General features: G+C 40.5%; 1 protein-coding gene across 1 annotated transcript; it reads right to left on the bottom strand.

The window, feature by feature from the left end:
- Positions 1-61,893: 61,893 nt before the first annotated feature.
- On the bottom strand, positions 61,894-202,677 carry GALNT9 (polypeptide N-acetylgalactosaminyltransferase 9). The gene is made up of 11 exons (XM_068412768.1): positions 202,437-202,677; positions 173,044-173,224; positions 150,139-150,305; positions 147,854-148,028; positions 138,865-139,062; positions 128,639-128,756; positions 76,403-76,588; positions 72,821-72,958; positions 70,045-70,140; positions 62,786-62,953; positions 61,894-62,040 (listed from the first exon to the last, which is right to left on the bottom strand). Exons 1-11 carry the CDS (start codon positions 202,675-202,677, stop codon positions 61,894-61,896), a joined length of 1,815 nt encoding a protein of 604 aa, XP_068268869.1.
- Positions 202,678-288,358: the final 85,681 nt, after the last annotated feature.

Here is a 288,358-nt window from a genome sequence, read left to right as displayed (position 1 = left end):
CTACAAGTGTCCTATGCTGTCACAGCTCCTCCATGAGATGCTGTCACATTGCTAAGGCACAAGAAGTTGGAACCATCTGCTTGCTTCAATTAATTACAGCTTGCTCCTGAGATTTCTGCTGGGACTCTCCCTTTTCAGGCATGCTGAAAGTGAGACACGCAAGCATTAGGGGAATTGACCACATCTTCCCACCTTTTAAACAAGAATAAAGAGGTGTCCTTCCTAAATAAGAAAAATAGTATTATTTCAGCTCCCTCAGAAGTGACTGGTGATGTTTTTCTCTGCAAATGACTGTTTACCACATACACAAATATGGCTAGGAGAGGTTGAAGTGTCAAGAACGGTTGAGTTTTCAGCTACTTGCTCTTTAATAAATAATGACAGGCTGCACTTGGAGCTCAGCAAAGAAAATTTATTGTCTTTCTCCTGCCAGGACATCTTTATGCATTACAGGATTGGACACAGAGTTTCCTGACACAGCAAGGTTAGAGCAGTCACGCACTTGAAAAGACGACCCAGTGATATTCAGGGTCGACAACTGATAAGTAATAAACCATTCAGGTGTTATGCTCTTGCTTTGTGAGCTCCTCCATTTGCTGGTTTACTAGAGACATGTCTTACGGGGAGATGGGCAATGAACACATCGACTTCTAGGTCTCATTGCAAAAGAGGACTATTGATAACTCTGATAGCGAGATTTTTTTTTTTTTTAAGTACCTAAAGTGAACACATAGTAACATAATTTGCCAATTAGAAACAGAACTGTGGGTTCACAACCTAAGAAATACGACGTTATATCTGATTTACCCTCTCCTCCCACCAAATATGCATGACTAACATCATTCCAGAACTGACATAGTATTTTGGACCACAATGAAGGTCATGAAGCAAAAAGCCCCCTCACCTTTATGTGAATGCTCATGTAAGCACATGACGTTACAGTTTTCCACAAGAATATCGAGTCATCTGCCTAATTACTTCCAAATCATTGAAGTAAGATTTCCATCATCTTCTAGTTGCTCCATAGTTCATCTGAGCTAGTTCTGTGATTAGATCCTGGAGTATCATTAACTTGCCACCAGCCTTATGACCTACTCCAAGCACAGGTTGACATTGCAGCATAACAAACCAACCTGAATTTTGCTGGATTACTCCCAAATTCACTAAAACCTCCTTCTCATCAGCTGCAATGTGATGCTAAACAGTAAAGAGTAGGCCAAATCTAACTTTCAGTGTTGCTTAGAGTCAGCCAGCAAACTGCTCCTTGGGGTTCCCGACAAAGAGATACACCCTTCCCTCCCAGGAGAATTCAATGCACTTGTTTATCTTATGCTAGCACCTGCTAGCTTGTCCCAGCTACAAAGAGAAATACAAAGGAAAGTTAAGTTTGTAAAATGCTCCACATTTGTGTCTGACTGGTTTCCAGTCCCTGCCACAGATGCAATTACTATGCCCTGCACTCACAGCGAGCACTAGGGTTGCAAGGTGAAATGAGAACAAGCTAGCAGCTCTCTCATTAGTAGCTCTACTGCTGGCAGGAAGAGCATCAGTGTACCTCTTAGTTTGGCCTGCATGGGATAAGAAACCAGAAGGCAAATCATTGTAACCTGCTCCTTTCACACTGCCTTCAGAAGAGCCACAGCATCCTCCACCAACAAAACCTTGGAGCTATTACTCTGAAGTGCAAACAAACTTAGAGTTAGGAAGCTTGGAAACTTCCAAGGAGGACTTACAGAGTTTATTAATTTCCACCTTTTGTTCAAAATACACATAGATGTCTAAAGTCTGAGGTTCATAAAACTCACTGAACAAGTGCCACTTTAAGAGATCAACTGCAAATCAAAGGAACATATATCCAGGTGTTAAAGTGATGCAAGCCCATAAATGCCAAGAAATAGTGACTGTTTATAAGAGCTGTACATCTGCTACTTCTCTCTTTCCTTCCTGTTCTTTCTGATGCCCTTCAGACGGTTCCTTATTGTAAAAAAAGGAAGGGGCGGGGAGATGTGAATGAAGAGCTTTAAATCAGAAATACAGGTTCTAAACTCCTTTTTGATAGAGAACTTGGAGTCTGACCGTTGACAAGCCTGAAACCTGACTTCCCTCTCCCACTCCCAGCAGAAGATGACGGAGACGATAGGTTGCAGCGTTAGCACATTAAAGTCTCTTAATCCATTCTTGCCAAGAAGCTGATTTTGAGTGAACTCGCTAACAGCTCTGTAAACCTTTCTACATTAATCTCAGCTAGTGAATGACATTTGCGAGGGTTAGATGGCTCAGATTACAACCTTGGACTGGAACTCCTTTAAAGATTCTCAAATTTAATAACCTATCACAGACAATTCAATTAGAGAATTATCACCAGTCAGTTTAACTAGAAAGTTCTTCACACCAAATTCTTAAATTCCGTTTTCTTCAATAAATTAAGGCATTTATTCTCCCTGCCACCCATCATCTACTTGTTATTTGCCTGGCTTAAATATTTTAGCAAGTGCTTTAAAAAGTGTTTGCTGTTTAAAAATTTAGGTGGTGAATAAATATGCCAGTTTCCTATTTCTTAAGCCCCACTGATGCCAGGGACCAGCTATTAATGTGAACACTTTTCTGCTGAGCTCTCGCCACAAGAATTACACATTCACATTGTTGTCAGAGGGCTTAGCAGTGGATTGATTCAGTTCAGTGCTCTTAGCACACTGTTCCTTTACACATCTGTAAATGAATAAAGCATATTGGATGAAAATCCGTCACGCACTAATCACCTGCATTAGCTGATTTTTAAATTTTCATGAGAATTATGTTAGACTTTAATAATAATAAAAAACCCAACCTTGCCTGCATGGAACATATGCCAAGAGTAAGGGGACTTTTTTTTCCACACAGATTAAGGAGTTTTAAATGTGTGAACTATACAGCAGAGTTTACATCAGAAAAAAACATACATGGTCTACAAACTATTCACAGGATACAAAGAACATGAGGATCAAGGAAGGAGAATTAATAGAAAGCTTGTACAGGGAAATACACCAGATTTATTCAGATTGGAAAGAAGGGAAGAAATAATTCAAAGTCACATGAAAATCCCATATAGAAATTTAAGAATTACTTTTCAGGAAAAAGCAACTCCATTTGTGGCCAAGGGATTATCCTGGCCTTAGAATCCTGCCTGTTGTATTCTTTCCCCAGTCTCTCTGGATTTGTTCCCTGATAATTTTAGGTCCCTGAAAAATATCCCTCATTAGTCAGTAACAGCAGAATGATCCTGGTTCTGGGAAAAAAAATGAAACCAAAACATCTACAGATTTAATCAAGAGCATAAGGTGAATTTTAGTGATTTCTTCCCTCCTTACCCCATCACAAAATCATCCATGGACCCAAGCAATGGGTCAAAACAGAACCTCAAACATCTTTGAAGTCTGTTAAACAGTAGGCTGGTTTTCATGTTCTCCTTTCCACTGAGATCAGTCAGAAAGACAAACAGCAGCCCACTATTACCAGACAACAATCCTTTGACAGAGCTACACAGCCTGCGAGAGCTTTGCACAGCACATGCCTTTGCATAGTATGTGTTGGCCACCTTCTGAATTCATGCTTCCACATATGCAAAACTGTACTGAAAGGTTTGCTTCATTACAGAGCAGACAATGAACAGTAATTTAAGAACCTATCTGGTTAAACAAGACCTGCTAGAAATGAAAAATGACATTCCTGATACAAGGCAATTACTGTAGTTCCAGCCATCCGGTCAGGAGCAAGGTATAAGGGAATGCTTCCTGCATTTAATTTCCTACAAATTCACAGGTATTAATTAACTTCACTTTTCAAAAAGGTGCTGCCTTTGACATTTGAACACATGCAGCTTTACAGAGGTTTGTAACCATCTGGTTTTTTGAAAACTTATTCTGGTCTCTGTGACCTGACTGAATAGCCATGCACTGCAGCATCTAACTGCTGAGAGAGTAATTTTCTTCTTCCTTCATCCAAGATATTTAACAGCTGTAGTAAGGGAACAAACCCTGGTTCAGATAAGTCTGCTGATTTTTTCAACAGCAGTAACAATTTCTGTGGACATTAGCCAGGGGAAGTAAATAAGGAACAGATTAAGAGCTTGCAACCATGCTGATTTTCTGATTAGAAAGTAGAGGAGGTGGGTTAGATTATTAGATTTAGGTGGATCTTTGCTTGAATAATGAAGCACTGGGAAAATTATGATGCATTGCAAGACTGGGAAGATTGAGATTCCCCCCCCCCACACAAAACTTAACACCTTTTCCAAAAGGGAAGCCTTTCCTAGAACGACAGTGAGGCTAGTAGGACTGGCTGAGGGTTCTGCTCTTCCAAGTATTTGGAAGAAAATGTATTTCTAGTAGCCTAAAGTTTCTTCTGGTGAAAAAATAAAGCATCCAATTTCTGTTCACTTTATATCCCAAGCCAAGTTTTCATCTACTTATTGTTGCACAAAAGCAGCTGGATCATTCTCCTAAAGTCAAAGTAATAAGCCTACTGCATCTCTGTAGACAATACATTTGCCCCTGCAACCCATCTCTGAATGTGAGCACAATTCTGCACATATACTGGCACATACAACCTCATCAGCTGCTGCATGTCTGCTTAGATCTTTTTCTTTTCTGTAAGTAGGAAAATGCCTTCATCAGTCTTGCCCTGAGCATCCTTGGATAAGGCAAATTTAAAGTTTGTGCTGTGGCAGCCTCCTTGATATATCACAGGCATGAGGCCCATAGATGCACCGGGAGCTGATACAGTGCTGTGGCTGCTGCCAGATGTTAGTATCAGCAGCCAGGTACCCGGACACTGAAAGTCCTTGCTGCACATAACTGAATATCCCCCTGTCTCTCATTAGTGTTCCTCACAATTCTCATTTATGATCTTTCCACCATATTTACAAGTGTTTAGCTGTTAATAAGCACTGTCACTCCAGTTATGTTTCAGATAAATACGTTGCAGTAATTAATAGAGAGTAACAATTTGATTTAAAAGATACAGCTTGCCCCAGTATGAAAAATTACTTGACTCTCACTGCAAGCTCAGCCAGTCCTCCATTAGATTATACTTGCAGTTCACATGGGGAATCATACAGAAACCCCTCATCAGTAAAATTATATTCATTAGCCCTCAGTTTAGAAACGAAGCCGGTAAACCAACTTTATCTGCTGTCTGTGGGGTGAAGAGACTTTGGATAACAGCTTTTTAATTAGATGAGGCTCCTCAGCATCAGCATGCAGATAAGTGAAACTGCATGAATTACATATACTTTGCAGAAATAGATCCTGTGTTTTGGAATGCAACAATAAGATTTTAACATCAAAAGTACTGGGGACAGGTATGCTTATGAATAATAGCATCTATAAAAATTATAGCAGAAACAGCTGCAGCAGAGATGAATGCCTGTAAAAATGAGCCTACTAGAAGTCTGTTCACATCAAAATCCAGAGAAATCCAGTGCCAAGTGACTAGTAAAACTTCCAGCCAGTTCCCACTCAGATGGATAAGAGCTGTCTCACACTCACTTTTGCTTATGGGACCTTGATTATAGAACATTTATCACATTTTCATCCCTTGTTAAATGATTTCTTTCAGGGGAGTTTTTTATTGGCAAGCATATCTAGTGCTTCCATATGCCAAGCAAGCAGGAAAAACTGCAGGAGAATGGAAAGACTGAATATTTCATACAGTCCCTGGTTACATGGTTGCGTGCTTCTGGGGCACTCTGCAAAAGATACGAGGTTTAAATAAAGCTATTTCCAACAAAACGCCTTCTAAGTTTCCCCTTTTGAACCTGCTAGTCACATAACTTCTCCAGTGGGAAGTAATCAAGAACCTGAACTCAGCTCTTCCCACGGGAGCATTGAAACTGGACTTCTGAGAAAACCTGGCTTCCTCACATCAAGTCTTATTCACACACCAGACTCGAGGCTTTCACAGCCTTCGCAGATGCGACACATTCTTTCTTTGCTGCTCTTTCCATAGAGAGAGGAGAAGCAAGCTATGGGCCAACAAGATGACTGCAAAAGGATCCATGGGAATAAGACAGGATCCAACTCTTTGCCTCCGAGTTTTGATGGAAGACTGCTTTTAATGCTGGCTTTTAACCTCCTGTTTGCTAACACATGGAACATGGCAGAGTCTGGGCAGCCACTAAGAGAACCAGGAAATGATGCATTTGTGTGTGCCTTTGAAGATTTTGATAAGCATGTACTTACATTGAACCATGCATCTGACATATATTTTCCTTCAGCAGTTACTGTGTGCACCCCAAGCTTCCCTCTAAACCTCTCATCATCTCCATGCTGTATGTACAGAGATAACGTGCTTCTGGTACTCAAGATCAGAGCTCACATTTCCATATTTAATGATCAAGGGCAGCACTTCCAGGTCACTCATTTGTCACTACTGTTGCCTCTGTCAGACTCTCCTAGCTGGAGGTAACCTTAACTATGTATTTACCTACCAGCACTGGTATTCTGAAAACAAAATACAATGCTCCCACTGCAAAACTCAGAAACCGTAACCTGGCACAAACCCTGTGCCAACAGGGATTGAAATTTTCCTGGGTCAACCTTCCCAAGGCCCAACTCCAAGGTCTTTTAGAGGGACAGAGCTTGCACAATAGAAACATAACAGCAAAAGCTAAGCCACAGGCCCTATTCTCTTCCTATCCACGTACTGAATGGCTTGCACCTTACAGCCTAGCCTGGAAAGCCATCCCCAGGGTCCTAGACCTGACAATTGCACTGATTTCTCATCAGTTCTGTGTAAGAGAAAGATTAATGTGGTCTGAGGAAAATGCAGAGCCAGGTGGTTTCTAGAGGCTCCAGGAACTGCAGGATTTCTAAGGCCCGGGTGAGGATATGACTGGTTCTCAACCCTGAACGTCCTTAACATGAGTTCAGAAGAAAAAGCATCCTCCTGAGCTAGCCCTTGTGTGTGCTGTGCTGTCCTGTGATCGGGTGACTCATTTTTCGTGCTAGGATGCTGGATAGGAAAATACCAGAGCTGTCTACAAGTTGTCTCTGCTCCCATGAAGGGAGCTGATAAGCAGGATACCTCAGGTCTGGTCCTCCACATGCTGTTCTAGAGTTACACCATGGAGACCTGCTACAGGAAAAAAAAATCAAGCGTGCCCAGTTCCCAGGAGCTCTTTGCCTTCTCGCAGCAGGCACACAGGGACAGGGACCCAGCACCTGCCAGCGCCCCAGTACAATGCTGCCTGGCTTTGGCAGTGCTCTCCTCCTGCTGAGGTTCAGTTAACAGACTTCATTAACACGCTTCTTCCATATGATACCTCTCACTGAGCACAGCTTTAACTTTCCTCTCGAGGCAGGTAAAGCCGGCTGCCACGTAGCTCTTCATGGAGGCTGTTCGTGTTGTTACCAAGTTCCTTTGAAAATTCTGTAATACTTCCCCCGTCTGCTCAACACTGAATTTTATGGGAAAAGATCTTGCCTGGGTTTGAAATAATGCAGGGACAGAGGAAGCAACCAGAGGAGCACACACCATTCTGAACAAAGAGTTATTTTACATACCACACAGCATCATTGTAATTTAAATGATGTCAAGTGTACCTCTTAGGATCTCTCTGCTCTAAGCAATAAACTTCCAGACAGTTTTAATACCATTCAGTTGTCAAATGAAGTAGTAATTTACATAATAGTGTACTACTATGCCTGTGAAACTCCCAACTCTTTCATTAGGCTCCTTGGCATAACGCTTCTGCCTCTAGGAATATTTACATTATTTTATTAAGTACAATGCAGCTCTGTGGGTCCCAATGGACTGAGCTGTCCCTAATGCATTATCCTTGAAACTATGGAAGTCTTTTGTGTTTCTTTGACAGAAGAAATTTCACTACCTAGTCTCAAAAGACTTGCAGAAGCTCTCTACTGGCTTCAGCATGTGACATAGTTCTTGCCCACCGGCTTAGTCATGGAAACGGTTTGCATGTATTCTCCTGCTTCTCAGGAAGTGAGAGATAATGAGCAGAAGAGGGACTAACTCAATCCTGAATTTGATTCCTATTCTGCACACTAATGCTACTTTGTAATCCACGTCCCCTTGTACCTCCAAATGCACTGGGGTTAGAGGGGCTTTTCTTCAAGCCGTCAATAGGGAGGTTTGACAGCACTGACCACATCTGATCCACACTGGTAGAGGGCACAGCAGGGCAACCACACCCCAGACAGCTGGCTTTTATTACAATATCAAGTAATCTGATTAACAACTGCATTCCAAACATTCATAAACTCTGCTCAGGCTTTTTTCTCCTCCAGCACAATCTGAAGACAATTTAAAAAAAAAAAAAAGTGTGCCTTCAAAAGAGCCGAATTCTCTGCAGTGTCAGGAAACAGGGTTGACACTCACTCCGTTATTGCTATTTCCAGGTTTGAGGGCAGCGTGGGCCCAGATGCCATGCACACACACTGTGCAAGAACCTTTGTTGCACTGAATGAACAAGTGTGACTGGGAAAGGTGTGTAACAGATGATGTAAAATCTGAGGAATTCAAGGGCAAGAGAAGATTATATGACCTGTTGTGACTTTCTGAAGGTCACACACTGTGTTTGCACAAATCTCAAGAGCCTTGTCGTCCCATCCCGTTTTAAAACCCCAAAGAATTCTGTTCTTTACTCAAAACGATAGTATCTTGCTTTGTGTGAAATTGTGCACTGTGATATTGCGCATCAGAACTTGCTTATCCCACACAGAAGCAACTAAGTTCCTGTGAGCAAAACCTGCTTTGTGAGATGCCTAACTTGGTTGCCTGGAATTTTACAAAAGCATCATCTGTTTTGGTAGCTATATGACCTACAAACTGCCCTGGACAGTGCAATTTCCAGGAACCCCAACTAAAGCCGAGTTTGAAGGACAGGCTTCTGCATTTGCCACTTTTGCACATTATATCAGGAAGAATACAGTGACCCTAAACACAGTTCTCTTTCACATATGGCAGAACAAGGAGGATAGAAAACAAGATACTTTCCCATGCAGAACTGCTTTTGAATGTACATACTAAATGTACCATGTATCTAAGCATCTAGTTTGCAAAACTCAGTTGGCTGAAAAGAAAGATTTACATAGCTCTGTAATAGAAAAATGAGGAGGGGATCAGGTTTCTGGAAAATATTTTCTCCAAACCAGGAATGTGTAGCACATCCAGAAGTTACCTGTAATTACTCAGAATTAAGAGGAGGATGTGAACTGGTTGAATGAAGGCAGGGTTAGGAATGAAGAAATCTCTGAAAGTGTATCCTATCATGACAGAGAAAACAGATCCATAAGCCCCCCAAAAAAACAAAGTCGGGTTTGAAACCAAACTTATTCAAAATTAAAAATACCTGGATGCTTAAGTCCCACCCTAGGACCTTCTCTGATGAATAACAACTAGCTAGCAGTGCCTGGCTCCAAAGACCCAATTAATACTCTTCTCCAGCTATGTGTGGCTATCAGTTTGACTTCTGCTGTTACTGATGAGTACAGGCAGATGCCTTTTATTGTGCATCAGACACCAAAGAAAATTTGTAGCCATGTTTTTTTAATTCATGCCTCCTTCTGAAACAATTTATAAAGGGGCTTTAAAAATGTGGCAAACACAAAGAATAAAACTTGCTTGAAGCTTTCCTGATTTTGCTGGATGCTTCAAAAAAAAAAACCAAACCCACAAACAGCCAACCTGCAAAATATTAAAGGCAGCCACTATATAGCCTTTTCATGCATTTAGTGGACGATTTAAGCCATCACACTCCCATTATCTTTTAGCAGCTGTTAGTGACTACAGCAGGTGGAAAATGCTTTTTCTGTCTGCAAAACTTGTGCTATGTAATTTTGCTGCCCTAAAACGAGAAAGTGTGCACATGCACGTGGAAACAAAATGCAAAGTTCTTAGCTTATTCATCTTTCTTCTTGTCTGACTAACTGATGCTGAAAGTGACTGTTTGCGTTTTTGTCAACATGCAACGCATTGGCATTGAGCCGTTTTACTTAAGAGCCAGGCAGGTATTAGAGCAACCCAGGGCCCTGTCTGATAGCACCATCTTTGCTTGGCTCTTCTGTCGCAAGTGTTGCTGGTTGAAAAGAAAAGGCAGCCGTGTGTAGCAGATGGCCCGATGTGCTTCAATACACTCGCGTCACATGCGATGCTGTGCATCGGCACCAAGCCTGCAGCTCCAACCTCAGACCTCGCAAGCCCAGCACCATTTCCTAAATTATTTATTTCTCAGATCAGGCTTAATAATGATGTGGGGAAGAATTTGGTTTTGTGATGAAGAGTGATTTAACAGAGCTAACAGTATCCCTACAAGTTTGCTGGAGCTATTCAGCTGAGTGGTGAACACTCTGCTGCTCTGTTAACAGTTATGGGTAGGTAGTCATCAGGCATTAACCAGCTGTCATGAATAAAATCTCTGCAGCCTACCAATTTCTAGACATGTAGCAAAGTAGCCCGTGCTATGGACAAAAATACTACCTTCTGGACTAGGTGACAGGAGCACAAGATGTTACGGTTTACTTCGGTTTTGTTTTGCTGAGAAACTGGCATTCTTGTTGTTTGGATCAACCCTAATGAAACACCTGCTCAGCTTTAATTAAAATAAAATGGAATGCAGTTGCATGAACAGGTGGAAGGAGAAGATGATGTACCACACAGCTCAAATCCCTCCATGTGTTCAGAGACTTTGCAAAGTCCCAGCTATCACATCCATAAGACAGCGATGGAGTGTGTCAAGAACATTTTGATTGTGCACACGAGTCTGGTTAAAAAGGCATCTACTTAGTCAGGGAACAGCAGAAAGATAATATTCAAGCAGCCTTACATTACATCCAGGTAACAACTGGTGTAATGGTTTCTCACTTCTGTTGTACTACATGGTGATATTTTCCAGTTGTGAGACACTGGACTATTTGAATCATTCACAATAAAATGTTAGACATCAAAACAACAGCCAGACATCAAAATACATGAAGCATATAATGAGTATGATAAAAAAAAAATCCCAATTACAATTCCTATCCTATCCTGAGCTTTCTCCCCATCCTTTCTTGCAAAGAGCCGTCCCCAAGAGGCACGAGGCTGTGCACCTCTAGCCAACGGCCAAACAGAGCAGGGCATGATTAGCCGCTTCATTTTGTATTTTGCTTAGGCATAGAAGAGAGGTAGTGCTCTTCAACAGACCTCTGCCTCTTGAACTCGGCACAAGGTTAGTTACCATCTGTATGTAGCAAGAAAATGGAAGGTAATGAAGAGTCAGAGTCATACTCCACACAACCCTGGCCCTGACATAAGAGAGAAAGTAGGTAATTGTGAAACATGCCTGGTGAGCAGCTACTGTAAGAGCCAGTTACAGTGCTATCATTTATGGACTATTTAATTTTTGAATGACATAAGTGAACTTAGTGGGCTAGAAAATCTGGCCCTTTGCCAAAGAACTCTTAATACTGATTGCTTTAAATTAGGTCTGTCCTTTAAGCATTGGCTTTTTATGTGCTTACTGTCAGTGAGCCTATAAGCACCCATCCGTTATTACTTTGGTGGGCACTTTCTTCTAAAACTGTAGTTCTAGAACACACACAAAATATTGCCATATGAAATCTCAAAGTGCTTCTCATTTCCCTAAGGAGAAACTCATGCCATGAACTTTTGCAGTTGCAAATAAACTACTGCAGAAGCCCTTAACTTCTGTCTGATTAACACAATACGCACCACCTAGTGCATGGGTTATTTATCTTTAATAAGCTTTTCAGTCTATCAGGTTGAAGCATTTCAGTGTTCTAAAATCCTTACACGAGAGGCTTTCTGTACATAAACATCCATTATTTTCTGAGATATAATGCACAATGCCTTTCTGATTTTTGCTTTCAAGACAATAAAAGTCCCCTTAAGGACTAATGATTTGTAAAATTTCAGTTCAATATCAAAGAATAGGGGAAAGCACATAGCATGCTGCATTCAAAGGAGCTTTTCATTTTAAGTAACTCCGAGGACTGTAATTGTGTACAGTAAAAGGTAACAGAGCTGGAAGTTTGATGTGCTAGCTATCTGCTAGTTCTCTTTGCTGTATACTTTGTACAGTGGGTTGACTACTGGTGATCTCCTGTAAAACAAAGTTTTCTGACATGCTCAACTCCATAATTTGGAATAAGTCTGCAGTTTGTGCTTTCATTTAGAAAATGAAACAGCAATGGTATTACAAAAGAGAACCTGTAAAAGAATGTGTAGAACTTGGGGAAGGTTTAGCTTTCCAAGGGATGCAATCCAGGGCACTGCTCCCAGGCAACAGGTCCTGAAGCCTAATGAGGCAACAAGCCTGACAGAAGCCCGTAATTGAAACAATTTCAGAACTGTAAAAATGGTTTGCAGACAGCAGAGTGTTAGGAAGGAAGGACGACCTTAGTAGGAGCCAGATCCTTACCTAAGCCAAACATGTGCTGTCCTATCCAATGGCAAGGAAGTCGCTGGATCTAATTACTTATAACAGATAATTCAGCACGTTTAAAAGCACTTTTCTGCATGACTTCAGGCCATGAGATAGTCCAGAAAACAAAGCACTTTGGAGGGTGGCTTGGTTCTGACCTCCCATATTGAGGTCTATTTCCATAACTTTTCTCATAACAACTTCACCTCCCACATGAAGTTTTGGCTGATTTTTGGATACATCTTCCACGACAAAGCAGGCTGCACTAGCAAAATACGTCTTTGCATGGTTCAAAGCCATGTTTTCTTTCACTCTCACTCTGCAGTCTGTATTTGTAAATCAAATCTTCCCTGGCAGCTAGAGCAATTGATTTTCTACTGGTTCAGATGCAAAGAGTGATGTTTAATTGGGAAAATCCATTTAACAAGTTTTGTATCGGTTTATGCTGCCACAAAATGTGAGTAATACGCATTGTTACATGGCATACTTTATTTTTGAATGTGAACCACCTCCCACATTAAACAAGAGAAATTTCTCTCTCAAGAAAGCTTAAAAACAATGATGAAGTATGAAGTTGCACACCCTGATAGAAGTTAAGTTCCTAGATAAGTATCTTTAAAGATCTGGGCCTGTGTTATCCAGGTTCTTTAATGTCCTGACCTGCCTGCATTTGCTATACTCATGCATGCTTTGCATAACCACTATGTTAAAACTTTGCAGCACTCTTCACTGGTGTCATAGTTATTTACAACACATAGAGAAAAAGCAGCAAGAATTTTGTTCCTTTGTGGCCACTGGCTGTGGCAATTTGTGAAGCCAAGTGTTCAAGAACAGAAAGAATCAAGTAAAATAATAGCCATGGGGCAAGAGAAAAAGGACAAAGTCCAGCAGATAATTGCACTTTTTGTGATGTGTTATACCTGACTCTAACTCTGAATTTCCAGAAAGGTGAAAGGTTATGAAGCAACAAAAGCAAACACACCTCACATTACACAGAAACAGACACAGATCTTGTTCATATTAGACAAGAAGGTGGCCAAGCTATACAAAAATATGTGGGCAGAGGTAGGAGCAAAGAGAGAAAAAAATGAATATTGGGTCTGAACTCACTTTTATGGCAATTACACTACCAGAGTTCTTGCAGTAACACCTATAAAACAGAATGAAGTTCTGAGGCTTTGCAAAGCAGCCTGAATTTGGATTTTACTATGTACCATTAAAGTGCATAAACCATTTAATCACAAAGGCACCCACTGTTCTGATACAAGGAAAAAAAAAAGAAAAGCAATTGCCATCTCTTATTACACAAACATTCAAGCTAATCCTGTATGGGGTCTCAATCAACAACCACAAACAGAAGATTCAAAGACAGAAAAACTCCACAGAAGACAATTATACAATAGTCTAGTGTAGACAGAAGTACTTTCTAACACAATTAATGCTTCATTTTTTTGCCTAGGAGCAATCTGTATTGCACCAAACTAGATTTCTATGTAACTGAAGAAGGATTTGGCATTTAAATGACAGTGAAAACATAAAACAAGTTGTGTCATCAACACCACAGATAAAAGGGTTGTGCATTTGCACAGGTTGCATCTCTCCAAGATCTGGAATGGATTAGGTTGATAGCTAATCCAGTTCCCCCTGCTCTCAGTATAAGAAAAGACTCATCTGGAAGACTACCGAGACAATCTATTGGCTCTTCAATGTTGAAAAAAATCCCCACTTTTGGACTCTACTGGAATACTTACTGTTTCTTTGTAGGCCAGTTCTTGGATTTCTGGGAAGCATGAAGGGCTGCAAATGTTTCAGAGTAAGACTGAAATGGTTTAGGATACTTTGCCAGTGAAGATTCTATTCCCTTCTCAACTGCTTTAATAACAACAGTGAAACAAGCTCCACGTGCCTTGTCACTGACCTATCAGGCAAGTTTAATAGGCTTTCCTCTTAAATATTGTATTGCATAGGGCCTTGAGACATCTTTTCCTATTTATAACCTGTCTCAGTCTGGGCCAACCCTTTCATACTTCGCCCATGTTCCTCTTTCAGTCCCATTCCTCTCTTCCCAGAGATACAAACTTGGAAGTTGGAACTCAGGAACACAGGTAGCTCTTGCATTCCCTAGTGAGCTCAGCATGAGCTTTACTTACACCACTGCTTCCCAACTGCATTAAAAAAAAAAAAAAAATCTCTTAAACACTTGCAATTCTCAAACCTAACACTTCATTTTACTATATCAGAACAGATTGCCCTACTTTTTCCATCCTAGTAATTGTCCAATAATAAATCCTACTCCTGCTCAGCCTTATCCTTCAGTTATCCAGCAGCATCGCTGGCACCAGCAAGATTCAATTCAAAATTGTTCCCAGGAGGGCTATAAGAAGTAAGCAAGCTTTTGCCCTTGGCAGGCATCAGTGATAATAGTAAGTGGTAAGGTGCTGACCTACATCCATCGCACAAACAGACAAGATAAAGAAAGTCTTGAATGCCAGCACTTCAATCTGCCTTTCAGCCCCAGTCTGTTCACATGTATCAAAGTATCGTGTTTTTTGGAATTAGAGCTAGCAGGTTTTTTTTCTAGTGCCATTCTGTTTGAGACCTAGAGAAACTGGGCTGCATAAGTAAAAAAGCCAGCAGTTTCCAAGCTAACCAGTCACCGACCATACTTGGCTGTAGAGAGGAGCAAGGCAAAGGAAGATCACACATCTGAGGAACATTACAAATCCGTGCTAGGAATGAAGGGAGGTGTGGAGGGTGAAAGGGGCCTGGTGCTGGAGACACACACATGCATCCTCCAGCAGCATCTGAGTGTGTTTATAGTACAGTGGAAGATGGTCCCCTGGACAGTGGCTCCCTGGAGCTCTGGAACTGTTCAAGAGCTAAGGGAATTCGGGTGGACGTGGTTTTCAACAGTTTTTCTATAGCTGCCTTTATTGTAGTACATACGCATCCTACCTGTTAACCTGTAGCCTTACTATCTGCTTACCTAATTCTCTTCATGCTTATCAGTCAAAAGTGCTGAAGGTGCAGTGGCCTCCAGTAAGAACTGCTTCAACATTAATTAGGTTTTGTTCCCTTTGTACCAAACACAAGAGGGGTCATGCTTTGAGGCCTACATTTTAACTTTTGCCTAAACTAAACTATTCTTTGTCCTGCAGAACTTACAACTGAAACAGAAAAGAAACTTCACATTAAACCATAGCTTGAAACCATTCACAAGCCCTCTCGTGGTGCTCACTGTCACCAACACTTCAGAAGCATCAAGTCACTGCAAAGATGCGGAATGCAAGCTCTGCCTATGGAACAGATGCTCAGGGAAAGACAGCACTTCGTTTGACATAACCCAGCACCTCTCTCATCTCTATTGTGTAGAGAGCAAAAGATACAGAAGTGGCAGATTCTTTGCAACCCCTCTCCCCATTCTAAATGAGAGTACCCTGCTCTCCAAAGCACAAGCTTTTCCTTTTTTAAGAGTTGTTTATCAGCCACTAAAAGCTTGCTTTGTTTATAACCCTCTTCTCCTTCGTCCTCCCTTGGGCAAATGATCCCCTTGCCTTCATTTGGTTTCAGCAGTTTTCAAAGGAAAAATCTTTAAAGAGGTACCAAGACCTCCACATTTGTGCTGGCTTCTTCAAATCTATGTAGACAAACTGATGCCAGGTTATGTTAGGACAAACCAATTTTAGTTAAAAACAACTTCATTTGGGACCATATTTCTCTAAAAGACTCAGGATACTGATTTAAACCAAAACATTTTTCCCTGAAGTGGTAAATAACTTGTATGAAAATGGTTAAATACTGCGTGTTCACAAAGCCAAAGCCTCTATTTCATTCTCAGTGTCTCACTAGACTTTTTATCTAAATTGTTGAGAGTCCATAACAAAAGTTACAAATTGAGGTCTGACTGGGAAAGTTGAGCTCTTTTTTCAAAGCTGAGAGATTATAATAAAGAGACAATACTTGCTTCAGGGAAGAAGTGTTGGAGCAAGTGTCACCCATTTAATCAGCATGCTGTCTACTTTGTCCACCTCTCCTCCTTTAAAAGGCTAATGGAAATAATTTCTTTAGAGACTGCACACAATGATAAGTGCAACAGAGTTGTAGACCTCTAGTGAACGTGCTTATCAGCCACTTCCAAGGGGCATGGAAGTGAACTAACTCCTGACTTCATCAGTAGTTTGGGAACAGTTCAAACACTTTGACCCTGCAAGCATTAGATTTGTACATCCATGGCAAAAGGAAAAGTTACAGCAACATGTATTTATATTTCCTTTCATAAAGTCTCAACAACAACTACAACAACTGCAACTTGTTTTTTATCTGCTTTGCAGCATCTCACAGAGAGGGTTTCTGAAAAAAATATTGAAAATTCAACTCCTTGAGCAAACTCATTTCTCCACCTGACTGGTGCTAAATTAGCACTTTCTATTTCAAGTAATGATATTTAAGGGAAAATGACAGAAATAACCTATGAAGAGGAATTTATCAAAGGTTCCTAAGAATAGGATCACATTTGCTACAGAAATGCCTTATCCCAGGATAAAACAGGTGGGCAGAACTATCTCATAAACTGAACTTGGCAGGTATTGCCACCACCGGAGTTGAGTGTATGGCTGTAGGCTCCCATGAGCTAGCGCTACCCTAGCTACTCCGAGACATGCAGTGCAGCAACATTTAGGTTAGACTCTTAATTTAATTCACCCCACCTCCAAACAGATTTTACAGCTCCTACATACATCGGTGAATGCACCCAGCAAAAGCAGCTCACTCTTGGCTGTTGGCAAGATGTCTGCCCTTCTTGGCTAATACTCTTTTTCTCTGGCCCACTGCTGCTTTTTGTTCACAACCACTTAGTCAATTCTATCACTTATTTCTCCAAAGGACTATGTTAAGATGATTGTGTGCATCCAGTGGCATTCCAGACAAGCTGACTGTGATTATCTGGCTAATTTAATTTTTTCCAGACATTTTCTATGATTTTACCCCAGAGCATTTACAGTCATTCTGTCTCGTGTTTGTGTCCAGAGAAGAGATAAAGAACTCATGAAAAATTTAAGTGTCTGATGCTCCCAAAGATGATGTTAAATTGTGAAACTTTCCCAGAGAAACTACTATATTTGCTACAGCACTGAAGCTCACAAGACATTTCCCCTAGAAAGTATTACACCATATTCATTTAAACTAAAGGTCATGCTGAACTAAGTAAGAAAAACGAGTAAAGATGATCAGTGGGAAAGTGGCACAGACACCAGTTTTCTGTCCACCATACACAGGACTCTTCTGCTTGACTGCTGTATTTATGTACTGCTTTTCTCTCCAGTGAATGTTACCATTCCTAAGCAGAGCAGTTTAGTGGCAAGCTCCAAGCATCGATTTCCATTTAATTGTTGGAAGAAGGAAGAAGAGACCAGAAAAAACCCCAGAAAATAGAAGTAGGAAGAGAGATTGTTTTTCAAAAATCTACGAGGTACAACAGCATGATCAAACCACACAAACACAGTCATGCTGCTGTCAGCCCCACAGTTGCTCCTTTTGGTACCTCATGCTCTCAATCATTCCATCACGTGTTCTCCAAAAGACGTACCTCTGCTTACCATTTATGTTTACTTTTCAAGTTCTATTTGCCTTAAACAAGTCCTGGCAAGATGATCTTGGGCTCAAAGAATAATTAGGATAGGACTTGTAAAATAGGTTTATGATTTATTAACCACTGATTGTGCCTCCTCAGCTTCACTGACAACATGTCACTAGTCCAAGAATTTGGCTTTTGTTCTGTGGTGTCAATCAGGACACTCCTGAAGGGCTCTGTGAAGAAGAATGATGTTTTGCATTTCAAAGCGTTAAAGAAGAACAAGTAGAAATGACGGACACAGCTATTAGACACAGTCTTTCTTTGTCATTCATTAGATCAATGTTCTGGCAGGAGGCTTCTCAGTGTGTTTTATCCCATGGAAATGCTTACAATGCTGTGGTCTTCCCCCAGGCCGCAGTGAAACTAGAAAATCCAGCAAGCAGAAGCCATAGCCACACATCCCAGCTGCAAAATCAAACTTCCCTCCATGTAAATTCAGTCCTAGCCAGTAAACTCAGCCCCATTTTAGGTCCTAAAACATGACTGTAAGTGCTTAACCTGAAGTTGCCTGCACTTTTCAGGTTCTCACTGCCTCTTTGTATAAAACTGTCAGTCTTCTACCTCTCAGTTAATCGAAATGGGGTAGGCTACGCAGAAAGTGTTCTGTTGAGGCAGAGTCAGCCCTGCTCTAACCACTGCAGGGAGTTCTGCAAGTCTGGGAAATAATGTTTTATTGGTCAGTGCTAACTGATCAACACAGACCTTGCTGAGTTCCACAGCTGCTTGCAATATTACTGTAATGCAGCAACCTTGCAATAGCCATGTTACTGGTTTCAGCACCAGCTCACATACTCTGACACAGGACTTATTTTACTGAAAAATAAAACTGTCCACCAAGACAATGTGCCATCACATTCTCACTTTGGGAAGCTACAGAGCTTTGGATTTTTTTTTAAACTATCAGAAAAACATAGTGCATCAACAGAACAGAATTCCTGCACGCAATGGCTCTGAATGGAAACAATGCTGCTTTACAGACATGGTTGTATAAATATTTCACAGATTAACTCTTTCTTAATCTTTGCTAGCTAGTTCTCCACAAGTGAGTTAACACCTGCTCCTGAAGTACTGTGTTTCAGAAGTGCTGCTTTATTATAGGGGCCTGATTAGGGCTTACTGAAACTAATGGAAAAGTTTCCACTGACAGCTTCTTTTTGCTGGGTCAGTTTCAAGTGTTTTAGCAATAAACCTGCCCATTTATATAGCCTACTGTCTAACTGTGGAAGACTTCATTTGAGACAAGCGATAATCAGCCAACCTCAATATTTCACAATATCCAGTGAGTAAACCTTGTAGTTAAATGCCTTTACAAAAAGCCCTTTGTGCCATTTAGTTCTTACAGTGGGAAAATTGGTTCTTCCCTGGCAATGAAAAACAGAAGAGAAAAAGATCTTATATAAGCCTATAATCAAAAATACAAAATACATCCTTGGAGGAGAGTTGCAAAGGAGACAGTTTTTCAGGCAATGAATATAAGCACCAGTTCAGAACACAAGCAGCTACAGAAAAATCAATGCAAGGGTTGAACACTTCTTTTGACACTTTTCCTTTTCTGAATGGTGCTCGTAAATTAGTTTTTTAGCTTCTTTTTTGCTTCACAAAAGATTGAGAAGTGTCAGGATCCAACATTCCAGTCACTCCCCAGAAGATAATGTGCTTGCTCATCCCAAGAACAGTTATGAAGAAAGCAAATTAAACAAATGCAAGATCATATCAAATCAAGGAGAGTCAGTCTCAAATATTAATGCATCATGTCATAAAGGTACAAAATGAAATAAACACTCCCTACTGGCAACAGAAAAAGCAGCAACTTGGCAAGCAATCAAGAAAACTGCAGCCCTGGTTTATAGGTCTCCTTGAGCTGGCTCAGCAGAGGAATGAGGCTCCTATTCATGCCATGGAGTACATAAACGCATGCATAAATCCCATGGATTCTAACTGGATGCAGCCCTTCCTTACATGTTTCATGTCACAAGAGTGCCAGGAAGGTGAATAAGAGTCTTTGGCTAGGGGTTCCAACTTCACAGATCAGTAACCTGGATTAGACCAAAAGCTCAATGTTTATACCAAATTCATTAGTTGGTAGCCTTGGAAATGTCACATTATCAGTTTTACTTGTACCAAGTTCTGTTCCTCTGTTAACAACTCCTAGGTCACAGAACTAGATATGTCAAAGCTGATGTAGGAACTTCCCTTCTCAGATCATGAATTAACGAGGGAATCGTACTGTTTCTGGGAAAGCGATGCTGCTGCACCACCACTTATACTTGACAATTTATGAGGACAAGTACACCCACAGAAGGCACATCTACTAGTCCTCCCGCAATTCTACATGGGCAGAGTGACAAAATTCCAATAAAAATTTGTCAGCTTCCCTGAAAAATGACATGATGGAAATAGAATTTAATTCCAGAAAGTGTTATTTTGTCCAATAGCTAGTAGAACACAGGCACAGAATTTTATTGTTACCCCTTTTAGTGGCCAAATGACTTGTGTTCACTTAAAACTAAACCAGAACCGTCCAGACAGGCTGCAGTGTCTCAAAGGTTTGAAGAGAGAGAAAGAAGTCATCTGTTACTCAGCAACTTCTTCTAATTGGTAATTATGCTCATCTTTTAAAATAAAAGTATATATACCTTATTTTTAATTTATTTGGATTTCTTCTTCAGCTCTTGGACCTTTCAAGTTCACTTGAACTGAGGGAAACTCATCCAAAAGCTAGGATAAGTTTTAAGTTTTTAGTATCCACTCTTGGGAGATCATAATAGTGGGACACTCCTGGGAAGTGAAAGTGGTCTTGTTCACTTTTTTATAGTCACTAGCAGTTTGTAAAACTCCGTGACCACAAATGACACAGTTGCTTAGTAAGGCTCCTAAAGTACCTTTGCCATGCTGGAGCCCTTCCAGGGCCAGTGTCAGTACAAGTCTGCTTGTCAGTGCCACACCACCACTGACTTCAAACTAAACTTGCTTCTTTCCACATCAGTCGATAGCACTGGATGAGCACTCATCACAGCAAGGGATTCTGGCTCTCATTAACGCAAATTAGGAACTTCATTTTACCCAGGGCTGAGCTGCAGTCCCTGCTCCCCCATTCTCCTGTTTGTACTTTATCAGAGCTGAAGTTTTTTTGTCTTGCCATGAATGAGTCTCTTCTGCTTTTACAAGAATCTCTCATTAAAAAAAGGCTGTGGTTTTTCTCCTCTCCTTCAGGCATCTTCATTACTGGGCAGTTTAAAAAAAACCCACAACAACAAAACCATAGTGCAGTGTGCCAGTCAATAGTGAAATTATGAGAAGTGTAATCTACTCTCCCCACCCTAATGAGCTGATGAGTAAATAACTGTCAGGCCATTGCACTGAGATATCGACTGGGGCTTCCCACAGAGTTGATATGCTGCATAGCTACCTGCTGCTAAACAGAAGGGATCAATATTGGGAACTTCTGAAAACAATAAAGGTTTCAGGTTTTTTAGATGCTTTCTCTCATGTGCTGAAGCAGCACATCTTCACTGCTAGCTCACACCTCCCACCCTGCTTCCTGCCTTTCACCTTGAAAAGGTTAAACGGTCTCTAAACACGCAGTCCCCTGGGACAGAAAAGGCTGATTAGCAAGAAGTATAGTTTATAGGAGATATTAAAGCAGCTAGCTGAGACAACTTCACCTGCAATGAGTGCTCCAGAGATAATTTCCTCAAATATTTAAGCCTTGTCTTCTTGTTCATACACATCACAGCCATCACACATATTGGCTTCCTATTCCACTGAGAGCCAAAGCTTGAAATTGCTTTCCTCACAAAAGCTTTGGAGGGGTTTCTCCACCAAGTGTCATGCTGTGTCACCCCTCCATTTTCCACATTATCATCCTTCATTTAGTAGCAAACTTTCAGGGCAAGACTCTTATCTTCTGCTGCATGCTTTATTTTTACCTTTCTTTTCAAGTCTCAGTGGAAAAGTTCTCTCCCCTTCTACACCTCAAAGTATTAAATTTTCTGTCCTCTGATCCTATTATTTACTTGGATGGTCCAATTTTCTCAAGACTTCTCATAGCTTTTGTCCTCACCTCTTCTTCTTGAAGCTAGGTACAAACACAGATGTCAGCCTTGAATGTCAATTTTGAAGTTTCCAGCACAGAACCTTTTTATCTTTTTATAAAATTACTTTTCATTTGAACTCTTATAATTTTTTTAAAGCCCACTTACAATCATTGAAGTGAGATTGAAGCATTTGCTTTTTTAATGAAAAAATGTTTCAATAGACATAGCTCCTCTTTTAAAAGATTCCAGAGTATGAACAATTGCAAAGATCTCATTTCATTTGGTGATCCAAAAGAGTTCAATTTCAGGGAAGTTCTTAGGAAACATTAAATCCTGTGGCACTGTAGAAATAAAAAGACTCAAATGTCATGTGATTATCATTTGACAAGCTCACAAGCAGCTATATCTGAAACTTCAAGCACATATCTCCATATAAATAGATATTGACTTGAGTCCCTGTTAGATACAGAGTCCAAATCAACAACATATAGAAGCATGCTGTTCTCCTTCCTACAGAGTTGAGATTCTGTAAACACAAACCATAAGTTTTGTCTTATATTTGTGTATTATCTCTCACTGAGAGGAATCCTGAAATAAAAACACTATCATGTTTCTATGGACTAGTATTACCAATCTGTTAAAATACTAATTTGACCACAAATAAGTTTTCCTATCTAGCCTGTAGTATTTTTTTTAAGGAACAAAAAATTTGGATAGAATTTTTCAAATGTGACAATTCACAAAAATGTGTCTTGTCAAACAAAATATGGTAGCTTTGAAACACAGAAAACTTTTGCTTCCCTAGAGAGCCCTGACAAACAACACATTTTCAAAGACCTGGTTACAAAGTTTTCAAAATCAGCCCAAGTTTCCATCTTGACAGCTTGATCTGTGATAGACAAAAAGTTTCAGAACATCAGAGGTTTCTGCAGAACCGAAGTTGTATTTGGTGATTTGCTGTAACAATTCTGTAAGGCACATGCCTAGCTTCACTGCTGCTGTCCTGTTTTTTCAGAATTTATTGTACACTGTGGGTATTTGGCTTCATCACATACCCCAGAAGGCTGTCATTGCAACAGTTATTTTAAGTAATACCAACCTTTTCTTGCTCAAACTCAATAATTAAATATAGAAGAGGGAAATTGATTAGACAAGACATTCTATCCCTTCCTTTTACACTGCCCCAAATCATTTTGTCACAGGGAAGATATTTTCAGCAGATAGGTACTTGTCTCCATTAAAATGCAGCAGAGGAAATTTTAAAAATGATCAAGGGGACACACTGAGGTCTTCATGTTAAACAAACAAGAGAACTTGATGTACAATTCAGAAAACAGGGAATAAAAAGAAAGCTTAGACAAGATAAAGGGGATAAGAGCATACAGAGGATAAGTTATCAAACAGAAGACCTTGAAGCAAAGCATATTTTGTTCATTTCAATAAAGAACATGAGATCCCACATAAGAAGAGGGAAGAAGATCATTATTTTCTCCTCTGACAGATTTATGTTTGTAGCTTTTTATAATTTATTTTTATATAGCTGTTCTACAATCAATTCCCTCCTTCAGTCTCCACTCCCAACCTATAGATCTCAAGCCCCAGAAGCTAGTGTGCAGTTGAAGTTACTCAGTTAGGAGATACTGTCAGCTATGAAATTAAAAAAGAAAAAAAAAGAAAGAAACCTGGTAACTGCAACGTATCTTTAAAAATGAACAATGGACAACAGAGCAGAATGCACCAAAAGCTGCTTCACAGAGCCAGTCTCTAGACTGTTAATATAAATAACTGGGTTGCAAAAGGAAAAAAGTATTCTTAAGAAACAATTTATTGCAATCTAGACTTCCAACCAACCATTCAAGCCATGGGTCAAAAAGTAGAAAATACTTTACTTTTTAAATCCTAGTAACATTGAGCACTTGTTGTAAGGGCTCATTTTTAAGATTTTAGTGCATGGATTAAGCGGATAGATCTAATAATGCAGTGCGTGATCTCAACATCTACTAATTGATGAGAAACACACCCATGTTTTCTCAGTTAACACAAAAATTGTGCATGATCACGGAGAATGGGAGGGACCATGAAAAGTGCAAACCTCTCCTTTGATTTATCAATAAGTAAAAACAAAAAAGGAAAAAGCAGCTGGTGATCAACCAGGACCTTGCTCAGCATTAGAATCTCACCAGGTTTTTCTTCACATTTCTTTGCAAGGGTCACCTTCCACACAAGGCAAATACAGAGAGCACCTGTGAAAATTATAATCAATGACACTAGAAGGAAAGATGAAAGAACTGATATAATTCTCTTTCCACCACCTTGAGACACTGTGCTAATAGACAAGGAAGAGCTATGATAAGTCTACAATCACAAAAGGATAATCCCCCTGTCGAACAGAATGCCAGCAGACATCAGAATATTAATCAAGGAAAAGCTTTTCTAGTGCTCCTGGATGTGATTTGTATTACACCATTGATGTCTAGGGAACAAAGGTTTTACTGCCATAAATCTGATGGTGCTCTGTGTTTTCCTGCAGTTAGGATCCAAGACAGGTTGGCTTCTGCCTGATAGCCCATGGATAGTATCATCATAGCCATATTTCCAAAAATTGGATACACGGGGGGAGAACGAAAGAGACTCCTCTGTATTTGAGACTTCAGTGGGTGTACATCAATCCTATAGCTAGTGGTGCTAGCCAACATTAATCAGAGCTGCAAGATGGCAGATCCAAAAAAATTTAAAACACCTACATGCAGGCACTTTGTCAGCACGTAATTAGGCTGAGACATTCATTGGCCACTGGATGCTCATTAAGGCTGAAACCATCAATCAAAGTTGAAGAGGGAGTGGACATCAGACAGTTATGTAATAGTGCAGATGACCCTAATGCTTCAAAGGACCACTAAATCTCAACTTTCTGGTCTTCAGCCAATTTTTTTTGTGACTAGACATTAGGACAAAAGCTTTAAAAGGCAGGGAAGAGGCAGCACAGGTTATTCCTCCTCCTAGTATGTCAAGGAATTTTCTTCTGGAGTACTTTGTTACAGGTCAGGATACTAGCAGGATGTACTAACTAGATGGAGACACAAACTGGCAATTGCCATGTCCACAAAGAATTCCCACAGATTCTTGTTAATGCACTATGACATTTTTCCTGGTAGGTACTAGCTGCTGCTGAAATAGGCAAAGAAACAGCCCATATTCTGCATTCCCTTGTGTGGTAGGCAGGTATATAAGTACAGGTGCTGCCTTACCACATGCAAGTACAAAAGCCCCCAAAGTCTTTTGCAGCCTTCCACAACCCTGCTCAGGGAGCGCAAATTCTGACGGCTTGTGCTAAAGTGAAGCTGTGAATTGTGGTGAGGTCTCTTCCCTCCTTTTCCCCAGGCATTCTTGTCGACTCCTTTCCAACTGGAAAGATCACAGAAGAGGAAAGGTTGGTAGGATTCCTGCAGGACTGGCCACAATCCAGACCCAAGCATCTGTTAGAGAGCTCACTATTGCTCTTTTCATAAGAGATTTGGCTGGTAAACCTGGTAACAGCTGCATGAGCTATGCTTGTGATCCCTACAATTAATTTGCAACTGGGAAACCTGTCATTGTTCATCACTAGATGACAGCAATGCACTTCTGTGCATGCCTTGAACTGTTACTAAGGGCATGACTCCAGGCAGCCTTGTGCAGCTCTGTGGCCTGTTTCCCTGCCATAATCACAGCTACATCAGAAAATGATGGGAAGAGGATGCACTTGGGGAGACAACTGTGCCACAGTCTCAAAGGGAAAGAAGATATCAGTTCAGTAAAATACAAAGTAAAAATAGTGGTGGGGCTCAGGATTTACTCCAAAGCAAAGACTGAAATATTGGCTCCCTTCCTCTCATTACCACAGGGAATACAGAGGAACTTACAGCAACTGCACTACACCGTGTCATACGTATGGCTTTCCTGCATCCATGGCACAAGGGCTGATGCTGTTGCAATAAGGCAGAGACATGAAAAGTAAGAGCAACTTCTAATCCTTTGATGCCATGTACCTCTCATGACCAGGAATAAACATGCTGTACTACAGGAAAGGGGTACCACAGGAGGAATTAAGCCTGTGGCAGCAGCTCCTGCCTCAGGATTCCTGCCTTCCCCTCCTGCTGCTGGAGGCAGCACTCACTATCAGTTGTGCCAGCAAGACCACTTGAGTGACCGCACCGAGAACAAGGCGGTCTGGACACATCATGTCCTATAGCAAACAACCTGGCCAACTTGTATTTTCTCAAGAGGTTACAATTCAAATAAAGGGTGGATACAAGTGAGCTCGGAGATGGAGAGTGGAAGAGGAAGGGAAACAACCCCAAGCAAAGCAAACAGACTGGATGCATGACTGATTCACAGCCAAATACCACATCAACCAAAGCAACTATCATTTAATCCTCCAATTTCCACAGGAATGCAGTCTTTAAATCTAGCTGCATGCATACATATGTATATCAACATTCACATAAATCCTTGTATGAGAACAAGGAACGTGAATATCTGCAGCTTCAGTGATTCCTCACGCTGCTGGCAAGAAAAGAATAATTTCTTCTTATTTATATCTATGACAAGCCATTTATTTACACAGTTTTTTCACACTGCCCTTTTTTCCTCTCTCACCTGATATTTTGCCTTTGTTCTATAGTTCTTCGTTTATGATAATTATTTTAGTTCTGAAGTTAGCTTTGGGGTAGGCAATCTTACAGAATATAAATCAAGCCGTTGACTACTTGAGGTCATTAGAGACTCCATGGCAAGAAAGTTATTGTGAACAAGAAAACTTCATTTTCTCTACCTACAAGGAATGGCTGTGTCGCTGATAAGATAAAACAAAACAGCTATAGGAGCATGGAGAAAGATTCAGCCGAGAAACAGAAAAGATTTGTGTTTTTTACTTCTGAAATATCAAGTTCTCTGGGCTATCCGCCTGCAGACGTCAAGGAACCATGCATTGTTTCTCCCTCGCTTTAGTGTAATCATCTGTGGTTATTTCTTTCTGGAATGGGATCATCCACTAATGAGCTAGTCAATTTGTTCTAGTGGAAACCATCAGCCAGAAGTGCTCATCCCACATAAAATACCTTTATTGATTCCTCATCCTTACAGGAACCAAATCTTCTAAAAAGACCTTATAGAAGAAGCTACCATATTCACCTTCATGGCAATTACTCTTATAAAAGTCACTTGTTTCAGAAATGAAAACGGTGAAAGTAATAAACACACAAGTTTAATGTGGCAGCCATACTATAGACACTTGGGCTAGCAATATTAATTTCCTTCTCAGTCAGACTCAAGTTTATAGCAACTTCTCAGATAACCCCACAGTTCCTTGGAAGGTCTACCAGGGCCCAGTCTGACTTTCCACTAGGCAAAATCTGGATGTACATGTGTAGGAAGGCACAATGGAAAACAATGTTTGGCTGCTCAAGGAGCTAAACTTCCTATAAATTTTATCTGGGCTACTCTCTACAACAGAAGTAGAACAGGTTACAAAGAGTTGAATCCTTGATTTTATTTGCAAAACAATAAGAGTTGTTTTAGACCTTGTTCTACACAAAATGAGCATCATCCTGGGATAGCCTCAACCCTTTTCAAAATAAACTTAATCAGTTCTTCACTAAGTGAACCCAGATAGCTCTGACAAACTCCGTTCCTACCCTGAATGTCTGTCTTCCAGTTTTATAATTGTGCACAACTTGTGTTGTTCTATTGATCACTGAAGTGCAGCTCATGATCCAGAAGACCTAAAATTGTAGAGCTCCTTCCTGCTGCTTCTACATTTCCATTCTCCCTCCCACTGCAAACTTCCCTGCTCTGTGTTCACTCCCCTCCCCACCTACATCTACACTTGCCCCTTACCCCAGCTTCTGGTCAGCAGGAAGACTCTTTTCCAGCACGAGTGGCACTCATTCCCACAGCCCATTCAGTATCTGGTATCTTGAAAAATGAAGTTTCTTAAGAAAACATGAGACAATGTCATTGTGCTTAAAGGATGCTAATGACTGGTAGGGGACTGACTACTCCCTATAATGAAAGGGAACACAGAACAGACTTCAGTGTTTGCAGCTCATTGGGGAAGTGTTGTTGTTTACCCTCTTTAAATAAATTTTGAAAAGACGACAGGTGAACTCTAACTGCAACTCCCTCTGTAAGCAATAAAGCATCTGATGGAATCGCTGCACATCTGTGAGTGAAGTGATATGGATTAATCAACATCCAACATCATCTATATGGAAAGTATTAAAGCCTCCCTTGGATTGCTTTGCATGAACATCCTCTTGACATTCATATCTCAGACTTTATTTGTTCCTTGTCTTTGGGTGATGGATGAAAGTTAGAAAAACAAATCTCAGTGAAGAATTTCCTTTGGAAAATACTTGCCCTAAACTTGCACACTGTACATAAGTCTTGATAAAAGCAGGTTAATTTTCTCCATTGGTTTTCATTCATGTGACAGTAGGGAGAACTGGCTGGCAATTTCTTGATGTTTTCTGTCTCCACACTCCCAAATGGAAAATGTGGAAAACGGACATTTTTCAGAGAAAAGGTTTGCTTTACCATAAAAGTCTCCAGTTAGAGTTTTGTAATTATTAGGAAGCCCATTTTAACATACACTGGAAATTTGGAAATACATGATTTCACATTAGTTTTGACAATATGAAAGTGCAAAACTGAGATACTTTGAAGTGCTTGAAATTAATAAAATAGTGTGCTTTTTTTTGGAGTGGGAAGGAAGATCAGCAAATATCAGGTTTTGATTTATAAGTTTAGAGATATAATTTTTGTCCAATAGAATACACTTAAATGAAATCATATTAAAGATCTCAGAATTATAGAGGAAGTAATGTTTGTCTCAACACAAACTTTTTATTAAATTATAGGATATAGTAGGACATATCAGTGTTGATGTCATGAGTACTCTCAACTGATTTTCTTTAAAATTTTGGTTTTAACAATACCTTCTGATGAGTTTTGAGACAGTCTTGCAAGTTTTGAAGGACTTCTTTGAAAGAACAGCAGCCTGTTCTTTGGTGTGTCACGTGAGCTGTCTTGTGACAAACAGGACTGACCTCAGCCATCTTTCTCTAAAATTCAGTTTTGTCAAAAAGCCTCCTAAACAAACATTCAACTTAAACCATGGTATAACAGTAGGTCTTCAAATTCCAATCTAAATTTATCCAGCGTCAGTTTATACATGATTTAGTTTTGTGCCAACGTTGTTCTCTAGCTCAGAAAGGTATTTCTCTCTTACATTTGTAGTTCCTCCTTCTAGATGAATCTTCTGCACCTTAAAACTACTTTTCAGCCTACCTGGCTCAACAAATAGGCCTATTCATCAACTTATCCTCTGAAATGTTCCTAATTCTGAATGTGGTCAAATGCCAGATCAAATCTTTCTAGATAAACCTACTCATAAATCTTTGTAGGTAAACATCTGTCATGCACCTAAGCAAACTGAAGGGAAAAAGAGATTCATTGCCAGTCAGTTACTTGCTTTACTCAATTTCTCTTTGCTGGTTCATCTCTCTGGTTGCCTACAGCTTGGCAGAGACAGAAAGCACATTTGTAGCAGCTGGCTCTGACTGCGTTTGGAAAGGTTTGCTAACATGACCTTTGTGTGCCCACATGAGGGCACAGAACAAAGCCAAAAGGGAGATGTTTGTGAGCCAGAGACAAGTACTTCATCAATATCACTAGTAGCAGAACATGTTCAATAATAAGGATATGCCAGTGAGAAGGATGCCCGAGTCCAAATCTAGCAGTGATTAGAGCAATTAAAAGAACTGGTAAAGATGTTTAATCCTGTTACAGACCTGCAGCCAACCCCTAACAGAGCTCAGAGAGGAGTTTAATTTCTGCAGTCACTGCACTGCTGCAAGGGCTGCAGGTACCAAAACAGCTGGTACTACCAGTGCTGGAGAGAAACCACTGGACACAGTGAACCGATTCAGTTTTTACATATCTTTCTCAGCTAATTCTCACATGTACTTTTCTGGTTAGATCAATGGGATAATTAGGAATGACTTGCTTGTGGCAGGACTGCAGGAGTTTATTAATATCACACAACAGAAAAGAAGAAATAAAGGGGCACTAGGGAATCTTACAGGCCACCAGAAACATGCCGCTCTGTCTTAGGGGCTTGCTTCCATTATACTGACAAATTATGTCTCTATTTCTTGTCAGCTACAGGATAAAACAGGGCATCTTTATTAGCAACAATGGAATTTTAAAAGAAATTACTTGCCTAAGAGCTCACTCAACACTATTAAGAATATGCATTACTTTGTGTTATAGAATGGAAGGGAGTGTTTTAGTAATAACAGCCTATTTTGAGTAAATTTATCTCTGTATCCTGACAGTGTAATGTTGATTTAGCACTATGCCTGTCAGTTAGCTTAGAACGGTAATTCTGTCTTCCAGCTGGGGAATAAAGCTTTAATAACAACATTTATGGAACATATGATTTTTCTTAATGATGCCCAAGTTGGGCATACTCAACTTACAGCAAAATGCCACCCAATACAATTACAATCAATTCTTTTCAATCTATCAGCAGTTAAACTTGAAACATTAACAAGTGACAAACTGGCAACACTTACAGCAAAGTCACCGAAATTAAACCAGCCTAAGTAAAGAGATGTACAATTCAGAAATCTGAAAGGACTATGCTGCAACTTCTTGGACTACGCATCCTTAATACCTTACGCTGCTTTGGTCATCTCTTCTTGACGCAAATGCTCAAAAAGTCACTGCCTGACAGTTCTGAGAAAGTGACATTTAAAAGTGCAGTCAGGGGGAAAAGTAAAAACAACAGACAAGATTCAGCACAGAGACCATTCATCTTTCACAAACAAGCAGGGGGAGAAACCGGTGCAGAATTACAAAAAACAGACAAAGGAAGAACCAATTGAGCAAATAAAGAACATATGGTCCAGAAACACCATTGCACCATCTGCCATTTGCAACGGAAATGTCAGAGTTGGGAGTAAATCTATCTTTTGAGCAGTGGCTGGACAGCTCCTCATCCCACAGGGAATACTGCTCTCCAAAACAAGGCATTCTAGGAATTACTATCCTTGTTCACTTAAAAAAAGCTTATGTTCCAGCTTTTGGCTGCTCTCTTCTAAAGCCTTGCTATCTTGCTTCCCTCCAAATGGCACAACTCACAGAATATAACTGGCAGTCCTAAATCAGGAATAACTTGCTGTGACAACTAAAGTAACCTTTGCAGTTGGGTGACAGTCAACAGATATGGCTATAAAATTCACAGAAGTGTCAACTAAAAAAAAAAAAAAAAATCAGTTTCATCAGCAGTAACACATTTACAACTTAAATGAAGGTTTATATTTATCCAGGAAACAGCAAAGAAAATGAATGAAAGGATGAAGTGAATGCTGTTCCCCCAGGGCTGAGGCTATTTTAGAGGTAGATTATCTCTAGCTTTCTCCACAGGAAAAACTAAAGATGATAGCCAAGCCTGATTCCATAATCCTATTTTGTGAAGTGTAAATACTCATCAAAATTTTTTGGAAAACAACAGCATTTTCTTGACAGCTAATCAACCAAGGACTATTGTTTATCTCTAGGAATGACCAATCCATTGTTGCAGTGTCAGCTTTTATTTGAGGAATACACCACAGTACATCAATGCACATGTGCAGGCATGCAAACTACTCTATCTGACAACTGTCATCTTCAATATTCTTTTCTTACATACCTCAGTCTTCTTGTCTTAACCTGTTACAACGAATTACAAAGCAGCTTGAAAGAGAGAAAGGAGTATAAAACACATATGCACAAGTGCAGCCCAGAGACCTGTTTACGTGCATTTGTAAGCTGTATTGCTATAAGTTAAAAATTATACCTAAAATTACTTTTGTTTTTTTCCCCAGCTTTTGTCTCCAGCAAGCAACTTCAGCATAACCTCACCCAGGGATATTACGAGAAGTGTAGAAGTGGTTGCACAGGTATTTTTCCTTCCTCTAAAACCATATGAAGACTAAGCACTGATGCAACAAAAGCACACCTGGACTAGAAGCAGAGACCAGGTAGCTACTATAGCACTGAGTTGAGCTCATCTCAGAAATTCCTGTGAAAAACCCACCGAGAGTTGAAATAACATTAATCCATTTTCAACCACTTGGAAATCGATCAATAGATTTGTACTATTGGCAGGGAAGATTCAGTCCACCTGTCTTCTGACAGAGCTGCTGATTTGGAGAACATCAGTTTTTGTCTTTTCAGGAGAAAATTTTGTTTGAACCCAAGTCTGAGGAATTCTCTTTGAGAAAATAGATCAGCCTGATATTCAGCTAAATATCTGCCATTAAAAGAAAAGCGCACACCTCCTCTATATAGAAGTCACTGCTATTCCTAGTGGCTTTGAAGGGTCTCCATAGCAAGGTAGTTGAGGTTTTAGTTCTGCCAGGTGACGCAATTCACATGCATCTTGTATTGCAACCTGAACCACACAGATTCTGAGGATGCAGAGCGCTTGTGTTGGAACACTGTTAAGTATTCTCAGAGTTATTACAGGTATGATCTAGAAAGCTTGCTGCATAAACATCCTCCAGTGCCAGCGGGAGAACTATGATATACTAAACTGTCTTGAATCCCAGAACACAGGAAATTACAATCTTTTAAGCAGCGCTTAATTCTCTTCCCTTCACACCAGAACTACTGTTTAAGAACTGATTATTACTTTCCCAGTTTCTTCACATTCAATCTTCATTATAATCTGATCAATACATGACCCTTGTCCCCTTGCAATCAACTTTGTCAATAGTTCCAGTTGCATGATCAATGCCTGTATTTAAGCCTTTAACACTCTGCTCTTAGTTACACAGTTTAGCACACCAGATCAGCTGCTCATGCAAACTTCACGCACACCCATCCCTAGAGGACCTTATTTTTCCCTTTATAACTGAAATTCTTGAAAATACTTTCTGATCTTCACACCTATAAAAGCAAGTAGATTCCATAAAAGAACTGCTCCATATGATTTTATTTCAGAATTAAATCAGTTGGTAAATATGAAGGGATTTTTACCAGATACCTAAGGTGTGCAGAAACTAAGTTTTCATGAACAAACCAAGTGAGGGAGGGAAGTGTTTCTCCTAAAGATTAAAAAGCAAATAAAATTATTTTGACATTCTAACTGTTTCTGTACTCTGGCTTGATTTGAATATTAAACTTAATTAGATGACTGTGGTAAGTATAAGAGTCTAGAATGGAATTCTGCAAAGACTCTCAACCAGCTATTATTATTCTTATTTATGCTTCTTTACCCCTTTCCCTAACTGCACTGGTAACAGAAGAAATAAGTACTGCTATTGTCTTCCTATCTCTGTTCTGCTTTCAGAACAATTTTATTTTTCCCTCCTTCCCCTAAGATACAACCTCATTTCTAATTACTGTTTTCTGTTCCATTTCATTGCCATTAGTTTTTTTAAGAATAGGAAAAAGTTGAACCCTATGCTGTTTTGACTCTGCATGATCATCCTTAATCACGTGAAGCTCCCAGCTATTTTCAGCATATCCACATTTCTCAGGACCCACTGATATACTTTATTTCCTTTGCAGGGCCTTCTGAATTTCTTCATTAACATGCATTTTAAACAGTATAGTTCGCGTTAAACAATGAGGTTGTCAGACAATTAAAAAAGTCAGCTTTTTGTGTATGTACAGCTACGTGACAAAACACGGCCGTCCCTGTGGCAGGGAAGTAACACATCTGCATTAACACAACGTTACACCTAGACCTGATAACTGCACTACAGGATGCCTCAGTACTGGCAGAGTAGTGCATTAACACAGCTATGCTGCTTTTCAGGTCCAAAACCAATGCTCACGTCCCTCTGAGTATCACAGCACTGTGTCAGGTAGAACAACAGTACAGAAAAAAAGCAGATTTTCAGTTGTGCTTTCTAGAGAGATAATAATAGCTCAAGCACCCAATTAAGCAAATCAGCAATTGTTTTAAACCTGAACAACATCAGCAGAGAGATTTTGAGACTGTACGCTAATTAAAGAGATGAAAAGCTCTTAAAGACTAATTCTTATTTTCTACATTTTCATACCTTGCCATGGTTACCAGAAAGTTGTAGTTACTCTGCTTTGAGTGGCACCCTTCAGCATTCACTTCTACACACATACTGTCCACCACTTCTCGCACTTAAATTTACAGGAGCAAGTATTCTCTGCCTCTATTGACTGCCTTTTTCGGACTAGGAAAACCCAACCATAAATTGACCTATTCCATCTTAGTTAAGGCAATTCTGCTTTACAGTTACCACAGGCAGCAACATTTAATCACCTACTTGAATTTATTCATTTTCATTTAGGCACCCTGCACCTCCATCATGCTGTAACTGATGTGGTCCACAAAGTCATTTGCTCTACACAGGGGTAAGCATTCATGGCATTTGTAAGGCAGTTATCGCCATTGGGTTCTTTCATTGAAATCACAGGGCAAACTGCTCATTACAACTGCAATTCATATCAGGCTTCATTTCTAACATGATGTAAATTGAATGTATCGTGTTGGGCCGTAGAACAATACATTTACCTGCCTGGTTTCAAGGTTCTTCTTCATTAGAACTTGTATTCCACAGTTAGCTACAATAAATCAGCTCTACCAAAAAAAGGTTCCAGTAGCAGCAGGTTTCCAGTCTTTGTTTCAACTCATCTCTACCTGTAATTAAAGCTTCATCATTGTCCTTGAGGGATAACATCTGTTTTCACAAATCATCCTAATGCTTGGTTAAATACAACTGTCTTTACTGTTCCCAAAAACATATTTGGCAGATACTAAACATACTCTACTGGATTTTTCAGGAGGTTTTTACAACTGTTTTCCTTGACTCTTTACCATTCCCTTTACAGATCCCAAGCAACTTTTAATTTTTTTTCATTAAGTGACAAGAAATTACCGTCCTACTTCCACTGCCTAGACAGAGCTGCAATATGAGACCATTATCATTATTATGTTATCATTATTCTCAATTACACTAAGCTACAGTCACAAATAGTGCACGATATCACCATTAGCATCACACCTGTTACTACTGAGGAAAGTAAAGTGTGAAGATAATTAGCAAAAGGATACCAAGACTTGCAACAAGCATGCATTTCTCAGTGTAAGAGTTTCAAACCTCTTCTGTCCTTGAATACAGATTTTTGCCTACAGAAACAACACAGAAAGGGCAATCAACTGACCTCAGTTTGCTTACTAGCCACTTCGCTTCCAAACTGCGCTGAAATCCAGCAGCTTGTCTTTTGCTCTGGGGAGCAGTGTCTCACAAAATGCCAGTGGTGCCAGAAGTATGCCTCGTCCAGATAGTGCCAACTATGCCAATTTGCAGAGATGGCAACACCATGGAAATGAAAAGAAACACCACTGATTAGCTTTGGAGACCAAAACTAACCTAGCTGAGCACAAAGGGAAACAGCCAAATAGCTCTCCCACAACCTATAATCTTCAGCTGAAAGACAATAACAAAGAGTGAGAGACAGCAGCTTCCTAAATCATTCTGGCTTGATCAGCATGAAGTTGTGTTTTGATTTTGTGGGTTTTTTTGTTTGTTTTTGGTTTTGTTTTTTTAAAATCTGCCCACAGTCCAGACTATGTAAATGACAAAACAATACTTCAGGGACATTGGTGTTAAGGTCACAGTGAAACACTCACTGCAGAACAGGCTGTGGTACTTGAGATATTAAGGCCCTCCACTCCAAAACAGCTTCATTTTTTTACGTTGACAAGGATGAAAAGGATGGTGGTTTATCAGCCTAGCTCAACTGCAGAGACAAAACCCATGGTCAATGACCACATGTGATAAGAGACTCAAGTAATTTCTTTCTTTTTGTAGTTGCTTTTCTTTCCTTACTATACAATAGTGATACTTTCCCTGATGTCTACCACTTAACCATAAAAGAATGGAAGACATGTGAAACCAAGAGACACACCATGGTCTAACAGGGCAATCCCATGCAACACCAGGAAAAAACACAGACTATCTTCCCACTCCTGCACCAGAAAACAGCAGCTGTGACACTCCAAGTTTATGGCACCTGGCTAAGCTCTCATGAACCTGAGGGTGGAGCACAAATGGCAGGTCAGGCTCTAATTTACCCTCTTCAGTAACAGCTGTCTGGGCTTCATTGACTCGCTTCACCTTTCTGCCTGCCCCACACTGTAGGTAGAATGGGGCTAAACAATACAGATGTAACAGCTGTAGAGGGAGCCTCCTGAATCAAGCCTAAGCCTATGCTATGGTTGCAAACACATCATGAAAATCTCATTCATTAGCACAGTTTACAAGTACTTAGATTGTTTACCCCACTGTAAGTATTATAAGGCTGGTTCAGAACCCGATTCCTTTAATGGTTAAAAAGATACCCCTCTGCTCTATCTTACTAACAGAGGTACTGGGAATTTTCCACCACATTGATCTTTACTACATTACAGATGTGCTTAAACAACAGAAGAAAATATTTAACAACCAATATCCCACATTTCTGGGAGATGCTTAACACCCACTTCCCATCATCCCACTCTACAAATTGCTGGTACTTTCAATTAAGGTCACAGCACTAGCACTGTCAGAAAATTCCCAGCTTAGACAGATCATAGGAATATATTGAGAGAAGTTTCATTCTCATATAGGATAAAAAAGCACATACACTCAAAAGAAAGTTTGGTTGGGGCATTCTGGGTTAAGCCAACACATATCCATTGTCAAGACAAAAATTATATTTTAACTGCAAAGTGAAAGCAACTGAGAAGAGGTTAATTCTAATGAACTGAGATTGCAAAGGTGACAGTCTTAGAATCAAATAATTATAATAATAAAATTATAATAAAAATAAATTACAATAAAAATATTTCCAGCAGAACCATTTTAAAGAAAGTATAGCTCATAGTAGAGTTTGATAAATAGCACCTCATTAGCAGAAACTCAAGGAGTCAGAGGTTAGTGAGAGTTAGAGTCCAGCCAGATTTGTAACAACGTTTTCAAATTAAGCCCTTCATTCAGAATACCCAGACAAAGTAGAAGCTGAGTTTTACAGCTCCTGTACATTTGTTACCCTAATCAGGTATCAGCCATCATTTTCTCTCCAGTACACACAAAAAGAAAGACTGCCCCTCTCTCCCTTTTATATGCATACAATTGCCTGGTGTTTTCAGGTAAAAGCCTTAATTGTTAGTACGTGGCAAGCATAACAATGGGAGGATTTGCACATCTGATGTTTCTTAAACAGGAATAAGTCCTGCAATCCAATTAGCTGTCTTTGATGGTAACCTTAATTTCTAACCTTGGGTAAAACTCTTTCAAGTAAGCCACTTTGTGCTCTGAGCTCCCACTGTGCCTGGTATTTATTTGTGTCTGTCAAAAAGTGCCAGAAACGAATATATTTTAACTCTGAAAATTAAAAAGTAAAGGTATTATAAATGCAGCTAATAACTGCAGAAGCATTCATAATCCCATTCCAAGCTCCTGTTGGATTAGTCATTGCAGACTTAGTACAGACAAGTATAATTGAGCAATCATATGACAGGGATTTTTGTTAGGGAAGAGTCTGGTATCAATTCAGACGCCCAAGAAAGAGAAGGAACAAGCTAAGAAGATTCTGAGTCATCCCAGCAAGGGAGCAAAAAAAGCACCATGTGATCCCACATCAGTGGTCCACCTCCAGCAGTCAGTCAGGCAGCTGACAGACTGACAAGCTCGTGCTCTAGAGCCTCAAATTGTTTTGTCCAAGCCATTCAGCAAGACGCTACAACATGTAACTATAAGAGTATAAAGGAAGGAAGATGTTAAGCTATAGTCTCCTTCTAACAAGGAAATTCAACTATTATTTCAGAAATAGTGAAAGCAATTTCTGCTTAATTCCTTTAGAAATTCAGAGCTGACTCCTCCGAGTTACACCAGCCTGCAGGCAAGCTTTTCTGAAGCCTGTAAGGTAGTGAAAACAAGAGACTACACAGACAACAGGCACTGGGATCTACGAAGCTTCTTAGTGTTCAGACATACGTTTGAAAGCACACTACAGCACACAAATACCACATACCTCTCATCCCTGTATCTTAACTTTGACTTGAGACTTTGAATTCACATCAGAAACCACCTATTACTTTGATTCAAACAAAGCAGTAAGAGCATCTGTACTTTGCTATCATCACATAAAATAATCCTTAGCTTTCTAATTAGATTTGTTTTATTATAAGACTTAGAGATCCTTAGAGAATGAATCAGCTCCCTGCCCCGCCCCCCGCATGCATCTATAGATAGATGCCCCACAACCAAACACATCAGATTAATATTTGGTGTCAAATTAGGTCCTAACAACATGAATTGCAAAAGCAAACCAATAAAAAGCAAAATAAATAAAGCAAAAGACTAGGTAAAACAATTATAAGAGAAAATAAAATGGTTACAGCCCTTATGAACTCCTTTATCAGTACAACTTTCCCTATATTAGAACCATAATTCACCCCTCTGAGTAGCTAACAAAGTTGCCTGAAGAGCAGTCATCAACCTTCAATTTTTTCATTCTAAGAAGTACTTCATACTACATTATTTTACTTCTGTGAGACAAAGTCAAGAGAGCTCTTACATACAACAAGAGCTGAACAAAAATAAATTACCTTTCTCTGTAGTTTCAGAAGGCTTCCAGGCTCTTAACAGCCACAAACACCACACAGCAGTAAAAGCCCCGACTCTCCACCACCTCTTTTTGTATGGCTAAGTGCACCTGTTTACCAAATGCTAATTGCAGTTAATTATCCATCAATGATAAGAAGCTGCGTTTTCACCTGTTTCAGATCAAAATCCCTGGTACTTGTAGCTTGTCCAATTACCTTGTTCTAACTAGCAAAGAAGTTGTCCTTCTGTTTGAATTTAATCTTGCCTTACTGACTGTTTAGATTCATGACAGTGTTTGCTATGTGTAGTTGTTGACTCATCTACTGCAGTTACAGACTTGTCTGTGTACAGTGTCTCTAGTAAATTCTTCCTGGTTAGTATTTGAGAAGTGAAATAAACACATTTTTGAAGCAGCACACAAGTTTGCTAAAATGTTCTGTCAAACCATAAGCAGTTTTTCTAATTAAAACACTGTCTTATTAAGGACAATTCCTCTTTGTAGGCAAGTCCTTCTATTATTTTTAACCATTAGAAAGGAGTTCTTAACAGATTGCATGCTTTGCTAAGGACTCTTATTTTCCTTCTCAGATGTTTACAATGTTCTTGTTGTCTACAGTTCATTTGTTTGCACTTTATTAAAACTGCAGTGGAAGCTGGCCTGCTGCTATGATCTGTATCCTTCCTGGATTCTCTTTATTCTTGTCTTTTTTTAATTAAAAAAAGAAAAGAAAAAAAAGTAGAGAGTTTATTTTTGTGAAGACATCCAAGTTTTTAATGTTTAACCTTCACAAATAAAAAGACATTCAGTTCTGGAATAAATAAAAATTAGCTCAATTATTATGAAGATAAATTAACTGCAAGTGAATAACGTTGATATCATGGGTACCTGATTTGCAATAATTTACTTATTGAAGAACTATAAGCTAGTCAATTTGCATTAGAATGGTTAAGTACTTTAATTCAATTATGGAATTACTATTGGGTGATTAAAGGCTGAGAACAAATAACAAGTCTGAGTTCATTTTATTTATCTACTAGCTACTAACTACATGACTTAGCAAGATTGTCAGTTTAATTAAATTTGTCCCTATGGGGATTTATCTGGTATTGCTAAAAGCAAACCTGTACACGAAGTCACTAAGTCACTTTGCCTTTCGAGGAATTTTTTGGGATTGGGAAGGGAGACCTTGTACAAGCTCTTTTTTTTCAAAATTATTGAGACAAAAATCTTTCATGAAGTCAGGTTATAAAACCAAGAAGAAATACCCCCACACTCTCCCTTGGGACTTTTGTAAATAAATTCATACAAAACTGTATGAAACATAGAACAAAATAAAAATTGGACCATAAATCTGTGGCTGGCTTCTTACTCAATGTGTAATTAGAGATGAGGAACTGGTGCCTTGTTTGTGTGCAAGGTTTTAGATCAAAGTGAAAAGTCTTCAGGTAACTACTTCATGCTATCTGTTGTGAACCTGCCTTAGTCAAATAGGTATTTAGTGATACACGATTACAGGTATCTCTTCTGACACAAGAGGATTTCCTTGCAGTTAGACACTCAGCATCGTGCGTAAGAAACTCATGCTCCTTCGGGCTGCTCCCAGGCCCCAGACATTACTTGACTGTGCTCACTCTACAAGAAATGGAAGTTGGAAGTTACTATATTCTACATTCAGAAGGCTGAATTGTAAAAATCTCTTTATTTAATGCACTCATCCTGCCATTTGTGCCTTTTAGCACTCCAAGGTGATTGTAACTGAAAACCACAGTTCTGCAAAGCATTATTAAATCTGGTTAACAGACAATGTGCATTGACTGTGTGTGTATGGTAGGTGCATTCGTAAAAATTCTCCAACAGCACTAAGTTATTGTTCAAATCTTGGCTTACAGTTGTTCTTTTTGGCACACTGAAGACCACTTGGCAATGGTTAGGAACTGGAGAGTTTTGATCACTAATTATAGCTCTGCCATAATTGCATTATTAGGCTATTGACTTCTCCCTCACCCCATCTCTTTAACTGACTCTGTGATTACATCCCTTATAGATTTTAACAGCTTTTTGGGGAAGCTGCCTTTCTATAAATGCTCTGTACAGCACAAGCTATGCTGGCCCAAACCTTCTAGGTACACAACCAACGAAACAATAAAAAAAACAGGATTATTAATAACAGTAATCATTAGCACGAAGTTGTGTCCCAAGGATGAAACATGGGACAGTGTATATGTCCATTCAAACCTGGCATTCACAGCATTTTCCATTAAAAGACATTGGCAATTTAAATATTTCTGGTCATTTGCTCTTATTGTAGCGATCACATTTCTAATTTCTCCCAGGCTCTTCCAAGAAAATGATTTAACATGCAGTGCAGACCTTCCATGTAAAAAGGACGAGCATTTTTAATTATAGTCATTTCACAGGATCTAATAGCAATAAAGTTCCCATGAATGTTCAGAATCTAACAAGCTTCAAAGCATTTTGCAAAGAGTAGCCATCATTCAGCAGAAATGTTAGAATGCCCTTTATCCCCTTTCTCTATTTCCCAGCAAGCATCCCAGGAGAATCATGAGATTTAAATTTGCTCAGGCATGAAGGGATTGTGTGCCCCTTGAGCCTTTGTATTATGATAATGCACACATAAAGGTAAGTTTTATTAATTGGAGCTCTATCCACAGGGGTTACTACAACGGAGGCGGCAGGGGAAAGGGAACTGAATGGAAGAAGGAGTGACCCTACTGAGTAGTGATTCCAAGATGCAAAATTCAATCCTGATATACTCCCCCTTGAACCTGCCCCTCTTTACCTGTGCACTGATTTAATGTGAACTGTTCCAGGCAGCACTAATTTTTAACAACTCGCTCCAATTTATTGTCTTTTTAAAAAAAACAATACTCCAAACTCCTTTGTACTTATCTTAAAAATTGCTCTCAGGCAAGACTGGAATTCATTACTGGAGCCTTTGCATAAAAGTACTTTGAGTTCACGCTCCGAGCCTTCCTAACAGCTCGCTCTGCCTTCCTAACACCATGAGCACAAATGTGATAGATTTCTCAGCGTTTTCCTCACTGCTGTCAAGTTACACTATATTTCACTCCTTCTTATTTGCATCTTTTTATATCTGTGACTCCTATCATTATTGCTTTCTTCTTATATTTTCCCCATTTTAATAGCTGAGGAATATACAAGGATGTTTTGATGGTGCCAGATCCCTTCTTCCAATCTTGCTACAAGCATATGACTAAACTGTTGCAGAGACTTTCCCCCATCCCTACCTCCCCAAAGGTTTTGAGTGGTTGTAGTGGTGAGCTGCTTCACTTTGGGAAACAAAAGCCTGCATGACAAATGCTCTTTCACTTTCTTATCAGCTAACCAGGCTTTTGAGGGAAGGAAGAAAATAAAATGTGGTGGCAGGCTACTCTCCTGCTTCATCACTCATCACTCTCCTGCTTCATCACTTCAGCAAACACATACTTTGAAGACAATTTGTAAACTCTGATTTGTCAGAGGGAATATCATCACGAGAATGCTCCATATTCACATCAGTAACAGGCACCTGCACTGAGCAGACTGAGCTAATGATGCTTTCACACATTTCTAGTGGTTTCAAGTGAGACATCCAGAGAGCCCCTCAGGACAGAGGCCAGTCAGAGACAATAAATACTGGAAAGAACCGTCATGTATCGTGTATCAGCATATGTGAAGAGGGGAGAAGAAAATATCTGGCATAGGTTGGCTACATACAAACCAGCCTTCAGACATACGTTATGATAGCAACTCAATACAAACGTGAAGAATTCAGAAGTGTATTTTTAGGCTCTTCCCTTCCTCCTTCAATTCTCCCAAATACAACAGGATTTTTTCCCTAACTTAAATTCACTGAATAAAAAAAAAAAATCACAAAATGAAGTGTTTAAAGGTTAAAGTCATTCATTAGGTAGCAGGAAAAAATTGCACTTCAAGGAAAAATAAGTAGGCTTTGTAATTTTTAATAGGTAAGTTCAGAGTCATGTGAAGAAATCACAACAATAACAAAATTCCTTCTAAACCAAGACTACTTGTCTCCAACTTCATTTTGGTATGAAAAACTGAAATGTGACATTCAGGCAAATCTGAAAGAAAATTTGTTGCCAGTTTCAGTCGCCAAACATAAAAAAAAAAATATTTGCATGGATCTTCTGTAGTACTAGAGAAAACAAGATATCAAATATTTTACAAAGATCACTTTATACCTTCTTTCATATTAATTCAATGGAATAGCAAAGAGCAGGACCAATAAAAAATGAATGCTTTAAACTTTCTGCAGCTTCTTGGGTTGTTGCTTCCATCTCTGATGCTCAAGCAGAGCCTTTCCACAGTTAAAAATGAAAACACTTAAAGAGGCTTTTTCCTCCTTTTTCTGGTGGAGACTCATTCTCTTTTGAGCTAAAGGGCACAAGCAGAGTGTAGCTAAAATAAACTTAGGATCTGATGGCTGACAGCTGTAGTTTTTAAGACGTGGTTTGACAGGGATGGGGAAAAGCATACAGTGACTTTAGGAAATTCAAGCAAAATCAAAGAAGGCATGAAATGGGCCTCTCTTCCATCCTGCTGTGTGGCTGGCCCAGATGTTCTGGGTAGCCGCAAAACTGGCTCTGAGCAGAGAATGCTCCGAGCGGCCAACAATTTTTGTGCATCATGCTACAGAAAAGGGAACTGGGTACTTTTCAGAGCCCTGTGTTTTGCAAGAGTTGACCAGGCTTGGTCTCTTCCCTCCATTATGTTCTTAGAGCACTATGTGTCTTGGAAACAGACTCCATGTTGTACAGCATATGAGGGCTGGTAAATAAATCTGACAGCACCAAAGCAGAGCTTGAATCAGTGATGTCTGTCTCATTCCACTAACAGTTCCGGCAAAGATACTCTTTTTCATATCATGCTCACCCATATCCAGCTCAACAGCGTCTGAGCATCCTAGTCTTTTGTACATTCACCTAGTCACAAAGCAAAGTCTTTGTATTTAACCGTATGTCCCCATTTAGCAAACACCCTACCAATCCAGTTGGAATGCAAGTATTTACAAGTTATCATTGAGCCTTCCCACACCTGCCACATATCAGAAAAAGAATAATTTATTAACAAAAAGGCTTGCAGAGTTGTATCTCCTCAGGTAGTTCCAATCCCGCTGGCCCTCCTAGCTACCAATAAACAATATTCTATTTCCTAATCTGACAAGTAAGGGCAAATTGACTTAAAAAGTTTAATTATTTTTAAAAAAAATACTAATGCCGTTGGTTGTCATGGCAATACATTCTCATTAGATGGAACAGAATTGGCAGTATTGGAGAAACAGTCTGTCTTTGTAACTGCTAGTCTTACAATAAAAATCAATTATTAACCATAAATGCTTCTTGCTGTTTAGAACTGCAAATGCAACAGCCAATACAATAGTCAAGGATTGCTTTTGATGCACTGCTACAGAAATTTGTGTGCTTATGATCCCACTGCTGCTGTGGGTGAAAGGATACAGCCCAAACGCTACTATTTGCATAGCATATGACAATGACATGTGGGTTTGGAGTACTGGGAACAGGTCTCCATTGTAACATGTGTGCAAAGTTTGATTACTCAGAGAAATATTCATACATATGTCCTGGTCTTAGTCTTTCCTAAACACTTGCTTAAAACAATTTAAACAAACAAACCAGTGACTGCAAATGCTTTATTGATGGAAGTAGTAAATAAAGCTAATCAACCACTGAACAGGCAGTTTGGAGCCCAACCACTTATTGCCAAAAGTGAAGGCAACAGAAACAGTGTGCTGCTATCACGCTCTTCCCCAGCTCTGTTGTGGTTGTTCACCTGAGCTAACCAGCAAGAGGAGAAGTGCTAGAACACAGTGACATACGGACCACGTCTGACATTTATTTCCTATAAATCAATATGGATGGTATTAAGAACGTAACCAGAATGGCATAATATCATACAGTGCAACTCAGGAGACGGAAGAAGAAAAGGAAAATACATGGGGGTCCCAGCTGGGTATCAGAGATGGGCCACTCAGATGTCAAAGAAGTCCCGTGCCCAAAGGAGCCCACTAGTGACAATTCACACAAGCAGAGTTCAAATACAACATAGTAAGCATCGAAATCGTGAGATGGGGGGTTTCAACAAAAACCTGTCAGTGCCCTATTTATCTTCAGCTGTTTGAGCTTCAAGGTGAAGAAATAATTGAGAAATTTTACGGCATATTGTTTAAGTAAAAAATCTGGATTGTTCATACTGATTTGTAGAATCACACAGGTGGGTTGTGGAAGAAAGAAATATTTGGTTTAAGATTAAGCAGCTGACCTATATTCTGCAGAAAAAAAACCAAACGCTAACTTTAATTGTACTGATTTTGCTCATTGATATCATCAAGATCCTTTAGATTTTTCTAAAGGAAAAAAGCTACTTGCAGCTTAGAACTGGGGTTTGCAAGGATGAGTTTTGCTTTTGTTCTGTCAATATATTTCTGAAAAGCCCTAAGAGAGCATGCCTGCAGGTAAGGATTTTGCAGCTTTGCTTGCAAATGTGCAAGCAGACAAAATACACATTTCCAAGTGTTCATAGCTTACATTTTTCACTGAGCTGACCTGGTGATACTAATGGTGAGAACACATCCAAGGTATAAAATTATGCCCTACATTAAAGGTTTCGCAATGTTCTCCACTACAAAATTAAAAAGAAAATCATAAGAGTATATAACAGCCAAACACAGATTTCCTGTGGAAGGCATTACTTTCTTGTTTGTTATCCAGCATTCAGAAGAAACCTCTCTGGATTTTGCTTTTTATGAAGACTAGGAAAGAGCGTGTCATACTGACACACAGTGTAGAAAACCAAAATGGATATTGGATTGTTCCTTTAATTCAAACAATGAGCAGATAGTCGTGCAATATTTATCACTGAAGGGCAGAGGAAGCAATCAATACAGTTTCCCCACGTAGGCCATTTTTCTCATTACTCTATAGGACAAATCCAGGTATCCAAATACATGGAGCATGGGTAAAATTCACCCCTGCACACAAGGCCAGTGTTAAGACCCATCTGCTTCTACTGCCCTGCTTTGGAGGTCGGAACTCTTGCAGTAATTCCTCTGCACAGGAGTGAGTTTCCTCCAACTGATATTTTTTACCCCTAAGCAAGAGCAGAGTACAGGCTTCTAAATTTCACCACTAAGACTACTTATGTAGGAAAAGATAATAATGTTCAATAGCTAGTGTTAAAAAAGAAAAAAACAAACCCAAACAACAAAAAAACTCCCACCTAAACCATGATTTGCAAGTTAGGAATAGTCAGTCTTTCTTAAATACATTAATCTGCTTACCTTCTATTTCTCATTCTTTCCTTAATCTGCTTACATTCTATTTCTCATTCTTTCCCTACTTCCCTTCTTCCTCAAATCCAGACAGATTTATTCCTGGTGCTAACAAAATTCACCAGCTTCAGCTAATTATTCCAAATTAAAAACAGGGGGAAGGAAGATCTGGGGAAGGAAGATCTGGGAAAGGAGATGAAAACACCTAAACAGTGGCTATAAGAGGTAAATATCCTTCATATTTAATTAATAACACCTGGGAGCCTTAAAGAACTCTAATTGATTTGTATGGGTTTCATAGCATGCTCTGTACTTTTCAAAAGAAATAAAACACAAAAGCTATGTCAGATTTTGAATTAAAGTCTTAATGATCACTCATTAATAAAAATGCCATCCAGGAGCAGCTCATTATTTGACAGCTGCAGAAAAGGAGCTGCATCCAGTCCATTTTTAATGGATATTTAATTATGTCCAAGCTGCATGCAGTTCAACAAACAAACACTCTCTCTCACCCTCAAAATCTGTATCAAACCAAACCCCTGGGTTTCAGAGTTTAGCAAAGCCTCTAGGTTTCCTCTACTCATGAAAAATAACTTTTGACAAAATGTCATAACTTTGCTTTATGCTGCTGTTTTGAGGATTGCAACAATATAGGCATTTTCTTCAAATTCCCTTATTGCCAACAGCCCTTCTACTTGAGCAAAACAAACACAGAACTCCTAGAATGAAAAAACTGATACTTTTTCTACTTTTAAAAAGAAGCAAGAAAACAACCTTTTTTTTCCCCCTCCCAAACCATATGTTGCATTTTTTCCATGAGCTTCACATATTTAGCTTCAACATCCTCTTTTTCTTTTTTTTTTTTAAGTTAAAAGCTTGTAGGTTTTTCAATTTTAAAAATCTTTGATCCAAATCTATTTTTAATGACATGCTAAACACTTAGATCAATTCTTATAAATGCAAACAACAACAAAAAAAACAACCCTCAGCATCTACTCAAATATGTAACATAGCTACCTATATCCACCCCCTTCTCAAATTATTTATAAACAAGTCTCCATTTAAACCTAAAGACACAATGAGAGACTAAATTCACCCGAGACATCTCAATTATTTAATTAAAATAATCTTTGGACATACTAATCCTGACTTAGGTTGAGTTTTCAGTCTCAGAGGAAGAAAGCGATTACTAACACAAGCAAATCAATATTCTGCAGCAATACAGCACCTCAAGTGTATTTATAAACAGGAAGGTATTATTAAAAAATAAAGAGCTCCCAAGCTCAGACTGAATATGCAATTAGAGTTGATTATGAAACTGCCATCACCATAAACTCAAGAGAGATTGCTGAACCAGTACCAAGAACTGTTCTGGTCCTCAGGAACAAGGGGATAACACTGCTGTTCCCTTCCCAAGGCCTCCAAGGACAAGGCTTACTGCTCAGCCTGCAAAGGGTCAGCATTAATTTCACGTGGGCTCATACATCTATTCTGGGATTTAACCTTTGTCTTTGACTGGTGGAAGGTGATAGCTAATGAGATCGGCTTCATGGTTAGACAAGGGAACATGGAAGGGTAGCGCAGTTTATTAATGCAACAGGAATAACTAGGCAAAGAACCCAGGCTGTGTTCCTTCCGCTTCACTGTGCAAGCGTGGCAGCCACTTCTCAGATGACTTCACTGCTTTCTAGCCACCGAGCACTGACTTTATTTGATGAAGGAGAATTGCGATTAAAAATGGTATTTTTACAACTTCTTAAAAAACTTTTTGAAACCATTTTTACCACCTTTACCACTGAAAATGGTATTTTTATGGAAAATGCAATTACTATTAAAAATTTTAATAGCCATACCAATGAGGGCCAGCTAACCTCAACAAGGGAGGAGTCTCATTTCTTCTTGGTATTTTTGCAAAGTATAACTAAAGCTATGAGAGATGCTAGGTAATAAAAACTGAGCATACTTGAAGGATACAGGGTCAAACCCTCGTCTCTGAAAAGAAAGGCCTTTGGAGCCAAAATGTCTGGATTTAGTTTTTTTACAGTCTGTTGCTCTAAGGTGGTCTGAGGGATAAATCAATACTTTTTAAAACATTTTCTGGCATCATTTTTCACTCACATGCATTAGCATAATCTGGTTTGATCACAGCTCCAGAAATTTACAGCTCTGAACAATACTTCTAACACCCTGACTCGAAAAGCATCTTCTTGTCAGCATTTTCCTTTGTTTGCAAGGACAAGGTGAGGATAAAGCCCGTTTCCCTGAAACTGTTCTCCTGTCCTGTGATTAAATGCAATGTTACACAGCAAGACAGTGGAGTAGAAAAGAGCAGATATCTGGCCACACGTCATCATACAGCGCTTTCGGGAGGTAGGCACTGACCAAGAGCCACCCGTTCCGAGCTGACCGTCTCGAGCTTCGACTCCGCGGGACCCAAAGCCCACCCAGTCGCTCCTTCTGAACAAACCCTCTGCTAATTACTGCACCCCCAACACATTGAGAAAAACCCGCAGCCTGCAAACTTATTACAACTGGAATTATCTTTAGCACAGTAAGCTGAACTCATTAGTTATTTATTCTCTGGCAGCGTAGGTGGATAATTAGTGCATAATTTGAGGTTTTCTAGGCATGACAGTCTGCATTGATAGCTGCCCCTAGCCCTGATGAAATCCCTGCCTCAGACCTCACAGCAGCATCTCAGGTGAGAAAATTCCAGGCTCTGCCAGTACCACGTTGCTGTCTTGCAGTTTGAAACCATCGCGAATGTAGGGGGTGTTTTTTTTTTTTGAGGAAGAAATTTTTTTTTTGGTCCTTTTTCCCGAAGCTTTGACTAAACGTTGCTTTGCATCCAAAGCACCTGTGAGAACGTGGATGCAACTGCAGGGGAACGAAAGGGATATTACAGCAGGCATAAAATAGCATTACGAACAGAGACACGTACGGGCGGCAGCAGGACTTTTCCTTCCCGCCTCTCAGGAAAGCATCGTTCTTTCCCTTCCCCCTGAGGGTGGCCCGGAGCCTTCCCCGGCCCTCCCCGCCCTTCTAGACGCTTCCCCGGCCGGGCCCGCCCCGTGCCTCCACCTCCCTCGGGCGGCAGCACCGCGGGGAGCGCGGCGGCAGCTGCCTCGTGCCAGGCCGGGGTCACGGTGACCAGGCAGCGGGCTCTACCCCCCAGCCAGCAAATACCTGCTCTGGGGACAGGAGAGGGGCTGGAGGGGCCGCACAGCACCCTGCTGCCCGCACGGAGGGCCCCTCCGTCGTGAGGAGAAAGCCCTCAGCAGCCTCTTGCTGGAGGCCTGGTTTCTGAGCGCTTGTGCTCCCCTGAGCGGGGTTCAAGCTATGCCCCCCCTTCCTCGAGGTACACCCCTGGTTTTCAGCCCACAGTTGCAGGGCAGGCAGGCGGCAGCAGCGGGGTTTGATGAGGTATTGATTTTGCAGATGGCGGCAGCGGTGGGGTTGCTGGTTTCTGCCTGCGGTGCCCAGATTTGGTCACTTGTTGTAAGTGAGAATGGCAGATTTTATACGTCATGCTTGGAAAGGTCACAGCTCTCTGAAGTCTGCAAGCTGTATTGTCATCCTCCTCATCCCTCGATTCACTAAATGCCAGTTAGCTGAGTGGCCTCTGGCAACAAATTAAAACCAGAGGGATAAAATGGACCATAATCTCTGATTCACAGAGTAGGGATTCTGTATAGATATTTACTTAAGAAGATTTTTCTGTTCCCATAAAATACCCAAGTCCTTATTGATTCTCTCTCCACGCTCTTTCTCCTCTCTTGTTCCCATTTTCTTACTGTTTCCACTGCCTGAGAGCACAGGAATAAACAATGGCAAAGCCCAGCCCAGGGGCCACCTGAGACCCCACATTTCTGCGGCTCATCGGGTGTCAGAGCTCCAGTCCCACAGGCTCTCCTGGAGTGCCAGGGCCAGCACAGTGAGCACTCAAGGGAGGGCACAACAGGAGGGAGGATCTGACCCTGTTTCATGGTTGAAACAAGAAAGAAAGGAGGTGTCCAGCTGCTGCTCATTTTGTTAGGCTCCTGGAGGGATTTTTTTTTTTTTTTTTTTTTTTTAAATTCATGATCCCTTCAGGGTATTTTCTGGACATGTCCAGAAGTCATAGCAGAAGGTAGCTTCGTTATTTATCTGAAAACTGCTAGGACTCGCACACAGGCCTTCCCTTTTCCAGCCTCACCTGAGCGGTTCAGCTGGCAGGCGTCCTCACAGCACAGGAGATGCAGGAGAGCTGTTCTCACCTCTGTGTCCCAGCCTTGCTCATACACGGACTGAAGAGCCTATCTTGGGTACCACCAAGGGACAGAGGGGCTTCTGGCAATTACATTACGTAAATCTCTCTGTGGGTATAGATTTGATAAAGGCATCCATGACAGAGCATGGCTTTCGGAGTCCAGTCCAACACCTCAATCCATAGCTATTCCACTGATGTTGAATAGACGTCACCCCAAACTCCCATCACAAAATATTACCTCTCAGCGCCTTAATAAATACACTTTTCTTTCCTTGGACTAATCCCTTATTACATTTCAGGGGCCAGCTTGCAGAGGACAGGTTCATTTGCTAATACATGAATCATTATTGCTTTGAGCCTCTGAGCAAGCATTTTTATGAGCACGTTTCAAAATGTATTTGATTGCTGTTAGAAATCATTTTGGTTCACACTTGACAACCAGGCCAACCTAAGCCAATATGCTCTGCCTGGCACTGTGAAAGGATGTTGTGAGAATTTAATTACTAACTGCAAGTTACTGTGCATATGGTGAATTTTAAATGTACTATTTCTTTTATTTTTTTGCCTCCAAGATAAAAACACCCAGTTGTTTAACTCCAGCTTATTAAGATTTCTATCTAGCAGTTCTGATAAAATTGTTTCGGATTGTACACCCTACAGAGAACAGCGTGCTGCCTTTTCCTATCCACGAGCTGCTTGCAGACCATAAATGCCATCCAAGCCGAAGTGAGTCCTCTTTGCCCTTCTGTAAGCCTGGGCTACACATTAGAGATTAGAGTTACTTCATTGCCTTCATGTAAGAAAGCTTTTGGAAAAACATTTGTTTTATGTGATAAGGTACAACAAAACATTACTAGAACAGAACTTCTTAGTTCTGGCAGCAAGAGTCACCTTGGGGAAGGGAGGGAGGGATGGTGCAGGTGTAGACTATAAAAATATATTTAAAATAGTTTAAAATCCACTCACTCTTTACTTCTCTTCTCCTTTTCCACTATTATGATGGTGGTGATCCTCTTTACTGTTTGGCTCCTATACACTTTAGTGACATGAAAGCTCCATGATATTCTTCTGGAGCGAAGCGATGACAAGACATGCTTCCTCCTAATTAGGAGCCTTGTTTTTCTACTTGTTTGGGATTAATCCTCTGCTGGTGCACAAAAGAACAATTCTGTGAGACATGATGAAGCTGTGCACATTTACCTCAGACTAAATTTTTGGTCGCCTTTATCAATGCATTTCAAAGGGAAAAGAAAAAAAAAAAGTCCGTTGTTTTGCCTTGTGCTCAGGCAAAGAAGTTAAGCAAGTGCTTCAAAAACCTTAGAATTTTAAGGTTTTAAATGGGTCTAATAATTACACAGAGTCCCCTTCTACTAAACCCAGAGAAGCACTGGCATAAAGAAGAACAACAGCTTTATGTCACTCTGGCCTGACGGACAGCAAAAAGCATCTCTATAACTGTTTCAGACTTAAGAAAGGAGCTTTGGCTCCAGGATCAAAACATAAAGTGGGCTCCTAAGAGATGAAAAGCATCCTGGCTTTTTTTCTGATAAGGCTGAACACAACATAAATCCCTCACTGCCCCTCAGGAGCCCACTGAAGCTTTGAACTTCATTTCTGTTCAGAAAAAGGAGGTGGCACAATGCAGTATATCCTGGACCTCAGTATTGTGATAGCTTGAGACTGTGAGGGAACCACATGGCTCGGACATCCGAGGACGTATTGCAAATATTTTAAACAAAAACTCCAACAGAATCATTCAAAATGTACCTTTCCAAAGAACAAGGAAAAGGATTTTCAAAATACCCGTGTCACTTAATGAGCCTGCACTCTGCTCTCAAGAGTGACTCAAAAATGACCTATATCATGTAAAAAGAGAAAAACTGGATCCAAAGTTATTTAAGTTCAGACTCACAAAAATATTTAACTACTTGCCTTTAGTGAGTTGGACCTCAGCTGATCTGCTTGAGTTGCATTTTGATGCAGATTCTCTTCTCATAACTCTCTGCCCTTTGGTCAGCAAGACGACAACATCCAGTGCTTGTCTAGCCTAGACCTCTTCTCTCAGCATGAGTGTGACCAGCCAGGTCAGCACCTCATTTACCCAGAATCATCCTGAACAGGCTGAACATCTTGCTAATTGCTTTTTAATACAAAACCATCAGCCTTGCAATGAAAATAGCAGTTTCTTCAGTTTAAACAAATTATTTTGCTGTTTAATTTCTTCCTTCTTGCTGATAGGTGGCACCATTTTCTGCACGGAATGCCAGCGCTTGAAGTACACTGAGAATTTCAATAGCTTTTGGCAAATGTTTCACTGCTAGCTAACACACCACGGCACCAACCCGTGTGTGTTCTGGAGCTCTGTCAACAAATTAGACAGATTTCACTGTAATAAACTGCAAAAGCAGAAAAGTCGTTCCTGAATCCTGATTAAAATCTCTTTATTAAAGCTCAGTTATTCATGTAAAGAACCCAGGGCCTGATCACTCAGTGAATTGCTGTATGTCGGTTCATGCTTTCCAGATTGGACAGTGCAGCTCAGTCTCTCATGTTTAACTCCCACTTTTCCAGTTCAAAGAAATCCCGATACGCCTTGCCCTTCCCTTATCATCCCATTTCCAGGACTCCAAGTTACAACACTGAAACACAATTTTTTCTTTAAGAACTTTTTGTGCCAGCTGGGCCCACCCAAGGGGGGTGGTATCTTGCTCTGTTGTCAGCAAGATAAGGGCTGTTAGGAAGCTCTGCTTGCTTTTCTAAAACAAATAATAGACTCTTAATAATTGTACACCTGGTCCAATGAATCTCACAGCACTTTGGTGGTCGCACATTTACCCCTAAGTTCTGTAAATGGCAGAATTATTTTTGTTAATTAGAAAGGCTCCTTCTTCCAATGCAAGTCATCTATATTAGTAACACATCTGAAAAAAATAACTTATACAATTACATTAGGGAAATAAGATGATAGAAGAAGGTGGGAACAGCCTAAAGGAAAAGTCAGAGAACATGGTTAAGCAGTAAAGGTGAGCTTACGATAAAAAGAACACGGTCCAGAAAAATGTTGTGCTAAATTTGCATGAAAAGGGCCGAGTTTTGTTTGTTGGTGCTTAGGCTTATACTTGGTTTTAGGCACTGAAATAAGTTCTTGGATTTGTTCACAGGTTAGGAATGTTGCATAAATTCTGGCATAAAGAGGTTTTGTTTGTTCATTTGTTTGCTTTTACCTCAACATTACAGGCAGGAAAATACCTCAGTCCTTATTTTCTTGTTTTAAATTCTAGATTCAGGACTCAAAAGGAAGTCTAACTAATACAGGTGCTCAGCTGCATTACAGTAACCACAGATAGCTGAAACAAAACAAAAAAAAACCACCAAGCAATGTATAGACTGAAGAATCATTATCACTGCTAGTTAGTGCTCGGTTACAGGCACATGTAAGTGATTTACAGTTGATTCACGAAGATTTATTGAACAAAAAAAAAAAAGAAGAGAGGTGGCTACATTCGTGATATACATTCTTTCACACTGAAAAATCTGAGACTTAGGATAACTTCTGTAGTACAAATGTTGTCAGATGCAGAACTGCTGACAAAATATTTACATGAACCTAATTTTGTTGGATACTATTCACAGAACATTCATTTTAGCAAGCATATGGTACCTCCTTCCAAGAAATGCTGGCTTGATTATAATAGGAAATTAAGTCCACAGAATACCTTGGCTAGCAACAGAGCAGTGTTTCTACACAGAGTCCTCAGTGTGGATTTACAAAGAAATGCCTCACCTAAAAAAGACTGATCCTGGAGATAGAGCTAAATTTGCCAAGGCTGTGTCAGGCCATTCCTTCTGAGGCTGATTATATTGTTGCCCACGTGAAGAGTACAGCCAACTCTACCTCCTCAGGATAAACCAGGGAATCACTTAACAGCTGCTCTTCGACTGTGTAGTCACTGTCCTTGTAGAAATCAGGAAGGAGAAAGCTTGTGCACTCAGGTCTCACACAGTTAATTCAACTGAAGCAGAGGTGTGCAAGAGAGTCAGGAGCATGGAAACATGTCCCAGCTTGGTCACACAACTGTAATCCATGGGTGAGCCCTACGGCCTCCTCCGAGCAGGAGGAGCAGGGCAGGGAGTTCTTTCTAGCAGAATGAAAGGTGTCAAATCCTTTCTCAGATGCTCTGTGCTCTTTGATCACAAATTGCAAACTTTGTGCATACACGGTAACAGAGGAGAAGCAGTCTGGCTGAGATCCAAAATCAATGTTAAAACCAGTAATGTATGTTTTATGCTGCTGAGCAGTTCAAGAACCCGATCAGTTCTCACCGTGCTATCACCCAATCCAATATATGACACAGAGCATCTGCTTGTGCTTTTATGAAGTTGTTTGCTAGCGACACCAAAAAAGCGTGACACTCAACCAATTCTGAAATATATTTTAAAAGAGGATGACAGAGGTCAAACTAAGAAGGGTGTTAAAAAAGAGTTGGCAGCAGTTATTCTCAGTTTTTCACCATAAGAGAACTACAGGGCATCCTATGGAATGAAAAGCAGAGGGATTGACTCACAGCAATTGTGCTATTTATTACAATAGGACGTTGTGACATCCAGAGGTATAAGTGGATTAGATACACACAGGCCCACAGTAGTTATTAAATCTAATGGCTGGGTGGGTGTGTACAGCCTCTGGCTTGGGAAGTCCTTACCTTTTGAAATTACGGGGAGATACATGATGAAAGGATCATTCTACCATTTCCCTGTCTCCTATTTTATTCTTCTAAACATCAATTATTGACTGTTTTCAATGACGAGGTGCTAGGCTGTGGAGACTTTTGGTAGAAGTATGACAGTATAGAAGGGAGTTCATAAGCACTTCATATCCCCTTTCTATTGCCTTTGGGCAGATAAAAGTGACTTTGGAAGCAGAAAAAAAATCCAAGTCAATAGCAATATCATCAGTTACAACAGACCAGGTCTACGGATGGTGTAAATTACTATAGTTCCCACAACTTCCTTGGCTGCAGCAGAGCAATGACATTTTATATCATCTGCAAGTCTGGCCTCTCTGTTGATACAGGTCAGGGTGTGGGATATTCTTCAGTCCTCTCTATTAACTAGGCAATTTGGGAAGTATAAGTTGTTCTGTTTCTTTGATTGTGTTCTTTAGAACAGTAACACGTCAATAACAGATCAATTGTGCTCTTACACATTTGAATTGCTAAAACATAGCTCCAACACAGAACTCCTAGAAAGAGAACACTTTCATCATCACCTTCCTGGCTGTGGTTTGACAATGTATTTTTCACCATGGTTCCATGATTCCAGGAATGGCGATTGCAAGGTCAGAATTTTTTTATGGGGACTTTTTAAATCTATGTTTGAATGCTTCTTGTGGAGCACTTACTAGTCCCACAGGGCCATACAAGAACAGAACTTGTATTGCTGTGTGGATTGGTACCTGCAAGCATTACGCAAGTATGTCTTTGCACTGGGATGGCAAGGCAAGCCTCCCCTCAGGTCTGACAGTCACAATGCAATCGTAGTCTGTACTGGTGTCAGTCTAATTTCAGATGTGCATGCTCAGAAGCCAAGTCTCTAATGAGTGTGTGGTGATGCATCTCCTGTGACGTGCACAGAACTCGTCTGCTTTAGAACAGCTTGCAATCTGCTGCAGAGTGTGCTCTGCTCATCTCAAAAATGGGCTGACTACCTTTCAGAACAGATTACATGCAATTTAAATTTTAAAATGCATGGATACTTTGCTTTTCTAGTTTTCCTTTGTGTGACAACTTTGAATTTTAGTACAAGGTGTCCAAATATACAATGATAAAAAATGCAGCTCATGTCAGCAGTAAAATGCATAGTAATTTATTAACTTTTCAAGTGTAAATACAAATTGATTTGATGATGTGCCACATAATGAAAAATTATTTGCAGTCACGACTTGCATTCTAGTTGCTGCATTATTTTTTTAAATTAAACTTGTTACAAAGAGTTTGAAAACTGCACAATACTTGCTGATGGCCAATAGAAAACTGTAATCCTATGAAAAGTAATGTGTGTCTATACATCTTTGAAGAATGCTCTTGATTCAGAAATTCTGTTCTTCAAAATCAGGTTGCCATATATTGCTTCACTGGAGTATATATAAGTAAGTATTCTTGGCCAAAGACAACACTGTTTTTACTTAGGGCAACCCATGAACTCAATACCTTTAGTTACATATCATTAATGCTTTTGTAATATAAGTCAATGTATTTTGTGAAACCATTCTAAAATCCATTACAATGCCCTACAGAGGTCACTGTATATCTCTTTTTCTAATGCCATTGATGCCTGGGGCATTGTAAAGACACAAAGTCTTCACATGGCATAAGCATCCCAGATCTTTATAGGGATAAGGTAATAGGGAGATTGTAAAGAGAGAACCTGAAGCTAATTAATTACATTTTTTAGATGATGTAAATATTGATGCACTTTGTGCCAAATTCACTGAGAATTACTAACTATATAATTTCAGTATTTACTCATTGAGCTCCCTTAGTTCACTAGGTAAGCACACTCCATCTCTAGCAGAATGCACTCAGTGCATTAATATTTCAAGAGTATCCTTGTGACCACACAGGAAGCTATAAATACATGATGCACATACTTCAATAGACCGTGGTGCCAATTAATGTATCTTCTGTGCATTTGGTAATTACAGCTCTCGCCTTAAGTCCACTAATGTCACACACACACACACAAAAATCAAATTATATCTGCAAAATAAGATTCAGAGGTACACACTACAGTGGTCTCTTGAATAGGTATTCCTGATGAAGCAATATAAAAATGTGTTAAGTTTGGGATTCTTTTCAGAGAGAACATAATATTAAGTTTACTTTGGTGGCATCCAGATCTACAGTCATGTGAAGACCTGATCATTCCTTGGTTTCTATCCAGCTTGTTAGCTAGTTCTTCTAATTTGCAATACCATCTTTTATCTGTGGCATGACCTCACGATCGACTTTGATTAGCAGGAAGAGGCAGGCATTCAAAATAGCAGCAGTCAAAAATGGAACGTCATTGCTAGAAACATTTTCAATCAAGCAAATTCTGACAGTTCTTCTTCCTCCCAAAGCCTTTCGTGAAAAAAACAAAGGTATTTGTGTCCTAACTGAATAATAATATGCCAGACTCCCTCTGAACTCCAAGTTCTATTAAAGTTCTTCTTACAACCCAACTCCTTGGGTATGGCCCGAAATAGGCCATAATGTGCTTTAGTATGGCTGTTAATGAACCATTTCAAATGGATCCTGGACACTGAAGGAATTACATGCTGTGTAATTGATCTAAGAACAGATTAGGACTGGTGCTATTTCATTAAATCTTATTAGCTCTGGCTTAAGTACTTAAAATTGCAGCTGTCCTGTGTCAGACAGATTACACCCCTTGTCACACGGCAAGTGAGGTTTTCATCTACTAGACCACAGTTTTTAGAAAGGAGCAGGCTGATGAAAAGAAATATAAACAAAGGACTGCGAAGGCCTGATCTTCAGATACACCAAGCCCCAAATTATTCATTGAAATGAGAGAGAGAGTTCAACACTCTCAGAATATGTATGAAGACCTGTTGTTTGTTTCCATATTTTTGTCTTAGATCACTTCTATGGAACCAGAGTTTAGATTTTTGGATGTGGAACAGTCCTGGAGAGTTCTCAGCCCTCATGGATGAGCCCAATATACATCTTTATGTAAATTGTGTCCTTCAAAAACACCTATTTTAGCTTTTCTTTCTCTTAGTTGCTTCCCACTGGAGGTTAGCATGCCTCAGGAACCACTGAGCCCATAAAGCTAGAAGACAGTTGTGGTGGAAGAACAAATGGCTTTAATCAAGGCAAGAATAAATTCAGCTTGGAAAATAGTTTATAGCTCTCAAAGGAAAAAGGGCTTTTTTTTCCCCACAGGAATCAAACTAATTTTTAGGGATCTTGACATGCTTACAGAAATGTATTTTTTACTGGTTTGCCTTTGACAGCAGTGTACCAGACATGACGTTCTTTCTCACCTTCTATTCTTCTCTCCTAGGACCTAATATTTAACTCCATAATCTCCTAAATCAAACAAAATAGCAATTGAAGATTTTGATCTGAATTTCTCTACAAGGCATATTACACTATATCAAATATTTTTCATAATATCTGGACTGCTGTACTGTAGGAAACAAGACTGGAAATTTGAAACAACGTTAAGCAGGACTTCAGATTATACTAAGGGGTGAAACACTGACAAGAGACCCATAGACTTTGGTTAAAACAGATAATACTCAAACCTTTTTTTTATTATTATTCCTTTTATGAGAGAATATTTAAGACCCTCTCACATGCAGAGTCACCATGTTAATACCACAGCCAAAGCAGTGGTTCACACAGATAAAGACTAAAGTAAAAATAATCCAACAGATGTTTTTCAAATATAATAGTTTCAGTAAATCTTAAAAAAATGACAATCACAGAAAATACCAACTCCACCTTTAAGAGTTATTTGAATTCTTTCCTATTATTCTGTAAATCTCAAAGCCATTAACCTATCACAAAAATCTGCTTTCCTTCTTGTACTGAAAGTCTGGTTCTTGCAAGCTCTCTGCAGCCTGTGGCCTCTGCGCTCACTGCTGACCACTCTCAGTTAGATGGTGTGGCCACATTCAAATGCTTTGCACTGGGCACTGAAAACGTGCAGTAGCAAAATTCCAAGACAACCAACTCACATTCATTAGGGTGGTGTCATAGCGAAGAGTTGTCACGCTTGCTTGAAATCTTTGCCAGTAAACACAGATCTATCCAGTCTTCTCAGCTTTGAAGCTCCTAAACCACAATGCAACACTCCTTTTAGGATAGTAAATGTAAAACCTGGTATTCCTCCAAATATTCAGCCTTCCTTTTTCATTTACTCAGGATTTGAAAGGCTTGCTGTGCCATTGCTAACCAAGGATCAAGTGTAGATCAAGACAGCAATTCAAGACAAAGAAAAAAAAAAGGGGGGGGGGGGGGAAGCATGTGGCATGTTTGCTTCTGTTTGGTACAGTAACTTTAACAGTTAGGCATTTAGTAGTCACACTGATATATAATGACGTTCAACTTCCAGCCATCTTCATATAACATAGTTAGCAGTTACTCATTGAAAAGACTACAAATGGTGTGAATGACCTGTGACGTTACTCCCAAAAAAGCTCACCTGGTAAAACGGTCTTTCCCTTCTTTTGCCTTCTCACCTCCCTTGGCCAAATATTTCAAGGGGTAAAACTCCATCAGAGTAATAAAAGAAGAGTACAGCTTTCATACAATTTAAAAGGGAGAAATTGTATCTGGAGAGAAGATGAAAAGTCACTTACAAATAGAACTCCTGTACAAAGCCTTCAACATCTGCTCCATAGATGGTAACCATCCTTTAAAATTGGCTAATAGGTTAGCATAAGGAGGTTAAATGCAGGGCAACTGTTCCCAATCTCTATTTAGCTGTAAGCTTCCTACCTGTTTAAGACCTGCAGGAAAGTTTGAATACTGAGCTCGTCCATGATTTTTTGCTATATTGCTTGATTCATTAAAGATGCTACCCTGCAGGTCTTACTGCACCGTTCAAAAGATTGTGTTCAACTAACCAAAACATGGAATTTTAAGAATTTTTATATTTAGAATCTCACTCAGAATTATTATTTTGTATATATTAATGCATAACCTGTTCTACATGACATAAATAAACATCAGCAAATAGCCACCAGCAAACTCCAGGAGCATTGGCTTTGTATTGCATCTTGCACAGCTTCAAAAATGAAATTGTGGCAAAATATAGTGATATGCTCTCTAGATACCAACAAAGAGTTGACAAGAACTGATGGATTTTGCATGTTAAAAGTAAATATTTTATCACATATCATGCCCTTGAAAAATTAACTTTGTTTCCATTCTATTTTGTTCAGCATACCTTGAAATAGGAATGGCAAAAGCTCAAGAAACAGATCACCAAGATTCATGGTACCGCAGTGTCTGCAATTACCTATTTTCCTGCCTCAGTAAAACAAAACAAAACTTTTTTTAAAAATTACTATAAAATATTAAACAGTGCACAGATACCATCTCTGTCTCTCCTTCAGTATGACTGTATCTTCTGTAATGAAAAGCTGTCTGCCATGGACCCACATCCAAAGCCTGCTGACACTGACAGTGGGCATCAACTTTGACAGCCTTTTGGATAAGGCCTTGACATTGCTCTGGCCACCTGTGCACAGGTACTGCATGAACCACTGGCTATGTTATTAAATTCAGGTTCACAAAGACGGTGTCAATGGGCCAACTACAGTAAAATATTTATATTTCAGAGTAACAGTATTTATATATGCTGCCTAGTTCTTGCTCTAATTTGCCCTTTTATCACTAGGTTTTTGTTTGTTTTTCAAATACTGAAAAGACTTTGTTGGTTTGTTCAGGAAATTTGTCTAGACAGTGCTCACAAAGCGGATTTGCTCACATTTGACATTTTCACAGGATGGGTAACAAAATGGAAGATTCAAGTTGTTAAGTTCCACAGATGGCACCTAAGTCAGTCAACTTATTTTCAGAAGTAATATCCAGCTTCCAGGCAGTTTCTGGAACAACACAACAGTGCACCTGCATGCCTAGCACTGCAGGATGGAAACCTTGCACTTGCTTACTCGGGGCTTGTGGGCCAACTGAGGCCTCTAGACATTCGTCCATCTACTAGGACATTTACTGCCTCAAAGGAGTTAAATATGCAGGTGCTATACTGTGATGCCTTTACAGCCAAGAAATGTGAAATGTGGCAATATAATGGAGCATGTGGCTATTTTACCTATTTAACATTTACCTGTGTCTAACTAGAAGAGGTCTCCAGAATGCTGCTTTTTAGCAGCTTGAAGGTTGAGAACCACCTGTAAACATCTGTGGAACAGTCTCTTTGTAGAAACAGAGACTCCTAAACAATCAACCTTGAAATTTATCATATAGTATATTATATTTCCAGTAGTATTTACAGATCTTCTTGTTTAGTACAATGAACCACACATGCTTAAAAGGTACAATTTTTCCAGTCCCCTTTTATACGAAGTACAATAAAAAAGGCACATGATTATTCACCATAGGAATTGTGCACCACTTAATAACTTAAAGCTAAAAAGCTACCCATCAGAGAACTCTCTTTATGAGGCAGTATTGGGATCTCTCCTTTGAACTCATCATAGAAACATCTGGCTATTAATTCCTCTAGGAGAGCTTAAGGAACCCACTTTTCGGTTGTGTTCTGATCTTCCCAAGATTTCCAAATCAACAGAAAACTCTTGTTAAGCTTCCCAGGTCATCATCTACCGGAGCAAGGAAGAGTCAAATAGGACATGTATGTGTATGCTTTTTGTTTTCTTCTTTTTTCCTTTGAATGCCCAACTATGGAGGACTCTTGAGAGCCAAGTCCAGTTCAAACTAATTTGCTTTAAGACAAATGCCTTGCAAGATATGGCACACTGAGCAATGGACAACGGCAGGAGAGGCAGCTTCTCAGCCCCAGCAGTCAGTGTCGGCCGTGTTTTATCCAGTTTCTAATCATCCATTTTTGCCCCGAGCACCTTTGTACCACTAATCTGAGCCCAAAATTTGCATCCTTTGACATTTCCACTTCTAGACAACGGCCAGTGTCTCTGCTGATGATTGGACCATTCTGAGAAAAAAAATTAAAAAAAAAAAGAAAAGAAGGATTAGAAGAAGGAATAGAAAAGGTGAAGACACTAGAAGAAAAATAGTGCTAGATCTGTAAATCCCTAGAAAGCACTATAAAATGCCTGGAAAGTTCTGTATATATCAAGTGATAAAAGTCCCTAGAAAGTGCTAGAATTTCCTAGGAGAAAATAGATAATCCATACAAAGTGCCAAAACAATTCCTTGATAATTCTAGATTTAGGAATTGCTAGAAAATTCCCCAGAAATCACTAGAAAAATCTCTAAAAAGATTTTAGAACCTTTAGAATCACTAAAGAATCCCTACGGACCCCACAATATAGGAAATCCCAGAAACTGTAAGAATGCCTAAGTCCTAAAAATTATTTGAAAGCTCTAGATCTAAAAATTCCTAGAAAGATGCTAGAAAAATTCTAGAAACAAATATTCCTAGACACTAAAAAAAAATTACAAGTATGTACTTGACAATCACTACAGAAATTGAGAATATTCCAAGAAAGGATAACTAAAAATTCCTAGAAAGCATAGCACAAAATGCTTAGTAATAATATAAGAAAATTCCTGGATAGCACATGACCTATGGAAAACATATCTGAGTATTTCTAGAAGGCATAAGGGGGGATTCCTAGAATAGTCCTCTAAAGACCTCCTTGTTTTTCATTCAATATCCTCTAGAGCAGCATTCCTCTCCAATTCATCTCTGCAAGGCTCCCTGAGCTCTTCCCTACCTGTGTGAAATCCCAGAACCTCTGTGCTGGCCTCAGGACATCTTCACACTTCTTCAGAGTGGGTGTCCTGCCCTTCCCGTCGTCAACGAGGCATTTGGAGTCGGGCAGAAAGGCGGTGGAGCCCAGCGGCCCCAGCTGCAGGACGCCTTCAGAGCTGTAGCGGACGAGCTGGGGAGGGAAGGGAAATCTTTAACTGCAGCCCCAGGGCCCCCAGCGATGGGACACAAAGCCGACCTGCCCCTGCCTTCCCTACCAGCTTCTGCCCCAAGCACTGGTGAGGAGTCCTCGGTCCTGCTGCATGGTGGGACCTTCCAGGTCCGGCACACACTGCTCAAGGGCAAAGCTTGGGAAACTTGTTTTACCAACACAGGCTCTCTCCTAGGACACAGTATTCCCTTCTGCTCCCCACCATTCCCTGCCCACTATTTCCCTGCAAAAGGGCAATCAAGAAAGTGATCAATATGTAAATCATACCCACTCAGCAGGAGCTGATTTAACAAGGACACGATGTCAATTTGCCATGCAGTTTGTTATTAAGAGCTGTTAGAGGCTATTGATAGCAACAAGTCTAATTTTGTAAATAAATGTTACTGAAAAAATCCAACCATGCAACCAGTATCCAAAAATATGAGAGGAAAAAAGAAAAGAAATCATGAGGGAAATAACAGCAAATTTGCTAACATACGCTTCAGGCCTACATCATAAAGCATCACACACTGATATTTCAGTTTTGTGTGAGGTTTAACTGTTCTGCAGTTTAGTGGTGTGGTAAATGCTACTGTCTGTAATTAGAGGCTTCAGGTGAGGGCCATTTATTATTTGAGAAGGTTTTTTTAATTAAAAAAAAAAACCTTAGGCACAATCATTCATGTCAATTTTTACAGGAGTGTAGGTTTTTTTTTTAACCTTTCTTCTATTTTAAGAGATGATTTCACTTTCCTCAAGTCATTCACAGTAAAATGGCCCTCAAAAAAAAAACCCGTATGTAGAAGGTGAGATTAAAAAATTGTTCTTTTGTAATTTTTGTGTGCCAGAATATTATTACATTCATATTGGACCAAGGGAAAATAAAGACATAAAGAATATCTGTAGATAGCTCTTGTCGATCAGGACTAACTGTCACAATACAAATGTGTGATGGAAGAGAACTGTTTTGCTCCGTTCACAGCAGCCTTTTTCTGTAAGCAGAGGGTGGTTGCCCATTTGCTTTCTGACGCTGCTACATTTTGGGTCAGAGAGGAGGGTGACGCTGCTCCTGAGCTCGCTGGGATGGCACAAGCTCCCGCACAGCACACGTGGGAAGGGACACAGCCAGCGCGGAGCCTGCAGACTCCTGGGAGAGCAGGCAGCAGACAGAAACCCACATCTCGAGGCACTGGAGGGAAAAAAAGCTTTTCCTAGGGACACACTGGGGACCCTGAAAAGTTTCTTGCAACCCAAGAAGCCACTGAAGAACTGCTGGATGACAGCTGGCCTGAAAAACACAGTCTTGATGAAGGAAGGTTGATTTCAAACCCTTTATTCTGCCTCTTCCAGATCTGTTTTTTCTCTGTTACAGTTTGTTTCAATCTGTATTCTAATATAGCCTCAAAGCCTTAAGGGTGGTTTTAGGATGCTCATTTAGAGGGAAAAGGGGTTCTGTCAGCTCACTATCACATTACACTGAGATAACTATGATAGCGATGGAATCCTCATTTATAAGTTGCAAAAATTAGTAAGTAATCCCCTTAATTACTGCTACTTTCTAGATACTCGAGAGAGAGCTTATTGAGGGAGATTTCAAAGCACATTAAAGTGAAAACGCACAATGTTAATTTGGCAGCAGGCCAATATGTCAAACCAGACCTATCTACTTCGCACTTCTTCTGTGTTTAAATCCAGAGTCATTACACCAGCATAATATTATGCCCTTCTTCCCCTAGAAGTAGTCAAGTGCAGCACCCAGGTGCCAAAAGACTGCAAAACAGAGTCAGCTACATGGCTTGTATGCTGTGAGGCTGGATGCTGCAGGGTGAAGATCTGAGCCCCGGAAGAAATGCAATTATCACCCAGGAAATTCACTGCCTGTCTGGTCTTATTGCTGTTACAAGGCAGAAATTGCTTAACAAGAAAGGGAAGGAAGATCAGAAGTGCCTGCCATTTATTGGATGCTACTGACCAGTGCATGAGATATCATCAATCAAAAAACCTCGAATTAAGAGTCTAGCTTTCTACCGCCATCCTTATTAACCTCAGAAGAATCATGCTGTGAATAATCATATCTTGCTGGTGGTAAAAAGAGCATGGTCTCCTCGTTCCCAGACCAGATGCCCTTTGACAAAGTATGTGTTCATTTTCCCACCTGCCACTTCTGTTCAGAGCAACCATGTGAAGCGCAGAGTTAGAACAGAGCCTACATCAGAGAAAGCAGAGGGATAACCGCATGAGGATGCTCCTTGGTACGAACAACGTCACTGTTGAAGCACTGTCTATACACACTAAATCGAGACAGAGACAGCTCGGTGCAGGAAACTGCTATCTGTACAATGATGAGACAAATGGAACATCATAGGCTTAATTTTCCTGAATCTGTACTTTCTGACAAGAGTCCCAACAGTCACGAAAACTTAGGCTTATCCTAAAATAAAATAGAATTCTAAAAACCATGCACAATTATCTCAATTCAGACCATATTACATGGTAAAGCTTTAACGCCTGCTTCTGCAAAATCAGACCAGAAATTAAGGTTTGAGAAACTACTATATGATTAGTAACATCTCCCTCTGAAGACTTCACATCATAACTTCCTAGAGACAACATAAACTGTGAAAATAAAATAAGCATTAAAATAAGTTGCTTATTACTGTAGACTAGAAATCAAGAATTAGGATACAGAGTCAATGAAATAGTGTAAATTACACCTGCTGTGTTCAAATTTGATCTTAAGTGACACTACCATACCAAGAAAGAACGAACCTCTGAATTTGCATTAGAACTGTGGGCATGATACATTACACCAAATCCATTCCCAGTGCCAGACAGCCAAAATCAAATGACAAAGGCCCCTTTACTAGGGAATATTCAATCCCATTCATTAAAAAAAAGAAAAGTCTGGGCAAGCCTTGATGGGCTGAGAGCCTTAGGTATCCACATACTCCCATTGCAAGCTGCTGAACAGAAACGCAGTTTTATACATCACATGAGGATGGACCTTCGCTCAGTTTCTCCTCTGAATTTCGATCACAAAATAACAACAGGTCACTGTTTGTAGGAAACAGTTACACGGATGGGTCTGGTAGCTTTCCACACTAAATTTAACCCCTCTCTCATGCTTGTTCTGCAAGCAAAAGGAACTCTTTAATGATCCGTCAGCCCTGCAGGTTAAGGTAAGTTGTAAGCTGACATAGAAACTGAAACAGCGAGCTATACAGGAATCCAAAATACCTCAGGTCTGCAGAATACTTGTGATGACAAGACAAACAGATCACAAGTTACCAGACTTCCAGGTTTGTTACAGAATCTCACCCAACGCTTCCTGCAAGTTAAGAAACTACCTTTTCATCTGCCCTGCTCTAAGCAATCAGACCTGCTACCCAGCGTGCGACTCTGGAAAGCTCTACCAAGCAAAGTGTTAAATATCTGCCCTCAAGCAACAGTTTAAGTAAAGCCTTTCATCTCCTCTTATTCCATATCTGTTTGCGTAGCTGCGAGCTCCAGGAATCCAAACGTCAAGATCTCCCTTCTTTCTGCTTGATCTCAATGCTGAGGGAGTTCTCGCTTTCACAGCTGCAGTGCCTCCTCTTTCTCTTGGTGTGAAAGGGAAGAGAGGAGGGCGGAGAAGGAGGCTGTTCACCAGAGCCCTGCTATCCCAGGATGCCATTTTATTAACTTCTCTTCTTTCACATACCGTATAATCAGCTCCACATCACAGCATTCAAGACAGACTCTGAGACACTGAATATTTCCACTGTGGCTGTATAAGTGCTCTCAGATGGTTCCAAACCTGCGTGTCCTATAGCCATTCTCAGAAGCTTCCAGAACAACACATTCCACTTTTTGGGGGTTGTATCCATCCTCCCCATTTTTTACATTTGTTTTACAACAGAAGGGTATTATGTAGTGCTATAGAACCAATGGACTTTATGGGGATTGTACAAGAGAGGCCACATGCAGAGGCAAGGCAGTTCAAGACCCCCAATACATTCCTTTGTTTTTGAATTTTCTCTAGCCCTGGACTGTTTCTCCCAGCAGTACTGGCAAACCTTTTTTCCTGAAAGGGATTAGACTCAAACTTCAGACCCAATGAACACATAAAGAGGACACTACTTTTCTGTAAAGCAAGTTTTGAAATCAATTTAAGACTGATGCAAAACCTTGTCTGGTTATTCCTAGCTGTTAGCTTACCCTGACTTAGCTCAAGTCAAATTCATTAAGCTAAATTGATGTAAACTCAGGCTAAATGAATTCCAGAGCATCCATTAAAGAGCTTGTCCCTGTTTGAATAAAGAAATTTAAAAGCTGATGTCATTGAAAACATGTGATTTATCATGGTAAAAACTGATCTTGAGAATACACATAGGGAAAGGCATTTTCTTCCTGGAGCAGTAATGGTGGAGTGGTTTTATTTTTCACTGGTAATGCAGGACAACACCAGAGGTGTGCAATATGCAAGGAAAATAGAAGGGTAAGAAGTAGAAGAAAAGAACATTTTATCACAGATGAACGGTGATCTTATTCCTAACTCAGCTTTCTTTAAACACTTGACTTCTGTGGGTTTCAGTGGAACCATGCGTATACTAAAATCACTGGTAATTTGCTTGTCAGAATTGAAGAGTATGAAAAACAAGCAAGTCTGTAGCTGAACAGTGAGAGGCTTTCACACCGGTAGGACACATCAAGCACCAGCAATAACCTAACTGGTGAAAATGAGTTCCATGTTTATATTCATTAGGCATGTACAACTAACCCACATCTCAGCTCAGTAGGGGAATTTTATATGCCCTATGCTTGAGATGAAAAATATCAGAAACTGGAAGCTAAACGTAACAGACAATGATGCGCACCCAGGCTGATTAGAAGCAGGGCTTTAAAAATGTTTGTTTAATATATTAAAACGCTTGCTGTCAACACCTTTCATGCTATGTGCTTGAATATCCTTGATTAGGGTTTGTGCAGCTGTGGTTCTCATACTGAATTAATTTTGTAAATTCTGGTGAGATGATAGAAGTTTTCCAGCTGTGTAATCATTAATTAACTTGGCTGCATTTGAGTGGCTCCAACCCATGCTTGTCTGTGAAATACTCAACTTAGATAAAACATCACCTCTGCCTTCTGCTTGGTGTTTCTTACAGAATGAAAACTTTTTTCCCTTTTTCCAGTGTTTTTTTTAAAAAAAGAAAAGGGAAATGGAAGGTGCTGCAGGATGATTTGGTAGATTCACTTTTTGCCTTTTGCGTACTTTTATAATTCTCACACACAGAGGATGATTTGGATTTTAAGGAAGAGTGACTTTCTCTTTTTATACATTTATACAGTGCTAGTAACAAAAGGGCTCTAGCTTGTGGCTGTAATGTAAAGTCTAAAACAGCTTTTCAGGCTTTTCTAGAAAATTCATGTAGACAGGATACTGAAGACCTGTAGCAGAAACAAGCCAGAAGAGATTTAACTGGTCACTACCCAACTTCAACTTCTTGGGCAGTAAATACTTTGGTATTATTTTCACCTGAGAAGAGCTGCCCAGTGTGTAGTCTAGGGCCCACAATTCAAAAGGCATCCTCTACGAGGCAATGTATTTACATCTTATTAAAAGGGAAATGACCTGTTCCTTAATGGAAAAAAATTGGTCAGCGCTGGATGCTGAGAGGTGAGCTACTTTATGCCCCCAAATTTACAAGAGTTAGTCAGGAGAAGCTGGGCACATCGTGCTTCCTTCCAAATAAATTCACAGTAACTTATGTCCTCATCTATTTTCTTCTTCTGGAAGTCAAAGCATATTCTATGAAACAGGAGTCGTGGAAGCAAACAAGCAGGCTAAAGACTTAAATTGCAAAATAAATTACAGTCAGAACCATTTATTTCATTATTCTTCCCAATGCTAGCACAATGACAGCAGATTAGATGTTGCAAAGGGACTTTCTGGAAGGACTTAAATTTGCAACTTTCTGGTCAGAATTAGAATGGACCAAGAGACCAAACTCTGAGTGCCTTGACATCTCTAACTAGAGTCTTCTTGAAAAGCTCATTTACATCTAATTAAGCAGCACTATTTTGTTACCATACTCAAAGGCTGTTCCTCCCACCTCTATTAGGAAAGTGTCAGTCAAATGTTCCATAATGATCCTGCCAAAGGTGGACATTTTGTCAGGAGGAATTACTGTCTATCTCACTTTGCTCTAATAAGGTATGACTCTTCACCAGCTTGCAATTAAGCACAATAAGCAATATTTATATTTTGCTACTTGTTATGCCTCCATACTGATGTACGAGGCAGGACTCCAAATCAATATACGTATGACTGAACTTCAGATAATTGTTAAGTCTGTGATAAGGTCAGAGTTTATTTACGCATGAGAATGTTCATTAATGCAGTTTAGATTTAGATGGTACTTCAAAAGAAACTAGAATTACATTTCAGAAGAAGCTCAAGTCCTGGATTTAAATAATATCCAACTTGTATTTAAAAAACAAGTAACATCACTACGAGCACGGAAAAGAAGAAATGTCATTTTAAAATCTTCACATATCTGTAAAGAAAATAATAATATGCACAGGGAATGACAAAAAAGAAATCTTCTGTTTTAGAAAAGTATTAACTTAAAAGATATTCTTAACTCCCTTTGAAGTTGATGTTAAATATGTGCTTAACTTTTTGCCTACTTGGGGAATCACATTAGCAGCTTGCTAAATCATTTCTGCACAGGAACCTATTGACCAATGAACAGTTAATTTAAAGAGGTATTATTCCTAGAATAAGTCAAGTCATAACGAGAAGGGCTGCTCACTCACACAAACTATCTGAAGTCATCAATCTTCGGTGGATCTCTCTGTTATGAAAACAAATTATCATTATCTGTTTTCCTAACTGGCATCTTCAATGTATAGATTCACATGCTGCACAACCTTGGAAAGAACACCCAAAGAGACTGGAGTAAAGCCAGGTATTTTCCTTTGCAACTCAAGAATATACTGCCAAACTGAAATGCACCAAATTCCTTTTTGTTTCTTCTGAAAATTTTGTATGTTAAAGGTTTCTCATTAATTATGGGATTTTAACCATTTACCTGGGAGGACATTCCATGGCATGGATAAAGGATTGCTTTGTCATCCTCTTCGGCTCCCTGATCTAAGCAGTAGCCACTAGCTTTGCTGTTACGCACCTATAACCGGGTCAGAAAGAAAACAGTTGTATTAGAAATTAATCTATACAATACAAGTCCAGCCTAGCTAAATCTTAGCTGCACTACAGCTATTGAAACAACTGGTATGTAGAACTGTTCTTGTCTGAGAAACACACACTTATTCTCCAGATATGACAGGATGCCAATAGTGAATTTGCTTCAGGAAAAGACATTATTTGGACAACCTGCTGTCTTTACAGACCTTGGGTCAGAGTTATATTTTCAGCAATTACTGAAGGATCAAAACCCCATAAAATTCACACTAAGAAACCCAGGCCACATTTTGCTCCAAATTACCCTTGTGTAAATATAAATTTTGACCTCATCTGTTGAGAATGCAACTTCACCAAACAGCACAGGAACTACCCAGGATTGGTGTTGGATGTAGCACCCTTTTGTTTGCTCCTATTGCTTATATAAAAACAAAAAAAGCTTGCGAAAAAATTTTATTTGAATTGAGAATATAGCATATGGTTATGTACAGAAGTGACGTAAAGCACATCGTTGTGAACAGACACAGCAATAATTACCAGTCTTGGAAGGCTTTCAATATATTTAAAGTTTGGGTTCAGAGATCCAATGAGGTAAAAAATCACGTGCCTCCCCAGACAAGAAGAATTTACAAGTCTATAAAACTGGTCTGGAGCACTTGTGAAATTTCAGGCCTGCCTTTCTCCTCAGGCTAGAAGTATTACACAGGTATTTTGGACACAGAAAAAATTTACAGGTATCTTAAACAAGAAGTTATTTAGATGGATATTTTGAAACAGTCAACAGGTCAGTTTTGGCTTAGACTGTAAAGTATTTGCCTGGCGACCCCATAATATAGAAAAAGCTGCTGGATGAGGTGTCAGAAAAATCAGTAAATAATCCTTCACATTATAGTGTACGAGCGTAACAGGGAATCCGATCGGATAAGGTGGCTCACCAACAATTAAATTTCAGGAGGTTTATTTTATGACTTGGGTACTATAAAGGCTAAAGAAGATGAAGACAGCTTTATGACATGGCTTTAAAAAAATGTGAATTGAGTCACTAGGAAATATATTTTTACTGCTGTTTCAATCTGTTTCACATCTACTCAATACATTTATTTTCCTTTAAACTCACTAAAATCCAGACATCTTTTCCTCCAGGAAAATAACCAGAAGAGAAAGTATTTAATAACAAGCTTGATGTCATTTAGGATGAAGCCTCTAGTTTTTTCATTATGGGCATGTAAGACTGAAGGGAACAATGCCAGTTTATACGAGCTAAATAGCTTGTGTGGCTCTATTGTATTATAAATTTTAATGAATTAGATACTTGCATCACTAAACTTCCTGTTTCACTCAAGAACCTTCTATGCAACCACTCAACAGAAACAAACTTCTTTTTAGAGCCCAGCTTGCTAACCGTCTGGTATAACTGACACAACATTGGCAGTACTGCCGATGTTCTTTGCAGTTAACAGCCTTCTCAGAGCTGACAGTTACTAATAGCTCCTGTTGAATTTACTAAACGTCTTTCCTCAGTTACTGCCAGGGATAGTTATATTAGGATGCAAAGTGATATTATGCAATAAAACTTGCACTTTGTATCAATATCTGAAGTGCCTGACTTATTTTTACATGAAGTCAATCAAATGGAACAGAAAGGAAGAATGTCCATCTAGTTGTCTTGCGTGAAAATAAATTGCCTTTGGATTTAAATGTAGTTCAAGTAGACAATTAAATCAGAATCTTAAAAATATTATGCAGCAGGAGAGCTCCTAGAACTTCACCCCAGTTCACAGTCATAAGTGACAGCAGTCCTTATATTACAGGCATGTGATACAGGTTTTAAGAGTTACACAAGGCATGTCTGACTTCTCTAAAGATTGGGGTCAAGCATATGTAGTTCACAGAAGAGAAAGTAATGATCCAGACAGCTGAGGTGAACTGAAACATCTACACATTTCTAACACGTTTGGATCCAGCATTTTATTAGGGTTAAGTAATCTATCCACTCAGCTATCTCCGAGTAGGTGTTCCAAGGTCTTATTCAATACTGGTACACAAGCGAAAATGAAAATACAGATTCTGAGCACAAAGCAGCATAATTGTTTTTCCTCTAATGACTTTTTCATGATGAGATAAAGACCTGCCAAATGGTAGCCTCACCTCATAATCTGAACAAGGTTATGTTGCTTTTTATCCTGAACAAGGAGGATTGCAAAAATGAATTAATAAAATGATCATAATCCTTCAAATAGTTCGGCAAAACCCAAAAAAGGGGTGGTTCTTTACCTAAAAATGATTCAGTAAACTCAACTGTTGTCATTAACTGTAATTATTTTAGCTCTCTTGACTGCTGATGTTTTCTTGATGATGTCTGTGGCATCCTATTTGGGAAAACAATTACCTCAAGTTTATGTTCTCAGAGCTGCTCTATTTTAAAATGAAAGGCCACAGAGGTTGCGTATCATCATTAGTGAGAATAATTTCATCTGATATGCTCCAATGAGAGGGATAATGCTTCTCAAAGCCACACTTCTTAGTGTTGACCACAAGTAGGGGAGGACATTTCTGTTACTACTACTGTGCTGACCTGAAATTGCTCTGTACATCCCGATACCCACCACTAAGATGAAAGGACTGCTCTAATGCAGCCATGATGTATTTTCAGAGACATACAGTACCTCTCCATAAGTGACTGTATTATTATAAACCCTCATTTCAGGATAGACGTTCTCCAAGTACCACTTAAAACTCCGGCACTGCAGTCGCTGTCGTAGAGCTATTCTTTCAGAAACATCTCCAAAGTCAACTCCAGGGTTCTACAAAGCAGAGAAAGAATAAAGGAATTTCACTGCATTGACTTTACAGTTATTTTCTTCACTGAAACCAAATTGGAGTTCATTTTGTATACCAAGCTGTACTTCCCTCTCTTCTTTCTCTTTTGTAAGTAGCAGCTCTTCAAACAGCTGCTCTTGAGAGCAGACAATAAATATTAATGAAAGTCAGTGGAAAAAGGATAACGAACAAGCAAAAACCAAACATAAATCAAAATAAGAAGAATACAATAAGAATGTTGTTACTTACAGCAATTCTAAATGTTTGCAATCAAAGCTGAACTCCTTTGCTTTCAGATTTGTTAGGAATTTAGGCAGTAAATCTGATCTAAGATATGGCAGCTTGATCATGGTTTACTCTAGTAACAGCCTTGGGTATTCACTAATGTAACTGAGATCAGAACAGACTTGTTAAAGCTTCAAAGCAGAGCTGCTCAAAAAGTCATTAAGCTCCATTAAACATTTGCATAGCCCAGCGTTCAGTTTGTACGGGAAGTGGAGCTCATTTGCAGACTTGAGCCATAAAATGCAGTTAAACACAAAACCTTCTTTATAATTCTACTTCAGAATTTAATTCATGTTTGAATACAAATCCCACGAAAAACACAGACTAGAAGAGTCAAATCAAGATGATCAAACCCAGCCATTTAAAAAATGCCAGGTCCTGAGGTAGGGTCTGTTGATTTAAACCATTATAAATTGTCACAGTTCAACACTGAGACAGTAAGAGTTACCTCATCTAAAAATCTTTTCCGACACTGTATGAATCAAATGGACTGAAACTGGGGAGTTTTGCATGGATCTGGCTTAAGTGCCTTGTACATTTCCTCCAGAAAGATTTCTGTACGTTTTACAAATGATGTCTAACGCAGGGTTACAAGACAGCAGCACATCTTAGCTCAGGGTTTATTAGAATCCCCAATAGATGCCTAGTTTTCAGGAGAGAATACAAGTGTAATACTGAGCAGGTTTTTCTATTTGCCACATGAAGACTTTGCTATGCTCACTGCTGCTTGCTGATGCGTACTTTGTCATGAGCTCTGTATGCAGCATCCATCCAAATGAATGTTAATTTATGTACTACTTCAGGCTACGTGGAAGGAGAGCAATTCTCGGAGGCACTCAGTACAATAAATCATTCAATATAAGATTCCTTTCCCTCTAAAATTGTCAAGGAATAGATCATAAGCAGGGGCATATTAAATATTTGGTTAACTAAAATAAAGCTGTGCTGACCTGCTTCTGAAGGTTATAGGAATATGATCTTGCAGATGTGTGCAAAGATCATCTGCTAATCGAGATACACATTAGGCACAGATCCTCAATAACTTGGAAGGGAATGAGTTGTGAAAAAGATGGTGTGAGTTATGAAAGGGTTAATTTGGATGGGTTTTGATATGGAAGAAAGCTTCTATTTTACTTGCCTCCTTTCTGCCCTGTTCTAAAAGGGGGCAGCGCCCTGTTTGCGGTGCCATTTCTACAGAACACAAGAGCAGCAAATTGAGCAGCTATGAAAATACTGTGCTTACTTCTGTATTAGCTGCAGTCATCACGTGCGGGTTACAGTGTGATGGTACAAGAATGAGGTGTCCACAGAATTTAGTATGTGGACATAGTCTTTTTAACCAGGCAGTAAGGTTTCTAGTTCTCCTGCAGAAGGTTTTTCTTACGGCTTATAAGAGTACAGTCCTTCTTAGTCATCTAGATTGAATACTACAGTGGGATAACTCTGTGAACACTAACACTAGCTTCCTTTTCCTGAGAGCTAGTGGGGTTATTTTTATGATGCACATTTTATCAATCAATTTATTTTATGGAAAGAAAATTTTAATGTTCAGTACTTCTGCTGATTTTATGTCTCTAATGTAGATGTGCCTGTTTGTTTTTTTTTTTAAGCACTGCCGTATAGCTCAGTGCAGAAAACTACATCAATGAGTAATCTCAGAGAGATTAAAGGAAATCATGTTTTGATGTAAAGGCTTATTTAAATATCTTGTCTTCTCTCAGAATTCATTTGCAGACAGCATCAAGCAAACAAGTTTACCAAGGTTACTTTTTCATCTCCTATTTGAAGCTGACTATTTTATCAAATGGATGCAGACAGGGCCAAAATGCCTCTAAAAACTTAGATGGACACTGCTTTGTCTTCCTCCAGCTATCACGGAAATCTTGTGTGGGAAAGAAGTTATGCAGTATTGCCTTTTATTAAGGCAAAATAATTCTCTGCAATAACCTCTCATGCCAAAAGAAGTCACCAAAACACATCTTCATAGAGACCTTGCACAGAGTGTCCAATACTGAAGAGCAGTAAGTGAAATTCAGACATGTGTGAACATCTGACATACTCAGACATCACACGGAGAAGAATGTAACATTGCTCCTTTAGGTATGTGCATTTTCAAAACTACAACGGGAATGAACAAAAATGGGGTTTGATATATTACCTAGGTACCAAAGCACAAGTAGATATTTAGGACACAGACTAAATCTGATGAAGTCTTTGACAAGACTCCCATGACTTTGATGGACTCTAGGTCATAACTGAATATTCACAAAGACTCTGCTGGGTTGGCGTATTTTCCTGTTCCGATAGGAACATTCCTGTTTCCATTTACTTCAGTCAGCTCTGGACAAACCTTTCATATCAGAGTTAACTAAAGCATCGTTACCTACAGATCGGAGTATGCTTCCCCTCAGCTGCCCGCCCTGTGCCCCTTCACATGAATAATTTGGATGCAAATACCACTAAAGAATAGAGCAGCAGTCAGCTTTCACCTGACTGGGATATAATATATCTCTCTTCTCTCCAAGAATTATGCTCAGTGGAGGTGTAGCATGTGATATACTTACAGAATAAAGTGATAAATTGAACCTCCAGTTTATCTAATATTTATATTACATGGATTCCTAGAGGTCCCCACATGCCATCTACAATTCATATACACAGTGAGAAACGCAATATGTCCACATTGCAACTCTCAGCCTGTAGACAATAAACCTAGTTAACGCGTGATTCTTTTATCGCATACTTTGTTTTTTATGCTGGTGAGGTCTACTCAGTCTCACGATGAATGATATTTATTTAGACATTTCTATAGTCCTCACCACTGTAGCATATGAACACCTCAGAGTTTAATGGCATCCCAAATTAATGACTTCTTCTGAGAAAGCACATAAAACTGAAACATCATGCTCTAGTTAAATTACAAATCTGTGTCACTGCTCCTGAGCATACAACAAAACTTAAACTGAGGAAGAAAGTTTATACGGCAGAACTCTCTGTATTAAGCATGCACCAACATGCACTCTTCCCCCTAAGCTTAGCCCACTTTGTACAACCGTAGTGACATCCTTCACCTCAAAGAGCTAAGTAGGAACAGCCATCCACGTTTCTGCCTCTGGTCAGGAGGGAGCGTGACCCGTACTTACTGCCATGGGGATGTTCCACGCCATGTAAACGTGCGACTTGAAGTCATCCATCCAGACCTCAGCAGCCCGCAGGGCGTTGCGCTTTGCATAGTAATCAATGTCGTTGTTGTAGGGTTTCTTTGTGCGTTCAATATGTGCCACGCGAGAGCAGGGTAACACCTCCATGCTTCCTCCGCACTGCCAGACCTGGGAGAGTTGGAGGAAAAACAATTACTTTTTTTTTTTCCCCTCTCTTTCTAAGGTGATACAACTGCTTCTTTTCAGATGCTGTATGTAGAGTGTTCCGTAGTCGAAGATGGGTACTATCGACGATTCACAACGATCGCCTGATTTACATGCTCTGGGGGTGAAACCCCTCTCTGCACATTGGCTATGGATGAGTCCGAGGTGAATGCAGCTGGCTGTGTTAGGTACATAAATTTAGATGCCATAAATATCCAAGTCCTTCCCCATAATGCCACTGTTCTTGGAACCATTAGGCAGAAGACAAATTATAAGGTGGTAACCTTTATTGTAGGGACTAATTTCACCTTGTGCTTGTTACTGAAACTTCAACAAAAGTCAGTTGTATCATCTGGCTGCGTTTGGCACTGTGTATGTGGCGGTTACTGTATCAGCTCTCCAAATCAACTAACAAACTTTTAGTAGTTTAAATGTGACTGCCAGAAAAAAATCTGATACACATTTAGCGTACATAAGCATCTCAGATGACTTATTCTGCACCAGAGCCTTTTATGTGGGGATTTGAACATTTCCTTTGGGAAACAGAAGGAAACAAATTACCCACATGCACAATACCAACAGAAGAAAAGAGCATGGAAACACACTTATTTTCTCATTATAGAAACTTAGACTTTGATTGCGTATCAGTCAATTCTTCTTTTCTTTTTCTAATCTAGCCCCTGCAGGCTTCACTGATTTTCAGCGCAGCAATTCTCCCTTCACAAACACGCTTTGCCCTACCTTCATCCGTAAGAAACGGGCACTGACTTACCTGGCCGGTACAGAACGTCCCATGGAAATGTTACCCAAGAATAAAGACATGACTCTCAGCGCAGGATGTCTTGGCGAATCTTGCCATTAACCAAAATGTGTGTTTATTTAGCGACAGGGGTTACTGCCACACTTGGCAGCGGGTGTGAGCACAGCGAACGCATTCCTCACCCAGTGCTCCTGCGTCCTCTCAGCTGCTTACCTGCCAGGCAGCGAGGAAAGGAGAAACCTCTCCTGCAGCCCCGTCACATGAGAAGCAATAAATGACCACTTCTCTCTCTACCCCTGAGTTGAAGAAGATGGATAAAAGGGGCTGAGTGGAGACTGTGTCACCCAGCCTTCCCAGACACCACTGTACCCATTACTGTGCAATTTTTTCTCGTTGTTTGTTTACTGTCTGATTTCCATGGTGGGAAACAAATAGGACTTGTCTCTGCATCAGTGAGATCTGGAGTGATGCAGAGTGAGTGAAGCTTATGAGTTTCAGTTCCCTCAGGTCTGCACCTAGTACTACAGTCTAGCTGAAATAAATAAAAGATATTAAAATATAAGCAATAATTCATTGCTTTCCAAGGTTGCCTTTTACTGAGCATAAGAGCTCATTCCCAGACAAGACGCATTCCAGAACAACACTGGGACAGTTCTCCACCTAACCTGCCTTCTCAGGGACAAAGATAAATTGCTGGGAAAGTGGCAGATAAAATCTTCTCCTTCAGTTTGGCTTTTTTTTTTTTTTTTTTTAATACTTTGTTAGGTAATATTTATTTGCTGCTTTCCGAACAGCTCTGTTGTAAATCACTGGCCACTGAAATTTGCATTTGATGAATGAAATACACTGAAAAACACACTGATCATAAATTTGGACTGACATATGCTGAGGGTTTCCAGTGCAAAGGGGAAGTGTACAGAAAAGAAAGGAATTAATTGATTTTCATGGCCAGAAGGAGAAACAAGCAGTACACTTTAGTATACTGCTACTCGCCCAACCCATCCTGGAAGTTAGCTATTTAATGCACAGCACATTTTTCTTTCTCTCGGTATGGCTAATGACCTTGTAATTTTTATTTACATATAACTTGGTACCAAGGGCAAATACATTATCTGAGCGACAGATTTATTTCCTTCAAATGCCAGTGCTCATGAAAACCTGAAAAGAAAAAGGTACTAAACAGCAACATTAAAGGAAACAGTTTAACTCATCTGTAAATTCAACACAAAGTTATTTATCAGCGATAAATTCTCCCCAGATGAAATCTACAGGGAACTCAGACACCTGGCTTTGAAGAAAACACAACAGAAAAAGGCAGCAGCAGCCTCAGGCCAGATTCTGCTCACCCTGTCAGCCAGGATCTTCGGTGCTCAGCAGCCAGTGTGAATTTGCACTGTGGTGTGACCGCCCCATCTGCAGTCGTCTAGATCGCTTTACTTTTACATTCAGTCCCTTCTTTCCCCTACCCCTCAGTCCCATTTTGCTCTGTAAAGAGACAAAATCTGCTGAAGAGTAAGAAGGAAGGAAACAGCCAGGAAATAATCAAGGAAATTTTGCTTCCTATGAAGACGCCGATTTACCCCAGGTGACTTGTTTTTTTTTCCCGGGAATATGTAACTTTTAACACCAGTTGGGGATGTTTCCCAGGATAAGGGTGGGATTTCCAGTCCCAGAGAAGGAGAACTGGATGTACAGCGTATGGGGCGATGAGGCAGTCAGGTAGTTGTGTATCACCAGGCATACATCGTAGAATCAGAATCATCGCACCATCATTTCTCCATATCCCAGATAAATGCCACAGCTGCTCAACTATGGGTCATTTCTTTTCAGGCCAGACAAGGTCTCCTGTTTCACTTCACAACGATTAGTTGCTGTTCAATGGAGCACAGACATGACTCTCTATACCCACACCCTTGCAGTGCACTGCTAAGTACGGAGAGTGAAGCTCTTGTCCTCTCACTTTCCAGCCCAATGATTACCTAAACTTACACAAAATCAGAGTTTCAGTAGTACAACTAAATATGTGCATCCAAAACCAGACAAGATCCCAGTAGTTAAGAATAGTCACGTGAGATTTAGATGAAGACTCAAGATTTGTGTCTGAATCACGAGGATGGGGAGGTTTAGCAGCACTTTCTCCCCGCTGGACACACAATTGAAAGACCCACGTGATTCAGAAAGCCATTGCCTGTCTGCCTCTAACTACAAGAAGTCTCTGAAATACAAAAAAGGATGAAAGAATGAGGAAAGTTTTACTGCATTAAACAGATAAGAGATGTGAGTCAGTGGCTGCCCCTGAAACTGGTTGATTCTCCTCCTCTTTTCATCCTCAAAACTGTATTTAATGACCAATTTTAACAGTAGTAAACAACCCATTCCTTTCCACATCTAACTATGAAATTATGTCAGAAAAATAATTACGTGCATCTACATAGCATTTATCAAGCAGAGTTCTTAAAGTGCCCCACTATGGGAAGCAAACTATTTCTACTTGTGAGTATAAAATGATGCCCAAATCCCTCCAACTTGACACTTTTCAGGCGATCAGAGGAAACCAACTTCCATATCTATGACAACTTCTGGGGTAACAACACATTTCCAGCCCAAGTTATTCCTCTCATACTGAGTTGCCAACATTAAATGTGTGTTTCAAGGTTCATTTACTGAGAACGTGGAAGGTGAACGGTCTCTATGAGACTCTCCCTACAAGGGTGCACCTCACTGAAACGCACACTCAGGCTTCTCTTCCCCCCATGGAGAGGGAATTCCCCAACAGTAAACTTTGTTTCTGGCATCACAGAATGCACTCATCAAACCTGTACTGTGGGTAACAGCCCAGGCCCCACTGAAGGTAGATACAGGCTCAAAAGATGCCCTGGGCTGGGCACAGAAGTAGCTCCAGCTGATAAGCAGCAAACAGGCTTGTGCTTTGTGTGCTCCTCGACTCTGCGCAGCTGCTACAGCCCAGGGACTCGGCTTTGCCTCCATGAGTGTCACTGTGCGACATTTTAAGACATGATCAAGTAATTCCAAGAGACACTCAATTTATTTGCTAATCGTAGTTAATTTCTAATTTCGTTATTGCTCTTTAGGCTGCTATAAACAAAATTGATAGCAATATAAATGTTACCATAGCTGTGTTACCTTAGCATTTTTACTGCTAATTATCTCAATCAACTTTTCTATAAACAGACATATTAAGTATTAAGAAGAACAAGTACCCACATCAGGGGTAAATTACAAACTGAATGATAATGTTCTTGGTTTGCGCTACAGTGATTTACTGGCGCTAATTATTAGCTGTTCCTGTACACCTGAGATATGACTGTCCTATAGAAAAGTATTTACCATTTATTATACAATAGTCAATTGGACATCATATTCAAATAGAAACTGAGATGAGACAGTGTCTTGTTTACCATGACCTAAAGAGTGCGCCAAAGTTCTCTGGTCAAGTATGTGATTTAAAAAGGCTAATAAATGGCTATACTTTAACTCATGCCAAAGAAGAAGAAATTTTTTGAGGAAATATATTTTCCCACAATTACTTGTTGCTGAAGTTCCAAACTAAGATTTTTAATAGGATTTAAAAAAAAAATACTGGTTTCCTAAAAAAGATCCAGAAAAGGTCTTAAAACAACTGTCTTTTTTGGATGGAATTATTAGGAAGTACAGTTTCAAAAAGAAAAAACAACACTTCTGACCAAAATCCAGGTATTTTGGGAATGAGGAAAGGAGGCAAAGCAAAGTGAAATGTTAAATTCATCAAACCAATTGGCCCTTTTTGGTGAAAAAACAGTTTTGTACCTCAAAAAAAAAAAAAAAAAGTCAAACAAGCAGCCTGGTCACTGTTGAAGCAGGACGTAGAGCTGGCTGGACCGCTGGGCTAATCAACTCCTACGTCATGGCAATATACACAGAGAGAACATTGCTGAAAGTCTCCAGCTCTGCAGGTGAGATGTATTTCCAATGGCATCATAGCCTGCTGAGTGAATGTCAGAGCTCAAAAACGTCAGGGGATTTGATATCGAGGGGAGCCATTTGCAGCGGGGCAGCTGCAGCTCCCAGGGCGCTCATGCTGGTGGCAGGGAGGGCTCTGCACTCCCCGGAGACTTAGTGCTCTGTACACTGAAAAGCACCCCACGTTACCTTCAGCTGTGCTGGTTTTTGAAAGTACGTGTTTACCGATTAACGAGTGAAACATGCAAAAAATGGCAATGAAATTCCAATATCTTGTGGTCATTCTTATGCATGCTTTTAGGAGTGTCAGGAGAAGAGAGTGCCTGCAGTCTACAAGTGACTAATACTAGAGATTATTCATTGTTTCAGTCAAAACCCACAAACATATAGGCCCTAAGATGACTGTACATGGTTATTTAATTTGGTACAAATTATCCAGGTAAAGCAAAATCCGTAGGTAAAAATAAAAATGGCATTGCTATGAAGGTACAACTGAGGAGACAGTTAACTGTCAACTTAGAAAACTTAGACTGGAAAGAAAGATCATGATCCTTAAGAACTTTGTATCCTGCTGTGAATTTTGCAGTTTAAACACCTCGGTGCTCAGCGAGAGAGAAAAATAAAAGCTTCACCCTGTCTGTTGCAACTATTTTTTCCATCAAATACACCTTTGATTCAAGCAGCTGGAGGGATGAGGTATCAAGGAACAAGTAATAGTAGAAAGGAGACTTCAGCATGGGGGGGATTTGCTTCCAAGCAATTACCCTTTGCTAACAATTTCACAGCCTCTTTTCATGGACACACCATTTCAGTCCCTTGGTCTCAACACTGCAAGTTTACAGACGCCAAAGCAACTCCCAACACAGAGTGAACCAGGTGTTTGCAACACGTTGGGCTCTACCTCTCTTAAAACTAGCCGGGTAAACATTGGCTTGTTTTTCCAAAAAAGAGCTGGGATTAGTCCTGCTCTTTTATAATATAGGAAATCAAGCAATTACTGAAATTTGCAATAATCTGAGACTTTGAGCCCAGTTTTCATAGTTAGCAAGCTCTCTGGAGGTGGTGCCAGAAAGGACTACGACTATGCAACTTGCAACTGTGGCACAGCAGCTTTGTGCTTTATCTCTTTCCAAGAACTTGCAGACATTTCAGTGGCCCTTTGCTGAAAGGAATAATAACTGTCTACATCTTCCAGCGGTAAGAAAATTAGAAGAATCAGCTTCAAAACATGCATGTGGCAGCAGGGTCCTCTCATTTCTAGTGTGCCCAGCAGAGCATGTTACCAGGCATTTCTGCAGTGGCTTCTGTCAGAGGCAGCACTTCAGAGGTGGATGTTCAGCACGTCCTGAAATAAAAACCTTAAGCTAGAACCAGACTCTGAAGTTTTTATAAAAACAGTTCTGAACTCCACCTGAGCAGCACTTCATAGAAGTGGCCTTTCAGATTTCAGACTTTCTTTTCTGCATGAAGCCAACAGAAGAGATGGAGGAGTTTTCAAAGCAGCTCAGATATCCCTGTTTTATCATGTCCCAGCATGAGGATTCTTAAAAGTCAGGGATCTCAGGTTTCCTTCAATTTTCAAAGCAAAGCCTACCAAAGATGGGTGTCTTCTAGACTACCCACACACACCTACGGCAGGACCGGAAAAGATTTTCCTATCATGAAAGAATTTCCATATTTCAGAAATTTTGCTGACCTAAATTGTCAATAACATGAATCTTAAATGTTTTCACTAGTTGAAACACAGGCTCTTTGTCACCCCCACCTTCCTCCCCCCCCAAAAAATCTACCCCAAAATGTTTTTCTTAAACTGAACCACTGATGATTTTCAAAAGATTTGTTCAGTGTTAAAAGCTTCTTTAATATAATCATATTTCAATCTGAAAGGTCAGTTTAAACTGAAAACCCAAACCTTTGTTGCAAAAATAGCAAAACACAATCTTCTGACAACATTAAAAAAAGGTATTTGTTCTCATTTAGAAATTTTGTCAAGGCACAGCCTTTTCCACAGAAGTATTTTTGTTTTAATTTACCAGCTGGAAAAGCCTCAAAAAACTGCCCATCAAACTTCAAGGAGGCCACTGGGCTGACAGTCCTTCTCAGAGTGCATGTGGCCTGGAGGTAAAGATGCTTTAAATCACTGCAACAGACCGTCCAAATGAGGGGATCTGACAGAGTGATTAAATCATGGTTCCTCAAGGTGAAAAAAAGTCTAAGTACTTTCTGGGAAAAGTTGCAATACCTGAAGGGCAGGAGGACACGCAGCCCAGGTAGTAAATTCACAGCAGCAGGTACTGCCAGGCCCTTCTCAGCTCCTTTAACACCACTGTGTAAAATAAAATCCATGTGTACAGCAGAGTTCAGGAAAATCCCTGCTCTGAAGTCAAACAGAAAGATAACTCTTAACATTAAAAACATGCATAGGAAGACAACGCTGTAGTTTCAGCCTCTTTCCAGTCAGCCACGGACCAACAAGGTCTAAATGAGAAGGGATTCTTCAAAATAAATTTGAACCACGACAATAAGATCTTTTTCCATCTGAAACACAGGAGCTCTCTAGTTATCCTCCAGTCCTTAATGGATGTGGCAACTCTTCTAGTGCCCACTCTAAAAACAAAAAATTAGCACGAATATAGCACACTTATGGTTCTTGTATCTCTGATATTGACAATTTACATAGTTCACCAAAAAATGATTTTTCAAAGTAATTTATAGCCTGACATTTTCTTTTTTTTCTAATGGGGTTTTGTGGGTATTCTTTCTTCCACATATTCTCAGTGCTGACTAGAGAGTCATATTTAATCAGATGTGCTAGATTAGATAAAGTGCGCTCTCTCTGTTTTTCATTTCATATAGGAAGCTGTTAGAAACTAGGGAGCTGTCCTAATCAAACACGTCATATGGAAAAATTAATCACGTGGTCTCATTTTGTTCATCAGCTACATTTTTATCATCATCTTTAAAGGCAGCCATAATTACGGTTTAAAAAAGTCCCAGCTCTCGGCTCTCAAAATAGTCTGTGCTATTTAATGGTGCACTTATACAGTAAAAATATTTCCACGCTGGGACAAAACAGCTTACAGCAGAGAGACTTTTAGCTGCCAAAGAAAAATGAATTCAAAAAAGAAATCACATTTCAAGATCCAGAGATCATATGTTTTGTCAACTATTTCAGGATAAACTTCTGACCAATTCTCACAAATTACAGGACCCAAAAGGGTCCTTGCTTGACTGATTATGACATTCTCTCTGTTACAGTCCCTGCCTTTTTGGTTTCAACTCCTGCTAACAACAGTTTATAGATAATCTGCTAATAGCAGATACATAGGCAATGTGACAAAATCTCACACATAAAAGCTAATTCTGTCACTAGGATAGTCTTATTAGTGTAGATGTGTACATACCTAGCCCCCACTGCTCTTGCTGCTCTGTAAGGCTGGGAACATGCAGCAGCATTCAGGGACTATTGATTTTAGAGGGTTGAATTCCACTTGGGGCTCTCCTCATGGTTTTTCCCTGTCTCATGCAACATGAATTTAATTTGAAGACAGAAGCACAGACATGGAGGATAGAGCAGCCACAGTCAGGTGAGTCTTTAGTATATGTTTGGTACTAGTATTACCTCACATTATTATTATTATTATTATTTATTATTATTAATATTTAAATTGCCCCAACGATGAATACTTGGAAGCTTGCTGCTTTTCCTGAACATATTATGAGAGATTTCAAGGGTGTGTTAGATCCTCTTGTAGAGTCATCTAATGTGAGGTTTCACGGCAGATTGAAAATGGCACTTTTTCTTTGTAGGGAAGTAAAAAACTTCTTTCAGAGATACTTGATTAGCCTTTAAAATTTGTTAGAATGTATTGAGGTTTGACCTCTTAGTTTTGTTCCCTCAGGGTTTTCTAATGTTTACAGATGAATTACTTTCAGAGAAAAAAGGCAACGGGACCGTAATGTATTTGCAATGAGACACTCAACTGATGCACATTTTAAAAATTTCTCTGGTGGCTCTTCGGTAGCAAATTTAGGGGCTGTCCTTCACATATTTCTTAGAGGTTATACAGAACCTCACGCCAGCTATGATCTCAGATGTGACAATAGTGAGAAGATAAAACCCTTCTGTTAACTCTCTTATAGAAGAAAATAGATAAGCGTGAAGAAACTGAAACATGTTCTAGAGAAACTCGCACTCAGCAACTGCTATCTTGCTGTAAAGATAAACTTAGCGTGCAAAGAACTAAGTCCAATAAATTAACAGACTAGCTGCTATGGAAGATAGAAGATAGGATTTAAAATGATATTAAAAATGTTCCATATACTTTAACCACTAATCCTATCTCTGTATTTGGCACAATTTTTACAAATAACATTGCACCTTTGTGAAAAGCACGTCTAGGGAAGAAGCTGATTATTTTGGGTGAAGTAGAATTCCCTTCTGCAAAGCAAATTCCAGACTGTCTGAAATGTATTGGTGATGGGGGATGGAAATTGCAAAAAACCTTCAGAGAAACAAGAGCAGACTGCTACCATATAGGCTAGCTGGACATCCAACACTGTGTAGACCGTACTTTATATATGGATTTCAAATACACATTAACTGGGATGGCAAAGACGAAAACATCACCCCAAACCAAGGTGGTTCAGCAATTCTTGTTTGCCACTAGGGAAGTTCATCTATAACTGCAGCAATACTGATCAAAGGACACCTGCTCTGATAGGACTGTTCCCCGTGGAGCTGGTGAGAAGGCTTCACAGCCAAGGAGAGCATAGCAGGCGTTAAGCACGAGGCCAAAATGATGGCAGAACACAGCCAGGTCTGTACTCAAAGAAATGTTAGGAGAGCTTACGCAGATACCAGACTTCCATCACTGGGCCCTGGAGCCCGCTCCTCATTCCCAAACCTGAGCTCCTAGGATTCATACAGCTGCCAAGTGGAGTCTGCTTCTGGTGATCCTGACATCTCCTGTTGGGGGCACAAGTCCCCTGGATGCCTGCCTGTCCTTGGGTAGCCACCAGAGAGAGGCACCAGGGGGAGTTTTCCAGGGACTTCACTGATCCTGATGGATCCAGATGCAGCAGTGTACCATGTGCCATGAAGGGGACAGCGGCTCACCCGTCTGCTGAAAGCATGATCTCTGTCAGCACGTCCCTCAGGTGGAAAAGGATGGGGGAGGTGATCTGTTAATCCCAGAAAGCACTCCCAGAACTTTGGGAGACGGCAGCTTAACAGGTAATAACAAAGCAGGAAAGCTCACAGGCATGGTGTGTAGCAAACATTGGTACGTTCTCTGTTGCTGAGCTTAGGTGCAGAGAAGCACTGTTTATCTACCATCAGCCTCATTGACATCATTGCTTAGGGATGGCATTAGGGTCTGACAGGAGAGGAAGCACTGAGGAATGGGAATAGGGCGGAAGGACAGCCTCTCCAAGGGCAAGTTTTTAATGTTCAAAGACTTGTTTTTCTTAGCAAATGAATGAACGTTGGCACCTCAAAACGCTCCAGGAGATGTTAGTGGCTCCTATCACGTAAATGACAGGCATAGAAAAGAGTTTGCTTTGAGGCACACCCTTAAACTTCATAGACTAGAGATAATAATTCTACTTCCTCTGAATTCCTCTCAAGTCTGAAAGAGGCTGCAGATAACCTCTCATGGTGTAATACCAGATATGTTGCTTTTTGCAAGCTCCAATCATTTTTCCTTGCCCAAAGTAAATGCCATTTGGTATCCCTAATTCAGTTTGGTAATTGTCCCAGGCAGATGCTCCTCGTAACATATTCTTTAAGAATGCATCTAATGAGAATCATTTTCTGCCTTCTTACAAATTTGCTCAACTTTTCAACAGAACCACCATCAGTCATTTCTGCAAATCTGCCAGCACAGACACTGTTTATACTGTAACTGTTAAAATTCAACAAATTGGCCTTGGAAAAATACAATCCACATGGGATACACAAATCAGCATTAAAGACCAGCCTGTCATCCTTGTTCCTCACTTCTCGTTCATGTGATTGTTTTAGGTTGTTTCATCTCACTTAGCCCAAAAGACCACAGAGAAAATCTCCCTCTAAATTCAAGTCTCAGCAAGGGATAAAGACATACGTACATTAAGCTTACATCAGAAAATCTGCAGCTGAGCTCCTGCAGCATTTAAGTTCTTAGGAAAATACCTGTTTTGCCAGACTCTGCGCTTTACTAACCTGCACCAAACCACCAAATTATGCTGACTAGTCAATTCAGAAGTTTCTGAAACACAAGAACCAGCATGCTAACTGCCATAGTCCAGTGATCACTTGGACACTACTTAAAAGAGGCTCAAGACTAGACCAGCTGAGCATAGCAGCAGTCCAAACCAGGTTGAAGCACACTGTCAGATGCCAGGAGAAGATTAGTAAGAATACTGAAGGTCAGAGTAGGGATGTCTTGCTTGACATGTTCCATAAAAATATCTTGATGAGTATAAAACTAACTTACAGAGAACAGAACTGGGGCACTTTCTAAAAAACATCACTTATAAAATAGTTATTGACCACATTGACCACAATTGTCATTGCTGTCTCAGTTTATACTAATATATATCAAGATCAGTATATTCCTCAGTCATTCAGCTGCTCGATCACTGCCTGAACAAACTGAGAGGCATTCAGTCTATTAACCATGCTGATACTTGTAGTATTGCTTTCTAAACCTTTGACTTCCTATTGGAAAGTCTTACCTAAAAACAGTAACTGGCACTTAGTCATTATATGCCTTTGTCCCATTAGCAGTTTCATTCCATTGAGGTTTACAAGGCTCTGTATTAACAAAAATCAGTCCTTCAGATAATGTAGCATGGCACTGTCCTATTGATCTGAGGCCAATTCCACCCTTGCCCTAGCCAGGGCAGTCACCTGTGGACACCTATGGACCCTGTTCATGAAGGGACAGCTCCTTCAGAAATCAACTTTTCTTCAAGAAACTAATCTCAATGGGGGAAGAAAAGTGGTTAGTACAGAGGACCAGATTTGGTTAAATCCCATCACGTGAACTAGTTTAAACACATCTCTGAGACAGAGCTAAAGCCAAAGATTGACATATTTAGATGGGGTTTGTATGCATCAGGTTCAGGTGTGGGCTTTGGATCTGTGGTCAAATGAGGACAGTCTTTGAACTTTTGAGGGGAAGAGTTGTTTTATGTTTCAAACCCCTTCCCATTTTAATTTGGTATCTCAGGTGAACAGGGATTATTTCCTCTGACTAAATTAAAGCAAAAATCAGACCTCCAATCCAGAAGCAAAATTAAAAGCCTTTGCCAAAGCCAGGTGCTAGAATTAAAACACCCACACTTGAAACTCCTGAGGTTGGTCTACTCATAACACCACATTTCAAATTTAAATTTTTTGAACTCATAAAGAAAACAAGAGAAGAAGATGATCTAGCAAGTTGAGAGTCATATACATCAGTGTACATGGCAGTTGAATTACAGAATCACAGAACGGTTGAAGTCGGAAGGGTCCTCCGGAAGGGACCCCGCTCAAGCAGGGCCTCCATGTCCCAGCAGCTTTTGAATATCTCCACAACCTCTCTGGGCAGCCTCTCAACACTGTCTCAACTGTCTGGTTTCAATTAACTTTCTTCAAAATGGCAAATGAAATGGTTTTCACAGTATTTAGGCACTATTTAGGGTGCCTTTCCTACTACGCCTAGGAGATAAACCACTTCTAACTTTGCAGAAAGGGCAGTCAGCAAGTGTGTAACTCAAAGGCACCTTTTCTAACAGGCAGGCAAACACATCAGCGTAAAACTAGGCAGAACCTCTAATAGCATCTCCCTTCATTTGTTACCTAAGGTAAGCCAGGATGAAAGTAAAAGGCAAAAGCTGTTCAATTTTTTTTCCCCAAAGTGAGTTGTCAGCTTTCTTGTGTAATACCATTAGTTCACACTTGCAGTCTTTTGCTAAAGAAATAATACTTACTGCGTGTTCCACCTTCAGTAAGAAGGCTGAAAAATGATAAAATGCTTCCTGGCATTTTAGCTGAGACCACAGGGAGGAAGAATAAAGAGTGGAATTTATTGATGCTTCCATTAGAATAAAGTCATTCTTGAATAAGAAAATACTGAAACAGACTGTCTAATAAAGTGATCACAAAGGGTCTTTTCAAAGGACCCTAAGTGGAGTTGTCCTCATTTGTTTTCTTTTTCCACAACAGCCCCTTAAATGATCTTTGCATATTGTCTGCACTAAATCCTGCAGGGTTGCTATTTTATTTTAAAGAAAAAAGCTTTTAGGCTGCAAGGGATTCATTCAGTGAGAGCTATTATGCTTATTGTGACTCTGCTGCAGAGCCAAGGGATTTACTATATGCTCATTAGATCCTGCTTTGTTCCAAAACAATCTTTTACAATGCAAATTTTAGCATGCTGATCTACTTAGAATAACACTTTCAAAAAAAGGCTATTAAAGTAAAAGCTTCTTCTAATGCAGAAACACTACAAACTGAGATTAATTACTAATATTTTAGACCATGAAGACATCTGGTGTCTCAGCTTGAATTCAGCTTTGAACATGGGTACAAGAAATCACAAGGACTTGGTGTTACAGGTACAGACCAATATCACGGACAGTCACAGAGCTCAGAGGCCACCTTTTAAAGCCACCATAGATGAGGCAACTTTGTCAGTTGGCTTCTTGGTGGCTGGCATACAAAAGACCCGTTTGTTCAAGCACTGGCACGTGACGCATTTAGGCAGTTGAGAAGAATCACCAGCAGAGATGTTTGTGCACCAGGACCTCTGAAGGAAGCTACATGAGATGAGAGGTGTGGGTTCTCCACAGCCCTGCTACATAACCATCTCCAGGGCAGTGCCAACAAAAAAAGGAAAGAAAGCGAGACAAATGTAGCTGGAAAAAATGGCAGAACTGAGCAGAAACAACTCACTGAGTTCTGGCGCTGGATGTTCAGCACCTGGGGAGCTGTGACAGTTTCCATCTCTCGAGAGCGCTCTTTAAATTCACATTTGGCAGCTGTGACCTGCAGAGGTATTGATGGTGCGGGCTGCACTCTTGTTTTTCAAAGCATTAATTCTATCTTGTTCCTCCTCTATGACCTTCCCAAGGGAGCGGTTGTGTGAACATAGAACAACGAATATTATCATCCAGGAGATATACCTGATAGCTCATTCTTAATAGTTCCATAAATCTCACTAAGTCTTAGTGCTTTAAGCGTACAGCAGAGATAATACTGCTGTAAGGAATAGTGTGAACCCATCTTTCTGTACAGAAACCAGCCAGTCTGGTGACACTATAATAAAGGATTCTCTTTTGTACTCTGATTAGCAGAACTCAAGCTGGAGGTAGAATTTATGCTGAAAACTGATCTCTAGGAGGACAATTAATAAAACATCAGAGGTAAGCAATAAAAAAAAAAAAAAAATAGTTTGCCAGTAGAAGTACTAACAAATCATTATAGTAATTCCAGACATCCTTTCCCACACACCCATTCTAAATCAGATCAGCAAACTAAACATGCAATTTATATTAAAACCCCCACAAATCATCACCTCCTTATACTGGACAAGTTCATCTGTTGGGAATAAGCATCTGCTCACTAAACCAACACATGATTATTGAATTCAGATGACGTCCTGTTTTATACAGTAAGTGTCAAATCCCAAATAAACATAAGATGCAGACGTGTGAGCGCATGACTTTCACTGGGGATGCTTATTTACTTCAGATGACAACCCCTGATTAAGATTCTCCTCTTGGGGAAAACACAATCACTGCTATAGGAAGGTGCTGGAGGAGGGGAGTTGCCCATAAACAACTGGAATAAGCTCCCTGGTAAGGAGAAAGTCAGTTCTGATCTAGGCTAAGTCCAACACAGAAAGACATCTCTGAAGTTTGAAAAACACACCCCTGACTTACACTGCCCTTTTGCCAAGGCACAGCTACCCTTGGCAGCTACCTGAGTTGCAAGAGGAACTTGAAAAAAATGTCAAAAATCCCTGGTGAGTCTGTTACAGCACACTTTGACTTCACCTTTCTGACTAAAGGACAGTACATGTCTGGAACCATTTTTTGGTACCTTAGAAGAAAGGCACAAAGGCAGAGAAGAGAACCTTTAACAGAAGAAAGTGCTATTATGTTCTAGTCATTCACTCTGTTTTAATGCTTTATTGAGACTATTAATGGACAGATAAAAGCATTGATCATAGGCTGTGAAGTGACTGACAAACTAAGCTATTTTATATGGCTTAGTACCTCACCTAAGGAGCTGGTAAGGGGATGTGATTTGGGTAAAACACAAAAGAAAAAGGCTGTTCGTGATTTTGACGGACAGCTTGCCAAAGAATCTCCAAACCCTAGGACTGCAAAGTAGGCTGTCAAACTTGTAGATTTGTTGCCTCTCCAGGGAAATCTGAAGTGAGGTGTACCACCAGACACAGCCTTGTACTGGCTCTTTTAATTTCATTTCTTCAGGACCAGTTATTCCCAGTAACAAAGGTTCAGACTAAGGCTTGCTTTAGTTGACAGATTGTTTTGTTTGGAGGATTGTTTTTTGTTCTGTTGTATAATAAAACTAACAGAAATGTATTGATGGTGACATGTAAAATAGTTTGCTAGGCACATTTTTATTCCTTAAACTATATAGGACACATTCCACCTAGCACAGGAATGTGAAAATACACATGCACGTTTGGCAGTATTCTTCCCAAGAGCTGAAAGCGTTGTCACAATCGAACACTGTAAATATTAGCTTCAGCTTATTGGGAAGATAGTGTCCTGTGTTATTAAAGTGCTGAGCAAATAAGGGATGTTCTTTGTTTGCAAGAGATTTCTAGAAGTTAAATATATATATATACACAGATATGGTGTCAACTTGAACCAAAAATGTGCTTGGCATTTCAAGGTGTTTGACAACTCAAAATATGGAAAGAAAGTTCATTTCAGATCAAGCAAAACACTGTGTTTTAACAGCATCTGAAAATATTCTTTTTTTGAGAATGTAATTTTAAAAAAGTTTAATAGATTATCCTTTCTCAACAGATAAATTCAGATATAATATTTTTTTGCCAAATCTGTATTCTTCTTTTAAAAAAATTAATTGGAAAATTACTGTCCCATTAAAGACTAAAAGATCATTAGCTGATTACAAAAAAAACACTGACATTTACCTTTTGCCTTTTTATGGCATAAGTCATTCATCATAATTCTTCACTCCTAGGCTGGGAACCTACACACCAACTTTCTGCTGTAAACAGATTTTCAAAACCCTTCAATTAGATACAGTCTGAAAACAAACTATGTAGAAGAAAGCCCCATACTTGGAGCCAAGTCCACATTCTCCACCTTGGATTCACCACTTCGTGCTGAGCCAAAGAGAAAGGCTAAAGAATTTTACCTAAATTAATCTCATTCTGCGTCCCTGTGTCAGACAGCCACACACTGAACCACGTGGTGACACCTGTCACACTGGGAATCAGCAGCAGCTCTGTCCCTGCCCTTGGAGACAACTGTAAGACAGAGCTCAGCAGAGGTTAGAAAAGTCTTGTATCATCCTTCCTTGCTCTTATCCAAGGACTTTCATCCTGACACCTGAGAGTGACTGCAGATGCCCACTGTGAGCAGGGAGAACAGTATCCCAACTTCATAAGCTAGGAAATCACAATGGATTTCTTTCATGCCACCTCTCAATGACTCTGTTCTTATAAAACTCATTGCCTCCATGAGCTTCTTTGTATGGAAAGGGTATAGAAGGGTATGTTAGATGAGGATTTCAGAGAATACTTAGACAACATGCTCATCCCTCCCCTTCAGTTCTACCCTTATTTATCCTTCCCTGGCCCATTACAGAATTTGGCCCCTCTGCATTTCACATACCGCTAAATGTTGAAAGGGATTACAGTGCAAATATGCGCTCACAAACATGGCACTGCTTGACTTGTGTCCAACAGAGCAAGCCAGAGCCAGTTATATACAGCACAGTTATGAAATACAGGTATCAGCACAAAACTGACCTCAAAAGGATGTCAGATGTGACCAGGAAAGTATTGCATTAGAAAAAAATATGGAGTTTACTTAATGACCTATGGCATTTTATGTTCCCAGACAGTTGCTATAGTTTTACTCCAAAAGATACACTTCAACTACAGCTTGGCTAAAATAAAAACAACCCCTCTACTACTCCAGTAATTTTTTATTTCTGGAAAATGGTAGTAGTCATTAAATACTACTTTGCTTCATTAAAGTCTGAATTTCCAAGAACTGAAAGGGACAGTGCCACAGGATTAAGTAATTCTTTCATCACATGGTTGATGTGTTTTATCCCTGCTGGGTCACAAGCGCTCTTCATTTACTGAGCTCCAGGTTTTATCTAACTATTTATTTGTGGAGTCTTTGTTACAAACATTTTGGGCTGCCACAGAAATAATCAAGAGTCCTTCCCACTTTTATTTTTCAACCTAAATACAATTCTCCGTTAAAAAACCTTTTCTGATAAAATGATATGGATGATAAGAAAACAATTACAGGGGCTGTGTTGCTTTGCCTATCATCTATTAGAAAATTTGAAAAAAATATAGCTCTACATCATTTTTATGAAGGCACTTTTCTGGACTTTCAGTTCATTTAATTTTGCCCTGGAGCATCTTTGCTGTGAGTAACGTGGAACACCATCCACTTGTCTGTCCCGTTGCCTCTAAATAATCTCTTTCCATCTTCTCTCAGAGCCAGGCTGTCACAAGCAGTGTAATACCTCTACAGAGATGAAATAAGACAAAAGCAATAACCACAGTCAAGTCCCCCGGGGGTTTCTTCACTAGCTTTAACTACAGTGTCCACTGTATCAAAATCCTGCCTTGTTGCCCTTTGTCAATGTTTACATGCTCTGCTGCTTCTACCACTGGTGTTTTCAGAGGAATTCCAGCCTTATCATCTGCTTTGTCAGGTGATGGCAACAACTATTTCCTTTCCCCATTTCTCCTGTCACTGCCAACCAGCTCTGGTCACAGCCTCTGCTCTACGACTGAACTATACTGAGCAACTCCATTATTATATGAAGGTTGCCATGTTTAAAAAAATTATTCAAGTACCCTGTAACACTGCAGGAGAAAGGGCTTTGTGGCTGCTTGTGTCCCATTGCTGAGACTGAATGGCAGGTTGCGTGGTTTCTTTTGGCTGGGCCAGGTAAAGAGCTTATCCCAGAGGTGTTTGTGCCAGTCCTGGTTCATTGCCTCTGCCCTCCATATACCCCCATCCTCAAAAGATTACCACTGCTTGAGCTGGTCATGCAAATGCCCTGTATTCTGGGTAAATTATAATTCAAAATGATACAGTCTCATTTAAACACTTAATGATAAGAGCTGCAACCCTGTATCATTTTGACAGATTTGGGAAGACTGAATATGGAGCTGAGGTTTATGGGAATGGTAATCCCTGTTTCAGGATAAAGACAAAGGGGAGACAATCTATTTTTACCTAGGTTTGCTGGAAACAAAACGCCTGGCTGTAATTTATGTTGGCATGGACCTGCGAAAGGGTGAATTTCTGTTTTTTAAATGAGGAGTACTGTGGCTGTTAATGTGACAGCAGTTATAGAAGCTTCAGTCACATCCAGATGCTACACATGCACATATTAAAATACCAGAAGCATTTTAGAGATTCTCTGAAAGATGGACATGGACAGAGAGAACTATTTCCTCCCATCTGCCATAGAACAAAAATTCAATATAGGGAAATAAAATGTCTTATTCAGAGTCACATCTGAACCTATGGCAGAGACAGAAATGAACTCAGGTCTTCCAATTTTTGGGCTAGTGCCTTAGCTGAAAGATTATCCCATCGCAGTCTGCTGTTGTCAGTCTGTGGGCTCTGCATAGAACAGGCAGAGAGTTTTTACTCATTAGCAGGTCTCTGTAGGATTTCTGGCCAGGAAACATCAGTTCTGCTCAGTATTTCAAAATTTGTGTTCAGTCCATTTTTTTTCACCTTCATTATTTTGAAGAGAAATCCTCCTTGGTGCTCTGACAGGAATCAGGAGCTGAGAAACACCGGCAGCCCCAGGTGCACCAAGACACATGAGCAAGGGGCACCATCGGCTCCCCTGAGAGAACATGTCATATACATTCAATATCTGCCTGCATTCATGCACATAGACAGGCAACACAACCGAGTGGAGCATCTAAAGGTGGTAGCCAGAGATCACTAGAAAATTCTGCAGGTAAACCTGTCCCACACCTGCACTTGTCAAAGTGTTCCAACTTCAGGTGGAACAAAGTTTGTCCAAGTGAACAAAGAAAAAGTACTTCTCTTTCTCTGACAAATTAACTGGATTTCACTAGTGTTCCTTCTAAATAACAGGTATATTTTTCGACCTCAAAAATATGTCATATAGTGAGACTTAAGCAGCCTAAGCTGTTTTCTGAGAGAAGTCCAAGAGACAGTTTGATAACTAGCTGCATGGGAAGAAATTCCTCATCCTAGCTCTTTAATGTAGCAGAAAAAGACATAATGAAATCTAATAATTGGTAGCTAATGCTAGAGAAATTCTGACTTCAGAATAAACTGTAGTTTTTAAACAACAAAGATAATTAAACATTGAACATCTTACTGGCTTACTGTGGCAAGTTCTCTAGTACTTAAAGTTCTTTGTATTGAGGCTAGGCATCTTCTGAAACCTACCAAAACACTGAAACAGAAATTATGGGGCTGTGTAAGCTGCTGGGTCAGGATCTTGGCCCTCCTTAGCCAGTTTAATTGAAGAAGCTTGCTAGAAGTTGGGGAATTTAACCTTGCATATCAAATTTATGAAGTATTGTGAAGCAAGAAAATACCATGGCTCAAAAGAAAGTCTGACAAACAGCAAACTCTACTTTTCCCATTTTTATAAATGATAGATATTTTTTATGTATTAAAATTAATCAGGCAACCTTCCTAGACTGGGCTCAATCCAGCCGAATGACCCTTTGATGCAGAATTAGAATTTCTTCAAACAATTTTTCTTTCCTTAAATTTCCCAAGCTACGATTATTGTAACTACAGGGCAAGAGATACAGGTGGAGATTAATAAGTCCTTCTCAAGGGGAAAAACATTGAATGCATAGTGCATCACTTTCTGGTAATACAAGACACAACAGAACAATGTCTTCCTCTGCTTATAATCACTAAAAATGTGCAGTAAACCAGAAGTTATCAAGCAGAACAAACTTAATGCACTTGAGAGCGGTAAAGTCATGGCTTTATATTAATAGACTCAAGAGTAGGCAGCAAGTGACAGCTACTACTAAATAGGCACCATGGCCAGAACTGAGCACACTATGTGCCAACACCTCAGAAGCAAACGTTCTGTAAATGTCTTGCTCAAATAAAAAGTGGAAACTTCATTTTTAAGCTAGCCCTTGAGGACAGTCATCACATGATGCTAAGTTTTAAAAAAAACAAACAAAAGCAAGCAGCAGAGTTACTGGGAAGAGGTCAGGTGAACTGAGTCGCCCCCAAATCCACTCTCTCTAAACAGCAGAGCAAAGCCATCTCCCAGCCCCTGCAGGGTGACCACATAGGGCTCCCAGGAACCCTGCCGTGTCTCGGGAGGGCAGCCCGGAGGCATCCTCCAGATATCTGTTGAGCTCCAAATGCAGTTTCTGGTGTAGCTGTGCTGCAAGCTCTAGGACACAGAGGGTCTCGGGACACAGCACCCTGGCAGGTCTGTAAGCGTCAGCAACAATTGTTCACAGGCAGCTCCCCGACTGCTGCAGAGGCAGACCTACAAACTTTCCTTGCATCCCTGGGAAGATTATCTCAACTTGGACCTTACTTCCAAACTTCTTTCAATTTTTAACCATTAGATTGCATTTTGCCTTTGTCTGCTGGCATAAAGAAAACACTGCTACTATACATCTTCTCTTTTATGTCCTTTGAGATCATTTGGCAATCACTTCTTGCCTTCGCTGCTCATGCAGAATGGCATTGCTGAGGGCAGAAATGCAATTTGCAATTGCTTGTAGTTCCAGATCCAGCCAAGCACTTGACTGCTTGCTTAACTATACAGCTCTGCGTTACGCCATTGACTATAGCAAGACCACTCTCACAGCTAAATTTAAATGCCTATTTAAGCGCCTTGTAGGCTTTTGGCTTGTGAACAATCCACTGTCAATACCTCAACCCGCTTAGACCGTCACTCTTTCTCACTTGCAGTTGTTCTCCAGTGTTAACCAGAGTTTAAAAACTCCTTTTAACTCCAAGTTGAACAAGTAAATATGCTTCTGAAAACACCCATGAGAAGACCTACTGCATAACCTGCCATGTCTCCTACTTAAGCAATTTTCATAACAGAACTGTACATCACACTTATCTCATCAGCAGTCATCACCTCAGGCAGTACATACAATGTGGGTGGGTTTTCTTTTCTCTGATTACCTAGGAAGTCTTGCTGTCTCTAATTTTCCGTGAATCTCATGAATTGCCACTGAAAACTTTATAGCTACAGTAGCCTGGAATGTAATGCTCTAAACCAATTTTATACCCAATAAAACAATTTAATACCTAATAAACTTTATGAAGAAAGTGGCACATTTCTAAGCAGTGTCTCTTGGTAATGAAATCAAGCCAAAGATACTTGAGGGAGTAAAGTTCCATGTCTGTGAGGAGCAGCCTTGGGTATGTGCTGACATCTAGGGTGGACATCAGAGACCTCTCAGTCTCTCACCTTTCTAATTCAGCTGAAGGCTGAAAATGCCAATGTGTGAGAACAGGAGTTAACTTTGCAAGAACTTTCTGGAGCACTCAGATGTTGACTTCTGAAATTCTGCAAAGAGATGATTTTTGGATTTCATTTTAACTGAGAATAGCGTAAGCTACCCCCAAGATGAAATGAGCATTCTTGAAAAACCTAACTTGAGTTTGGAGAGCAGTCTCATCCTTTCACTCTTCAGAGCAGCCTGTAACAGATCTAATCAAATAATTATAATGTGCTTTAGCTAGAAGGCTCAGGAAGAAAAACTGTATGTGAATGAAAAGAGGATGGGTCACAACAGTAGCAATGACTTATGAGGGTTATTTCTCACATTTGAAAGCCAATAACTCACAAGTACCCCAGCCAAAAGTGAATTATATGAGTCTTTTGTACAAGTAAAATTTTCCGTTATGCACCTCGTCTGATGCACTGTAACAATTTGTCTCCCTTCACAAAACCTTAAGAAATGTTTCCAAGAGAACTTCAAGAGCCACAGAGGGTAAAAGCCTTCCTTGCCTGCGAAAATGCCCACGCTTAAATCATCGATGCTTCTCTACATTTAAAGCTGCCTAAGTGCTTAACACTCCCCTTTTGATGCTTTGTAGGAAGCGTGCCCTACAGTGAACACTGGCATACAGTCTATATCCCCCATTTCCTTCTCTTTTCTGCTCTGATACTTTTCATACAACAAGACTAAATTGTACTTTCAGCTTGGCTGTTGTAAATTTAAAATAAAGTCATTGACTCGAGTGAAGTTAGTCTGAAACTGTACCAGCTTAAAGGCAGCAGCTGGCCACAAGAACAGCTTTTGTGTATTACAGAGGTGCTCCTCTCCTCTCACCTGATTTGTTATCACAACTGGACCCACTAATCCTCTCTGTTTTCAGCACATGCAAAAAGAAAGCACACCGTTAACAAAATAGTGTATTTCTGCAGCTTGTCTTATGGACCTATTAAAGTAGTTTAGATTATGTCCTCAGCTTTTTAGTGAGAGGCTTCACATTTCTAAACTTCTCTGAAATAAAATGAGCTTCAAAATGAAATTTTACACTTTTTTTTTGTATGGAAAAGTTGTGTTGGAGAGGATGATCCTGTACTGTCAGGGAAACAGTACAGATAATGGACTTTAACTGCATTTTACAGTTTCGCAACTTAACTGACATCTTCAGACTTTGAAGAAAAGGTCCTCATTGACGTAGTGACTATATAGAAAGTAGGGACCTCTGTTTGACCTCATTCTGGATAGAAAACAGCTTCGACTCTAACCTCTGACCAGCTTCAAAGACAAATGGAAACAGCAGTTCATGAATATGTTATCTAAAACAAAGTGGAAGATGCCAGCCTTGGTTCTTCACTCCAGCTCTGGATACCACAACTGGGAGAAACCAATTTGTGGCCCTGAGATAGTCGGTCTTGGTTGAGTATCATAAGTCTGTGTTTGGTGACAAAACCTGAACGTTTCCCCAACATCCATATCCTGCTCCATCATCTGTTTCTCCATTTGCAAAAGAAAAATGAAGGAAAAGATAGGTGAACCTTTGCACAGCCTTTGTACCGATGGAGAACTGCACATGCTACAGGTAATTATTTTTACTTCTACTCATTTCAAGGCTACTGTGCATATTATCATGAATGTGCAGTGTGGAAAATCATGCTAATTATGACTGTGGTATAACAAGTTAGGTGAGTAAACCATATGCCTGTGGCCCTATGACTGAAATGGGAAGTCTGTCTCAACACAAAATATCAGTCTACCTGCTTGATTCTTCCAGTAGCACAGGAGCTGTGAGTGCTCCTTCAGGCAATAATCTGTAACATCCTTAAATACATACACAATTTTAAGCATTTCCCACGACACGGGTGGGAACTTAACAACTGTGCTCAAAAACCTTTGTTATATTGGGATGGAATTAAATCTGCACTTGCCCTGGATGCTATTGCATCTTTGCGTGATGGATCTCTGTAATCATCTTCTACTTAATCAAAACACAACTCAGCATAGCTGTGATTACACAATTTCAAATGATGAGTAACAGAATTCATCTTTTGTTTTGATGAATTCCGAGTTCTCTACTTAGATAACAAGGTTAATTTGTTATTCAGGAATGGCATTTAATCAGTGAAGGACATTCTGAATCTGACCAGAAAAAACAACACCCCAGCAACAAAAGGAAAAATAATCAAAGCAACATCATTTGATAAATGCAATATGTTTTGAACAATTTTGTCCAAAGTGTTGAGCTTAGCAAAAGCAGGCTAAGTTAGCAAAAACTGCATTAACCGACAAATGGAAAAAAACCCCAACTCTGTCTTGTTTCACTTCTCTGATATTTCACAACATCTACAAGTTGCTACACAGGAGGCAGTTTTAAAAAGAATTTACAGTTGTTTTGTATTATGAATTAATTCACTTGCTCAGCAAGAGAAATGACATTAAACTGTCGACAAAATATACAAAGCGAAGTTGGTTTCAGGTATTCATGCCTTAGACTGTCAAAAGCGCTGCAAACATTAATATCAAACCATGACTACTTCTAATAGAAACTACGAGAGAACTCAAAATAAAACGTGTTTTCTAAAGCAAGAAGCTGAAAAAAACATGTCTTGGGATGATAAAGAGACTGTAGAAAACTCAGGTACTGATTTCATGGATATTAACTATGCATAATATACATATGTAAGAAGACAGCATAACCTTGTGGGTAGGGCATTTTTATAAGTCTGAGAAGGAGAGCTGGCTTGAATCCTTGGTTCTCCTGAAAGCAGAGTATTTGAATAAGACACCTCACACCTCAGTGTACTCATACGTAAAGGGCAGATAATAAAATTGCCTTCTGTTAAAAACACGGGAGAACCAGAAGCTGAAAGAATATACAGAAATTAAATACCTTGCTTTTTCGTTTTTAAAACAGCACACGTGTTTTAAACTACTGACAATCTGCTTCCAGATTAGTAGGCAGACTTAGACTAAGGGTCCTCCAGACATCAGTGATTATTGGGGTGCCTCAGTTCACACATGGCCAATTTGGGATTCCTTAAAGAGAGAGGGGTCAATGAATGCATCTCTTTTTAGCCACCTGGAAGTTATTTCCCAGTTTAGTAAGAGCAAGAAGATGATGGCTGAGCAGGGCACCCCCATTTTTACTACTGCGTACTTTACCATGTTATGCAGCACATCATGTTGTAACCTTTTGTTAGATAGATCATCACAAGTATAAGGGCACATGCCATAATTCTGCTTTAACTGAAGTGCTGTTCCATGAAATGGTTACTACTCCTACCAATTTGAACAAAATACATATTATGACAAACTAGTATTTTATGTCAGCAATGAATGATATCTACACCAAGAATGAAGTAGATTGTATTTCTCTAAGTTTGGATGTTCAAGGACTGCAATTTAAACCATTTATATACGGTGAACATCACAGTGTGTATGGCTTTCAAGATTTTCAGCCACAGAACAGGCCTTGCCTGAGCCAGCTTAGCATCAGGGTGATCCTCCCTGAACTTCCCCCTTGGGTAATGTTGTTTCACAGCACTGCCTTCTCAGTGTTTCTCTATATCAAAAAGTGACATCAAGTTCTGGGAGAGCAAGATTTGACTCTCAAGTAGGTACAAAAGAGGAAATCCACTGAGGTTTGGAGGAGAAATAATTTAGTTATCAGCTTCCCTTGCCTCTTTGCAACCCTAGAAAGAACAAAAGCATTTAGCTCCCCAGCTGCTAGGTGGTCCCCTGGGTAACTTTAGCACCTGGGGCAGGTTTGAGCACTCACAGTTTGCTCCAAGTTATATTATGCTGGTCCATCTGTTGGTGCAGGAAAATGTACCTACAAACATAGAAGCACTGGAAGTGCTTGGCTGTCCCAGTAGTGAGGTGATTAGTAGCACTGGCACACTTTCAGGCAACTATTGCACTCAGAAAAAAACAAAATACATTTTCATCAGCTAAAACAGAGAAACTGAATCTATAATAATAAAGCATCTGCTTTGTGAAAGTGAAAGAGGAGAAAAAAATGAGAGAAACATCATGGCTTTAAAATGATAAAAGCCCTTCTAAGAACAATATACTGTATTTGCTGAAAACATGTGCAGCACCATTTGTCAGTTATGAAATTTTAAAGTGAGGATCAAAAGGTACTGAAGATGGAGTACTTACATGAAACTGCTTTATTTTTCTTTTTCTGAAAGCCTTACAGTGCTTTTAACACAAGAAAACATCAATGTAGCCATCATATTTCTGCCAAACAAGTTTTCGGCATTGACAGGTGGTGATTAGTAAGCCTGTTGAGTGGAATTAGCAGGTGCGGGGATGACAGCATTCGACATCAGACCACATGTCACTGCTTGCTGCTGAGAAAGAAAACAGCCTGCTCAAACCCACTGCCACTTCTTACCAAGTGCCTTCTCCTCTGGTGACCACATTCTGTACTTCAGTCATGCTACACCATGGTACTGGTGTTCCTACAAGCTGTTCTTCAAAACTCAAATAAATACGCAATTGATTCAGGAAAACAAGATCTGATATTCCTATTTACATTCTTTAAAAGTAGCCCTAGGCTGCAGAATTTCCTAGAAAACATCTTTTTCTTTTTCCTTATCTGAACGATATAAACCAAGTGCCACCCCTGCTATAAAATTATGTTGTAACCATGATGGTTTAGGGATAAAAAAAAAAAATGGAGAAAGGTCTCTGAGCTCAAAAACTTCCTACTTTTTCTATGTATGTATGTCAACTAATAAAACATATTCTTTCTGTGGCTTCAGCTATCGAGTACATGATTCCCTATCTATTTTACTACTACTACTATTTCTTTCTTCCATTGTAGTAGTATTGTTTCCACTCCACTTAATTTTTGGGGCTAGCAATCAAGCCAGACAGATTTACATTAGCAGAGGACCTGGCCTTCACTTTTCTTCTGATTGTCCCTGCTGGCTGCACATCAAAATATGAATATGTCTTGGGCATTTGACAGGGCAAGGAGCCAAGATTGCAGGTTCATGGATTTTTTTTTTGTTTGTGTTTTTTTTTGGTTTTTTTTTAAGCATCTTTTGGAAAGGTTCAGTGGTATTTACCTACTGCAAGCAAGTAGGCAGGGCTTACAAGAGAAGCTTTGTTCAGCAGGCTTTGGTGTCATGCAGGCATGCTGCCTTATTTGAGTACCTCTTTTTTGTGTAAGGGATTTGTTATTTGTTTGCTGTCAAGATGCCTCTGAGTATTAGCCCCCACTCCTTATGAAAAGATTATTTTTCTATTATTTTTCATGCTGTTCCCCTCCAGCAGTTTCAGCCGCTCTAATACTTGAGGATGTTCCAAAAAGCAAAGGGATAATGCAGGGACACTGAAAAAATGTAATGTTGTGGCTTCAGATTCTCTTTCCTGAAGTAATTTTTCCTTTGAAGTGGCTTCTCAGTCCCCAAATACCAACTCCTCTTTCCTTGCCCTTTCTTAATTCCTCCTCGATATCTACTTTAATACAAGTTTTTAACTGCCGCAGCTTTACTCGTGTCCACATGGTCCCATACTACTATTACTAGACCCTGCAAAATAAAGCAGGATCAAGAAGCCTGCCCCTTCCGGCAAGGTTGACCCCGGAAAATAGAAAGCCTCTTGGCATCTTGATGAAAGTTGTAAGGGCTTTATTTTCTCCAGAATATCTAATTTTCTCCTTGAGCCATAGACCTAGGAACAGACCCAGTTCCAGTGCTGAGGAGACAAGTTGCCCAGGCCCAACTCCTGTGCTGGACCACACAGCCCTTCACAAAACCTAGTGTGCATCTGGTCATTAAAAAGGGAAAGAGAGGTCACTCTGAACAGGAGGCTTAATCTGAAAATAAAAACCACAAGTCAGCAACATGGAAGATGCCATTAGGGTAATCTCCAAGTACGGGTATGATGAAGAATAGGCAGATGGGGGAAAAAAAATAATATCACAAGGCCCTATTTCTCATCTCAGTGGGCACCGGGTATGAACTAGACAGGTTTGTCCTCTGAGCACGTGAAGGAACAAAGCATATGCATGAAGCATGGGTTCCAATGGCATGAGGCATTTCCAAGCTGTCCCAAAACCCAGCACTAAATTCAAGCTGTTCTGATTCACTGGTACATGAATGCAGAAACAACTAGGCTGGCAACTTTCAGCTTTCTTCAGGATTACAGTTCTAAAAGGACTATGGAAAAACATCAACAGCTTTCAGCTTGCTAAGGCAGAAACATTTGACACAAGGCTTTTTAACACATTTGAAAAACAAAAAAAATTTAAGTGGAACATGAATCTGGATCCAGTACAGCTTCTTGGTTTATACCTTGAACTGGTGTGGACTGGCATCTCATTACCAATTTCAAGGAAACCACAGTCATCTCTCAACTGAGAATCAGACATAATCCCTTTATCACTGGCCATAACTGAGTTTTAGGATGTATCTCAGGCATAAAAAAAAAATGCAATATCAGCAGGTTTACACAGGGCAGATAAATGAAAGCCTAATGGGAGTGATGGGTAATAACTTGCACAAACCGATAGTTGAGGTGCATGAAAAAGAAACATTAGATTGCTTCACAAAAATCAGACAGTAACACCATTCAAAAAAAAAAAAAGAGCTTGAGATACTGCACTAAATCTAGTGATTAACGTGCCGATAACTCAATACTTAGTTTTGTGTCACCACTGTAAATCACAGGTCATTTTTCAAAAGTCTGAATGTTATTCTTTCTTGGTCCATCTTCAGCTGAGGGTTCTCAGCTCTAATGGCAAGAATAAAATTTATAGTCCAGAACTTCGAGTTGATTCTCATGCTAGATGGAAACTTGTCTCCAGAGGTTAAGCTAACATATTTCTTACTCTCACAGATGCTTGGAAGTTTTTAAGGAAGTCTGAGGTTGCCAAAAAGCAGAATGAGAAGAAATAGCCTAGGACACAGGGGAGGAAGAGATAAGAATCAAATTTTACAAATTTTAAGTTTTTAAGTCTTTGTTATGTAAATTCTTCTACAGCCCTCAGATGTCCTTTTAATGTCTGGTGTATAAATTTATCCATGGATAAAAGTCACTGAGCCCAATTCACTCCCACCAGCCCAGCACGTGGCCCTAGCACAACAGAAAATCCACTGAAGAGTTTTAGAAGTGCAGGATACAATCTAACACTTTTCCTTTTGATCCATATATTTTAAGGCTTGTAAATGGGAAAATAATGAAGATTGCTTAATTAAAATATATTAAAGCAGATGTATGTAATTAAATAAACATATTGGACTACTATGAAAGCTCTAATTCAGGTGTAAGTGGCTTTACATTGAAGACTTTGGTTTAGCAATCTAAGGCCACTTTGCACACACACGCTAACTTCACACTTCAAATTGATTCACTCTTTCTGAATCAAATCAGCAAGACATTAGTTTCTTTAACATCTTCACTGAAAGGACGTGTCAAATTCTGAAAACACTTTGAAATTTGTCACAGGCATGTAGCTGAGAGGAGTGATTTAGTCTTTAGTGTTGACATGAGTAAGTAGTTTACTGCCACCTTTTTGAAACACTGAAGTGAAACACTGAGCAGTGAAATGCATTTATGTCTGTTGGAGAAGCAATCTAAAACAGGAGTTGGTAAACATAGAGACAAAACACAAGAAGGAAAACCACTTCACTAAGGACACTTGGAACAAGCGCATATAAAACTGTTTAGCACTTTGCCAATGTACTGCACCCCATCCAGGATTTGTTACAAAAATAAAATAAAAATAAGCTCGTCACCTGTATAGCTGTCTTCTCCCATTTGCACATGACAAGGAAGCATAAGATGCTCATGATTACCAGCTCTGTTCACATATCCGAATTATTCAATTATTTTGTTTCGCTTTGTGAAAAAAGAACAGTGCAGATCACATAACATGCTGAGAAAACCCATCTAATGACTTTATGGATATCGCACACTAAAAGATTCAGTGGATTGAGCCCGAGGTTTATATTACACACTAACATCAATGTTCTGAACAGCCCTTTCAAAGTCACCCATAGCCTCACTAACCCTCTCTAAACTGTCTGAGTTACAGTAACAAAGGCTGCCACTGTGTGGTCAGTTTTTTTAGTATTCAGGTAAACACAACACTTTTCCTTCTTTATTCCCTTGCTTCAAATGGGAAACTGCAAAGCAAGTTGCTTCATCTTGTTCCAGGGATGACCTGGATGCAAAAACAAATCAAGGCTTTACATATACAGCAGAACAAAACAAATACACAATGTTTTGTGCCAATGCTGTCCTCAGATACCTCTCTGCAACCCTGCTGCCATCAGTTGAAACAAGCTAAAGGGAAATGAGATTCATTTTGCCTCTGCCAGAGAGGAAGGGAGCTGGGAGAATGCACCGATGCATGCCAACAGGGAGGAAAAGGATCCTACCTCAGCTTCCTCTGGTTTCAAGCTTGAGATGTCAGCTGCATTGCATGGGCATTATTTTCTACATGTTTGGGGACTGATTGCTAACGTTATGTAGTTGTTTTCTGGTCATTCTTAACAGACCCTTTCACTTCAGCCTTTAACTGCATTCAGCCCATGTGCTGACACAGCTTCAGGTTTGCTTGCCTTGCAAGGGCACATAAGTCCAACCAGTAAAAACTTCCCCTTCCCGTCTATCCTACTAGTGGGAGCAAAATCCTCGTGATACAGGGTCAGCCAATGCATACAGCGAACACCGACGGCTGCTGTTAGTTACTCTGATTTATATAAAGCTTTGTTATAGGGACTTTTGTCTTACATGACACTTTGCCGACAACATCAATGTGTTTCCTCTGACACCAGCATATGTCACACTATCTTTGAACAAACAAACCCTAATGATCTGCGCACACACATGCCAAGATGTGATGGAAACACGGATACATGTGAATGAAGCGGAGAAGAGAGAAGGACTGGAAAAAATCTGATTTCTTTTTTTGCAATCTCATAGTGATTATTGAAATGCGTTTTTCAGTAGAGAAAACCCAAATTATATAGAAAGAATAGATGCTTCAAATCTGTCCCATTTCGGAAGACAAATATATATTTTAAATTATACTGACAATGTTTTCTTCCATCTCATCAAATTGATTTGCACAGTATTAAATATTTAATTAAAATTTGACCACTAAATTTTTCCTGACTGGACCTCTCACTACTGTGGAAAAGAAAACTTCTCACCAATCTAAAGGGAAAGCTGTGCTGTGACTCAGGCCTGGAGAGCAAGAGAATTTCTGTTGTAAGGAGAGGTTGTCGAGATGCACATTTCTGATGTTGAGTTACTGACACTGGGCTATCAAATACAATTTTATTAGTTTAAATGTCAGGAGGGGAAGCGATGCAGCAGAAAGATATCACATGACAAGTCTATCAAGAGCAGCTTCCCAAAGCTACTGCAAGGCACATGCAAAGTAAGCCAGGACACTTACAATGATTCCAGTCAGGGGAGAGGAAAAAATCATCCATAATCACCCAGCACTGCTCCGTGTCCTCGCATGTCCCATCACACAGCAATTCCAGATTCTGTGTTACATTCTGGTACCAGGGAGTTTAGCCATAAATAACAAGCCCTTGTGCAAATTCATAGTGCAGGAATAGCACTAATGGCCTGAGCCCTTGCCAGAAGAAGATTGTCTACCTGCACCTCTAGTGAAGGCAGCAGAAGCTCCCACAGTTCACTGTTTACAAGAACAAATCGCTTCTAGGATGCAGGAAAATATTGTCAGATACATTTAAAACAACAGATTAGAAACGAAACAAAAGCTAAACAGCGTAAAACAGGTGAATGCTAAGAACTTAATGGCGGGGGGGGGGAAGTGAAAATGTATGAGCTCCGAATTTAAGCCTCAACCAGAGGATCTGTGTTTGTATAACCAGGATGAGGAGCTTGTAGTCTAACATGTCTGGACACCTAGATCTGCCAACAAACCTTCAGAAATTAAAAGCTTCCTATTGAATTCAGTGGGCTCTTGCTGCCATGGGATGTTCCTGTGTGGTTGTGAAACAGAACATCCCACTTGTTGGCCTCAGGTAGAGGCACCTGAGGCTCTGGGCAGCACTAGAAGGAATAAATCTGCATACTGGGTACAACAAAACCAGAAGTTCTTGATACCCATGAATGACTGTGTGCCTTCACTTGCAGGACCACATTGGTGGTGGCCCATGGCGCTTCAGGGAGAAGCCCTTTTGTTCAGCTTTGATGTACCAGTGCAGCAGGGACCGTCTCTGCTCTTGGTGTGGGTAAGAGGAGTTGTACTTGACAGCTTTCTGCTCAGTGGAGTGGGAATCAACTGGGACAACATGAGGGCAGAACTGAGTCTCAAACAGCTGCTGCACTGCACCTTCACATCTGGCCATAATTCAAATCAGCTTTCACAGTGTGAATAATTGCGATGTTCTTCCATGGAGGGGACAGCTAAAATTTGCCCTTCTGTGTTTCTTCAAATAATTTCTCTGCTGGTCCAAGCCCACAAGGCCAACAGACATAGTGCAATAAACAAATGTTAATGTGGCTCATTCTTGCCAGTTAATTAATAGTTTTTCTCAGAAACCATTTAGTAAATTATTTGGATGATGAACAGTGCTTTGAAAGGGTTTTGCAGTTACTAATAACACCATTCTGTCTTCCTGTTCCACAGCTGGTTTTATTAATAGAATCCTTTCATAGATAAGGGCTGATCTGCAAGAACATTCACCAAAATAACATCCAGAAAAATGTTACTTATAGGCTGTTCTGAATCCTTAACCTCTAAGAAGTACAGCTCTGTTTTAGGAAACCATCAGTATGCTGGCTAAAGGAGACTGACTGCTTTCAGGAACACAGAGCTTGACATTCTTGTGTGAGAAGCTGCTGTGAGTTTTCTAACTTTCCATAAAACACCAGAGTTTCTAATAAGGAAAAATTCACCTGCTTCATCTCTTATTGAACTTTATCAAGTCTAATGGGCTCTACTGATTCATTTTCACTTAATTGGTTCTAAGATGTTACCTCATTATTAGTTGAGCTGCAGGCATTCATACCATCTTGGAAAGGTAAATTGGCCCTAAAACCAGAGAATTACTCCTTTAATTAGGTAGGATTGATCAGAAAGGCTACAAAGATCACCTGCATTAACTGCAAATCAGTACACGTACCCTGCCTAGAGTCAGGGAGTGACAAACAACCATGGAGGCCTTGTCTTGTAGCACCCACTAGTGTGAGACCAAGTTAGGAGATGCTCCAGTAAGGCCGTCCATTGAACAGGCCACAGACTGCAATCATGCTTAGTTGAAATTTGTTATTGTAATGAACTGAACCTTCTCAAATTAGCAGATGCCAGGAGGGAAGGATGTTATATGGATTTCCAATACCAGCCAAACAGTCTCAAGCTTCAAGCCAAAATTCTGTCACTCTGCTGCTCTGTGGAGTGTCTTGTTTATGGACTTTCATTACTTACCCAGCTTTGTATACCACTCCTTCCAGAGCTCCCAGTGGTGTAAGCACCTTATCGTCACTTGCCATCAGCTGTTGTATATTATGTACATTAGTAAGGTTCCCCATGGAAACACAGCATAATAGAAGCAGTTTGTTTTATTTTTCCCAGTTAAAAAAAAAAATTATCAATATTTCTGCAGAAATAAGCTTCTGAATATATAAAAATTAATAACAAGGCACTAAATGTTTCTGTGCCAAATGACAGAGTAGGGCAATGAAAAGCTTTTCAATATGTTGATGCCTGGCTAACTTAACACACATTATGGGAGGGATTTTAAAAATTGCCTAAGTGCTCATGTAAGTGTCTTTTCAATGACATATCTGCTTCAAAGCTGCTCAGGTGATCTTGAGGATTCTCCCTTTTCAATGCCCAACCTATGCCATCAGACAGCTCTTAACAAGAGCTGAAACACACGTAGTGGGGTACACAGAAGACACTGCCATTTGGATGGTGCCAAAATGTATTTTAAAAAGTTTCCTGTTGCTTTAGTCATTTCAAGTTCCATTGAAAAACAGTCCTTAGTTAGAATACAGATACATCAGCTTGCAAAAGCTCATAAACCAATCTTGGTTATATGCAAAACATCTGTACCCTGTATTCTGTTAAGGCCATAAATCTGTATTATGCTCCTCCGCACACCAGTATTTATCTTTGTTGTTTATTGCACCCCTGCACACTGGAGAATTCATTAGGAAAAATGATACAGTCATGCAGTGTGGCTATAAATTAGTGTTCTGCCTGAAGAAATGCTATTGATTTTGCATGCCACTCCTGGATTTGCATGTTTGCCAGTTAGCTTAACCGTAATACTGTAATGTACATCAAAGAATATCCTCAAGAGTTGAGTTTGCAGCCTAGCTAAGGCTGTATTTTCGTGGTATGTTAAGCCTTCACAGAATGCCAGTGAGAAAAAAAGCCCTCAAACCAATCGATTAAGTGGCTTAAGATTTAACCAAGCATTAAAAAAAAAAAAAGGGTAAATTTTGTAGCTTCCTGACTTTAACATTTAAGTAGATCAACAGTGAGGAGTGAACTCTTTAGCTGGTATGCTAAAGTGGTTCTTCTTTTTCCAGCAGTTTGAGGGATGACCTTGGCATGCTACATCCAACCAGCCCACAACCTCAGAGAATGCTCCTTGCAAAACAGGTCAAGCAAAATGGGGTAAATGAGTTTGTGCTATCAGGTAGCAGAATAATAGATGAAAGGATAGATCCAAGGCTTCTCTGAACTCATTCCAGCACAACCACACCATTCAGACTAGCTTATCCATTTTCATAACACTGCTTGAAAACACAGATTCCCAGAAGAGTAGAAGCAAATACAAAGCCCCTGGCTTGGGCAGAATGAGAAAATGCAGAACACCAGTAGGACACCGGTGACACCCTGGTAAAGGCAAAGGGGGAAGAACACTCCTTGTGGGAAGCACGTGCAGGACCTGATATGAGGGGTGCAAGTCAGAGGGAAATGGGAAAAATGTTACACCAGGAGACGGAAGACAGGAAAATACAAGGAGGACCTGCTACTTGCAAACCTTGGTACATGATATCTGTGAGCTGCAGATGCCTTGGCATTTACAGCCATGGCAGGGACAATCCATCTTTTGTCACTCAGCTATAAAATCTTAAAACTATGAGTTGGCTTTAGCTAGCCAGCAATCAATTACTGCAGGAGAGCCAATTGATCACATATCATGATTAGCCAGATAATTTCCTTCATATTTCCATTAACAAGCCCAATGGGCATGATTAATTGCTGCAGGGGGTAGAATTTCAGCATGGCTAGTGGGGAACTTGCTTTGTAATATTGCAAATCCCATTACCATTAATGGAAATTTAACAGCCAAATCCCCTGTGGATCACTTAGAAAAAATTACCCCTTAAGGTTAAAGGGGATTTCATTAATAGTATTCTAGGATGCTCTGATTTTCAAGCACTGTAAGCCTCCAGTGTCATGTAGAAATATGCATCCTACTGTTTTTTGCATCTCTTTCATTATTATATCTATCACATTACCTTCTCAAATGGAATTTCAAAACAGAGCTCAGCCTATTGAAACATAAGGCACATTAAGGGTAAATTTCCTAAATGTTATTCAAGGAGATTTATCTGCTAAATCCCTACTAATATTAACGGGAATTGCCCAGTTACGTTGCTAGACCCTACTCTGAAAGTGAACCCCAGCAGCAACTTATCAGGCTCCTCGATTCTTTTCTAGTCTGAAATGTAGAGAGAGTCTTAAAAATTACTATCTGGAGTGTTCAGCATCAAAAGCCAATAAACGGATGACACTCGAACCTAGCTAAAGGATATGTAGAAAAATATTAAGCTGTCACTCTAGAGTGTCTTACTGACTGTCAGTCACTAAGAGACACTGATGACAGAGTGCTCCTATTGTTGGGCAGCCAAGTTGACAGAGTTAAATTCCCCCTGAAATGCAAGGCTTGTGTTCTCTGGAAACCAAGATCCATTAAGGTGGACACCCAAAAGAATCACCTTTTAAACACACATGAAACAAAAGGATAGCTGCAAATATTAGATAGTGTATCTCAGACTGATGATACCAATCATTTAGAATAGATTTGGCTATTTCCCAGTTTACAAGTAATTCACAAGTTAAGCAGCACTTTCACAAATTCATGCACTGCTGATAATCAAGTTTCTGGCCATTTATTGTTAACATATGACTGTGACTAATTATTAAACAGTTTGATATTGGTCAAAGTCATACAGAAGTGCATCTGCTCCTTGTTAACTGGATGAAACTATTCACAGGGGGAAATGAGACCTATTGAATGCCAGTAGTGTCACGGTGTGTGCATGGCCTGACTCATTTAACCACAAACATGACCATTCAGTGAAAACACAGCTTTGCATGCAGGCAGTCAGCCTGTGCACATCTATTTGTTCAGGTGTTTAAACCTCATTACATTGAACACACAGGGGAACTGGTCCCTAAGACACTCTTCTGGAAAATTTTCTGATGCAAACCAATACAAACTCGTAAGTGATTGCTTTAAAAAAAAAAAAAAAAAAAAAAAAAAAAAAAAAAAGATACTTTGATGTTTCAGTTCAAAGCTAGAGGAAAGACTGACTGGATTAAAAAACATAAGCTGGCACAGTTAGTGTCAGCCACAGCTTGATGCCACCACAGCCAAGTTGTTGCAAAAAAAGCTGACTAATTTGGGAATACTCGTGCAGATAAGCTGAAACATCCACATTAATCAACCAAATCAACCTGTCTATAATATCAAGCAATTATTAGCATTAAGACCATCCCCTAAACAATTTGGCTGTAATGGATATGAAGAGGGACCCATCTAGCCCATCTCTGACAATATCCAGGATTTATGGATAAATAGAAGGGCACTGTAAGAATTCTAAGTATTGTTTTCTGTTCCATTCCCTGCAATTGTTTTTGTACTAAAACTGTGTCCACATTAGGCAATTTGATCCTTGTGTAGTGTGGAGCCTCAAGGTCTACTTTTATCAGGCTGGTCATAGGCAACATTGGATTCACATCAGCATGAGAATTTCTAGCTACTTTGTCCGACTACCTAGTGGGATGAATGGCTGAAAAGAAAGAAGGCAGCATTGAAAACAAGTGACCACACAGAGAAAAAGAGACCAAAGAAGCAGAAGAGTCAATCAGGCAAGAGATAACAGAGAAGTGAGGGATACGGTAGACAAACCTCAGAACAGGATTAGTTCTGGAGACCTTGAGGATTTCAGAGACTTCTCCATATGCATCCAAGTCTGTCCCTCCTTTGACCCATTAATCTGATGATATTTGCATCCACCTCTGGATTCGCTTCTTGAGATCACTGTTGCCCCCTTCAGATTTTCTTTCAAATACGTGGGATCTCTACAAGTCTTTATTCCATCATTTTTTGGCGGTCAGAGATGAAGTCAAAAGAAAGCTCTATGATCAACAAAGGCAAATTTCCGTACAAAACATAAGCCTTTTCTACTTTTCCTCTGAATTAATGTCTGTTCAAACTAAAACATTTCCTTACAGTATCATTTCATGTCACAGATGGGACCCATGGTTAACTGTTCTTGCTATTAAAAAGGCTTTTTTTTTTTCCTACCCTGAGTAATAGGTTTTCTCCTTCTCATCTAGTCTAGGCTTCTCCTCTTAAGCAACAGACTCCTCAAACCTCTCATGCTTCCCTTACTTTGAACATCCATTGTGAAAGACATTTATGAGCTTTCCTGGGAGCTGCTTATGTACTTAAGAGGTCTGGTGTCCACAGCTGCACTGAGCTCGTAAGTCACTGGTGCAGCTAGATGAGAGTGTGGAACATTAAGGCCTGGTGGAGCGGAGCCAGGAAAGGTGGAGGGATAGGAGAGTGATGAAAAAGAAGGCGGCATATTAGCAAGAGCAGAAAACAGAAGGCAGAGAAAAGGTCTAAAGACTCACCAGAAAGAAAAGAATTAGGAATGGAAGACAAGCTGAACCAAGGCAAGAAAATTACCTGAATTTTCAGCCTCCTCCCTGCACAGCTCAAAATTATTTGGTCCTGTTCATTTGTCTCACTGACTTGAGTAGCAGCTTATCTCCACTATCCCTATAAAACACCTCCTCTGCTGCCAGCTCCATGCGCAGAATGGAGGAAATGTCCAAACTCTGAAGACTGCGTAGAGAGGGGGCAATGAGTGTTGCTTGCATACCACATCTGCCTTCCAGGGTTGAAAACTGAGCACCAAATTCAAACATGTACCTCCCTCTGCATCTTGTTTTCATGGTTCTCACCCTGAAGCCTTTTTTCCCCCCTCATAATTTATATGTCAGACATCAAGGGAGGTGACACGAGGGAAAGCAGCATGTGCAGTGAACTGAATAATCAGTTAAAAAAATTTCTAAGATGATGGAGGCAGTTCAAGTAATATTGACCTATTAGTTCAATACACAACAGTTGACTGAGAAAATAAATGCATTATTGGTAAGTTGCTGGACACACTGAACCCCAAAGACAGAAACTCCAGGCACCAGGTAAGATCTCAGTCTGACAAAGAAAGATGTTCAAGGTCCACAGCCTGTTCTCAAAGGGATGACTTTGGAGGTGGGTGCTATATCCAGCTCTACACACAGCAGGTCTTAAAGCTACTGCACATCTTTGCAAACAAACATGGATTCATGCTAAACCTTCGGGCAGTGATGCCTTCAACAACTATGAAACAACCTGATCTGCTTTCTGAATTTCCATTCCCACATGTTGTTTTCTGGGGGTGTTGTCCCTAATTAAGGGCATTTTGCCTTGGGAATTTGGAATCTAATTTTAAATAAAATTTCAAGACATACTATATGATAACCAATTTCTAATTGATAGGTCAAACCAGATCTTTAAGAATGAACAGCTGCCAGAGGTTTTGCATATGTCTATTAGAGAGCTGACACCTGACCACATGAAATACATTTAATAGCTGATACAATTAGATCCAGGTCTTTAGAGGAATTAGTTACTGAAGGTGATATTTAATAAAAATCCATAGAGGATCATCACGTACCTACCAGATATGTATTAATTGCTAATGTATCTGTTGCATGGGAAGACAATGTTTCAGTGATCAAGTTTCTGAACAAGGTAGATAATATGCAAGCTGAGAGAAAAGTTCAGTTGTCTTTCCTGGTCTGGTTGTTGATTTGATGGAGGTAATTTTTTCAGACTGGTGTGATTTTTTGAAGTAATAAATTCTGATCTCTTTATATTTACTATAAAAGAGTAAAAAAAAAAGCATTGGCAATGAGGATAAGGATATATTATTTTTGTGGATGCTTTAAAGAATTTGTCACAGTGCTAAAAGGGTGAGTTATTTGTTTTGGACTGTAGTAAAGTTTGCAAGAAGTCCCAGCCTCCTCCAACAATTGACAAAATGTTTTAGAAGGCAAAAATTAAATGTAAGTGAAATCTAAATTTACTAAGAAATTGGCATTTTGGTTGGACAGGTGGATTACTGAGGAGGGAGCAAAGCAGTGCAATATATGCAGATCTCACAGCTGTAATTTGTCATGTGAACTCATCTTCACAATAGTATATTGTATGGCACAAAATAAAGTCCCTGAGGGTTCATCTTTTGGCTTATTCTGAAGCTTTAAAGGTTTACCATTTGAGAATTAATGTTTACATGATCTGAAAACAGCAGACATTGTGAGTGGAAATACTGAGAAGTGCTTTTGTAGGCATACAAAAAAATATCCTTAATAATCTGTGCAGCCTTTTAGTTTGAAGATGCTTTGACCCTTACAAACAAATCCCTCCTCATTTCATCTGGCATGTGTTCAAGCAGCCCCAGTTCTAGAAATACTAATGCTTTTCTCTTATCTATTTACTTTAGCAGCTTCTCTGTCTGGTTCCTAAGTCTAGCACAATACTTCCCTGGCCCTCAGAATATAATCTTCATCCTTTTCCTAACAGCTTTGTAAACCTTTTTTTTCCTGTAATACCAGTAATCGGAAAAGCACACATTTTGAGGCTCGGAGCCACCTGCCTGCATTGGCTAATCTTTCAAGAGTTTCTATACCATTCTCACAATTCTCCTTATTAGGCAGTTTGCTTCTTACCACTCAGCACTGTGTCTGACCCATCTTCCCATCAACACGCCCCATTTTACCTTCTTTTTCTCATTGCTGTTCTTAACACCCCGACCACATGCACAGTGTGTGATTGATACCATCCCTCTGGTGAAACTCTTGTAATAGGAAAAGCCTTTTCTTGTTCCCAGCCTTCTCTCTCAACCTCTGTCTACATTATCATATTTCTACATAAAGGCATTTCTATATAAGTAAAAATCCTTTTTTGTAACCCCTTCCATTCTAACACTACACATATATTGAGGGTGTATCAGTTCATCACAGCACCCAGGCAGTTTGGCATATACACAACAGATTTATAATAGTCCCTTTTAAATTATACATATGCTATTGATTATATGTATTAATGGGACAATTTATGTGCAAAAGTGATGATCATGTATTTATAGTTAAGACAATTGGAGCTGTGCAGAATGTTCACAATGAAAATTTAAAAACCATCTGATTTAAAGACTCTGTTCTGCTTTCATTTTGCAAAATTGATTGAAGCCCAAACAAAGTTTCTCCCTTTCATTCTTTTGCTAGAAAATAGAGCACTTCCATACATTCCTCCTTTTGGAGAAAAAAAAATGCTTCTGTATTTGAAATTGTGCATTTTTTATTAACTGTACTATGAAATTTAGTGTTTCAGCATAAATCCAACTATTTCACAGAAGCCCTGAGAGAAGGAATGGCCCAAAATGAGCACTAGTCTGTAACCTCTACATACATATAAATATGTATACACAGACTTATATACACAAACACACAGATGAGTTATCAAGATGGGGAGACAGAATGTGTTTATGACGCTGCAGAAAGAGGGCATGCTTAATTAAGTGGATAACAGTATATAGAAAAGAACAAGTCGACATGTTTGTAACAAGTCTGGATTTCTGATATGCCTTATATTGGGGAGCATTGTAATACTTGACTTTAGATTTAAGAAAACTGAAAGTTCTTAGAGAGACACGGATGAAGTGGTATCAGAAAAAAACCACCCTATTCTCAAATTCTTTTCACATGCTCAATCAATAAAAGATAACAAATCCTTATTTTTAAAAAAAAGCAGTGATTGATATTGCTAGTATTTAAACTATGGATAGAAAGGAAACGAAGAATCTCAGTTGTGTTATACAGGAAATCATAGAGAAGAAAGCATATACTGTAAATCATGTGAGTTTCTCTGAACATCTGCGTTGGTCCCCAAGTAAAAAGTCCCTGCAAAGCAAAGATCTGACGTGCAAACACATCATGGCTTGACAATGTTCAGTATATTATTGCAGCATATGAAGAGCTACTTCCAGCGCCCTCTACTTCTGTTGTATTTCAGTTACAGACCTGTTTGTCTATGTCCACTCTTGGGAACCAGAAGGCCTGAGACCAAGCTGTTTGAAAGCCACCCTGGCTGGGTAGGGCACTGGTGGAAAAGGCAGCTGAAGCTCTCTCGCTTCATAACGCGCCATAACCCAAACTCCTTCTGACAAAGGAAATCAATACTTCAGTAGGAGACGTGCCACAGCTTGACACAGAATCTCAAATGAACAAAAGGCCTCCTCCTGCCTGAAGATCACCCCCGGAGCACTGTATCAAAACTCACCTTGTTTAATACAAGCATCTGCAGAGGGTATTTTCCTCTCCACGCCTCCCATGTCCTTCTTTAACATTTACTGTTTGAGATCAGTAGTTTGTACAATTTATCACACCTGTCAAGGCTAATTTATTCATGTGATCTGGCAGTAATCAAAAAGACTGAGATCGATGTGCCAGCAAACCCTGACATTTATTCATATTTTGAAGTCCCATTTGACCTTGAACTGCAGCTAACTGGAGCTGAACTTGTCAGCAGCTATCTGAGGCTCACTGGGTCTGGCAGATCAGCGCCTCTGGGCTAAGGGCACAATGTCAGTGCAACAAATGCCTGAACCATGAGCACAAAAGGCTGAACCACAGACAGATGGGTATGGGAGCAGGGAAGATGGCACCTCAACAACACCACGGTCACAGACCCACCAGTCAATCCAGCACATGCACCAGTGCAGCTTGTACCTGCACGTTCCCATGGTGCAACTGTTCAGGAGTCAATGGATTTCTTCCTGAGGGGTAAAAAAGGTGAGAGAAAGGAGTGGAGAAGGAATATGACAGATGCCTGCCTGCAGCAGCACAAGCAGGACACCCTAGGCTGTCCTCAGCAGACCACTGCCAGGCTGGCCCCACGTAGGCCATTCGTGGTGAGTCAAAGGACAAGACAGAAAATAACACCACCATCCCTCCTTGGATGAGGGGGAACAGAGACAATAGCTGGTGATACAGCCACAAAGGGTAACACAGAAGATGTATCAGAAACTCTGCAACCCACTAGGCACTGCCAGCACAACGTGGCAAGATAAATGGGAACACAAAAACCAGATCTCAAGAGAACTGCTTTGAATGTGCTCTCACACTCCTACTCAGGAATAGGCTTTAGAATTTGCTTATTCCTCTTGAAGTCCATCACCCTCCTCCTCTCCTCACTCAATCATGCCCTAAAGGAACATAGGAATTTTAAGTACAGTTCTAACGTGTGCATGTGCTGTAACCTCCAGTAATCATTCCGGCTTTGAATTCAGAACAATTAGTAGGGAAACACAATACAGTTTATTTCAAATAGTTTCAACCTGGGCTCTGCCGTCAAATGACTCTCAAACATCCCATGAGGAGACTGTTAGAGCCTTCTGCCTCAGTTTCCCCTTGCTTAAATGGAGGCATACTTATTTACCTGCTCCCCCAGAGTGTGCTAGGAATTCTGGGTGTGACATGCTTTGAAGTTATGGAATTGTTTTTCTGCTGATAGGAAGATAATTGGGTAAGTGACATTATATTAGAGACGCAGAGGAAATCTAAGTGGCATTTTAGGTAGAAATATGCAGCTACAGTTTTACTGAAACATGCTAATACATTATTTTATTACAGTCAAAACACTTGAATACGTAACACGCAGTTGCACCTAACACAGATATTGCGGACGTATTTTGAGGCTTCTCTGGGTTCTCCTTGGCTGCATTTCTCACACTATAAATTCTGTACGTCATATTAAATAGGATTTTTCAGTGAGATCTGCCTTTTCTAAGCCTAGAATACAAATAGAAATGACAGACATGCCATTTTGTGTTTGTTTTTCCTTTCCTTTAAATAGCTAACACTTTTCCTTATGTTGGAAGAAAGTTACCAACGGAAAGCAATGGGCATTTTGACCAACGCATTTGTGCATGTTATATATATGTCTAGCATTGTCGTGCGATCTAGTCTGAGGTTCATGGAAGAGAAACGATGACATATGAGGATGCAAAGGTAATTTGTCTGTATGGATCTAGACTGGCTGTAGTATGCAAGCAGTGAAACTACATATGGAGCTGTGTAAGTTACAATAAACATGCTACTAAAGCATTTCAGCCAACCTTTTTCCCTATTTTACCTATGTAGGACACAAAATTTGAGACAGAGAATCTTGGAACTCTTTTAAGGGAGACTTTAAATATTTTATTGGATTTTTTTCTTTCATTTCCTTCCTTTCATACTGAAATGACTTAGTATATTTGTGCCGGAACAAAGCAGTAATTCAGCTCCACAATAATGATGAAAAAAGTACGGAACAAGTGTTGGGAACTTGATGACACCCGTTTGCCACTCTTGGCAGCCAACGTGATCTAAAGGTACATTACTACACACATCATGTCCCAAAATATTGTCATGAAACATTCCCCCAAAGCTTTTAAAGGACACTGAATTGAAGGAAATAATATACCTCTGCAGGATGAGTAATTACTATTATTATTTTTTTTTTTTGGACAATTGATGACTGGTGTCCTTCTACAACATGACTGCAAGCAAACACTCACTGCCACCAGTACCAAAAAGGAAGAGATCATAAAACTGAGGCAGGCTTGGGAAAATACTATAGGGTTTACTTGCAGGAGGAAGATAAGGTGGCAACGGATGAACTTCTCATCTGTTCACTGTTTTGACTCTGTGCCATGAACTGCCATCGTGCCCACAGACACTCACACCTCTGTATTTTCTGTCTGTGCTCAGCTGAACAGGGGTCTGTTTCCCTGCTCTGTGCCCCTTTCCAGGCCCTCTATGCCAGGTCTCATTCCTCTGTGAGATCTTTGGGGGAGGAACCACCCCTCCCTGCCACCTTTCTGGCTGATAGTGCCTTTCTGAAATGTTAACTGTAAAATAAATAATAAGAGCTCATCTGCACTCCTTTCAGAGGACATTTTCTGCCCCCTAGAGACAGTAACTTTACCATTCCTGCACTGTTTTGCCCACTCTAGAGTGAATATTACCATTGCCATTTGCAGATGGGCAAACTGAGGAGTAAGGGTAGGAAAGAGACTCCTCAAGATCATGCAGCTGGTAAGTATTCCCCGGTCAAGTCCTTGACCTGCTAACCAACACAGCCACCCTGTCCAGGGGCTCCTTTGTTGTGAATACTCCCATTGCACTACACAGGCCATTAAACCCAAATTTATAGAAAACTCGCATTAACAGTTTCTCGTTGGTGGCTAATCTGCTGCTGCCTTCAACAGAAAATAGTTTGTCTCTTTCACGCACACTGTTAAATTGCTTTTTTTCTGTGCATTACACACAATGCAGATAATGATATAATTTTTTGGCACCAAGAAGTGAACCTTTATTCAGTGACACAGGTACACGCATTATTCCTTCCCTGCTCCTCAGCTTGGAGGTATCTGTCACATGGGTCAGCTCAACATGCTTTGTTCTATTCAGGCAAGACTATTGCAAGGATAATTATTAGTCAGTTAGACATTTCTTTAGCAGACTGCAAAAAATACAGTAAAAAATGCCTCCCGAAGTTTTCCAGGCAGAATTAAAACAAACCCAAAGTTAAACTCCACAACACTTCCCCCATCCAAACCCACAACTCATCAAAAACCAGCTCTGTTTTCCTCATGCTCCCATGACAAGAACAGTTCCCCTCACCAGTGGTAAGGATTTATATGCCTCTGTTTAACATCATAAATAATGGTGACTTGCATTTTCCTACAAGGGTAACACCTCAGTGACAGATGACAAGTTATACATTTCAGTGCCTACAATCCCACCTCCAGACACTTCACTCAAGACTGGAGAGTCCTATAAATCTGACAGCACACCTCTAAGGCTGAAGTACATTTTCCCAAGTGAGATGGTTTGCCTGGAGGACGGTATCTGGGAAAACCCTTCCAGCAACACAACCACACAGAGGAGCCCTGGCCACAGCCAAGGAGAGCAGTTTGGGCAGTGGGTCTCACACCCTTTGGCTGGTCCTCCAGGACTTACCCAGGCTGCTGATCTGGGTCAGGCACCTCCACACAGGACACTAGCCCAAACCAAGGCTCTGCTCCAACTACAGAAGCTCAGGCTGAAAGGACTCGTGCCATCCTAAGAGCCCTCTGTGCTTCCTAGAGAGTCAGATTAAACCTCTCATCCCCAGAAAAACAAGAACCACCTGGGGAGCTCATCAAAAGGTCAATTAGAAAACAGGCATCTCCCTGCTCTGGGAAGAGCTGGTATCCTGAAACACTTTTGCATTTCATTTTTCAAGTGGAAAGAAGATGTTTTCCACAGCACTGATATGGATAAAGATATATAGATATATAGATTTTTTTTTAAGAGTTCTGAAAGAGAAATGGTTCCAAAAACTCAAAGAAGCCTTTTGCCAGGTGTACTGGGCACCTGGCTAAGGACTGACAGCTGGGCACCTCTGGGTACACAACAGCCCAAGCCAGGCTTTCAGTAATCAGCATCAAAATTTAGAGCTCTACAGAACATTTGGAGTTCTGGACGAGCTGTTATTTTGCAATAGAAAATATGTTGTATCAGAAGGTTTCTGAGCAGCTGTAGCTCATCTCTAGGCTTTTGGTTCAGTCTCATCATTAGGCAAGTGAAACCTATTTCAATCTCAACACAATTAGCACACTCAGCTTCTCTGCATTTTTTCCTCTCTCATTCAGTTCACATTTGCTGCTGCAGAGGAACCTGTGTTAGATTTAGATTAAACCTGCAGGAAAGTAGCCGAGAAGAAAGCAGCAAAGACTAAGGAAGCATTTTCTTTCCTCAGTTCTTTTGCTGTTGATCTCCTTCTGAAATTTCCAGCCTTGTGCTTTTATAATGTCCTAGTACATGAAAGAGTTTGTAACGTAAAATGTTACACTCGATGGAGCATGATGTGATATCGAAGCCAAATGGCCAGATGCTCTTTTCTGAGCTATTTCCAATGCTCCCACTTTAGAGAGTTTGAACGGTATTCACAAGCTCTAGTCCTGTAGTTTGCTGGCAATTTCATGCTACAGCACCACTGCGCTATGTTCTGATGAAAACATTGTTTTCCATTCAAGGTTACAGTTATCTTCAATTTAATAAAAAAGAAAAAAAAAAAGAAAAAAACCACACTGTGATTCAAAGACATTGCAGACAGATAGGGAGTTGGATTCTCTCCCCAGAAACAAGATCGTGCATCCCATTTAGAGTACAAGTAAGACTGTATAAATGATCTGATAGGAGAAAAGCCCAAGTCCTCTAGCTTAGTCAGAACAGGCCAAGGCCCATCATTTGGTTGTTTGTCTTTGCTTTACACTGTTTTCACATTCCTCTCTTTCTTGTGTGGGAAAACCCTTTACAGGGAAAATCCTCTGGTTTGAAACATGGTTGATATCAGACATTAGAAACCTGGCACCAGGCTCCGGTTGTCACGCTAGGATTCAGCCTGTCCTCTTCATCTGCTAGTTCATGGTTCTCTTGTTTGCTGACAGCACTGCATCTCTGGCTCACTGCACGGAGGCACGAGCACCAGTTAGAACCACAGAGCCAGGACCACAGTAACTGGGGCTGATACAGCCTTCCCCAAGCTGTTAACGCAGTTATCGCCCCGCATAGCCCCTTGGGACAGGCAGTTGCACACTCTGGCAACGGAGACAGTGGCGATTTGTGGTGACGTCGGACATCCAGATCTCAGCAGCCTGGCATTTAATGCCTGCATGAGCGTCTCCACTTGCAACAAAGTCTGTCTCTTTTTCCAGACAGAATGTATTATTGCTTTATACAAATGTCAAGCCTAATCTCATCGTGTTTGAATCAATGAAACTCTGCTGGAATTAAGAGATGCTGAACATTTAGACAGGCAGAAGACCTGGCTCATCATATATGCACATCACCACAGAATAGACTATTCCAATCCCTATTTTGAAGAGGGAAAGGAGTTACGAATTAATGTAATCCAGGCACTGTGAATTCAATCCTTTCATGATTTCTTAATGCTTGACTTTAGAGCTTAACATTCTTTTACCTTAGGAAATGCCTATAAAAATGATAAATTAAACTGCAGATGGAAAAGAGGACACCTTTACTTACATGGCTTATCTGGAAGGTGAGACCTAGGAAATTTATCACAGAGATCTTTGCAACCTGTGCAACAGAGTAACTTCCAATAACAGTAGATTACATCACTTATTAGGATTTTGCTTAGGCAGTGCAGAGTTCAGTGTAGAGCTGGTCAGAAACATTTTAATAGTATTTGACTTCATGCTGAAAATGCTGATTTATTGCACTCCAGTGTGAACAGGCATGTCTAAGGACAGAGCGCACTACAACATTTTCAGATGCCAGCAACTGTGAATTTTTGTTAACGTCATTTAAGTGATTAAATGTCTTCAAACTGAAGAGCTTTTTTTAAAAAAAATTTTCATTTGAAACTGAATTAATTTATACTAAAAATTACAGCTTGGGAAAGGTCAAAATAAAAAAGAAGTATTTTTGGATTTATTGAAATAAGACATTTTGATTAACCTGTATTTTTGTACAATTTTCACTTGTATTTTACCACAGCATGTGGGAAAAAAACCTGAAATTTTGAGAAACTCTCCAGAACAGGGTTCCTACTTATCTCTTAGCTCTAAGACTAGGGGCCTTGTGTCATGAATCACACAGGGTAAAAAGCATTGTCCGGAATTCAGAATTAAAGTTTGCCATACATAAACCTTGTGTCATTTTTATTACAGCATGCCAGCCTAGAATTTGCGTTTAAAACACTGACTGCTCAAAGAAATCTAAATCTCCTTAGCTGAAAGTAATAAAATCAGGTCAAGAATTCACTACTCAACAATCTACCATTAACATTTCTGTTCAGAGAAAATGTAGTTCATCTCATTTAAAGAAAGTAAAGCTGGGCCATATAGCATAAGTTTGAAAAGTATAATGATTTGCTTGTGTATGAAAGTCTGTTAGGTAACGAGCTTTATTTCCTCATAAAGAGATTTCAGTGAATCTGCATCATGATTTTTTTACAGTGCACACACAGTATTTCTGGGACTGCATTTCTATGTACGTAACCCGTGCTTGATTTCAGCTCAGCAGCTTGGCCACCATTAGCAACGTAATCACAACAGCAAAGAGAGCAAATGATCTGAGCTTTTGTCCTGTTTTCAGGCAATTCTTTTCAGTCTCGATGAACTGTGTGTTCCCACGGCCATGCCATTGCCCATTCCCAAAACTGGCCAAAGTTACCTGTGACACAACTGCATGAGCTGAGGTCACAACTAACATCAAGCATCCAGCTAAGCTCTGCTGGAGAACTAAGCCATCGCTTGAATCCACTATAGAGTTAATCTGTCCCACTGGTACCTAGGGCCATCTCTAATTGATTTCTCTGGCCAGGACCCTCCTAAACAGTACGTTTCTTTAAGCTGTCCCAAATTGGGTAAGTCATTAGTTTGGGGGGTGGTGGTGGTGTTTGTTTGGGGTTTTTTTCAAATCTCTGAGTTAGCAGCTCTAAGAATTCATCAACTGATGCAGATTCCCTCCTTTGAGGTGTATCACAGTGCTATTGAGAATAAAGAAGTATGGCCAGTTGATGCTGCCCATAAAAGAGAAAAAGTTTTGCTTTCACTTGTCAATGTGGCAACATATTTTTTATTTAATTTGTTTGGATTCTTAATGGTGGAAGCAGAATTAGATTTCTACAAGATCATCCTTTAAAATAAATGCTTGATCTCTTCCCACTGACCATTACGGTTGATGGGTACAAAATAAAATGAACCGCAATTCATTCACCTTATCACTGGAGCACCAGAGGAAGAGAGAGATTCTTAGCGCAATGATTAATGACTCGCTATAAAAAGATGCATCAAACTGCCTGTATTAGGTCAAATCATAAGCAAGGCTTTTAATGTTTATATGATCCCTTTCTAAATAATTAAGTGTGTCTGTAGCTCCCACTAGGAAGGGAACTTACATGACACTTGCAAACCATGCAGTTTCTTACTGGGTCATAATTTGGGACACTCACTTAAAGGGATCCCTGTCTGCCTCTACATTCAAGCATTGCTTGAATTTCTCCTATCATTGGGACATCTCTCTGTACTACAGGTCAGAGAGACCATTTGATGTCCAGGAGCAGCAAAGATGAACATTATCTACCCTGAGTTTCGGGTGTCTTCTTCAGGCACAGACACATCCACAGCTTTGCTGCAGGAGAAAGTACCATTATTTTTCTTTATCTCTGCTTCCAGGTTCGGAAAAGGACAACTGAACCACAGCTGAAAACAGGGCTATCCACTGCTCACTGGATCCATGTGGATACAAAGAGGCAGAGCAGTGGTGTGGTGCTTGCCTGAATGCAGCTAACAAGTCAAGTTGCCCGTGCTTGTGAAGGGCACCTCATCCTCACAGGAGTCAGATACTATTTGACTTTGTAAATTCCTGGCCAAAATCAGCTTTTAGGTGCTCACAGACAATACCCATCAGCTTCAGTACCTGGTTGATGAACACTAAGAGAATAGCATTATTTGTCCGTAACATAGTTCAGTCCTGTATTTATCCATCTTGTGGCGAAAATGTCATCTTTGAAAAATATAGTACAAGATGACATTATAGAAGTGTCCGTCTATCTCCTTACTATCACAAGCCTGCAATCGTGTCCATCTCCCTTCTATGCCCCAGAACAGCTGGTGCTTCTTCTTGGCCAAACCAGAATCTCCCTAGCTTGGCAAAAAGACATTGGTTTCATGGCAAAGCTACCCCATTAGGAGGATGTCGCAGCTCTAACCAATATGAAGTTTACACAGAAATAATGAGTTAAAAAAAGAGCTGCAGAGCCCTAAATATTTTCAATAGACGTGGTAGACCCAGTCAGTTTATGCACTGCTTAATACACTTAGGTTAATTATTTATATATTTCCATCTATGGAACTGAGAAAAGGGAAAAGCCAATAGTGGAATACCCAAGATGATAATTTTTTAATAAATAACAGATTTAAGGGGGATTAGTTGGCTTATCAAACAGTATCCTCCCAAATCAGCTCATTAGTTTCACTGACTTTCCCTATTTCACTTTATTAAAACAATTTAAATGAGGGTTCATTAGATGCAATGTAATCTAATTCAGACACTCCAAGCTTAATCTCTTTTCTTTTAGCAGTAACATGATAGTAGTTTGCAAAAAAGTTTAAAGGATTATTGTTACAGCTGTTTTAAATAGGGACTGTTTTCAGCCAAATGTGTGCCACCACTTCCCCACCATTTACTTATTTATTATTATATTATTTTTTGCTCTTTACTCATTCATTCATTTATTCCTTCCCTCTTCTGTCTTTCATGGCTCCACACAAGCAGAGCCACACATGGGCAACAGCATCCCTCTGTGCAGGTGTAGGGGATATGCCAAATAGCCCTGCGTGAGTCAGTGCACCAAGCCTTGGGAAAGGAATGATTTTTTGCAACTTACTTTGAGATTCTGGACTTTAAAAAAACCCCTTTGTAAATTCACAGTGATTTTATAAATATCCTAGAGGGAAGGGTGAAGGCTCCTGTGCATTTTCACGCTGCTAGTTTCTGACAGCTCTGAAAGACACACAGGAGGGGATCACGCATAGGACTTGCAAATTAGGAGGCAGACACTGTATATTACTTACCATGCCAGATCCAGGCTGAAAACATAGAGCAACAGATCCATGCTATGGACACACAGCTTATTTCAGAATGAACTCACTCATACTCCTGTACTTTCATAAAGCCTTTTTCAAACAGCAGGGTTAATAATTCTTTATAGGGCAGAAAACCCCAAACCAAAAAAAAAAACCAACCCAAAGAATGAGAGCTGGTTTCTAGATCCTGGGTTTCTGCAGACTTTAACAGGTTCCCTACCCCTGAAAACCTGTCTTCACTCACTTCAAATCCTTGTCTCTTCAAGTAAGTGCCATTTCATTATCCTATTAAAACCTTTGCCTCTCTTTACCAGGAGCTCTAATCATACTCAGCAAGTTCTTGTCTAAGCAAGAGCGACAGCTTTCAGATTTCTTAGGAGGCTTATTCATCAGCCACGCCAGAGTTTTGCCAGAGCGTTCAATCTATTCTGGGAGCAGCCATGTGGAAAAAGTTTCAAACAGCTCAAAGCCCTGCACAATGATAAAGGAAAGTTCACACAATCCTGGTAATAGCCTGACCCTCTTAAGGAAAATTGGATGATTTGTGGTAGCAGTTTTTCTGTCCCCTCTGTGAATTCTGAACCTTAAGGTATAAGTAGTGTATTCACACAGTCCCATTACAAACCCTATCCCTCTTGCAATGCTGGAATAATAAATACACACCCATATGTAAAAATAAACTCTTGCTGCAATGACCTTCTTCCTCAGCCCATTGGTGTGAAGGAGTTTGTAGCCATTTTAGAAAAAAAGAGTCAGATAAAGTTCAGTGTTCACCATGAGCAGAATATATGCTTTAATGAGCACATTACATGCACCAGGGACGTGTTACTGTGAAGCAGGGAATAAAGAGTAAGGGGAAAATAATTAAACAGGCAGCTTTATAATGAGGAAACTGTGTTCATGCAACATTAAGTGGCCTAATTTTCAAGTGCTAAGCAGAGACATGTTCCTTGGACTTTAGAAGGACTTGCTGGCAAACACCACCTTGAAAACAAGGGCAAAGGATCACAAGTATCAAACCTTCTATAGGTCCAGAAGCACAGGGTGGACTAATGATGTCCCAAATGCTTTGCACTGACCTGTCCAACAGGATCAGATACCTGTACCCTGTAGTTCTTGTTCTCTATAGAGGACCCTTAAAGCTTTATAATACATAGCATTCATCATGTGTGGTATGTAGAACATTACAACTGACTTCTACCAGCCTGGCCTTAGTTTTCTGTTGGTACTGCATCTGCCAGGCCACAAGCATACAACATCGTCCAGGCACAATGAGCACATGAAGACTTAGTGTAGCTGTTCGCACAAGCAGAGCTAGCGGGAAAGGGGAAAATCTGTCTCATTGGGTTCAGACACTGACAGAATGAACCAATAAACCATACTTCTGACTGTTATCGGTTCTCTCAAGGCCAGTAAGGTCAGGAACATTCATTTACTGGGACTGTCAGTTGCAGACAGTGTTGCAATATCAGTTACTTCCGTGTAATAGCCTATCAGTCAGACAGCAATTCTGTTGGGCCACAGGCTCCCCGTCTTTCTTTGCAAATGGACGTGGCACAAAGTCTCTTTGTTACTCACCCTCATGCCTAATTCAATGTTTTCTCCTCCATAGACCTCCATACCAGGGTCAAGCAAGCCAATCTCACCAAAATACTCTCGATCCACTACAAACGAGCATCCAATCATGGCTGGTGTCCTGCATAGAGAGATTAAAGCAAAAAATTAAGTTGTTTATTAGTTACTACACTTCATAACAAATTTACACAGACAAAACAGTTCTTAGTCTTCAAGTTTACATTTTAAATTTATCTATTACATTTAATCATATTGCACTTCATTCCCGCTATAGACAGAGGACCTTCTGGAACCAGAGCCACCCAAATAACTACTAGCACACTGCCAGGCACGCTTGGACCAGCTGTCTGTGAGACAGGCACAAAATGTGAAGCCAAGTACCCCAGGCATATCAGTGAAGCATCAGGCTGTTTTTCCTTTGTTTTATAGACACAACCTCTGTGCTGGAGCTGAAGTTCACCACCATCCAGAGTAGCACAAGACCCAGACAACACTTTATTTGAAGACTAATACACAAAAAAACCCTGTAACCTTTGTCAGAGGAATCCCCTTAGCCACATACTAGAAGTAAGGGCATGTTGAGAGTCATGGATCAATCATGGGGTGAAGTTTGGCAAGGAACTTCCTGGAGTCAACTCTAGCAGATAAATTTCAGCCTTGGTGAAGCTGTTCCATGATTAACATTTCTATGTTTGCTGAGGTCAGTCTTTAGAAAAGGAAAAATTTTCAGATGAAGAGACTCTGCCCTCAGATCTGCCACTGACCAACTGGGTGATTTCAGATAAATCATTTCACTTCTCTGAGCATCAATTTCTTTATGTGTAAAACTGGTTCTGCTCTCCTTTACAAATCATTCTGAAACCTGTCACTGAGGAGCACTACATGACAACAGATTTTGAGATCATTTACCACATGAACATGAGCATTATTTCAATGCAATACAAGCTAGTGACATTTGGTAGTTTCATTTGTCCACACTTTCTCTGCATCTCTGCACTGTTCACACCACCTGCCTTTTTAAAATTCAAGGTAAGAGCTAGGTTTTGCTACTACAGCCCGCAATTTAAAAATGTAAACTTGACTAACATTGAGGTGGAAAACCAACAAGAGCCTGCAGCTCGTTTGATTTGCAATTCAGCTGCAGGTTGCAAAGTGCCTACTGCAAGATCATGGGTAGTCATCTTGCAGTCTGATCTACAGGATGTGCCCAGGTCCTGGGGACAGATTCCCCCGCCCCCCATTTTAGGAATCCTGACAGCCCAGACTGCTGAATCAGGGAGACTGAATCGTTTGAGAAACCAAACACTTCTGGAGCTGTGCTCCCTCTTCCATTGAGAGGGAGGCAATTGTGAACGATCTGGCAGATACAACATCATTCCTAACAGTGCTATTGTGAAAAGACATCAGGAAAATTCTGGTTTATGCCAAATTTCTATTTTCTAATATAATAGCGAATGCTCTGCCTATGGCCCAAGCTTATATATATCCACCATGAATATGCCCTATAGAAACAAAGATGATGGAAAAAGTCTAATACCTATTTTAAGAAGTCTCCTTTGTAATACACTGATGTTATATTGTCACTGTGAAGTCTCTCTTGCCTCAGATACCTGCAGTTTCTTCGATTTGTATAGAAAGCTATTCACAAGGTATTTGCCCATGACATCTGCATAACACATTCATGAGGCAGTTTCATACATATGTGAAAAACTGCCCTGGCCGGAAAAATTAACACATCTTTTACCCATGTATTGGTGGATTCCACCGGTAGCAGCAGGTGGCTGCTGGAATGGTGTTATCACATCAGGTCCTTTTTCTCATCAGCAGTTCACCATTTCTACAGCAGGAGGTTAAAAAGGCTTCAAACAAATGGCCAAGATATGGTTAGACAAAACAATTCTTTGCTCCTGGGCCTAATGCATACCCTGACATTGCAGAACACAGTCCAGCCTATGGCAGGAACTATTTGGTACCCTTGAAAAGGTTCATTTGCTGAAGCGTTGCTATTACATACCTGTAATGGACTCTGCTGTAGCACTCACATTACTAGTACCACTTCAGCATCTCTCCCTTGCACTTTTTCTCAGCTTGAAAGCCATTGCAACCTCTCAGATCATTACAAGCTTAGACTGCAGTCAGTGCACACAGTCCCTTTCATGTTTTCTTTGCATAATTGGAAAAGGCAGCTGTTGATAGAAACACATTTGATCGGCACTGTTTCTGACAAAGAAGTAGAAATAGCTTGATTAACTCTCACATTCTACCTGTACAGAGTGAGATGCATTCCCTGGATCATGAGCTGGGGGACAAGATTCAATGCCATTTACAAAGGCAAACATCTGGCTTTCACAGATGACTTTGGACTGAAGTGCGGCTTTCACCCAGATCCCTGCACCCATTCAGTCAAAAAGGCTGGAGGAAACTGAGGCCAGATGTCACAAACCCTACAAAGAAATTTCAGCAGGGTCACCACTAGCACCCTCAGTGCTTGGACCTCTCCCATACCCCACAGTCTCCCTTTTGTGTGTGCAAGAAATTCCAGCACTTCTCTGTTTAGTGCTGTTGTTTGTGAAGACTTTCTGGTGAATCAGTCTCTGGTCAGACGTGGTCTCAGAGCTCTATGAAAATCACACGTGGTCCTGGGTACTCCTGGCTGGGCACATCCATCTTCTGTTGATGCACATATATACCAGGATCTTTGCAAGATGAACGACATTTATAAATTCAAGTTATTTGGTCAAATGCATCTTCCTGCTTACAGTTCCTAGATTCATGCCTGAAGACAGACTTGCCTAAAAAGGCTGAGAGCTCTCCTGTACACAGGACCAGACATATCCTATATACATTCCACTGTCACACCCTCTATCACTGAAAACCATATTTTAGGCTACCAAGGAATAAACTTAGTCTAGAAACTGAAATAAAAGAAGGACATGACCAAGGAAAGGGAATTCAGTAGCTCTCAAATGAAATAAGCCTTTGAGGGATTGTTTAGGTATTTCTTAAGCATTAACCACGATAAAAAAGGAAAGGAGGTGGGGGGAAGAAACATCAGCCACTTTCTTCATTTTTCTTTTTATGTATTTAAAGCTAACCAGAGGTTTCACTGGATGAAGGCTAGAGCACCACTGCTTTGCAAAACTGAGCTGCTAGTTTGGGCTGACTTACTCTCTTTGAAGCCTCGCCCCCCGCCCCCCCCCCAAATCCTCTGGAGACAGCTCCTTACAGCAGTAGGATGCTCCCATGAGGACATTTCTCCTTCCTTCCTAATGAGGAACGGTACCTCTAGGCTTTGCAGACTGCTCTCAGGTGCTGGAATCCCTCTCTCTGGAGAAAGGATTTTTGCAGCTGTCAGTTCTGTCCATTAAGACACTGACTTGTTAATTGAATGGGGGTGGGAAATACATTTTAGAATGCCACTGAGGACTGCTTTGCAACTCCCTCTCTCTCTTCTAGGTTTTATTTCTTCTCATTAGATATATTCAAATGCAGACTCCACAAGCCTTCATGGCTTATTCAGAAAAAAATGTTTTCAGGAATGAGCAACAACAGCAGTGCGATGGCAGAAGGAACCACATCCAGCTTTTCAGAGAAGACAGCCAAAAATGGCCACTGTCAGTGCCTTTCTCTGCCTGAATTTGGCTGCCTGCAGCCACTGCTCTTCCGCACAGCAGCACGGCTGCAACCCCAGAAGCTGAACTGAGAAGCCTGTGGCTCTGCCCTGGCCACATCCTGGCGCGATGGAAGAACTTGCCTACGATGCAGAGTGTTGAATTTTCTGCATAGTGCATGTTCAACACTTCCATCAGGTTCAACCAGAGTTTTGGGCATTCAGTCCTCATCAAGCCCAGGCTCTTAACTTCCCTGTGCTTTGACTGACCCAACTGTAAACCAAGTGTAATGCGATTGCACAGCCCAGTGAGCTGGTAACAGTGCTGAGAGCCGGGGGACCCTCACTCTCTTCCCAGCTCTGTCACTCATCTGGTCTCCAGTGAGTCACCTCCCTCTCCCTCTGTTTCTCCCTCTGTGAAGCACACATAATAACACTGTGTAAAAGTCTGAGAACTGCTTCAGCAGCTTGGAAGCCTACGGTTCACTCCTATAAGCGCTTTAAGCATGTAGGTGGATAATTTTATATTGGACTACAGCGTTACATTGACATGTTGCAAATGCTTTAAAAAAAACCTGCTGCCCAAAAAGTATGAGACCCTCACTTAGCTGTCATCACTGGGTTTTTCCAGCACCTGAAAAACTCCAGTATATCTACCATGTTTAGGACAGTGCAGCAGAGACTTCCCTTGAAAGTCAGAAATGGATATATGAGCAAAACAACTGTGTTAGCATCTCTTAAACACTGCTCACTAGCCAAGGGGCAGCAACTTAGGAGGTGCGCGCTCTTAGCACTTCACGGCTTCAGAGTAAAATATATTAACCTAAACCACACGTGCTTTTTATAAAAGGACCTTTTTCCTTAAGTCATGGACTTTCTAGTAAAACAGTGCCATTTTTAGAAGGAAGGTATCACAAAATAGCAATTAGAGGTGTACTATTTTTTACCAGCACCTCAAAGGTGTTGGGAAACTTAATTGATCTGTGGAATATTTTTTGACACAACTGAGGATGTCATAAGCATTAATTATAATCCACAGCAGCACTCAAAGGATAATGTGGGAAACACAGCAAAATGGCTTTTGCAGCTAAAACCTTAAAATGCAGCATAGAATGGTATTGATTCTGCACTGGAGAAAGATACAGCATCGTCAATTTGTGGAAATTACCTGATAGCATGGCTGTAGTGAGGGAGACATGAGAGAGACATTACTCTGGGTAATACCCTGGGGAAAGGCAGGAAGCAGAGAGCAGCGCTTCATGGTGGTAAACACTCCCTCCCTCCCTGCCTGCTGCTGCAGGTACGGTGCAGGTGGCTACGAGGGAAGAGAGGCACTGGATGGAAAAGGGTACCAGAAACAGAGGGCACGTTGGCCAGAAATGAAAGGCACTTGCTGTAGGTCTGAGTCACGACTATTTCATTCACAGCGAGTTCTCCAGGAGCACGCTCTGTCGGCAAAACTCCGGCAGGCGCAGATATCCGTGTCTCCAGCCAGGTGCATCCCCCTCCTCCCCTTTACAGGCGACTGAAGGATGCTGCCTGGGGGCTTCGTCAAGAACAAGTGAAGGAGAAAGAGATGAGCACTAGACTGACATACCCCACAAGGATAAGTCTTCCTCTCCCTTACAAGAAGTCCAATTTCCAAGACAACTCACCTACAAACACTCACACACAAATACATAAATACAAACACAAATAAAACTATAAATAAATATATAAACATAAACATATATATACAGGGATAAGGGGGGGGAGAGAGATATTCAAATCACACATCACACACCATATCTTTGAGTTTTCCACCTTTCCTGGCAGAATGTTTCTTTGGTTCGGGTTCCTAAGCAGCACCTCACCCCTGGCCTGACAGACAAGTGGGGAAACCTGCATGGTACTTGCATAAGCATTTACTTTTTTTTACAACTCATGTCTTCTGCAAGAAAGAGTCACAACAAGCTGTGAGAACAGAACTCAAGGACTGATTTGCTGCTCACGAGCTACAGGAAAATAACTGACAAGCTTAATCATGGGAAGGTTTGTTAACTCCTTTGGAGAGCTATAGCATGTGATAAAAAGCAATCCAGAACGCTTGGCTAGGAAAGGCAGGGCAATAGGGATGTAGAATAACTCTCTCATGCTCCACAGAAATATATTTTTTGGAACAGGCAGGATACCTGTCAGAACCTGGACAAATAAAAAAGAAACTGCTCTGTTACAGGCTCCTGTGAACCAGCAACTGAAAAGATGGCCATAATCAATCAGTAAACAGTCACCAGCTTTATTATTACATGACAGCATGGTTTATCCTGAAAGACTTTACAGATGAGCCCCTTCCCAAGCTCAGGTATACAGATGGATTTCTTCCCAGAGCAGCGAAGACCCAACACGGCTGCATCACCATCGCTGTGACAGACCAGCACAGGGCCTGACTTGCACATGAGATGGGGACGCACACTCCCAGCACAAACCCGCTTCATGTGGGCATGTCAGATGCTAATTTATACACATGAGCGAGACACACATGCTTTCCGGAGTGGCTGATTCAGTGCGTGTACGTACACATTCCTACTGGTACCAAGCCCTGGCATATTAAAGCAGTAAGCGAGAACATATGCAACAATGAAATGCACCGCTGCTGCTGGAGGAAGATAGAATGGAGAGCTGCGCAGCGCTTGGCTGAGTGAGGCTGACTAACGACTCTAATGACAGTGGCTGCTGATCAAGAAATCAAACACAGAGCAGTCCATCATAATCACGGCAGGTAAGGGAAGACAGGCCAGAGCCAGAGCTCAGGATACCAGACACCTTCCTTGCTGTTCTGAAAATCAGTACTATCTTCTGCATACAGAAAAAAAACCTCAGCCTGTTTCAATGCATAGTCAAATTCATTAGAAACCCTCTGAAATAGGATCCTTTGTTACACAGTTTGTTGCCAGATGATAAGGACGTTTTTGGGCAGTGTGTTCTCAGGAACACAAATGGAAAACGATGTGATGGACACAGCATGTCAAAATAACAATCCTCATTTAAATCTTCACGTTAGAGACATCTTACATCTCAAATGTCAAACATGCAAAATGGATTGCCTGCAGAAGCTGATTTGGGGAACATCAATTGTTCTGAATTTCAGAGTATTAACGTGGAGAAAAAAAAAATAACCGACTTTAAACTGTATCAGAAATCTTTACAAAATATGACACTTTGTTCTTGCTCTTTCTTTGCCTTTGTTTGCACTTCAAGGCCACATCCCCTTTGTCACTTGGGCCACAACAGCTGATCTGACATTTTATGGTGTGCGTTTGACATGACTGCTTATATGGTGCACCACCGACTTCAGGGACAGCTCCTGCTCCTTCCCAGCAAGGCTCTGAGTAGGATCACACCACTGTTAGTGTTCAAGAAGGTAGAGGATCAGGCTTCAAATAGAAAACTTCTGAGAAAAGAAGTAAGCACGTCTGTTGTATAATCCCAGAAGAAAACAGGAATTGGACTCTACTTTCTAAATGTCTCACCCAATTCTGCAGATTGACGATATTTATTCATGCAATGCAAACATCAGAAATGCCAAGGCTCTGATCCTCACTGATACCAGGGTACGCGTGTTTTTAAGACTGAAAATCTTTAATCCCTTTGGAGATCTGGGAGGAAGTATTCAGCTACACCAACCACAAAACCAGTCATGGGGTTATTAGTTATTAGCCTTTTCTTGTACAAAACACACACAGAGACACAAAACAAACCCGCTATTTGCTGAAGACAGTGTCAAAGGAAGCCTTAAGAGGGACAGTGTCAGCAAGGACTAAATGAACTTGCACTTTTCATGCTGATGAACAGTCCTGCAATCTTACGAACGCACTGAACAGACACACAGATCCAAACACCATCGATGCGTACCAGTCTGCATGCCTTGCAAACTGGACTGAAACAGAAATCACAGTTGCAGTACACACTGTGGAAAGCTGGTTACAAACCCAAAATCTGTACCAAATCAACAGAGATTTTTGAAAAAGTTTGCTCACTAGTCTGATTTTCCCTTCCTTTTGAAAATAAACCCTAAATTTTTTACAGCTAGTAAGTTCCCATCATGGGTGCTTTCAAGTCTCAATTCTAAGTACAGACTTCCTGATCCTTTTCCTCAGTAACACTGGAACGTTCAGTCTTTCCATTATCATACTTATGCTGACATATCACTTAAAAGCCCCCAAATTACACTGTATTTCTATAGCCAGGCATAACATAACAGCACAGCCAGATGCTTTAGCAAATCCATCCAGGTGCTACTGCTTCGGAGGCCCATCAGAAATCAGTGCAGTGTGGCTATAAAGTGGATGCTCCACTCTCCTAGATCACTGCCTTCAAAGCACAAGTTCACAGGAAGATAGGTAAGTGTTCATGGTTTGATGTTGATGTCTCTGCATTTTAGGGCATGTAATTCATAATTTGCAGGAGACAGACTTATGCAATCACAATTTCAGTGCTCCTGGTATTTGTCAGTGAGGGTTAGGTGCTCTCCTCCTTGTTCTGCCTGTCCCATCTGTCTCTGGGCAGTTCATGCACTGTTGAATTGAAGGGTTTTTTCACTCAGGTTCAGAATAAAATCACTGCTTTCAGGAGCCAGCTGCTTACGTGTATCAGATTTCAACACTACTTAGTGCTTGAGTTTGGACCTTATTCACTCCTGTATCAGTCCAACTCAGTGCCAGTATATGTCTGGCAAGAGCTTGAACATAAACCTGAGGAAAGTCCATGGTAAATCAGGCCTTGTATTGCTGAAAAAAACCTCTTGTCCCAGCATTACAGGGATGAGATTCCTTATTCTCTATTAAAAAGATCTGCAGTTCAATTTCCAGACGTGTTTTGCAGATGTAGCTTCCATACTTCATGGAGTGCATGAGCTACCACCATTGAAAATCATGTCTAAGGAACTTCCTGAGGCTTAACCTCTTAGTTCAGTTTTATCTAATATGTGATCATTGTCTCCAGAACAGAAGATACTCAAATACTAGAACAACTCATGTGAAAATTAATACAGTGATTTCACATATAACCTGGAAGTAATGAAGTGTGCAAAACCGTTCAGGAATAAAAGACCGAAACCCTGATTTCAGGAGTGAAAGCTTTGGCTGATTAATTTTCCTTCATCAATAAACTATTTCTCAGGGCTGAGTGAAATAGATGTAAAACACCTGCACTTCTAAAACAATGTGAGGAGAGCAGGGCATGTTATCCAGGAAAACTGATTTCCTAAGTAATTACTTTCCTGCTTATTGAGGTTTCAAGCTGAGCAAAGGGTCAGTGATGAAGGACTGTGCTGTCCTGTGGTAAATAAGGTTAATATTACTGTACAGCTCTGATTTGCAGTCATAAGGCATTAGAATGAACCTAAGTGCAACTTGCAGCACTTGCTCAAATATGAATTGAAATATTACTCTCTGTATGAGGGATGGATCCTGCGAGATGGCCCCATCCAACCAATCACTGAGAAATGTGAACAGTTCGTCTGTGTCCTTTCACTTCCAAAAGACCACTTGGATCCTTTCAGTTGGATATGTTGTTTGAAGTGCTTGGATGGACTTCTCAGGCCCTGACAACTCAAGCTTTACGCTGGAAGGGAAGTACATCAGCTTCTCTGCCAGAGCCTGTACTGGAACTATACAGTAGAGTTTTAGCTTACTTTATGTTGAAGCTGATATACGTCAAAATGAAACTGACTCTAAGGTGGTAATTTGTGTTCTTCCTAAGAAATCTCAAAAAAAGGGCAGAGCAACCTAAAGTGCATACCTGGGCTTCCTGTGTTTTAGTATTTATTTCAATAGTTGCTAACAATAGTACCCTTAACCCAGCACAGTACATCTCAGAGGAGCTGTTAGACAAGTACCTGCACTGGAGACGAAGGGCTAGGAGAAACGAATTTTCAAATGAAGGGGAAAGAAAGCTCCTTCCTTATCAGTTCCTGTTTCCCAGTATAACAATTCCCCAAAACACTATCACAATTCCTGAAACAGTATTTCCTTTGAAAATTCCATTTCTGTAAGGTAAAATGTTCCCTTATAGAGGAAAACAAAGGGACGCTCACTACGTGGTCCAGTTTCATTTTTAAATTCATCCAGTGGGACAATTCAGGACACGTGCAAAGTTCTCCAAGAAAAGAACAACTTTCCAACAAGGTGAGGCTAACACATCTCCTAGTGCTGCTGGGAAGCTCTGGTTTGGGCTGATGGCCAAGAGTGCTGCCTACAGACCAAAAGTGAAGCCAGCCTCTTTGCAATCACATACAAAATACCTTTGTTTCTCATACACACAATGTTTCACTGGCTTATTACTCATCCCAGAGTCCACTGAAAAATAGAAGCATAGATGAAAAAGATCCGGCTATCCTACTAAGGGCCACAATGTGAACTTGAACCACACATTCACAGCTAGAGCACCTGCTCTTCTATATACATTGGGGTGCAGCTCTGAGACGTGACACAGGCATCCACAGCTTTCTAGAACCGTCTGTTTTCTTCAGCTTCATTTTGCTATCACTGTACAAAGCCTTGCTTCACTTAAATTCCCCCTCGGCAGACAGCTGAGATGGAAACATTGCTAGTACCAAAATGACAGCACATGGGAGATTTACCTGATGGGAGCTGACTCATCGCCTTTATCGAGCCAGTCCTGCGGTGGGATTATGTACATGCACCAAAGGCCCCAGTTATAGCCGTGGGCTGCATTGGCGTATTGCTGCACTTCAAAAGTGTTGTACTTGATATTGTCAATCGCTGGTAAGATGATCCGCTTTCGATCTTCTGTGATCCGGGTAAGTGCAGGTTCCACCCTGAGAACAATAAAAACAGCAGAATGTTTTACAGCCATACAATAATCCCAGGTCTCGCTTTGCAGGCTGATAAAACGAAGTTCTGTAATACCGAGAGCAGTAACCCAGCGAGATGGCAGCCCATAACACAGCATAGCGGGATCGAATACAGGTCACTGTCATACACTGAAGAGGCTGGGGCTGGTGTGGAATACTTCACATAGCAACAGCACGTGAATTATTGCCTTTATGAAGCTGTACAAGAGTTTAACAACACAAAATTTTACCAAATGCTTTTTCTGAGGCCTGGAGACTGTAATTTCATTTTGCAATAGGCAAGTGTTGAGAGATGCTGTCACCAACAGAAACTAAATGGTCCCCTAACAGCTACACCACCAGGATGCCTGGTAACAATTAAATACCTGCTCTTGCTGACAAGGCCGAAAGAACAGAACACACGCCAGGGACTGAATGAATCTGAAGGTTACTCTAAGGTTTTGATCTTGCTTGCTAAGGACTGACCCCATCGGATCTAGTTTGAATGACAAGTGTGGCTGCCTTATGCCTTCTAAAACCTCTTTGGTGTTGAGAAGATTTCAATTGCCAGATGGTGCAAAAGCAGCGAGCTGCAGGAGATGTGCCATCATTTCAAAAGGCTTTAAAACATCAATGTGCTTTCAACAGAAGCTACATCCCAAAGTGTTTCAGTAAAAAGCTTCAGTGCAAACATTCATTTCTGACCAGGGTAGTGTGAAGTTGCTATGAATTTACAGAGAAACTGCTCCAAAGAGGTAGCAGACTCACATAGGGGTGGAAAGCACTTCTCAAAGCAGTATTAGAAACAGCCACTGGTTTGCTCCTTTGTAACTGTGTTTCCCCTTGATTCAAGCTTTGAAGATTTTGCAGAGCTCTCACATGTATCTTTACAATTGTTTGCTGCAATTCTCAGAGGTAGTAGGATTTGAACACTGATCTTTTCTCATTGTTCTTTTGTGGTTGGTTAAAAGGCAATTGTTCCTTTGTGGTTTCAAGTTTGTTACCTTATATTTTGTTTGTTATCTTATATTTAGTTTGTTACCATGTATTTTCTTGTGTAGGCCAACAGATGTGGGCAAGTTAAGAAATTAATGCAACCTGCAAGTAAGAGAGCAGTGCTCTTGAGTCCCAGACAGAAAGAAAAAATCCAGTGCAGAGTTGTTCTCTCTTACTTAGCAAAACTCAGAATGGGATGCCTTTTAATTAAACATCGTACACCTGTGAGATTTCACCGCTTGTCTTGCCCAATCAGAGACAGCAGAAATAGCAATGAGGTATTCAGACGCCAAGCCCTAGCTCATCTCAGTGAGATCTACAGGAACATTCAAATTCAAATCCTAGATTCTGCCAATGCCCTCTGCACCACCAACACTGCTTGTGCTCTCTTTTTCTGCCTGCCAAGATCCCTAGGTAATGGCCAACAAAGAAGGACTAGAAGCTTGAACAGGACTGTGTTTACATTGCTTCTCTAGATAATCCATTAAATATGAGGGGGGTTTTGTAGCTATTCATTGCTAGCAAAGTCCAGCCTTGGAGTAGCTCTGTTAGGCTCAATGGACTTACACAGTGTCTTTGTCTCTGTAAGCTGAGCTGCACATTCATCAAATCCTTTGTCAACTTTGCTGGTATTTCTGGCTTTGTCTAATTGCGTCAGGTTTTTGAAAGGATTATGATTAAATCTTTCCTAGCAATTTCTAATTGTTTTCCCAATTTTAAGCTGCTACATTATTATGTAGATTTACTCATCCTCTTTATAGACACCAGTGTCCTTTCCCTGTTTGTTTTTTCCCCCCCCCCTCTTTTTTTTTTTTCCCCACTGTGCATCTGCAGAAGTCAGGTGATCCTGGCAGTTCCCAGGACTAAGAGGACAGAGTGGAAGAGGTTGCTGAAGTCCAAGTATGTTCAACATGCTATGCTGATGAGCTGCAATATTTCCTTTCCACATGGCCACTGCTGGCAGTGAGGCAGGATACAGCCCTGCCTGATTAAGTACATAAGCCAGATGTGAATTTTGAGATTCATCTCTGTTTTTCACAGGTGCAAAAATATTAGGTTCCTGGCTTGCATCTGAGCCAATATACTTTATGGGCATAGAACAGCACATATTGTTAACAAGTTATTTACTGGAGCAAGAGGAAAAATTCTCCCAGGCATATTCATAGACATGATGGATTTCAGTAAACTAAATATAATCAAAAGATTCAGCTTTAAAGGTAGCGCTTCACATCATCCAGTTCTTTTTTCCACCTAATAAAAACCAAGCAGACAATTTGGGCTGGAATTTGAGTGACATAAGAAGTTCCTCCTTTCTCTCCTCTCCAAAAATGTATCTTTGTCAGTGTCCTCCTCTCACTCTGAATAGATTGCTGGTGAATGGTTAAAGCCAGAAGAGAAAGGACAGTAAATTTAGTTCTCTTATAGACTCCACTAGGCTAAAGGATATTTTCACTTGGGTTTTTTTTCTCTGAAGCAGTTCCAGAAATACAATAGCACACTGCTGAAGCCTCATTCCCAGGACTCAGCCCTGCAATTGACAGTGCTTGGTTGAAACTCCACAAAGCGTATCGCTATCCCAGGATTTTGGTGGGCTTCCCACAGGCACATGGATGTGCTGGGAGGAACATCCACAGCAGGTGCCTTGGTAAGTGACTCCTCGTCACAGAAACTCTCTTGGGGAATTTGTGGAAGGAACCTCTGATCAGGAGCAAATTCACAACAAAAGGATGTGTTGATTTGTCAAAGACTGTTGAGCGTATCACTAAACATAGCACATGCATTTCATGCATTTGATGCTGTTGCCTACCAGTGGGTCCATTTCTGGATTAACACTGGATTTTCCAAGGTGCTGAGTACCCATGTTAACTTCAGTGGGAGCTCCAGCAATGCTGGTACTGTGGGCCTCAAAGAATAAGTGCTCTCAAGATAAACATTAGAGTTAGGAAATGAGTTGGAAGGCAGAATTTAACCCAGAGTATAGAATAAGCCTGTAAGAAGATTGAGAGCAAAGGCAGGGGTCACGCTGCGATCACACGGGCTTCTCTAATCCAATTGTAAGTTTACCTCTGAACATATATGCATTCTCTATTTAATATTGGGCCAATTCAGAGCAGCTCAAACCCCATGGGAAAGCAAACAAAAATTTTATGCTGTCTTACACCCTTATCAGATTGCTGGAGAGTTCATGCCAATGGGGAAGGCTGATTTTTCACAATGCTAAAAAGAACAGCTTCTTACAGAAAAAAAAAAACAGATAAAAACAAGTTAGTAATGAGCTCCTCAGCACACATGATTATATAATTCACCTTTTTAAATATGTACAAACACCTGCTGACTTCAAGCAGACTTTTAAAAAGGCACAACACAGGAATAAATGCACGCAATCTAAGAGAAACCACGTGCAAGCCGCAGGCCAGATCCTCTGCTCTCCAACTCTTCTACTTCAATGGACTTCACAACTTCAGGGATGCTTTGCTAACATGCACCACCTGAGAAGCGGACCCAGAATACTTTTCAGTTCTTAATTAGAATGATTGTACCAGGCACTTGTCAATAACTCCCCCTCCCTGCCCCCAATGTCACTTTTTCTGAATTTGTCCAAATGTAAATCCTTTCCTAAATGACAGGAATTGCATTGGGAAATGTCTCCCTTTAATTCTGCCCTGTCCCAACTGGGTACTCAAATACCCTAATCTCTGGGTTTTTTTGAGATGAATATGTCTTTTTTTCCTCTCCACCATCACTACTCTAATTTTTACTCCAATAAAAAATGAAGAACTATCATTAACAAATCCAACCTTTTTTTCCTCCCTTTCACAAATCAGAATTTCTTTTTTTTTTTCTTGCAAGGACTTAAGGAAGAGTCCTTATAAGACATAAATGAAAGACAACATGGTCTCATCTGCTAGATTTTATGGCTCAGTGGTTTTAACACTGTATTTTACTCTGGCTGTACCACTGTCAGGTACCATGAACTAAAATCTTAACACAGAAATGTAAGAAAAAATATCTATGCAAACTGAAAGATTACTTTGCATGTGATTTTATACACTACCTCACATTTCCTTGACAACATACATTTATCAGATGTAGACAAGCAGATCTACTAACATACATAATTCTTCACTGAGGCCAGCTGAGGAATATTTCACACAGAATGCCTCTCCTGTAAATAAGTGTTCAGAGAACTAAAAAAAAAGTAAGTTTCATACTCCCTTCCTCCGTCTCTAAGAGGAGAGAGAAATTTCCCATCTGTTCTACTGGACATCTCTATCAGCGTTCCTGTGTGCCTGGGGAGGTTTCAGACCTGCAGCCCCCAGCTAGAGTGGAGCGAACGCAGCATAAACGCCTGCTGGAGAGTTAAAGATCAGCTCTTTGGCTGCCAAATCTGAATAGCTCTTTTCTGCACCACCGAAAAGCAATGAAGATGCTTCAATGAACACTCTAGGTTGTTTAGGTAGATGAATAGTTGAAGTTGCTTTTCTGGCACGTCCTCTGTATGTAAGCTGGCACTGTCCCATGAATGTGAAAGGCCCACATGGCTTATGTTGCACACTTCTCTCTTCACTCAGATAATAATAGTTCACTTTTGCTACCTAAAACATGTATTCCATTAAGTTACCAGATCGATCCTAAGTGATGGTCGAGGCTTTGGATGAGAAAAAACTCCCTTAATAAACACATGTCCTTTCCTTTGCATATGCATAAATAAAACTTCCCAGCTCAAACTCAGCATGGTAGCAGGGATGCTGCAATGAACCATGTGCTGAGCAGGAGTGCTAGGTGTGAACCCTCCGGAGGGGAGGGACTGCACAGGAGAAGGACTGCAGACGTAATTTCACCCTCACATCCAGCTCAGTAGAAGGAAAGAACCACCTGGACCTTGCCAGGTCCCCAAAGAGCCACCTGAGCTTGAATAGGGGGGATTGGGAGTTTACCTGCTGGTAGAGTTTGGCTTCTAGTACATTGCATGAAAATATTAACAAGGGAATTTTCAGGGCAGCGAAGACCTTGTGGCTTTGCCTTACAAAAGCATAACCATGTCTCTGTTATAGAGTACTTGGGATAATCAAAGCCAGTAGAAGATTAGGAGGAAATCAATTTCCTTTTTCCTTTACACACTTTCTCGAGAGTCCATTGCTTACAGCCACTATAGTGAATTGTACTACATATTACAGTATAAAATAATATCTGCAAAGTATTATCCATAGACCTGGGAATCTTGATCTTCAGCTCTTCTTCATGGTTCATTAGAATGCCAGTTTTCTATAGCTGTAGAACACTGCCAACAGCAGGGATAATCCATAACGATGGGCTGTGTGTGGCACAGTCTGATGGATACTTGGCTTGTATTTCAGGTCCTCTTTCTCACGTTGGGCTGTCTCTGTCTCTCTGGTATATTGAAATCTTTTGATTAAATCCTCTTACTCCACTGCCTCCTTATTGATACTCCCCCTTTGTCTGGCAAAATTTTAATTACTACAGTACTGCATAACTCCATTCAGTGCTCTGATACTACCTCTGTGATAGGAGCAAAAGCAATTCCTAAGATAGAATGCAAGTATAATACTCTATCATTATGTCTTCTTTTATAGCTCCTAGCACCCTCTTTATGGCTGCTAATATTTTGTGGTCTGTGCCTTCCACTTACTGATTTCTGCTTTCCTTCACTCAATGTGTCCTTTTTCTCACCCAGAGAATTAACACCCCATCTCTGCTATCTCTCTTTCCTGCTCCCAGTTATAATGTAGTGAAATTCTCTTCTTGTCATGTTCTTCTTTCCCATCTCTCAGGCAGGAGTCTATATAATGCTCTACATCTTCTGCAACACAATTAGCAGCCAGGATGCGATGGTCTGTACTCAGTGTTACTGTGTGTTGCTTAAAGCACAGTGGGTGGACCTAATTCAAAAGTCAGAGCAGGAATGCTGAAATCTTTAAGAGGACTGAAGGGAAAACTGAACTATACAGGCTAAAATATACCCTCAGGGAGAAATGTACAGGAGCTTTTCATACCTATTGATTCTGCTGGGTTGTTGACTATAAGGTGCTGGCTCCTATTGACATTAAGTAACCATTAAAAACAGACAAGGTTCTACTGCAGGACAGGTAGAATTTTACATATGAACTGTACACATATATTATAATGTAATTTTAATTTAAAATTCCATTTGAGAATTAATAGTAATGGCCTCCCCTTCAGCTAGCCCTCTCCACTTTCGCTCTCACAGCAGCAGTATTGGCTCACGCTATCAAAAGCCTTAAGGGGAACAGGTCAGTAGAAAATCTCTGCTCTGCGCTAATACATTTCAACACCTGAGAAGCAAAAAAGCAGCAATTAAGCACAGCAAAATAAATAATTCAACAGTTAATTTGACCTGCCAGGTTGTAGAGTATTTTTTTATATCCTACCAGATTGTATTTTAGTTTAGAAGTGTCCCTGGAGAGTAATGCTGTGAGAGCCCGTAAAATGCTGTAGTGCAATATAAGGCAAACACTCACCCATAAATGAGGGAACTATTGTTTAAAGGAAAGTTTTTTTGCTATCAGAGTCCTGCATATTTTGTGAGAAAGAGACGAAGTCCTTCTCTGATTCTTTATGAATTAATCTGCCAAATGATTAGGCAGGTAAAACAGCCATAGGTTGGAAGACTAAAAGTGCATTGCAGGTATTTGACTTTTAGATGAACACAAACCAAACAGAAAGCTAATGCTCTTTTCTGTGGTAAAGGAATTGGCTTCTTTTTAATTGCCTCACAAATAATCCATAGACAGTTTTGAGTGGGAGCAATCCACATGGTCTCTGAATACATGAATATACATTGAAAATGGGGGGAAACATTCATGCAAGATAAGAGTAGGAGAACAGAACAGCGGTACTTTAACAAGATACTCCTGCATGACTACCAAGTTTATACGGTTATGGAGTAGGGGTAATGTTAACCTGGTGGGAAAAAATAAAGCAGTCCAGATGCAGGACTTCTAGTCGCTCCTAGTAAAAGAAGATGAGATGAAAATTAAGTTCATGGGCAACCGCATGTGCACAGGTAGACAGAATTAGGAGGAACAGGCAGAACAAGATTTGAGATGGCTGTCAGCAGCCCCAAAGGTGAGGGGAACAAGAGGAGAAGCACCAGAAGGGGACACCCTGAGCCTCCATGTGCAGCTCTGAAACAAAGGGACATGTGATGCTTCTGGTGCACATTTACTATTCTCATTCATCCTCTGCAGCTACTCCAGAAGCCAAGTGGTCTCAAAGCAGCTGCACAGGCTGGCTCAGCAGTATTACTGAGACTTAAGCGCACTTGTTGAAAGGAGAGTACACGAGGGAGGGTGCAGTAAATGCAAACACTTTTTATCTCAGTTATACACACACTCTCATTTACTGAGTAGTCTAGGTTCTTGCTATACTGATTCCAACCCTTTCTGACATTAATGCAAAGCAGTAAGGTTAAAAAAAACCCAAACAAACCCAAAAGCAATCACAAAACCCTTTCCTGCTTACTGACACCATTGCCTAGCTTCTCTGGGTAGAGTACCTCAGTAAGATCTCAGTGTCCTTTACAGAAGTGATAACAAAATTCTCCGCAAGGCTCAGAAAACTGCAGCTTGGGCTGGACAAGCATTGGGAACAGCCCCCAGAGCATGCCCTCCCCAGTCCCCGATTCCGACTGCTAGCTGATATTACCCTAGATGAACATTTGCAATGATCTGAGAGATCTAGTTGCTTTAAAAAGTAAATAAATAAATTAAACCATCTCTTAAGCTTCTAGAAAGTTACTACAACTGCTATTATAGTCTTTCATAGTCCTGGGGAAAAAAATGGGGTGAACGTAAAGCAGGTGCACTACAAGACTTATTTTATTGCATCTTCCATTTCATAAAGATATTCATAAATATATAAAAATAAACACTCCACTCCTTTGTAATCAAGTTTCTCTCTGGTTGTAAGTACAGCTATTTTTAGTTTTAGTTTGGGGAGATCTCCCAGAACTGCAGAGCATAATCAGCTCTGCCATAACCCTGTACCATCATTATCAAATACCAGACCGTCTTTGGAAAATACACATTTTACATACTGAAGGTCCCAGCGGCCCTTTTTCAGCTGATTGTACATATCAGTTCCTTCAGTCCCAACCTCCAGTAATGCCAAATATTGGCCACTAAATGGTGCTACAAAGATTTACTCCAACTGCAGATCTGGCCCATTAAGCCCAAAACTGTGCTTGCTGCGGTCAATACTGCTCCCTTGCAAAACAAAGGGGATGAGGAAAGGCGTGCTGATTTCAAGCCCCATTAACAATGCAGGAGATAATTCAATGTTTCCTTCAAATGTAAATGCAAGAAAATTTATGAGGAAATCAGACTGGTATTCAAGTTTCTAAGAAGAAATCATAGAAAATGACAAAGAGATAAAAACAGTACTTAAAAGCATGCATCCAGCCCAGAGCCTCCTTAATGGTGTCTCCCCATTTGACTGCTTTGGATGTTTCACATTCATTGTGGTTTAAATTACTTCTCTCTCCACTGAGCTGTACTAGAGCCGGCACAACAGCTTTTTTATGGATTTTGCAGCCATTGCAGAAGATTGTCAGCAATGTTGCAATAATCAAGAATATTATTCAGAAGTAATTGCTAATGTGATAACACCAGCCTACAGCCATCTCATCCCTACAGTTTTTCAGCTTCCCTGCTGCTGAGCAAATCTCTTTCACAGTCTTTGAGACGTAGGGCACAGTGTAACGGTACTGCTCTCCCTGTGGGAATAGCCAACAACTTACCAGCCAATGTTGAATTCAACATGAGCATCAAAGAACCCGACGACAGGAGAGGTTGCTGCTTTCCAGCCTTGGATTCTGGCTCGAATCAGTCCTTCTCGTTTGTTATTGCGCACTATTTTCACCAGACCTGGGTATCTTTTATTGACATATTGGTCCAGATTAAATTTTAGCTCAACTGCAGGACCAAAAAAAAAAAACCACAGCATATTCAGAATGAGAATGATATGTTATGCAACGTTATGTTTTACTTTGATTTATTCTGCAGCAGAAAAGGATATAAATCCTTAAATATTCCTAAATCTGTAGTCAGTCTCACAGATACAAACCAAGTACCTCAGTTGTGGCATGGACCAGTTCCAGGGGTATCAGCTCAGAGAAATTCTCTACGCATCAAAGCAGTTACTGTTAGACTTGCATAGGTTTAATATGGTCTGATGGATTTGAGTATTGTTTTGAAGAGGTAGTTTGTCTAAATATTCTTAAATAATTATTATTCTAATTCTCTGATGATTTGCATTAGGTTACAGCTGGCCTCTAGAGGAGCAATTCTGACCTTCAGCAGTGTAACATGGCAGACTGGCGATTTTTTTTTCTGATTTATGCTATTCAGTAAGAGTTTGAAAAAGAACCTCAATGGATTTTGGGTCAAGACCTAATTCAGATCAGAATTAATTTCCCTTCATTTTAAGGGTTTTCCCTTAAATATAATTAAGACTCCTCAATACCAAGCTTCTTCCCTGTTAAACTAAATGGATATTGAAGATTTCAAACAGATGACTTCTCTTTTGTTCATTTTCAGGCGTTCAACCACAGATGGAGCAGAACTCATTCACTCCTTTATTCAGCTTCATTTCAATAGGCTTATAAACAGGCAAATTACCAGAACGGTCTCTGTATTTTTTTAAATCAATCTAGTTTGGTAATTCATTTACACTGCAACTTATTCATAATGAGGCTTTTACTCAAATATATTTATTAGGAAAACTAGTAGAAGCTTCCAGCACATTAGAAGCCTCATTCTTCTGATCTATATTACACAGTAGAATCATTATCATCGGAATCAAAGACCTGATAAATCTCCAGTTATCTAGAAGAATGACAGAGAAAAGCCATATAAGAGTTCACTGAGAAACAATGAGTCCAATTTTCCTCTGTATTACATTGACTCAAACACTTTGCAATCTCACATAATTACTCCATAGGTTACACCGCCATAACTGAAAGCAGAATTGGACAAAAGGTTTCTTCAGTCTATAGGGTTTGGAACTTATTTTTGGTTTAGTGATTTGTTCTCTCAACCCTCCTTTCTCTTCAGGGATCTTGAAGAGGAACGGCAACTTAAAACTGAAAGATTTAAAGCTCTTGAACTGTGGAGAAAATGCTAAACTTAAGCCTTAATTTAACAAATATGATTTGAGAAGATGCAGCAGTTCTAGAAGTCTAAGGTATAACAACTTAAAACACACCACCACTGTTATTCACCTGTGTCCTAAAAGTTCTTCAAAATCGACCATCCTGTGAAACATTTTTATCAATAGTATCCTATTTGCTCACCAATATTGAGTTTTGATTGCTGTAACAGAAGTGTTATTTTCACATTAATAAACCAGATGACCTGAAAGTTGTATGTATTTTGTGCCCATAGTCTAATTTACTCCCTACCTCTCAGACTCAAAATCTGATGTTATCAACACCTGCTTAAATCATGAAGAAGCAGAGTGTGCTGCCATGTAAAAGAGTGGAAACTATCTTTAAAGGAGAATCTGTAGCCTCACTTTTCCTTGGAAGCAGAATTTAAACTTTTATGTCTATTAATGATGATATTCCTCTGCATCTGAAAATTTAGAGAGAAGTGTCATTGCTATATTAAGATTGCCTATACAAATGCCATTCATCCTATGAGGATTTCAGTGAAAACAGCAGGGTTTATCCACATAATGTTTATTTATTATACAAGTAGTTAATATTTACTCACAGCTTTGTGCAAGCGGCTCAATCAACCCTCTCATCAACAAACACAAACTCTTGTAAATTCCACTGACCTCAATAGAGGTACACCGATTTACACCAACTTCTGAGATAGCTTATTAGCCATAAATCAGTGGTTGCGTGTATGACCTTCCTCGCCCGGCTGTTTAAATGCAGAATGACTCAATGCTGTTTCATCCCAACATTTAAAAAAAAAACCATTTCAGCTAGTAGTGAGCAAAGTCCCTTTGATTTACATTTCATGTCCATTAACCGCACAGGATACAGTACTTAGAGAAAAAGTTACATATGTTCACCATTGTCACTGTTGTCATCCACCAGAATGATCTCCTTGAGCAAGTGCGATGGGGTGTGATTCACAACGCTGTGCACAGAGCGCAGGATGACAGACAGTGCCTCATTTACAAATATAAAGACCACAGAGATCTGGGGCAGGTCATCTGGGTAGGTCATCTGTTTGCACCTGGAGAGAAGAAAGAAAGAATTAAAACACAGGTAGCCACTGGGAGGTAAAATACACTGAAGAGTGTCCTCTCCTCATTGCTTTCCAGCATATAGGGACTGTTCTTTCTAACCCCAAAGAAAGATGTGGTAAAAGCTCAAAAGAAGCAGCATAGCTAGGAGCAGCAAACTTTCCTTCAACTCAGTGAAAATGAAAGTGTATCTCCATGCACACAGACTTGTAGTGGCTCTTATCTTCTGGAAGGTTAAAAGCATCTCTTGAAAACCAAAGGAACATCAATGACTTTGCTCAAAACCAACCTGGAGAAGGCCCACAATAGTATAGCCTGCCTGTGCTCCCAGGGGAACCCTCAGAAGGTCTGCTGTTAGCTCATCATTAGATCTCATACTTTTAAAACCAGGACCCACTCAAGCAAATTTTGCCTTTGCCCATACAAAGAGCACTTGCTACCCTTTCCGATTTTGCAGTCTGTGCAGCAATAACAAATGCGTGACGTTCGTTGTACAGGTATGCACTTGCTGGAATATTTGCCAAACAGATCTGCTCCATCTGAGACGTCACCCTGGTAGGCAGCGACATCCTGAGATTCATAATTTCCTTTTGTGCTTGCTCACTGATGCACATATGTTACCGCAGACCATTTTGAGAAGAAAAACTGAGGTCTGGAGAAGTCATACAGCACAGAGCAGAGCCTCTGCTGTCCAAGCCCCCAGCCCATGCCCCTCTGTAACACCATACTGCCCTATTTTAGTAGAATTCTCTCCCACTAGCAAAGAAGTTAACTTTAAAAAATTAGCTACGTGTTCTCACAGTCAAAAGCCATTCAGAATTACCATAGCAATTACTGAACCTGCTTTCTAAAATACTGCTAATGATATTACAGGAAATGACTTTTCCTGCTCTTATCAAACTTTCTGACCTCTTTGCTCATTACTCTGGCATAACAATCACTTTTTTTTCCCAACTATCAGCAATCATGGGGATGAGGAGGGCGACAAATGCTTGACTGTTGGGTAACCTCTGGAAATCAGATATGAATTCTAGTAAAGTGCAATTATTCATAATTCCTACTCATCCCTGCACTACTTGCTCAGAGACCTGAGTACTTGTCATTGATTACAGTGTTACCATAGCTTGCTGGTGGCCTGTACCATACAGAGGACTACTGTATAAAACTTCTGGCTAAGCAGCAGTCTTACACAATCTAAAAATAAATCTGCAACAAGGACAGAGATTTACAGGAGGTGTGAATGCTCTGGCACAGCCTCCTTTTTGAAATTCTTTTTGAATGTGATTTTTCCTTTTGACCACACCAACATATTAAAGAAGTCCATCAGGAATACTTCACTAACAAGAAAGAGCCATCAACTAAAAACATGGACCTTGCAAGATTTCCCTTGATGAAGGACATCTTTGATCTGACAGCAATTTGCTTCAGAGCCTCACTTGTATCAGCAGGACACAGCAAAGTGCATCTCAGTACATCGGACTGGTACCCAAGGAGCGGGTCATTCCTATCACTTCTTACTGCAACCTTTCTTCTGTCAGTTCTCCCCTTTCTCTGTTAGAAGGACATAGTTGAAAAACTGCATTATGTCTGCATTTGGAAAGAGTGCTCCAACCATTACATGTTAGAATATCTTGGGTAACCCTGCTGCAACAGGAACATCTAGATGGGCAAAGGCAAACCTCAGAATTTAACAGCGGTTTAAAAGCTGTCATAATTTTATTTATTATGGCAAGGATGAAGAACAGCAAAAGAAGCTGTCCAGCTGAGTAGACTTTTCAAAGTACAGCAGTGATTTAGGAGTTTATTTCCTGCAGGCTCCCAGTCAACCTTGAACTCCTAACTCCTTAAGTCACTTCAGAAAATGAGATGGCTGTGGTGAGGTAGTCAGGAGAAAGTAGTGGTCCACTAACAAACACTTCTGATGATATCTGAGAGCACGAGCAATCCCAGTCAAGGGGCCCTTGCTTAAAAATCAGTGGATGCTTAAGTGCTTTGTTGGATGGTCGCCCAACTGCTTCCCAATGTATTCTGTAATTAGATACCAGCTGCAGCAATTTACAGTTAATACTTCCTTCATTCCAAGAAACTCTAACCAGCAGTTGACACTCTGAGCCAAATAGTGACATTAGCAAGTCACACGCAAGGATGCACTGGCGTCAAAGCACAACCGTGCCCACTGTCACCTTACAATGCCTTTGCAGCCTCATTCTTGGCAGGATGCTGACAACAGACCGAGTGCATTGCAAGGGAACATTCAGTCACTTGTGCCTGTACCCAAGGTTGAGACAGTCAGTGTCAGGAGCTTAAAATGAGACTAGTCACTTTTATTATTTATTTTAAGAAGAAAAGCAACCAGAAGGTGAAGACATCAAACTGTATGAAGGTATCCCAGCAAGGCACACCCTTGTATGCTTCAGCCTGACCACCAAAAGGACTTTGGTAAGAAATTAAGAAGTCATCCATTTCTGGCAGCCCTGATACTGTGCAGGGAAGTGCCTGGGTGTTTAAGGCAGCCCTTCTCAGGGAGCAGAGGCTTGCCTGCCCTGCTTGAGGAGCCCCGAGCACCAGCGCAACACCCAGCACTCCACGAGGGAAGGGAGCTGGGTACCACCATGCTCTCGACTTCTCTGCACTAGGTCTGATCACTTTATGAACTGTGGCAACCTGGTGAGGGAGGACAATTGCAGTAATTAATAGCTGAATCTTGGCCTCATTAACCTCTGTCTAGCACTACTGAGTTCGGGAAGAACTGAGAGCATACATTTGACCTCTGTGGTAGCTAACGATGGCCTAAGCTGGCCAGGCATAGCTCACATGTAATATTACTGTGATTCTAAATTATTATTATGAACTGTCATCAGGTTTCACAGTGTACAACCACCAAAGGTCTTCAGGTCTGCATGAGAAGCAGTGCCTCTCTCCAGGGCAGAGAGGTATGCTGTAGAGAAACACACCGCTGGGTGCATTTAGGACTAGTGATCCCAAGCAAAGACTGACGGTGCTGTGGCTAATCATTTCCATGGACCATCTGACGATGGATTAGACCTGATCTGTGAAAAAGCCCTTCAGTCACCTTCGTGCAACATGCCAAGCATCAAACCTGAGGCATCCTGCTGTGGTCTTGGGAAGAGTCTTTGAGTGTTCTTGCTCTGTATTGGCTACTGCAGAGTTTGGCTGGCAACCCAGAGATATTTCCTTTGTACGTGACAGAGAGCTTGATCATTTTTCTCTACTCTGGAGATGGTTTTCACTCTTTCTTTCCCTTGCATTGAACCGGTTCCTTAAATGAACGTTTCCCAGCCAGCCCCCTGATCCCAATTGTGAGCACTGTCTACGCAGGCATAAGAAAACAGGAAAGGCTCTTCAGTTGGCAGACCAGAACCTTGGAAAAAAATCATGTACTAACACAAAAAAAAAGGTCGTAGATTAGAAACTGGGACAATGAGAAAACAAAGCTTCTCAGCTGCACATAAGCCTGCCCATGGCAGCCCTGTGAGCTTGTAGGCAATAAAGGGAAGGAAGTTTTCCTTTGTCTGATCCTTCATTACTTGATAGCTGTATTTACTCTATTTGTACCTGATCCAACAGAAACATGTGAAGTCCTCTATTTATCAGAGCTGGTCTAACAGTCCGTTTGAGTTGCACTATTTTTTGTGATGGAGTGACGCTACAGCCATGCAGGTAGTTCAGTGCATTACCAAGGAAAGAAAAATCTTTCCTACTCTCTTCCTCCTACCTTCTCCCCTGTCTGCATACTTGCTAAACTCCAAAAATGAGTTTAATATACTGAGTTTGGAAATGGATTAGGCAATGCATTTAGAGATTTCTGACAGCTTTACCCTTCAGGAAGAAATGCAAACAAAATTAAATCTGCTTCATGAATCTTTAAAGTATTTAATACAAGATGTGTTTTTCCAATGAACCACTGCGATGGATATGACTGTGGGTTTCTCTCCTTCACAAACTTGATGAAATTGCTGGGCAAGAAGAAACCTCCTCTGCAGTTCTAGCACAAAAAAAACCCTTAACATACTCCATACCTTGAAAGCTGCAGAATGGTCTGTGTTCATGTTTTATAGCACAGCAGGGGAAAGAGGTGGAACAGCACTTCATTGGGTACATGATCAATGAAAGGACAAAGATAAATATTTAAAAGGTTATTGAATCCTTGATCGTTAATGCTAACAAATACTACTTCTAATCACAAGGTCAATGTGTATTTTGAATCCAGTTAAACCAAAGGCTCAGAGTAATCTCACATACATGGTTACCTTTTAGTACCTAAATGCTGCTGTGACTTCCGTAGGCACAGACGATTTACAACCACTAAATCACTAAATTTAGTGGCTAGTTCAATGCCTGATTTCTTACTCTAGAAAACCACCGAGGCTTTGCAGCTAGTGCTAGATGTAGTAGTAACTTTTCAGACGCAGAAATAAACTAGCATTACGTTCTTGTTCCGCATTGGCACAACACTGAAAATGTGACAAGCTGCAAACATCTCCTTCCCCAGCATGGGGTTCAACTGCTGACCAGTCAGCAGCAAAAACAATGACAGGCTACAGAACTGATTAGCTTTATGGATCATGAATCTGTCAGGCAGAGGGCTCCAACTCCTTCCTAATTAATTCTCCTTCTCAATAGAAGGTGTTAACTGTATTATGCCATAACATTCTATTAAGGATGGATTTTTCTTCCCTATCCAAAAGGAAAAAAAAAAAAAAAACAAAACAGTAAATCTTTTGAGTTCAAGACTTGTTCTTACTTTCTCCTTCTGTTCTGCAGCTCAAGGACAGCATACCCTAAGAGTCATGTAATATAAATACTCACAACTGTGAACAAGGGAGCAATGATAGAGAACACTGATGGTCTATGTGTCTTGAGAGCGGCAGTCCACTGTATTTACAACAAAGGTAAAAAAAGATGCGCAAGTTGCTTTCAGAAAAAGCTTAGAAAATCTGGAAAGGTGATACCTTTTCACCATGGCTATTTCTTCCCAGTCTGTATTGCTTTGTGGAACAACGTCCACTTTGATTTATCATACAGAAGAAAAACCAACACCTTCTCCTCTTTTCTGAATTTATTTGGGGAAGTGCAGATACAAGATATAGTGCAATTCTTGTTGGTCCTGTAAACTTGGTAGTCTAGGCAGCTCCCAAAGACCATGAACACTGATGAGCAAAGGGTTTGGTGGGTAAATTTCGTCCCCTGAGTGACAGCTAAGTAAATTGGGATAGTTTTCCCTCCATCTCTGCAAGTACTATGACACTCCTGTTAGTATTTGGACATTCAGCATTAACACTGACTTTGTGTATCTATTCATTTTTTTGAGCCCTCAGCAAAGAAATTACTTGCCAAAGCAACGAAAGCCAATTTTGAGCTCTACTGCCTAATTCTTCTTGGAAGAACAAACTGAATGACAGTTTTGCAAGAACTAAATGTAATGCTGAAGAAACAACTGCCCTTTCTATTGCTCGAGAAATCATCTTCACAGTACATGTTATTTAAAACACTCCTCTGTTAGGACCTTATAGTCTGCAAACAGTCAGATTCCCTAGCTAACTTGTACCTGACTTCAGTTGCTCCCTTGGCCACACTCCTTGCACCATGTCCTCAGCAGTTCTCTCTGAAGAAGAACTTCATTAAAATGAAGACACCTCCTCAACAGTTCCCGAGTACAAACTCTGTCTGTTCCTCCTCCCACAGCGTTTCAGTGCTCCATATTAAAGAAGAGTCAGGTGAAACCAACTAAAATAATCTGTCCTCGAACTCTTCTGGTACACAGCGATGTTGATGGTCATTTTCAGGATGATAAACAAACTGAGATCTTAGATCTACTCTGTACTGTGGGAATTCCCAGCAGCTTTTTTTTGCATGCATCCTTGAAACACTTTTCCTTATTTTGCATCCAGAAGTCTAAGAAAGAAATCACTTGCAGTCATCAGAAAGAAATCAGGCCAAGTCCTTGTTTCTGGGCTAATCTCAAACACTTCCTGTATCAAGGAAAAGTGTCCTTTAAGATCAACTAGAAACAAATCACTGCAATATGCCATGAGTCTACCAGCACACATCTGCTCCTGGGAATTTCCCACATTCCCAGGCTGAACAATGGGACTTCATGCCTGTAGGATTTGCAGATTGAAGAACACCAGCAGCCTTTCTAAAATAAATTACTTTTATACCTTAGAACTCTCTCTTCTTTGTCTATGATTGTATTTCCTACGGAAAAGACTAAATTTACAGGAATTTCTGTCCTATAATACTTCCATAAAGGAGAGACACAGGCAGTTCCACAGGTAGGTTAAAGCTCCCCACGGAGTTGCAATAGTACACATGGCAGAAGTGTTTCCTGAGAATCAGACATTCATCTTTGTCCTTTTTCCTTTCTTTTTAAATTCCAGGCCAGTACAACTGGGACTAATTTCTCTGCACAAAAAAAACCCAACACATGTTTGTATCTTTTGGTTTTTAACATACTTGCTGCTCTATTTGGCTTAATTCCTCCCTTCTCTATGACAAATTATTTTATGTATATGGTAGAAAGTCTTGAAAACTGTCAGTCAGTGACTGATAGCACAATACATATGCATAGTTAACATATACAGCATGAAGATGGCCCCACTTTGAAAGAATAGTAACCCTTACATTTTGGGTTATTAAACTCTTCAAAAGTAGCTGCCACACACATAAAATAAGAGGCCCTGTATTTCAGTGAGCTGTTTCTGGCTTTCCTCAGGCAAACAATACCAGAGACATGCCATCATGTCTAATACTCATATTGATTTATACATATAAAAATACTAAAACTAGTTCAATCACTTTTAAAAGAAGCCCCTTTATTAACAAGAAAAATGGCTAAAAGCTCATGCTCAGATCCTTCTGTAGCCAAAAGTACTTGCCTTTTTTTGGTAACTTAACTTGAGTCATTAATATGTTTTGAAATACCATCTGTAAGAAATTTCCACTCTATCCCCTAGTGTGCCCATTCAGATCTGTCTGTGGCCGTATGCATCCTGCATCATAAAGCATTAGGCTGATTGGAAATTAATGGTGAAGCTGAAATCTGCTTTCAAATGCTTTTCCAAAATCCCCAAAGAAAATGTATCTCCCATGCAACTTTATTTTTAATGGTGCTGCACTTAAATTTAAGGAAGAGCTCAATTAAATTCCAAGTGACATATATTCGGCCAGATTTTAGGTGATTAAACACTAATGGCTTATTTAGATTTGTCAAGTGATTCTCAAGATTTCTGAAATATCCTGGTCCCTATTTCAATTGGATTTTTAGCTTGCATCCTTTAAAAGTAAAAACTAGACAAGAGCTGTCTTAAAAAGATTAAACATAAAGGAGGTCTTGCAAAATTCTGCTTTGAACTTGAAGCTAAGTGAAATATAAACATCAATGAAACCAAAGAAGTGATACTAAATAAAGGCAAAACTAAAGGCATTTTGCCAATTCACAATAGCAGTGCTTTGATTCCAAGTTGTTACCAGCAAAATATATTCAGAAAACACTACCTTTTGTGCGACTTTTTGAAACTTAATTCTGGGAACTACGCTGTCTACGGAGGAAAGAGAATATACTCTCATCTCAGTGCTTCGCCAAAACTAAGACCTCATATTTCAAATAGGGAAGGTTCACAAAGAGCCATTCAAGAAGCCAGAAAGTGTTTTCTAGGGTGCATTCACAGAATTGGCTGCTACCCTGTGGCACCACTTCTTGTTCCTGCCACCAAGGGTCATTACTCTCCAGTTAGCAATGTGAAGTCAGCTATTTAGCTGCATTTCCAGCAGTGATTTCTAGCAGATTGCCCATTAGGAAGTACTCTTCCACTCAAGGTGATATATCAAGATCCCAAAAAAGGACGTTTATGGCAAAGGAAAAATTAAACCCAGCATGTCTGCAGGGAGTGAGAAAGTAACAGCCCAGATATCCAAAAGTGGACTACATATCTTAAGATACAACCTTCTCTATAATGTCTTTCCCAGTGCACTCCAAGTCCATGCCAGATGTAAGGAAAAAATAGTGGAGTGGATGAAATCAAAGGAATAATTTTCAATAAATAATGTATAAGAGTAAACTCACCATTTTCCATTTGCACAGAACAGTTTGCTGTACCCTTGAAGCTATTTGTTATTCAGATAATAATATGTAAATACAGAAAGTTATCCTTGGCTATTAAAAAATTTACTGCAAGTATTTAATATTAAAAGTTCAATGTACTTTTGTTTAATTTTTATTATCTCAGTCCCTCAGCTGGTGCTGTTGGTGCTGGACAGAGGCTGAGTATGAGAGTGTTACCTAGAAATGTAGGGCAATAAAGAAGTTTTCAAGGTAACTGCTGCAGAGCTCTTCACTGATTTCATTACAGGTTCGCTGTCATTGCAGTATGGTGGTAAGGAGGAGGATAGAGGAAGGCAATCATTTTCCACTATTACTTCAGCTAACAATGTTTTTTATGGTCTCAGGATGACATACAACAATGTTTGGCAAACAATCCTTTCTTTAATGGGCTCCAGCGTATTTCACGGGAGACCAGCTTTAATCTCTGGTCAAATCCAGTTGTGCAGCAGAATGTTTCTTTCTACCTATGAAAAAAATACAGGATGGTTGGAGGAGTAAACAACCAAATGGGAGGTCAGTCATAAACTGAGTAAACCCATCCTCTCACTGCCTGCCAAAACCATAGTAAGAAGCTCTTAATTTTGCCTTGTCCCAGCAGTTGCAAGGCTGGCTGTAGCCCAGAAAGGTAATGCTTCCCTGATAATCACAGCACTTGGTGTGCTGAGGTGATGCAGAAGCTGATTTGACTAACCAGCAATGGCCTTGAAATGTTTAAACAGTAGTCACAGGGTTTTCCCTCTTGCTTTAAATGATGAATTTCTATCAGAGGGAAAACAGACCAAGTTTATGGTATGTGCGAAGAATTATGGTTCAAATAGAGCAGTGTTCCAAGAACAAATGCATAAAGAACATTGATTTAGCACTGAAAATGGGAGCATTAAATCCATGATGCTTTATGTGGGATCAAGTGGAGAGCTGGTGGTAGTCACAGCACATTTATAAAAAGGCATGTCTCTGAGTCAAGCAGAGAGGACAAATGAAGGTGCATGCGCCACATGTATTTCCCTCGGTAAACAGGGGTAGGAAACTGCCCAACAAACTAAGCCTCTTTAACAACAGGTGATGGAGCACATCCAAAGACCTCAACAAACTTTGGATCAGGACCCTGCAGCAAAAACAGCTTTGTGAAAACCTAAGAGCAGTCAGATCCTGAAGTGCAGATGGGACTTTACGCCTCTTTACACCTTTCCCAATGACACTTGCAGAATTGTTCTTTGTGTACTATAACTAGTTTATGAAATGTCCTATTCAAGTAAAGCAGTTAAGCATGTCTTAACTTCACTGGGGTTAGTCATACACTTAAAATTAGGAACATATTTAAGTGCTTCATTGGACTGGAGCCTAATTGCACTTTTATAGCTTTTGTTTAAATTAAAGGCTAGCTAGAGGTGAACAGCACAGTATTCAACAATTTTATGCATTTAGAAGTTAAATGTTAACATCAGTTTCTTACCTTCTGATTATTTTGGGCACTTCAGAAAACTCTTGTATTTTAATTTAATTTTGTTTACATTTAAAAGTAATAACATTTTTTAAAAGAACAGCCACATTTACTGTCTATCACAAAGCTAATATCTAGGGCACACACTTCATAGCAGCAAAATACTTCCATGTATGGGGATTTTTTTTATATTTATGAGCTCTTATCCTAATTCAGAAAAACAGGTCAGCATATGCTTACTCTTCAGTCTGGTTGACAGAAATTAGGCACACATCCTAGACCAGGCAACGTACTTAAGCATGATTGTGAATTTGAGTGGGCCAAGGACATGTGCTAGTCTTTTCCTGACTCCCAGAAGCTATGGCCATTGTAGCATATCAACATTCATGCACCGCTCCTGCCCAAATCTGCCTGCTGAGAACCGATCTCCTTTTTCACTCTGTGTTGTCTGGTGTTTTTTCCTACTTGCCCATAGACCACAGACATTTTGAAATCATATCCTCAGTGTTTGCAGATTGAAATTAATTTGCCATCAGAAAGAAACCTAGAAGTGAGTGCTCTGCACTGGGGGAACAGATTATTCCTGTTAACTGCCCGCCCAGCAGACTGAGGCTGTGTTCACAACCATGCCCTCTTTCATCCCTCATCTATAGACAGACACATTCAACCTGTTCCATCCAGACTATTTGCTCAAACCTGTACTTAGAGAAACTTTCCCCCAACTGCTTGCAGAGATTCCCAGATCTGTCAGGCAAAGGACTTGAGTGCTCCTCTATGAGCAAACAGAACACAAATTCCCTGTCTCTTGGGTACACGTGGGTTAATAACACCAAGGCAATAAGCCAGTGAGCTAGCTGTAGTTCATGCATTTGTTTTCAGGCAGTGTAGAAAATACAGGAGCAAAGCTTCAATGTCATTTTTATCTTGAGTTTAATGTAAACTGCACCATGACCCCCTGGGAGAACTATGTCCTAATGAAACATCCACAGAGGGGATGAAAGCTTACTCCAGATGCTGAACGAGACAACTGTTCACTTTGTGGATGGAAATAACTAAAATTTATGCCTTTCCTCTGGAATTTTAGGGGTACAGTCTAACTTAGCAACAGCACCCAAGGGTATTTTAGTGCACTGTTTTAATTATTATTGCTGCTATTAATATTCTACCATTAGTCAAGTCTGAACTACTGTCTCTGCCAGAGAGGTGTGTTTCATGCTACCCTAGAGGCTAGCCCAACGCTTGGTCATTCTGAAAACAAAATACATAAATGCAGACTAACAAAAGCCTGGGAGCGTAGAATAAATAATATACTCATCTCTTGAAGCAAAGAAGAAGAAAAACTAATTAAGGAACTATTTGACAACCTGAAGGCATCTCACATAGGTAAAATGCAACTCCAGAGGGCTTCATTTCTAGAAGCTGAGAAACAGGGAGCTTCGTGCATAAGCAATACACAGAAATGAAATCTCCTGTAATTCAAAGCTGCCTAAGGCCTCACTGATAAATCCTGCCACACCACCACCAAAAATTTTAGGTGCATTTCTTAGACCAAGGGGATTTGGATTTTGCCTGATGTCTGCATGACAATCGTCCTCATTTTCTCTGTTTAATTCAGACAGGAAGGAAGAGAATGTGTATTTGTGATGGGTAGCCAGCTCTGCTGCTCCCCTCCATTGAATGGCTTCTTGTAATTGCTTAAGTGATCCCTACACAATATATCAGCTATATTGTAATTCTCTACAGAAAACAGAAAATAATGTTGACTCCTCTTCTGTCACTACTGTTAACCTTCTGCTGAGCAAGGGCCTTCCAGCTTTCTTTCTGGGGAGACAAGATAAGAAACACTGATTCTGAGTATTTTCCAAGCATTATTTTCATGTGTATGCTAATCTGTACACCAGAGGTGGTCAGAATAATGTACAGAGGATTCTTGACTTAAGAAATTGCAGCCCATATCAAGTTTCTTTGCAAAGAGTAATTTTGCCTCAAGTATTCATCATAGACTTATAGTCATCTTTCTAAGACAGAGCATTTACATGCACACTGAATGAAAAAAAAAATACACTAGAAACACAGGGCATGCTGTGCATTTCCCCAGTGAGCCCGCCTTTATAATACTTCAGCTAGTTAAAAGCTCCACCACAAATTTTGTGTGAAAAATGAAATTTCCCAGCTGAGGTTCCACAGTGCTCACAAGACTATTCCTCTCAATGCCCAGAGTCGCCAAGAACCACAGAGACCAGGAATATGATTTTACACCATATTTTACACCCTGATCTCCTTCTGCTATATGCAGTGAGTGGGTTTTTCACCATCTTGGAGTTCTGATGCTTAATAACACATACTGCATGATGCCTGCTTCAACAAGGGCTATTTAAATGTGCCTGAACAGCCAAGAAATAGAGACAACAGTGATCAGCCTGGTGCTGGCTTTACAAAGGAGGCATCAAGGCACAGGCCTGGAGCTCCTGATCCTCAGGGCTTGCACCATATTTCAAGCAAAGTCTCTAGGTGGGAACATTCGGCTGCTGCAGGATTTCTTGTGACCAAAGAACGCAGGCCAAAATTGCACAATGATTTCATATTAAGACAGCATTGGTTTGGCAGAAATTTAGGGAAAAGAGTGCACAGACTGCCTAGGAAGCAACTGTCTCTGGACCTCTTTGGGAGTTGCATCTGGCAAGGTGACCTGGTTTGACTATGGTTTGTTTCGGAGACCACAGCAGAAAGTTTAGAAACAATACAACAGAAGCCAAGAATTTTTCAGAAAGCTGGAGGAACAGAAAATAGAGGCCCTATAATTCAACATCATAAAACTATCAAACAACTTAACTGGCAGGTGCTGTTTCAGAGAAACAAAACCTTGGAAAGTGTCTAGATCAAGCTAACCAAGACAGGGAACTTACACTTCCTAGCCTGCAACTGTCAGGTAGTTCTGGCTCTGGCTACTTTTAAGAGTCTCTCACTTTTATTAGCACTAAATTCACTCAAAACAGGAGGAACAGGTAAAACAAGCAAGAACTGACACTATTAAAATGAAACACTGCATCAACTTGGAGTTCACAGCTCAGTTTTATCTCAGACAGAAGAGTAAATTGTCTGACATTTTGGCCTGTTCACGTCTTTATCGCAAAGACACAAACAACAACAACAACAAAACCTTGATGTTATTTGACCTGAAACCTTGACTTTCTTATACTATGAAACCTATCCAAATAAAATAGGAACCAAAACTAGCTATTTTTTAAAGTAACATCAGGAAGGCATTTGGAGATAATACATATCTCACATTGTCAGCAGAACTAAATTTGCATGCACATTTTAGGAAAGAAAAGGGGAATATCTTCACCTCAACCATTAGAACAACTCCTTCAAAGCTGTAAGAAGGATATCAGGTGTAGTGCAACAGAGATACATGTAAGGAAACATAAAAGGAAAAGAAATACCACCCTGAATTCATCGCCTGACTTGTTCTGTTACTTCTTTTCATCCTGTAATGTGATATCATGGAGTGTAACATAACATGACAGTTCAGAAATTTACAGGAATACCCTTTTCTCCCTGGAACTGACAGTGGGCAACAATCAGCAATGGGCCCAGGGGAGGGAAATGAAACTTTAAAATGCCAACACACAGCTGCAGACAGCTGCAAGTCATGGCTGGATCTCTGTAGTGCTTCTGCATTACAGATATGTATTTACCTGGGAAAGAACAGCATACACAATTTGAAGAGAGCACCCCACCATCACTCTTCTTAAGGAGAAAATACTCCTGCTATGAAAATGTGGCTCTCTGTTTTCAAGTTCAGAAAATTACTACAGTCTCTAAAGGATACTTTTTTTAAAAAAAAAAAAAAAGCAATACTGTTTAAGGCACCTGTAAATGCACAGGTCAGACAAGACACATTTAGTCTTATGATCTGTAAGAAAAACTGAGGGATGCGAAACAGCTTTTTGATCATCCCTTCTATTTCTCTCAGCTGAAAACTGTGCTGCCTCCACAGCTGCTGAGTGGGGACCTTACCCAGGTTGCCTGTGCTGGCAGGTCATTCTTCAATGTGTGTTGCTAATACAGAAATTCCCTCTTGTTTCTTTATGCCTTGGAGCATTTAACTTTTTGGATTGGATTCACCTGAAATCCTATTTAAGCTGGCTGTCCTAGGTTCCAGATGGAGCAACCTCCAGAGGACATTACACACTATACATCTGAAGCAATGCTACCAAGTCGTCTTTTTCTCCATTGACTATAAAGGCAGCCAAATTGGTCACCCTAAATTAGATGTCTAATTTTTAGTCAGTGTTATGCAACCCACCTTAGGTAAACTATTCATGCATTCAAGAGTACGTTCTGGTGCAGACAAATTGCAGGGAATGGCTTCCAGTCTTACTGCGTTTAAACACAACATTGCAATCAGTAATTTTTCATGCTCTCTAGTTAATCAAATTCAACCTCCACTACATCTACATTTATTAGTGTTGACAGTGATGCAGAATTTGTCTTCAACAATTAATATACACAAAGTCACTGCAAAAATGTAACAAGAGGAAAATTACTACATTTGAACGTAAGGTGGGTTTTTGGAAAAGGTTGTTCATTTTTTATGATTGTTTTTAATTTAGCCTTGCTGGTCCTCATTTCATCATCCCATGGGCCAGTGTTAATAATCAAGATCTATGTTATATGCTTTGTTGTATAATTAAAGTCACTACTTAATTGGAACGCCTAGCTAGCAGTAAACAAAAGGGAATCAATAACATATCTAATGGGAAAAGCCAGAGAAAACTTATATTGAATATCAGAAATAACTGTGAGATATTGCCACATGTCCAGCACTGCTACTATGGAAACAGCATGGAGTCCAGCCCATGGGGAGTCTCTGCTTAGGAGCCATGTCCTGCAAAACACTTTGGTACTGTCCGCCCAAACCCTTTGGTATCGCCAACGCCTATGCACAACAAAGCATAAGGCAGAGTATTACTGTAGTGCAACCTGGGCAGGCTCATGGTCATGCCCGACTGCTGTTGATCAAGCAAAAGCAGACTGAGAACCTTCCTGATGATGGCCTGAAAAAGCAGTTGGAAAGTTTCTCAATAATTTTTTATTATTATTGGGAAACATGGTCACAGTGTTAATCTGTTCCTCAGTTAGCCTTCTCATTGGAGCAATTTAACATTGTGTAACTAATTAAATATTCAAAGACCTAATGGTGACATGGGGTTTTGGAGACCAAGGTTTGAGCCCACATTCCAATTAATATATCATTATTTATGCAAAGCTAGCAGAGGTCCAGCAGAGGTTGGGAGAACACCTACAGCACCTTCATAAACAGGGTTGAGTCACGACCACAGGTGTCAGTGACAACTACAGAGATACAGTACAAATAAAGAGCACTGGGTGTAAAGCCAAGGGCTGGCTGGCGGTTCCTATGATTCACAGGGAGTCTCCTTTCCCAGCCAAAGGAGCAGGTGATTTTTCCCCTCCTTTGAGGGCTTTACACAGTTCCAGTCTGAGCCCTTTACAGCCAAATAGGAAACACTTCCCCAAATGCAGTGATAAGCCTTTGGCATACACAGGGATGCACAAATAGGTACAGCTGGCCCAGAGGCAGCAGTATGAGCAAATTTAGGTTGTCAACTGATATCCCAAATGAACTGAGTCAGAATTACAACACTAAACACTGTGCAGTAGCTGGTCAGAGCCCAGCTCTCTGCAGAGGAAATGGCGCAGGGCTTTACTCAGTCCACACCAGTTCGTTCTGCTCTTGGGCAAGATGAAAGGCAGCTTAAACTTGGGTACGTCTCTATGAAGCTGTATCGCCAATTGTTCATACAGAAAATGTGTGCACAAAGGCGCCTGTGCTATTTGTAGGGGATTCACAGCCCGAGGAAAGTGTCCAGCCTGTGTAACTTGGCAAAGCTGTCTGAGATCTATATAAAGTCCCAGAGCACGTGTACACACATGCCCCCTTTGCACTGTTCAAAATCCACATCTGGACATTGATGTGGGATCTAATAAAAATAGTTCAGTTAGTTTCATCTCTTACTCAATTTCCCTCCAATAAACAATCCCAATCTGTTGCCCAGAGTTAGTTCTGTTTGCTCCATTTTCTGTCTCTGTTTTTCGTTCTCTCTGCTTCAGCTTACATCATATGTGCAGAGTGACCAAAATGGGTTTTTCAGAATTTTAGCATGGTTTTTTTATGTTTATTAAGAGTAAGTAAAAAAAAAAAACCAAGTCAAAAAGTTTCCTATTAAAAAATAAGCCTAACTGAAATCAAATTATTGTGCCTGTACTGTGATTGCGAAACACGGTCAGCTCAAAAAAGGAAATGCTTAATTTTAACTAATGTTTCACTTTACTGTGACCTGACATTAATCTGAAAGTATTGGTAGAAGCTTGTGATGGAAAATTCATTATTTTAAAACTAAGTTTTTCATGGGAAACTAAATGTTTCATTGATCTAAACATTTTGTTTAAATACTCATTTCACAGAAGATGTTCAGCCTGACACAAAATATTTGTAGGTGCTTTTTTTTTTTCAGTTGTCATTTTCTGATTCCTAAAAAGCTCTGGATCTGTTCCAGTTCAAATATTCCTTGCAAAGGGGCCCATTACATTGCAGTCTGGTTAACCAGGGAAGGATCCTAAGGGTCTGTTTTAATTCGGAAATTCTTGTGTCATTTTTCTAAGCGGTGCAAAGAACACCCAGTGTCCCCAGAGGGTTTGAAAAGTGGGTCATGAGGCAGAGCAAGCTGCAGAGGTGGAGAAAATCAAATAATACTGGGTCTAGCCCTCTCCAATCCACTGATCCAAAAGATGATGCTCTTTGAAAGCCATCTGCCTTCCTGCCCTGCTCCTGCAGCGACATCCAACACGGACGGGCAGAGGAGCTGCCCGCTCCGACAGCCTTGGGCAGGGGCCATTGCACCAGACCACCGATCCTCCTCTCACAACAGAGAACTTGCAAAAACGTAGATGATTTGGCTCGAGAGAGCTACTGACTGATGGCTCAAACATCACCATGAGTCCACAGAGATCCAGCACCAAAAGAAAGGGTCAAAATTAAAGGTGAACATCCTGCGTTCTCAAAACGCTGGAGCTCACCGGCCGCTGAAGGACAAACCCTTACAGAAAGGCTCTTTTCTAGCTACAGGCCTCATACTAGCTACTGTTATTAAACCCTTGAATGAACAAATCAGAAGGCTATTTACCAAGTCTGCCCCCTTGATAGCACCATTTGATCAATTCCAGAATCCTTTTTGATAGGTAATTAAAAAAGCTTTTCCTTAGGTATAGAGAGGAGTGAACCATTAATTACACTTCAGAGCCCCAGAGATGCAATTCCTTTGCTATTGTGAAATGTCTATGGCAAGCAACGAAAATGCTCGCCTCTGTAAAAGAACTGCATAAATGAAAGTAATTTCATCGAGACCTAGATTCCTCTGCTTTTTATGGCTAAAGACTAGAGTTGCCTCAGCATTAATAAGTTTGTTCTTTAGTGCTGAATTTTCTCAATACAAATGTCCATGACCATAACACAAAGAAATATCTTCTTTGGCTGATAGAGCCAGCAGACTGAATCCATATATTAGTATTATTGTTATCACCGAACTGCCACGATGCACTCAGCATCAAGTTGCACAAAAAAGATCAGTTAAATTAAAGATCCTCACCAAGCAGCGACAATTTCTTGTAAAAGCCAATTTAGCCATTGTGGAAGCTCCGGGATCATATTAACTTTTCTCAAAAGTATGCATAATGCATCACAGCAAGTGGTTTTGACAAGTGCATATGTACGTATGTGTGGATGTGTCCTGCATGTAAAGAAAGCCCAGAAGTTATTTAAGTTGCAAAGTCAAGTGATAGAAAGTTAGAAAATGCCATATTTACAGGTGTTCCACCTGTTTAATTCAATGCCTTGTGATCCAGCCTGCGCACCAGAAAGAACAAGGGAATTTATGTTATCCGGAGAGATGATGCTTACGTTTGAGAGCATCTGGTTAGCTGACACTTCCCAATTTTCCAGGACGCCACACTGTAAACCAAACAGTTTTTGTAAGTTTGGGGGCCTTTCCCCCCACCTTTGAATGAAATTCCCTAAGGTTTTGACTTTTTCTGCATTCTTCATCTTTGTTAAAGTCAAAATCTACTGTCATACGGGGCTGTAGCACCTCTGTCTTCATGCATGATTGGGAAGGATTGAGTCTGATCCTTTGTTACTGGAGCACAGACTTATATTTTGTGCTACAGCTGGCAGCAGTGAAGGCTGTTATTCTCCCAAAAGGGCAGATGGATGGCTGCTGCCACTCCTGAAGCCTAATGTAGCAATACAGCATGTCTCAGCTAAACCTGTTCTCTTTCTCTACTCTCAGTACCCCTAAAAAATTAAGCCACGTGAAGCCAAATGGTTATGCAGGGGTTTCGGTGGCTGACTCTGGGCACTTCTGTTCAAAAGTGCAGGACCTCTATCAAAATCTCAGTTGTGTTGCTCCAAATCTATTTTTGACTATTCAGTCAAATATTGGCCTTTTGACAGTACGGTAAGAAAGGCACACACACAGCCCAACTGATTTCACAGCATTCCAACGGGTAGTATTCAAGGCTATTCTACATCTACACCTATTGGTAGAGACAACTGGTACAAATGTACGTCCTTATGCTTTCCAGCGCATATACATACGGGTCAGCGGCCAACACTGGATTTATCTCCACTAAGTACTCAGGTTTATGTGATCACAACACTCATTTTGAATATGGAAGAACATAAATGGAAATTAATCCAATAATATTTCACCATTAAATAACACTTTTCCCAGAGAACCACAGAGCAAGTTCTAGCTTAGCTGTGTGCTTCCAAGCACATAATAAAAAAGAACAATAACCTGTTCCTTACAAGAGAAGCTTCTCTTTCTTCCATTGCACAAAGGAAATAGGTTATGTTAAGCGAGGGCTAGAAAGTCCTGCTTACTGCAGTCTCTTGCTGCTGGGGAGAGAGATCACATTAAACATCCTGAGCTTTCTGCAACATATTTTCCACGGTGGTATAGCCCTTGAAAAACCTCAGCACACCAGGGAGCAAAGATGGGGCTGCAGCAGGGACATGCAGAGACCTGTGCTACTTTCCTTGCCCCTTCTTTTTGTGGCTTGCTCTTAACTTGAGAAATGTTTTTCAAGCTTGATATGTGCCTGTATGACAGGGGATGAAAATAATTCCATAACAAGCATTACGAATTCCCTTGTAACAAAAGTAATCCTGCAAAATTCTTCTGGCATTAATGTAGATTTCATATGTACTAAAAAATTTACTCTAGAATTCAGATCATGAATAATAGTCAGTACTAACTAGACCACTATTTTAGAGTTATTTTCATGTATTTTAACAGACAACAAGATATCGACCACTTTCCACTGAGTACATGAAGCAAAATTTCAGGTCAGTCCAATACTAGGATGATTAGCTGAATATTTCTAAATACTCATCAATCAACCATAATAAATCCTGAGTGTTCTGCTCGATGTTGAACTCAAACACATTTCATTCCCTCTACTCGGTCCTCGGATCTTCTCAGAGCACTCAGCTGCACTGTACTTAGCTGCTTCAAGGCAAAACTCGCCATTAAGACATAATACATTATGGAAAGATCATCAGCACAACTTGAAAATCAGCACATTTGATTTAGGTGAAATCCCACAAGAAATGAAAATAGTGTTCAAGGTCACACTGAATAAACTTACAAGCTGTTGGGGAGGCTTTGCATTGTTTTATAAAACAAAATTGCAACTTCTCTATATTACATGTCTCTTGAAACTAAACATAGCTTGAAATATCCATTCACAGTATGTTTTTGAACTGTTTCCCCAGGGTTGTCGGCTTTCTACACAGAGACAGGGCAAGCATTCAAGCTGTGGGAGGTGCGATATCAGAGAAGAAAAAGCTGACATATTTATTACGCCACGTTAGGATCAAACTATAATTTTGTCATTATCGTGTGAATTGTAATCACAAGCAAGCTATTTACTGTCATTGTTTTGATTGGGCACACAAACACAACATACACAAAATCTGCTGTTCCCTCCGATACTGACAGCAATTCCTATCTTAAAGAAAAGGCTTTTGAGTTAAAAGGAATATCTGCACTGGCAGCAGCAGGTAGGAAAGCAGAACACAATGCAAGAGCATGGGAGAAGCATCTCGGGAGCAGGACTACCCACCCAGGCTTGCAGACTTTACTGCAGTGGAAGGACATGGAGGTGACTCCAATTTAGGAGCCTTCATGGTCACACTGCCTGACTGTACACCTTTTTAGTGTAACATATCTTTTTAATTTGCTGGGTGGGGATGAAAATACCTCCTGAAAAGCAATTAAACTGCAGAATGCTTATTGAAGCTATGCTAGTAGATGGAACAAAAGGCTTATTCTACTAGAATAAGACACTGGACAACAATAAGGGAGAAGTTAAAAGATAAAATGAACTAGAAAATATTTCTGATCAAATTTCTTTTAAAACAAGTCTAAGCTTGGAATATTACAAGTCCCACATTTGCATAGCAAAATCATGTTTATTTTCATAAATTGTGTCTATGCAACGCAGACTTGAGTATAAAATTCTCCTGGTTCATATCTTCTACCTACTGGTTTGTGCAAATATGTAGATCTGAACACTTTAAATGGAAGCCAGAATGGGGAGAAAGCACGGTTTAATACTTTGGGAATGCGAATCCAAGTGTTTTTATTCATAGATTGGCCATGGACTTTGTACATGGCCTTGGATATTATTTCTACCTTGCTTCTCAATTTAGAAATGAAAATCCTCCCTTTTTAAAATTAAAAGTTCTGGGAATGACATGAATATAAATCACAAGCAGACTGAGAAGGGCTCAGCAATGAGAGCTATTACCAAGAGAAGGAGAGATGAAACCATTGGGCAAGTCAGCATACAAAGTTGGACAAAACAAGAGTGGTTTTCCCAAAGCCTATCTCAAAGATCTGCAGGTTTAGTTCTCTCCAATACATAATTATAGCAGAGTGTCTAAACCAAACAGAAAGTCAAGCTCAGCTTTGCCTTATGGCTATGTTGTACAACTATGTTAAGTGAGCAGATGTGGTACTACATGGTGGATAAGAAGAGGTTGATAGGGTAAGGGAGCAAAAACTGCCTCCCAGCACTAGAGTGAGAGCTCCCCAGAGAGACTGTGTATGAGTAGCTGTGCATTTGAAGGGGTCACCGACAAAAAAATGATGCTCATGAGGACAGCAGACATTTCTAATAGAAAATGGTAACCAAATGGCAGCCAAAGCTCCTTTGATACAAGTGGATAAAACTCTTCATATAAGAGCTTCTACCTTCTCCAAACTTTCACCCATTTTTCATTGCAAATTCCTTCTGAGGGGTTTTCCTGCAACTCGTAAATATCTAGACACCAGTGTTTCAGTTCCAGCATCTAGACCTTACTAGAACCACCTCAAAAGCATCAAAACACCACAAGGAAGGCAGTTCTCCCAGTAACTCAGACAGTTAACCATTCAGCATGGCCTTATAAGAGTCCCAAAATGATCACGTCAAAAAGCTTATCCGAATGACTCACCAGAGCTCCCAAGTAAAACTGTGGAAGAGATAATCTGAAGTGAAACGTCACTGCATTGCAAATGTTCCCATGCTTCTGACAGCTGCTGAGCTAGATTCAATCTCTGCAACCTTTGCTTCTGTATTTCCTAGTAGAGCATTCTCATTTATTATCCACCTGATCGCAGCAGCTAATAACAGGCCAGGTCAAACCTCACTGACTTTCATTTGAAAAACTTCACTCTGATTTTAATGGTCTTTGGACCAGATCTGATGCACAACTCAAATACTTGAAAAACTACAGACTACTTTTTTTCCCCAGAATAATTTCATGCTGGATTTTTATGATACATCAAGAGAGATGGAGAGATGAGACCATTGGACAAGTCACTATACTTGCATCGAACATGGTATCAAAGCAGTAGATTTTTTTCTCTTTGCCACTGCTTTTATCTAGATTTTCTTTTGTATAGCAAGTGTCTGAGAAAACAAATGCTGAGTCAATATTTCTGCGATTAGATCAGTACGTAACACAGCTAATGAAATTTGTAGTTAAGCTGAAGTTTTGTTTCGCTGGATTTTGTTTTTGGCAGCTTCAACTGCCTAAAATCCTAATTCAATTGCAATCTACTCACAGAGCACAGCTGTTTTGCTTGGCTAAACTTTTCTCACCACTTAATAAGATATTTTTATTTAACTTTCAGTTCTGCCTAGGAGCCCCAGTGGGTCTTTTAAAACGGAAGATTATTATTAGAAATTAATTAAGTATTCTTTTCAATTTTGTCTCCTGAGAGTAACTAGGCATTGCTGCTGATCTCCTCTGCATTAAGACGTTACTGATTATCATTCGTAGCATGACAATGTGGATGTCTCATCTGGAAGATACATAACTCCATAAATATGAAAGATTTGAAAGACGTTTAATATAAAATATAATAAATCAGTACAAATATTAAACATATAATTGCAATGTCAAACATAGCACAGGCATGTGGAGACTATAAGACTAGTATAAAAATAAACACACATTCCAAAGACAAAAAAAACTTATTGCAATTATAGGACGCTGATGGATTACACTTAGTCCATGTTTCAGCACACTGTAAACTCTGACTAAACAACTCTAAGAACATCAAATGCAATTAAAGAAAAGGCAGCTGATTTGATGGTTTGCTTTTTTTAAGTGACCAGTGTCTACAAAGTGTTTGTTGTCACTGCCCCACCTTCCATTGCACATGACTACAAGAAGCACAGACTAAGGCTCCCACCTCTGACAGTGGGCTCAGCTGGCACTACCTGTCTTTTTCTAAGTGAACCAAACCCAATAAGCACCAATACCCTGATGCAGTTTTTGATCTGAGGCCTTGAATATGCATATTAATGCATTACTCACAGAATTAGCTATGCATTTAACATGGCACTTCATGCTTGATATGGTAGTTGGTCTTTTTAATTTTCACTAAACTCAGGGGTATATGTATGACTACCTGCTGCTGTACTCTAACCAGGAAGGGATGTGAAGAGAATAATGCCACCATGGGTCAACAGAACAACAATCAATCACTTACTCTTAATAATAATGTGGAATTCAACTTACTTTTTTGGTCTGTAGTCAGGGATGGACCTGTCCAGTGATATCCTGTCACTGAGTTGGGCATTGTAACCATATTCTTCATACTTAGTCTCTGATTCATGGCTATCATCTCTCAGGGTAGCAGCCATTCCCCCCTGGCCCAGGCCTCCTGGACCTTCAACTAATCCCATGGGCTTTGCCAAACCTAAACAAAAAAAAGACAATAAAAAATCAAATTATTAATATAAAGGAAACGGATCTAGCCTCTTCTGTGACCACAGGATGCTTTTAGATAAGTAAGATCTGAATCCCCATGAAACTCAGCTCTGAAACCCTCATGGCTCAGTGGAAATTATCCTCAGCTTTTCAAATCAGAGTCCACATCAACACATCTTGCAGTATCAGTGCATAATTATTAATGACCAAACTATAAAGAATCAATTAGCAGCTTTCACTATTTCTCCTTTTTCCTGTATAAATCCCTGGAAACAGAAATCTTGTTTCCAAACAATTCCAGAATGCCTAATTATCCTTAAGATAATTAAGATGAGTTTTCCTCATAAGAACTGGAGGCCAGGCCCTTTCCCTGTATAGCCCATTACAACTCCATTCATTTTAAGGGAGATACGTTGAATTTCTACCACATGTAGATCTGCCAGTTTAACTCCATATTATTGTCAGTTCTGAAATAAGAGTTGGAGCTGAAGCATCTGCTCTGTGGCTCTAAGACTACCTGCAGCTCTTGCATGGTTCTGATTTGGTTCTCATTCTGGGAATACAGCTATGAGACTCGTCACCAGCAGCTGCTGGGTAGGAAATACAGAGTAAATCTAATTTCACTATGTGAATCAATAGATGGGTCATTTGGACTCAACTGTACACCTCGCCCAGCCTGTTCCCACAAAGATGTGCTAAAACTATTAGGGAGCAGACACCATCTCTCACCTGGGAATTACTCCAGATGTCCTCTGTCCTTCAGATCTCTGACGAACGAAAGAGGTATATTATGTAAGATATTCAGCTCTATACAGCTTATAGATAAGAAAGTTTGGACACACTTGAGCTAAAAAGATTAGCCTTGCTTGGTTTGTGCTGAGATATTAGCCAGTCAACAATGTATTTATAGGTTTCATTCACTGGTCATATTACAGGTCAACTTAAAAATACATGTAAAACAAAACTAAACCAACATAAAAAAAGCCCATATGATCACATCACCGAGAACTTCTTCCATAGCAACACGCATTTAACTTGGTGCTGAATTCTCAAATAAGCTCCTCAAATATCCTGTGTTTAATGTCAAAGCTTTCCTTTCCAAAACGCTCACTATCAACAAGTCATTACAAGCAAAAAAGTTATTTATAATAGTCTTGGGGATATCATATAGAAATGTGTAAATATCCTCCAAATCATTTACAATGCAGAGCAAAACAATTAGAGTTTGACCTGCTCAACGTTTTTCAAATTAAGAATTTTTCAAGAGGAAAATGTCATTATTTCAACTAAACAATTAAAGGGAAAGACAGAAAGAAACTGTCAACATTTGCTAGTAACAAACACACAAGGCAGTACAAAGCTGGGGCTGGCTTCTCCAAGTCACAATAAGGTCTGGGACAGTTTAGTCCCTCATGAAGGAATGTCTCTTGCACCTCATTGCTAACACTGTCCTCACTTGTTATAGCTCCATCATCACCTCTGCTTAGTTACAGGACAGAACAGACAGACAGTGGTTCGTTAGGGCTCTGAACGAGTAAAGTATAGCATTTTCTACTGCAGTGCTCATGAGAAAATCCTGTGCTAAGATTAAGTCCAACATTACAAATAGTCTGTCTGAACATAGAAGGACTGAGTACCTGCAGTACTCGGGAATTTTGGTACTGAATTTCAGACATTGCCTACAAAAATACATACCTCATACTGCATTCAGTGATCCCAAGTCAGGCCAGACCTTGTTTGTGTTTGTGTCTTTGATGTCTTCTTTATGTTCCTCATCGTCATGCACTGAAATGCTCAACTGTCTCAGAGTGAATCATGAGTCTTAGCAGGAGGGGGGAGGGCAGAAGAACTAAAAAAGGACACCCTACAGCAAAACATTCTTGGCACGGCCAAGCTTTTGAAAAATTCAGACAGCTCCAAGCATTCAAGCCTAGTGAGTTGTTGAAAACAAGGGAAAACAAGAGGCTCACACAGCCATGGTCTCATTATAGGTGTGTGTGGGAGGTGAACTCCAGGTCTCACTAGCAAGGGAGATCGAACAGAGGCACGAGCAGAAACCCCACAGGCCACGCACCCATGAGGGGAAAGTAGAAAGGCGAAGCTTCAAAACAGCATCTTTTTCTAGGGTAGTGAATACCTGGACACAGAGAGAAAAGACCAAAGCACCGAGCTACTGGGACTGATACTGACGCTTAATCAATGATGAACTGCTTCAAAACTGTAAGTGAAACAAAATGCTACGAAAAATGAAAGGTATGCTCAAGGCAAGTGAACATGCTATAGGTAGAGAGCTCTCTTCTTCAGTCAGTCACACTGCCAAACTAGGATCTTGGACCACCTTTGATGGCTTATCCCCCAACATCAAGAAATACAAAAGAGAGCATCAAGTGATCAACCTGCAGCTGATTTACACTTCCGCATTCTGCAGGGACAGGGAGAAACTAGCACAAAGGACACTCACAACTAGGAATTGATATAATCATGTCTCCAACCGTCATGCAAAGGAGGAAGCTGTAAGCAAAAAATGTGATAGTGATATTTGGGGTATTTAAGAAGGACTATTTGCATTTTCTAATGAAACAATTTTCTGTAAGAAAAGTGGAGAATGAGGCAGTCATAGTTTCTGTTGAAACATGACTCAAACTCTTCAAGAGTTGTGTTGCAGTTAGTGATTTGAAACAACAGGAATTGTTTTACCTTTCTAAGTGAAGCACTTCAACACACATTAAATATTTCTGAAAATATTTTAGGGAGCTTCATTTTGAAGGAAATTGTAACATTTGTCCCTTTTGTTCCAATGTAGGATGAGAAGCTATTTGGCACTTTGACTAGCTTTAGTATTTAATATTACTTCCTTTGGAAAAATTAGAACAGAAGGGCCTAATGTCACCATCCCTGGCCTAACAAATAGTCCCTGCTCAAGTAATTACAGAAATTACATGTCTGAGACTCTAAATCTCTCCCCACTCAAAAGAAAAAACACAGCAACCTAATCTTCCTGCATGATACAGTCTTAAACTTAAAAGACACTAATAGCAAGCAGTGATGCTGCATGCCTCTGCTTTACTTGCCCAATATACGGCATCTTGAAGGGGGGCTCAGTTTCAGAGAAAAGTCAGCGGTTCCCTCAAAAAAAAAAAAAAAAAGCACAAGCAGGCCTTATTAAAAGGCAGTCAAATTAGGGACTTTAGAAGTTAAAGAATCCAGAAAACTAGACACTTCATAAAGCCTATGTCTTTGAAAGACTGCAATGTGGAAATTCATTTGCTGATCATTTGGAATCATCTGGGCTGGGTTCTGATGTTACATCAAAGCAAATTGAGGACGACTTCATTAAAGTTAACTGACTTGCTTTGATGAAAGGGTCTCTAAGATGTGGCGTGCTCATCTGACTTTAAGCAACAATTTAATTCCAGTAGTTGAAAACTTTATACTATATGCTCTTGCAGTTTACAGAACCTTTATGGCACAAGTAACAGGGGAATGAAACTTTCAACCCACAGGAAGCATCAAGCACTTTGCTATTTTTCTTATGAGAGAATGTTAGATAGCCTTCCAAACCATGCATAATGACAATTATTTCATATACCGTTTTCCTAAACCTGATATTCTAGCTCTTCATGCTGCTCATCTGATCTTGTTCTAGGAAAGAGTCATCATATATCTGACTTACTCTCAGAACATATTGCTGTGAGGTTTTTTTCCTCACTCATTTCCCAAATTGTAGCCCAGTCTGACTAACAGTTATTATAGCAATGCAGTAACATTGACCAATATATAGCAGCAATTAAATAAATGATATCACATTGCTTCATTCTTCAAGAAAAGCACTAAGGTGTTTTTCATAGTATATTTTATGTGTGTGTGTGTTAAATGTAGCAATTACAGGCAATGTTCTTCAATGCATGATTGGGTAGCTAGACACGATATAACTGTGTCTCACATAGGATAACATTGCATAGCATTTTTCGTCTCAAAGGATTACATGTTGCTTCAGCAAATGTCTCCTCAACAGAGGGCTTTGCCCCGTGACTACCTAAGTCAAGATCATAACTTGCTAAGTGCTAAATCCAGAGTTATCTGCATTGGTCAGACTTTTGTGAAAAGAACAGAAAAGGGGTGCCAGTTCAGCAGCATCTTCTGAAAAAAAAGGTTGGTCTTAAGAGATGGGATCGGGAGGCAGGGGATGGGAGACAGTGTCCCCTCAGGTTTGGCTGAAGCAGAGGCTGCTGGTGAACAAGATACACCTTCCAGAACATCCTCCAGGCCCTCATCCGAGGGGTGCCCAACAGTCTGGGACCATTGAGCAGAATCATCTCATCAGAGGCCTTCCGGCATGCTGAACATGGGAACAACACCTGGGAGGACATGGAGGAACAGAATACTCTACAGCAGTGGTCCCACAGGATGCATAGGTGGGCTGCCAAAGAGAGGGATTCAGCAAAGAACAAGTTATTTGTGCCCTAGGGCTTGAGCATTTTCTGTTCAGCAAAAACCAGCCAGCCTTCAGGGACAGCTCATAGGAAATTTTATTCCCATGGGTCTCACCTGCTGGAACATCAGGGAAAGGGATACATTTATGGAAATACTGGTGCTCGGCAGAGAGACAATTGCTATTGATTTTGTATGCTGGGTGTTTAGGTCCTACAGTGACAGGGAGCAGTATAAAACCTAAAAGAGACAGATGGAGAAGTGCTTCTGGTTCAACTTCCAGCATATACCTGGGTTTTAGCCAAGACAGATTAGATGAGAGCACTTTTCTGTTTTCTGTTTTCTTCTTCTTTTAAAGCTTGTTGCAGACTTCCAGATCCGTGTCTTATCTTTGAGTTACTTACCTATGGCTCTAACTAGCACCCATTTCACCCATTTTTCCATGGCTTGTGAAGCCATTGTGGGCAGGATACAGCAGCATTGCTGATACTGTAACCCCATGGCTTGTGTCAGAGCGAAGGATTGAAATCATGCTGCCAGCTCTGAAATGGTGATGGGCAGAGAGGGGAGAGAGGGAACAACAGTGGCAATGCCTAGTGAGCTGCTATTTTAAAAGCTGTCTTTTCTTTAAATTTTTAGACTGAAAAGATCTACAGCCCAAATGCTGGGATCAGTCATACACAGTTCAATGCTGCAGATGACAATGAGGTCACAAATAATTAGTGTCTGTCATTTATTTCAAATTTATTGCTCTCACTGCAGAGATTTCTGTGTAAGACAGAAATTGCTAGTAGGAATGGAGAGCGGAATGAACCAGTCTTAGTTTCTTAACCAGATTAATTACTCTGCAGGATGCATAATTTTCTAGGAAGAAAAGAGACCTTCTATTTTTCATGATAAACCCTGTCACAATGGGAAAATTACTGGAGAGATTTATGTGAGAAACTATGGCAAAAGCAAGATCAAACTAAATCTGTTATTATTTTACTGTCTTTTTTTTTTCTATTTGCAACACAATTACAGGCAGCTGTAAATCAGGTTCAGCCAATGTTCTCAGACATAATTAACATTTTGACAATTCAAAATAAAAATAAGCAATTGAAAATAATTATACATCCACGTTCACAATAGCACAGGTCTGTTCTTAACCTTTTTCTGGCCTTCCTGCCACTTCTGGCAAGGCCACCTCCCCTTCAGCAGCTGCGGCTCTGCTCCCACACCTCATCCCTCTTTCATCAAAAGTCTGCCCAGGTGGTACCAGGGGTGCTGGGCACAATCACAAGGCCAGCTCCCTCACCAGTGCCACCAGAGTCAGTAAAGCACTGACAGAACTGCTGCAAAATCTCTGAAATGGCCTTGCTGACCTGTCTCAGCCTTAGGTTGAGAAGGGCTCCAAAGCCAAACTTCTGAGCTTTATCTACTCTTAGACCATCTGCACTCTTGAATAACTACACAAAAGTATTCCAGTTCCGAGCACCTTAAAAGGAGGGAATGAAACATTTCCATCTAAAAAACCTGGCATAGTCACACAGCAGTTTTGCCTGTGACCCCTGAAACACATCTCTTTTCACAGGAAACATAAAACTCACCAGTAAAACAGCTGTTTCCTTCCTTTTCCAATTCTGATTTCTCAGTTGAAAACATCCCTGCATATCATGTAAGGCAATGAAAATCTTTAGATCCCAGTTAAACCAAGAAAAAGAAATCAAGAATTCAGGGGCAACAGCAACTCTACATAGATTGACAAAGCTGACTTTTAGCATTTCCAGTTACATCTTTTGAAAGAAAAGAAAAAGGTTCATAGAGTTTAGAATAGGTTCAGTAACACAGCTAAAACAAGACTCAGCTTACAACATTTTTTCAAGCTGGTTCTATACAAAACCACCCTTCTGGAAGCAGGCATTAAATTAGTTGCATCTACTGAATCAGCCCTAATGCTTCTATCCTGAATTACTGTACGGTGCTAATTTTGTAATCTTGTTCTGTTGCAACTAGATGCTTCAGATGAAGGTTACAGCCTCACTGACTGGCGTTTCTGTAGGCAGGGAGGTAAAAATTGGTCTTCCTCCTTCAGTAGTTAACAGTACATGTTAGAGCAAAGCAGATGCACAAGAAAAGCAGCTGGTTGCAGGAGGAGGGAGAAAGAGCAATATGAGTGAACTGTTCAACACTAAGCAAGAGGTCTCAGCTCACCAGTTGTCTTGCTGTTTATAGCTCCATTTTAGTGATCCCTAAAAATAACTAAGAGGAACCAGTTTTCCAAAATAATATGTTTACACCAGAGAAAGGCTCAATTGCCTAAAAAGCGTCTTGCCTCTCATACACACGTAGCACAGCCCAGGGACTCCCTGATCAGCTGCTCAGTTCACTACGTTGCCCAGACTGGGTGCTAGAGGAGACATCCTGGGGAGGTTAAGCAAGTCCCTGTGGGGCACAGTTGCTACGGCCAAAAGAAAAGGTGCCATGAGCTTTGCCTCAATTCCAAATTGAGCTGATGAGTCCCACCAGGCAGATGGTTTGACAAAGAAAGGACATACAGAGGCTACAAAATGGCAGCAGTAACTACTTTTACAAAACACTTTGAAATCTCTGCATAAAAAGCACCCAAGTTATTTACTACATTCCAAAAGAAGCAGATTTTGGCCTTGAGATTCAGTATCAGAAAAAGATCTCTTTTTCAGAAATAAATAAAACCCTTCTACCTTGGATACTTTAGCCCTTGAGGTGCTCCAGAATAATGTTTTTGCACTAGCTTGTATTGGTACACGTCCTTTCATTGGGCTGCTGAATACAAAGCAGCTCCCACTGTACAGAAAGTTACAGTACTTGGAGCTCTTTTGCAACTGTCACTGAAATATCGCCGTGCCTCCCAAACACCAGTGAGGCTGGACTCTCAGTGACCCCTGAGGTTGGAAGGAGTCATCCTACCCACCTTGGGCAGAAATGATCTGCTGAAAGGTTAAGGAACTCCCTGGGATTGCACAAGATATGGTGGTGGAGCCAGAAATCAAAACCAGTGACTGCCTGAATTCTTGTCCTGTTGTGGTTAATACCATGCAAAAATTGCCAAAACCAGGTATCTGCCTCTTTCCTCAACTCCCACAAATACTGCACAAACTATGGTTAATGAAGAAATGACCATAGCTAAAGAGTGGCTCTCTGCGATTACTGCCTTGGAGAATATAAAAAAATTGTTTTGTTCCACAGGCATTAATTTTCTGAATGCATTAGCAGCTGAGTGCACCAAAATTAAACCTGGAAAAGTAAAAGCATTTTGCAGTTGCAAGTGCAAGGACCAACAGCATCCAGAAAAAAAATCTTATTTGAAACTATTTCACTATTTGACACTATTTCAGTCAACTTTGCAAAGAGTAGTATGCAGCACGAGGAGTCAGTAATGTCTGACTCATGATTCAATCTAAATGTTAAACAGAGCCTGGCCCTTAATTTCTGCATATCCCAACTTTCCATATCCCAAATCAGTTTCTCCTGCCACCACTTGCAGTAAGTCTACATAATATATAAGATTTGCTGCCCAGGGAACTGATCTGAATTTTGTCCGTATCAAAGGTGCTTACTTTCTGAGCTAGAAGGAATGCTGTATGTGGATGAGGTTTAGTTTTACATACAGAAACATTCACCAAACTGCACTCCACAGGGACACAGGCTCCAACTCTCTGCAAAGAGGAGAGCAACAAACAAAACCCCATCCAATTTAAATTACTTCAGCACTTCTGTTTATCTGAAATTCAAAATACAGGCGTATTTTTTATAGCTGTAATCAAGCTTGCTGCATCCTTGCTTGAAAGATTTCTGTCCCCTAGTATCCAGTATCAGCCCCAAGTATCTCTGAAGATATACCAGGGAGAAAACAAACAATATTCTGTGGCTGGTGGTTTGAAAAGGAAAAAAGTACAATAACTTGTAAAGCTGAAGCATTTGATGTGCAACTTTTTGGCTCTAGAACCTGGGAAGTGCAATGGTTTTGTACCTTGACCTCATCTCCAGACCCTTCTGTCTGTTCAAGTGGAAGTCTGAAATAGTGTTTCTCTACCTTCATCCACAGATGACTGACAATCCTGTAAGACATTTATCTGTGACTGCTGAATGGCAGTGAAGGGATGAAGTGATTTGGCAGCTCTGCCTGTAGGAGGGTTGTTCCTTTTCTGCCCACAGAAACTAGTCAGGCAGAGAGAGTGCAGAATCAGGAGCCTAGGAAATGATGTAGATTAGGACAACTGATCTGGAAAGAGGACTAGTATCCAACCCCTTATGTGCTTTGCCCTGTGTTTCTTTTTTAAAATAGGGACATTTCTTGGTTGCAGGGAGCACTCTGAGGCACAGCCTATGAATATCTGCCAAGTGCTCAAAGTACATCAGATGGAAAATGCCATAAAAATGCCCAGGGCTGTTGTCAGCATCTGGGCTGGAAGCTGACCCTTATTCCACCCTACGCACTCTGCCCCCACCACCTTGATGTATTAATCCTTAGACCCTTTAAAATAAGCCAGGACAGGATTTGGCCAGAACACCTTTTTTTCTTAGTGTTTCCATAGCATGCAGTCTAGATTCAGGACACCATTGTAGCAGATGGTACATGAGCCAGAAAGACAGTTCCCACCCTAAAGAGCTTGCTATCAATGTTGAAGACAAGAAGCAGATGCAGAAAGATAATCAGGGAAGAAGGCAACAAGACAACATGGATCAGCAGGAGAGGCAGAGGTTGTAGTGCAACAGTGGCCTGTGAATTTCTTCCTTGTCATAACAGCAAGAAAAAAAATTGTTTCATAGGCCACTGGAGGATCTTCTTTTCTACCCTATTGAACAGATTCTATCACAATGTCTCCCCACACACAGATAGCTTCTTGGGGATGAAAAGGAGAGGATTCCTATGGAAAAGTAACCTAGGGACAGGATTTATAGTCTTCTCCAAAATAACACGATCAAGATGTTTCTGAAATGATTCCTTTTGTAGGAAAGCTTGTGATAAAAGCTCCCTACTCATTCAGCTTATTTTGATATGATGAAAGATGGCAGTTCTGATACACGTAAGACAGGTTTCCAGCTGAGAAAGCTCAGCGCAACACTTCCTGTATCTGTAGAGGGAAGGAGTCCATGGAGATCGCTGGTAAAGCTGCTCCACGCCAAATTGGAGATTCCTAGTGCATGACTTAAGACTTTGAGGAAGAGGAGAGGACTATCTGAGGAAATACAAAGAGAAATGTGTAATGGAGGGCCAGGTGTAGTAGACAAGCATAGTAGAAAAAATGTGTTAAGTCATCTTGGCACAATGTGGAGAATGCCTGAGTCCACCAATGCATACAATAGGCGCGTTAGAGGAATATAAAAGGAATGTATGTCCTTACGGAGACATTTTCTCTCCCTGACCTACTATTCAAAGGTGTTTCACACATGCCACTGCTGGCTTCATCAGGCATGAGTGGTGAATTTTTTCAGGCCAAATTTTTTGTTCATTGGCTTAGCAGAAACAGTAGTATTGCATAGGCTACTCCCTCTCTAGACACAAAATTCATTAGTAGTTTTTAATTGGAAGAAATACTGTGTTTTTATGTACAGATATCTAATATCAAAAGTAATTGCTTTTATAGAATACTCATTTGGAGCTGGTTTCCCCTTGAGATGAGAAAATGTATTCTAATTACAACAGATAATTCAGGAGGAGATAAACAGATTGATGACTGGAAGGACCAAGAAATAGGAGCTACACAGACCATTGAAGATGAAGATAAAAGCCCATTTGTGAGGTAGAACACTGATCCCAAGCCTATAGATAAAAGATGCCAGAGTTTCATCAGAGCCTTGATATAAGCAAAATCAATTTCCTACAGAGCAAGGATCCTTAAACAAGGGAGAACCATTTGATATATTTTTAAACTTAAATTTTGAGTAACAAAAAAAAAAGAGCCTACTCCATATGCAGAATTCTAAATTATATATTTGTGATTCTGTTTTTTTAATTTTCTTTTTAATGATCAAAAAGATCATTCACAGGGAAAGATCAGTTTGTTTTCTTTAAACAAATATCAGATACCAAGATTATTCTAGAAGTTTTAAAAACCCAGCTGACTTGTGGCTTGTGCTAGTGAAACTTATAAAATGGAATTTTCTCTTCAAGGCTTTGGAAGAAAGCCAGAAAACTCCTCCTCTGGTGATGGCATAAATCTGGAGTTGGGAGGGGGGAGAGCTGAAATGTTGGTGTAACTGCCCAGCAGCCCACTGATATTAAAAGGAGACAAAAATCTGAGTGTCATCAGTTTGGTATCTGGCCTCTGGCAGTAGCCAATACCTGAGGCTTCAGAGGAAACGAAACACAAATCGTAAAGCACTTGGCCAATTAAACTGCACAGTCGTTGGAAGCAGAGTTCCCTTCTGAACGCCACAGACAGGTAGCTAAAGCCCTGAGGCATAATATTAGGTTACTCTCATTATCTTAACTCAGACAGGTAGAAATAGGGCTTAAAACTACCCAGTGCCCTTTAAAAGCTCAGCCACTAATTTTGGATTCAGTGGTCTCCTGCAGCAATGAATTCTCTGGTACTGTCACGGTCAGAGTGTCACTGACTCACATGAAATGGATCATCTGTATCAATATATTAGATTTTCTTTAATTTTTCCAGGGAAACAGAGGTGAGAACTCCTGGGGAAAGTGATCATTGAAACGATAACAGAGCCATTCTAGAGAGAGGGAAAGGGGCTTGCTTCTCCTTGAAAAGCTCCAAGGTGCAAGAGCTAAAACTTTGGGGCTGTTTATTTAGATACAGGAACAAGCTGCTCCAAGCCAAGTTAAAGGGCTTTCATTTCATAAATGAGGAAAAGATCTTTTGAAAAACAAGGAGTTTGCTTGTGTGAATCAGAGGTGGGGAAGGGAAGCGGTGGACAGTTGCAGGAAGGGAGTTCTGATCCCAGGTCTGACAGGACAGAGCCCACAGCTGAAAAGATGCTGTTGGATGCAATGACATTTTCTTGCACCTACAGAGCTGACTGCACATCTCTAACTGTTAAAAATACCTCTTTGATTTCTGTTTCAATTCTGGATAAGAAATCCCTGACTGGCCTATTCTCAGACCAGCTCAACTAGAGCAGTAAATCCCACAGGGTTAGGTCCCATAAGGAAGAAGTTATCTTTAAATACAAGGAATCTAAAAAAAGCATGTCTATCTAACTGCAGGTCCTATGCAGGCTTGTACTACCCTAGACTCTGTTGTGCTGATATTAAAGTCTAAACTACCCAAAGGCTGTATCACATCTGATGTTGCCAAGCCTGCCAAATGACTTCCTTTCAGCTCAGTTTTCAGTCGGGCACCCTTGGGACACTCCTCTGTCTCAGAGGGATTGTGTCCAAGACCAAGCAAGACTTTTCTCTCCCTGCACAAGGGTGTTTGGTGAGCTCTCGACAAGGACCAGACAAGCCCATCTCCTGCAGCATCATTTTGCAATCATGCTCCACATTATTTGCAGACATTCATGTGCCTCCCTGCTCATTTACCTAAACAGCCTGCTATTAAATTAAACTAACATAATCACATAGGCAGCTTTCCCAATAACAAAGTAGCATACAACACTTGCCATTTGTATGACTGAAAAGCTCCCGGTTGTTCAACCCATTTTACACATCAGAGGATGACAGCATTAAACCCAGATGTAGTAGCTGCTGGAACTCAAAATCCCATCATGTATGCAAGCAGGATCTGTATTTTCAACGGCTGTGAAATTAGTCACCAAGTTCACCTCTGGCAATGCAACTACAATAAAGAGACAACATAACACCTACAGACCTGCTGGCTATGTCCACTGTTCTCCCTTCCATGCTCCAAGAGTCACTATCCGGTGTCTTTGATGGCCAGGAGAGAACCAAATGATGTGAAACAGTCCCCAGTTTTGTCAGAGCAGTGCAGGTTCTCTATCTGCTGCCTCTCAATCTTATCATCAGGCATTTGTCCTTGGGAATAGATGGTAGGAGAGATCAGCTGCCTCTGAGGACATGAGATTTCAAATACTCCCATCAGATCTCTTCAAGGGCCCTCACTTGAAAATCAGTTAATTTGGATATCAGTTTTGACAGGAGCCAGAGTGAGCCTTGATTCCTCCATTTTTCTTTCAGTGTGATATTGCATTATAGGCTCTTTAAAGGTGACATACTTTTCTTTTGCATCATTACACAGCAATTCAAAACATACTCATTTTCCTGACAGACTGCCTATTTTACATCTGTAGATATGTGTATTTTTCTTAAACTGTGTTTGTGTGCTTCTTTTTCAGGTGCATCTTTGACACCTCGCAGGGAGTTTGCCTTGGAAATTTGGTTTGAGATAGAACTTGTGTCTCTACTTTTCCTCCTCTCTTCTCCCTTCACTTTATTTTCATATCTCATGTCAACATAAGCTGCAGCTGTGCCCTGCTTGTCAATGCCAGGCTGCAGTGCCTCCTTCCATCAACCTCTTAATACACATATGATTTAATTTTCTACCAGCAGGACAAGTCAGTTCAAAGCCAAACACAGGCCACATTTGAAACAGCAAAAATACAGCCCAGAATCCAGCATCTAAACCAAAATGCTCACAAATCCACAATTTATGGCAGTTTTGAAGCTACAGCGGATGAAGAAAGTTACTATGCAGAGAGTCCTAATTGGTGAGATAAATTGGCAGCCATGTTTACAGCAGATCTATTAGAGGATGCACCACAACTAAAGGTCTGATTCTCTCCTGCTCACAGAGGAGGAGGAGGAGGAGGAGAAGTCCACAGTGACGAGAATCATACTTGGTTTTGAAGTGCCTTGCTATTGTTTAAGGAAATATTGAGCCTGGATTTGCTTTTGGCTCTAGCGAGGAACACGTTCCCTCTTGAAATTCATAAAAGAAAGCCTGTTTAGAAACGAAAGACACAATGTTGCATGGATAGCTTGTAACATACAATTAATCAGGGATTTATCAGGGAAAAATAAAAAGAATTAGGTACCATATTCTCTGGAGGAAGTAAATCAAAGGATGACATAGTTTTGCAAAAGAAAGAAGAAATGAGGATAAAGAGCAATTGTCAATAAATTTGAGAAAATAAAGACGTAACGTTAGGGAAAAAATATTGGTACAATGATTTATTTAAAAGCAGTAATAAAAACATTGCTTGTTTTGATTTCTACTCTTTCTGGTTTATTGTTGATATAAATTGACTCAGACTTCCAGGAGCGGGAAAGCTACGATCCACTGTTACAGGCACTTTAAAACCTGATTCATTATTAACAATATTGGCTTCATTTCGTGTTGGTATTTTCATGAATTGACTGTGACCTATGGCTAGTTTAGGCCCTGACAAACGCACTGCAAGACAAAGAGGGCTTTGTTTGACAAAGTGGGGGGTGCATTTGGTGACAAGATGCTACTTTGATCCAGCTACAGAGCGTCTTTACAGCTGTCACACCCATAGAGAATTCAGATCGTGTATACAGACAATGGCTGGGTTTTTGAAACAGTGGATCAGGCTTCTCCAATATACCTTCCTAATGCCACTGTCTGCAACAGTGCTTATCTGGTTTCCACCAAGGCAATGTAAAAAGAAATGCAAGTTTTCAGAGACTTCAGTTTTTCTTCAAGCTTTTCTTTACTCCATGCAGAAAAATTCCATAAAAGAATAAATGTTCCTGTCCCCTGATGTATCTCAGGCTTGTACTTACGAGATGTTAAATTAAACAGTAAAGAGAGAATTGAAGACAGTGACAGAAGGTGCCTTTATACAGGAGAAGAAGATCCTTCAGTAAAGAGACAGGTACAACTCGGAACTGGAATTTCAGAAGACTGAGATCTGAGTTTACAGCTTGCACTCATCACACCTCAAGGACAAAAAGCAGACGTGCCAACCGGTCACACTTAAACTTCAGGTCAGACCCATGCTTCCCATAAGCAGAAAGAGCTTTCCAGCACCAAATGGTCCCAGTGGAAGCCCATGCCGAGCCCCCTGGGCCGTGAAGGGTATCTGATGAAGTGAGCAGCCGGGCATGCATCACGCTGCCTAGCAAAGAGCAGCACAGGATCATTTCTCTGCTCCTCACATAATTTAATTATTCAGTCACTACTGAAAGGCAATGAGACAAGCTAGTGGGACCCAAGCCTGCCATTTTAGGAAGCTGAAAATAAAGGAGGCTCTCCTGCAGTACTGGTGTAGTGTCAGGGAAATTTCATGCTCCTACAGTTACTAACTGAAGTAGGCAAGAAAGCAGAGAAAAAAATGCTTGTGTTAACATATTGCCAATTAACAGAGCAAGCAGAGGAATTCAATGTGAAGATCTGAATCTGGTTCCTTTAAAAGTCAAGAACTTGATTTTTATGTTTGTGTTTAAGTAAGTAAAAATCCCACTTGTCACCAATACGATTTTTAGCCTGGTTTGCTAAGAAAAAACAGTTTGGGGAATCATGCTGTCTGCATTTGTCTATCTGTCAGCCTCCCTCTCTCATACCCTCCCCTCACCTCTGCTCGTTAGATTTCGAGAACTGTGTCTAATTTCAGCCAAAGCTTGGCAGACAGTCAGAGGTCTCCAAAAATTACATTTCTGCAAGTGTCACAAAAGTCGACATCTGGAAAAAAAGTGACATTAAAATGTTCCTACTGAGAGAACAGGTTCAGTGAAAGATCAAATACAAGACACCTCTTGGAGCTATTAGAGACCACCCAAGGATTCACCTTCAGGGTATCAAGCCACAAGAAACTGAGCTTTCTTGCTTTTGCTGCTCAAGGAATCAAACACTTATTTTTAGAATTAATTGTGGTAATTACTGGATGTCTAGGTCTGTTGGATGTCTGGCGGTTATTTATATCATTGATTAACAATATCACAAGGTAAGATGTTGCACAGACTAGTCTGGACTCAGATCTCCTCAGTTAAATAGGGGACACAGATAAGAGGGGGGAAGGAAAAGAGCAGAGAGCTGGCTGGCACCACAGCTGAAGAGCAAAGGAAAGCCACACTTGGAAATGAAGCCTAAGGTCTCCTAAGCCTGGGTCTTGTATTTCAGAAGCTCTAAATAGTTTTTCAAAAGCTAGCACTGAAGCTGCTCCTTTAGCCCCCAGTTCCTGTTTCTGTGAGCTTACACACGCTTCTTGTCAGGTGTTAGTGGCAATGATGAGAACCAGGTTAAGTGATAAAACATCATGGATTCTGGTCACAGATTATGAGATTCCTAATGAAATAATGAGGTATGTCTGTGACCCCATTTAAAACCGCTTTCCCTGTGAAGATTCTATGTTAAAGAAAATTCATATGGAAATGCCTCACTAAATCAGCACTTCTTTCCTTAGGAAGAGAGAGACAGACTTAGAGGTGAGGCACCATGACAGCAGGACACACCACTCCACACAACTCTGCCGGTTTCCCCTGGCATTTATTAAGAAATTAATCTTTCTGATTGTTCATAGTAGGGGTGGCTTTTCCCTCCCTACCTTTGAAAGGTATATAAAGCAAGGTATGATCCCAAATCCACACAGCCTCATCAGCAGAGTATCGAACAAAACCTTTTTGACTTTTTTTTTAACAGGGAATTTGTCAGTTCAGTATCTGTCAAAATACTTTTGAAAATAATCAACCTCTAGTTTCACAACCATATGCTGAGATACTAGTCTCTAACACAGAGAAGCCACAGGCAAGCAATATCACCCATCAAACAGATTAGAGGCATCTCCTTCCAGTTCAGGGACAAAAAGAAAAGATCATACGCTGACTTCTTTTTCTGAAATAAATTTCTATCCAGGAATACCCAGTTTTGTTTCCTGATAGTATAGTGTACAGAGGATGTCTCACAGAGCATCACCTAGTCATGTCTAATTGGTGCTGATCCTGCATTAGTTGTCCTGTCCTTTGGGGCCAGTTCTGATCTTGCTGCTACAGTGCCATAATTAGGCTCTGTAAGAGACAGTTTTCATCACTTGAAATTCTGGTCCAGTATAGTTATCAACAACCTACGTTAACATGAACTGTCAAACTGTAGCATGGGCTTTACCAGAATAACCTATTGTACATTGTGCTGCAATGGGGAAATCCACCTCTCCTTAGGGCTAGAGCAGTCCTAGCAGGACTCATGCACAGATCCCGATTCCAGTTCACTAATCCCATGCTTACTTCATCAACTATAAGCAACTGTAATAAGAAGAATTTTACAAAGTATTTCACTGGTCTCATTCTTCCACAACCTCCACTGGGTCTCTAAGACAGTATTTGTGCTCCAGCTTCTTGTCAGTATGATTAAAGGCTTAGAGATGCCTAAACAGCAAGTCCTGGAGCGTATGCAAAAATGCCCTCTGCGATGATCTACACCTTCTCTGAGGGCTGCATCACTCAGCCTGTGTCCGTTGGCATGCCCGGCTCCACCATCCCAGCTTCAAAGTTAGGCACTGTCTTTGTTCTCTCATGAATATTTCTCCTCCATTTCTGCATATCCTCTGCTCACTCTTCTCACTGTGCAAGGAAGACTTAAAAATCTCACTTTGTGAACTTTAGGCTTAATTCCCTGACCCCATCTAAGAGAGCTCTCTGCAGCTTGGCTTAGGGTTTTGTGGGCCTGAAATGGGAACATGGCTGTGAATATGTGAACCATACCAAGCTGACTCAGAAAACAGAAGGTTTCACATATAGCCCCACTGGGTACTAGCATTATAAAAGCCACTTCCGTTCCAGAATTAGTTTTCTGTTGAATGAAAATGCATTGAGCCAGATGGATCTGTTTCAGGAGGAGGATCAGGCTGGCACAGGTCTAAAATAAAAGATTTTGGGGTTTGTGTATTCAAAGCTGGAGTAGCTGAGAGCAAAGTGTTCAGTGCAGGTGCTGACATGTTCAGATCTACGCCTAAAGGAGTACCCCAGCAAGGAAACATCGAGTGAGTTTGCCAAATATTAAATTGAAGAAAGATGGGAAATTTCTAATTAATACCTGAAAATCTTTTCACTGCTCCCTACAATACTAGCAGCAAATAAACATTCTTCAAGTGTTGAGAGAGCTGCAACCCTTAGCAGATGCAAAAGATCAGTAAAAAGTGGGAGAAAAGACTGGCCACCAGGAAGAAATACACAAGCAGGCTCCAGAGGAGCATTTCACTGCCCGTGTCCCTGCGATGGTGCTGAAAGTGAGAAGCCTAAATCCGCAGACCTGGGTACTGGGGATTCTCCACGTGACTCAGAAATTATGTAACAGAACTACCAAAAAAATGTGGTTTCCAAACCTAAGGTTAACACAGGCTAACACCTAAACCACTCAACCACCCATTTTTCCAACCCAAACCCACTCATTGCTTGTGTAAGTTGTAAGCACCAATTATTTCAGCAGTTAGGCAGCTTAGTATTAGGTTGTTTAATAACTTAAACATGATAAGCTCACTCTTACCTCATACTCCACTCCCATCTGTTACACGGAGCCATCTGCAATCTATCATCATGTTGTAGGATTACAGCTCTGTGCAGCAAAATCTGTTTTTCCTATTAGAGGTGTGAACAGTACCTAGTCCCTGCTCAGCACCTCCGGTACAGCGCTTGTAACACAAACAACACAGGAATACGTAAGCCTCGTTGGCCAGCTGACACCAGCACAACGGGGATCAGCATCTTTCATCAGCAGGTTTGTGCTTGCGGTAATCACCAATGGGATTGAGTTTTGCAGATGCAAAATTGTGCAGCTATCAGTAGCCTCATTTTACACATGGCTGGATGACTAGAAATCTGCCTTATGAGGAATCTATAAAGCGACTGCAAATTTTAATCCTGAGGAAGACTAACCTTTGGGTTATACAATGCTATTTCAATTGGGGATATTTTTAGTCTTATCACTGCCTTCAGTTCAGTATGCACAGGAAAGAATACCACCAACCTTTTCTACAACACAAGGCTTGCTTGAAAATGAGTTAATACAACAAAAAATACATTTTTATTTACAAAAGCTTCACATCCTAGAGGCATACGAGAGCTGCAGAAAAAATAAATTCAATTTCTAAAAGGGCAGTAAGGCCCCATTGCCAAATAAAATACAAAACCAGCATAAAGAATCCAAATGAAAAACAACCAATTAACCCTATTCACCCCACCAAAAATGCCACAGAGACAAAATGAGAAGCTAACTTCTCCAGTATTGTAGGAGAGGGCTTTCCAGCTGTCATGGTGGATACCCTCCCAGAAAAATGAGCTCCTGTGCAACAAAGCCCCTTTCGCTTTGCGAATGCTATGGCAGTACCTTGGCTAGATTGCTAGTCTGGGCTGTGGGAAACAGGAATTGGAGACTGTGTGTGACCTTGCACAAGTTCCAGCTTTTAATGCATTCCAAAGTGCTCTGACGCATTGAGGATAACTCCTAGGTGCCAGCACCTGGGGTCCAATCTGAATGCTTGCAGTAAGGACCTGCTCTCCCTTCAGGGAAATATCAAACCTTGGGCTGAGGCTCAGAGTGGGGCTAGTCAACAGAGGATGCTGAAAAGCTGGGAGTGAAAAGTCCCATCATTGCATTGAAGTCTGAAAGCATTTGCCCACATAGGACCCGCAGCTCTAAAGAATGCAGAAGAGGTCTTATTCTTCACCTAGAGGAAAGAGAATGTTATATGATCCTCCTTTTGTTTTTCTTTTTTAAACAACATACTAGTGGTTAAAGCATTCAGCTAGGATGCAGATAGCCCATACGCATTTGATTGCATATGCACAATAAAAATACGTAATCAATCAAATCTTGAGGAAAAGTCTAGTTTTGGATCTCAGTTAGACTCCGTCAGTTCGGCATCGATTTGCCCAGCGCTGCCAAACCAAGACAAAAATTATCACAGGCAGAAACAGATCTCAAAGGTCCAAAGTGAAGGGCTTCTACCATGCAGGCACTGGTGGAGGGGTGGGGAAGCTATGTCCACAGGAGCACAGGCAGTAGCTGAGGCATGGGGCTTGTGTCCAGCAGCATACGTAACGGACAGGGTGTGAGAGGAGGATTCCGTTTTGCTCGGCGGTAGGTAGATAGTACTGTGCAGTGTTGTGGAAACAGATAAATCAATCTCTGAACAAAGCTTGCTCAGATACCAGGAGCAAGACAGCCATGATAAGGCTGCTAATCCGACCTCCTGATCTGTGTACTTCTTTTTGCAAAATGCAAACTGGAGCCAAACAGTGCAAACACAGAAGCAATCAAAGACTCCAGTAGTAGGGGTCAGAGGTAGAAACACAAAGCTCACCAGATCTATACTAGAAAAGGGAATCACTCCAAAACTTCCAAAGAGGAAGGATCCTGTTCTCAACCATACTAAAGCAGTACAGGGACACAGCATGAATTCATCCTTTATACTACATATACATCATCATAACTAGCCAATATACTGTTCATCCTCTGGCAGAAGTACCTTCATTTGGCCAAATTTACTACTGAGTTACTATGCTGATAACTACTGGCTGTGCTGATGCTTCTGGATCAATAGCACAGATGAATTTGGGCAGCTGACTTCAACAGAACTAAGTGCATGGGTGAGCTGAGGAGAATTTGGATCATTGCTGCAGGCATGAAAACCTATTTGAGCAACTTACCCCATCCAACCATCATATCTGTCACTGTCCACACAATGCACTGCTGACAGCAGAGCAGGGGTTGGCAGGCTCTGCGGTTTGCTTAGAAAGCAGTGTTGGATTTGTACCTGACTTAGATTCCCGACTAAACATGACTGCCGAATGTAACACAGACATGGTTTTTAACAGTTATCCCCAGGAACAAAAACTAGTAACACACTGGTAATCCCACAGAGACCTGCTCTGTGCTTCCTGAGTCTACGAAGTCTATGACAGAGGATACTCCTCGCAAGTATTTCTGCGTAGTCTAACACAGCCCTATGTGAACCTCTAGGTGGTACTTGTCTTTCACAGTATCTGAATATTTAAAGAACTTCACAGAAGAGAGACCTGGCAGGACCCATTTTCTTCCCTGATCAGTTTATCAGACATTAAAGCCTAGTTGGGAGACCTTTTATGCTGCTTGTACCAAGCAGTGGTTCAAATGCAACTCTAGCAAACCTGGCTTGAGTCATGCCTTATAAAGTGAGACCCTTACACAACTGAGCACTTATTCTCATGAGTACTCCAGCAAAGACAGCTGGATTGTCTGTATAAGTAGCTCTGAAATATAAGTAGAAGGTAGATAATTGAGTTCCACAGCTGACTTTTGCCTACACAGGCTCAGATTTTCTCCTCTCCCTCCTGCTGCAGCTAATTGCCTGAAGAGGGGAAAGCAGTGGTTTGCACAGCCAAGGAATTGTCCGCCTGGAGTGGAGTCCAGTGGCACACAGAGAACAAAGGCCTTTACATCAGCAGCTTCTTACCACAGACATGTCTTGGATGTCTTGGCCTTGCAGAGAGGAAGGAGGCGTCAGGGATCTGTTGGGGGATAGCATGGCTTTTGCCAGTGCTATACCATTTTACAGTGGCTGTTCAACCTAAGGGAGATACTGGCACTGCAGCAGCCTCTTAGGTATTTGCTCTAACATTTAGCCCAGATGGTTAAGACTGAAGCAAATGCACTAAAGGATCCCAGAGGCCCAACATGTTCCTTTGTATTTTCATCCACTTAGTTTGGGTTATTTAGATGTAATTTCCAAATGATGCTGTGAAATAGGTAACCCTCTCCTGTACCATTCTGCCTGACAGAACCACTTTTAAGTATCAGTGCTTAGAGAAGCTGTTTCAAAAACCTTTTCCTTGGCTTAGTTTTCCTAATCATTGCCCATTCTCACAGGATGACATGCAAATTACAGCTCAAGTATTAAAAGTATAAATCAGACTGTGGTGGCAAGTAAAAGGACTTCTAGAGAATAGCTCCATAGGAGGTGGTGCAAGGCTTAAAATATTCAGAAATCTATATTCTCACCTTTTCTAAAAATGTTTGGCTCATTTACTTAGACATCCCTTCAGCCCCTGAGAAAAGTGTGTCCATACTGCTCATGATGACAAAGCAAAATGAAGTCTATTGTCTCCTCAGGTATCTACCCTGCAGTTGCCCTCAAACTCTCCTCCAACACCAGTAATCAAGGACATACTTGGGGGGGAAAAAGAAAAAATCTATTAGGCCTTTTGCCATTTGTCAGATTCCCAGAACTGGCCCTTTTCTTCTGCTTTGTTTCACTAAGGACTCCCCTCACTGAGGATACAAAACAATTCATGGTCCTAGGCTCATCCTGGGCTTGAGAGCAGATCCCTCAGAACAAGTCATCCAAGTAAAATAAAGGGAGAGGCAGGCAGCCACATCTGCTTGGCAAGACAGCTTTGCAAGACTGGGCAGAACACACGCAGAGTAGGTTAGTCAGATGGCAAAGCGTGAGAGGGATTACTTTATTCTGAGGACACCCATTTCTTCCTCTTACTGCAAGACCAAAAAACTTTATCTACAGTCCTTGAAGTGAGCCCTCTCAACACACATTTCAGCAAGATGACATAAGAGGCATAAACAAATGAACACACACAATTATGCAGAAATGAAGGGGCCTGAGGAATGCAGTAAGAGAGGTAGGAAACTGGTGTGAGAGCTTCTCAGGATGTTCCATCGGATTTCCCACAGAAAGCACTGCTGCACTGTCCTGTACATAGCAATGAGTCCAAGTTAGCTAAACCAGGTGAAATAAAAAGCTAGTACAAAGAACCACAGAAGCACAAGCCCAATTCCCTCACCGTGGGAGGAGAATGTCAAACAGAGGGATAAGAAAGCAGAACTCAGCTCCAAAATACCACTTCCCTAGACATCTACAGACTTGCATATACACACGCAGCCCACTCCATTTAGATCTACACCAGATCACAGGTGTGACATCACTTCAGCAAGCCAGCTGGTGAAGCTCAATTTGAAGAAAGGACCATTTTGCCACAAATAGTAATCCCACCCTCAATTCCCTCTATTTTGGAGGACCTCTTGTTGATGCAAATGAAGGCCCTTTCCTACTGCTTCAGAGTTCAAAAAACCAAGGCCAGAGAAGTCACACAGATTATCCATGCCACATTCTTGTATACCACCAGTGCGGATACTGCAGGCAATGAAAGAAGACAGAACAGAAATTAGACGTAAGCCAACACTGAAAAATTAAAGCCTACCCAGCTTTGAAGCTATCTTCACCAGGTGAAATTTCATATTCTTCAGTGTACTGGAGAGTTTGCAAGTAAGAACTCGAAAGCCTAACAGATTAGACTGAGAAATAAATTACAGAACCAAAATTGTCACCTTCATCCCCAGCAGTACTACCATGCATTTAAACTCAGAATAACTCCAGCTAAATGAGAGAACCTGAGACCAAGTTGCATCACGGCTGCTCCCTCATTACTCCCCTTCCATTCCATAAATCAAGCAAATCTTGGCTGAGGAGATAGCCTTGCTTCAGGTAATTTTTATGCTGCTCTTATGTCCTACAGGACTTGCTCAATAACCAGCAAGTGTCAGTTGTGCTGTAGCTTGTCTCCAAAACTGTCTGGGAAACCTGGATATTCAAGAACACCTGAAAGGATAAAAACTATAGGGCAGAAAGACAATTTTTAATCTGTTTGAATCTACCATGCTGTCCTTGAAATGGGTTTTGCCTCCATTTACGAGGCTTTCAGATACTCACAGCTATTTCCATGGCACCATAGCTATGGGTTTTAGGAAAAGCGGACACAAGTCATACACACATCCAATTAAGCACTTGGCTGCTTTAGCTCTGTGCTCTCAGGAGATGACGACTTTGGGTCAGTAGGAGGATCTCTATCTGGTTTTCATTCTTAGAAGCTAAAGTTCTCCTATTTCAGAGGACAGTTTTGATCAATCGGACTACAACAAGGTTGGAAGCTGTTCTGCTGTCATTGCCTTTCTTCTTTCCTGTTATCCAGAACATCACAGGCTCTTTTTCTTTTCTTTTTGTTTTTCCCCTTTCAGATTGTTAGTTTAAAATAAGTCATGGAAATTACTACCAAGTGAAACCCCACAAATAATAACAATAATAAAAAAGTATGCCAAGTATACTGAGAAAGAGAGGCTGAGTACCCATTAGTAAGGTTAGAGAGGGGCATTAATAAAAGGAAGATTTGCTAAACATGACTCATTTCTTGTCCTTCCTTTCATAAATCTTATTATTTCCTTGGAGAATAGCCATGCACTCAGTGGCTGGAACTACATTCTTAAATGGTGCTCTTGGTTTAACTACCACCTGCCTCTACTTAAAAGATCAAATATACAAAAAACCCCCCAAACTCAAAAAACAACTACTATCAAGGGTATTAATTTAAAGCCAGGTTTTCTAGTCCTCTAAACTGTGTGGTGGTTATAGATATGCAACAACCATGCTGCAGGTCTTCACTAGAAAGATGACAGACCCATATTTGCTTTTCCAACTCCAGCCACATCTACAAAGAAATGGAAAGAAACTGAACTGGAATATCTCCTAAAAGGCAACAAAACCAACATCAGTCAAAGATTTTCTTTCCACCTCTGTAAATACTGCTTTTAATCCTATATAGTACAAATATTCAAGTTCTACACAAATAAATGAGTTAATGATAAAATTACATGATTTTTCTGTCAAAGGAAGCTTTCTTCCCAGCTACAAACACAAAAAGCAGAAACATTACATAAAAAAAATAGTTACCAGTATATGAAACACAGAGTATAGGAAGAGACTTTAAAATCACTGATGTGCTGCTGGAATGGAGATATATTTTTTGTATTTGCCAATATTTTGAAGAGTTGAATGTAATTTTGCCCATTTTACAAAAGTGATTTACCCTCTTTTTTCTACCAGACCTTTAGACCTTTTCTTCCTAAAGTGCCTAAATAGAGCAATTCTATTTCAAATATTATGTTATATTTTTATAGGGGCTATCCAAATATCATCTCATGATGTTTTCTTCCCTTATGTTGGGGAATAAAATCTTGGCCTTCCTGAAATCACTGATTATGAGTTTCCTCAGCTACATAAATCAAGACTAACATAGCTAAAGCCAATGTGAAGTGGAAATCAGTCTTTTGGACTTGACCATCACTTTGCAATACAGAAGGTCAGGCCTGTAACAATGTTTAATTACCTAAGCTTGAGTAACTGATCCAGAACAATTGAAAATACTTGTTACATGCTGTGTGGTAAACAGATAAACTGCAGCCTAACTTAAAAATAAAAGAAAAGGGAAATGTAGTTGGTATTTTTCACTCCTGCTTTCGCTAGGCCCAGCCTTTCATTATTTAAAAAAATCCTCAAAATGAGACCACATGAAGAAGCCTCTCACCAGTACAAGGAAAGCACATGTCTGAGAGCAGTCCCCACAAATAAGTAGATACTTTTGGAGATAATTATGTGCTAATTTTGTCAGATGCATGTTAGCATCAGACCATAACGAAATTAAACAGAAATAGTTATAACATGAGAATCTGTACATGGGTATGAGAAGGTGCAGTTTCATTAATGTAAGGCTGGCAGTCACACTTAATCTTCCCCCATGCACACGTGGCTTTACCTCTCTCCTCTGCAAAGGAATTACTCTTCAACTGAAAGTTGCCAGCTGTAAAAGCTTCTTTTTGACAAATCTGATGTAGGCATTTGCATGATTCATTTGCAGCCTGTTCCCAGCCCTTACTTTCAATATGGAAATTTGGAACCATTTTCAACCAGCCCCAAGCCTACGAAGAATCAACTGTCCTTTTAAAAATACTACTGTACCTTTTAAGTATGCAGATTGCCAGGCCGAATTTTAAATGCAATCACTTTGCTTCCAGTACAATCTAAAAATCAGGAGTCACAGGCTGCATGAATCAGTTCTCTGCACGTAGGACCTGCTATTTCCATCATTTTAAGCCTGTTTGCTGCAATTTTGTGAATTGTCCACTTTCCCCCCCCAACCTCCTCCATGAAATGCGTATGCAATATAAAACCCATTTATCATACTGGAAATTGTTATTGTGTTTAATTTTCCCAAAGAGAACAAAATCAAGTTATGATGTGTAAAGAATGATAAGCTGTCAAATTCAAGAGAATATTCCAAACTTATCCCTCCACGTCTGCAATAGAACAGGTCAAAGAGGTCTCATGTAGAAGACATGGGTAAGAAGACACGATGTGAGCATACATAATGAGAAGATGAAAACTCTCTTAATCTTTGCAGATTGAATGAAATCTAATTACATGCTGTATTGATTGTTGTGTATTACTGGAAAGCGACAGTGAAAAGGGAAAAAGGCAATTACAGTGAAATTGTAGCCTGACCCTTCAATTGCTTTTGGCATGAAAGGTTATGCTCTACTTGGGGCATCAAAAATTCTTTATCCTCCATGGTAAATCATTAGCAACAGACTCAAATGGAAAACTGATTAGGGAAAAAATTCAGTCAATTAAATCTTTTCTATTTTTTACCCTTTACAAAAAAATAGAGGCAAAGAAAGAAAATACCAAGGCATTATCATTATACCATTTCATGAATTGCTACTAAGCCTATCTGGCATTAGTTCTGTGTTGACTGACAATAAATCATATTCATCAACAGAAATATCATAGTAAAAATGGAAAAATATATAGATTGATGAACTAGATCTAGAATAACTCAGTTTTTCAAAATAAATGTTATAACCGAAGTCAAATATTAAGAGGTAAAGTTGCACCAAGGAAATTCCACAGACACGTTTCATTTCTTTCCTTTCCCTTTGCACACTCCGTTCATTTACTTCCATCAAAAACAGCATCAGCTGACTGTAAAGAAAGTTTTCAGAAATACTATTTTTGTAAGTTGATAGAAAATCAAAGCACGAGCCAACCGAAAACTGTTGTTTGGGTGTGTGTCTGCACAACTCTGCAGAGAATCATGGCAATTCTCCTTCATTCTATTCTAAAAATTCTTGTTCTGCCAAAGACAATTGCAAGGACCAGCTTTCTACTGACTTTCATGCATGGTTCTCTGCGTTCTGCACACTCCTCCACAGGTATTGTATACACAGTTTTTATTCAGACTGAGAAGTTAATGAGTTCTCTAGTGATCAGTTTCAGGTTGCCTTGATACACTCCTAACATTACTCCTTGTGTGTATTTTTCCTTGCAGAAGGTACTCTTTGAACTGACATTTCTTGGATTGCATGAAAACAAATAAGCGTGACAGAAACAAAATGCTGTATGGCTGCAGTTGTAGGGCTGGTGTCCCACAGAAGTGTTTTTTATCGCACTGGATCTTCAACAGAGTCCCTAGAAAATCCAGGTAGGGTTTTACCAGTTTAGGACTAATCCGGATAGAAGAGAAAAACGAAATAAAAGAACACTGAGACTTTATTACCAAAAATATAAGATACTTAATAGGTGGCCCTAAATTTGGTGATCTCAAGAGACTGAAAATTGAAATACTGATCTGGACAGACCTACCGTAACAATAACATTGAACTAGACTCAAACTCCTTGCTTGCAGGAGTTCTGGGTATGCAAGGAATTAATATTTCTTATAAATAATATCTGTCTACCCATGTCTCTCTCTGCCTATAAACGTGACTTTGACCCACCTCATGAAAAAGTAACATCCAAGAAGACCTCAGATGGCTCTCTAACCTTGTGATGAAGCAGTATACAGGATGATGTCTGAGAAATCTTGCTTGACAGTAGGATGAAACTGCACAGCTCCAGAGCGGACAGAGGGCTTGTGTAATGAGAGTCTTTCCATGAGACACGGTAGAGCACTGTCACAGACAGGCTCCCTTGAATCTCAGTGCTGCCAGAGCAGCTTTATTCCCATTAATGGCGTAAGTAATGAGTCATGATATTAAAAACTGAATACCAGTGAACTAAACCCAAATACAGATGCTTGATCCTGATTTTACTTACAGGGATGCAACTCTGATGATTTCAGTGGGGTACCTCCTCATTCATTAGGACTTTTTGGTTTTGTTGCCACAGGATAGGGGGAGGGGGGGGAAGTGCCAAAGTATCTTTTCACAATGATGATGAAATAATTAATCTGTGTTAATGCACCACTGCGTAATTAAAAAACCCTATGTCAGAGAGAAACTGAAGGGAAATGAATAGGAAATTTGCATAGCTCAGCTTGAAAAACTTTCTGTCTTTTCCTGTGTAAGAACTTTCAAGAAGAAGAAACTGCCTACAGTGTTTAATATGACCTGAAGAAGCAACATAACATTTGAGTTGGAGTCATTTCACTGTGGAGTTCCACATCCAACAAACAAAATTAAAGAAGAAGAAAAAAATCCCCCAAATAGAGGCATACATTACAGAGAGCTTCCTGCTTACTGTGAAGCCACAGTCACTACATGCAGTGGTGCCTGCCTGGTACATTAAGGACTTCTGTTGATTCTCCAGGGGATGCCACGCTGAGATGAACCCAGAGCAGGTAAATCCTACCCAAAGTCTCACCTATGAACAACTCCAAGAACAAATCAATTTGGGCCAAATAAACCCCATTCAGTTAAGCTATGATGGATATAGCTCAGGGACTGATCTGATTTAGTTTGGGAACTCTATGGCTTTTCTGAATTTGGGAGGAGGATTTCCCTCTTAAATCCTACATTCTTCAAAACTGCTCCAAACTGTGGTTAGGAAACACACAAGTGTTGACACTTTTCCTCTAATTCACCAATGTGTATTTTTGTGACTAACACCCACACTCCACATTCCCCTTCTCTCCCCCCCATTTATACAGATGAGTGTGTAAGGGAATGCCTGTTCTGTAACACTTGCTGGCACAGGCTGCACATTACCATAACAGTCTAACCTACTTCGATTTATACAGTCATTCAGAAAGTAGTAATAGGAAATACACTTTATCCCAACCCTCCTGTTTGTCTGCATTTTGAGACTACAGTAGCCTCTGTTCAATCAATGCTATGAATAAGATTTTCACAAGCAGCCTAGAAGCACATTTGGTACATGCAAACATATTTACACTGGAAGTTTTACTTGGTGCTAGACACTAAATGTTACATTTATATTATAATTTCATGTAAAAGTTCACTCCTTCAGCCTCTTCTTGTCCAAAGCACTGATGTATTTAATCACGTACTTATTTCTTTGATGTTTCACACTTAGAACTTTAGGAATCTATGCAAATACGCATGCACTTGTTTTAAATAATTAGTTTCTATATGAAATATTAGTTGTCCTACGACAACTTTGAAGGCTTAGCCTGCTCTAACTACCATGGAAAGGTTCTTTGCTTACCTACCAAGATTTTTCAAGGCTGGTGAATTAGAATGGAATGTCATAAAAAGAAGTGGTGGATGCTTCCCCTCCTCACCAAAGATAACATGAAATTTAAATGGCAAAGTCATTAAGGACAAATATGGGTGCTATGTTTGAAAAGTACACTGTGTAAGAACTCAGTAGAATGTTTTTAAAGTAGTTCTAAGACCAAGTATATGACTTCTAGCTATAACCTAACAGCGTATCTGCTATACAAACACCTACCCATGCAGAGCTGATATATCCAGGCAAACTGTAAAACCTGGTACAGTTTGCAGGGACTTCCACCAATCCTTAAACCCATGAACTCTGCAGCCTCCTTAACTTTGTATCTATTGAGGAAGCCCTGACTTCGGACTGAGAGTTGGCGGTGGGGGAGGCAGAACAAATCCCTCCAGAAAAACCCTGCAGCCACCTCTTTCCCTTCATTTCCAGCACTTCAGCAGTGGGGTCAGTGCGTGTGGTGCCCAGGCTTCCTTCCCCAGTGGTCGGGCAGCTCGGGTGCTCTTCCCCCATCTGCGGCACCCTCCCAGGACACAGGGCACCACGGGACTGGTGCTGCGTCCCCTCCCAGCCCTCCGTACCATTTAGCTGGTTGTAGACCACTTCCTCCAGGTGGTCCAGGCGCTGCAGGATGGACTCCCGGTCAGCCAGGCTGCCCACCTTGGCGCCGCGGCTCCTGGCCCGGCGGTCCGCGCTCCGGACGATCTGCACAAGCTCCTGGGAGCGGTCCTGGATCCTGCAGTAGACGGAGAAGAGGATGATGCCCACGAAGACCAAGATGTTCACCGTCAACAAAGTTTTGATTTTCCGTGCCACCGCCATGGGAGCCGCCGGCGCGGTGGCGGGGGGCACATCAAGGCGCAGGGGCCGGCGGCCTGGCGGCCACCCGGCGACAGGGAGCGCCAAGGGCGCGGAGCGGGGCGGAGGGGCGCGGAGGGGAGCTGTCCTTCAGCACCGCCGCGCCGCTCCCCGCCCGGCGCCCGCCTTCGCCCCGCGGCGGGCTGCGCGGCATGGAGCGGAGGGGCCGCGCAGGGAGCGCGGGGCGCGGAGCCCAGGCACTGCTGGCTGCGGAGCCGCCGCCTCTCCTCCTCCGGCGGCTCCCGCTCGCCCGCCCTCGCTCTCCGCCGCCCCAAACGCAGAGCGCCGGTGCGGAGTGACGTGCTCCGGGGGATCTCATCTACATGCACACGGTGGAGCCGCCGTGCCGTGCCGCGCCGTGCCGCCCCGCCTCGCCCGCGGCTCCCCGCCCCGCACCCCGGCCCTGCCGGGGGCCGCCGCCGCCCCCGGCCGCGCAGTGCCGCCCCGGCACTCACGGCTGGATTTCAGCACGACGGATGGGTGAAGTTGCGTGCTTCCCTCCCACGGAAGCCACCAGTGGCCATTTTCTCTTCCTTGCCCACCTAGACGGCCCTTACCCTACCCCAGCATCGCTACAATCAGCTCCTGAGAGTGGACAGGACGAAGATTGTCCTTGTCTATGGGTGCAGCCCCTGGAGGTGACATGATGTCCCACCACTAGAAACAAGCTGCAACAAGCAAGAGGGAGAGCTGCTAAAGCACTCAGTGCTGTGGCTTTCCCAGGAGCCAACGTACACCATTGGCTAGTGATCCTACCTGGAAGTGACATGGCAGGGACCATGTCCACGTGCAAGGAAATTCTTGCCAAGCACATACAGGTGGAGAAAAGCAGCCTAGGCCCTTACTCTCAAACACACATCCAGTGACTGCTGAAGAATTACCAAGGTCTCTAAGGTATTAGATAAGCACTTTCAGCTGGCAGCTTCTCCATTCATGTTCAGAGTGGTCCTCCTTTGTATACCACTGCACTTAGAGGGTGCATACCATAATATAATCCTAGTTGTGGGAATCCTTTCTTCTTGATTTCAGGAGCTGCCAGCTCAAAATCCAGCAAAAGTGACAACCTCCCTGAGATTACTGTAACGTGGCAAAGCCTGCTCAGGGTTTCCTGAAGTATAAACTCTCTACTGCTGTCCTACATCTGACCCTCCTGTTGTTCACCTTCTGCAAAGCCCTTGAGGGTGCAGTTTGTTTGAGAAGACGTGTGTTTCTGTCTTTTGGGGATCACCAATGAAACCTGTGTTGGATGGATCAGCAGCGCAGAACAAGCCTAGACTAGAGTTCCACCATAATCTAATCTTATCCCTGGTAAAAAATGCCACAGGTTTCTGCAGTGTCATCTCTTGCAAATAGGTATGTCTCTACAGAAGTAAGTACGGGATTTGGTTACTTCCTACAGTACTGTATTCTTAAACACAAATAATACCTAAACGCAGGGTCAGATGTTCTTTCCCTGAGGCAGTAGTAAAACTCTCAGTCAGCTCAGCAGAAGCAGCTCAGAACCTGCAATTTTCCAGTGTTTTGATTATTTTAGTAGTATTCTTATTGCAAGTCTGTCTTAGCGTTATGCTTTCCTAGAAAATACCAATTTGGTTTAAGAAAACATACTGAACTAATGCTCAAGTGTAGCTTATTAGATGTCTCCACAGCATTTAATATATTATAGCAACACCTGCTGGTCTTGATATGGTTAAGAATCTGTTAGATCACTCTTTATGTTACAAACTCCAAGTTCACAAGCTGGTCACAAGAATTCAGTTTGGATTCTGACACAAATGTATAGTTTGTCCCAAAAGTTGTAAAACACCTTTGACTATCTCAAAGAGTTTACCAAGTTTTGATGGGGTTTTTTTTCCACATCACTGCAGTTTTAAATGGGCTCTTTCAAAGACATGATTTCATCCATGATTGACTTCGGTCAAACAGTTGTTTCCTTTTGCTAAGTAAAATGGTCATCTTAAAATAGTCTACAGTGTGTACAGAAGAACATGAGAATATGCTTATATGGCTGAAACCTTACCTTACAGTAATAGCTAGCTCTTACAGATCACTGTTCATTCAGAGATGTCAAAGCAAGTTAGAAAAGATATACTATTAGAGCTGACTGAAGGATGACAGTAGTCTTTTTGGAAAAATTTCAAGGTCACAGAATGTATTTTCTTTTTGCATTGGAATGAAATCAAAAAGCTGTGAAATATTTTCACACAAACAGCATTGAGCTGAAGCCACTGTTTCCTGCCCAAAAGGGTCAGGTTCCAATTTTTCTTCCCTCAGAAAGGCTTATATTGCCAAAAGAAAACGAGATCAAAATCAATATATGCAACATCTGGATTTCAGTGAAAATGCTTAAGTTGAAACCATACCAATCAGCTTTCACTACTGAGCCATCTCACAAATGGGGAACATGGGAAGGCATTGGTAACTTGTTCCAAATCAACGGAACAAGCCAGAGGCAATGCCAGGATCCCATTCCAAATCACAAATACAGTTTCTCTCTCTCATGCTATTACTCTCTCTCACTATTACTCTCATTGATTTTTACTCCTGCTCATCTCCATAGGGCTCATTTTTTTCACTCATATCATCCAAGGTGGATCAGGAAGCTGCTAGAAAGAAACACTAAGATACTGTGTATTCAAATGATAGTCTGTAGTTGATCATACTCTTTACATCTCTCTGCTATCACTGTGCTCAGCCAGAATAAGCACCTGGATGATGGACAGCTGGTTGAAGATGAAGATGATGTTAAGTAGCCAGAGGTAAAGACTAAAAAAAAACAGTCAGCACTCTAAAATAGCCATCTGTCAGAGGCATCTCCTCTAACTTATTAAAGATGATTTACTGCCTTGGGGCACTTCTGGGCTGCTACTGGACTGTCAAATAGCTAAGGCTGCAATGATAACAGCAGCATAAAAAAATTAAACCTTGCTATTGTCTGTGGCTCTCCTTGAAACTGTGCTTGGTCTTGTAAACGTTGATCTTGCAACAGTTATCTTTGCTTCTGTTGACTCTTGGTTACTGCAGAACACTCCATCTTGGCACAAAGATGTTGATATAGAGGAAAACTTCAGTTGCTTCTGCATTTACAATCCTGTTCTGCTTAGCTACTGAGGTCAGAGACAGTAAATTTCACTTCAAACACCACTGAGCTAAAAGACTTTGCAAAGAACCTTTAGTAAAGCCCATCGTGCAACTAGGCAAGCCAACAAACTCCAAGTCAATGTGGCCCCAGTTCATTTAGAGCTACTAACCTCAACCTATACAGAGGAAGTAGATTTTTTTACCAGATAGTGAACGCTGTAGATTGTGCAGCAACTGAATATGACCAAGACAGCCATCATCATCTGGACATTTCCCAAGTTCAAGTTTTCCTCAAAAGTGGTCAGAAAAAGTTATAAAAAAAGACCATGTCAGACCTACAAAGTACCATCTGTATAGCAGAACCCTTGGAATCACCATGCCTTCTGTTGTACAGTCCCAGGTATGGTGGGTGCATACTCAGATAATCAATATGAGTGTCAATTTTTTATGAGATCGTTTTCTGTTGAGTTCATTTTTATGTCCCTAGAAGGAGATGAAGGAATTGGCTTGCTGATGAAATAAAATAAGATTTTACTTTTGGGGAGAGGTGAGGAGAGGGTGACTGAAAAGTTGCTTGAAAGTTTTTTGAATTTTAAAAAGCTTAGGTTGAAAAAAAAAAACTTAATTCAAGTTAGTAACGATAAAATCCTTCCCAATCACTTTTCCAAAAGGACACAAGATTGATTTACCATATCTAAAGAGACATACCTTTCTGATCATTCTACTGCAAGATATGAGACATTTGCAAGAATGAATAATGTGTAGAAGGGAAGACTTTGATGTTTAAAGTATTTGAACACTAGCTTTAAAGAAAAAAACACACAGGCAAAATATTATGCCAGTGATGATCTGCAATCATAGATTCCAGCTGTAGTTATTCATGCACACTAACATCACCTACCACTTTCCTAATGAAATCCCAACTGCATTTACTAGCCCATCACTTAGAGTTTTAATATAGCCTAATATTTTTCTACTTCAAGTAGTACTTATTTAGAAGAAAACAGCAACAAAACCAGACAACAAAGTCTAAGATCGCTGTTAAATTACCCAGACATACAGAACTGAGGCCCTCATCCTGTTGCAAAGAGGTATTGCAGCCCATCAAATAATTGTGCAATTTAGTATTTGTGCTGCCCCTTCTTACCATAGTTCCAACTAGCCTCTTATCTTTTCTTCTGCAGCTTTGGAGAAGAATGGCAAGCTGGTATTATAGCAGCATGAGAAGGCCAATAGACAAATAATTTCTCTTGCAACAAGACACTGCCGGGTCCCTAAGCTTCAGGCTGACACTCTGCTCATGTTGATGTAGAGGCTTTGGAGCATGTTCACAGTTGACCAAATGCCTGTTATTGCTAGCATAGAAGTGCTGTGGCCAGGTAAGGCAGAGAGAGGAATCCCCAACCTGGTATCCGTCTCATTGCATTAAAAAGGCTGGAAGCCCAAAAGCCATAAGGGATTTCCATGCAGTGATTCTATGCTGGGAACATTTAGTGCTGGTTCAGAAAGTGAAAGATGTATGGGGACTGGAAACCTCTGAGTATAATCAGTCTACTTAGTGCACAATGACAACACAGTGTGCTGTGCTGTGGTTTCAACCAAGATGAATGTATTTATTTCAGTAAGATGACCTCTCTGCTATACTTATTACAGACACAATGCCATAAGCATTTATTAGTGGGGTCACAATTACAGTCTGCAAAGACTCTCATTCTTAACCAGCAGACCTACTCAGAGTTATGCACAACACCGGGATTAAGTATTCACAAGATTAGCCTGGAGGTGCTGAATTTTAACTTCACCTTGAGGATGGTTCTAAATCAAATAAATACCTTAAAATCTGAACACATATTTCAGAAATTATATATATACCTCTCTCTCTCCTTTTAATTTTGGCAGTATTAGTCTCATCACTATTTCACTTACTAAGGTTACACAGAAGTTTCCTAAATGGAATTTTGAGACACTTCCTTCTAAAACTGCAGCAATTCCCACTTGCACACGGGACACTTCTTCACATGTACAGACTGCACTGTGTTCTAGCACCTGTAGCTGCAACATGAAGATCCACTACCCATATATTTCGCATATTGTATTAAAACTACAGGTTGACTCTGCAGAGAGGATTTATAACACACAGCACAATTGCAGGCAGATCTGCTGCTTTTATGCTTGCGATATTGTGCTGATGACCACGCTGTAGTAAACAGCATACAGATAAAACCCAACAATTATCCAAACACGCATTAAAAACCCCAATAAACTTGTCATTGTAAAGCCGGAATATAAATAACTGCCAAGACTGAAATATTCAACCCACATGCTTACATTTTACAAAGCTCTAATTTATAAACATTACAGCTCTCACCAATTTTAATGAGTTGAGCTCCTACCTTTTTAAAATCCAACTGCATAGTCCTCTATCCATTTTCTATTATTATCTCCTACTGTAATTTCAGAATAGGTACTTGTTTGCTAAGAGAGGATTGTCACCATTCACCGTGATCAAAGATTATTTGCATGGTCTTAGATTTACTCCACGCAACAACAGAAAAACATACTTGAGGACCTCGTCTCCCACAAATAGCAGAGAGGCTCAGTCCATCTGTGCCTCAAAAGGGGAAGGTGGTCGGAACCTGCCTGCCAGCCGCTGCACTGGGATCCTAGGTTGCAGACTGATGTTTTTGACAACCACCATAACTTACTGTAAGGAATTTCAGAGATACTGTGATAAGACAGAGACAGAGACTCACACACTGTAAGTAAATCTAGGAAGTTTTCAAAGACAGCTTCTATGTTTGTGAGAGTTCTCGAAAGAATATAAATGTGCAAGAGATATATAAATGTAATTTAATATCCAGCTATTACAGATACAGAAATTACCTCATTATACTCTTTGAAATCCATCTTTACTTGTTCCTGTTGCCAGAAAACTTACAAAACCCTAAACAATGGCTAGGCTGTTTGCATGCTGAGGCTTCTGCTTTTCATGCTGACCAATAGTGTCTTCTGGTTCCCTGTTCCTCCTTCTGCTGCAGTCACTGTCTCTGCTCTCGTACTCTGAATAGCCAGAGACTGCTTTCTGCTAGTACTGTTTTTAAAAAATGGTTCATGAATGGTGTTTCTAATCCCAGGAACAAATCAATCTTTGGCTCTATCTGCCAGTTGACATCTATGGACTGTGACCCTAAATTCCTCCTTGGAATCCATTTGTCTCATTTTCACCTTTACCCTTAAACAACCAACCTTGTGGTAACATGATTTGCAGTCAGCTCTTCTATCAGTATCTAATCAAATATTATCTTAGGCAGAAAATACTGTCCAGATCAAGTTTTATATTAAGGCATATTTTTAATATAGCTGTGCTTTTAGGTAGAAGTCTGTTTACTGAAAGGACTGGCAAAAAGAAGTGGGCTTTCTCAGATACACGTTGAACTTAATAGTTGTCTGCTGGCACTAAAATAGCCAGTAGACCCCAACGGAGGAGCAAATACAGCTGGAAGGATGTTGTTCCCTGTCTGATCCAGCCAAAAACCTATGAAAAAGCTGAACATTATCACTGGCTTATAATAGTTGAGAATATTTTGCTACTGGAATTGCACTGGTTTCAGCAGGGTATATTAGTCTTTGGCCATCATTGTCACAGTCCCATTCTGCCATGAGGTGAAGGCTTGTGGACTTCTGCAGGAGTTTGCCCAGGCTGATCCACTTGTAGGAAAAGAGCCTCATACAATATTCATTACTTACTTGTCTCTGTCTTGATGCACATTATTAAGAGATGCATGGCCCTCCAGCAAAATCTTCACAACAAAATTAAGAAACACAGCCAGTCATCATGTCAAAGTCATAAGAGATTAAATATTCTAAGTGCAGCGGCACAGGGGTAAATTAGTATTGTTACCTTCTGACCCCCAGAGCTGAGCCCAATGCTGGCTTTAAACAATAAAAATAATGAGATTTTTAGATTCCATTTATTTTGGAACAACAACTGGCAGCCTGAAAGAAGAAAACATGTTTTGGCAAATAAAGTTGACATTGACATTTTTTGCAAAGACTAGCTATACAGTGGCTTGTCACTGGGCAAATCTGAAGAAGCACTGCTGCCTCTCATGTATGATGCCTTTCACAGGGACAGTGCACGTGTGAGTAATAAAGAACATTCAGTACAGTTTGTATCTGCCTTTAACAGAGATGTTCAGAATATTTAAATAGAAACCACACCATTTCTAGGATTAAAGTCTTCAATGTATTTTTAAAAAATATCATCTTAAAAAAATAAGATAAAAGTTGATGTATGGTAAAATTCCACCCTATAAACTGTACCAGTGAGAAGCCTTAACAGATGGAAGTAGGATGATAAAACCAAACTCATCTAGTTGGGTTGAATTCCCATATATTCCCAGTAAAGGACAAAGTCCCATTTGACAGTTTTTGAGGCTTTTTTCTTTTTAGACGCACTTGAAAATGAGCCAGTCAGTAGGCAAAGAACATGTAAGACTATATTGCACTATGCAAATTCTTAAAGAATTGTTATGCTGTTTCCTGTTCCAGACCACACAACTTCTCTACTTTTCAATTTCTCCATCTGAAAACTGGGGACAGCTTGCCATAAGGGAAGTGGCAGAATTTGCTTTTATTAATCTTCATCTCAATTGATTTAGAGACAATATGCAGCTTAAAACAAATAGAAGTCCAAAAAAAGAAAAAACATGGAAAAAACACAGATCTGCTACAAGACACCAAAAAAGCAACATGGTGTGGGAGCTGCAGGTAGACAAAAACATGTAGGTATGACACGCACAGATATCCATAGCCCTTTCAGCTGTAGATGCTGGGAAGACATTCTCTATTATTCATTAATTCTATGGTGAGCAGATAGATTAAGCATTTTTCCCTCTTAATTAATCTTGCTCTGGGCTATGAAGTGCTTCTTTTATTTATATATTTACTTATTTTGAGGGAAAAGTATTTCTCACCAAAACCCTCTACTGTGAAACTGCTGTGTCAAAGTCTCTGGCCAAGCCCAAGAGCATTTCAAACTGCGTATGCCTTTAGCCACTACATCACAATATAGAATTGCAGATACAGAACACTTACTGCTTTTGATACTAAATACAGGGAGATATTTTATGTCTGTGGCTTGATTTTCCCAAGTACAGACATTAATACCAGCCATAAAGGACAGATCATATTTCACCTACATAAATGAAACATGAAATGCAAAGGATCAGTTCTGTAGTTTTCTTTATGCTATTTATTGTTATATATTATACCCAACATGTGTCCAATTGTATCAGCTTACAAAAATTTCTTGACGTTAAATCCTTTAAAGTCTATTGAGCTGCTTTTGATTTACATAAACCAAAGATCAGCAACAAGCAGTGAATAGGCTGCTCAGTGCTGAGCAAAGCTTTTGTTGGCGCTGGTAATTCCCTTCCACCCCTCAGGCACGCAGGCCCCTGGGAGGACACGCCTTGACAGAGGTTAAGCATGGAACTACATCCGCTTAAAATACAGGGGGTTCAATTGCTATTTAGCAGAGACAATATTGCACTGAGCAAGAACTACCACTTGTTAGCGTGCTTTGTTCAACACAATTAGTATGGTACCCTGCCAGGGTAAATACTAAAGGACAGCTCAGGTGATAGACTGAGGTTATTCAACTTTTGACAAAAGGTTAGTGGAATTCTCTTGAAACAGTAATTGTCCGTCACATTGAATACTGCAACTTCTAGAACACGGGAAAGAGGAAACCATAACATAAATTGGGTTAGGGCAAGAGGAAACTAGAGGCAGGCAGGTTAATACAGCAGAGTCTAATGGACTTATCAATAGCGTCTAGGGTAGACTGGACAGAAAATAAAGAATAAAAAAAAGTTAATAAAAATCTCAAATTCATCTGATGTGTCTGTAGTTAAATTAACTGAGGCTGGCTTCCTCCTAGGTCTTAAGAATATTTGTGGTCACTACGTGGATAGGGAATTTCAGCATTATTGCAAACTACGGCTCAGAGGATTTGGCATGGGACGCTTTCCCATGTGAGCCAAAAAAGACAGAGTGGCATAGGAAGAATAATGTATTTCTAGAGGGGACAACATTCACTACACTATAAAAACAGACCCATGAGTAATACATCATCTTAAAGATCCAGAGCCCGACACAGACATCATGCCATTGTCACCTGGCTAACTGGAGGTAAGTGAAGTTAACTGCCTGTGCAGGCAAACGTTCTGCAGTTTTCGTTTGAGGAAATAATATTTAGGAAGCCTTGAGAATGGGCATACCTTTTGCAGAGGTATCATTTCCAACACATGGATGCACAAGTCAGTTTTGGAACAGAGGGTAAAAAAAGGCTTAAAGTAAAAAACTTGTAAATTAATCTGGTAATAGAGCCAGAAGTAATATTCACAGAACAGGTCTTACCACTGGCTTTAACTGGTCACAGATGCAACTACCAATTACTATCAAATTCATTCTGTTGATGAATCCTTCAGTCTGTATTTTACAATCCCCTTTTCCCCAAACTTTTTGTTCTCAATTCTTGAATGGAGCATTTATCTACAATGGAACCCTGATCTTGACTGGGACAGTGAGATGCTTCCATCTGACACATAATACATAGACAAGACAAATAATAATGGGCAGCAGTGATAAGAATAGCGCATCTTTATAACATCCACTCTATGTGTGACATAAATGAATACATCACACTACTCTTAAAATAGCCTAGTCTAAAATTAGATAAGTGAATACTGCCACATAACACTGTAACACTAATGTAATTGGAAGAGCTGGATATAAAGACCAGATTTAGTGCTGAGAAAATCCTCTGCCTTAAAAATGTAAATTCATGTAATTGCCACTAATTGTGCATAGCATCAGTGTAAATTCAAACATGAAAGCTGACCAAGCAGTACTGAGTCTGACCTTTGTCAGGTAAAACCTTCATTTTAAGAAAAATCTGTATCAGAATCAGTGAACATATGCTCTTCTATACCCACCTAGCTTTCCAAAGCATGCTGCAGACAACTACAAGGAAAATACTAAGATAAACATACCCCAAATTCATCTCAAATAAAGGGCAATTTCTGTGGCATGCACAACAGTTCTAAGCCATGTCTTCCATCACTTTGTTTCTCAATTGCACAAATATCTGAACTTGCAGCATAGAGGCCAACCAGAAAGAAAAATTATTCTTTAAATGCAGCTGACAAGAGAGCACCTGTGCAAAGCATGCTCACACAGGGGTTTTCTGGGCTGATGTGAGTAACTGAACCATGGACTTCCAGGGATTATGGCAAGATAAAACTACTTAACTTGGAGCAGTAACAGACTCACATTTCTGTGGGCACAACTGGAGTGTTGTGTAACGAGTTGTCAATTCAGAAATGTCTGGTCTCCTGGACAGCAGACTAAGCAATATCCAGGGCTACATACGTAGCCTCTGGCTGTTGATAAAAGTCAGGTTCTACAGATGTGATCCACAATAGTTTCACATATTTGTAAGCTTAGCAAAGACAGGCATGCACAGCAGACAAAAAAAAAAACCCACTGGATGACATTTGACTTGTGCCATTGACTGTGGATTTTATTTTATTACTCCAAAGCCTCAGAACCAAGGTTTGGGGTGATTTTTTTCCCTAATTATTTCTTTTGTGATTTTTACTACCAGAAATCATCTCATTAGTCTTGGTTGACTTGGTTGACTCCAGCATTCACAAAACAAAAAAAAAGCAATCCCCAAAAAACCTGTAAAGAGCCTTAACTACAACTGTAAGTCCTTACTGCCATGTAACTTCTGGAACTTCACCTTCAGGTCAGAAGAAAAGGCAGATGTTGTTAATATGCCATCTGCTCCTACTAGAGTATCCTAACCCACCAGAGAACTGTGCACCATCGAAACAATGCCTGGAGTGCAGTGCAATATCAGCATTAAGTCCCAGCCCAAGATCTAGCAATGCTATTGAATAACACCAAAAGGCAGGGCTCCACCTTGGGAAATCTCCTTACCAAAGAAAGTATTACAGTCCCATAGCTGTAAGATAAGAAAGCCTTAAGAACTTGCAGCAAGCTTTATAATTCAGCTTTATGGTTGGACTCAATGATCTTAAAAGGTCTTTTCCAACCTAAATGATTCTATGATTTTATAAAAATTCTTACCCTAGGGGGAATTTGGGAGTTTTGGGGTGCAGAGAAGAGGGAAGACAAGACCCCTTTGTTTTAAGGAATGAAAATCTATATCTGATAGCCAACAAGACACTAAACACTGCCATGATGGACACAATTTGGTATGTTAGAGGAAAACTATTTATTCTTTTGGGAATACATTGTCACAAGCCAACTGCTTATACTGGATTAGAAAAGGGAATTAGAAAATGCACAACCCAATTAAAAAGTAATGTTTTGTTTGTTTCTTGAAGTTCTTTTGCTCTTTCATACTAATTTCTCTCTTTTTCATTTTTACTTAATTTAATATTAATATTCACAAATAAACCCCAAGGTTCATGTCTTTTTAAAATGCCTCTAGCATTTGTTTTCACACCATGGCGTGATCCTACAGCTGTAAATGGAGCTACACCAGTTTCCAACAGCTCGTGATATAGCCCCAAGCATTCCTCTGCTGACTTCAGTGGGAGAAGGACAATCTCTGAACATAGTAAACTTTCCATATCATCATACCAAAATGAGCCTTTCAAGCAAGGACTCCCAAATGAATCTATATCACTTTCACATAGATTTATAGAAAAATTGAAAGAAGGATCATGCTGGAGGCAAGACAGAATAGGAATTTTTCTCTATGTATTCCTCTGATAGCACAGGTTGGAAATGGAATTGGCACATAACAGAAATACCAGTACGTTAACTCTACTACCATCTAGAATGGTCCACTAAAATAACAAAGACAGGAACAGGTGATATTTTAAACCAGCACTGAAATTCCAGAAAACAAACAGTAGAACTGGCTGTAAAAACATTCACAGACTTTAAAAAATATTGATCTCAGATTTGCCAGATGTGAGGGCAAATTCTCATTTTCCATCAAAGTGAAAAATAGAGCAAAATCAAATTATACAACTTCAGACAGACTCGTGGACCTTTGAATTCTCTATTGCTCTTAGAAACAAGAAGAGTTCTAAAGATGCAAAGCCCCAACTCTTCCTTGTTGAAGAGAAGAAAGAAATATAGTTATTTATTAGGTTCCTTTAAAACCTGTGAAAAATTTTCAGACAAAAAGCTTGTGGCACTCCATTTATTCTTGCTTTCATGAAGCAACTTATATGATTAGAAAAGAAATATAAACTTTCTGTACTGAGTTGAAAGAAAAGCTTAAAATCAGAAAAGAAGAAACAGGAAAAAGAAAATCTTCCAAAACTATAAACTCCCTTAGTCTTCAGATGAATAAATGTGTCCTATTGTCACATCTATGAATAGATTCTATACTGATCTTCCCACTTTGGGAAGCAAAACTTGTAAAGAACAATGAATCGTTCAATATTTGTGTGTTTGCAAGTCCATTTGTTTTATTCATTTCTGTTCAGTCTGCCCCAGCTAACACAGCTGTAATCTCCGAGCTGGGCTACCTGCCTCTGCAAAGGGGCTCTCGGTATGCTGGGGACCTACAGCACCCTCAAAAGCAGTCTGGTGAGCTTACTGAGTGCAATGCATTTGAATTTTAGATTGCAGAATTCCCTCCATCTTTCAAGTGATTTTTGTTTGATGCTTGAAGTCAAGAAAGTCAATTGAAACTTAATTCTTTTCTTCTTTGATTTATAGCAGCTGTGGATTAAGAACCTGATTTGGCACAGATTCAGTTCAAGTTTCCTCACCGAAAACAAACTAAGAGTTTTTCTTAAGGTTTGCACCTTGAATAATGGCTGTGGGGTTTTTATCGTATTACACCACCATATTTTATTAGAAAGCAGTAGTCAACCCTTATTTCTTGGAAATTCACCAGTGGTGCATTTCTATGTTGTCAGAACACGGCAATGACTCAACAGCACTCTGTGCTCAAGACACAAGGGGACAAGGGCCTTAGCTAACCTGGGAGATGATTTCATTCACTGAAAAATAGAATTTAGACACTCAAAAATGGGCCAAAAGCATTTATTGCAACTGTTAGTAGGATTTTTTCAAATAAACTTTAAAAGGCTTATTTTGTTTGAAAATTTTCACATCTTTCCGCTTTTTTAAGTTTTACATTTCTAAATGACACTCAGAGTGTCTAAATGACACTCTGATATGAAGTGGACCGAATTCTGACTTTACAGAACTTTTTTTTTTCCATTACAGGGAAAAAACTTAAAGGTTCGTTTTGGATCAGGATATTTCTCTTCACCAGTGTTTTGATTTAGTCAACAAACAAACAAACAAAATCAGTTATTTGTATATCTTCAGTCTCCCTACTAAAGTCTTCCCTTTTTAGAGTTTATAGGAGATAGCATACTTCAAAATAACCCACTCTGATTTGGGGCTTAGAGAACAAGATGCTTAGTTCATATAAATCAATATATCTTCAGTGAGGAACACGAAGCTGTGTGCTTTCATGCCAGGCTAGGAAACAGACCCATTTTTACTATCTCATTTTGCAGATAAAATTTTTTTTACAAATATATGTGTTTCATTAGTCAAAAACATTTAGTTAAAAAATGTAATTATAGAAAACATTAATGTAATATTTCCCTAAAAAAGGTATACTGAAATGCACAAAATATTAGAAGATAGGGACATCGTGCTATACAAAAATAGGAACCCTTGACAAAAGACTAATGCTTTGAAAAGATAAAGAGAAGATCAATATGTTCCATCTTTATAGACTCTCATCTTGTATTCTCCTGCAGTCTCAAGTCAAAGCCTACTTTTGACTGTAGTCTAACAAAGGGTATCGGTGTTATGAAACGTGCAGGAGTTCCTTCTTTATGCTCCCTGATAACTTGTCATTTATAATCAGTCTGAAATTCAAAACAGCTTTTTCTTTACCTGCCTGGTTGCCTTTGCAGAACAGCTCACAACTAGCCGCAGTATGGTACCTTGTTTCCCTGCATTTAAAAGCTTGTTTCCTTTGTTTGGTTCCTCCCTGTCAAGCTGTCTAAATGCACTGCCAACAATGGCCAGAGCAGAAAGCTGGGTGAAGAATAAATCTGTTTCGCTAATGGTACTGCCATAATTCACTGGACAGTAAACTTAAAGCTACATTACACATTGAAAAGGAAAATACACCACAAATATATCCACAACCACAGGTGAGGATGTAGCAAATTAGTCCCCATTCACCAAAGCTACTAACGTTAGGTAATATTAGAGGTGGCACATCTGCACCAAGGGCATGCTGTCTTGCAATAAGCAGCTGAAAACTGCAGCATCCCAATACAGAGGTCAAGCACAGAGATTCAAGTAAGCAGCCTACTTTGTATTGCTCCTGAAAGCTACGGAAGGGAAAGGTAAAACGCTGCTTTTCAGGGCAAGTGCAAACCACGTCTGCATAGCGATTTAAGAACAAAGCTTGGTACCTGTCTCAGAAGTACCTAGATGCGACAGCAATTACTTTTATATAAAAGAGACACGATTTTCTTCCCTTTCACCCAATTATCTGTATTTAAGATGTGCCTGTTTACAAGAAGTCATGCAAGATGGAAAAGTAAGTATGAAATCACACTCTCTTCTTCCAGAATAACTTAAAATAGCTTCCCTGGAAACGCCAAGTCCCTGTGATATTCCCTGGTGTCTCAGCCAAGAAAGCTTTAGAGAGTCCTTCTGCAAAGTACACTGTGCCTGTTATTTATGCTTGTATTTATAGCAAGGTTTTCCTTTCCAGCTGAATAGCATTGGTATTCAGCACTATTTTGGGAATTCCTGAAAAAGTTAGTTTTTGGAGGTAAAGAAAAAGGGGTGGAAGGGGTGGTCATTTTGAACGTAATTTCAACATCCAATGCTTATCAAAGCTTTTTCCTTGATCATGTTTGGAGAAGATGGAGACTAAGGAGGATGTGAAATTCTCATAGTTCTTGTTTCATTTCAGAATCCCAAAATCCATCATTGCAACATGTGGGATTGCCAGGAATCACAAAATCCTTTCCCATATTGGCTCCGATTACAAAATCCCAGCACCCTCCATTCACACAGAAGCCCATGAAAGTATAAGGTGGGCTTTTCTAATCTGAAAAACGAGTGAAGACCTTCACTAGCTGGCTGCCCATCAGTCCCATCTAGAGAACGCAGTCTGCCTACACGATCCAGCGGGCAGACCTTCAGCCTGGGGCAGCATGAGGAGACTTGTACTGTTTCTTTAGCAGAGGCTGTAAATCAGACACTTGCTTTATCCTGACATAATTGTGTTCATTATGTGTGCTACGGCAGATAAAGAAGTAGACGGCAGGACAACAGAGTAAATGATGCCCACAACCAGCCTTCAACTTGCAAACACAAAAAGCACCTTCTTTAGAAACTCAAAACTCCACTACATTAAAGCCCAAGTTCTTGATAAGGAGGCAGATGAATACTTGGAAGAAATGCTAAAAAGACAAAGTCCTTTTGCCGCCAACGATGAACTGCTATGCGGACTGAAACCCATTTCTTATCTTCCAGTGAGTTTTTTGTCTGGATGCTATTAGCACAGTATTCCTCTGATCATTTGTAAATGTCGTTTATAAATTCTTGCACAGTTGTTCTCTGCAGAGTAGATTACAGGGCCCAGCCTTCCTTCTTTCAGATTGCAGACCATGCTCTGTGTTTAATAAGGATGTTACATATTGTGTTTTTTTCAGTTTATGCTTCAGTGACTATGACCCATGCTGCACTATAATGAACCAGACCCTCTACCAATTCCAGTAAATTGCTGAATGTGTGATATGTGAAATGCAGAGGATCACGCTCTCAGTTTGAAAACTTGCACTCATTTTCTCATAGAGCTTTCTTCCAAGTCACCACTGGTTCTGGCTGGATCAGAAAAGTGGGCTGATCCCACAGAGAACTAGCTGCATGAACTCCCCACACCTGCAACAGTCTTGTGCACACTGGGATTTCTGGCCCTATTCTGATCTGTCCTGACACAGCTGCACTGCTGGGTCGACCCCTGGCCTCACACCTGCTAGGGTAACTCATCAATTTGCAGTATTTTTGTTCTTTTTTTTTTTCCCCCAAGAAAAACACAAACAACAACAGCTGTTTATATAGATGAGATTGTCATTTATGTTCAGTCTCCTCTCAGAGGTAGAGGCAGAAAAAGGGAAGTTTGATTTTGATCCTATGCTACAAATTACCTATTTCTTGACCCAAATTCTACCTGCAAACAAATCCGAAATTCATGCCAGTACTGTCCATTAAAGGAGGATTGGACATGGCTCTTCTCCATTCCCCCTAAACAAAAAGAGCAAAAGCTACCCCACCACAGCACCTGAACATCAAATAAATGAGGTAAGGGAGACAGCAGACAGGGCAAATAAAGCTCTTGTGATGGCACACCACAGACCGACCTCTGTTCTGGCTTTAATTGCTGCATGCAAGTAATATAGAAATCTAGAGTACAAATGAAACACTAGATGAATTCTACATCAGCCATTTATATGGGGCCCACACATGCTTGTTGAATTTTAAAATTCCAAGTGTCAAATAAACATGCTGTCACATGAACTCTGGACCAAAAAGAAGCAGTTGTATGTTTACTTCTACTTTAGGCTATAAGGTGCACTCGTTTCTAGGTATTTTAGTGACAATGTCCAATTCTGAAAAGCTGCTAGCGGTTTATTAATTTCAAAGGAGGAAATAGAACTCCCTCTGTGGAATTAATTAATTTCCTTCAATTCATTCAATGCTTTTCCTTCTTCACAGTTTGTGATCAAAGAAAGGTTGTCTTAAATAACGTTAAATACGCTTTAGGTTTTACACTGTGCTACCTGCTCGTTTGGTTTTCACGTCTCTAACGAATCTTCAGTTTTGCAATCACATCACGCAATGACTGTGATAAACGCCACGCAGGAACAAAAGAGCGAGAGCGCTGAGTCCAATGTAGAAATCAAACAAAAGCCAGTTGCTATCTTATTATTGCCAGTCCTGAGCTGAAACAACAAAAATCTCCTAAAAAACTACCACCTACAACCTCCTCAAAACACAACAATGAACAAACACCTTCAGTATTGGGATCGGTACCATGGTTTCCAGAGGAATCCAAAGTCAGTTGGGGAAGCAGGTGATTCTCAAATGCTACCTACATACACCGTCCTTGTCCTGCATGCAGTAGGTGACATTTGGATCTCTTTCTGTGCTGCAGTAAGTAGAGGTCCCAGCCAGCCGCGTGGCTGCTCTTTCGGCATGCTCCAACGTCATGGAGCTGGTGCAACTTCAAAGTCAATAAGATTACACTCACCGCGTGGCTGATTCCGGCCCGATGAAGAGAATTATGTCATGTTTGCGAAAATATTAATGCATGTTATGCTCCAGTGTTAACTAAGAACATTTCTTAATCTATTGCCTAATCCAAACAAACAAATTAGTATAATTGGAGAGCTCTGTTTACGAATACAAAGCATAAAGAGAGGCAACACATATTGTCTTGTTGTCATTCCTGTCAGGCAGCAGTGTTTGGTTAGTTCTGCTCCTTGCAGTCTGAGCATACTGATATAATTGATTGCAACATTTATCATAGCAGCAGCGCAAAAGCATCAATTGCTTGATGAATTTATTTACTCCTTCCCAGAAGTGAAGCTATGATTGGACCACTTTATAAACATCAAACTGCTGTAGACCTGGTCTGTTGTTGTTGATTGCACTTAAAGCGGAAGAGAGAGAGAAAAAAAAAAAAAAAGAAGAAAAAACACAGGGAAAAGACCATGATTGGGAGGCTGGAGGTTGAGTGAAAAGACAAATCTCTTTGATTAGAGGAAAACAACCATTATTTTACCTAATAAAAAAAAAAAATCAAACACTCTTAACACATCATGATCAACAGCCACAGTGTTATCTGCTGCATAGTTTAGTCCTTTCTCCGTCAAGTTTGTCCTTCCAAACCCACAATATTCCTAGAGGTAGAAAGCTGTAAAGAAAGTGTCAGTCTCCCAAACCAACTTGACAAGGCCCCTGGGCTTAGCAAAGCAACAACACGAACCACATCACATTCTTTTTTGTGAACTACTTGTCTTTCACAGAGAAGTATGGGGCCATATTCTCTTCACCCTCACACTCTGCAGTAATTTAAACCTGTGCAAAACTCTGCTATTTTTTCCTGGGTGGATTCTGCACTTTTTCGCACAGGTGGAAGTAAATCCGATGGGAAATAGGTCCAACGGCTCTACATTTGGTGGGTTTCCAGACTCACGCTCTAGCTCTAAAGAGGCCTGAAAATCATTGCTTGAGATGGTAATGGTCTGTGACACTCAGCCTGCATGCTAATGAAGCATGGTTGTTTTTCAAAAAATAGTAACTAAAAGAAAAAAAAAGAATTTTTTTCCTGCTTGGCTCCTTCAGCTCCCCTCTGAAAAGATCAGAGGGCAGCAGGGTCAGGAGATGAAAGTTTCAAACATCCAGTTACTGTTTGGAACAGTCTCTATCCAAGCTACATCAGAGCCAGCAGTATCATCACAGTACGATTCACAGGCTGAGAAACAACACAAATGCCACTATGGGCTTCAGCAGGGTAAAGAGTTCATCATTAATGAGACCTTAACGCCTCATAGCTCACTAGATAAAATCTAGTTTATGATATATGCTAAGAAACCAAAGTGTAGTCAGGCTTGATACAACCAGGCTCTTAACTCCATAGTTAAGACTCTAAAGTTAGTGATTCAAACTGCTGAGAAACTAATATCTGCTATTGAGCTATTCCCTTGGCCAGTAATTCTAGGAAGAGGTGACAGAAACCCCAGGAGGGAAAACCACAGGCCATGGTAGTGCACATATAGACAAAAGAAATCAGCTCTAGGTAACCTTAAAAAAAAAAACAAAACAAAACCAATTTTGTACTCAAGGTATAAAATGAAGGCACACTGCAGTTCATCCCAAGGAGCACAGGGTGGTGAAGCCATCCTCCAGAGCCCATGCAAGCTAGCAAGGTTAAACAGAACACATAGGGCAGAGAGCAAGGTGCTCTACAAGCAGTGTAGTAACAGTGACTGGATCAGGCCCCAAGCAGAAATAAGTGGGATTTCAGAAGCATGTATTGGCCTCAAGAGTAGAGAAGTCATTGAATTTCTTTCTTACACTCCTTAATGACTTGGGAGCTTTAGAAAATTCCTGCTGAAACCTTTTAAATTCCCTTCCTAATTATGCTGCATCTACCTTTGAAGAGCCGCATACAAGGCATTTTGTTACAGAAAGCTGGTACAAACACCCGTGCTCCCAACAACGGTCCGTGAAGGTGAATGGGAACAAGCACGCTGCCTCCCGAGTGCCAGCAGGATCAGTCTCGTTATGATCTAAAGATTGTTTTTATGAGGGGGGCTTGTCTCTCATGTTTTATGCAGCACTTCAAACTCATGGTCGGTGTCACACAAAGAACAATAAGATAAGCATAGTAATGAAATGCTAATCTATCCTATTAACCTGTGCCTGGAAAATTGCAGCAGAGCTGGCTTCCAATAAAAATGGAGGGAGGACTGAGAAAAGGGCAGATTACACAGATTTCCAGCACAAGGAAATAATCCACCAAATCCTGTTGCATCCAGTTACTAATGTTACACGCCCCATGGAAAATTGGATGACAGCAGCAAGAACTGCTTGTGGCACAGTTTCCATCCTGCTAGTCTGCTGAGCACATGAATTAAGTGAGTCCCTGGCAGCCCAGCCAGGGAAAGGGATGGCTATTAATGTAAAAGAAAAGCCTGCATAAGTAGGGGTAAGCAGTTTTTACCATCCTTGTTGCTGTTCAATGAAAGGCACAGCTGCACCTTTCTCTGAGTTATCAAAGATCATTTCAAAAGCATACAGAATGGCTTTTACAGCAAGATACATCCCATCCTCTCTCTGTTACTCTGTTCTACAAAGCACTAGGACATGGTACTCTACCTACAAGCCTCTTGGCCAAAATATTGCTCCCCAGATGAAATTGCTGCTTACAGATAGCCTGCCACTACCTTGACCTTAGTCAAGTCCTTTGGACTGAGGCTGTGCTCCCTTTGCCAGAGAGGTGAAGAGGAGACAGCCTTCCTACAGCTGTAGTTGGGACTTACAAGAGAATTCTAAGTCTCAGGTAAATGCCTCGGTAGATGAGCCAAGGCAGCCCCTGTTCGCCCGTGCTAATGGATGTCAGACAAAGCTTGGCTCTGCTGGGGGTTGTCTGTCTAAACAAATGCTTTGAATGGAAGAATTGAGCACAGGATGAGAAGACCACAGAATAAGCTTCAGTGGTTCCCATTTTAGCATGAATCTCTTTGGTTTCTTCAAAAACTCTGGGAAGGAAGGCAAAAGGGAGCCTCTAGTGACTTTCAAAATTCAGAGGCTTTCAACTGAAAGGAACAAATTTCTATCAAAGTCAAGCTTAGCTCCTTAAAAAAAAAAAATCACAGCAGCGTATAGCAGCTGAGGACTTTGCTCTCCCATACTAACGGCAACTTTACTATAATCTTTGCTTTTCTTCCCTTTTGCATCACAGTTGAATGACAGAAAGAAAAGGTGGTGGCCTTTCCATGTGGTTACTGCTCTTTTCACCGAATATGATGGAAGTAGTTTCTCTGGAGTTACACCTTCATGGAAGTCTGAGCAGCTCTTCAAGCCCCGAAGGTAGGTGATGTCCAAGGGAGGCTTAGGGGTCTGGAAGCCGAGATGTACAGATGGCCAGCTGGCTGGTCATGCACAACACAAAGGCTATGAAGCCAGATGGCTGATGTTAGGAAGAGCAGGAGAGATCAGCTTGATTGAACTCCCTGGCATCATTTATGGTCATTTCAGGACAGGTACGAGGGCACCATCATGAGTATTGCTCTGGGCTGTTCTATCATATGCGCATACACTTGCTCAGAAAACAAAATCACATTCACCATGGTTTGCAAAAAGTCCTCAATGCCATCAAAGTACATCCTTCCTTACTATCCAAATATCCTTTTTGGAGATACTTTATTGCAGCTTGAATAGTTATTTAACTATTAATATTATTTTAACTATTAATATTATTTATATATTATTTAACTATTCCACAAGCATGTTGCAAAAGCCCAGCTAATTAACAGGAATTCCTCTGCAAACTATTAATTGCAGAAATACCTCTCAGGCATGCCCTGGGCTCCAGCAAGATTACTCGTGAGCGACAGTGGGAGGTACAGCTCAGACCAACATCAGGACCACACAATCCCAGAGGCAGGAACAAGCCACAGAGCTGCCAGTCACACTTCTTTAGCCTGGGTCTGGTGAGCAAGACTTCTCCCCCCTGCCAGAGGATGGAGCTTTCCTGGAAAAGCACAACACTGTCAACCACACTACAAGGGCACAAACAGTTTAGCTGTTCCTTTTCCATTGTCTTTCCACTCATTTCCCCTCTCTGCCATCTCTTTCTGAATAATCTCATTCACTCACTCCTCCTTTACACATCAAAAGGATAACTAAGAATCACCCACCATCCAACCTGACATGACGCAAGGGAACAACGCTTTGAGGAAATCAGCAGGGCAGAGCTGTTGCACAGAGGAGCGTTAGGTTGGGTACAGGATCTGGTCTGACCATGACAGCGCTAATCCCCACAGGGAGATGAGCTCCCCAGGGTTCATCTTGCTTTTCTGGGGAGCTCTGCATCCTACTCTGAGCTTCAGGCTGATGGAGCTAGACCACAATCAGGAGTGACTTTAAACCTAGACTGAGGACACTGTGGACCAAATCTGCAGGTAATGTGAATGAGCACCAGTGTCAAGGCCGATTTGTACTAGCTGAGGAATTTGTTTCTCTCCAGCCCATCTTGCAAGAAAAAAGTATTTTCTTTCCTCAGTCATGAGACACTAGCAGGGTTTGCAGGGCTCTGCCTCCAGGTGCCTCCAGAGCCAGGCCTGCCTCCTGAGGGCTGCAGCAGTCTCACCTAGGATATTTGGTCTTTTAATTCAATTCCCTTAAACCAACAGCACTTGATAGGCCTTTCCCTCCATTCTGATTAGCAGACCAAATGTGTTCTACATGAATTGCATAATTATATCAGCAAATCCATTTTCTTCTGCAATTTTTTTTTCCAGTTTCCCAAACTGTAAGGCTTTTTCCCCTGTAGAACTCCCCAAAGAGATGCCACAAAGCAAAGCAATCATGCAAAAAGATTTATGACAGTCATTTGTATACATGAGTATGCTCATAGACATTCGAGTTCCCTCTTCTGTCTTCTCCTTTTATTTAGTGTGAAAGCGCAAGCTGTTCCCAAGTCACATTTATATATTTTTCATAAATCAGATACACTACTCATATCATTTTAGAGATGGACATGAGGGGGTTTTGTGTGTTTTCTTTTTCCAGGGTCCCAGTATATTTCATGCTTTGCCTGGAGTCTTTAGCAAGCATCAAATTTAATGAAAAGGGACACTCACCTCATGGTTAATCGTGACCTGGACTGAGACTTTGCTCAGTGCCCCATGTAGGTGTAGGATTAGCACTAAACGAGGTGCCTGAGGGAGGAAGCGTGACTCAGCCACAGCTCCTGCCTCACCACTCCACTGTTTGATCCTGCAGCTCTTAGCTAGGTACAGTCTGCTCACGTGGAGTCAACTTCTGCACCTTCCAGGTTATATTCCTGCTCGGGGGAGTGCAAGACTGAGAGATGAGCAGTAACATGACAACAAAAAGAGTGCAACAGGCCTTACTACAGGCTGTTGTGTCACAGCCAGGCTATTCATTAGCATTAAAACAGTGAGAGCTGGTTAAAGCACATGATTCATAAACACTAACACTGATATCTGCATCTGCTATGGACTTGCAGAACAAACATAGACATCTCATTTAGTTTTTTCCCCATCTCAGTTTGCTATTTGCAAATGCCTGCCCTGTTTTACAATACCACACAGCAAATGTAGAACAACACACCTCTACTAGAAACAATTTCTTCATCCTCAGGTTCTTGTCCTCAACCCATCTCATTCCCCCTGAAGAACAATGAAAATTGCACAGGCTGGGAACAAATCTACATTTTTACCCTAAAGAAGCTAGTAGTACATCTCATCTTTCAATCTGCTGATAGAACAAGACCATCAGCTTGATTAGCCCAGATCTGTCTTTTGCAGTCCTTTACCCTGTGCAAGCTGAAGGTAAAAATGCTCAAAATCAGAAAGAACAGGTTCAGGAATTTGGGACCTTGATGTCCTAGGATGGCTTTTGGACTGCCCCGTGATGGAGGGCTGATTATAACATTTGCACAGGTTCCCTGAGCGTTACAAACCAAGAAGGTCCATGGTTGCATATTACAGGTCCACTTGCAGCGCACGACGTGCATAAGACTGGAAACAGCAGGCACCCGCCTTGCTCCCCTTCGGCAATTCTCTCTTCACCTTATTCATAGCAGCGTATATAAAACAAATACAAGTGGCAGAATCCCTTTATGCTGCTTTGCATCCACTCCACACAGGTGTAAACAACCACCTGAAGTGCATGGCAGGGGGGAATCAAACCGCAAGCACATCATTTGTCCTGAGCGTCTGGCTAGTAACTCATCTCATTGTAGTATAAACTAGAAACACATAAGCACACTAAATGAGTTCCTGAGTAGAATATCTACCCTGTTACTCAGCTGAATGCTTCCAAATAGTTACCAGAAAATATTAATCTTCTGTATTCCTGGCAACATGCCGATGCAGCACGTGGAGTTAAAGGCCAGGGAAGATTTCAGCCTTCCAGAAGTATTTCAGCCATCCAGCGCTTAGCACATAACCTCCTCTTATGACTGCTCTCTCAGGAAGAAAAGCCTGGCTAGGCTTTGGCTGACATCAAACAGAGCACAGAGATCCATGTTTATCCGTGTTTATCACTCATTTTGTTCTACTTAAGGGAAGGGCCTTACTTCCCTGCTTCAGCACAACTGTCACAATTAGGATTAGTTAGACAAAGGGGGGTTTTTTTCTTTCTTGTGGGGAAACTGAACAAAGCCTTTTCCATTCTTGTCAAATGTACATATGCAAAACACTGGCATTTATTAGACACAAAAGCCAAAAAAGGTAATAATAAAAGCTGGGTAAAAAGAGAGTTTAGACTGTTTCTTGTGAATAAAAGACAAAATATTGCTAGACAAAATCAGATACTTTCTGAGAACATTTCATTTAATTGAATATAACTTTTTTGTGGTAATTATGTTTGCCCAATACACAGGACTGCTGAAGCTTTATTCAGAAAAGCTTTGAAATCACACTGAAAGACGCCATTTCTGTACAAGAGCAGTACTAGAAAATGTTCCGTGTTTTAGTAGACCAGAGTAGCAAGATCACTCAGCAGTGAAAGGTGGTGAAGAGAGGCTACTTATTAAAACAAGCTAAGTATCTGTCCAGATTAGAGACAACTGTGAACAAAAGGTCTCTTTATTTTTAAATACTATGTTATTTAAAGCCTCGCATGACCAAATTATGCTGAAATTGCTGATATGTGTTGAAAGAATAAAGATGAATATGACAAGAAGAGGGGAAAACCAACAACTAACACATTAGGAAAAAAAGCAGTTTCTAACTGGTGGAAATTAAACCTGGGTATGGAGGTTAGCCTCCTGATGTGGGTTTTTTTTTCTAATCACTGTAAAAGTTGGTATGTGAAGCTGTAAAGCTAGTCAAAATGTGCCTGTCTCAAGAGCTATGGGTTGTATGCTTAGCAGAATACTTCTTAGAGGGACAGTATCAAGCCACAACTCCAATTGCTAGTTTAAATAATCCTGTAAAGGTAAGAAGTAATGCTCTAATAAAAACATTTTTTCCATCAAGTAAATAATTTTAAAGATATCTGTGGCTGATACAATGGACATTACAAATGCTGGTAGCACCCATCTAGGCCCGTGCCAGCAGCACGCTAGTATATAATTTTATCTAATTGATCAATTAAATTACAATAATCTTTGAAACAAGCTATAATAACAGTTGTATAATTCCCGTGCTACCTACTATTTTCCTTGCCACTTTATCTACTCTGTCCCACTAAAATATTCTTCCAGGTCCTGGCTGAGTAATAAAATGGCAGTCCTGATGGTTTCATGACAGAACAGTAGATGAGCTATGGCTGAACAATTCAGTTAATTCCAGTCTCTCCCCATGTTAACCATTTCTTGCTGTGACAAAAAGTATTGAACTAGACCCTTTCCTAAGTCCCAGTCACTTCATCGCTTACAGCAATTCTCAGCCTTTAGAAGACAGCCATAACTGACACAAAAATACTCATGAGATGGCAGCTTTAGACAGGAGGTTCTTCACTGAGATACTGTCTTTCTGCTGGGTTGTAGACAGGACCTTCTACAGAAGAATGTGCACTGGTTCCTCCAGGTCTCCCATAACAGAGGTGCTAAAAGTCTTGTAAATCACATTAACTCACATCAGGTTTGGAGCCGCTTTGTGTCAGTGCATTTTCCCCTCATCTCTGCAGGTATTGTCCATTAGCTCACTTAACAATGTCGTAGTCTTGCAGGGGGAAGCAGATGCTGGCTGAGATATGGAGCCTTCAGACAAAAAGCTTTTGCTAGGGAAAATAAGCGATTTAATGATTAAGTTAACAGCTAACAGACTAAATGCCAACATGTATTGAAATGCATGGCAGCTGGTCCCTAAGTTGTTCAGTCCCTCTCAACAACGGGTGAGGCTTGAATTTGTCTGGAGGGATTCTGTCTAAGGGAAACTACAAATATGCTATTGAAGTAATATTTTTTCCTTTTAAAGACGAGATTCCGTGTTCAAGCACAGAGGATGATCATGTCATATGCTCATCCACCACCTTATGTCCCAAAGGGCTGCAAAATAGCTGGAAATTTATTTCACTTTACAGTGCTTTCACTACCAGACACTCACCTAGAGAGTCTGCGGGCTGGAGTATGAGTGCTTGGAGAAACTCAGGGAGGAGTTTTTTCCTTATGAAACTCCTCAAATAAAACATCCCACATAATCTAGCTCTACTGAGATGGAAGCAGAAACCTATACTGAGCACTGCTCAACTTGAGACACAGCTTTCTCTGCTACAGGGAATGTGTCTAAACCTTGGTGAGGCACAGAGCAGCAGAGCAGCTAACTACGTAGCAAAAAGTCCAGTTATTTCCTTGTGTCTTAGTCTTTCAATGCTTACTCAAGGAGTTTAATTCACTATGAAGTCTCAAATTAGTGTTTAGAATTTTTTATAACATGATTTTGAGAAGGCAAGACTTTTTTTTTTGCTTCCTCTTCCTCTGCAGAACAACTCTTGCACTGCAATTCTTTGCAAAGCTCAGATGAAAATTTATATAAAAAGTCCTGATTTCTACACAGGCAGATGAAGTACACCTTGGAGCTTCAGCAATCTCCATCATATGTAAAATATGCGTATTTCCATTTAGCATCTACCTGGACAGGGCTCAACATGCACTTAAGTCTCAGTCATCAAATTCATCACCATCAGCGCCTTCAGATTTACATTGCTGTAAAGGACAAATACTTTGCCCATATGGTTTTAATTCCTATCTTCCCTTCAGTGATTGAAATGGTTTATTTTGGTTTTCCCAGGTGTGAGGAGTACTGTCTCCGCACATCTATAATTCTATTAAACTGCTCTTCCTCCTGAATTTCCCTTTAAAATTACATCCTCTAGTTCACTGGTATATAAGGAATCTTCATTGCAGGCAAGTAAAAGATACCCCAAATGAAATCTGTCACCCACAAAACCTACTGCTTAACGGCATTAGCTAAACTTACATGCAAACTCTGTTCAAGTGTGACAAGGGGGAAGTTTCTGGAATGAGTAAGAGCAAGGGCTGAATTCTGCCAGATCTGTTCAGCCAACACTTAGCACTTCGTCCAAAGGCAAGTAAGCACATGGTTAGAAGTACAGTCCCCATGGGAACTATTCCCATATTCTAAGGTAATGCTTGCTTAAATGCTTTGCTGAAATGATGTTGGCATATTCAGCATCTTCAAGGATCAAGTTGTTGCTAGTACTTAAAATATTACGATAGGAGATAGGGGCAAAGAGCCAAGCCTAGAAAGACATCATGGCCCTGTGGAAGCCATATACAGGTATATCCTGAGCTCAGCATCCCGTGAACAGCGAGAACGTGAGGTTATCTCAACCTCTCTGTCTTTTGCAAGAAATAGCACATGTAATACCCTTTTTCAGGTGGAATCCATACGCAGTTTAAGTGGGTTCTGGTTGCTTTGCATTACTTGGGGGCAAAAATTCCCCACACAAGTGACTGCTGAGAGAGAACTGGACTGTGAGGGTAGCACAAAAAAGAAAATGACAGAAGAGGGGAACAGAAAAACTGGAAGAGGAGAACTGCAATAAACCTGATCTGATGGTCTTCACAAAGGGCATTTTGTCTTTCATATGCATTTACAATCATTTTGTAAACCTTGAAGAAAGAAATCTAAAAATCTCAGTCTCGCTTGGGAAAGAAGAAAGCTAGGAGAGACATGCTGCCCTGCCCAGGTGACGCCAGCCTTCTTTGGGATGCTGATCTCAGGAGGGTGAAGTTTCCTACTTTTTCACAACTCAGTATATTGCAAATGGAATCTATTGGCTCAGGCAGCCAGAATGGGGAAATTCTATTTCAGTCAGGCAAGATCGATGAGCAGACTACTGACCGGTAAAGAGAGTCAAGAATTAGCAAAGCAAAGGACTTTTTAATGGAACTTCATATTGTCAATCTCCACCTGCCATCGAGAGTCTTCAGTCACAGCATGAAATTTATTCAGACATTATAACCACCTAGCCGTACTCTGACATTGGGACTTTACATGCCTTCTCTTGTTAATATCATTCAGCAACAGCTGCATTATATTACCTGTCAAAAATTATTAATCCAATTCTGTTTTCATGTGTATTTATCATTTCACTGCCAACCACAGCCAAATGATTCTGTGAGACATATTGATTTCCTGAATGAATTAAATGAAAAGTATCTGTCATAAGTTTTATAGACAGTGGAGTGATTTTCAGGTACTCTTGGTTTTTTTTCTCTCTTTTATTCCCAATAACTTGCAGATAGCAATCAGGGAACAGAGATGCACTACCAACTATGAGGAATTTTTTGCTCCTTTTCATTTTACTTGCTCAGAAAAACTGTGGAATAGAGCCAAATATCCTCATCTTCCACTTAATTTTAGGTGAGCTCCTTGTGCAAAATACTATTTTACCACAACTGCTCATCTGAGTAGTTCCCAGAATCAGAGCTAATCAAGTCCATTTTAACAAAACCATGGTGTGCTCCTGCCCTTGCATTCATATCATAAGACCCAATATACAGCAAGTTACTGTGCATCTCCCACCACATTCAGCAGCAGGCTTCCACCAACTTCACCAAAGATGGATTTGAGCTTCACAGCCTGTTTAAGCAATTCTTCACTTACAAAACATTGCCCAGGTCACGTAGTGGACCATAGACTGCACTCTACCTTACACAACTGGGCTGCTACATGGCAAGAAGTGCAACACATCTCTCCCAGCTAATGAATATTTACCATTTACATCTAGTATCCACAAGGAGAATTTAATACATAAAAAACCCAAGATGGGCTTGTTAAAAGACAACTGGAGGTCTTGGTCATTGAACCCACGAGCCCTGAGGAAACATGACATGTCTCAAGCAAGCCCCTTTCATCATTTTCTTCAAATGAAAGTATTATAAAGTTCACCGTGCCTAAAGCAAAAATTAAAGTCCACAGGGACTTCAAAAGTGACAAAAGGATAAGAGATATGTTAATACGAACAGAGAGTCTCCTTCAATCCAGAGTGGGAGGTGCCAATCACCTGGAAATAACAGACAGTCCCTCTCAGTGACATTCAAGCGACTGTTAAGGCAAAGCAATTTTTCCTGAAACATCTACCTTTTGCTCACAACTCCCTTAAAATGTTGACACACTAAATAAAAACCTTAAAAAGCTTCCTTGTCTCTCCTCCAGCCCATCTCTGAGGGCATCTTGTAGATGGCCCAGTGTTTGGAAAATGCTACATTACAGAGAGGTTCAGCTCTCGCACAGGAACACAGCTGAGTGGGGAGGCAGAGTGAATCTGATCCATCTCTATTTGATAATGGCAGTGAGAACGCCCAAATGACCCCAGAGTTGTTCATCTCTCAAGCTCATTACCTCCATCCCATTCCCTAGGACACAAGTTCACCTATCATCATTATTTGCAGGTTGTAAATCTTCCCCATCTTCCAAAGGACAGAGATGCAAAATGAAGCTTGTTTTCAAAGATCGCACTGCCAGTAGCTAAGACAGATGCTCCTCAGAACGATACCAAATGAGCTGTGGAACACAGGCCGTTATGAGTTGGACCTTCTGTGCAATACATCAAGATTTAATAGTCAAGACACAGCACTGTGCAGGTGAGGTTTATTGCGTGGTTTGTAGAACAGGTGTGAGATGTTGCTGAGCTGGGTAAAACAACAGCTGAGCAAAGCATTTGCTGCCTGTACCCTGGGCTCTGAACTTGCAAAACCTACAGCAGCTGTGGCCCACACTGACAATGACCCTATCTGGCAAACACCACATTTCCCAAACAAGTGTTACCATATTAGTAGACCATACAAAGACACTTGTACAATAATGCATTTTGCCATGTTTTCCACATCAATATATAGGGAGAGTTCTCCCCATGCTATTTATTCATGGATGCAAATAAATCTGGGAGATGATGAAGGGGGACAAAAAAAGGACAATCCCCCCTTCCCTCCTCTACCTCGTTTGGTCAACCTAACCTCACCCAAGTCATTTTTTAGCAGAAGCATGGAAGAGAAAGATTATGAGACATGATGAAAGAGTGGGTGCCTCAGTCCAGAGATGTGCTCCACACATAAGGAACAAAGAAGCAGAAACGTATGGCAAAAATATTTGGATTTCCAAAGGTGATGTCAAGCAGCACAGACTTGAGAAATGGTGGGTCTCCACTTAAAGGAGTTCCCAGGAGAACAGGCAAAGTGAGAATCAGAAAGATTATTTCAGCAGTTGTAATTGTGTCTGGGTCAGGGAGAATTATGCATATTGTAAGGACACTAAGAGAGAGAAGGCTCTAGTATTTTTGTTTCAAAGGAGTGACAGTCTAGATAGGAAGCTTGACTGAGCACAGAGAGAGCAAAGGCATTTCTTAGAAGTGATAAGGAAAATACAGTCGATCCACTGCCTGAAGAAGGGAAGGGAATTTGGGGTAAGGCAGGGAAGAGATGGTATCTAGCTAATAGGCCTAGGTCAAGCTGAACATATTTCCTATATGTTACCCCTGGATGCTTTATTACTGAGGTAAGAGGCAATGATTCCATTTCACTTTCTTTCAGGCAATGCAGCTTGGTAATATCTCTAGGATCATCTTGATTTTGTTCTCCTCTTCGACCTCCAGCTCTCTGCATTTGATATTTCCTCAGCGAATCTTTCTGTAGCCACTGTGAAAAACAAAAGGATGCTACTTCTACTCTCAGTATTCCCAATTCTGCTGCTGCTATTTGCTCTGGAACTGGAGCCCTTTGCTTTGGCTGTATTGACTCAGGGCTCCCACAGCCCAAAATTGTGCATTAGCGCCGTTCCTAAAATTGAACAGTAACTTACTGAAATGCTTCGTTTTTCACACACAGCCTGCACTTACAGTCAGCTCCCTGTGAAACAACTAGAAAATATTCCTGAGGAAAGGAGCAATACTGCCTTTTCTTTTTCTTTTCTCCCCTCATCTGACAAAATGGGATATAGGAAATCCATGCACAGTGACAGCAGTGCCTTAGCTCAGGCTTGGCTCATGCATTTGAGAGGTTTCCTCCCTTCACCCACCTGCAGGACAAGTAATGTCTTTACGAGGACATACGAAGTGGTACTGGCATCCCATCACACTAAATGCTGCATACTGCGTATATCACAGACTGTATACGTGCATAATAACCCCTTTCTTTTCCCCTCTACCTCCTGCTGTTGATCTGAACATTCAAGTGCAGATCAGTGCTGTGCTCTGGAGGGGACAGACAGACAGCTTGCATCTGTCAGCTGAACAAACCCCCAGGTCAGTTCAGCTGCCGCTGGGAAGGGTCACGGAGGGATATAAATTGGTAGCAAACTACTCCTTCTCGTCCTCCCCGGGAGCAGGAATGGCTTGTAGTTCAGAGGGCGTTTCTGAGTCACAGCGCTGCGGGCTCACGTGCAACCTCTGTGTCGCCAAAGCCACCCGTAACTCTGAGGAGCTCTCCAGGGAGCATGTTAGTTTGCTGGAGCTTTTGTCCCCAAATAACCATCTGAAGCTTCATCTGGAAGAGGAAATAACATAGTGTACATATTAGAACAGCTACAATGGAGAAGGAAATCGCCTTTCATTAATTTTCCATAAGTGGATTACACCAAGCAGAGTGTAAACAGTCCCATGGGCACCAATTACCAGGCTTATTCTATAACTGAATTGTCCTAAACAAGCACCATTTTAATTTGAATATCAAATACTTTACACAGCATGAAAGAGAAGGAATAAACCAACCTAACAATGCATTTGTTACGGATTTCTACAAACTTGCTGTGGAAACCTCTGTGTCCCCAGTGGATTGTGCATATTCTCTTTGCATATGCTCATGCTGCACACCTCACTCATCAGATGAGAGGCAGCATGGGCACATGCCAGCTACTGTACCATTAACAAAATTGCTCCAGACTTTAAGGAGGGGCCAAATTAAAACAAACAAACAAAAACCCACAACAAAACAACCCCCCCCACATTTAATTACATTTGGCATGATTCCCTTTTTTTACTTTTAAGAGACTAACTTACTAGACCTATTTTCTGCTTCTAAACATCTTGATGAAACTAGCCTTTGGGTATGTTTTTTTGTTTTTTGTCCTCATATTTGTATACAGTGCAGTTGTAGCTATTACAGATCAGCCCTGGTAAGTCTTGGTCTCACTCAAAGACATTAAAGCCCTGTAATTCCTGTTTGTGGAACTGAGAATTTGCAACCTATTCAGGCTGGCGAAAAGGTCTAATAGAGGGGGTGGTTATCCCAATTTAAAAAGTGGACACTGAGGGGTGCATTAACTAGTTTACTCAATGAAGTTCACACACATAGTCTGAAGGACATCTACTGCTTAAACCACAGGGCTCCTACCTCTTAATCTTCTCTCTTGTTGAACATTCATCCTCCAGAAACAGTAACAATGCTGGGAAAAGACATCAGAAAGTATGTCTCCTGATGTAAATCTCCAACATATCGACTGAAAAGGCAGATTTGCAAGAAGGTATTCAGAGCCTTTATTGGTATAAATTCAGAGATCCTGCCACAGGACACTCATCGCTGCAATATGTTCTGACGGACCTCACTGTAAATTGAAAGCAAAACGTTCTCTGTACAGTTCTTGAAGAAATAATTTGGTTCCTAGGTGAAGACAATGTTTTTAAATGTCTTTGAAGCTCTGAATACTAAACAGTCTTTTTTCCTGCCGCTATATTTTGAGTTTGTTTTACACATCACCTTAATGAACGGGCAGGAAAGAGCAGCCTTCTGGAAACTGAGTTTGGTCTTTGCCCAAAACCATTATTCATTTTCATGTGGCAACAGCAAGAACCGCACGTTCTCCACTTGTACGTACAACATTAAAAGGCCCTAAAAAGAAATGTGGAGAGACATTCTTACATGTAAAACAGAAGCTATGAAGTCTCCTCTTCTTCCGTTTCATTAAGCAGAAGAAAACTCAGCAATTACTTCAACTGATTCTAACCATCTTATTTAATAATCAGTCTCTGGAAAGGCCAAGCCACAGTGTCTTTCCATTAACATCTACCTATGAGCGCAGGATTAAGCAAGTGGATCAACAAGACCCCTAAAGGAAAGAGTTTGATGTCTTCTAAATCTATCTGGCTGCTCCTACATAGAAGCAAGAAGTTGGGGCCTTTCCTCCTACACGCTCCTCTGCTTCATATTGTCAGACTAAAGGTAATCAGCCCGAGGGCTTTGTGCCCAGATGAAAAGTGCCTGGGAATCCTATCTCCATCTGTAATCCCTCCTGTGCCAACCTATGTCCTCCTGAAGCTCCTTCCTTCCCCCAGTGGCTTTAGCCAGCCCTGCACGGCCACGGCCTCCAGGCACAGGCACCAGTGTGGAGCGCTACTGTATTGGCATTTCCCCTTTTTCACTGTTTTTTAAGGCTAATGTGTATCACAGGTTTCACAGAAGAGGTGAAGACTACAAATATCACTGAGTCAGCTTCAGGTACCCTTAATTTCCAGACTTTGCCACCACTGAAGAAACAGGAAGGCAGACACACGATATAAATTTTAGCCTTTCCTGTGGCTGTCAAGAGCTCAAGCAACTCTTATTCATTAGACACTTGCTGTTCCTGTATTCTGCTTGCTGCCTGGATCTGCCAAGACCACATACTTCTCGTTCAGCCCCATCCGTTATTGCCAAACTGATGGAAAAACAGTTCAGATCTCTGCTCCGACACAGATTTCCTGTGTGACCTTGACCAGGTCACTTTACCTCAGTTCTTCACCTGGGAAACATGCACGAGCTTTTACTTCAATAGAGCACTGGAAGGATAAAATACAATTCACTGGAACAGATAAGTTACGAAACACTGGGATAATGTTTAAAGATGGCCCTACATTTTCCAGCAAATTGGTTGTGCATGCTATGCTTCACTATAGAGGTCACTAGGTTCTGTCCTTGTACTTGCATAGTCCCCCTATAGCCCCTGCAACAGGGGGACTGTTGCAGCAGGCAACACAGGACTATGCAAGCAGGCAGCTTGCATAGAGTTGTGTTATGTTCCAAGCCACATCCAGAAGTCTCTAGTTCAGCCTGTGTGATGAGATATACTGGATGAAAAATAGGAGCAACGAATTTCAGGCTCAGTGGAGAAGCTCCCTGTATATTTATGAGTTCAACCTTTAAAAACTCTTTTCCCCGGTGCAGTTTCCTTCAACAGGAAGTCATGGATAAAACACAGAGAAGCTGCTAACAATAAAATGGTCGTGCAGAAAGAATAGATTTGGATTTTTTTTCCCCACATCACTACTAGCACAGTGAAATAGCAAGGACCATCAATAATTTATTTACTGGTCTTCAGTACTTCACATCCTGCTGTTTTTCTACCCTCAAACAAGACCCTGTGGGTTTAATTAAGATTTCAAAGGAGGCTTGGGAGATATGATTTCACTCAGTCTGTGTCACTTATTCCATGTTTTCTACAGACACGTGGGGAAAAACCTACACGGCACAATAAATCAAACGTGGTGCTGGTGAGCAATACACTAGACAGACATGGCAAAACCCGCTTTTCCTAATGCTCTAATACTTCTAGGGATGATCACAACCGAGGGAAGTCCAGAAAGCCTCTGCCTGTACCAGGCAAGGCAGCCCTCAAAACTTAGCATATCATGGACATCATTCTTCACCAAGAAATGGGAGGAAGATGTGAACGAGTCCCCTGACATACTTTTCTTCCCTCCCTTGTCACACCCACACAGCACTACCTTATCTCTGGACATGTATAATGAGGCTGGCATTTCCAGTCTCACATTTGAGACTCCCACAGGCAAGAAACAAATGCTATGATCTGTACAAATCACCTAGGAGTAGGTCCAAAGCAGTACTCGGACCTCGGAAGATGCAAATGGCCACCTGCAACTGGGAGTTCAGCACTTGCAAAATCAACCAACAAACAGACTAGGACCTAGAGACAAGTTAATGGTTTTAAGTATTTGGCCCTTGGACTTACTGCCTCAGTATATCACCTACATTACAGAAAAACATGAATATCTGACCTCTGAGGGACAGTGTGAAAGACTAGGGAAGTGCTCAGATACTACAGGCAAATGCATATGTGCATGGGTACTTGCGGATACAGACATCCATGAAGATATGTGTCTTCCTGCGCCTACTTTCCTGACCAGGACACAGAACAGGCCTGTGTCTTATGGCACATTTAGACTTCCTAAATTGATGTAACAAAAGGTATTGGGACTTATTTTTTTTGCCCTTCTGATGAAAACCTAGACTTGTTAATGATCCTCTTTCAAGTCAAGCAGTCAGTGCTCCTGTTTCGTACACTGCTGTGTTCATGTTGAACACAAAATACTCTGCAGCAAGATTAACCCAACTTTTTAAGGGTGCTTCTGCCAGAATTGGTATAACGTAATCTAAACCTTCTACTTCTGTTTTTTTTTCTGACACAGTGAACATGTTCTGTCCCCATGAACTGCATGCTAAAATATATCTTATGTCCCAGCATTTTGAGTTAATCTGCCACCTGAATCGTCTCTGTCCTAAGGCCCTGCATTGTTGTTAGAAGGCTCCAGGTCGGTATCAAGACTCCTGCCTGTCTTCACTTGCGTGCACATTGACTCTGCTGTCCCTCCAGAGGGAACTCCTCTACCCTGACTCATCCAATCTGTCTGTTGGCCAAGAGGGGTTTGGGCCTGGAGCCCTCAAGATCCATCTGAGACAGATAACGATGGGAAAAACTTGTTGTACTCAAGCTTTTCTAACTGAAAATAAGCCACTGCTCAGCTTGTCCTCTTAAGACTCAATAATTACCAGCAGACCATCCAAATTTCCAAGCAGTTTTGCTTTGGCATTTTAGATGACCTCATGTGAGGGACCATTTCCTGCAGCTATCTTAAATGGAGTTTAACCCAATCTACCCAATACCTTAGCAGAACGCTACAAGAAGTAAAAGGTTCAAGAACTGTGCTTTGAGACAGATTAAGATCAATCCATATTTGAGGAACATGACTAGAGCTCCAGAACAATAACTGAAAATGGTTCCCAGCCCTAGGCCCTCTGTCTACTGCTGTAGGCAAAAGAAAAAACTACTTAAGCTTGGAGGCCACTGTCAGTGTATTTTTCATTATTTTAAAAAATGACTGGGTTTATTTTCTCTCCCTGTTGTTTTTAAGCCAACATCTTAGAAGCCTGAAAGTGAAATATATTTCTTTATCAATTCTTGTTTTTCTGCTCCTCTGCCACCCATGCGCAGTGGTTTGCTTACTGAGGTTCATTCATGTGTAGGGGCTGCTGGCATTGATGTATTTTGTTAGCAGGGTGGAGGGTTTTTTTTCTTTTTTTTTTCTTTTTTTTTTTGTTTTTTTGAGCTGACTGGCACATTAATTTAGGCTGGCAGAACAAGCAGATGAAGATGATGTAAATTTTGCAAGCAGAAACAAGCAGGAACAGAAATGCTAGGCTCCCCATATTTGAGACATTGCAGTAGGCTACCACACAGAGAAGCTTGGGACTTCCAAACCGTTATTCTGAGCTAGCCTTATTATGACCATGTTGTGACTGAAGACCCACAGGTAAAAGGTTTCATTGCTTTTTGAAAGTATATTTCATGGGGTTTTTTTAAAATTCTTTTTACTGTGACTTATTGGACATTTAGATTTTGAGTTCACGTGCAGGGAGAGCATTCTCCTCTAGTTCCATTCACAAGCATTCCTACAGACTTGCTTGTCTCACTTTCAAATTGCTGTTGAAAACTGAACCCTACAACATCACACAACTTAATGTCCTTAAGGAAAAATGAGAAAGATCTCTGTAATGACATTGTGGTATCTCTCAGACAGGGAGGATGAGAAGTATTCTGTGAGCATCCCTTCCAGCGACAGAGACAGCTGCCAGGCTTAATCAAATCAGTATAAACATCTTCCTCTCATCCACATCTGAAATTAAGGCAATCACCAAAGAAACCAATTAAGGAAAAATTTTGATACAACTTAAACAATTACATACACAGGTGCAACTGTTTTTAGCCCTACATGTGTGTAAGAAACCAGAATCATTCTGCCATTTCGAAGCCAAACTCTACTGTGAAACTTATTGACACAATCAACAACATGGCCCATTGAAGGTGCAAGCTCCCCACTCTGTTTAGAGCATCTGTATGAAGAGCAGATCAGGGAGTGAACTACAATTACTGCCATTTTGACCAGCTAGGCATGATTACTTGATCAGCATCCCAACTGCTCTAAGAACAGAGAGATAACAGATGGGCAACATACACAGAATGGTTTGGGGTTGGAAGGGACCATAATGATATCTCGTTCCAACCCCCCTGCCACTGGCAGGGACACTTCCCCTAGACCAGGTTGCTCAAATCCCCATCCAACCTGGCCTTGAACACTTCCAGGGAGGAAGCATCCATAGGACTGATCTTGCTAAGTCTGTCTTATGCACATGGTCTTCACTGAGAGCAAATCTATCTAGTGCAGTTCTTTGCATGCTAGTCACTTCTAGGTCAAATACGGACACTTGCTGCAGTAGCAAGGAGCTCTGTGTTCCTCCAGGAGGCTGGATATATACCAATTCACCTGCTCCCCTTTCAGCCATTTATCAGTTCATTAACACTACTTAGTGCTTCATTCAAAACTCTCTTCATACAATTAAAAAAAAAAAAGAGTAGTGGTTTGTTTATAAGTGTTCCTGCACAAGCTTCATTTCACAGACACACTAACCTTGGAGTGAACACTGCCTTCCTTAGCTGTAGTACAGCACTTCAAGCACTGTCTACAAGCTCGTGTACCACATGTAAATTAGCTCTTGAACAGAACTAGCTCTGGGGTCCCCTTAGCAGGTAACAGCATCTTCTAAGCCTTTTGGCTAAGATCACTCACAGTATCACTTTGATAAAAGATACATCATCTCCCATCGGGTTACATCCTGCTTTTTATGGAGAAGAAATGTAATAATCTAACAAGCCTCTTCCATCCCTCGCATTATTGAGTAGGATTTGAATAATTCAGACAGAAGTTAATTGTGGTCAGAATCAGTCCGATTACTTTCATTAGATGCAAGCTCTTTGGAAAGAGGAGCAACGTTTACCTGAAGGAACTAACATGCACTAGGTATTCTACAGCAGAGGCTCATAGCACTCCACTGTGAGATAGAGTCACCAAATCAAGCCCAAGGAAAAGGTCCAGGGTTGATCTTGGTCACTTTACCTCCATGCTTTAAAATTTGTTTAACAAGGGTCTTTCCCCTTGCAAACACCTGGTCATGCTCCCTGATGCACCTCAGAAACCAAGGTCTCCCTCCTTTCTCACCCTGCGTCAGACGCAGGGCTGCTACCCAGCTCCCACAGCGGAAAAAACATGCAATATCAGTAACTTTGAGTTAAAATCCATCTTTTAACTCCAGTATTTCTCATGGCTATATCTGCTAGCTCATACACATCTTTATGAGAGGTTTAGCTTGTGCATGAAGTCATTTTGCAGCAGCCATTTGCATAAAAATACAAGCCATACATTTCAGACCTCCCCTGAACACATGCACATGCTTATATCTAGACAAGTTTGCATGTGTAAAATCTGTCATTTGCTTGGGAAAGGGGGAGCAGGCTTGATATCTTGCACTCAAATGGAGGCTGCCTTGAAACAAGAGCTTGCTTAGACATATGCCAGTATTTCCACTGAACAATAATACTTCTACAGTGAGGAAAACTCAGAAGAAATCTGAGAACACAGAGAGTTTCAGGCATTGCTTAAGGTCTCTTGTAATATCACAGATTATTATCCTTCCATATATGTTAGACGAGTTTGGGAGAAAGAGGAGGTTTTGCTGAAAATTGGCTTTTAAATCTGTCTTCCCCTGAGAAAGATGGTCATGCTCTGAGGTTTGTGGTATTACTTGATAAGCGGTGATTAAAACAGTAATCCCAAATTGTAATCAAAAAGCAGTCAAGGCTCTGAAATTACTTTTCACTAAGCTTTTTACCCTTTCAAAGACAGGCCTGTATGGCAAAAGATAATAAAACCACAGACACCGTTCCAATTTCATTTAGAAATATTTGATCCATTAATTTACAGTTTGGAAAGGCTTTTCCTCTTTTATTTGTCTTTAAATCCACATCAAAAGTGGGTCTACACTCTAGGAAGATGGAGGAAATTCTTTTTACTGTAGCTGTTCATTCTGGAAGAATACCTGATATGTTTATATGTCAGCACAGTATGAAAAAGTGAAAAGGCTTCCCCTTACCCAGTGAAGTGCTAGCTAATACCAGCCTTACTCATGCTTTCCTAGGCAATAAAATGTCAAGCTGGTCCATGTGATTGTTAGCAGCATAAAGCCTCTCCTAATTGAAATGGTTTTGAGATTTCTGAGAAACAAAGCTCATGCTGACTTGATTTCACGAGCAGAGTTTACTGGTCTGACTTCAGGATGATCTCTGCGGGATCACTGGACGAAGACAACATACAGAGTGGCTGTATTCAATAACTTCTACTTCACCCCATTCAGCCAGAGCAACTGCTATGTGTTCCTGTTTCCCTCATCAGATAAAAAGCACAGGCAAGAGCTCACGACAGTTTGATTTTCCTCATAGCAAATGGTCAAACTAGCAATCAGTTTGTTTTCAACAATGATGTTTCCAGAGGAAAAATTATTAGCAATAGGATGGTCCAACACACAAGCTTTTTAAAATTTCAAAGAAGTAAGAAGAAAACTCTCATTAAGTTTGAAAATTTTCCCTAGTCCTGCGAAATGATTTGTGATTTTTTCCCCTTTATGCTGATTTTGCAAGAAAAAAAATAAAATTCATCAAGCTGTAAAAATCAATAGTGATGCTTTGTCCTGTGTAATAGAAAAACTCCAGAAGTTAATCAAGCTGAAATGCAAAATTCACAAAGGACAGCAGGTCATATCTGGCCACGGGAGGAGCTCAAACCACTGTTTGTACATCACAGTCTAACCCCACACCCAGGTCTTAGTCTTTATTAGGGACGCAATAAGGACACTACACTGTGTTGCCTTTTCCCAAACATGCCCTTATAGCTCTGGAACCACACTTACTTATTTCAGAGACAACTTAAGAGATTTTCACTTAGTAAATGCCACTCATGGCCTACCCTGAAACGTAGTCACAACAACTCGCACCATTCCAGTCTCACATTTCCTCCAAAGATCAATTAAGTACTTTTCTAATTGTATCTCTCCACATTAGTGGCTTACAGTGTGGCATTTCCCCACTGTATGTTTCCTAAGGCCAACTGTCTCAGGAAACAGGATCAGCTACTGCAGATGCGGTGGAAATATAGATCAGCCTGAGCCTGGGAGACTGCAGATAAAGCCTTTGAGACCAGCGGTCTTTGGAATAACAGTGGAGAGAGAGACAGTAAAGCTTTCTGTGCGTGTTGATTAGCCAGTCAAACTCGAGAAAAGGCCCACAAATGAAACTTATATAGCCTTGATTTACAGAATTTGACAAAATCAAAGCTGTAACATGAACTTTTAAAAAACAAATTTTCTCAGTGATAAATGTTTCCTTTCTGTTCCATTTAACAGTTGGGTAGTGAAGATGAAGACAAAGCACATGTTTTATCCATGGATTAAATTAAGCCCTGGATTACAGATCGTAATTGAGCATAATTATTCCACAAGTACAAAAAATTAAGGTTGCCCTCTTGAGGCAGAACTTGCCCCACAGAGTGGCATTAACATGATCAAAATGGTTATGTTCTACTAATGCACATTCTGGCATTCTATTTTCAAGCAGCTAGAAAAACATCTTCAATTTCTTATGGAGGAACAAAAAATCCCAAGATACCTTTACATTTTATGTTAGTCTATAAAACTAGCAAAGTGTAAACTCTATAAAATGGCTTTTAATCTAGCACAAGTTTACTTTATACTGTGTGACACAATCATCTAGAACAAATGTTGTGGGTTAAATTTGGAAAACAGAACATGAAACCTAAAAAACTCTCTGTTTTAATGTCCGGAGAACAAACCCCAGCTGCCCTTCATAATCAAAAGACTCGAAAACAACAGAATATGCTATTACCAATTCTGGTCAGGTCAGCATTTCTCTCCATAGAAGGAAAATTCCTACTATTCTTTGGTCACATGAGTGCTACTACTCATGTCAGTAGGGCAAACAAGATTTGACTTACAGAAAAATTCTTATATGCAGGATCTGTGATAAATACAAATGGCTGTTTATCACTTTATCGTTCAATCTTATGATCTTATACTTGTGTAATTCTATTGAAATAAATGTAATGCAAAAAATGAAATAAGAAATGCATGAATTTGGCTCTGTGTCAGAAATCATAAAAACAGGACTGCTTCAAGGAGGAAGAGATTTATTTTTGAGCACTGAGTTCAAGTCCTTTAGAGACAAAAAATATACTCTGGACAACAGACACAAGTTGCTAAGCAGATGTCATGTGTGCTATGAGGACATTTAACTCCCTGATCATGTCTAAAGGCATCAGCTTCCAAAATATGGAAAATCACCACTGAGCAGCATCCTCAAAAAAACAACAGCTTGTTACATCATGATTTACTAGACTAAAACGTAGGTTTTTTGCCTGCTCAGCTCACTCAGGTTTCACGCAATAGCTGAGAGAGCCCATTTGTAGTGGTGATCGTGTACAAACCGCAGCCAGCATAAACAGCACAGTATATACTATATGGGCTATACTATAAGCATATGTGGGAGCATTACTTAAGAGATTTTATCCCCAGTAGTAACTGGCATATTGCAAAGCCAACCAGTATTGTTCAGTATATTTGATGAACTAGGTAGGAAAGGCACAACCCAAGCCACAACAGTACTATTACATGTAACCTGCAACATTTAATCACACTGTTTGGACCAGTGAACAACAAGCCGTTTTGAGAAAGACATGTCACACAAAATAACTGCATTTTTAAAAAGAAGTATGACATGGGTCAAAATGTCAGTGTAATATAAAAGCAAAACAATTCAAAGGTAAAATTTACTCCATTACATTTTTCTTACCAATAGCAAGAAGTATCTGACTCAAAAGATGATTTCTGCCAGCCTCTCCAGAAAAATGGACATGAACATATTCAGTACCCCTCAGGATATTTTGGGATGCTATGGGACCACCCAGAGCCCCAGAGAGCAATGGGGACCCATTTTGTTAGGCAGCAAGGGACACTAGACTTCCTTTGGAAGTATATGAGTGATTACAGAAAGAGACAGGGGAGAGCAAGAACCTGGTTCAGCATTAAGATGATTGTAGTATTTATAGTAACAGTGGTTGCAGTACATCAGCTCCCTTACTGCTAAAGTGGAAGGGAACAGTGACTCAGAAATAGGAGAGAGATGACAGCAGGAGAAGGATATGATTATTACAGCAGAGGGACTTGGTTTGATGGACTGGAGAAGAGGAAGCCTCCTTAATGTAGAAAGCAGACAGAATAACAAAATAAGAAGGTAACTCCATTCAAGAGACAAACGTGAATAAGACTCTCTCTAGGACAGCAAACAAGAACACAAAAAGCAGAATGAAACATGAGAATAAGGAACACCTAGAGGAGAATCTTGGTTGTGCAGAGAATGAAGCTACACCTTCAACATACTGGATAGGAAGACAATAAAACAAAGGGGAGGCTGAAAAATATACCAAGGAATGCCATAAAACCTGTATGTTTCTCAATCCACATGGCACTGGCAAAGAGCATTCTTGGGGTAGCCTTTTTGTTTCTGGGATTTACTGGATTATTGCTTATATCATTGCATTTCTGTTGCATTAAATATAACAATATCTAATAATTTCAATACATGATGAGCATTCCTGTCTGACTTCTGTAAGACACGGGCACCTCCAGATTCAGACAGAAATCATATGTACGCACATACCATACACACATATATATATATACCACATACAAACTTGGATAAAGGTTAGACTGTGTCATTAAACTGTGTTTAGGATCCTTCATCACACACCAGGATCTTACTGCACGAGAGACTTACAAACACAAACCAAAGCAAGAGCTCCAAACATAGCAGAAGATGAACAAATGGTGGATCACATGGAAGAAAGCAAGACGTTACTGCCTGGCAATAAAACAGAGTGGTCTAAGTAAATATGCATTCAGGCTGTGGTCAATTGTTCCTGGCATTACAGCAAAGGACAGTTTGAAAAGTATGATTTGAAAGAAATTAACAGTAAAGCTCTATAGACGTTTAACAAAAAACTTTTCTAATTCATCTCAGAAATCACAGGTCCTACTTCCCTCTATAGATACTTCAGACCTACTGTAACACCAGCTCTGTATTTATACATATATAAGGCAGAACACATCTGTGTCCCCAGTTCTGCCTCTCCCTGTAAACAAGTGAATTTGGGTCATGATTTGCAAAAAGAGGAAATGTTCACTCTACATTCAAAAGGTAAATAATGTCTCTGACCTACTGTTCTGACCCAAGACAGTGCAGGCTGTCCCTTATCCATCACTTACTCTCATGGCATACAGAGCAGTACAATCCGGGGAGTAAATTAATCATTTTCTCCTTCTGCAGTGTACAGAATATGGACTGCTCTAGTGAGTGACTACTTCTTTATAAGATAAGGTTAATCAATAAAGATAATTAGACACTTCTGGTTAATATGTCTATGTCACTGAAAAAAAGCACATAAAGTCCTGCCATCCCCAATTGAAATACCAACAAACACTGGAACAAATCCAACTGGTATAAAAATGATCTAACTGTATGGAATTTAAAAACTCCGATTAAAAATATTGTACAGTTCACTCCTACCTGAACATTTCTGAATCTCAGAAGAAATCACATACTACTTTATCTTCTACAGTCTGAGCCACAAGGTTAAACCTCTGTGTTCACCTGGTGCCATTCTGATTTTAGTGGATCTTTGAGTAATTTGTGGCAAGTGTCAATTTGCCAAACCCCTAGAGCTGGCTTCTGGGCAAGACACGCTGAGATAAAACCCAGCTCTGTTTTGGGCACAAAGGTCCGTCCACAAAAAAACATCCTTACCAGACTGGAGCCACCTTCGCTATTTTTAGAGATCTACATAGCAATTACAAAACTGGGCCCCATAACCTCTGCCTGCTCAGGCTTCCTATGACACAGAGATGTAAGCAGGGGCAGTTTGTCCACAGCACAAACAGGTTCCAAGGTGCCCATATCGCTCCCTCAGAGAAGTCCTTCTTTCCACTTGCTTCTGTGGCACCTACAGCTTTTATTTTTAATTCCTGTGAGCCACACCGTTTGTCTCAGATCACTTCTCAGCTCTGAAGAGGGAGGGCAAGATAAACCTCTCCAGCTAACAAGGAGAAATCTATAGTAATGGACAACCAGCAGATCATCTAGCTAATCTCCACTTGTCCCACTTTAACTGAAGCTTTTCGCAAACAAGTATCGATCCACTGTTCCACAGTCACAAATCCTCAAGTAATTCTCTGTGAAAAGAAGCGTTTCTTTATGTGAGGGAAGGGGAAGTTTTCTTTTAACCAGAAGGGGGGTGGGGGGAGTGTGTGTGTGGATCTTTCTGCAGCACCAGTAGCCACACAGAAACTTTACTTCTGCCCACAGACCAAGAGCTCTCTCTCACAAAGTCATACAAACATATCTTTTGCTTCCACTTCCCCCGGTTAACATTTCATCCCCAAGTAGGATTTGGACATCAATTTTACTTTTCTTATAGTTGTGCTATTGAGTGTATTCTGCTTTCCTTGCTCACACAGCACCTTTTCACTGGGACTGCACTATAAGCCTTCCTCGACTTACTTTCGCTCCTGTACAGTATTCCTCTTTCTTGACTTCAAAATGAAGGTGACAGACAGTGCCAGGACTCCATCCGAGTTGCCATCCTCTTATTTTTGCAGGTCCCAATATGCAGCCACATACAACAGTGGCTGGTCAGAGTTCCAGGGTTTGTCATTGCCTAGTAAAATATCTAAGTTTAGCTTTTCATAAATAAGATAGTACCAGCTTTAATGGAAGGGGGGAAGAAACAACAACAAAAACAACCAAAACCCAGCAGGAGCCCTTGCCAGAGAGAGCTTTTACAGGGAACAGCTACTTTGCTTTTCCCGTTTGCCGTTCTAACAGTGATACCAGGCGGTTTAGTAAAAGTAGGCCTCAAAGTAGGCCCTAAAAGGCCTACTCTGTGCAACCTTTAGACAGAATCAACTTTCCTTTCAGTAATTTTCCTTTCAGCTAAAATAACTTTACTTTCTGAAACTAACTGCATGTTTTCCAGACAGGGTCTGCTTCTGTGACTGATAACACTTAAGAGTTATAGTTGTCACTGATTCTTGCTTGTGCTTATTCCTAGAGAATCCAAGGTCTCTGTTTAATTCCTCACTAATTATAAAGAAGGGTCAAAGATAAACAAGACTGTGAACAACATCTTTGTAGTGTCCTAAAAGACTTGATTTTTTATATAAAATTCTGACAGTCCCAGCGACTTTATTGTAAGTATGCAAAATCCCTTAGTCAGAGATGGAGAAGCATCCAGTATCAAGCTGAGTTCTGCTGATAAAACATTATCATGATATCTGAAGAAGTACAAATGGTCATTTAATTCCTGAAGAGGTATATTCCAAGCATCCCTGCAAGAGCTAAAGAAATTTCTGACTTTAATTCTAGGGCATATCTCAGAGAATGCAGCCTGGCCAGACACTACCACTTTGCATCTTCCAATTCACATTTAGATCCAGATGACTGCACACAAATGGTATACTGGGAAATTCAAAGGAGCCTTCTGCATTGTAACTACTTTATCACCTGCTCGAGTAGCTCTGTGCTGCCCATCTGACATGACTGTCAATTCTTTTTTAAGCTTGATTCCTAAAAGCAGATGCACAGCTTCAAAACCTCCTGGTCTCTCACAGATGGAGATGCCATCCGATTTGTTAGTGCTTCAGTATGACCAAGTCACTCAGCTCTTTCCTTCAAGGTCTACTGAATGCCAAGACAAAATTAACTTGGTAATAGAGGAGGGAAAAAGTTCAGATTTGCTTTTCATTCTGCCATGACTAAGAGGATGAATAGAGGCGATACGTACTTATTCTTAAGTACCACATAATACTAAGAAGCATAAGAAATGCATGTAAAAGACAAGTGTAACTGAACAGATGAATCACTCAGTAACCAGCATGTTCCTTTATTTTTCATTAAGAAGCCTGAAGTACCTATTCTCTCCTAAGGCCATCTGTGCACAGCGACAGTTCTCCAGAAACAAGAAGAGCATGTTTACTTGCCACCCTGGTTTCTTTCTTCAGTTTTGCTCTGCATCAGAATTGAACGGGTAAATGAAAGTAGCCTGCTAAAATGTTCTACCCATTCAGATAAATAAAGCACTCAAGTTTTAGATTGGCCATGGATTATGCAGTCGGAATGCACATACGTAAAAGTTTTGCCATCACTGGACCTTGCGAAACCCTAGGTCTTTGCTCTGCGCAGTCAACTTCAGTAGTAATGCTGCCTCAGGATATATTATATAATTAAACAGATGAATCCACACTTTATTTTCTCCACTGAACACTTGGGGCCCTTTTCAATGCTCTCAGATGTATACATCACCCTAGGGGATTGCAATACCCTCTCTGTATTGCTCCAGTTGCACTATCTTTGCCACTAAAGGAACAATTCTGATATCAGAGCTAAGTCCACAAAGATTAAATCACACCGATATAAAGCACACAAGATAGTAACCTTTTACCCATATTACTCCTCTAACATGGTGAAAAAGGAAACTTATTGAGAAGATCGGATACCAATCAGCACAGAGCTTGGTGATGACAAGAAATTGGCAGTTTGCTAGCCTGGTCACCCAAAGACATATCTAAGTCTCAACAAGGAAATCTAATTGTAGCATGATTAATGTCAGTCGTTTACTCTTTGCCAATTCCCCCCCCCCGCCCCTCCCCCCCAAGCACATGCTTCCAAGGATGGCATTTTTCCACTCTGGCATCTATAATATAGTTAATGCTGCGTGGCTAAAAGGCAGAAGCAGAAATGAAAGAGCGTGTGCATGATGCCAGACGGAAACAGAAGAATGCAGGGTATAAGTCGCCTATGAAACGGAGATGGTTATAGGCAGCACAATTAGCAATCTGTATCTGCCTTACTATGGCTCCCCAGGTCAGCACACACTCACATTGCTTCAGTGTTGAAGAAAGCATTTCTTTGCTACTGCAAGAGGATGTGAAGCAAACACCCTCCAAATAATACAACCCCAAAGACATGTATTAATTAGTGGCAAACACAAGAGGACCCCACTACAGTGTTTATGCTACTACAGTGAAGACTACAGCAAGAAAACTGCCCCACACCTACATTCAATAGAAGTATATTTCCTTTTAAAGTTAAGGGTGCATGAACACTACAGACACCTGCAGTGAAAAGATTCCTTTAATTCAAACTGAGGTCAAGAAGTTATAACACTGCACATTTTTTCCACATCTTTGCTAGTTAGGTCCATTTCCACCATTTCACTTGTGCCCAATAGCTGCTCTCTCTGCAAACAGCCCTACGGAAATCAACAGGCAGAATTGTCACCTTTGCTGAGAAAGATACCCGAATCAAAGAGGCTGCAAAAAGGAAGATGGAAGGATTTGGTTCTTCAGGACTGATGCACCAAACTCATTTTCACACCACTCTGAGACCATTAACTTGGGCCTGACTTTCCATGAAGGCCTTGGTCCAGCAAGCCCATGACCAAAAGCTGAAGTAAGGATGGGATTTATTGATACCTCTGAAGTAAGGCAAGTGCTCTTCTGAACTGGCAAAACCACCAAAAAACAACCTCCAAACCCCCAAAAAACCCCACACAGAAGCAGCTATGACAGGAGGGGTGATGAAATCCTCTGTATTATCTTCAGCACTTTCTTTTTTCAATCTTCATGTTTTAAATGCACAAAAATCTCAGAGGAATGCTGCTCATTTTCTGTATCTGTTCTTTCTGAATGTGGCTGTGTGTTTCTTTTTTTAAAACAATTTAATATATTCTTAACATGAAACATTTAATGCCTGTTGCACAAATGTGTAATAAAATTCAGCCCTGTGGCTCTTTTACTGTCAAGCTAAATCGGATCCATTTGAAACAAACGTGAAGTTTTAAAATTTCTTCATCTGAATGTTCCTGTCTTTGAAGGGAGCAATTCTCTTCTCCCATCCCCTACAGATCAAGAGGGATTTAGAGGAGCAGTAGGAGGGGATATTTCAGCTTTGGTTTTGTTTTGCCACCCCAGCATTTTGGATGGCAGAGCTGTACCCTACTGCATTGAAGAAAATGAATCCTTCCCTAGAGGCATTGATTTAGCAGGTATTAGAAGTATACACAAATAGAAGAAGAAAAGCAGCCCCAGACATTTTCAAAAGAAGGAAGCAAAAGGGATTGAGCTACGGTACAAGGGACAACTACTGCTAAGAGAAGTATTTTCCTAACCTACATCTCACATCACTCAGGGACAGTTTGCTACCGTATACAAACATAAAGGAATTATTACTGGTTGAAGGGGGTCTACTACACCACCACTGAGAACCCAGCTGCTTTTTATCCCCAGGAGAAGCAGCCTTTTGTTGGACAAGCCACATTTCTAAGGTTGTGGAAGAGAGGTGCATCTGAACCGCAGAAGGCTGAAGGCTGCCTGGCTTTAGTGTCTATGCTTCAGTACTGATTACTTCAGATTAAGTTCTAGACTGATCCCATAGACTGAACAGCCCTCAGCAGTTGGAGCATGTCTTCCAATTCAGTTCTGTGTGAATTAAAGTACAGTATGTGGGAATGGTTGGGAGATTTACTTCAGACATATGTTCCTGATCCAACCTAAAACAGTAGTGTAGCTGCAGCCATAAACACACAAGAATGTCAGGCCAAACACTGTGTTGCAATCAATTATTTTCCTGTCAAACACAAAAGAACTGCAATTCTTACTAGCTCCAAAGCTGAGCAAGTTTTGTTAATATTAATGTAGTGTTAAGACAGGAGTCAACAAATTGTTTTATTATTACACATAACATTTCAAACCGTTTTCCTAACATGTGAGTTAGGCTTTAGTCTTTGAAGAGAGCTGTTACTTTTAAGTTTTGTTCAGCAATCACTCTTGGTGACTATCAGTGGCAGTTAGCAGAGTTTGCTTTCTGGGGATTTTTTCCTACCCTCTCTAAATCTCTAAGCAATTTTTGGCTAGGGAAGCTTCCCAGGAAGGTGTCGTTAGCTTTTGGGGTGGCATTTCTAGAAGACAGACTTATCAGAGCACTTGCTTTGTGATGGCCTCTGTTTTAGCACTGGCATAGGTATGTAAATAAAGAGAGATGCGTTCAATATACTGATTTTCTGTTGTCTCCTCCACAGGGAAGCTGATCTGCAAATCTCAGGTTTCTTTAACATGCCGCAGCTGCACTGCACAATGGCCAGAAGAGGACCTCCACTTTCTGACTAGTCAAGCATCGTTTTACTTCGAAAGATAAAAATATCTGATTATAAAAACACATGCTGCAAGGAAGATTTGATTTAACAGATTACGTGATTAAGCATGCACGTGCAGGTTTGCAGGTCGAGAACAGACTAATGTGACTTAACTAGTACACTTAAAGAGAGAAAAGAAAGTTATTAAGCCTTCATTTTGTTAAATGTCTAGATAGGAAGTTTTAAACACAGAGGGAGAGAGAGAAGGATGTCATTCACACAAGAACTTCAGTCTCTGTCTTACAACACTGAGTTTGCAAACAAAGCTTATATCTAACTGATTCTGGAACTGCAACGAGTAAAATTAGACAAAACTACAGCCAGAAAAAAGCATTTATTTTAAATGATTCATGATATAAAAGCACTAATTTATGTTTCTAATTAATTTTCTAAGCCAAATTATAATCACATTTCTAATAATTAGCATTTCTGGTTTGCAAGCACTTATTAGCCACTTCATTCTTATGCAGCACAAGAATAAAAGCTGAGAGTAGAAAATACGTCAATAAAACCAAAAAGCCCTCAATGCTGCAAAATACAGAATGAAAAGGACAATGGTAACTTGCAGTGACGTGTAAAGCCCTATGGGGCTTTTGAGTTTTAATTGGGTAGCAAAGATCTCTACAATACCAGCTATCATCAATTACGTAATGCCTCGCATCCTTCTTTTATCTGTGGCCATTTCTGTGGTATTCCTGCAAACTGAGGTTATTTCTGAGCTCTTAGCAACAGGTTTGTGTTACATCTCTCCTTGTGAGGACATAACATGAACCCCTCTCACACTGGCAGAGTCCTGATGCATAGACTGGCGCGAAAATGATCATTGCTCAGATGAGAAACAAAAAGCTAACATCATAAGTACATGTTATTAATCCAAGGTACCTCAGGAACGTGCTGTTGAGTGCTGGTAAATCGTGGGAAGGTGTAAAGCTCTGGGCAAAACCATTCTGTGAAGCAACATGGCTGTTTCAACAGAAAATTTTTCACAACCCCTCTCTCCTCAGTCACCCACTTATTGAATGGACCCAGAATACTACACAGTGTTCTTTATTTGTGTTTCTGCAGCAGCAGGTGCCTCAGCTGAAGCACTGGTACAAATATAGTTGTTGTAAATGAAGAGAGGAAGTTGAGCCCTCTCTGAAGCACTCACAAGATAGGTGCAACTCTGTACTACCAGTCTGGTATCACAGACCAAAATACAAAAGCTGATCGGGTATAAAGTCTCAATAACGTATGACCCCACCTTTCATCTCAGCAATGACACTCTCTGCTAAAGCCACATAAGCCCAGAGTCATTCAGCTTACTGGAGAGGAGTTATCTTTGAGCACATCCAGTATCAGAATGAGGTTTTCTCATTCCTCTTGGCTTAGGCATCACTGCACAGTAATTCTTTCAACACCAGTATTTTAAATGTCTCACTTTTTTCAGCCAGTAGGTTGTACTGGTAACCTTCGGTGGAATTCAGCTGTGACCAATAGAGAAATACAAATACTGTTCCTCACAAGTCTGCAATGCTGCATTTACATTAACAAAAGTCATATTTACTGAGAGACAGTATGGTCTAAAAGATCCAGCGCACCACAGCTATCCCAGAGTCCTTACTTCATCCCTTTCTGGCTCTTTTCCCAGTACGTAAGATTCTTGAGCAAGACACTTGCCATGTGAGCGTTTGGCGGCCGTCACAGACCACGGTGTTCCCTTTGCCCTCTGTGACAGCGATGCGCTTCAAGTGCTCACGCTGTTCAGCCCAACCTGATCCCTTTACATGTAGGCATTTTGAAACTGCTCAACCTCCAAAGCTGTCAGATGTATCTCTATGCAATCACAACATTGCAATCACCATGCCCTGTTAATTTAAGGCCTAGGGTGGAAGGTTACCATTACACAATCCTTCTTGCTTAGTACAAAGTCCAAATGCAGAATAACATCAAACTTCAATGTCTGTCCTAAAATTCCCTCTACTTTTTATTCTGCTGTTTTGTCTATCCACACTTTTTCCTCTTTTTATTTTTTTTAAATAGTAAAGTGTTTAACTAGCTCTTTCACATATTGATTAGGCCAGTACTCAAAGAAGAAGGGAGGTGATTGATGAACATACCTGTTCATTTAAAGTAGGTCTGAGGCAGCAGTGAAATTAGTTGCTGACTTAAGTAATTTAGTCACAAAATTATGCTCATGTAAGTAGCAAATAGAGTATTTCTGCTGTGCAGTCAGAAAGTCAACTTTTGATGCTCACAACAACAAAGAAGAAATTCTGCCTGTGACTTCTTTACAGCAACTTGGACAGATCAGTGACTGTCTGGTGGATATATGCAGGAAACCCATAGAGTTAATGGTTGAAAAAACACTGCTTTTTAGACAGTGATAAATCATCCCATGTAGAATTTGTGAAGCTGTTATGTACTGACTGAGAAAACTACACTTTTTCCTTTCCAAGTACATGTCGAGGCTAGAAAGAATTACAGTGCTATATACACATAGTGAAACCTGTTCCGAGCACCTTGACACATTGATAAGACAGAAGCTGCCTTTGAAGGACTTAAAAAAGTCTTGATTGTGCTGGGTTTCTAATGGAGGTACAGAGAAATGCTTTCACAGTTTTGGTAACAGCTTTAGGCAGACAGCTGCCTAAAGAAATTCAGGCATCTTAAAAGGACAGAAAGGTAGACATGTAGCTTGACTCCATGGAAAGGAAGGCTGGCCCCATGTTTACAGAGCCCTCTTCTTTTCTACAGGGCAACTAGGCCCCTAAGGTGAAATGCTTATTCTCCATTTATGGGACAGGCACGCCATGCTGCTGAGGATGTGAGCACACTTTTTTGGTAGTCCGTACAGAACAGCTCAGTATCTGTACCATATTTGTACTACTGCAGCACTGACGCACCTTTGTCAAGTATCGTTAGGCCAGATCCTATATGAATACAGAGTGAAACTCTCCCTGCATCCCACGGAGACCAGCGGTCAGAGGGGCAGGTTCACCAGGAGCTCAGTGACACTGCAACTCCTTTTCTCCACTCTCACCCCTGCTTGGCATGAGCCAGATGTGGTGATGCAGCAGCGGTCACCAGCTCCTCTGCTCCTCCCTCACAGTGCACACCCTGTCACCACCATTCTCTGGATTTATACAGCTGATTTACACCAGCAAAAGCTTTAGTATAGATGCAGTTACAGCAGAAAAAAAGCTTTTATTAGTGCCCTCTATTTTGCTGGAGGAACTGGAGTTAGCTTCATGTCTACTAATAAGTTTACCAGTGTATTTTAAAGCCTCTTATCAGAGAAGCTTTTTGTGTCAATGAGGCATTTCATCTCCTATATCTTGTATCAGTTTTTAAGCATAGCCATACCAGCAAAGACTTTCTGGCACATCAAGACACCCAAACATAAGTACACAGACCACAAGTAGACTGGAAAGCACAAGGAAGTCCAAGTCAGCATAGTACTGTCTTGCTTAGTGCTCTCAAAAATATTTTACTGGGACAAACTTTTCTAATTCCCCTTGCAATGAGGACAAAGCAGTCTCCTCTTCTGCAAGCAACGCAGACATTTGCATTGCAAGAGCAGTATTCGCAGCCTCCTGAGCACCCTCAAGTCTGGTGCTAAGGCCCTTCCTGAGAGCCAGGGCTTGCTCAGCTCCTGGCAGCCCAGAGCCTGCACACCCCTCTTATGAGCTTGTCAGCAGGTGGATGGGATTTTAGTAAAGGCAACTGGTAGGTCTGTAATAATAAATTTTAGCAGAATTAGGTAACAAAAGGAAAAGTATAACTGCTGAGCTTCTTAGAGGTTTCTGGAACATCTCACGTAAGCAGGATGGCTGGCCAAATTTTCTTTATGTGGTTATAAATATAAGAATTGAATGTCTTTATGGAAGAATATTTAGGCAAACTGTTACAGCAGAAACTGGTGATGGAGTGGGTCTCACCTCTCAGCTCTAGGTACTTCAATTCTAAGTCTTTTTAAGTTACTGTCACACAGAAGAAAGTGGCAAGTACAACAGCATACAGACAAACAAACAGTGGGTATATCCTCACTGCAAAAGGTGGCTGAAGTGATCAGTGCCTTACCTGGCCTAATCCATGTTACAGTTACAGCAGCACCCACTGCAAAGCTTCATCCACGTCACCAGGGTGCACCTTCCAGATCCTGCAGTCCCATCACACAGTGACTGGGCAGAGCTGGCCAGAAAGTTGTTTCATCAGGAGAAATTCTGAAAAAATCTGAAAGAGAAGACAACACATTGTTGTTCAAATTCAAAATTATTGTTACATTTTCAGGAAAACAAAGATCAAATCAAGAACAAGTTCATTTTTGAACCTCACCACCAGGCCCGTCCCCACCAAACACATAGACGTCTGGTGAAATCAAAGGCAAGGGAGGCATCACAAAGGAATTACTATCTCAGCCCAAATTCTGGCAGCTCCGGGAAAGCATTTAAGCTACTGCTTAGCCTGTAGGATTGGAAAGGTGCTGCCCTGAGAGCCTCACTGTTCCTGTGAACCAAGGGTTACTCGGGGGTAGCCGGCACCAGCCACTGCCAGAGAGTAGACAAAATGGGACCAGGGTGAGGTGGGATGTAACACAAGAGAGCAGCTTTTACATTATCAACAAGCTGATATGTGCTGTAGGAATGCAGCAAACAATGATTACAATCTGCATACTGCTTCTCTGTTTTCATATCACTCAGAGTTTGGGGTGCTTCTTTCCTCCAAATCAGAAGCAAGTGGTCTAGCACACATCTAGAATAAATATTTAAAACACCAATGCAAAGATGACCTCCCTCTCCTTTCTTTGCCAATCTCTCTATCTTTCAGCACTGCTAACAGGTCTGCAGTTTACCGAGCAGTGACAAGGCCTGATTAGGGATGCATCTTTAAGAAAAAAAAATAAAGACATGGGGAAAGGAAAGAGCAGACATCCTTGAGATCAGATGATTCCCCATTCCCCTCAGATCAAATGCAATGTTTTTCCTCCCACTGTACGCATGTGTGTGCGTGTATCTGCACCAGTTTACTGGCAGGTACCACACGGTCCTTAGAATTCCTGATCACAGTCATGAGAGAATCATAGCAGAAAGGAACAAATATTGTCCATTAAAAGACAGCCTTGAGTTGTTTTTTTGCCAATTTTCTTGCATTAGGCTGATACTTTGGTGTTCACTCAAACCACTGAAGTCTCTTATCAGGAACAGCACAGCACAGAACTTGAAATGGAAAAACACAGGCAATCTGAGCCTCCTTAGAAAATATCAGAAGACAAACTTTGAAATGTCTGAATTTTAAACTTCTTTTTCTTCACAATTATCTCTCCCTAAAAGCAAAGTGATGACAGTAAAGTGACCAAAAAACAAAAAAAAAAAGGGGGGGGGGGTTGTGGAGAAACTATAAAAAGGGGAGGCAGAAGAAAAGAAAAAGCTGGGAAGAAAAGATTACTTCCCTGAGGTTTCTATTCTCCTTTTTCATATATATCTTCCTAACCACAGAACAGGAGTATGATCTTCTATTAATCACATTAAGTTTAATCATCTGTTAAAAAGTATTTTAATATTACCTGTCTCACAAAATAGAAAAATCTCAGCCAGCCATATAATTTTTCTGATGCACCCACCTTCCTTCATGAAATAAAGTTTATATCAAAGGAAATCTAGGAATAAATGAGGGTCTGTATCATCCTACTACCAAACTTTGATAACTTGTATTTGCTAATGACAGGAATTTAATAGTAGAACTAAAATTTCCACCAGAGCACACTGGGTTTTTTTCCTTTCTCACTATTCGTACAGGCTCAGCAGCCCATAGGGAGAAGCAGAGCCCATGCTGAGTGCAATGTCACAGCCCGGTACCTCACCCAGAGCTGGGGGTCCCTTTCTTGGTCTGCTTGTCAACCTTGTAGCTGTCCTTGCCTGATCTGTGCATGTAGAGCAATGAAACCCACTTCCCTTATCACATGTTGTGCCATTTCTAGAAGCAAAGCTGCCTAAAACAGTGCTACAGAGTAAGTGCTCTCATACACTTGCTTGTTATCTAACAGAGCTCACATCATACCGCAGCTCAGCATTTGACTAATTCAACAGACTATAAGAGATGGAGAAATCCAAGACCCCTCATTATTTAACAGGCCTTGAGGTGTAAAATCATTGGAGCAACCTGCCAAAAGAATCTCATCTTTCAAACTCTTATTTTGAACCCATTTGGGTTTTCTGGTAACCAAGAAACTCATCTTTATTCGTAGGCAATTTGTTTTACAGCTGCCTGTAATCTCCCAACTTCCAGACTGAAAATCATTTAAAAACAAATGAGCTTCCCTGCAGATAAAATTCAGAATATCTCTGAGCTTTCAAGATAATAAAACTAAAAGGCAATGTTAAGTTGAAAGGGGAGATGAAACACAGAGGAAACCAGAAAGTCCCATAAAGTTCAGAATTTAACCTTAAGGCTAGACGAAATGGGTGGAGAGTAAATTCTTTATTTCCATATGCCATTTTATGGAATTGGGATGAGAGCAGCAGCAGAGCACAGTATCTGTATCTTGTTAGCACTGTTCATATCCTCATGTGTTTTTGTACGCTTGTGTTTGTACGCCAGTTGGGCCTAGTGCCATCACATATTATATATTCACAGCTTCAGACTTTACAGCCAAGGTTTTCAAAAAGCTCTAGTAGCTTGAGGTGCCTCCAACGCTGAAACATCCTAAGGCGAACAGCTTGGCAGCACTTTCAGTAAAGAAGGCCTTTTTAAGGTCTCTCAGACTGGATGCTCAAATAGGCTGGTACCCCATAACCATCAATTTGTGACAAAACCTGGCAGTAGCATGAGGCACATTTCCATATATATAAACTGCTGGTGGAGTTGGTAAGCAGTTTTGGTTGGACATTTCAATAATATCCGATATGAAATATAGGATGAGGTTGTACTGCTGAATTTTCATCCTTGTTTAGGCTCACCGCACCCTTTACCTCTTCCTTCCTCAAAAATTGGTCTGCCATATATATGCTGCAAATGTCCCTCTCCATGGCAGTTGAGCTGCACTGGCCATCGTGCCATGGAGGGAACTGTGCATTGGTGGCTGCACGGGAACCGCTTAATCTCTCTTACTCTACAACCTCTGACAGCCTTAGCACATATAAGAAAAAGACTTATGTCATCTTTTCTGATGAATACACTGGGTAACAAGCTGCTACTGCTGTGAAAAAAATAGCTATTTTATTGGAGAAATGGAGGGTGCCTTTAACATAATAAATAGGGAGGACAGGATAGAGGAAGACTGTTAGGTGAGAAAATGAAAATGGCTTGCCCAAGGAGAGGTTACACCTCTCAGCACATTCTGTAAGGCTTCACATATATGGAAATGTCCCCCTGCGCTTCTGCACATCAGCACAATGTAAAAGACTACATGAGTCTGTCGGGGGGAGGGAGAAACAATTAGGCCAGCAAAGGAACTCAGGTACACACAACTGTTCCAAAAAGTCAGAAAGAAAAAGGGAGAAAGCAGGCAGAGCAATCATCTGCATGGACTGATTACAGAGCCCATATCCAGGCATTTCAGGCAAGGCCAGCAGGGAAGGTCAGCTGCATCACAGAAGAGCAGGACACTGACAGGGCTGCTGTTGAAGGAGTACAGGGAATAAAAGACGCTGACTTCTTGCAACAAAACCAAACCCTTTGAATCCTCGTCTTCTCCCCACACCCAACTGTTATGAGAAGGAGACTGTACTCTGGCATTAAAAATATCAGCAGCAAGACCCTTGAAATCATTTGTGCAAAGCAAATGGGTACCATACAACAGCACCACATCTACAGCGTATCCTGAAATCAGCCCGTGCTGACACACCATCCCAGAACCGACAGCCCAGACGGCCCGGTGTGGAAAACGTTGTGCCATGCGTGTTAGAGCCAGCCATGCAGCTTCCCGGGCAACACACATCCCCACGGCAGGCAGGCTAAGAGGGTACGGATCTCGAAATAACAGCCTTGACTCTGCAAAAAAACGCAACACCTTTCTCACTGCACTTCTGTGTAAAAGGAACATAAAAATGCTTGGGAACCCAACCCCTGATAGCAGCAGTAATTCAGCCTGTGAAAAGTAATAATCCCAGAGAGTTTAAAACAATAATGAAATTAAAGAATTTCAGATCAGTTAAGAGGCAAATACGTTTTTACACACTTCCAGGTTGCTGTTTCTAAGAGCACATGCAGTGACATAAATTCATGCCAAACAATTGTTGTGCTCCAGTAACCAAGCAATGGCTTCAATGTCACACATTACAAAGGTGTTACCGCACGAAGGGCACAAGGCCCTTGCGGCAGCTCAATATTAAAATGCTGCAATAAGCACTGTGTGTTTTCTTTTGCAGGGAAAAGGAAAAAAACACTGACCTTCAACTCAGCAGCCTCTTCTGCACCTACCACAATCCTAAGGCTGAAAAATATACTCCCTCTTCTCTAAAGAAGGAGGAAGATCCACATGTAGCAGACAGACAGATCAAATGAATCACCGTTTGTAGAGAAGTGATTATCAACATGTGACTGAGGGGTATATGATCCTGTTTGCACTAGAAAGATCCCATTAGTTTTATCTCACAGTAGAACCTCAAAGCTGCCCTAAAGCTACAACATACCCACAAAGAAACATTTCTTAGCAAGATCCAGGCATCCTTCTCTCTCTGCAGTTTGGAAGGTTTCACCATTGTCAAGAAAGATTTCCAAAATGAACTTTTATTTTTCCATTTTGAACTGAATGAATGAAAACAAAAATTAGAACAGAATTATCCTCAGTTCACTGATCCACACTAGCAGATGTCTGGCGCTCACCCTCACCCACCTTCTGTCCAAAAGAATTCATAGCACGATGCTCCGGGATGTGTCTCTGCCTACTAAACCTGCATTGTCTGACTGTAAAATATATGACTTTGCACTTGTGTTTTGAGCCTAATAAACATTTGTGACCATATTTAAAAGATCAAAGTAAATGAATGATGCATGTTTTTAGCTACATTGTCTTCAGTTACTTAATTAAATGCATCTTCTCAGGAATATGATAAATATAATTATTTCCGTTAGATCAGCCAACTCTGCATGCTAGTACTGGATTATGTCATCTTTCTCTAAAGAAAAATAAAAGGAAAAAAGAGAGAAAAAAAAAGGAAAAAGAAAAAGAAAAAAAAAAGGAAAGAAAACAGCAGAATTCCCAGCATGGGACCAAGTGCCAAGCAGGACTGTGAGAGGGGTCAGAGGAAGCAGTATGATAAAGTGTTGCCACATCATTTGGGAGAGGAGAACTGCAGGATTTACCATCTGCAGCCACTTTCAGAAGTGACAGAGACAGCACCTCCACCTTATCAACACGAGCCAGAAAGCAGCCGGTCCAAGGAAGCTTTTTGCAATATTTTTCTCCTGCTCCTGGAGAATAAGGTGAACCCTAATCAACAAGGCATGAAATTGAGATTGCTTACAAGGAACACTCGGAAAGGTCAAATTTCTCTAAACTTTGCAGAAAAGTCTTACCCCAGTTTTCAGCAAGATGGTGAATCATACACTGAGTTAAAGATATTCAATGGTTTGGGTTGCTGGTTTCAATGTTCAAATTGCATCTGAAAACAAAACCCCCCAAGCAGACTGATGCTATGCTCAGTGGAACCTAGCATTATCCAATCTAACTGTAAAATATTCAGTAGTTTAAAATTCAGTCATGTCAGCTGGATTCTAATTTATCTTTCCCCTGTGGATTCCAAGTGTCTTGTCAAAGCTTTTTGGCATTAAAAAGCAGAGCCAAAAAAAAAGAAAGGCAGAATTTGCAGTAGGAGTTCTGTATCTTCCATAGCTTTTTGCCAATATATGGGTTTTTTTGATCTAAAGAATAAAAGGTGAGTGTTAAGACAAGGTCACCTCTCTAACATATACAGCACCTCAAACCAAAGGCTTGTTCAGTTTGTCAGAAAAGAAAATGGATATTATGAACTAATTAATCTTCAAGAGTGAACATTATGTAGAAGACATGGGCAGAAATAAAACTTTTCATACTGTAAAATTTTGAGATTTACACTTGCTTCTGCTTCTTTTTGAGGGAAAAAACCTCAACCAACAAACGCCCAAAAAACAGAGCAAATAATTAAATCAACTAGAACAGCAATCACTGACCTTGGAGGTGGCAGAGATGAGTTCAAATCCCATTTCTGAATCAATTCAAATGAAATTTAGAATAGAAATCTCCCAAGAGCAGCCTAAGCTCTGCCACATTCCACAATTATTTTAAATGTACAACTCCAAGGAAAAAAAAAAAAAAAAAGAAGATAAAAGAACACAGCAGTATGGCCTGGTGGTTAAACCACACACCTACGAGTGTGTTTGACAAATCCTTTGAAATAGCCTCTCAAAGATTACTGTTCTGCCTTGTCAAGATAACTATGACATTTTCTTTAAGAAGTTGTCTTGTCTTAAAACCAGTTACATGTGGATGAGAGATTTAAAGAATAGAATAAGAAAGCACGAGCTTTTTCATCCTTATAAGGAAAAAACAACAGGCTACATTTGAAAAAAATTATGGAATCCAGCAAAGATGGATGTTAATCAATATACTTAAATTCCACAATTTAACTTGTGCCCTGATGAAAAGAGGGTCTGAAAACAAAAAAGCGCCCAAGGAATTCCATAATTCTGGAATATGAGTCTGGTGCAAGGATCACCAGAAGCTATTCAAAGGTGTGCTTACTTGCTGCTTAAATTAGTACACAAATTAAGAATTAATTTATCATCATTAAAATTATCCATAAAATCACTATTGTTTTGCTTGATTATTTAACTGTGAAGCATTTATTGTCACGAAACTTTTACATGAACTTGCAGATTTCATTCAGGAAAATATTTTGCTGCATCTTTCAGAGAGCATAAGGTTCTTTGCCTCTTCCTCTCTTTTATCTAAACATGAGATTTGCACCTTCAAATCTGTTGCAAGCAATCTCAAGGACTATATCATCACTAAAAACAAAGTTCAAATAAAAAGTAAGCACAGCCCCATTGTTTGAGGCATTTTGATATAACATTACAAATTCTTTGAGCACGGATTATCTGTATACAGCTTTGTGCACATTTTCAAGTTTAGAGAGCATGTTGGTTGTAGAAGACTGACTGGTTGAACTGTTGCCCCTTTTATGTCAATGACAAAACAGCCCATTAATTCAGCTAGACCAGAAATTCACCTTTAGATTTTAGGGCTACCCAGTCTAGCCTCCTGTACAGTCTAAAATACATAGGACAAAGAGTTTTTACAAGTAATTAATGCTCCAAACTCCATTTTATAAAATTATCAATCTTAAATAGTCAGTGCGGATAGTCCTTTACATTCTGAGGATATGAAAGGACTTCATGAAAGCCCTAAGAAAAACAATTTATATTTTCTTTTAAAATTACCTGCCTCCCACCCTGGCTAATAATATTCATAATGGCACGCAGGTTAGGCACAAACAAATAGGTATTAGATTAGGAAGTGGTGCATCAGGTTTTTCTCCTGTCCCCCACCACTGAAGGCATGTTTCCAATTCAATACAAATCTATCTTTAAAAAAAATGCACGACCCTTTTGCTGTCAGATTGTTATTGTTGTTGCTGTTGTATTAAGAAATGTAAATTATAGTTCATTTCCATCAAAGTAAGTACCAGCCGACTCTTTTGTTTCTCCAAGCATGGATTGAATTACAGCACCTTGTTTCCTTTCGCACATACTGTGTTTCCTCTCCCCTTTTGATTGCTCTTGATTAGTTCAGGGAGCAGGCAGTGGAAGTAAAAGATGTTGAAATAAGACAGCGAAGTCAAGCACTTTCAGTTATGAAATATTTCTGAAGATGTGGCTTAAAATCTAATCTAGAATTACTATGATGATTAGAGGAAATCACAATTTAAGGTAAATAAAATAATTTGCTAGAATCTACACCACCTTGTGAGGATGCAGAAATTGCCATTTTTCTACAGATGCTTCTTATGAATGAAATAAATATTAATTGTACTGGGGAAAATGTTAAGAACTCAGCCCTAAACAATACTTGTGGCTCTAGGAAATTGAATACACAAAAACTCCGATCAGCTATTCATGTGCCTGTGACACTATGAAGAACGTGAATCTCTCATCCAAAACAGTAGACTAAGAAACTGCAAAAAGATATTTGTGAAGAGAGGAAGAGGCCACGTTTGAAACAAATGCTTTTGTTCTTAAAAGTGAGTTAATCGCTTCATAATGGAGAAAGTATTGAAGTATGAAAACAATCTGCAATTCAGAGAACTGTTCTGTGCCCACAAGTTAAGAGTTCATTACCAATGCTTTATTCATTTATTTCAACATCGTTGCGCTAAATTCCTACTATCATTTGTCTGCTTGCATTAGATCTCCTTGAATTTTAGCAGATTCCAGTTCCAGTCTAGAAGTGCTGGAAGCAGATAAAACAACTGTTTATGTGGATAGAATTGCTTGATAAACCATGGTAATGAAACACCCTCCTTTCTGCAACTGGGAAAAGCACTGAGGTTTCAGTTAAAAAAGAAACAAATAAACAAAAAAAGGGCATCAGAAGCTTTTCAAACACAAAATCAAGAGCAGACATTTTCTCGTTTTCTTACGGGAAGAAAAAAAAAAAAGCCCTACAGTTTCCTGCAGGCATTATTTTGGGGATTAACACAGAGCCAAGGAAGTTAGCCATAAACCACAATTTACAGCATCATTAAATTGTCCAGAAACCACAGGCTTAGTATGTTAAATACTGTAAATGTTCTTAGCAAAGCAAGCCCTCCCCCAGTCTGCATTTTGAATATATAAGCCCCGTAATAAATAACATTCTTGTGCTCATTTCTGGAGGTCTCCTTGCCCCTTTCTGGAGACAGTCTCGTTCTTCCACTCAAGAAACACTGAGCGATTACAACTCTCAGCCTGGAACTCACCAAATATCCCAAGGTCTCAGTTTCCCCTCTCTCACCACAGCTCCCCCTCTGCCCAGCTACATTTGTGCTGTAACTCTTGGACACCTTTCACATCAGTCAGAGTAAAGTAAGCTGCTCACGTCCACACTAAGGTCAAAGCACTGCGCAATGGCCCTTGTAGGCAGTTTACACTCTGCCGTTGCTGTATTATATATTATACGAACAGGCACTTTAGAATTTATTCACAATATAGAATGTCCACTTCTATAGAATAAGTTCATCGTAGTCCTTACTGAATTGCTTGCGAGTAAATATCTTCAGTTGTTCTGTCCATCAAAAACCTCAGTTCATCCAAAATTCATCACTATAGACAAGTGTTAAAATGATCCGCCCCACAGTTCGTTAGCTGAAGTCCACCTCGGGTGGATTCATCATGACTGTTTCAGAAGCATGGAAATACTAAACCAAAGTTTCCTTTAAAAGATAATTTGCAAACCTGACATGTTATTTATCAGAGGGAACCGAAATTGTTTCCACATTTCCCTAAAATAAACACACCATGGAGTGTTGAGTTAGTTTAAATAATCTTGCCTTCGATTTGACGAGCCGGATGCACATCAGTTCAGCTATTAATGAACCTTTAGACCACACCTCATCTCCAATAAATACTGAATTCTAATATCAGCAAGTCTTCTTCGTTTCATTGGCCTTCAAAACCCCAATCACTGGAAAATTCTGCTAAACTAATGGAAAATGTCCAGTCTGTCTCTGAGAAAATGTGAGCTAATTTATATGTAAACCCATGTAACAGAGTGTTTCATTTCTTCAGGCCTGACTCACACTGATAAGCTGTTAGTCCAAATAAGGGAAAAAAATCTTTTTTAACACAAAATTAGCTGTTGAGCATCCTGCTCTTTCACTCTGTGCCTGATCTGAGATTTCTCATTCAAGGATATGGAAAACAGCAGGTCCAAAAAAGAGCACTGGAGGCCCTCAGGGTATTTTGCTCTACTCCTGTTAACATAGGAGGGTTTGGAGCCCAGAGGATAGCTCACGTCCAGTACTGAGAGAGGTGAAGTCAGCCACACCATCTAGGAAAGAGACCCGACGGCTGTTTTGAGGGCTTGTCCAGTTTAGCACAATTCCTGCGTTACACCTGTATTTCTCCTAGCGTGGGTGAGGGGACTCTCCGGAGAGGGGTGCTGGAGCATCACCACGCTGGGTGTGCTGCAGCGCACAGCCGCATCCCGGAGAGCGACCTCCCTTTGGAGTCCTGACAGCCTTCTGAACCCTGAAAACAGTAAATATTTTACTCCTTATTATTCATATTTACCAAGATTGGATCACTAAAGGACTTGAATGAGGTGTAAGCAGTTATCCTTGCTGCTAATTAGTCCTCAATTACTGCTAAGGCAAGTTGGCTTCTCCACTAATCTGACAGTTATTTGTGTTTAGGAATAGCCTTGAAAAACATCATCTGTGACCACTCTCATACAGTTTCTTTGTTTCAAACCTCCTGCCTTTTTTCCCCCCCCTCCTTTCTACAGGGCTTCAATTTCAGATGAACAGGCTATTTTTTGTCTTTAATTGCTGCTGCTAGAGGTGTCACACTTCTCTTCTAACTGTACATCTCAGGTGGAATTGTTCTCTCCCAACTCACACTAATAATACCAGGGGCATAGGTGGGGATAAGCATAAGTTCTCTCCGGAAAGTTTTGTCCAATGTTATTTTTATACCCTTTTCTGTTAGTACAATAACTGTCCCTCAGAAAAATTAATTAAGCCCAAACAATACAAGACAAAATCCTGTGTCATGTTCGAGGAACCTGCTGGGACCTATCTGAGCTACTGTAAGATCATTTAATGAGTACTCATTAAATTAACATCTACCCCCACAGCAAGTTCAGCAGTAAAAGATATAAGCAGAAGAACTTTAAATGGCTTTTCCTGCTCTCAGGGCTCCCGCTGTCTCATTTGGTTCAGGCAGCTTGAATTCTGTGCCTCCGCACTCCCGGGAAGCTGGGGCTGGCTGCAGAATAGGTTCACAAGGCTTCATTTTTACTGTAAACTTCCAGCATTAAGAGAAAAAGACGACTTATTAGCCTCAAACACAGCTGCCTCTGGAATTAAAGACACTTCCCCAAAGGAGATGGGCACAGAGCTGCACGCAGCCTCTGCAGGGCGGCGTCAGGTTATCCCCACTCACTCCAACTTGATAAGTCTCAGGGTGGGATCCCATCAGCAGTTTCCCTTGGGACATCCCTTCAGCCAGCACCTCAAGGCAGGATGCTGCCTAATCCACCCTGCAAGCTTTCACTTGTCTTTTTTAATCCTTGACTTTCCCAAATGGAGGATGTTGCTGAGAAGCTGGCTGTCTAGTAGGGAGACTCCTTGCTGGCTTGTAAAAGCCCTTGCCTGCAAACGGCTCATACCTTACGACGCTAGGCTAGAGTCAGAGGGGTGCAGCTGGGACAGAGGTGCTGTTTAATCTTACAGTGTGTTTCATATGCTTGCCATTAATTAAAAAAAAAGTTTTCCTCTTGTAAGTGATTTAGATGTATTACTAGAGTACTATGGAGACCAATATGAATGTGTCAGTGTTTTATGGCAATACTTAGATGAACATAAAGAAATCTCAGTTAGGTTTCGTGCTGACTCATATACCCTGGGTACAATGTAGATATTTTGCTTTGAACTCAGGACGGTTTTGTTTTTACAGTCTGCCGTGCTGACTGAATAATGCACTTGGTTCAAAAGGCATCTATAAGTATACTTGACACTTGGAAAAGGCAAACTACTTGATACATCTTTAATACTAAGGTACTACACAATAAGTTACCAAGTGTTCAGGATCACCCAACTAGCCTACAGTATCGGCCTGATGCGTAAGGAAAATAATGGCATATTAGGATAGTCCATCACTACATTAAGGACACTGACTTTTTCTTATAAAACCAACCTCTAATACCTCATCTGGGCTAGAGCAGATGTCAGTATCAGTTAAAGCAGCATCAAAAGCAAAGTTTATTCACATGCACACAATGCTTCTGAATTATAATGAACTGTCTGAAGGAATCGTACGTGCCGAACAGATGCCCCCTACACATGATGAGGAAGAACTGACTGGTGGTTAGAAGCAGAGTCCCAAAACATCCTACCGGTTCCTGGCTTTTGGAGCACTCAACTCCAGCACGCAGCCTGCTAACCAGTATGGAGATTGCTGCTGCTACTGCTGGCAGCTCTGCTAAGGTCACGGAGCGCTGTGCTAGGTGCTGTACAGGCAGAGAAACAAATAGCTGCTTAAGGCACTTACAGCCTACATGGAGAAAAAACAACAGCTGATGAACCTTGTTTAATCTTACTTTGTATCCAAAACAATTCGAGGGACTGCACTGCTGAGCTGGCAAGGAGTTAATTACCAGCTGCTAGGCCCTCACCTCTGGGTCTGGTCGCCAGATTTCTGCATTCAAAGTGCAGCAACTCCAAATCGTGGGACAGCTTTTCAGGAGCACACCGCTGTCAGCCCTGGAGGCAGACCCTGCCAGGGAAAAAGGAAGCATTTTGGAGAAACGTTCGCTGGAGGCATACCAGCACTTTACTACCAAACCTCTCTCAGAGACAGGATCTGTAGCCCTTCCTCCCACACATTTTCAGAGGCTGTTCTAGAATCGTTTGGGAAATAACACCCGGGGCAGTCTTGCTAAGAACAAACAGATCCTCTAAGCACAGCTGGGACACAGCAAACCGGCACAGGGATATCAAGAAACACAACTGCAGTGAAATGGTGTAGGCACAGCTTATCAAAGTCTTGACAGCACTTTAGTCCTACTGCAAGCAGTAGTAAAAGCAGTGACTTCCCGAATGGTTCTCTTACAGAACAGAGATGAAGACATTTCTACCCTATCCATAGGCATTATGGAGTAGAGGTTGTTTTTCTGGAAATTAAAGAATATTATATCTCCACTACAGTGTCCAAAAGATAAAAAGCTGTGGACCTGCATGGCAGGAGTACAAAAGAGGGTTGTGTACAAGAGGCAGAAGTCTTTTCTCCCCACAGAATTTATTGGTTTATTTTGTTCTAATGTTGTGTTTGTCCCTGGGTTATTTTTCATTTGGGGCCTCTTGGCAGAGCAGGTGAGAGAGAATAGTTTTGCATGGACAACCTGCTTTTAAAAATGAAGGAAGAGGGAAGCAGAATATAGAAATAGATTTATTGCGATGGAGATTACTACAGGAATGATTTCTACTCGTTAAAGATTTCTCTTCTGCCTGGAATTTCTTGTTTTCTCCTCAGCTTTTTCATTTTATTGTGTTTTAAGGAAAGAAGAATTTAACATGCACTCTCACTTTCTCTCTCTGCTCTTCCCTGAATTTGTAGCCCATCTTTCTCTCTGGCTGCAGCTGAACTGCAATAATGAAACTTCCTTTTGTTCTTGAACCGGACTAATGGGAGTAATGGAGGAGCATTGAGTTCAGCAAAAAAACAACTAATGCATAAAGGACCAAGCGCACAAATTCTCTTTAGATAAACTAAGGTGATGCAGCATAAGAAAGCCTGAACTGAGGTTCTGCATGCTGCAGATCCCTGCAGAGAATTTCACCCAGCTGAAATCAGTGTTAAACTACATCTGAAACTGAGTGAAATTTGGAGGCATTCTACATTTACCCTTGTGGCTTGCAGGTTGCTGTTCAGCCAAACTTCTTAAGAGTCTGTTGTAACTCTGGAGCCTGGATTGCTTTGCAATAACGCTGTAGCACTTAGGCCTCTGCTAATGTTAAATCTACTTTATGAGTAGGCCATAAAGCTTGACGTGGTGGAGCAGAATTGCACCCTATGGTCAGGAGCAGTGCCCATCAAGAAGGGAAGAAACAGAAGCCATGCCCACAAACACAGCTTATGGTAAAAAGAAAGTCACGCAGTTTAAATAAAGCTCACTGTGATATGGAAATGCTCTTCTGTGACTGACCACCCCTTTTGTTCTGGACAGCTGAATTGCTGTAGCCATTGGGAAAACTTGTTTTACTGATTTCTACCCAAGTGATTAATTTTAACAAAGACCCAGGTATTTTCAGTCCCATATTTAATACAGGAAGAAAACACCAGGAGACGTCAGCTAGCCTAGCGTAGCCTAAATGCTCCTTCAAAACTCAACAAGAAATACAGATTACCAGACTAGATGCCCCTACCCCATGTCCACTGAGCTTCCATCTATTATGGTGTCCTGAACCCTCTGTGTAAACCTAGTCCTAGATCAAGTCCTCATTGCTTCTCCTAACCTTTCAGTTCCCATTGCCCTGGTAGTCCAAACCCCAGGCCAATGCCAGGAACATCTTGTAGCCCCAGGTCAAAATCTGCCCAGATAGACCTGTCAGCCCCTACCACCCCACGCTGTCAGGCACTATGTCCTTCACCAATAAGAGTGTCTGGGGTTTTTTTGGCACCCTCTGTCCTCTACCTCAATTATAACTCCTATCCAGTAACTCTTCCTAGCTCTAAACCCAAGCATTGTCTAACTCCAGAAACAAAATCTACATTAAATCAATGCCTGTAAGCCCCAATCTTACCTTTAATCATATTCTCCTCAAGAACAAGCAAATCCTACCTGCCCAACACCAAAGCTAAGCTGGTTGCCCATCTTAACTGGTAGTCCTCTCTCACAGTCATGTTGCTGCTGATTCTTTATCTCAGTATTTTTCCTCATGCCTCAGGACTTCATAGACACAGAGGAGTTCATTGCCATTACCAGCTGTGAAGGAACATGAATTACTTCCGAAAAAGAGAAAGGCGTGGGTGGAACAGCAGGAAGCATCCTGTTCTCTAATGGTTATTTCCATTCAGCTGCTGAATCAGGGAACACTTTCAGATTAGTGCTGTCACTGTTTGGAACACACATCTTAAATGCTATCGATTTTTAAGATGATGAGTTCATTTATGGAATACTTTGCCATTTACAACATTTTAGATGAAGTCATCATCAGCTTTCCAGTGGCATTTGAAAAGCCACATTCTGGAGAAACAAGCTGTCAGGGAACAAGTGAATGCTGGGCCACCTTCCATTTTCCTGATCATCGTTAAGCTACAGCTAAGGAATACTTAGTCATTAGTCTATCTTTGTAACATTTTTTACCGAGCTGAACAGTCAGATGGATTCTCACCATTACCATCTGCAATGTGCAGTACACCTCAACCTTCAGGTGTCTACACGTTAGCGGCTAGGTGAGCGTGCATTCTCTTGTCTTGCAAGTGAGGCAGCTGAAGCACAGACAATGGTTGGTGTCAGAGCAGTCTTCAAGCACCATTCATTTTGCTTTGCAGAGCAAAGGAACCAGGTCATCCTGACACTGAAGATGAAGGTGTTTGTAGTTCTGAGCTATGGGCAAATCCTTTGAAGTCCAGCTGCAGAGCATGAAGTTAAACACACTTAAAGTCTTTCTGCACAGCAAATTCATACCTGACAAACACACCAGCAAAGGGCCAGGAAGCAAGCACTGCCTCAATTAAGGATGACAGTTCTGGCCAAGCACTGACTCTAAAGTGTGAGATACAAACCTCCCAAATCTGATGTGCATTTTGACAGAAATAACTGCTTTGAGGGATCAGCTAAAGCAAGATACAATTTCAAGGCTACTGGCAGCCTTAACCACAGCACATCTCTACAAGGCTTGACAGAAACAGGGCTGTAATTCCAGCTGTGTCAGCTCTGTCATCCTAAAATGACTGTATTTCCAACTCCAAAGAAATGTGACAGTCACACCCAGCATCTGCTTCTTGAGTGTCAGGAGGAGTCCAGCAAGACGACTTGCTGTTTGCAAGTTTACTTACAATTTAACCTAGGTCAGGGGAAACAGAGATCAGCTTATTTTTTGTAATTAGCCACTCTACGCACTGAGGTGTCCAAGTCAATACAGTTGCTGATGGCAGCACACATCAGCAGATCTGATTATTTTAACCTAGTTGGACATGTGAAAGAGTCTGTAAAGAACTGTGCCTTCAGAGGATTTACCTAAGAGGCAGCTGCTTCACTGGGCTCTGGGGTAGATGATAGTTTGAACAGGAGAAATTTGTTCAGAAGAAAACATTTCTGAGTGACCTATAATGAAAACATGATCACTTCTCAGACAAAAGCATGGTCAGAGCATGCAAGGTAGTTCATAACACAGATACTGCTTTCCTGCTAGGTAGAGCTAAAGCTCCTGGGGTAGCTGCCTTTTTATACATACTACCTAAAAGCTGTGTCTGGCACCAATTGATTGGAAATGTGCTAAGACACAACGCTTCTTTTCAATTGACCAGAAATCCGGATAACACCATGAAATTTTTTTCCTGCAGGAAGAGATTACAAGAATCAGAGGCCAGGTTTTATTTATACACACACAAAAGCATACAGTGTGCGTGCGCACGTATGTGCACACAGCACTGTACAATAGTCTCTCACAGCTCAAATTGAAAGATTAGTTCAGGCTTTCTTTAATATGGCACTAACTCCCGACATTTCCTTTGTGTGTGTCATCACACACTCGGGATTTGCTGCTAGCAGAAGCTGCCAAACCCCTTATTCTCAAACCCTCTGCATTAGTGCCTTTTGCAATTGCTGCCAATCCCTCTTCCACACAGAACATGAACATCTCACCCTACACCCACAGCAGGATCTCAATCAAAGAGCCACAAGGGAAGGGTCCTGCAAGTAGGGTAACAGATCAAACAAAGAAGCAGAACAAATTCCATGAGGAATATATCTTCACAGAGAATTTTCTGCCAGCGGCCACCCCCCACTTATAATAGGAAACACCTTGCTTGTGTCAGCTTGGAAAGAGATCATCAGCCTAGTGTCTGGATTGTGCGATGTGCAAAACTTTTAGGATGCTGAGCTTTCTAAAAGCCTCTGTTTCAGAGCAGGCTTGATTTATGGCTTCATTGACATTGCATTACAGCATTACAACAGTGGGTGACAGTGACAAGGCAGCACCAGAGCTCGATCACTCCAGGCAGGATGAATCACACACAAGAGTGCTTAAAGGAGGACGTGGCCCACGTGCACGATGGTGAGACAGCACACGAGAAGCATGATGGGATCTTACACGCTGAAAATAAGTATCAGCATTGCTAGTGGCACCCCATTCTCTTATTCAAGACTGTGTTCAAACACATCTTAATTGTGCAAAACCTGACATCAACGATATAATGCTCTATACGAAATTTTTGAAATTTAACAGTATTTTTTGGCAATGAACCAGTGACACTATGCAGATATCTCAGGGACCCGACAGCAGCTATCAGGGAAAAACAACATTAAAGCATAACCAATTACATAGCTATCAGATATACAGAGGCAGACTCAAACTCTGGAAAATTCTTTTTACTTATAGCCAGTGTATCTCTCAACCAGTTAGTCCCACTAGCATCCTTATACTACCTCAAATACTCAAAATTTAGATACTTGCCCGAGTTCTTCACTCAACAGGTAGCAAGATTAATTGGTACGCTATATTCATCTCTAAGTGATAATTCCAATTACAAATACCAAACTGCATTCTGCCTAAATTCGACGTGCACCAGTAATTACATGAACCTGAAATCAGTTTAGCTCAGCATTCATCATATTTCAGAGTCCTCAAAAAAATTGTGTAATAAAACTTTTGCTCTTTTGTCCTGAAGTCTCTGATAGCTTATAACTGTCTCCCTGCAACAGGTATGTGAGCAATATCTTCCCTAACCTTGTTTTGCCTAGTAGTTGGCCAATAAGAACTGTAAATTGATCTGTGCTTATCTTCTGGCTATTGCAAAAATCAGGTCCTTCTGAAACAGTGTCACCTGCAGTCTGCGTGATAAAATTAAACCTAAACTTGTAGGCTTAATCATATTACTTTGAATGGAGTATCAACTGCAGCTAATTTTATCATACGTTTTGAGAGGTTTGCTTGCCTGCTGGCTGGCTGTCACTTTGATAAATGGGAGCCAGCAGATATCTGAAGGGCGACTGATATTTATATTTGAGAAAATACCACCAGGAAGTGTACAAAGAGAAATAGTCCATCCTCTTTACTAATGAACACAGGAGTGACTAGGTTTGGTGAGTCAGTCACACCTACTCTAAAGCAGATGGCCAGTTCAGAATATCTGGCTACTTCAAGTTGCATTTTCCAATAGTCACTGTAGCTCAGGTGACTTTGACCTCTGCGTGCGCAGCAGTTGCCACTTTGAATTTCAAAAATACTCTATTGCAAAGGCCCTTAGGATGGTCACGCCACTTAGTCAGGACTGTGACCATCCAAATGCTGAGATGCTAGATAAAGATGGTCCCAAGAACAAATTATACGGTCTGGATTGCAACATCGCGTGGACACTGAGGCTACCTGCCTCTCTCTGCCTGCCCATCTGTAACACCGGCAGCAGCTGAGCCACGTGTAGGTTCAGATTTTGCACACAAGTGTGCAGTCAGGTGTGTGTTTCTGGCCTGGGCTCTCTTCTCCTATTACAGCTGCCTTCTGGTGAAGGAAATACTGGTGGGAGAGATCTCAACCCATCAGCTTTGAACGGCAAGCAGTGTAGGGAGGCAAGGTGAGTCACAAGCAATACAGCCTTTGTTCTTCCTACTTCTATTTCTATGAAACCATCAGAGAACTGGTCATCCCAGGGGCATTAAGGTTTACAAAACCTGCTTTCACATTTGGTATTTTAGCTTTTGCTTCATCATAACTTTATTTTAATGGTAGAAGATAAAAAAGACAAGACTGAACAACACTTATCTTACATTTAATGAAAATTAATACGTTAATATTAAAGGCAAAAGTTACCTGGAGTTTGTTTACTCAGACTCACCCTATTACGGATTCATTACATAAACAATTTTCCCTATTCGGTTTGCTTCCTAAGGATAGCCTAAATAGATTTTAAAGGACTGATCAGCAAATATCAGCAAAATCTGCCTAAAATAAAGACATGGTTGAAACTAAATTTAGGGAAAAAATGCCTTATCAGGGATTTTAAAACGAAGTCCAGTCTCATAAAAAATCTGTCACTCCAGGTTACAGAAATAGTCCATTGCCTACTTGTTTCAGAGTCACTTATCCAATTCAAATTCTTCTTCAGATAGAGATTAGCACCAAAGCATCCACATGTATAGATTATAAACCCATTATCTGTATTTTGGAACACGTAGCAGATTGCAGTACATCCAGATGCAAAAATGTTTTTACAAAATATATGACCTTGGTTCTTCCTTAGATCCTTTTCAGACGAACTGTCCCTGATAATACTATCTGCTATTATAGTATATTTCTCAATGCCAATTACAGGGCTGTGGTTTCCTTCTGAAGTATGCTTCTCATTCCTCATTAAAGCATATTCTTATCTTCACAAGTTCAAAGAAAGGAATCCTTTTCCTTTTTTTCTCCTCTTTCGCTGTTCTTCCCCCCACTCCAACGTACAGCAGAATTTCTAATGAGATCTTATTTTGGTTTTGGAAAAAGAATGGAAAGAGCATAATCCTTCTTGGCCAAGTGACGCCAGCCCAGAGAGGGCAGTCCACTTTGTGAGATGGTTGAACATTTGACCTGTCTGGCATGAATCCTTTTACCTGATGTCCATTACCAGGGTTCCTTGTATCCTCATGCTTGAACATAACTCCCTATATAGACCAAATCTAGAAGAAATCGCTTAGGAACATCTGGTGCCAAGGCCAGATCTGCATTGCCCCCATTTCCATATTTACTGCCATGAAAAAAATACCAACATGAAAATTAGATGAGATTTTTCATCATGAAACCTCATCTGTCTCACAATTCAAGTGAATGAGTGGCTTATCCTAGCATACGATTAATTGTGCTTCATCCTCAGTAATAAGTGGGCTTTTGCTCTGTTTCTTTTTCCTCCTTCAAAAAAAGAAGCACTGCCAGAAGTCTACTATTTTGTCTGCAAAAAGAGTTTTTATCTTTATGAACAATTAGGCTGATTCACCAGAATCCTGAATTTTCTAAGCAAAAGTTTAAAAAGAGGCAATGAACTATTATTTTATCCATTTCAGAGACAAGCAAAGAGATTCAGAGATGCTTAATTCAGGCAGAGTCTGAGTGCAAATTCACAAGTCAAGCTGTACTCAAGACCCAGGAAAGAAGTATAAAAACATTTAAACGCCCACCATAGTTGTTCTGGTAAATATTAATAATGCAGAACTCGGTAGTAATTGGTTTGTGAAAACAACTGCTTCTGGACAGAAGTAACACTGACTTAAATGGGAAATGGCAGCCTACAGATTATCTGTCAATTATGCATCATTCCAGGGGATAAGCGTTATCCCTCTTGGTCCCCTGGACGAACATAGCTGTATATGGCAGCGAGGGACAGGACTGGAAGACCCAGAAGGCCAACCAGGATCATTCTGCAGGAATCCAGAAGTCTGGGTCTCAACTGTGTTCTCCACTAACTGGCTGTACTTTTTCTTACCTTCATCCTATATCATACTCTTGATACTCAGAATTCAATATGCAACACTGAGATATTGCAACAACAGATAAAAACTTTTACCACTTTTAAAGCCAGAAAGGACTATTACTGTAATCTACTACATACACAGGCCAGATAACACTACCCTTTCATTCTGCCACAGATGTAAAAGTTTCCTCTCTCTCCCCATCTGAAGGAAAACAGATTTTCTTCAGTTGTATTGCTGAAAAGAAAAAAAAATGCTATTTTCTCAGTTCCTGGGCTTTATATGAGACAGAAATAAAATGGTACCTAAGAATGGATTGTGTCTAGCATCAGAGACCTGTAGACAACACAACCCTTTTTCTATTGGCTGACCTCTTCAGTGTTACAGTTTATCCAATTTTGTGAATTATTGACATTCTTTATATTTTTACAACTGCAGGTGAAGTTTCTATGACTCTAAAGGATCACAACCATCAAAAAGCATTTGCTATAACATTTTACTCTATTACACAAAGCTAACAAAAGCATTGCAATTATAAGAATCATTTCAGGCATTATATGCATTTAGGGCCACCAAATCCTAGTCCTAGGACCTCATCTTAAATTTAATCCAAAGCTTTTATTTGTAATCCACTATATTCTTTTCATTTTTGCTTATCAAGTCCACTTAATAATGTCCAGCAACTATATCTGAAATTGATAAATAAGGTCTTTCTCTGCTCGACTCAATAGCCAGACCTCACTGGTTCAGGTTTCTTATTAGGCTTTTGCACAGGCCACCAAGCATCACCTTGGGAAGGGCCTTGCAACACCCCCCAGTCCAATTCATCACTCAGTACTCATCAAAACCCATGAAAAGTTGTTCGTTGGCCTTGACTGGCATTAGATCAGACCATCCATCCATCTTGTCTACTTCAGCTACGAACTCTCTACAGCAAGGGTGTCTCAAAGTACACACAGGTACTACAGATAGCCCAAGGGGCCACAAGGCACATTGGTGGTGGCCACAGTTGTGCCATGAAAATTCCCACCTGATGATTAGCAACAACTTAGCTTTGAAAGGTTTATTATACATGTAACCATTTCCACTGCAAATATCATAAGAATTACTACTCTTTTCTTGAGTTTCTTTTAGTTCAGTCAGAAGAGCAGGATTAAGATACATACCATCAGACAAGTCTCATTTTGACTGCCTCCTCTGATGTTTCTGATTCTAATGAGCCATCTGGATGACCTCTTTTTCTACAATTGCCCCTACAGCAGCTTCCTAACATACAAAGCAATGCCAGCAATAAACTGTAACTGCATTGAGTTACTTCCAAACTAAAAGAAGAACAGTGCAACTAGTTAAACAAGCAAAAATACTAGCCAGCTATATTCCTATGCACTCCCACATTACTTAGTAAGTGGTACACTTCTCGCCACACAGCTATCTCAGTGGCGTGTGCAGGCAAAGCATCTTGGATACCATCAGGCAAAATTCTGTTGCTGTGCAAGAACAGGAGCAGTCTCAGGCAAGGAGCCATTGGAAAAGTGGGTGAAGCCATTCTATAATCCACCATGGATCATCCTTTGTGACCACACTGATAGTAACAGAGACATGACAGCAGAGAACTGAGTTATAGCGGAGAATATTAAGCAGAAAAAATGCTTAAAAAGGGAGAAGAGGAAAAAAAAAAAAAGGACTTTAAAAAGAGAGAGGAAGAAGTGGGGAAAAAGAGTGCTAAATGGAGAGTGTTGAACTGGGGAAAGAAGGTGAGAACCACAGAGGAAAACAGAGCCAGAAAATTAATATCAAAAGAATAAAAAAAGCAAATGAAAACCAGGAGAAGAAATGACTAAAAGAAAGAGAATTAAGAGTCTTGGTGTGATAGCTTTATTACTCTCTGAAAGCCCCTTTAGTACTAATAACAGGAGAGATTAAAGATATTTCTTTCAAACATCGAATTTTTAACATATTTCATCCTACTGTATCTCATTCCAAATATAATTTCTGCAAACATTAAATCAAAACCAGGGGAGACTTTTATATGGGACTAAAACTGGGATAAAGTCTGGAACAGGCATCAAAATAGCAGCATGCTGAACAAGGCATCATGGCATGTAAGGAGATTTTTGTTTTCTTGTTCATTGGCTTTTTAATATCAACCAGACTTCGAATTCTGAAAATAAAGACAGCATATTCCACCTCTGGTGCATTTCTTCCCTTTCTAAGTTGCATCAAATGGCTCCTACTGAAGTCAGAAAAAAACGTTACTAAAGGTTTCAACAGAATCAAAATTACTGACCCTAACACAGCAAAACTAAATCTATCTTTAAAATCATCTTGGGCCGCAGCTGCTCTCCCTCACATATTTCCTAAGAGATTTACTTGCTCTAAGCACCAGACATGCAAAGATACACAAGTGACTTTCTCAAAGCTCACTCAGTACCCAGTATCTGCTGCAGAAATTGCATTTATAGCTTCAGCTATCTTTCATTAGAGAAACTTAACAGAACGAGGCAAGACTACTGGCCAAACACTCATTACTATGATGTGGGAAATTCTGACACAGAAACGTATTTTCTTCAAATTGAAAAAAAAAAAAGGTTCAGTTTCAACATAAACAATGGGAAAAGTATTTTTCTGTTTCAAAATACAGTTATCATCTAAACATTTGTGACAGAAATGGAGGCACTGAAAATCCCAACACAGTCCTTGGGGTTCTCAGGTTTTCCAGCACCTCACAGTGGAGGTTCTGCCAAAGCCAGGGCATGGCCAACTACCAAAAATCCTTCTAAATTTTGGCTAGAGCCCCGATACGGAACCACAACATAGATCTTCAACTTGTGCCTTTCAAAACAGTGCTTTTTATTACCCGTCTCCTCATTCACATCTTCTCCTTTCTGAGTCATTGCCCAGATATGGAGCAGGAATCCCAGAGCGCTGGTACAATACTAGTGGAACGTACAATAATTTGACCCATTTTCTGAGATGGCTACTCTCCTTATGGAGAATCATTTAAGAAAAGAAATCCCTTTGAAGCAATGGAAAGCATACCCATGACTGAAGAACACAGGCCAAGTCAATAAAATGAATGGTTTATATATTAAAACAAATTAAATGCCAGACTCTCATGCTTATCACATGGACATGCTCAAATTCATTAACAGAAACTAGCCGATTCTCTGAAGTACATGCTGGGATAATAGAACAAATGCATTTGTACTGACAGTCATTGATAAATGGCTAATCAATCCCTCAGTGCTTCTTAATTAGTGACTGCAGGAGACCCTTTTAATTGGCATCTGATACTTGATGAACAGACAAATAAACTGCCACTCAGCCTCTTATTTGCAGTCAACTTTTTTTTCTTATTAACTCCACTGTAGCTCCTGAAGAACATTTCTGAAGATCAGACCAAATTACCAGCTCCCTACCATAGACTGGCTTGGCACCCTGAAGTATTTTATCATGATTTCAGTGCTGATGTTGCATTGAAACACTGCATATGCTCTACTGATTGCTCAATACAGTTTATATTAATACAAGTTGCAGGCTGCCACTGTTCAGAGAGTAGGTAGTTACAAGGAATGCATTGGTTACTTCATAACTGGAATAATTTATTATTGAACAAGCAAGTTCAACAAGCACTATAAAATCAATTTATAATTTTTATGCACTTCAGCTGGGCTGAAAAATGGTTTTGTTCTCCACTATTTTCTGACTAGACTTCTTCGACAAAAAAGGAGGAATAAAGCTTTTAAAATTGCTTTTTGGTCAGCAATGTACCCTGGAAATCGAGATCAAAGATGACAGTTTTCAGATGCATAAGTTATGCTTACTTCGTTTTATGGACCTAAGGCCACCAGAGTGTCAGGCATTCCATCGTGAAAGAAAACCATCCAAAGGATGAAGAAAGAAATACACGTTGACAGAGTCAGCCAAAAACTTAGCTGATTTGCATTAGTTGAAAAGCTAGTCCAGTTTTGTTTACTCCTTCAAATCATTGATTCACAAAGGCATGTAGCTGGCGGTTATTAAAAGTTCAAGAGGAACGGCAGTTTTGGAGGAAGTAAAACAAGAAGTACTAAAATCTTCAGTGGCTGTGCCTGTAATTGCTATGCAAGACATAAAACACCAGTAGCATGAAATCCAATTAATACAGTCTGGGAAGACTCAGTGCTCTAGTTCTGATGAAGATTTAAAGGTGCAATGACAGATTGTAAGAGCTTGGCTTAACACCCCTAAAAGCCTTGTTAATACCAGCAAGATTTACTTAGCATGTGTCCAGCTGGTCAAGTTAAAGAGACAGTTCAGCATGCCTACTGACAGGAGCAGCTGGGCTCTGCATCGTATCACCAGATCAGTAGGAAGGAGGAAGGCAACATAGCCCATTCCACTAAATTTCAACGTCCTAGTGTTATACACTGAATGATCTCAGAAACGTATCCCACCATCATGCATCTATGGGCTGTGAGGGGATTAATGCACCACTGTCACCATACTGCCCTGCTCAAAACCAGATCCAGCTGCTCCGTTCTGTGGTGCTCTTTGCACTACGTTGCATTTACAAAATTAACAGTCACGCTTACCCCGGTATCTAAGCTTTCCATTGCCATCACGTAACACATTGCTTCACAGCACACATACATTTATTAAAAGGCACTCTGAGTCATCCTTAGCAATGATTAACATTCGTGAAAGGTCCCCTATTCACAACTAGCACTTTTCAAGGCCTTGTTATTTATTACTAAACCAGTTTATCATATCACAATCATCCTCTATACTTCACAGTCCGAACTGCTGTGCAGTTTGGAAATACAAGTACTCTAATGCTATTTAATTAATTTTTATAATAGTCAGTCTCTTGGGATCAAACATCCTATAAGGTTGTTGCACCAGCATCCCAACGGATTGTACAGGGGAGAAGGGCGAGGAACACGGTGCAAAGGCAGGCACACGCATGCTATTTCCTTCTGAACAGAACCTATTGCTTTTTTCTCCACTGTGCAAGGTAAAAGTCTTGTGTTTGACATGTGGCTGCTTAATCTAGAGGGAAAGGAGATGAGAAGACGCTGTTTGAAAGAACATATAGCTCCAAAAACTAAAACTCTAGCCAAAGTTTGGCAGGTAAAGGAAGTAGTATATGTGTTGGGGAAACTTTGAGCCCAGAAGGTGGTGGCAGATAATATACTCACGCAGAAGTTCAAGTTTTGCAGGATCATTTATCACCTGTGACAGTAGCTTGCAGTAAGAACAGTTCAAACTGTGTAAAGCATGAGCACTACTTTCCTTCTGCACAGGATGATACCTCTCTAGGAGTTTTATCAGTGGGTTTTTTCAATGTCCTACTTATCATACTATTTGACACAAACACACCTCAGAGAGGCTTAAAATAGTAATCCACAAAAGATATAGAGGAAGATGCTGATTTGAATAAGCCAGGCATCTTCCTCCACCTTTCTACTATCCACAGGTTTCCTCTTATTCAAATCTACTATGCCTGTAGGCTTTTCAATTGAGAAATATCTGAAATTCATTGTGTGCCTGTAGAAACAGTCTAACAATTTTAAGAGAAATACTGATATAACCAATCCCCAATGCATGAATTTCAAAAGTACGTAACCCATAAATGTGGCAGGAGAGACGGCTTCTCATGGAAAGGGGAAGGAAGGGATGATGATCATAATTTAGACAATTTTCATTTCCTTGCTCACCACCAAAGCAGACCACAATTTTTTTTTGTCTTAGAACACTTAACAGAGGAAAGGAGATGGGCAATAGCAGCTGTGAATAGGAAGCAAGGGAATTTCATGGATATTAAACAGAAATTAAACAGAGTTTAAGTTAAACAGTAGATCTGCTAGAAGAAAGACAATGATATGAGGTTTTGGAGAAAAAAAAGCACAACTGTACACATCTTTATTTTCAAGTGAAAATTTCTGTTTCCAGTTCCAGTTTGGAAGCTGAAGTATTGTAGCTGAAAGCAGAAAAGTTATGGTTTGGAAGTGTTGCTGCCTTGCCCGGGGAAACTGCAGTTTGGCTGCTCTGTGTTTTCACTTCCTTGTGTGGACCAGAACCCAGGTGGATAACACCATCGACAGCATCTCACAATTTCTCTTTATGCACAGCCAAGAGGACAAAGGCATTCTCATAAGAGTCACTCAGCTCAGGAGCCCCAGCCATAACAGGGAAAAGAAAAATTAGTCCACTAAATGGAAATGCCTACAAAATACTATCAAACCTATTTTGTAAAGAGTGGTGGTAAGTCAAGTCCCTTTAACTCACACACAGAGACATTTCTGCTGAAAGACATTCAGCTAAGCTCCCTGCTGAGCAACACAGGTCTCCCTGCATGCTCTCTCCTCCACACTGTTCTGCACGCTGCTTCATCAACTGTATTCAGAGCAAAGGGAATCCGCATGCATTTGGCAAGATGCTGTCTCTGGATCTGACAGATAAGTCTTCCAGCAGAGCTCTTACATCACAGAGACATATCTGCCAGCTCTAGTCACCTTGCAGAAGACACTACTAGAGTACAGCATTATTTAATGAATCTCACGCCCAAACTTCAGCTTTCTGTGCATCCTTCTCAAATCAGCTAGATGGTTGTGTCTACAGCTATGCCATTTAGATGACATTGGAGCAAAGATACAATCAACACCTCAAGGGAGGTTTGAACAGTCTAAAAATCCAATTACTCCAAAACTGGGCAACAAACTGTAATAATTTCTTCCCCACCAGATCAGAAACAGCACTGCTTTCAGATTCAAGTGCAAAATAATTTTCTCACCCTAGCTTTGCCCCAGCAGCACACTGATGAAACTTCACAACTCCTGAGGATACAACTGCAGTGCTGTTGGAAGATGCAGCTATAGGATGCATACACAGGTGTCACAGCTTTAATCTGGCTAGCACAGGCTGGGAGCTGTGAAGCTTCAACAAGGCACTTTTTAAAACAGACCTGGAGCCCCCAGGTGGACTGGAGTCCACCTGGAGCCACAGATACTTATTCAGCACCTTGGAGACTGGACCATCACAACCACCCTCAAGATCTAAGCTGTTAGAATAGAGCCAATTGCAGGTGTACTGCATATCTTTGGCCTCGCGTCTAAATACGGCATTAAACACCGAAGAGTAAAGCCAGGCTAGCACTGCTCAGACACTGAGACATTTCAGCTTCGTAATGCACTTTGCCCTGACAGTTTTAGCCAGGGAAGGCTGCAGATGGGGGAGTGACACTGCATACAAAGTGGGATTTTTCTGTCATAGAAATAGGGTCCATATAATTCAAAGCCATGCATACTTACACTGTCTGGCATTTGTTGTTATACTTTCCAAGGGCTTTTTAAATGGCTCCAAGAAACATTTATAGGGTGAAAAATAACCCAAGACCTGGAGTCCCCAAGATATTTCAGCATTAATGGATTACAGAATTACCAAGGGAGAGCTAGAAATCATTCCTTAAATAGTCTCAAAGGTAATGAAATAAAACCCATTGAAAGACAAATATGAACATGAAGGCCTGAATATTACTATTTCTGCTTTAATCGGGTTCCTGAGAGACCTAAATCCACTAATGCTAATTAGCAATAAACAATAATAGCACTTACATGGACCTATTCAACTCTGAGATGTTATAGGCACTAATTTCCGAGTGCATAGGAGACAAATGAGACAGGTACTATTCTTCAGTATCACAAATATTGGCTAAAATTGGAATTTCTGTTCCAGGAGAAATGCTCACAGAGCGTAGTTTCTGTTCCAAACTGTAATAATTCTTCTAAAAATTTCATTTCACGGGCATTTTTAAACACACTTTGCTACGTTTTAATTGACAAATCATGAAAATAATTTATGTCAATATCAGTTCTGTTTCATGACTTTGCAGCTCTAAAAGCTGATTTTTTCAAATATTTAAACTCCATTTTTCTTTCAAAATCTAGTTTCATCTAACTGACACATACAGCAAAGTTGAATTCTGACAAAGCTGCTTTTTCTAGAAGAGAAACGTGCTGGTCCAAAAGAAACCACTGCAGCAGGAAGGACGGAGACCACGGGCAGTTACTCACATAGCGCCTCGTTTTCCAAATCAAATACATTCAGATATTATTCAGCTGCATTAATCTCAAAAATGGAAAAGTCAGACAGACTTAGGAATTAGCAAGCATGAAAAAAGCCTTAGCCATGTTGGGAACATAGGCAGCAAAGCGCCGTGATAATTTTCAATCAACATAGCTGCCACGGGAGTAAGTTTAATTTCAGCCATCCAGGGAAGCTAAAGGGCACTTCCATGTACCCCCTGTCAGGGGAAGTCCTTTTCTCCAAGCACTTGCCTAACGTATGATTGTTTTGCAGTCATTAGCAGTAGGAACCATTCACTTCTCAGATGCTGATTCGAAAGTACTTAAACATACACACACACAAAAATTAGCCTGTCTTAATTACGTCTTCATCAAATGCAGTCACAAAGGCTTGAACTTGCAGCTCAGCCACCTTGTGCATCAGAGTAAACGTAATCCTTCAGGCAAAATGTTTACCAAGTTGAATAACCCAGAGCAGTGGGAAGCCAGTGTCACATGAAAAATTAAGAGCCTTGGTGTTTCTAAAAGCATTCCAAACAGTGGGGGAAAAGCAATCAAAATGCATTAGCAGAGGAGGGTATTCACACCTCCCCTCTACCCTTTTTCAAGATATAAAAGCAAACGCCACATGAGCAAAGCAGATAAAGCTTGAATGGACAGGATTAATTAGAAAACAAAACAGTAATGGGAAAAGCTGCTGTGCTTTCTTTTTTCCCCTGCAATTTTCAGTTCCGTAAGTGGCCACTTATAAAACCCAAACAAAACACTCAAAAAATCCTAGCATGGGATGACATCTCCTTGTCTTTCTTTGAGTAATGAACCTATTTTCTTGTTCCTTGAAGATAAGGCAACTTTTGACTATGAGAAATATAGGAGAAAGTTTTCTATTATAGGTATAGGTCAGCTAGAGAACAGAGGCAGAAAATTGCAATACAGTAGCGATACAAAGTTGTGGAAGATAAGTTTTCCAGACGCACTGCTACGCTCTCTTCTTTTTTCAGTTTGTGGGTACGTTTCAAGGGCACGTACCAAGAGACAAGAGCAGGCTCTGATGGGTGTTCATTCCTTTCATAGAGAAAGGGAATGGATCATGAGGGCATGGGCGGGGGGAAGAAAGAAAGAAAGAAATTGAACTGAAACTTTTCTGTTCCAGTGCAGAGGTAAGTGAGGGTGGGGAGGGTGCAGCCTGGCCAGGAGGCACCAAGGGCTATTTGTTCAATCTAGTTAGCGTTGAACCTGACACTTCAGATCATGGAGCTTGATGTTCCTCAGAAACCAATGGATACAGAGCAAAGTTCTAAGCTTCTCCCTCTGCCCCGAATTACTCTTGATGTCATAGCCAAAGAGGAACACTGGCATTAAGCCAACGTCTCACCACACTCTTCTCCCAGGAAGAAATGAGAAAACCTAAATCCCTCAAAATGTTAGAAAGGAAATTGTCTTCATCTCCGGCTCCCTACATCCCCTCTTTTCTTTGGAGCACTTTGTTGGGTTGCTGGAAATGCCTAGATCTGGGACACCAGTTCACAGGCATCTCACCCCCCGGAGTAGGATGTAACAGGCCCTGACATAGGTCTGCTTACACAGAGAAGTGGCACCATTAAAGTAGCAAACCCCCTCCCTTCAGAATACATCCAGCTCTACTGCCATGGAACATCTAAAATAAAGCACAGTAAACAAATACATATATACCTATAGAAAGGACACAAGTTCTTTTCTACATACGTGTGTGCATATACATATATAAACATACATGTAGAGAGATTCTAAAGTACCAGAATAAACCATGCACTGGTAAAAGGCTACTCCGTGTTTACTAATGCTGTCCACTGGAAATGCTTTAAATCTTCTACAGGCAATCTCTCTTGCACCCTTAATAGTTGTATTGAGGGAGGGGGGAATCGTCAAAATATTCAGCACTGATGTGAAGAATTGAAATATTTTTGCATTTTAAATATTCATAGAAAAAAGCCACAAACCAAAAAATACTTCACGACTCAGTGTTTTATAAAAAGCTCTAGAAGCAAATGATTGAGACAGCCCTAATTAGAAAGGAAAATAAAATTTCTGAAATATTTGCAGCTTCCTTCCGTTTTAGGTGGTTCAGATCACACACTGGGTTTCTGTTTGTTTTCTAACACAGATGGTTGAGATGTTGTTTAGACACATTCAGCTGTCAATTATCATCCTTGGCCATATGCCATTGATCCAAGGACAGGTGAACTTTCTGAAGTTAAACAACTTCAAATAATGATGATTGCTGTTTTGCCTCTTTCTATTCAGTTGGGTCTTGCATTTGACAATGACAATATCATAGATAACTGGCTTCTCGTCAACTGAAGAGCCATACTAAGATAATTCACCCTTTTCAGATTACATGGTACTTGTAACTATGATGCAGACTTATTTATACTCCTCCTGCTCCTTTCTTTGGGTGCAGATGACATACTGTTAGTCCTTCTGACTAGGGTAAGTGATGCCCTCCGTACTCATGTCAAGTACATTACTCCATGGTTGTTTCATTCAAATATCTTAGCAGCAGCCAGGTTAGGAGTGACAAAATCTCACTACCACATACCTAAAGGTCTCTATCATCTCCAGTATTGTGCCCATGTTCTTGATCCTGCCAGGAGAATTTAAAACAATGTGTGAAATCACTAAGCTGTTTAAGCAACAGATGAATCAAGGATTTTATAACACAGAAAGCAAGACTGGGTGACACCAAATCAGAGTAAGAGAAGGCTTATTAGTACCAAGCTGAGGAGCTGTGCTACAGCATCTCTGTAGCACAAATATCATTCCAATGTGACAGGGTGACACGAGAGGTGGGGAAGGATTCTTCAACAGAGGCAAAGAAAGGAAGAAAATTAAATTCCCTGTTGCTCAGTTGTAAGTGGTCTAATGAAGTGACAGGCAGATTTCCCAAAATAAGAGAAATGCATGCCTCTGTCTAAATAAAGACCATTAGACTGAAACCTGAAAGAAGCTTGTGAGCACAAATGCCAAACTGGAATAATCAGCTTTTCTAGCAAAAAACCTTTTTCTAGCAAAAAAACATTGCCTTGCCCAGGTCCCAAAAGGCTGTGTCTCAGCAGCAGAACTCTCCTACCCAAGGGCAAGAGTGGGTTTCAGCAAAGGCTCATCCCGCAACCAATACTGCACTGGCCGGCTCAGCTCTGCTGAAATCTCTGGGGAAAGAACATACCTTCCTCGAGGACAATGCAAAACTACAGCTATAAACTCTCTCTCATCTTGAATAGAGTTCCTCTTTTCCCAACGAAGAGCTTTTTCCTGGTGGAGAAACTCCAGTAGAACCTCTCCAAATTACTTCCTGAGTTAGGGCAATTAGCACATGAGCCCAGGACTGACAGCACTGGATCACTTCCAGAGTCCTCCAGTCAAGCAAATCCAGCCCTCTACACTTAATTAAACTGCAAGTAAAAAGCTAATAGTTTGTTTCATCACCAGAGTGCCCTAGCAGCCCAGAGTTTTGCTTCAAACTGACCTCACCAGGAAGCACAGGCTTTCAAGTGATCTGTTATTAGAAGTATTTCTCAGTAGCCAGATATTTCAGGCACCAGTTCTCAGAAGTCTGCATGACGGGGAAAAAAAATCAGGAAGGTCATATACAAATACATAATATACATTATATCATGTAGAACATGTAGCTTATTAGAAAATGCTTTAACTGACATGTTTGCAACATACTTTTTCCCCTAAGACTGAATGACTTATATCAACCACGTTTCTGAGCACATTCACTGATTATTTTCCTATGGAGGCAGTTCTGAGCTCAGAAACTCTCTGTGGTTTCAATTCCTCCAGTTTCTCTTACTTTCCCTCAGGAATGCATCCGAATTTGCTCAGGAAGCCATGCATAATTCTAGGAAGAGGCACCAAGGAGAAGAGGGTTTGGGGAATT

This window comes from Nyctibius grandis, chromosome 14 (genome assembly GCF_013368605.1).
Source record: "Nyctibius grandis isolate bNycGra1 chromosome 14, bNycGra1.pri, whole genome shotgun sequence".
Lineage (NCBI taxonomy): Eukaryota > Metazoa > Chordata > Aves > Nyctibiiformes > Nyctibiidae > Nyctibius > Nyctibius grandis.
This window is presented reverse-complemented; position numbering and strand designations above follow the sequence as displayed.

Coding starts and splice junctions, on each gene's coding strand:
- GALNT9 (XM_068412768.1), bottom strand. CDS start 202,677: ATGGCGGTGGCACGGAAAATCAAAACTTTGTTGACGGTGAACATCTTG. Junction 139,063..147,853: donor GTTGAATTCAACATTGGCTG/GTAAGTTGTTGG, acceptor TATTGTTCTCAG/GGTGGAACCTGCACTTACCC. Junction 70,141..72,820: donor ATACAGTCACTTATGGAGAG/GTACTGTATGTC, acceptor ACCCGGTTATAG/GTGCGTAACAGCAAAGCTAG.